Below are 288,358 nucleotides of genomic sequence, written 5' to 3' on the forward strand. Positions count from 1 at the left end.
GGTTCGTTCCGGTATCGGTATTGAAAGCCAAGTATGGTTAAAGTACTGATAAGTCTTTATTGATCCCACAATGGAGAAATTCACTTGTTGCATTCAGCTCTCAGAAACACTCAGGGTGTGTAGGTTAGACGGGAAATGTGCAGTTAAGTGAATCAAAAAGTTCAAGGGGGAAAACGGTATAAAAAGTATAGTAGAGAAAAGATAAAATATGATAAAGTTACTATAGTGGTAGAAGAAGTAATGGTGCCACAGCTGCTCATCTTGGCCAGCACAACCTTGTTAACAGGGGCGGACTGGCCATATGTCCATTCTGGAAGAGCACAGAAGGGCCACTGGCTCTAGGGCCACCGGTCCCGCCTCAACCGAGCTTTACCCAAATCTAAAAGCTCAAAAGAAAAGCATCAAAATAGCGAGAAAGAGGATGAAAAGTCAAGAAAAACATGAGGAAAAACACGGACAAAAAACCCCTACAAGAACGTGAGAAAAACACAACAAAAAATGATAGAAAAAATAATTAAAAAAACAACAAAAATATGACAAAAATGTGGCGCCGTGACGAAAAGTTTCCGTCACTTTTGTAGGTCTTAGCTTTCAAATGAGGCGTCACATTGTTGCTCTCCAGTCGAGAAGCTTTTAGATTTGGGTAAAGCCCAGTATAAAAAAACATGAATCTAAAAGGAATTCCGTGGAGCATGGTGTACCACAAGGTTCAATTTTGGGACCACTATTATTTATTATTTATTTTAATGACTTTGCTTCTGTTTCTACGACCACCTTTCCAGTTCTTTTTGCTGATGATGCCAGTCAAAAAAATAATAATAAAAAGCCGAACTGGGGAAAATGCACTCGTTATTGTTAAGGCGGGGGGTAAAAGGTTAAAATATGTATTTGTGGAAGTGCACGATTAGCGCTAATTTGGGCCAGGCTGGTCAGAGTCCAGGGCTGTTTTTCAGTCCCAGTCCGCCCCTGCTTGTTAAGAGAGAGATTTAAAAAAAAGTCGTCCACACCTGATCTGACTGATACAGTAGATCTACGCTCCCAAACACTGCTGAGTCGTCCAAACTCTGTACAAAACGAGCTTATCGTAGCACGGTGCAAATCTTACTGGCACATTCTGAACGCTTTACCTTCTGTGCCGGCTTTTTTCTTTTCCTTTTTACAAGCTGAAAAGTGCAAGCTTGCTCTTTCAACCCGCTATATTTTAGCTGCGGGGCAAAGTGCAGCGGGGGTCTGTTTCTCTGTTTCTCTGTCACTTGTAGTTTGTGTTTCTGGGAGGGGCAGGGGGGCGAGGGGGGGCATTGTGCATTTTTAGCGATCCCCGAGAAGACGTGTTTATCGAGGCTTTTAATTACGGCTGGAGAGTTCTTGGCTGCTGCTCGCGTTTACTGGGAAGTCCTGAAGAAGGGGAAGCAATCGAGCGGAAAGTGATGATTCAAGGAAACGGGGTAGGCTGGGCTTAGTTATTCGCTGTTTAGAGGAAGTGAAACGAGGAGAAGTCGGACCCGTTGTTTAGAACTGAATATGGTCTCGATATGCTGACATTGCGTCACTGTGATGATTGTGTGGGATTAACCGGTTTGTCTCAGATGCTCTGGGGATGGCAGGATGGCACATGTCGAGCCATCGGAAAGACATTGGGGAGCATTAGTTTAAATTGACATGAAAAAAACAAACTTTTCGAAGTGGAGCTATCTGCTAAACTAACCTTTTCAGTTGATAAAATGTTCATAAGACTATTAAGCAGTACTAAGTAAGTTATTCATCTTAATAAATCATTTCCGTAGTCCCCCTGGGGGTAATACAAGTGTTAGTGGGATGATTGGGGGGTCTTTCATCTCTTCCTGGTGTCTCTGGCCGGAAAACCACAATTCCAACTTCGCTGCCTCCGGGTCGAAGGCCCCAATACACACTAATGGAATCCCGAAGACTAAGCTATCAGGCTAGCGGGCAAAGCTAACTGCGGGCTAGCAGCATTAAAGTATTTACAGCCAAGTTTGCAGCAACCGCAACATGCTATAACATCTGCAGTGGCGCTTAAGGCCTCTAGGGGCATGAGTTACTTAGTTCTGCTTTAAAGGGGGGGGGGGGGGGGGGGGTATTATGCAAAATCGACTTTTTCAAGCTTTACATCATGTTATTATGTCATTCCCTCATTAAAAACATGCCTGAAGTGTTGCCTTGGCACATTCACGTATTTTTGAGTAATCTGTAAAAACTCTGATGGCGGCCATTTTAGGGATAGGTTTGCCTGAGTCCTCCTAGGAACGCCCCCACCTCCTGGAGACGCCTCCGAGCTTTCGTCACCAGCCGAGGAACCAACCACTGCCCCTCGGCAGAACCTCAGTGTGTGGAGGGGGCGTGTCGGAAAGAGTCAGAGGTTCTTAAAGAGACAGAGGCCTATTTCAAGACATTCACTACAGCCATTTTTAGAGAGACATTTTATACAAGGCAGTTATTCTAATTTACTGCATTTACAGACCAACAGAAGGTTTGGTCATCATTGTAGTGTGATATAGACTGGTGCTATGTGATTGAAAAAAGCATAATACCCCCTCTTTAAAGCATTAGTGGAGTGTTGTATACAGCTGTGGTTTTCAACCCCTACACGTGCTTCCCCCAGTCCACTGCACCCCTATCAGGGTTATAATGTAGATAGTGTAGAACAATATGTTTTATGTGATCATATATCTCACGGCTGTTGGAACATTAACAGGACGATGCAGGTTGGCCACAGTTACCTACTACACCCTACTTCTAGCCAAGTGCCAGGTTCTCTTCTTTTTTACCCTTGTTTTAGCCCAGGCAGGTGAGGAATCACTAATGCCCTGAATTGCACTGTTTGGGCTTGGATTTATTTCAAATATCTATTTTGAACATAAAAAATAAGTCCTGCTTGAAGTCTATATAATAATGATCAGTGTGTTGCAGAACATGCAGAGAAGTGCAAAGTGCAAACACCTCCTTTTCCAGTCAAAACATCGTTGACACATGAAACAGGGCGCGTGTCACCGTTGATTGATCGCTATTGTTAATCATCACGTGCACATTTAGAATGCTGGGTTCTCTGACTGAAGACTTTAAAAGGATGTTTCTTCCTTCCATGGGCTGATTTTAGCCAAATAAAAACTCAGAGACATGTCACAATCTCAACTGTCTGGATCTTTTCATGGGAACTCACTCTGCAAAGCCTTCTCCAGCACATCCCAAAGATCCTCAGTGGGGTTAAGTTCTGGACTCTGCCATGTGTGGAAATGATGTCTCGTCGTGTCACTGAAGATCCGTATTGTGGTGTAAATTCCATATTTTCAATATTCTGCAGACCGTAACTGTAGTAATACACAAGACTGAATACCGTAAATTCTCTAATACTGGCCTGTATTCCATTAGCGGCCGGGTCTCTAACAGAGGCCGGGTTTGCGGCTGGCAGAGGCAAATTAAAGCCGGTCTCTATAACAGGCCGGGGCTTTTATTAGAAACTATAGCGGTAGAAATATTCCCCATGTTAGGAATTTGTCTCATACTCGTGTAAATGATAACTCATGTGCAGGAAGTAAACAAACGGGAACCCGGGCCGATGGGGGACGCTGCGGAGGAGCTGATCCGAGCGTAACTTTAACACAGATTTAGCCACTTTTCAAACCTCCAGTGACTACTTGTAGAAACAGGGAAAGCAACAAATGTTGTGTGACCCTCCAGGGTTTTAATAAAGTCACGTCTTCAAAGCACGTCCAGCTGCTCCGTGTGCAGGTCAGTCCCACGCCTCAAAATAACTCCTCCGATCAGCGTGAGTGTCTCGTCTTCTCTCGGGTCAGTCTCATGATCGATCACAAACACAAACGCTCCGTCTAAACTCACCTTTTACACAAGATAACAACAAATAATCCGGTCCGCGGTAAAAATGAAACAGAAACCTGCAGAGACATTGATGTCAATGTTCCGCTAACAGCAACGAAACACTTCCTGTTGTCCCGACAAAATAAAAGGCTTCAATGTTCCAGCCGCTGGGAGAGGGTTTGCAACGTTAATTAATAAATTAACCTAATATTTTAGGTGCAAATGGATACAAATCTCGTTTTTCTTCATTTTCCTGGTCGTCCGTTTTGCTCAAATAGAAATAAAGGCCTGTCTCTAATTGTGGCCTGGTTCCAATAAAGGCCTGATCCTAGATGCCCTTGAGTAAATAAAGGCCCCGGCCTATATTATAGCATTTACGGTAATATGCTTTACTCCTGCAGTACTCCACAATATGTAGAACAAACTCTGAAAATGTCATTGATTTTGGGCAAACATTTGAGGAGTCAATCAAACTTTCAAGCATTTTGGACAAGCTGTGATGTTGGCTTGATGCCAAACAAAATGATTGATTGATTGATTTATTGGACTCCAAACTTTACACACTCACAGTTTGGAGCCACCATCGCACATTTTCCTTGGCTTGTATAATTCTGCGAAAGCATATATTTTTACATGTGATCTCATCTTTGTAAGTGCCCACAGATCTAACCGTTGGCTTGATGCACCGTCTGAGCTGTGTTGATGTAATGGCTTGTTTTCCTTCCGTAGCGCTCCAGTTCATTAGCTGCAGACATGGAAGGAGCCAGAGCTTGTCTGTGTGGAATGCCTTGGCAGCTCACAATGGAGTAATTCAGGCCTGCAGACTGACAGGCCGTCGTACGAGAGAGTGGGAGTTCAGATTCACTCGCTTTCTTCGCCGCTGCTGTTGCTAATTTAGGCAGAGGTTCTATTGACATGGTGGATTTTCTGCTTTTCAGTTCTGAAAAGCGTCATTGATTTTGTCGCTCAGTCAAATTACAGGGGGGGGTGGGAACTTTACACGTTTCATAACTCTTGTTTCCCATTGTTTGCTTGTCATTTTAGACAGTTTCCTTTAAATGTCGGCTTCCATTGTCAATACACTGATGAAGATTTCGAAAGTTGGGGTCTTTCAAGCATGTTGACCGGTATATTGACAATTTCAGTTCAGATGTTTTTTCTGTAGGTCTCCCAGAGTCTGTGGGAAGATGTTTTAGTTAGGGGGCGCTGAGGGACTATATTTACCCCCAAAGTACTTTTTCTGTGCATAAATCCTATTTATTAATCTCTTAACTCCCGCCTGAACCGAGAGCATTTTCTCCAGTTCAGCTTTACCCAAATCCCGTAGGCCAGTGTAACACCTCAATTGAAAGACCTACAAAACTAAATGGATCTTTTTCCTCACGTCAGATTTTTTTTCATCACTTTTTTTGCTGGGCAGTCGTCTCATTCTTATTTTTTGTCACTTTTTCTCACATTTTTGTAAATTTTTTGTCACTTTTTTGTCAATGTTTTCTCTCTTTTTTCACATTTTCATCCTTGTTTTCGTCTCGGTTTTGTTGCTATTTTCACACCTTTTTTCCAGAAGCTTTTGGACTGGGGTAAAGCTGGAGAAAACGTGCTCGGTTCAGGTGGGAGTTAAGGGGTTAATATTGCCTGCAGTTCACAAACTATCCACCAGGGGGTGCTGCAGTGCCCTCAGCACCCTGGGTTCCCACGGCCTTGGGTCTCCCAGAGTCTGTGGACGATCGGTATGAACCAGGGACTGGAGAAAACCCACAGGAAATAATCACAGGGGCTAAATCAGGCAAGCACGCAGGCCAGTTTACGGCAGAGACGGGGACTCGCGAGTCGGAACTGGACTCGAGTCAGACTTAAGTCGCTTAAGTTTTTAGAGACTTGAGACTCGGACTCGTCCCCTCGAGACTTGAGACTTGACTCGTGGTCTGAGACTCGTGAACATTACAAGTCCCTCATCGACTTATTACACACGCTGTTTTGATGCTTGATTCTGGCTCCTTCTATCCTGCTCTCTCTGTCACACTGGAGCCACTGGAGCATGTGCGCTGCTCATTGGCCCCCCCTTGCATGCCCCCCTCCCTCTGTGCACACGCTGCCCTGTCGTGGGTTTGTTGACATCGTGAGCGCTCCATTCAGACTGTACTTTCAGCGATCACATCAACACTTTCTCCTGTTATTAATGAAAAGCCCGCCCCCAGTGAGCTTTCATTGGGATTAACACCAGCGGAGTGTAAGCGCCAGGCGTGAGTGAAGGAGGCGGAGTTAAGAGGAGTTTGAGCATAAGTTGTAAACCAAAGTTACGACTCAGTAAAGTGATTAGTGATCAAATCGTAGGCTGCCCCGTTTATCTAGGGAATATTTTGGCAGACGCAGAGTCCTGTCATGTAGCTCCAGGCTGAAGATGCAGGAGCCTCATGTCAACAGTCTGTAAACCTGCGTCTTTAAAGGGGCTGGAAGCAAGTTCGCCATTTTATACTCACTACTGCCACCTCAGGCCATATGTGTAACTGCACCTTCTATATTAAGCTCATGCATGACGGCAATTCGGGCCGAAGTGACACATTTCTGAGTGACAGTGCAGGATTTTAGAGGCAGTTGTGAACAGGTCTGAGCTCATTCTACACATTAGGACATGGCTGGAACATGTAGGGGGAGGAAAATACTTAATTTTAACATTTTTAAACTCCTTATAGTCCCTTTAAGGTAAGAAGTATTATATGACCACAGTAGATGGTGTAACAGGTTCAGTTTTTACTGTGTGATACAGGGCACTTCAGTAACATAACACTGCAGACATGTTTGTGAGTACAGCTGTGAACTAATTTATACTGATGTTACTTTTACAAAACTGAACTAAATGTCGTGGTGTGTGGGGAATAGTTGAATGAATGACACAGGGTCTGCCTTTGGCCACAGCCTTAGACTGTGGTAAATAGTTGATATTATTTCTGTGTGTTTTCCAAACTTACCATTGCACTGGGATTGACTGTGACTGAAATATTGTGATGTGGATTATTTATTTGTGTGTGGAAGCCCTGGTTTTGTATTCGTCTGATAGTTGTTTATAATTTACAGGTGTTTTTTAATTTTAAAATTGTTTTACTGTGCCGTGTTTGAATTAGTGTTAAACATATAGAAACCATGGGACTTGGACTTGACTTGGACTGGCGGGGTCAGAGTCTTGGCCCTTGGCTTGGACTTGTGGTCACAGACTCGGGCTTGACTTGGACATGTGGGTCAGGGATTTATGTGCATCTCTGGTTTACGGGCTCCCTCAGTGAGATCGGTCGTCTGGGGAAGGCTTCTCCAAAAAAAATCCTCCTTGTTGAAACCACACATTGTCCAGTTCCATTTCTTCGAATAAAAACTCCTGGATCATTGTCAAAAAGACCGTTTGAGTTTACAGGTCGACCATTTTCTTGAAAAGAGTAAGAACCGATGAGGCATCCAGGCATCCAGAAATAATCAAATCTATTTGCAATCATGAACACGGCTCTTTTGAACGGTTCTTTAAGGTGAACGGTTCCAACCAGATCTCAGTTGTGAAAGGAACCGATTCTTTTTTTCCAGGCGATTTGACCCAGAACTCCCCAGAATCTGCCCAACAACAGAGCAGGCCACACAAGTGAACGCTTTTTGAACTAAAGTCAAGGCTAAATGCACTAAAAATGATTTGTCAGACAGTTTCAGCCTCTTTATATTAGCTCCCGGATCCCGAAGACTCCCAGAAAAAGAGCCGTAAATCCCATCACCAGTTGGGATGTGCCCCAGGAGGTGCACAGCTATAAACAAGTGGTGGCTGCAGCGAACGGTTTAAAAAAAAACCTTCTCCATCTTCTCTTTCCAGGCCGGAGCCGTCACCTTTCCCCCGCCGTAACCGCTGCCCACTGGCCGCGGCCATGAGCGCCAAAACCGTCCTCAGCAAGGAGGTGTTCACCCCGCACGACGAGAAGATGCTCGCGGCCTGTCAGGTCAAGCGGCGCACCAAGAAGAAGATCCCGTTCCTGGCCACGGGCGGACAGGGGGACTACACCACGTTCATTTGCCTGGCAGGTCAGTCACATCTGCCGATTTTGAATGAGTGAATGAAAAACGTTTCTAACAGGCTTTAAGGTTGAGGAGCAGGGTGTATGGTTAGAACAAATGGGATTGGAAATCATTTTGACCCGAGTAGATTGGCTGAGGTCATTCCCTGTTTTGTGTCCTTCCAATGTTGTTTTCTCTCGATATTGAGATGTTCAGAAGCATTTTTTGATAATGTGGCAAATATCTGTGATGATACAATGCACTACTGTAGAGTATGATCATATGCATCCATACGTTTTTTGTTTTTTTTTCAACAATATTTTCATTGAATTTTCTCAAAAAGCAAGAATTGTTTTACAGGTTTTGATAAAAGTACAACATGTATCAAAGTATTTGTTTAGTTTAGTATGTTTAATTGAGCAACAGATGCATACAGGTATAGTATACATATAACATACAGAATTTTTCACAACATAAGAGGTATCAGTGCTGCTCAAAGAGAGTAGGAAGAAGTTAGTTCTAACTTATAAGGCCCGACCCCTCCTTTCAGACTTACACAAACTTAAACCACTGCTCACGGCACAATCATTTTTAATGTATATTTAGGCTTTAACCATGAGATCTATGCGGCAAATCCCAAACACTAAAGTAATAGTTCATGACGTTCTTGTGTTGCACTTGCATAAGGCTGAAGGTGCACATTCTGGACATCACATAATAAATCCGGATTCATAACATACTTCTCATTATCGGATCAAAATTACAAAGACAATTCATAGTTCAGGAACAGATGATTAATTACAAGAGTTTTGCAGACTTTCCCAGTATTTGCTTTCTGTACATTATTTTAAATTGTCCTACAGTTGAACACATTTTTAAATCCTCTTCTAATGTGTAACAGACATACTTTTAACAGACAGACTTTTTTGTGTTGTGCGGGAATATTTTTTCTTAAAATTCATTTTCCTCCTTAGGTTATAACCCCCATCACGGTCTGAAAACATGATTTGAATGTTGGGCAGTTTTTAATTGCACCAATTCTGTAAATTTGAGAATCTGCGACTGTACAAACAGTGGGTTGGTGAGCTCCCTATATCCGACTTTGTGGATAATTCGTAAGGCCTTCTTTTGTAATTTATATAAAACATCTGTATTGCTTTTATACGTGTTCCCCCAGATTTCCACACAGTAGGTCAGGTAAGGTAGTATAAGCGAACTGTACATGATATGTAAATGATAATAATAATATATAAGTATATAGAGGCATACAAAACAGTGGCAGCCCGACCCATGCATACCACAACAAACCAAACCCCCCCCCCCCCAAAAGGTGCAATGTGACAGATCCACCCTTTCCAAATAAGTAATAAAAGGTTGCCAAATCTGATCAAATGATTCACCTTTACCTTTCAAAATATAGGCTGTTTTTTCTAATGCTTGAGCTGATGCCATTTCTCGTACCCAATGCACTTCTTTTGGACATTCCATTTTTTTCCAGGAAAGTGCTATTAAACGTTTAGCGTGAAGATATGTATCCATACGTTTAGGCCTGGGGTGCCCAAAGTGGGGCCCGCGGGTCAAATTTGGCCCGCCGAAACAATTCTGTCGGCCCGCCAGAGAGTGAGCAACTTTTGCGCAGCGTGTGGTTAATACCAACTCTCTTCCGTTCATTCTCAATGGTAAATATGGATGCAGTACACCTTTTGGCCACCAGCGTCAAATTGGGGGCGCTGTTTCACTCCTTTCGCAAAGTTGAGGAAACACTGTTGTGGTGTCTTGGTTGTTTATCACAGAGCGTTGTAGCATCAACTTTCACAGTTGTCCAACTTTTATTGCAAAGGTCGTTGACATCACATAAAAATGGACTTATAAAAGAATTGATGCTGAGCTGACTCTTTCAAGATAATCTAATGTGGCATTTACTTTGAGTTAACGAATGAGGTAAAGTTACTGTAGGTGCTGTAGATACAGGTGTTTTTTTTTCTTTTTCAACTAAATCGCTACAATTGTTGATTTTGTTTTACTAAAATGAGACTTAGAAACCATTTGTTTTAATATAGCATGTTGTTTGTATAGATGGAATGAAATGCAAATGTAGGCTATCTAAAAAAAAAAAAGTAAATAAAAGAAGCAGCTTTATAATTTGCAGTTATATGTGTTTTTCATGCTTGACATCGCCGTGTTTGGCCCGCGACTCACAGGCACTTTTTCATTTTGGCCCTCGGAGACCAAAAGTTTTGGGTCAGTTTAGACTGTTCCAGCAGTATGTCAAACCTGTTATTACCACTAGAGGAAAAAATCACTTTTCTTTAGAATGTCACAGTATACTTCCACTGTGTTTAAGGCGAGACACGGCAGGTGAAAGTATTGGGCATATATCGGGCAGCGGGTGAGCCCTTATAGAAGCTCCAACAGACTCCAAACTTTCCAGGTTTTTTCAGAGGGATTTTTTAATATCTAATTCCTAGCCTGATTTATTCAGCTTTGAAACCAAAAAAACAGGCGAAATTTGAGTTTTTACAGATTTTTTCACTGATGATTAGTTTATTGAAAAACTAAACAAAATATCCAAAATCCCCTCTGAAAAAATCTTAGTCACTAATATGTCAATGAAATTAAACCATACATTTAATCCGGCTCAATTCATTATTTTGATTTTGTTGCCCAAAATATAGGTATTTTGGCCATTTTAATGCTCAAAATGCCTTATTTTTATGTGAAAACATAAAATGACAGAAAAAATGCAATACATTTTTTTCTCATATTTATATCTGTGATGTTCAGCAAAGGTTTCGAATTGATACATTATTTTTTTTCCCTATTCACCTGCACTGTCTCGCCTTAAATTTCTCTCTTACGAATTGAAGTCTTTTTTGGGTCGCGGCCGGTCATCCCATGGTGATGCCAGTTGAGAACCACTGCACTAGAGGAGGTTTTAGCATGATGTTTGCCCCTCTCCGTGTGCAGGAGATCTAGCCTGATAACGAGTCTTTGTCATAGCGCTCCTCATGTGCGTGGTGTCACATGTTTGATATTCAATTTGCGATATTACAGACACCAATCTGGCAACTCCAGCATCCATCATGTTTCTCTGTCTCCTGACCTCACGTTTAAGAACTCGCCTGTGACGCAGATCTTTATAACAAACAAAACGGGGGGAGTGTGGTCTTGTCTTGCACTTTCCAGAGTCATTTATTCAGTGCCTTCATGAGTGAGAGATTTCTGTAAAACGGTCCCAGGTTTAACTGTTCACCTTAAACGTTGTCTTTCTCTTTGTGACTTGCTGTGAAGTCGCTCCTTTGTATGGTGGTGGCATAGATGTATTTGAACTCTTTCCCCATAGACGACATTTTTGACAACCCCCCTGTACCCTTAATGACGTGTTTTGACACCTTGGCTATATCACTAAAGACGGTATCTAGAACTGATTTCTTTTATGCAATTATGCTCTATGGTTTGCCCTAGTAATATATGTATGGCGTGTTCCTTGTAGGCGTCCAAGGGGGAAAGAATTAAAGACCTGGACACAGCACTGCTCCTTCTGACTTATTGCTGATATGGTTAGTGGTCACTCCGTGGTAATGCCGTTTGGCCCGGAGGTAATTCACCTCACATAAAGCATGATGGGATATCACGCTGGAACAAACTGCATGACTGGTGTTCGGCTGACAGATTTCTGGCTTATATTTGGCGAGTGAGCTGATTGTGTTTCAAATCTGCAAGTTGTCGAATGAAACGTCTTTTGTAAGATTGGCTTAGCAACACTTTAGTGCTGTGGTTCCCAAAGTGTGGGTCGCGGGACACTGAAGTGGGACACTGAAGTGGGAGTCACAAGATGATTTTTAGACAATTTTTTATTTATTTATTTCTGGCTTAATTTTTGATTGAAAACAGCATAGTTTGGTGCAATTAAGCCACATATAAAAACACAGTATCCAAACTAACATCATTAAACCAGATTGTAAATGTTAGATCATTATAAATGCTAACTACATTTTACAGAAGGGTCCTGAGTTTGGGAACCGCTGCTCTATATGGATATCTTTGGGTACCCAATATCAATTCTAATATCTATGGGTGGTGGTTAATGCAGTCTGCCATTAGGACGATCCTTTGCTCTGCCTGTTCCCGTCAGACCTCGAAGCCAAGCAGGAAGGGCTGGGCTGGTACTGGGATGGGAGACGGTTTAGGAAACGCCAGGAAGCCTGGTGAATGGAGTGTATGAGTCGGAAATCGCCTCACTTCAGTCAGTCTCCCCCAGGGCAGCTGTGGCTACAATAGTAGCTTACCACCACCAAGTATGGTGTGATTGAATAACACAATGTAGAGTCTTTGAGTTTCCAGAAAAGCGCTATAAAAAACCATTGAATTATTATTATGATGATGATTATTGTACAAAACATAGTGGTCAGGCATTGAAATCACTAACTAAAGCTTTATCCAAAGAAATCAATCTACTGTGACTATAAGTGCAACGAAAATCAACAACATTAAAGTCCAATCCCGAGCGAAACGCCTGAAATGTACAGTCTCCTTTGAACACACATGCAGTCTTTGGCTAACGCTAATGAGGTAAGGGCTAATCGGCAAAGTCACATTAAGGGCATGTCAGGGTCCATTGTAGCGCTAATGGGACGCTCTGATGAGCATGTTTACGTCCGGGGTGGGGAATGAAAAGGCTAACCCACTTTACCGCCAGGCTCCGGGGCAATCGTGAGCCAAATGAAAAGGCCTGAGTCACAAATTGAATCAGCCGGCCTGGTTCATGAATGTTAAATGTGTTGGTGCACTTAAGGAGCACAGATAAGGCCGTTATGTGCTCGGCCCCGCGCTTAATGGATCGAGTTTCAGTCGCGTTATCGTCCAGGCGTTTAAGGGATTGGGGCTGGAAAACAACTTGACTTACTTTTAGAGTTTCCCTGCAGGTATCGCTTTGAAAGCATTTGAATACGATTTTTCTGCCGTTTCAGGTAACTAGTTATCTATTTTTATGTTAGCCTCAGCGACTATGGCGTGTGAGGACTGAGGGGTCGATAGCGCGAACAGGCAGCTTTCCAGTCGAGGCAGGAGCATCGAGCCACAAAAATGGCAAACACATGCAAGTCTGGCCAACGCACTCTTTTCCTCCCCTGCGCAAAAACGTTTGTGGCTTTGTTTCATTCCAGTCCGAGCTACAACTGGATTGAGTTGCGGATTGGCCACCGACAGAAACGGATGATGTGTCTAGCTCTGAACGATCCCGGAAATGTTTTCTGCATTTGAGAGATGATTTGCTTGGAGGAGGGTTCTGGTGAGAACTTCCCAGGCTGTGTCTTGGATTTGCATCTCCTGAAGTGTTCCAGGTCTTTTAGTCGCCCGTTTCTTTGACCACATTCACACAAAGAAGAGCTGTGGACAAAACAGGCTTGTCATCGTCATATGAAGCTGATGTTTTTTTTTTGTTTGGGGGGGGGGGTCTGTAAACGAAAACTTAGTTAGTTTCAGAGCGGGACTAGACACTCTAATACACCTGATGTGTGCTTTTGTGTGATGAGCAGAAGTGAAATAAATGACGAGCAAAACTTGTGAAAAGTCATGATCTGGACATTTCTATATACTATTATGTTTCTTTTCTTTTTTTTTTTAGTCAGAGGGGGCGTGGTGTTGCGTAGCGAGCAGCTGTAAACACGTTTCTCTCACTCTCTGGAGCGCGTTTGACAAAGCAGAGCGGCTTCCTGTGGAGAGATCGAAACAGTTGAGATTTTAACATTTTGGTTCAGTTTTTAAGTGGTCAAAATCGGTCCAAGGACGGCTGAGAAACATCCTGTTAAAGTCTTTAATCCACTTAACCCTCACCTGAACTGAGCACATTACCTCCAGTTTGGCTTTACCCAAATTCTAAACGCTTCCTGTCAAAAAACCACGGCAACAAAAAAGAGAAGAAAACAAGGATGAAAATGCAACAAAAAAGTATCATAAAGTAACCAAACAATCCTCAAAAGAACAACAAAGAAATCAACAAAAATCTGACAAAAACGCAAATAAGCCAAACTAAACAAATCTACAAAAGCGCAACAAGAATATGACAAAAGAAAGATTTTGAAAGTGCAGTAAAAAGTGACAAAAACTCAACAAAATAGTGGCAAAAGTAAGAAAGTGAAAAAAGTGACAACAATGCAAGGAAAAAGATCAGTTTCGATCAGCTTTGGAGAAAATACACTTGGGTAAGGCGGGGATCAAGGGGTTAACAGTCCTGCCCTCGTCCTGTGAAGTGACAGACCCTAAAACACCATCCACGTGGCTCCATTGTTGCAGCGTTTCCTGATATTGTGCGTTCGGGACCTTTTAGGCGGAGCTGTTTCGGTAAACATGGGGAGGTTTACGTGAGCTGGTGCCATGATGCCAGGAACAGTCTGGACGGAAGATTCCAAGATTGAGAAAACGGCATTGTAACGTGGTAAAGCTTAAAGTAAACTTCAACTGTACAAGTCTCTGCTCCTCCAACCGCGAGCCACGGATGACACTCATAAAAACACCTTCGCTCTTGGACTGACGGGAACAATCCGGTCTCTGACAGCATCACAGCTTCGGTCCAGTCAGATCTGAAACATAACTCCGCCTCATTCCCCAGCCTCATCACATCCGTCTGAACAAAGTGGTAAATACTGCATTGTGTTCGAAAGGTGGAACTGCTAACATCTGGCTCAGAAATCAATCGCCGTTGTTTGCCCGTACAATGCCGTGAATCATCCATGTGGTCGGCTATCGTCACGTATCGACAGAATGATAGATATTGTTTTTCCCACTTGTTCCCTAATTCAAATGCGGCCTTCTTCACCTCTGACCTATTGACCAGAAGATCTATTGAGACAATGCGATCTGCTCTTCTTGTGGCATTCACTCAGCGCTTGGGTCGAGTTTGCAGCGTAATAACAATAGATTCCAGAGCTAGTGAGGGTTTCCATGGCCATCCTTCCAATAATGCTCAGTATGGACATGTTTCTGGCCTAATGAGATGTTTTTGCTCTTGTATGTTGCATGGAGCTTGTCTGTTGTGACAGGAGGAACTGGTGTCCGAACACCTCGACGTGCGGCGCCCATAATTGGTGCTGCAGCTCTGTCAGTGACTCTTTGTGTTAGGATACACACTGTATATAGGCATTAAGGTGAGACACTGCAGGTGAATAGGGAAAAAAAAATAAATGTAGAGATGTCAATTTGAAACTTTGGCTGAACCATCACAGATGTAAATATGAGAAAAAAATGTATTGCATTTTTTCTGTCATTTTATGTTTTCACAAAAAAATAAGGCATTTTAAAATGGCCAAAATTGCCTATATTTTGGGCAACGAAATCAAAATAATGAATTGAGCCAGATTAAATGTTATGGTTTTATTTTATTGACATATTTGTAACTAAGATTTTTTCAGAGGGGATTCTGGATATTTTGTTTAGTTTTTCAATAAACTAATCATCAGTGAAAAAATCTGTAAAAACTCAAATTCCGCCTGTTTTTTTTTGGTTTCAAAGCTGAATAAATCAGGCTAGGAATTAGATATTAAAAAATCCCTCTGAAAAAACCTTCAAAATCTTGTTAGGTCTCAGACTGTAAAGTTTGGAGTCTGTGGGAGCTTCTATAAGGGCTCAGGCTCTGCCCGAGTGCGGCTTCTCTCATTCAGAGAAAACCAGCCCTGAAGTTTTGTAGCGACTGCGCATGCTCGGCCCGTTCTTCGACTCTTCCGCACCAGTAGGAGGAAAAACACCATATTTGGGTGAAAGCGTCATCACGGGGCCCCTTAGCAGGACACATGGATGTAAAATCTGTCAATATTTATGAATGAAAACCCGCTTGAAAGACGGACTTTCTACGCGGCGCAGCAGCTACTTCCGGGTTGCCCAACCTCGCAGACAAAACATCATAAAATAAACATCATGCGGGTGAGTTTTGTCATTTTTATATCTGACATGAAAACTAAGATGTAAAGGGAGGAAAATAGATCAAAATCTCCACTTCGTCCACTGCGTGAAAAATCAATACTTTAACCTGCCGTGTCTCGCCTTAAGGCTGCACACTTTTGGACAGATTAAGTGCGGTTTCTTGACGAGCTTTGCATCCATCTATCATCTTCATCTTTATCCGTGGCCGGGCTTGCAGACGTCCCTGTCCTCACACACTTCCAATTTGACATGTCTGGAATAAATCCCCAGCGAGGCGACAAGGAGACGCCTGAAATACATGCCTGAGCCACCGACGGAGCAGCGGCTCTACCCCGAGCACCTCCTGGGTGAATGAGCTCCTTCTCTAAGGGTGCGCCCAGCCATCCTGAGAATGAAGCTTATTTCGACCGCTTGTGGGGCGACAGTGGCTCATCTAGTGACCTGAGGGTCGGCAGTTCGAGACCCGCAGGTGAACACTGTCGTTTTGTCCTTGGCCAAGACACTTCACCCACCTCGCCTCCAGTGTCTGACCCTGGTGTATGCATGAGCGTGTGAATGGGTGACTGGTTCCTTGATGTAAAGCACTTTGAGTGCCTAAAGCAGGTAGAAAAGCGCTATATAAATGTGACCAATTACCATTTGTATCTGTGATCTCGTCCTTTTGGTCATTACTCGGGCCGTGTACCGTTAAACGATGCCAGTATAGTACAGTGGTCCCTCGCTATAACGCGGTTCACCTTTCACTGTTTCACGGATTTATTTTTAGTACAATTTTGGATGCTTTTTTTTTTCCCAGCATATGAACGCCATACACACATTGTATTCTCCGTCCTGACTAGCTCGTCGAAGAGTGAGCCCTCGTCTCGCTGCAGAGAGGATCTTTGTTTGTCCCGTCAACACATCAGTGCACACCGGACCCACCAGAGTCACAGGCCGGGCGTGAGCGAGTCCGACCACGACTCTGCGTTTACTTTCTCTGCACTTCTCCACGAAAACAAACACCGCTAGCATGTGGCGTCGCCTGAGCTAGACACTCTTAGTTTGAACAATCGCACAGCGGAGACGAGAGCAGCTCGTGATGTTTCCAAAAAAATCACACTGTGACACCAGGCATAAGGGAGAATCCGTGCAAACTAATGAGAAAAGTGTATAAAGTGTGTGGTGAGGGTTTTTACAGCCTTTAAACATATATAATAGTAAAAAATAAAGCTGTCTTCTTTGCGGATTTCGTTTATCGCGGGTTATTTTTAGAACGTAACCTCCACGATGAACAAGGGAACACTGTATTGGGGAAAAAAAAGTTTAGGATCCACTGGTATCGAAGCAATGAAAGCACCAAAAGCAGGTGCAGAAAAAACCTTACATCTTAAGATCCAAGTTTTGATACTGTTGTTTTTTCCCAATTGTTTTCCCTTTTTTTGTTCTTTTTTTTTTGCCCCTATTCTTCCCATTTTTTTCCTCTTCTGATTTTGGCTAATTTCTTTGTACTACAATTTTCCCTTTTGCCCCTTCCTTGTTTTCCCATTTTCCTCATTTTTTATTTTATTTTTCTCCACAATTTCTCCCAATTATCTCCCATTTCCCCCCAAATTATTCCCCACTTTTCCACACATTTCTTGACATAAATGGGCAGATCTTCCACACTTCGGTTTTCTGGTTCTAGTTGACAGATATTTTAGTATCACCTAGATCACATGACCATTTACTGGGTAGATCAAAAACGGTATTTTTTTCCATTATGGTCGCCCTTTGATGTCAAAATTGGACTAGAAATGTTGACAATTTGGGTTGAGAAGTCCTACCATGATACAGACCTCACCAGCTTGATCGACGCAGTCTGTATTATAAGTCACTTTCTGCCCACCCCTCCCTGTGGACACTCCTCTCCCCCATACTCATTGTCGTCCTGCGTGACATAAGGGATCCTCGTGCACTCCTTAACCATGTGATCCAGCCTGCTGAGCGCTGTAGCTCCGCCACACAAGGCCGCGCACTGTATGTGTGAAATACCAAGTGCCCACCGCCTGATGTTTGCGTGGATACAAAGGCTGGGGGGGTGGAAGGGTGGGCGGGTAAGTTTCTAGTGCCACATACTCGCAGCCCGGAGGCAGTACAGTGGCTGTGGTTACGTAATCTTTGGTATGTCGCTGTGAAAGGGAAAAGGGAAGGTTTTTCGAAGAGCTCCATTGCACAAACAGCCAGTGGGGGGAGAGCGTTGGAGACAGACGGGGGAGAAAGCGGAGGGGGGGACGCCATGGCTGAAGCACCAGGCACAGGAGATGTTGTAGCAGTTGGAGAAGTTTGACCTATAAATGGGCATTATAAGATCACAGTGATTGTGTAATAAAGCTGCTCTCGAGTTTGTGAATGGAGAAGGAAAAAAAGTTTAGGAGATATCATTTAAATTTTGTTCATATGTTAATCACAGGGATTTTTTTCTGGGGGGATTTTGTACGTCTTTGAAAAAGCCATTTATACGTGAAGGCAAGACTGTAGAGATGGGCCATACCAATCCTTTTGGGTTACTAAACTATTCTGTATGTTGTTAATATGCAAATATGCAAGATGAGCTAGTTTTCATGTCGGAGTATAAAAATGCCGTCTTTCACTCACGCATTCATTCACAAATATTGTCATATTTCACATCCCCGTGTCCTGAAGGCTCTCCGAGATGACGCTGTTATCCAAATGTGGTATTTGTCCTTCTGCGAGACACCCAGTAAGGTGCATTCTTTAGGGCTGGTCTTCTCAAAATTAGTTTTTTTCTAACGACCTCTTCACTTTAGTCACTCCCACAGACTCCAGTTTTTCCAGTCTCGGTCTTTTCTGAGGGATTTTTCATATCTCATATTTAAAATGAAATCTTTCATGGCAAATAGAACTTAAACGAGAACAATATGGACGGCTCAGTTCAATCCTCTGCTGCTGTGGAGCATTTCGACACAGAATCTTGAAGTAAATCATCATTTTGTGTTATAATTGTCATGCCTTTTTACATACACAAATTAGAATTGATATTTTCTACCCATCAATATTTAAAAACTATTGATTGATTGATTTATAACCTTTATTGTCCCAAGTGGAGAAACTGATACACACAACCATTCATATTCAAATTCAATACAATACATCGGTCTCACAACAAGCACATAAACGGTCAGATAACTTCTCTGTTTTTACTTCCTGGTATGAACATGGCTTTTTAAGGCGACTCTGTAGTAAAAGTAAATCATTGCAAATTGTTTTCAGGCAGTTATTTGACTAAATATCAATGTGAGAAGCTTCACAACACAATATGAGATTGTGAGTTTAGACAGTCGGTGTCCAGGCAGGGCTGTGACGCGATCATTCTGTGTTCGTACTCGTCCGGGTGTCAGACAGTATAATGTGCATCTTGTAAAAGAAACGTGCGTCTGATGCCAACGTACTGGCGTTTTGTCACCATGTAAAGTGAGTATGTAAGTGATGATTGATAAGGTAAAAGATGGATCACAGTTAATATGATGGCCTCTTCACCTGCTCTTAGCCCTGTCGTTTGTTTAGCCTCTTAACTCCCGCCTGAACCAAGAGGATCTTTTTCCTCACGTCATCAGATTTTATTTCCATCATTTTTTTGTTGGGTATTCAACTCATTTTTGTAACTTTTTTGTCATTTTTTAAAATCATTTATTGTCACATTTTTGTAATTTTCGCGTCAATTTTTTATCACATTTTTGTCACTTTTTTTGTCTTATTTTTTATTTTTTTTTATTTTTTTTCAAATTTATGTCAAATGTTTGTCATTTTTTTCACATTTTGTCACATTTTTTTGTCATTTTTTTGATCACATTTTTTTGTCACTTTTTCGTCCATTTTTTATCAGATTTTTGTAATTTTTTTGCTACATTTTGGTCATTTTTTGGTCATTTTTTGGTCACATTTTTGCCACTTTTTCATCAATTTTTCGTCACTTTTTTTGTCACATTTCCATCATTGTTTTCCTCTCAGTTTCGTTGCTTTTTTCACAGCTTTTTTTCCAGAAGCTTTTGGACTGGGGTTAAGCCAAACTGGAGAAAATGTGCCCTGTTCAGGTGGAGGGTAAGGGGTTAAAAGAGACACAGAGTAGGAGAGGAATGAGAGTTTGTATCTGTCGCTCTTGATATGTGTGCTCTGTAACGTCTGCCTGATGGGAGAATTGTGTATTTGTGCATTCGTGACGTGTTCTCGCTGATTTTCGGAGCTTGGATGAGGAAAGAGCTTCAGGTTAGCTGGTAGCTCCCCACCCGGCCAGCCTTAGTTGTAACGATAGCCTTCAGAGAGATACTGGGCACAACTGTTCACATCCATTTGCATTAAAACCAGTTTAAAAACAGCTGTGCAGCCTCGGTGTCGGTGCACATGTAAAAGTAGCTGTTTAGTATCGATATTATGTCATAACTACGGCATCGATCCGCCAATCCTGACGAGACTGGAAGGTTTGGCCTCTGTGGAGATGTTGTTGCAAGAGTGTAAAGAAAACCTTGCTTGGAGAAAAAGCCCTAAAATCTGTGCATGTGCCTGTCTCCCAGGATACTAAACATGTCGATATCTTTGAATGCCTGTAGTGACATCTCCAGGAGCCTAGTGGACATCAATATCTATGCCCATGAACCCATGAACCATCGCCCGGCCCGTTGTGAGCTGTAACCATTGCCTTTACAGCGATGTTAGTGATTTGCTATTATGTTGTCGGTCTAAAATGGTGGCTTGTATGTCGTGCCTATCATAGTATCCCTTTATCTGCCAGTGATCCAACACGCACGGCCTTTTCCTTGCATAGATGTTTTCCTCTGTTGCCTCTGTGGGCCCGTGGACGTGCTTATGCAGGCATGTCCGAGTGTGGGCCGCTCACATGTGGAGCGGGCCGTGTGGGTGTAATACATGCGGAGCTGCGTGGGCTCCTCAAGTCCACACATGTTATTATCACGGAGACGAGGGATGAGTTGACCGGCCGCAATTAGCCACAAAGCGTGCAGAGAAAAGCACTGTGGGTGATTATGAGGAAAAAAAATTAGCTTTAAACTTTCATGCGGTGTTTTCATTGAAATACAAGGTGTTTTATGAATGAGAAATTGCCCAAATGATCTATTTTCAGTCACAAAATCAAACGATAGAGCCAAGTTTAAATGCATACCGTAAATGCTCTAATATGGGCCGGGGCCTTTATTTACTCAAGGGCCTCTAGGACCAGGCCTTTATTGGAACCAGGCCACAATTAGAGACAGGCCTTTATTTCTATTTGAGCAAAACGGACGACCAGGAAAATGAAGAAAAACGAGATTTGTGTCCATTTGCACCTAAAATATTAGGTTTATTTATTAATTAACATTTCAAACACTCTCCCAGCGGCTGGAACATTGACACCTTTTATTTTGTCGGGACAACAGGAAGTGTTTCGTTGCTGTTAGCGGAACATTGACATCAATGTCACTGCAGGTTTCTGTTTCGTTTTTACCGCGGACCGGATTATTTGTTGTTATCTTGTGTAAAAGGCGAGTTTAGACGGAGCGTTTGTGTTTGTGATCGATCATGAGACTGACCCGAGAGAAGACGAGACGCTCGCGCTGATCGGAGGAGTTATTTTGAGGCGTGGGACTGACCTGCACACGGAGCAGCTGGACGTGCTTTGCAGACATGATGGTGACTTTATTAAAACCCTGGAGGGTCACACAACATTTCTTGTTTGCCCTGTTTCCAAATATAGTCTCAGGAGGTTTGAAAAGTGGCTAAATCTGTGTCAAAGTTACGCTCGGATCAGCTCCTCCGCAGCGTTTCCCATCGGCCCGGGTTCCCGTTTGTTACTTCCTGCACGTGAGTGATCATTTACACCAGTATGAGACAAATTCCTGACATGGGGAATATTTCTACCGCTATAGTTTCTAATAAAAGCCCCGGCCTGTTTTAGAGACCGGCTTTAATTTGCCTCCGCCAGCCGCGAACCCGGCCACTGTTAGAGACCCGGCCGCTAATGGAATACAGGCCAGTATTAGAGCATTTACGGTAGTTTTGTTTTGTTGACATGTTAAGAAAGATTAACAGATTTGTAGGTAGATTTTTGATATCTTCAAGTCTATATGAATGCAAATTTCACTTGGTTTTTCAGGGTTTAAAGCTCAATAGATCAGAAGGGGATTATATATTAACAAAATTCCTCTGAAGGCCCCTTCTGAAACAAGCAGATTGGCAGCAGGTCTAATGCGAAACCGGATGTGCGTCAGCGTCCGCCATGATAAGAAGCCTCCGAATTGGGCTGTCAGTTAGGAAGGAGTTAGGAAAAGGCTCAATGCTAACTATCATAGCCACTTTAGCATATAGGGACCTCTGGTGCTAACTAACTGGTGATTAGGTATGTGCCGTCCCATTAGCCTAGGTCTAATTTGTTTTCTCTAATTAAAGTCAAATGCTAATACTATGCTCGGTTATATAAACATCAAATCAACTATTTACCCTTGTCATGTAACTATACAGTTCGTATATCTATCATTTAATGTAGTTGAGGATTTTTAGGCGAAAAATTGTATTATCCAATCCTAACTGCTACATGTAAACGAATGGATCACGCTAGGCTAAGCTACACCATAGGAATGAATGGGCCGCTTAGCTAATGTTAGCCACAATCAAAAATTCTACCGTTTCTACAGTAAAAAAAACGGCCACTCCTTTCGACCGGGTCCAGCACCAGTCATGAGGTCCTACATTTCGACAGTGGATGCATTTAGTTTTACAATTTGATTCAAGCGGACACATCTAGCTCCAGTTTGTCACGGAGATGTTTCCTCAAAGCTATTTCCACCCGCCGTGTCTCACCTTAGAACTAAAACTCTCCGTTCAGAAAAGGGGCGGCACAACAAATGTATCGAAAATTGCGGCGATGCAATACTGAAGCATATTGATGACCCTGGCGTGACTTTTGCCCCATGAGCGAGAGTCCATTAGCATTTCAGTTATGTATTCGGTCCTGTGTGGTGTCTCATTCATCAGCTGCAGCCCGATGCCTATCGATTCAGGGCAGATGGATGGCCCGGGCCGTGGAGATGAGAGCTCTCGGCTGGAGAAGGAACAATGTCTACCTCTCCCCCTTTTTTGCTCGCTTTTGTTGCTTTTCTCAAATAAGTCGTCGATATTTCTTAAAGTGGGCATGCCTTTGGGCACCGCAGCGTCCATGCTTCCTGTTCTAAAACTTGATGTAAGAAACGAAATAAGAAAATACATACGGCGGGATGTGAAAGTTTAGGCACACCGGATGAAAATGTCTATTAATGTGAACAATGAAGGGGGAGGTGAAATGATCTTCAAAAGGCATGAGGCTACAGATGTCAAAACAAAAAAAGGTAAAAAGGAGACAGCAAAGGTTTGGGAATCTGCAGAGTTTGTACCTCAGCTAATGTGGAAAGTATCACAGCTTTAAACGGTTTTCTAGGCAGCAAAGAGTCTTTCCGTTCTGGGATTTGTGCCCTTTCTTCCTTACAAAAGTCTTCCAGAGCTGAGAGATTTCTTGGCTTTCTGTCACACGCTGCTCTTTGAAGGTCCGTCCACAAGATCATCACTGATGTTCAGGTCAGGAGGCGCTGAAAAGCTTCGTAATTCTTGAATTATGAGTGAATTCTTGAGGTCGCTCATCGTGGATTTTCAGATTTGTTTGCGATCATTACCCGTTCATTTAATTGCATCCATCCATCCATCCATCCATCCATCCATCCATCCATCCATCCATCCATCCATCCATCCATCCATCCATCCATCCATCCATCCATCCATCCATCCATCCATCCATCCATCCATCCATGAATTGTTTCCTTTTTCCTTTCCAGTTGGTTTTCTTCTTGAGTTTCTGTGCCCCAAAAAGTTCTACAGTGGGATGCAAAGGTTTAGGTATGACATTTAGACAAACCTCATGTGTTTTGGAGACAATAAACAGAGCCTATAGAACTTTTTTCTCCCTTTTATGTTATTCTGAAAATGCGACTTAGAAATATGGAAGGATGGAGTGTGAGATCGACAGAATTATCGGTGCAGCGTTAGCAGTGATGCGATCTCTGTATTGGACTGTTGGTGGTGAAGAGTCTTGGGGCAAAGCTCTTGATTTACTGGTCAATCTACGTTCCTACCCTCACCTATGGTCATGAGATCTGGGTAATGACCGAAAGGACAAGATCGCTGATACAAGCGGCCGAAAGGGATGGATTGAAAGATGGAAAGATGAGAATACAACCAGATTTTGAGATTTCATGGTAATGTCTTCTCTAGGTTTGGTGGTCATCGACATCAGGAATCTCGTGACTGTTCCGTTGGAATTTATCTTTTGGCGCGCTTTGTTCCGCAGTCGCAATTACAGCTTCCTCACACTCGTACCGCAGTGACCTCGGAAACCACGGGAGTAATAAAACCTACAAACACGTATAGAGTTCACGTGTGTTTACATAACGTGGACGGTAGCACTGACACCGACGCGGCTGTATTTTTACACGTTGTTAGCAGAGGTCCGCCGCTTTGGCGCGTGGGAGAGCGAGCTTATCTCCAGCGCTGCCCTCTTGTCAGTTTTCCCAAGACGCGTAGAGGCCAGAGGAGCTGCATGGAAAGATACGATCCCCCCCGGAGAAACGCATCCCACTCTCTCCGAACTATCAGCATTGCTCTGATAAGGAAATGCATGTGAGTGTTTATTTTCATATATGTGTGTGGGCCTATTAGACCAATGCGGAGGCCAAGGAATGTCAGGCGAACGCACTACATTACATTGCAGAGCTTTGCAGCCTGGGGTTTTCATTACGCTATTGCAACAACATCTCCTACAGACTCAAACTTTCCATTCTTTCACTTAACTATATTTGGAAGGTTTTTCTCAAAGGGAATCATCACAGTCTAGTTCCCAGCCTGATTTACTGAGTTTTGAAGCCCCCTATCACTAAATGTGATATCCAAACAAATCTGAACAAATCTTTGCTCCTGGCACACTGCCTGAACAAAGTCACCACCTGGACTGAACTAACTGTTGCTGGAGTTGGTCAGGTGTAGGGCTGGGTACCGGTAAACGGTACTTACTTGGTACCGCCTGAAAAGCTCCGGGAGGGGGCGGTATCGAAAACCTTTTTTTTTTCTGTGCTAATTTTCGGTACTTTTTCTCTCCAAACGTCAATAAATGATCCACAGTGAGTCTAAAAAAGCCTGAACCTATGAGCAGCTTCAGCGCAAATGCAGAAGCAAAGCTGTAACTTACTCACACTTCAGTCATTATCAGAGATGGCAGAGCCGCGGACTGAGCCAGGACTAAACCAAGACTTACAGTAAACTGGTTAAAAACCAGGACTAAACCTGGACTGAATAAGACACTAGACTCTTAGACTAAGAGAAAAGCAGTGACAACACGGCAGTGATAACAAGAAACACAACGGCTTTACCTTTAGCTTTAGCCGCAGAGCCTGAAGTTACTGCCGTTATTTTCAACTCCAGCTGCACCGGAGCATTTGGGATCAAAGATTGTCCTGGAAAAGGTGAGCGCTCACTCTGCATTCGCCATGTTTGGAACAGTGATGGTGCATTTTCAGTGACAGAGTGAGCGCTCTCACTATGTAACAGATCTGTGACGTGTGAGGAGCTTTCACTGTCGAACAGCGCAGTGTGTTTAGAAAAGTTTATCTGAAAGAAAACGGTGCCTGATGTGGATCTGGTCTGTTCCTGCAGCTCAGGAGGTAATAATGTCCTTTCTCTCTTTTTATCACGGCTTTAGGGGGAATTCTACTCAAAACATAAAGTTCCAGGTGACGCTGCTGCGACTGTTCACTGATGTGCCGTGTTTGTGCCGCTGTGCTGTTTGTTTTCCTGAACGATACTTTTTATAGCCTACACATTATTTTAACTCAATTAAAATAACATAGGTATCGAAAAAAGTACCGTTGAGGCACCGGTACCGAAAAGCAGGTATCGTTAAAGTAGTGGTATCGGAAAAAAAACAAACGTTACCCAGCCCTAGTTAGGTGTAGGTTCAGTAACACTAAAGTGTGAGATCGGCGAACTTCCTGAACATCCTTATGAGACATGAGGCATCCAGAGCCGTGTGTACACTGAGCGATTGTAGCCGTCTGTGACAAATGATCACATTGTGAGGAAAATCTTGGGTCACAGCTCAAAATCGAAGGGTCTTAGGTCGTACAGTGATGCAAAGATTTCAAACAGAACCTTCGTACGACCAAAGACGAGCTACGACCGACACCAGGCAGAGTCTGATCTTTCTGGAGCCTGATGAGACACAACTTTGGTCATAGCTTCGGTCATTGAACCACAGTGGAGACGAGTGCGGGCTGACGACTTTACAATCCCCACGTCTTGCAATGTGACATCGAAAAATCTTAAAAGACAAAAATGTACACTGTATAGCTCCATAAAGACGTTTTGGGATGTGCTGGGGAAGGCTTTGCACAGTGGTCACTCCCTCCCATCATCAAGATCTTGGTGAAAAATCGACACTGGATGAAATATATCTTTTTGATATTGCAGAAGCTTATTGAACAAACTCCACAGTGAAGGGCGTTGTAAATATTACAGCATGTGACCTTCTTTTGTGGCGACTCTTTTTTTCTGGTCCGGCAGTTTATTGCATCATAGAAGGAACACCAAATGGTTTGTCATCTTCGTGAATCCGCGTTAAGTCAGTCCGAAGCGCGAATAGTGTTGTGCCTGTTTTGCACGATTACGAGAACGCCACTCGCGTCCCGGGTAATGTCTCCGTTAGTTCCTGGAGGCGTCTGGAGTGCACGCTTGGTCGCAAAGCCTTATGATCTCATGTGAATATAATGATGGGCCTGAAGCTCCGCAGCCAGTGGCCTTTAGACGACACGGCAAACCAAACGTCCCCTTCCTCCTGTGTGCTGTTACGTAATGGGCTCTTAAGAGAAATCACTGCTGGTTCATCGGAAGAAGAGGGCGTACGTACAGTGCAGTGAGAGAGACAATGTGGCTCTACAAAGGGCATTGTTGATCCTGCGGGGTGGTGTGAGGGCCGCACGTGTGAATTTTGGATGTTCTGTTTAATAATAATAATAATAATAATAATAATAATACCTTTAATTTGTAAAGCACTTTATATGGAAATCTCAAAGTGCTACAACACAAGTAAAAACTGACAATAATAAAAGCACACAAAAGTTGAAGTTAAAATGTTAATAAGGGAACAGAAAAGTCTTGAGTCCTCTTCTAAAAGTCTCCAGAGACTGTGCACTGCAAAAAGTGGATTCTAAGCAAGTAAAAAATGTCTTACTTTAAGAAATAAGTTCTTATTTTTCCCTAAAAAGTAATAATGTTTTGCCGAGCAAAGTTTGCTTGAGAAAAAAAATCTTGTTTTAGGAAATAAAATCTAGCCATTTCTTCAGATACATTTGCTAAAAAACATGCAAATTTTTTCTTCTTCTCTAACAAGAAAGAAAAACTTTTTGAATCTTCTTCAGCTTTAGACAAAGAAATTGTTTTCTTATTTTAAGAAAAAATAAGATCACAACAACTCAGATAGATAATACATTTCATTCTTTAAAGTGGGCGGTGCGGTGGCACAGTGGTTAGAGCCTCAGCTTCACAGCTCGAAGGTCCTGGGTTCGATTCCCACCAGGACGGGGCCTTTCTGTGTGGAGCATGTTCTCCCCGTGTCTACCACTTAAAACATGTACAATAGGTGAATCCTCCAGCCAGGTGATTCTGACCATCAGCCTGGCTCCACATCATGGAGACGGGTTCCCGCGCGTGGGCAATATTTACCTTAAATATTAGTATTTATTAAGAACATTTTGCTTAAATTAAGCAACATTTAAGTAAAATATCCCACAATTTTTCACTAAATAAGAACATTTCCTTAAATTATTCCATTTTCTGAGGACATTTTGCTTAATTCTAGCTATGTATTTGCTTAAATTTAGTGTTTCTTTATTGTTTTATGATAAGAAAAATATTCTAGAAATACGAATTCTTAGCAAGAAAAAAATGCTGACCCCATAAAACAAGACAAAATGTCTTATTTTAAGATTTTTTTCCTTGTTTTTAGTAGGGCACTTTTTGCAGTGTGGGGCCCTCAGGTCTGGCGGTCGGGCGTTCCACAGTTTAGGAGCAGCCGCCTGGAACGCTCTGTCACCAATTGTCCGGAGTTTTGTTCTGGGGACGGAGAGAAGGTTGGTGTCGGTGGACCTGAGTGTTCTGGTTATGGGCGGAGGGGTGAGGAGTTCAGTGAGATAATCCGGGGCGTGTCCATGGATGCAGTGATAGGTGAGCAGGCAGATTTTGTATTTGAAGCGTTGACCGATCGGGAAGAGGATGGTTATACAAATCAATAAATTAGGCTGGATATTGAAAATCACTCCTAGCAAAGCAGGACCCAAAGATTTGTAACGCCTTTAACTGCAGCCGTCTCCCAGAAATATTTTTTAAAATCGGTTTATTTGGGCCAGTGCATGTTGATGAACACAACACACTGGATTTTGACAATGGACTAATTTGCATCCGTTGTCCAACATTCGCACTCTCAAGCACAGGAAACCTACGCAGACACGAGGAGAACGTGCAAACTCCACACAGAAAAGTCTCATCCAGCCGGGTGACGGAACCCTGGACCTTCTGGGTGTGAAGCACGAGCGCTCACCACCTGCACCACCGTGCCCTTCAGTTATTATTATTACTATTATTAGTCAGTACTTCAATAATAACTTATTTTTCAAACAAGATATCCAAAAATATCTGAGCAAATCTTTGTGACTAATATAAAATGCAAAGTAAAACCATACGTTTAAACCTGGCGTTATGAATATCTGATGAAAATGTATGCGCTTTGAACGCCTTTTCAGATGAAAGTGTGAAACGACAGAAAACTTACAATACATATTTATGTCAGTGATCTATAGCAAGTTTCAAATTGAAGCAATAGAAAGGAGAGCAAGAGCGCTTCACTGGGTCAGAGACGGACTGAACATGGTGCAGACCGTCAGAAATATCGCAAATATAAAGATATGCCCTGATGATTTTTCTTTTCTTTTTTTAAAGACAGCCACGCGAGTCGGGAAGCAGACAACCAGAAACATTTCAAACACATTCGTCTGAAGTAAGGTACAAGAAAAAGTGGAATGTGAGGAATACGAGGACACCAAGACTGCACTGGTTGAAACGTGTTGGCGTCCAGCTATAGAACAAAGGACTTTTATTCTAATCTGTGTGCCTCGCACTATTTTGCATATCTTTGAAAACAATCATCAGGGCATATCTTTGTATTGATGCAATCTCAGAAGGTTTTCTTCCCCCCCATTATCCTGCATTGTCTCACCTTAAACTCTCCTTACATTTGAAACTTAACCTCACCTACGGGTACTAAGCTACACTGCCCGTTAGGGATGCAAGCTTTCACTTTTGTCATGATTGATTGTATATCCATATGAAGGTAATTTACTGCGCTAAAAAAGAAATGCAAGTTATTCGCTTTTTCAAATATTATTTTGCTGACAAGCACAAATCCCTCAAAGCAGAATGACACTATCTGCTGTATTGTAGCAAAATAAATTCAAGTGCTGAGACCTCTCTCGACCTTTGAAAATACTGCATTTAAATTTTGTTTTGACTTTATTTTATTTGAGCTGCTAACATTCTTGTTTTCTTTTAGCATTCCCATCCTTACAAAGTAATGGAAGCTCTAAAGGAGAAGGCTGAAGCAAAGAAGTTAATGTGCTCCTATTCCTTATTCAATGGTCTATAGGCCTACTCAACTCATGCATTATATTGTAACTCATGCAGGCTGCACGCGTTCTGCATAGACCAGCGTATTCCCTCCCGAGTTATAAAGTGCTCATCTTTTTTATTTGATCTACTGTTTTCATCATTTGCAACCACCGTCATTGAGGTTTCTTTGAGGTAGTCATCACAGAAATAAAGAAGGCTTACCGGCGAATTACAGAGAAACAAAACAATCTACTGCTGACATTTTACTTGGACATTGCTCTTCCTTCCCTCTGTAAGTGTGATAACAATGAGAAGGGAGTAAGACATTGTTGAGTGATGGTACAGTTGGATGATCCTTTTCCAAACAGTTTCCTTAAGTGATATGTCTGGGAAAACCAACCAAATCATAACATTTACTGTAATTCTTCACATTGAATGCCTTTATCAGTGACCCGTGAGTGCGTCCATAAGTCCATAAGGAACATGCATTATCCGACTCTCCACACTCCTGCTTTGCGCCCTGTTTTCATAGACCTGTCTGCCTGGTCGGGACTCGGTCTGCTGGTTCCTGACAGCTGCCTTAGCGGTGCGTGCCTTTACTCCCATCATCCATCATACCGCCCGCTCCGCTGTCCTTTTCTGTCAGATATCTCTGCTTACCGGAAGCGCGGGAAATGCAGCCCACTTGGATCATTTATGCACACGTTTGGACCCCGTTCTCATCCATTTCGGAGGCCGTTCTTTCATGGTTTTATTTGCTGACGACGAGTTGAAGAGAGGCCTGCTCGATGCAAAGCTATTTTCACAGCGGTCAGGAAGGCGATATAAGAGAAAGTCTTTTTAAAGAGCTGATTGGGCCGTTGGGGATGGAGCTCGTCGGTCCAGCTCGACGTTATGACACCCATCCCCACTCGTATTGTCCAAGACCAAATGAGCTCAGAGGTTTGTTATTTTAATTTTTAGGCCCAGTGCTTTTTAATCTGTATATGCTCCCTCTTGGTGATGTCATCAGGAGACACGGGGTCAATTTTCACAGTTATGCTGATGATACACAGTTATACATCTCCGTGTCGCCAGATGACACCAGGCCAATGGATGCACTTTTTAACTGCGTTTTAGAGATCAGATTCTGGATGGCAGAAAACTTTCTCCAGCTTAACCGGGACACAACTGAAATGTTTAATCATCGGTCCAGAGAGAGAGACTTTTACCCAAACTACAGTCACTGCCTATGAATCCTTCCTCACAGGTGAAGAACCTGGGCGTGATCTTTGACTCTGAGCTGCCGTTTATTCCACACATTAAGAATATCACAAAGATAGGTTTTACCATCTAAAGAACATGGCCAGAGTCCGCCCCATTCTCTCTCAGGCCAACACGGAGACGCTCATGCATGCTTTTATCACCAGTCATATCCACTACTGTAATGCCCTGCTTTCTGGTCTTCCCAAAAAGAGGATCTCAGGTTTACAACTTTTACAAACTTCAGCAGCTCAGTGTCCTGATGAAGACCAGGAGGCGGGACCACATGACACCGGTTTTAGAATCGCTGCATTGGCTCCCCGTGTGTTTCAGGATCGATTTCAAAGTTCTTTTAATGGTTTTTAAACGTCTTAATGGTCTTGGTCCTTCTTGTCTTTCAGAACTGCTTTGACCTTACGAACCTTCACGGCCCCTTCGCTCCTCCGGCAGGGGTCTCCTAGTTATTCCTCAAGTCAACAAAAAGACTCATGCTGAGGCGTCTTTCCAATATTACGGCCCTCGCCTCTGGAGCGACCTGAGGAGGAGCTCAGGGCTGCAGAGAACGAAAATGTTTTTAAGAGCAGCTCAAGACCCACCTTTTTAGCTTAGCTTTTAACTGACTAATCTATTTATTTAATCCGAATATATTAAATGTATATATGGGAGGTTGTCCCAGTCACATTGTTTTAAATGTTGTAACCTGTAAAGCACTTTGTGAAACCTTTCGGTATGAAAAGCGCTTTATAAATAAAGTTTGATTTGATTTGATTTGATTTTGAAGACATTTAAGTTCAGTTTAAGGCAGCCTTTATGGATCCCCGTAGGAGAATTAGTTCTCTGCATTTGACCCATCCTCAATGCGGCTGGGGCGACCTGTCGGAGCAGTGAGCTGCCAGTGTGGGCCGGCGCTCGGGGACCCATCTTCATGAAGCCAGGCTGATGGTTAAAAACACCTGGCTGGAGGATTAACCTAGTGTACAAGTTTTACGTGGAAAGGCCTCATCCAGGTGGGAATCGAACCCAGGCCTTCTAGCACGCCGTGTAGCTACATATGCTTCTTTTTTTGCCTTATCAAGTCATGTTTCCATTCGTACTGGATTAAGGATGAGAGTCAGTACTACTAGCTATGTCGACCATCCCGACACTGTTGGTGCTTGGCTTACTCCTCTCACGAGACAGAAAACCCCCAGGAGGAGGACTTTCTTTCCCAAAGACGAGAGACTCTAACAGTTGTGGACAGCATCAACCCCCGGAAAGCCGAGTTGCTTACCCAGCAGCCTATAAAAGAAAATACAGTCGCACATTCCAGTCAGCTGCTGTCCTCATAATAGACACGACGCTTCGAGCCGTGCTGTTTCCAAATGAAATAATATTTGAAGATCCAAGGGAGGACTTTGAAGCTCCCAGCCCGCGGTGCTTCAGTCCATCCGGCAGGACGTTACATCAACATACCGTTACGACGAGGTGTGGCCTCATCCCTTAGACTCTCCCCTTTTAAAGGCTGTTGTCAAAGCTCGGCGCGGCGGAGGTCAGGCTTTGCGTTGAGAGACTGTTTTCCTGAGTTTATTGATTCACTGAACTAATCTCTTGGCCGTCTTTCAACAAGTGCATTTGGGGGAGACAAACTTTGACCAGCGTCCGGGTCAACGCTACATCCAGTCCTCTGTGCGAGACTCTTCGAAACAGGCAGGGAGCGTCTTACCAAGGAACACAAGCAAAAGTCCGTAAGCTCGGTACAAGATTCAGTGCTGATGCCATTTTTAAAGAGTTTTCTTCCAATGATGATGCTTTGAAACCATGTCGGACCACTGAAAAATGCTGCTTTCTCCTTTTTAAGGGGAGACACTACAGGCAAAACTCGATTTTTTCAGTTTTCAGGTTTTGGGCCAGATTGGTCTCTGAACATACAAGCTTTCACCCGGAAACAGGAAATATGACTAATCTTCACAATAACATGTTTAAATATTGCGCTGATTCAATGTTCCCCCATAGACTTATATGGGAGAATGCAACTTCAAGGGCCTTTTTCTCAAAACACATTTTTCTGTCATTGTGGCGACACTATGTCCACGTCAGTCGGACCTAAAGACTTCAGATTTTCCAGCCTTGGACTGAACAATATTTGGAAGATTTTTTCAGAGGGATTTTTTTATTATTTAATCCCTAAGCCCCATTTATTGAGTTTTGAATGTCAAAAAATAAGGCGAAAATTAATTTTTTACACATTTTTACACTAAAAAACAGCTCATTTTAAAACTAAACAAGAAATCCTAAATCCGCTCTGATAACGTCTTGGTAACTCATTTATCAATAAAATGAAACCATAAATTTGAATGTAGCTCTATCCATTATTCAGATTTCGTCGCCGAAAAGATGGGAAATTTGGGGCATTTTTAGGCATAAAACACCTTGTTCTTATATGAAAAGATAAAATGACAGAAAACTTGCAATGTATTTTTTTTCCTCACATTTATGCCAGTGATCGACAGCAAAAGTTTCAAATTAATATCTGTAAATATAATTGTTTTCCCTATTCACCTGCAGTGTCTCGCCGTAAACGATTATTTTTAGTTGGAGTTAACCTCAGCTCATCTGTTTGGTTTTTTGGACGTGCTTCTCACGCGTTTAACAGACCATAAAGTACGCAATTACAGGTGTTCTGTGTAGTTTATATCTGTGTCCGGCCTTTCCAAATAAAGTTTTTACGGGACTTACCGAAAGACTGCGCAATCTCTCGCTTTGATATCCGCGATGTGGATGACGCAATCTTCCATCTGCTCAGCCCGATCCGTCACTTGCTTTGACAGCCGACCTAGAAACAACTTTTTTTTCCTTTTTATGCTATGCTTTATTTTTCCCTCGTCCTATATCGCTTGTTATTGTTGTTCCTCCCCAAAACATCTTATGAACTGTGGATGTGATGTTTCATCCCGGTGCCAGCTGCTGAGCTCATCTCCCTCTCATCTGCTCGGCTTCAGCTCTCGTCCGATGAAAACATCTGTTTGCCTAAGATCAACTCTCGCCGCGCTCGCTGCCAATGTGTCATTTGTAAAATACTTCACTCCCCACTCGGGCTGCAAAGGAAACGCTTATTTTAGAAGCCGATCGAGTCAGATGTTTTTAGTGTTTAGTAAACTGATTAAGATGAGACCTGGCAGGCGATTTTTCATGCAATTGACAAGATTTTTTCTCCCTTTAAATCGACAGTGTGTATGTTTTACTAGTTTAATAGATTGTGTGTAATTGACCAGAATCCATGGGCTGTCACTTTGACCAATGAGGAGAGCTCTCCTATGAGCCAATCAGGGAAGAAGGTGGGAGGGAGCTTGAACTTTTTTTTTCTTTAACACCAAGTGAAAGAAATACAATTACAATGACAAAAAAAACAATATTCGAAATATAATATATACAGTATATACAAATCCATATTACAGATGCAGCAGGTGTTAAAGAGGGGGTATTATGCTTTTTTTCAATCACATAGCACAGGTCTATATCACACTACAATGACGACCAAACCTTCTGTTGGTCTGTAAATGCAGTAAATTAGAATAACTGCCTTGTATAAAGTTGCTCTCTCAAAATGGCTGTAGTGAATGTCTTGAAATAGGCCTCTGTCTCTTTAAGAACCTCTGACCCTTTCCGACACGCCCCCTCCACACGCTGTCTGTGGCATCAGTGGGGAGGGGGTTCTGCTGAGGAGCAGTGGTTGGTTACTCGGCTGGTGACGAAAGCTCGGAGGCGTCTCCAGGAGGTGGGGGCGTTCCTAGGAGGACTCAGGCAAACCTATGCCTAAAATGGCCGCCATCAGAGTTTTTGCATATTACTCAAAAATACGTGAATGTGCCAAGGCAACACTTCAGGCATGTTTTTAATGAGGGAATGACATAATAACATGATGTAAAGCTTGAAAAAGTCAATTTTGCATAATACCCCCCCTTTAAGGATGGTTGATGGCAATGTGGGTGAAGTGTCTTGCCCAAGGACACAACGACAGTGTGCACTTTCAGGAGGTGGGATTCGAACCCCCGAGCTTCCGATCGCGAGACGAGCCGCTCTACCATCTGCGCCACTGTCGCCCCATTCCAGATGTTTTCAGCTGTCGTCAACCATCGACCACAATTCGGTCAAGGCCTCATTAAGAAGTCATTAAATATGCCCTATTAAAGTGTACATTGTGCGTATTTGACCTTTCAGTGGCTGTGTGGGTGGGTTAGCTTGGTGCCTTTGCTTTCCATCTCCCTATGTTGCTTCGGAATCAATTTTATTTCCAATTTTTTTTTAGGATTTGGTTTTCGGAATAAAATGTATGAATACGGTTCAATCAGCAATAAAGCCTAAAAAAACATTGATCCTGGAGCATACGACAGGCCATCGAGATGGTAAGTAAAAGTGCTAAGCTAACCACCAAAGCAGGGGTCACCAACGTGGTGCCCGCGGGCTCCCAGGGGCCCTTTGGGGCATGTCCAGTAGCCCTTGGGACTTTTTCTAAAGTGTAAAACACTTCATTTTCTTGAATCTAATTCTTAAAATTACAATTATTTCGGTTCTTGTGACTCGGTATGAGTTTAAAATAAAGCTATGTTAATATAATATGGGGTCAATATCCTATAAGTGAACAGTGTACGTTTAAGTCTTTAGGATTTGTTTTTACCTGGTAGCCCTCGAACAACTTAATGCTCTTAAAGTAGCCCTCAGCTGAAATAAGGTTGGTGACCCCTGCACCAAAGCATCCGCTGGGTCACTGAAAGGTCAAATACCTATTAACGTCAGACATTTTGAGATTTCTTTATATACAAAAAAGCGGGGAAAAAAGTGTCCTCCGAGACTTTTGTAGGGTCGGATAAAATTTACACCTGATGAGACAAAACATACCTCCCCATGCGTTAGCCTGTCTTCCCTATTGATTTGTACGGGGAGGGAACGTTCGGGTCCGGAATTTCACAGACAAAATGTGCTCCGATAGCTAAATATATAGCATTTCTGTGATTTCTATGCTAGGAGCGGCTTTCTGGTCCGATCAGTGGGCGAGGGAGGAACTTGATCGTACAGCGAGGAGAGAGTGAAATTGTGAAGCAATCTTACAGACCATCACTTTAAAGTCTGACGCTGCATCTAGGGGATCATTTTGAGACATCAATTTGAAACTTGCTTTAGATTACTGATATAAAATGAGAACAAAAAATGTCTTGCAAGTTTTCTTTGATGCATAAAAATCTTCAAAAGCTTGCAATGTTTTTTTCTCAGATCTATGTCCTTGATCTACAGCAAACGTTTCAAATGGATAAGTTTAACCTGCAGCGTCTGCTTTTGAATACTTGAATAGAGAGTTATTTTTTTCCAATGGGGATGCGAACAGTCTCCTCTCTTAAAGTAAAAAAAAAAAAACAGTGCTTTTGGGTTCGGCCCAGTCTGTGTCTGCTTTGTCTGCGGCGCGAGGAGTTAGGAGTTAGGAGTTAGGAGTTAGGAGTTAGGAGTTAGGAGTTAGGAGTTAGGAGTTAGGAGATAGGAGTTAGGAGTTAGGAGTTAGGAGTTAGGAGTTAGGAGACGGACAGCTTGATGAGACACGGCCCGGGCGAAAGCACAGAGGAGTATAGTCAGGGGTCACCGCCTCTCAAGAGTTTTCCGGAAACCAGAACAAAAAAAGAAAGAAAAAAAGAGTGGGCTTGAAGGCGAAAAGCGTCTGACAAAGAGCTGCTCGGGGAGTCGGGGGCCCAGGAACACATTTAGAATCGTTTGGCGAAGGCTCTGACCCTACGGAGGGGAATCACTGTCAGTCTGAGAGTTCTGCTGTGGATTACCCTCATAAATATCAACTTTCTGATGACCAAATATCAGTCATGGATAGAGCCAGGTTCAAATTTCCCGTTTTTTTTGGGGGTCAAAGTTGGGAAGGGAAAGACCATATTGGGATTGCAGGGTGTTGTCGGGGGGATTCTGTGCGTCAGATGGATACCAAACATGTCGGTGTTTGTTTTGCCCGGATGCTTCGTTTGCCTCGTCTTGTTTATTGGTTTAACTATTGTCTTTGTGTTCGGTGAATCCAGTACTTTTAACGATTTTTGGTTTTCGAGACCGATACCTGAATGATACTTTTTCCCGATACCTGTACTAGAGTATTTTTCATCTAGAGCCAGAAAACGGGACATTAGTGTGTGGAAGATCGGCAAATTTACAATATCGGGTTCATCTCGATGTGCGTGAACAATGTGTGGGAATAATTTTGGGGAAAATAAGGAAAAATGATGTTGAAAAAAGGAAAAAAAAATGGGGTAAAAATTGGAAAATAAATTGGGAGAAATTGTGGCAAAAAAAAAAAAGCAATTAAGGGGAAATATTAGTAATAAACAATGAGAAAAAAAAAAGAAAAAATTGGGCAAAACTTTAAAAAAAAAGGGAAAAATAGACAAAAAAAATGAATAAAAAAAATAAAATTATTTGACCAACAATCAATCACTTCCTTTAATGGGCTGACAGCATCAAAACTTTGGATTTAAAGATATAACATGTTTTTTTCAGTACCTGCTTTCGAGACTTTCAGTTTTCTGATACTGGTAGTAACTAAACTTTTTTTTCTGGTATTGTTTAAGGCGAGACACTACAGGCAAAACTCAATTTTTTCAGTTTTCAGGTTTTGGGCCAAATTGGTCTCTGAACATATAAACTTTCACCCGGAAACATAAAATATGCCTAATCTTCACAATAACATGTTTAAATATTGCGCTGATTCAATGTTCCCCCATTGACTTATATGGGAGAACACAATTTCAAGGGCCTTTTTCACAAAACACATTTTTCTGTCATTGTGGTGACACTATGTCCACGTCAGTCGGACCTAAAGACTTCACATTTTCCAGCCTTGGACTGAACAATATTTGGAAGATTTTTTCAGAGGGATTTTTTATTATTTAATCCCTTAAGCCCCATTTATTGAGTTTTGAATGTCAAAAAATGAGGCGAAAATTACATTTTTACAAATTTTTCCACTAAAAAACAGCTAATTTTAAAACTAAACAAGAAATCCAAAATCCGCTCTGAAAAAGTCTTGGTAACTCATTTACCAATAAAATGAAACCATAAATTTGAATGTAGCTCTATCCATTATTCAGATCTTGTCGCCGAAAAGATGGGAAGTTTGGGGCATTTTTAGGCATAAAACACCTTGTTCTTGTATAAAAAGATAAAATGACAGAAAAATTGCAATGTATTTTTTTCTCATATTTATGCCAGTGATCGACAGCAAAAGTTTCAAATTGATATCTGTAAATTACATTTTTTCCCTATTCACCTGCAGTGTCTCGCCTTAAAGGTTCCCAGCCCTTGTCACAGCATAAGAAGCGCCGCCCTGATGTTGTACTTTGATGGACGCGTACATTGCTTGCGTGATTCTGACAGTGCAGTATACGTGTATGTGTACATGTGTATATGTGTATACCCTCCGGCGCCGCGGCAGATTCCCGGCGGTCAGTCGTTCTCCGGCCGGTGCCTCCTGATCGTTCCCCTATCACTCCGCTCTCATCGATCCTGACGCCGGCCCGAATGTGCTGAGCCGGGGCGTCTGAGTGAACTCTTTTATCAGGCCAGGATTTATCTCCCGCCCTGGAGACTCCACACAGTCACCTCTGGGGCCACGCTGGCTTTTATCCTCCGCTCTCCACTCGCCGGAGCTCAAACAGAAGCTTTTAATAGACTCTTACATTTGGAATATTCAGGCGTTTTCTTTAAGTAGAAGGTCATTTGCATTGTAGGTTGTAGCTTGCAAGAAAATGAAAGTGGATGTATGGTTAAAGGGGCTAGATCCAAGTTGGTCATTTTTATGCTCACTACTGCCACCTCAGGTCTTACGTGTAACTGCAGCTTCTATATAAAGCTTGTGCATGACTGCACTTCAGACCTCGAAGGGGGAGGAAATACTCAATTTTAACATTTTTAAACTCTGTATTGTCCCTTTAACCTCTTACCACCCGCCCAAACCAAATCCATTCTCTCCTCTTTGCTATTGTCGTCACTTTTTATTTCCCTTTTGTGTTTTTGTCACTTTTGTTGACAAAAATGTTACATATGATATATATGACAAAAATGTGATAAAAAATTGACAAAAAAATGACAAAAAAATGACCAAAATGTAGCAAAAAATGACAAAAAATTGATGAAAAGTTGACGACAAAAATGTGACAAAAAATGACCAAAAAATGACCAAAAAAATGACAATAATGATACAAAATGTGACAAAAAAATTACTAAAATATGTCAAAAATGTGATAAAAATTGGACAAAAAAATACAAAAATGTCACAAAAAAATGACCAAAATGTAGCAAGAAAATGACAAAAAATTGACAAAAAATTGACAAAAAATTGACAAAAAAATGACAAGAAATGACAAAAAAATGATCAAAATGTGACAAAATGTGACCAAAAAACTGCAAAAATGTGATGAAAATTTGACAAAAAAGTACAAAAATTTGACCAAAAATGAAAAAAAAAAAGACAAAAATGTGACAAAAAATGACCAAAAAATGACCCAAAAAATGACAATAATGATACAAAATGTGACAAAAAAATTACAAAAATATGTCAAAAATGTGATAAAAATTGGACAAAAAAAATAAAAAAATGTGACAAAAAATGATCAAAATGTAGCAAGAAAATGACAAAAAATTTGACGAAAAATTGACAAAAAAATGACAAAAGTGTCACAAAAAATGACCAAAATGTAGCAAAAAAATGACATAAAATGGATGAAAAGTTGACGAAAAAATGACAAAAATGTGACAAGAAATGACAAAAAAATGACAAAAATGTGATAAAAATTTGATCAAAAAATTTGATCAAAAATTACAAAAAATGGACAAAAAATGACCAAAAAAATGACAAATAAAGCTACAACAATAAGTTGAATACCCAACAAAAAAATGGTGGAAAAAAAAATCTGATGAGGTGAGGAAAAAGATCCTCTCGGTTCAGGCGGGAGTTAAGAGGTTGACAGCAGATTTAGAAGTGTGTGCCAAAAACTGTTCCAGGCCTTTCTCAAAAACACAAGCGTCTTCCCATCACATCGCTCCATTGTCTGATTGCCTTCCAGCTTATCAAATGATCCTTATCCGCAGGCTCACGGGAAGTCAGGGACCCAGTCTGCAGCGGCGGCGTATCAATGTTTCCGAGCACAGACTGTCACGTCTCCGACACCGTCTGACAGACAGAACGGAGCTGCTTCCAGTGTTTCCTGAACGGGAATGTTTGCAGACAGGATTACTGAGGCGGCGGAGGACGTTCTCGGGGACTGACAGGATGACGAGTCGCTGAAGTTTTGGAAACTTCTGCTCCACTCGGCCATAGAGTGTTGGACAACTTGGATGTACGGAAAACAAGTGAAATGATTGCTTTACACATGGAATCTGCTCTGCTTACAAGGAGGAAAATTGGACATATAAGAAATTCTAAATACAGCGATAACTTCTTTGTGCCCCAGAGAAGGGATTTCACGGTTTAAAGAAACATCCAGCTCTCCTGATTGATCAGACTTGTGCTGGGTTTACACAAAGGCACTATGCGTTACAAATGGCATTTTTCCAGCAATCGTGTAACATCACTCAAAGCTTTTTAACCTCTTAGCTCCCACCTGAACGGATCCCATGTTCTCCAGTTTGGCTTTACCCCAATCAAAAAGCTTCTTGGGGGAAAAAAGCATCAAAACGGCCACAAAAAATGAGAAGAAAACAAGGATGTAAACGCAACAAAAATGTGACAAAAAATCAACAAAAAAGTGACAAAAATTTAACAAAAATGTGACAAAAAATCAACAAAAATGTGACAAAAAATCAAAAAAAAGGTGACAAAAATTCAACAAAAATGTGACAAAAAATCAAAAAAAAGGTGACAAAAAATCAACAAAAATTCAACAAAAAATCAGCAAAAATGTGACAAAAAATCAACAAAAATGTGACAAAAACTCAACAAAAATGTGAAAAAAATTCAACAAAAATGTGAAAAAAATTCAACGAAAATGTGACAAAAAATCAACAAAAATATGAAAAAAAATCAACAAAAATGTGACAAAAAATCAACAAAAATGTGACAAAAAATCAACAAAAATTCTACAAAAAATCAGCAAAAATGTGAAAAAAATTCAACAAAAATGTGACAAAAATTCAACAAAAATGTGACAAAAATTCAACAAAAATGTGACAAAAAATCAACAAAAATGTGACAAAAAATCAACAAAAAGTCAACAAAAAATCAGCAAAAATGTGAAAAAAATTCAACAAAAATGTGACAAAAATTCAACAAAGATGTGACAAAAATGTGACCAAAAAGTGACAAAAATTCAACAAAAATGTGACAAAAATGGAAAAAAATAAAAAATAAAAAAAAAACATACAAAAGGTGACACAACACAGCAACAACGCGAGGAAAAAGATCCGTTTTGTGGGTCTTAGCTTTCAAATGAGGTGCTACACAGGCCTATACAATAGCCAAAGAGGACAGAATGCATTTGGTTTAGGCGGGTGGTGAGAGGTTAAAGGTCACGGATCGGTTCAGTCAACATGCCATTCTTCATTTGCAATAGTATGTTGATTTTCTGACCCTGTAATAGTACATGTTGAGTATTGATTATTACACTGACCTTGCTAATGCTAAAGTATTAAGAAGTAAATAAATAAAAGCCACTAGATTAATATTCCCTAAAGCTTTGCCTGCACAGAAACCAGCTCTCACTCTTCAGTACGTCTTTTTATCGCAGTAGCAGCGTTAAAAATGATACAAAGCGCTGACCTGGGACATATTCAGTAAGATAATAGTTTGGAGAAAGTGCCTCTTGCTGAATGTACTTCATGCTTTGTGCGTAACGGCTGAGACTGGCGGAATGGTAAAGAGGCCGCGCTTCCATGGAATTGGCTTTTCAGTCTGTTCGCCTCCTATTGACTTGTTTACAGGAGTCCAAACGAGTGCCCGAGCTGCCCCCAGTGGTTAAACATTCTAACCCGGACCCATCACTTGGAATAGTAATCGGTCACGATGTGTAATTGTGTCGAAACACCGAAAGCATCGATACCGGCTCAAATGAATATCTCGCTTCGACGCCACTTTTAGCATTGATTTAGTTTAGAGGAACACATTTTGTTGTAGTGTCTTAACTATCTCATCAGAGCGGAGCGGCGTCAGACTGATTGGAGACTTCGATTTGCAACAGGAGGTTTCCGCTCATTCCGATCCGAGGAGCGAGGGGGAAAGAGAGGAAGTGTCTGAGGCCGGGTCGTTCCTCTGCCGAGGCTTCGTGTCTGTCATATATTCATTTACAATTTTATGCGTGATAGGGCTCTGCAATAGAGCACAAAAATAATCGTGATGCGATATCCGTATCACGAGAAGCCACAATATATCGCAACAGTGTTAATTTCGTTGACTAAAATATTTAGTCTTGATTTTAGTCAGTGATATTTTTGACGACTAAAATTGGACTAAAACTAAATTTAAAGTTTCTCATGAGACTAAAACTATGACTATCCAGAGGTCAGAGGTCAGAGGTCAGTCTGTGCTCAGCTGAGGTCCGGGACTCTGCCCCTGGCACTGGAGACGGGACGATTTCACTCGGTCCCAGAGGAGGAGCGGACTTGTTGTTTGTGTCAGTTAAATGATATTGAAAATGAATTACATTTTGTGTTTTATTGTCCTTTGTATCATGAACCGAGAAGGCAATTATCTTGTAAACTGTCTGATGTTGCTGTACATTTGTTTGAAATCTCCGATGAGGAAAGGCTGAAGTTCTTGTTCAAGTATAAGCCATTTCATTTGTCTAAGTTTTTGTTAAGCGCTTGGCTTACGCGGAAGAGGACACTCTTTGTTTAATGTTTTTCCGACGTCTGCCTGCATTTTTGTGTCTTATAAGCCCATGCGGGATGGGCACCTTTGGGTGCAAGACACCAAATAAGAAATAAACTAAACTAAACTAAAACTAAACTAAAATGTCCAGATGTTTTAGTCGACTAAAATGAGACTAAATAAAAATGAAAAGGAGAGACTAAAATCATCCAAACTTCTATTGAGCGTCTGAAAGAGCCTCAGATCATGTAAATTCACTGTCAAATGAACAGGTTTGTGCTTTGTTCATGAGGGAGAAGCTCCATGAAGCAGAGGAACCAGATTAAATATGATTATAATGAATATTATCAATGCAAAGTCGACTAAATTAGTCTTAAATTTAGTCGACTAAATTGACATGCAATTTTATTCGACTAAAACTAGACTAAAATTGAAAAGTTTTTTTTGACTAAATCTCGACTTAAATTAAATTACATTTTAGTCAAAAGACTAAGACTAAAACAAAACAAAAATATGTTGTCAAAATTAACACTGTATCGCAACATCGCTAAAGTCTTCATAAGACTGAGATCGACACAATCTGATGCAAACTCGGGCAAAATAAACAAAAATATGTAAAAGTTCAAAGCTTATGCCAACCAGATAAGCCACAATTGTTTAAAGCCGCAGTAACTAACTTGTTTACCTTAATAAATCCTCCTCGTAGTCCATCTGGGGGTGATACAAGTGTTAATGGGATGATTGGAGGGTCTTTCATCTCCCCCTGGTGTCTCTGGCCACTAATGGAATCACGAAGAAGAAGCTAACAGGCTAACGGGCAAAGCTAACTGTGGGCTAGCGCCACTTAAACAGTATTTACAGCCAAGTTTGAGTGAAAAAAAATGATCTCCATTGTGTAATTGGATGTACAATATCCCGTTCTCCCTTTGTCTTTTCTGTCAGCGTAGTATTTACTCTGACGGACAATTAACGAGTAAAAAAACGTAACATGCTACGACACCTGCAGTGGCGCTTATGGCCTCTAGGGGCAAGAGTTACTTAGTACTGCTTTAAATGTGGAACACTTGTTTGAGTTGACATGATTACTAATATTCATTATAACCGGCCCGCCAATAAACGACATTAAAGACAAATAGAACTACATTTCCCATAAATGACGATAGCGGTGATAAACAAAGAAGATGCGGTTCTTTTTCAGGTCTCACGGCTTTGTAATCGGAGACAGGAGGGAGAGAGTGACTGAAACTGTCTTTGTTCAGCCAATCGTGTGCAGAAAATCGCATGTTCAAGCACCGCCCCCTTACTAGAATATCAAAAATACGCATTTAAGGCGAGACACGGCAGGTGAAAGTATTGATTTTTCACGCAGTGGTCGAAGAGGAGATTTGTAGCTCGTTAACAACAACACATTTGTTTCTCATATTTATATCAGTGATGTTCAGCAAAAGTTTCAAATGGATCTCTCTAAATTAAATGTATTTCCTGAACTCACCTGCAGTGCCTGGCCTTAAAAGAGTCTGATACGGGTCACTGTGTCACTGGTGATGATGACCCCTAATGACCAGGATGCTCGTCCCTCCCCCCGCCCGGCCTGATGCCCGGCCTGATGCCCCCCCTGCCTCGCTCTCTCCCCGCTGATGTGAATGACGTGCGTGCTAATTCAGCTAATGAAGGTGACCCCTGGCTCTGCTGGGCGCTCCCTGTTTGCACACTGTCGCTGTGGGGCGGAGGCTGCCCGGGACGAAACCCCCCCCTAAACCTGCCATATGTTCCCCTCTCGGCGCCCCATGTCTCGGGGATAGACCGCTGGGACGGATCATCACAGAGCCCGCTGGGGAGCTGATGATGGGGTTTGGATTTTTGTGAATTTTCTTCTTCTATCACAGTGGAACAGGCGCAGCGGGATAATCCTCCGTATCAGTGTGGAGTTTGGCTTCTGTTCTTAAGAGAAACGTGTCGGGTCAGTGCAAATGGCCTTGATAAGGACGTTTGAGAGCGTTATCTACGAAACAGTGTCCAGCCTTGAATAGTTTCAGAAAACTGTTGCACTTTGGAGGTGGCGAAGTTCAAATCTCAGAGCGATTCAGTGATAGTTACAGTATGGAGTCCTGGGATTCGCAACGGGGCGAGTTCACTTTTTGGATCTACACCTGCTTGGTGCTGGATCTCATTTCATTCTCATTTATTAATTTATTTGAATGGGACAATGCATATTAATGAGCACAGAACCAGTGCTGTAAGTATGATTTAGCTCATCATTTCCATCCACCGTCTCACACAGAACAAGAGACGACAAAACTTGTACAGTACACATAACCGTACAATACTAAACGTACACAGTACACAGTACACAGTACACAGTACAACACACAAAAACACTCACTTAATAAATTAAATTACTCAAATTAAGGTGCCTTATCGCACACACCACATGTCCCTATGAACTGGATCGCCTCCTAGTGGTCACAGTTTTGCTGACCAAAAAGTCCTTCTTTTAGGTATCTCTTGAAGGAGACGTAGGTGGAGTTTTCTAATTGTCATAGGTAAAAAGTTCCAACTTGAGCCGCCCCCTCACTGTGAACACTGCGGCCTCTGCTCTGCCCCGTCCGTGAGATCTCAGAAGCTGGGACGGGCCTGGATGAGACCGTGTGGGAACACCAGGAAGCCTGGGTGAATGTAGTGAGTGAGTGATTGATGGTGGTCGAAAGGGCCGATTCAGTCTACCCCAGGGCAGCTGTGGCTACAACAGTAGCTTACCTGCTAGCGCTCTGAGAAGCCTGGTAATGCAGGCTTGTAAAGTGCAATACAAGTGTAAGCCATTATTATTGTTATTATTAGGTATTAATAAAAAAAAGGTATACTTTTCTATTAAAGTACATCCATGAAAGAACTGTGGCCTCCGATCCACGGTCTCAATAGACTTTTTATACAACTGTTGGACTGGCTTGAGTGCAGTAACACCAGCGAAGGACCACACAGTGATGCAGTATTAAAGGAATACTGTCATACAGCATGTGTATATGTAGTAGATGGGACTTTTCTCCCTCAGTCGTGAGAATGTGTGAGATCTACACCTGCTCAGGCCCTCCAGTGTTTCATGATCGAAAACGTGTTATAAATGCTGAGAAGACAAAAGTAACGTTGTTCACAAATGTAAAATCAAGTCTTGACAGTCTGCCTCAAAGGACCTTACTAGAGTCTGTAATTGGATTCTTTCTGGACGAAGCCCAAAGATTGAAACTGAAAAAAAGTGCCTTTCTTTTGAAGCAAAAAGGTTGGCGTCTGCTACTTTTGTGTTGTACATTCATTTCAGGCCTTACGTCGAAGATCTTTAATAAAACTCTAGATCAGACATGACTCACGTTGGCCAGCAGGGCCAACCCCCATAGTGACCAATACAAAACCAGGAGCAGCATTCTCATTGATTCAACGGCAGAATATGAGATACACTCATTGTTTGTGATCAGTTTGTTACTTCTAAGTCTCAGTCAGGATCAGGTCGTTTTTTAGTCGTGTTGCCGTATTAGCTTTGTTTTCTCCATTCATTCCCAGGGTTCAGTGTTAGCTTTCACTGCATCACTGTCCCATGTTCAATAAATATTGGTCATGTCGTGTTAAAAAGTACAGAGATACTGTTTTAAAGTAGGAAACAAATGTTACATTTTATATAAATAGAACTGAATAATTTGAAATGTTTAACTCTCTCACCTATGGTCAGATTTGGGTCATGACCGAAAGGACAAGATCACGAATACAAGCGGCCGAAATGAGTTTCCTTCGCAGGGTGTCTGGGCGCACCCTTCGAGATCGGGTGAGGAGCTCAGTTACCCGGGAGGAGCTCGGAGTAGAGTCGCTGCTCCTTCACGTCGAAAGGAGCCAGCTGAGGTGGCTCGGGCATCTGTTCCGGATGCCTCCTGGTCGCCTCCCGCGGGAGGTGTTCCAGGCATGTCCTAGTAGGACAAGGCCTCGTGGAAGACCCAGGACACGGTGGTGGGACTATGTCTCCGAGCTGGCCTGCTGTCGCCTCGGGGTCCCCCCAGAACAGCTGGAGGAGGTGTGTGTGGATCGGGAAGTTTGGGCATCTCTGCTGAGACTGCTGCCCCCGCGACCCGAAGAAAATGGATGGATGGATGGATGGATAACAGAGGAAAATCCATCTATTCATCCTATGCATCAGAAATAACATTTGAAAAAGAGTCAACTCAAAACAGATCAAAACAGTATCAAGGAAAGTGGAGTTTCTATTTGCTTACATTGCACTGGGTTAGAAGGGCCAGTCACAAGATGGCCGCCGGAATTGCCATTTGTTCTAAAGTAGTGCTATGGCCAGGTCCTATCTAGAGTTGCTCAAATGCTCTTGATACTATGGAGCCCTGAGGTTTATTACAAACCTAAAAGCCCGGGGCTTGGGCTCCTCCCTCAGTATCTGTCAGTCCTTTTTCCTGGAAACATAAACTCCAATCTGACAAGAAGCTAAATATAATATAAAAATCCTTGTAAAGGGTTAGTTTTATAGTTTTTACTCCGACATGAAGCTAAACGCCTCTGTTTCCACCGTAAAGGCTGAGAAGTGCCCTGGTCGTCCTCGTCAGCGGCTGTCGTGCAGATCACGGCTGAGTGCTGCTGAGTTGGTAAAGGTTAGACGGGATGGGCACTGGCAGCTTTGGCATCTGAGTCCCTGTGGGGAGGCAGTGTGGCCCCCGAGTCCCACTGCGCACGGCCCCCGGGGGCCCCTCCGCCTGGCTCCGAGCTTGGTATTTACACCGTGAGGCCGTCGACGCGCCCCCCTCCTGTGTGTGCGAGCCGCAGTGTGGAAGAAAGTTGTGACAGTTGGGGAAAGTTTGAGAAAGTTTGAGAAAGTCAGCTCGGAATGAGAGAAAGAGAATTAACTTACTGTACAGGCTGTAAGAAACGTATAGATTTGGGTAAAGCTGAACTGGTGAAAATGTGCTTGTTTAACCCCTTAACTCCCACCTGAACCAAGCACATTTTCTCCAGTTTGGCTTTAACCCAATCCAAAAGCTTCTGGAAAAAAGGTGTGAAAATAGCAACAAAACTGAGACGAAAACAATGATGAAAATGTCACAAAAATGTCAAAAGAAATTGACAAAAATGTGACGAAAAAATGACAAAAATGTGACAAAATGTTACAAAAAAATAACAAAAAATGACAAAAAATGTGACAAAAATGTGATAAAAATTTGACGAGAAAATTCAAAAAAAAATTAACGAAAAAATGACAAAAATGTGATTAAAATTTCACAAGAAAATAACTAAAAAATGACAAAAAATGTGACCAAAAAAAAGACAAAAAAATGACAAAAATGTGACAAAATGTTACAAAAAAATAACAAAAAATGACAAAAAATGTGACAAAAATGTGATAAAGATTTGACAAGAAAATTCCCAAAAAATGCCGAAAAATGGACCAAAAAATTACCAAAAAAATGACAAAAAAAGTCACAAATGTTACAAAATGAGTTGAATACCCAACAAAAAAATGATGGGAAAAAAATCTGATGACGTGAGGAAAAAGATCTCTCGGTTCAGGTGGGAGTTAAGAGGTTAAGAGCTTAAAGGGGCCAAATCTCAGGCCACAGTGTCCCCAGTTGTGAGGAAAACACGTTCAAATCAAACATTGACCCATAGTTCCACCCAAAGAAGGTGCAAAAAGTTAAGTACACAAATACCTGGACTGTATATGAGAGATTTCAAAAGTCCGCCTTTACTTTCCCGGAGGGCGCCGCGTACTCGACTGTAACGGAATAAGCGGAGGGAAGTGGATGGAAGTTTTTCCCGGCAGGATGGATGATGCGGGGGGAGACCCAGCAGCTGTTTCCTCCTCCACAACGAGCATTCATCACAAACGCCAGCTGGAGCGCCATTAGACAGACAGCTTCATAACGCCGTCTCCCTGTAGTGTAGAGGCTGGTAGAGATTTTGTTCTCAAGCTGGATGTGACTTCAAAACAACACGAGGAAAGGAACAGGAATCCATCTGCAAGACGACGATAAAGGCGAGATTTACTCACGCTTTTCTCCTGTAACTGCAGCATCGCGGCCCGGTTTCTTCATGCTTATTCAGTCACAGATGTGGACAATGTTTGGTATGTTTTGGTCCTGGAACCCGTCTTATTCAACCTGATTTATACATGCTTCCAGTTAATACACAGTAATGACGTGCCCACTCTGTCACTGCATCCAACAGATCAAAGCAACTTTCTCCAACTAAACTCTATTACTTCCAGTCTCTCTCTATGAAACCGAAAAATCTGGTTAGAAATCTTGTAGCAATCATGGACTCTTGACATGTTAGAGCCGTATAAGCCACTGGGGCCCTGAGAACTTCAGACAGGGGTCTCATGATTAGGGCTTTTCCACCAAGGTGTTGGTTCTGGGCTGGTTCAGAGCTGGTTCTGGGGGTTCCATACTGACTTGGTTTTCCACCAAAATGAGAGCTGTGCCTATTGTCAACGCTTTGGGAAGTCAACATGAAAAATGGATTGTAACATCTTACTACAGCCACTTCTGGTTATAAAACACAGAAAAATAAGTTAATGTTTCTGTCACAGCAGCCGTTAACATTTTGATTTCTTCTTTCTAACTCTTGTTTTTGCTAAAAAGCATAAAGCAAAGCAACAGTTTCCTCCACAGAGACTGTTTTGGCTTCTCCAGGAAGTTCTAAGCACAAACTAACTAATATTGATTGTTTGTTGGAGGAGAGAGCCACGCCCCCAGCCGCTGACATCACTGGTGCTCGTTTCTTGGTCCAGCTTTTAATTGGTTCCCAACCGGCACCAGATTTTGGAACCAAGAGCCAGCGTTTTTTCAGTGGAAAACGAAAGAACCGGTTCTGAAACTGGAACTGGCCCAGAACCAGCACCGGCACCAGCTTGGTGGAAAAGGGCTATATGGTGGTTCCCAGAGTCAGGACTAAACAGTGTCCAGAAAAGCGGTATATAAAACCAATGCATTATTATTATTATTATTAAAAACCGTCTTCATGAGGATGTGAGTCAGGCCTCAGCTCTGACAATGTTCAGACCAAGCTGAACTCCAAATATTGGTCATTTTGTTTCTGGAAGAAATATACGCGACTTGATTATTGTAAATCTGTGTACACTGGTCTCGGTCAGCGTTCAATCCGTCGCCTCCAGGGGGCGCTAAACGCAGCTGCTCGTCTCCTTACAGGGACCAGAAAGCGACAGCGCATCACCCCTGTGTTAGCGGCTCTACACTGGCTTCCTGTGTGTTATAGGATAAGGTTGTTGTCTTTAAATGTCTCCATGGCGCTGCTCCTCTGTATTTGTCCGAGCTTCTGGTACGTCACGCCCCTGCTCGGGCTCTGAGATCTGCTGATCAGCTGCTTTTAGAGGTTCAGGGCTTTCTCTGTTGCAGCTCCAAAACTGTGGAATGACCTGCCTCTCCACATCAGAGCTGCTCAGACACTGGACCATTTTAAATCATTGCTAAAGACACAGTTTTATGCAAAAGCTTTTAACACTGTCTAGCTCATATCTGGCCAAATCTGAGCTGTTAGTGCTTTGCTGTTTTGTATATTGTGTTTTGTTTCTTATTATATATATATATATTTTCTGTACTGTAGACCTTTTGTGAAGCACTTTGGTCGACAGCAGTTGTTTTAAATGTGCTATATAAATACATTTGATTTGATTTGATACAGGCCCATGTTAAAGTAAAAGGCGGCTACTTTGAAGAATCTATTTTAAATGTTTGGTTTAAAACATAATATATATGTTTTATGTTCCATGTTGCACGATTGAATCGAAAAAACAAAACAAAATCCTACTTGTGAACAGACAAAAGCAGCCATTAGGAAGATTTATTAACAGAATATTAGTTTTTGCCGATCAGACATTGATATAAAAACTGAAGTCAGTGTGGTTGGACAGGTTAGAGTTGGGGATGTCTACAGAGCCTGGATACTGTTGGTGGCATGAAAGACCCGTGAAGATGCAGCAGGGAGAAGAGGCGGAGGGAGATGGGGCGGAGGCGGGTCGCAGTACAGCCGGGAAGCGAGCGAACCATGATTTCGAGAGGCTTTAAAGCAGGACCGAGGTAGATGATTGGCTGCCACGGAGGTGCGGCTCTGCGCTGATGGCTGAGGTGGAGGTGTGGCCCTCACGGACGCGATCATTGGCTGGAACTAGGTGATGCTCAAATTGGTCTCCCAGGCTGAAATAACGCCTGGGCTTCATTGGTCAATAAAGCGATTCTGATCATTTCATGTGTGTTCGTGAGAGTCTACAATGGACCAGCAGAGCCTTTTTGATGGTTAATGTTTAACACTGAGGACGGTGCAGCGCTATGACAACATGATGCTTGTAACTTGTACTTAATACGTAGTCGGTGGTAAAGGTAGACATGTTTATGCTGGAGTGTGTGGGCGTGTGGAGAAAGAAACTGCCTGAGGGAATATGATGAACTGATCTAATTCTACAAAACAAACAGTAAGTCATCTGGTGAATCATGAGAGACACAGGGAGTGCCCAATAGGAAGAGTCCTCACCGCCCCCACGGTGGAGCGTTTAAAGGCTTAAAGGCCCTGCACCTGGGTTTGGCTGTAGTTTGCAATGAGAGAGGAAGTGAGTAGAGTTCAAACTGAGGACTGTGGGTTAAGCTCATTAGAACGTGTGCAGTTTTACTGAAGAACTAAAACAGTGATGTTGCACTGATAGGGAAAAAGAGTCCAGTACAGGTGAGGCGGGGGTGGACACTTTTACCACAAGAAAATAAGGAACTCTTTCTGGGGTAACAGGCACTCGGCCGTGGTCGGACCAACAGTGGGAAATAGTCCAATGATGTCATCAAGTCATTAATAAGCGTAATACATGTAAGTAGTAGAACTAAAAGTGCTTTAATGTCAGGGGGTCAAGGGGGGAGAAATTTTGCAGGAATCAGATTTCATTTCCTTTATTTTGGTGTTTTCTTTATTAAGTTTTTAATCGATTCTTAGTTGTATAACATGGATAAATTCAATTGGAATTAATTTAACATTTGCTATTCCCTTAAAGAGGGGGTATTCTGCTTTTTTCAATCACATAGCACCAGTCTATATCACACTACAATGATGACCAAACCTTCTGTTGGTCTGTAAATGCAGTAAATTAGAATAACTGCCTTGTATAAAATTGCTCTCTCAAAATGGCTGTAGTGAATGTCTTGAAATAGGCCTCTGTCTCTTTAAGAACCTCTGAGCCTTTCCGACACGCCCCCTCCACACGCTGTCTGTGGCATCAGTGGGGAGGGGGTTCTGCTGAGGAGCAGTGGTTGGTTACTCGGCTGGTGACGAAAGCTCGGAGGCGTCTCCAGGAGGTGGGGGCGTTCCTAGGAGGACTCAGGCAAACCTGTCCCTAAAATGGCCGCCATCAGAGTTTGTACAGATTACTCAAAAATACGTGAATGAGCCAAGGCAACACTTCAGGCATGTTTTTAATGAGGGAATCACACAATAACATGATGTAAAGCTTGAAAAAGTCGATTTTGCATAATACCCCCCTTTAACTCCATTGTTAAAAATTGGGAGGAAGTGTCCCAACACAGCGTTTATTTGGTCACTACATTTACAGTTCAGATCAAAAGTTTAGGAATGGATTTTTAAGGGTTTGTTTTCCCTGATATTTCAAAACTATTTCCATTGTAGATTCTCACCGAAGGCTTTCACTTATGAATGAACACATATGGGATCATGTTTTAAAGGAAAACCGTTTCAAGATTCTTGAAAATAGCTGCTTTTGCTTCGATTACTGCTTTGCCCTGTAGAGACATTTTCTCAATGAGCTTCACGATGCCGTCACAGAAATAGTTTTCGACTTCACAGACATTCCAGGGACAAGGATCTTAAGAAGCTCATGGAGAAAGTGCCAAGAATAAAGGGCCGTAACTTTGAAGTATTTAAAATACAAAACACATTTGGAGTTCTTTCACCCTTGTGTGTGTGTTTTTTTTTGTGTTCATTCATAGTTTAATGTCTTCAGTGAGAATCACACAATGGAAATAGTGCTGAAAATAAAGCAAAGCCGAAACATAAAAAGCTTTTCCAAACTGACTGCACATGAATTAACATAGTCTCCATGTGATCCGCATAGTATTTTGAGTCTTCTCCTGCATCTAACTGGCCTTGACCTGAGGCCCAGTCTGCATCATGAAAACTCCTGTTCACTTTAAGTTGCAAAGAGTTGCTGGAGTAGAGTTGGTGTCACTTTCCGCTTTAAGTACCGTAAATTCTCTAATACTGGCCTGTATTCCATTAGCAGCCGGGTCTCTAACAGTGGCCGGGTTTGCGGCTGACGGAGGCAAATCCGTGTGCAGGTCAGTCCCACGCCTCAAAATAACTCCTCTGATCAGCGCGAGCGTCTCGTCTTCTCTCGGGTCAGTCTCATGATCGATCACAAACACAAACGCTCCAACTTTTACACAAGATAACAACAAATAATCCGGTCCGCGGTAAAAACGAAACAGAAACCTGCAGTGATATTGATGTCAAAGCTCCGCTAACAGCAACGAAACACTTCCTGTTGTCCCGACAAAATAAAAGGCGTCAATGTTCCAGCCGCTGGGAGAGGGTTTGAAATGTTCATTAATAAATTAACCTAATATTTTCGGTGCAAATGGACACAAATCTCGTTTTTCTTCGTTTTCCTGGTCGTCTTTTTTGCTCAAATAGAAATAAAGGCCTGTCTCTAATTGTGGCCTGGTTCCAATAAAGGCCTGGTCCTAGATGCCCTTGAGTAAATAAAGGCCCCGGCCTATATTAGAGCATTTACGGTATTTTGAGTGTTGGACTACGGTTACAAACCCATAAACCTGTGTTTTCGCGGTAAATCTAAAGGCTGCAGGACGGTGAAGTTCTGATTTGAATCGTCCCAGCTCAGCGCAGCATTTTGCCACTGTTGTGTTTTCCAAAACGAACTACACAAATAAATTGCATGGCTTTGGTCTCTGCAGTGGTGAGATTGCATTACATAAGTGGTATTTAAGAACAAGAACGTGATCTAATAAAAAAAAAACCTGCAGCCTGTGCTCTTCTCAAATGCCATCGAGGACATGAAAATATGCTCCTGTGTTGGTCTTGAGTTTGAATGAATAAAGGGGTTACGCTGCTTGTTTTATTTACTTGGATCCATTGAACGGAAACCCCTTAGTGATGCGACTACACCGGCCACAGCCTCCTGCAGACCACGGCAAACAGGATCAGATTAGAGGCTTACACCGAAAAGCCACTTTTTACAGCCAGATCTCACCTCCAAACAAATTAGAAATACTCACGGCTTTCAGGCTGGAGCGACTAAACTTCTCTCCGCCGTCACAGGGCTGATGTCACTTCTCGTTGTGTCATGTGCGCCCTCCAGGCTTCTAAGAATCTTCTAAGGCTCAAGAAATCGCGCAGTGTGTCTCCAGCTTTAACCCCTTAACTCCCACCTGAACCGAGCACATTTTTCTCTAGTTTGGCTTTACCCCCAGTCCAAAAACTTCTGGAAAAAAGCAACAAAACTGAGACGAAAACAATGATGGAAATGTGACAAAAAAAGCAAAGAAAAAGCAAAGAAAACATTGACAAAAAGTGACGAAAAATTGATGAAAAAATGACAAAAATGTGACAAATTTTTTTAAAACAAATTGACAAAAATGTGAAAAAAATGTGACAAAAAAAATTACAAAAATGACAAAATGTGACAAAAAAATACAAAAATGTGACAAAAAAATTACAAAAAATACAAAAAAATTACAAAAATGTGACAAAAAAATGTACAAAAATGTGACAAAAATGTGACAAAAAAATTACAAAAATGTGACAAAAAAATGTACAAAAATGTGACAAAAATGTGACAAAAAAATGTACAAAAATGTGACGTGCCAAAAAAATGACAAAAAATTTATAAAAAATTGACAAAAAATTACCAAAAATTGACACAAAACTGAGGAAATAATGACAGAAATGTGACAAAAAATGACCAAAATGTGACATAAAATGACAAAAAGTGTGATAAAAAATTGACAAAAAAAATTAAAAAAAATAACTAAAAATGACGAAAAAATGACACAAATGTGACAAAATAATTACAAAAATTTGATAAAAATTTGACAAAAAAATTACAAAAAAATTACAAAAAATTGACAAAAAATGACAAAAAAGTTACAAAAATGAGTTGACTACCCAACAAAAAAATGATGGAAAATAATCTGATGACGTGAGGAAAAACATCCTCTCGGTTCAGGCGGGAGTTAAGAGGTTAATCAGGTCCAAACCACCAGTGGATTTGTGCGCAGACAGTATCAGCTGGAGACAAACCACCACAAGGTTAATCCTGATTGTCGGTTGACCATAAGCATGTGTCAGGCTGGTGAACGGCTTTGTCAGGTGGCACGGTGAATCAGATAATGTGCCCGTTTAGACTCCATGGTGATCAATGACAATGCACGGCAGGGCAGATGAAAGTATTGATTTTTCAATCGATGTGGAGATTTTTTTTAATAGTTTCCTCCCTTAACATCTTTGTTTTCATGTCAGAGTATAAAAAAGACTAAACTTTCCCCGTGCGATGCTTATTTTATGATGTTTTGTTGGAAGCTGGGCAGAGATATCCCAGAGATGTTCTACATCACTTCACAAAGCCTTTTTCCCACGCAGTCATTCACAAATATTGACATATTTTACATCCACATGTCCTGAAGGCTCCCGAGATGACGCTTTAATCCAAACATGGTATTTTTCTTTCTGCGAGACGCTAAAGAAAAGCGGTCTGTCACGCTCACACATTACAAAACTTTAGGGCTGCTTTTCTCTAAATGAGGTTTTTGCTCCACTCAGCACTCAACACTCCTACAGACTCCAAACTTTCCAGTCTTGGGTTTGGGAAAGTTTTTTTTCACTATGATTTGCTTATTCAAAAACTAGATCCAAAATCCCCTCTTTGTTTCTAATATGTCAGCAAATTAAAACCATACATTTAAATCTGCGTATATCCATTACTTAGATTTTGTTGCTGAAAATATTGGTGATTTTGGGCATTTTTATGCATAAATTATCTGAAAATATAAAATGACTTAAACATCATTTTTTTCCCCCAGATTTATTTGAGTAATGTTCAGTAAAAGTTTCAAATTGAGATCCTGTATGTATTCTTCTTCCCCTGCAGTGTCTTGCCTTAAGACAGATACTGTAGGCCTATGGTGGCAAATGAAATCTACCCTCGCACAGGAGTCTCCAACATTGATTCAATCTGGCCACAAGTGTTTAATTCGTTGACTAAAATATTTAGTCTTAATTTTAGTCAAAGTGATATTTTTGACGACTAAAATTGGACTAAAACTAAATTAAACGTTCCTCATGAGACTAAAACTATGACTAAAATGTCCAGATGTTTTAGTCGACTAAAATAAGACTAAATAAAAATGAAAAGAAGAGACTAAAATCATCCAAACTTCTATTGACCGTCTGAAAGAGCCTCAGATCATGTAAATTCTCTGCCAAATGAACAGGTGTGAGCTTTATTCATGTGGAGCAGCTCCATGAAGCAGAGGAACAAGATTAAATATGATTAGAATGAATATTATAAATGCAAAGTCGACTAAATTAGTCTTAAATTTATTCGACTAAATTGACATGCAATTTTAGTCGTTTAGTTTTTTTTTGACTAAATCTCGACTAAAATTAAATTACATTTTAGTCAAAAAACTAAAATAAAATATGTTGTCAAAATTAACACTGCTGGCCACAAATTCCTGAGTATGTCAAAAAACAAAGTTTGTCTCTGGCCCATTCCTGTGCGGAGTTATGAATTTTTCAAGAAATAACCAGAATACTCACTCCAGCCACTGGGGGGCAGCTTAAATAAAGAAAGGAAAGAATTCCACCCGTGTCCAGCAGAGGCACTGGCATAATAAGAGCTCAGGATATAATCAACACATTATAATCACGTGGTAAATGGACAGTCTGCCCCTGGGCGACTGTGGCGACAATAGTAGCTTACCAGTACCTGTCAGGCTCATTGTTATTCATGTATTGAAAAAGAATTCTTCAATAGTATTTTCTCAATCAAAACATATTTTGCCGGAGCTTTTGTTTATGGACCCCGGCGATACTATATTTTGGCTCCAGCAAAATGCACTTGGACACCGCTGCTCCAGCACAAGATAATGAATTGGTCACTTACTTTAATCCCCAAAGCTGTGGGAAACACGAGGAACATCCCGCTCCGGCTCAAACACAACACTTTCATCTGGACTTTAAACGGCAAAATATTATTACAAATCAGAACAAGCTGTCTCTCTGTATCTTATCACGGGGCATATTTCACCGGCTAAGCATAACATAACAGTCGAGCTTTTTATTATCCTTAGATTAGAGTGAAATAAATAGTATCTTCAGGGAGAGTGTCCAGGAACTGGCCGTGATGTAGGGCGCTCGTGATGGTTTATGTCTGCTCAGGGCGTCCCGGTGCTGCAGTGAAAGGCCAGACACCGCGGGCACTTTGGTCCACATGGCGAGGCTCAGCAGGTGAAAACGGTCATGTCTCACGCAGTTTATTTTAGTTAGGGGGCGCTGAGGGACAATGTTTACCCCCAAGATACTTTTTCTGTGCATACATCCTATTTATTAACCTCTTAACTCCCGCCTGAACCGAGAGCATTTTCTCCAGTTCAGCTTTACCCAAATCCTGTAGGCCAGTGTGACGCCTCATTTGAAAGACCTACAAAACTAAATGGATCTTTTTCCTCACATCAGATTTTTTTTCATCACTTTTTTTGTTGGGCAGTCGTCTCAAATTTTCGTGACTTTTTTGTCACTTTTTCGTCAAATTATTCGCATTTTTTTGTCAAATTCTCATCACTTTTTCGTCCATTTTTCCCTCCATTTTTCGTCAAATTTTTCTCAGTTTTTTGTCAAATTTTTGTCCATTTGTCGTTTTTTTCTAAGTTTTTTGTCACTTTTTTGTCAAATTCTTCGCATTTTTTTGTCAAATTCTTATCACTTTTTCATCCATTTTTTCTCAATTTTTCATCAATTTTTTTGTCAAATTTCTGTCCATTTTTGTCATTTTTTCTACATTTTCTGTCACTTTTTCGTCAAATCATTCGCATTTTTTTGTTAAATTCGTGTCACTTTTTTGTCCATTTTTCCCTCAATTTTTCGTCAATTTTTTCTCACTTTTTTGTCATTTTTTTGTCCATTTTTGTCGTTTTTTCTAAAATTTTTGTCACTTTTTTTGTCAAATTCTTCGCATTTTTTTGTCAAATTCTTCGCCACTTTATCATCAATATTTTCTCAATTTTTCATCAAACTTTTTGTCCATTTTTGTCATTTTTTCTACATTTTTTGTCACTTTTTCGTCAAATTATTTGCATTTTTTAATTAAATTCTTATCACTTTTTCGTCAATTTTTTCCTCAATTTTTCGTCAAATTTTTCTCACTTTTTTTTATCAAATTTTTGTCCATTTTTGTCATTTTTTGTAAATTTTTTGTCACTTTTTCGTCAATGTTTTCTCACTTTTGTAACATTTTCATCCTTGTTTTCGTCTCAGTTTTGTTGCTATTTTCACACCTTTTTCCCTGAAGCTTTTGGACTGGGGTAAAGCTGGAGAAAATGTGCCCGGTTCAGGTGGGAGTTAAGGGGTTAATACTGCCTGCAGTTCACCAACTATCCACCAGGGGGTGCTGCAGCGCCCTCAGCACCCTGGGTTCCCACGGCCTTGCTGGCTGGCCAAGCTCAGGCTAAACCAGGTCTAAAACTGCATTCTTGAAGGGCTGATCGGTTCCTTGAAGTTAAATCCCTAAACCACGTTAAAGCCAGTTCAAATCCTGGTCTAGAAGAACAAGAGGACCACGTAAACCAAACCAAAGCGGTGGTAAAAGAAAGCACATGTTCAGACTGTGAGGTCCGTTATTAGTTTACATATTTCAGCTCCAGACTGTAATCCAACTGTAGAACAAGTACATCAATGTAGGAAATGTGTTACATGCCGTCCCAGTCTGGGTTATTGGAGTTACATAACTAGGTTTGTTTAGTATGTAATGGTCTTTTCCTCAGAGAAACAATGGTGTATGTGTGTTTACCAGGGCTGTCAATTGATACCTTATAATATACATTAAGGGGAGACACTACAGGCAAAAGTCATTTTTTTCAGTTTTCAGGTTTTGGGCCAAATTGGTCTCTGAACATACAAGCTTTCACCCTGAAACAGAAAATATGCCTAATCTTCACAATAACATGTTTAAATATTGCACTGATTCAATGTTCCCCCATAGACTTATATGGGAGAACACAATTTCAAGGACCTTTTTCTCAAAACACATTTTTCTGTCATTGTGGCGACACTATGTCCACGTCAGTCGAACCTAAAGACTTCACATTTTCCAGCCTTGGACTGAACAATATTTGGAAGATTTTTTCAGAGGGATTTTTTATTATCTAATCCCTTAAAGGGACTATAAGGAGTTTAAAAATGTTAAAATTAAGTATTTTCCTCCCCCTACATGTTCCAGCCATGTCCTAATGTGTAGAATGAGCTCAGACCTGTTCACCACAACTGCCTCTAAAATCCTGTACGGTCACTCAAAAATGTGTCACTTCGGCCCGAATTGCCGTCATGCACGAGCTTAATATGGAAGGTGCAGTTACACATATGGCCTGAGGTGGCAGTAGTGAGTATAAAATGGCGAACTTGCTTCCAGCCCCTTTAAGCCCCATTTATTGAGTTTTGAATGTTAAAAAATAAGGCGAAAAAATATTTTTTTTACAAATTTTTCCACTAAAAACAGCTTATTTTAAAACTAAAAAAGAAATCCAAAATCCCCTCTGAAAAAGTCTTGGCAACTCATTTATCAATAAAATGAAACCATAAATTTGAATGTAGCTCTATCCATTATTCAGATTTCGTCGCTGAAAAGATGGGAAATTTGGGGCATTTTTAGGCATAAAACACCTTGTTCTTGTATGAAAAGATAAAATGACAGAAAACTTGCTCTGTATTTATTTTCTCACATTTATGCCAGTGATCGACAGCAAAAGATTCAAATTGATATCTGTAAAATATTTTTTTTTCCCCCTATTCACCTGCAGTGTCTCGCCTTAAAGTGATAGGCTGTAAGTTTGCAAACGAGGAGAGATAGAGCGAACAATCAAATTCATCCTCTTTAACCAGAAAGCCCTCCTTAGTTTGGAAAACCCACACACATTATTCAATTCGTAAAACATTTAAACTTACGGACTATCACTTTAATCACTCTTTTGAATGTAACCATCATAATACTAGGGCTAGGCCGACATAGACCAACATTTGCTCACATTTCAATAAACTATTTCAGAAATCAGCGTAAAAGCCCGACTGCTCACAAATTATAACTTGCAAACAATACTGCGTTTGGTGGTAGAGCGGGTCGTCTCATGATCGGAAGGTCAGGGGTTCGAATCCCAGCGTCCTGAAGATGCACACTGTCCAGACACTTCACCCTCCTTGCCTCCAGTGTCTATACATGGAGGTGTATGAATGAGAGGGTGAATGGGTGACTGGTTCCTTGCTGTAAAGCGCTTGAGGCCTATATAAATTGAGACCATTTACCATTCATGTATTCAAATATATTCAAAGGCCTCAAATAAATATCCACAACCAAACCATGGGGAATGGCCCTTTGTGATCGTGGTTGTAACTGTCAGCTGGGAGAACATAAGGAGATGTTTTATAGCCTCAGGTGTTTCAGCAGATCATATGCAGTACATGTATGTTCACAGTGGCGTACCGTGAGGCTTCAGTCCGGGCCTTCTGTAACAAACCAGGGATACTCAAACACGTATGAATTGAACAACACGTTAGAAAAGCGTATGAATAAAAGACGATGTATCAACAAATCAAAGCAAACCTCCGGGAACACAATTAACATGTGGAGACGAACGCATTACTAACATGGAAACTGGCAGCTGCTTTTATGAGATATTTTGTTGACAGGTAGAGGCAACCAGGGGACAACCCAATTTCCCAATTGGCAATAATAAAAAGATACTACACCACGTTCCAAAAATATTATGCAAATGAAATTTTTCTCAGATTTTCTATTGTCAACTCAAATGAGAGTCGGCATGATTTTCAAGTCTTTAACTGGTAGAGGATCATTTAAATGTGGTTGAGAAAATGTGTTGAATTTGCAGCATTAGGAGGTCATATTAACTGAAATCGAAATCTATTTCAATAAAAAAAAAATCTTAACAGGTCTAGTTATATTTTACCAAATTAGCCCTTGTGTGATAGCAGCTTCAAAATTCTTAAATCCATTAAACTTGTGAGTTTTTGGACAGTTTCTGCTTGGATTTCTTTGCAGGATGTCAGAATAGCCTCCCAGAGCTGCTGTTTGGATGAAAACTGCCTCCCACCCTCTTAAAAGTTTTTTTGTTGAGGCTCCAAAGGTTCTCAATAGGGCTGAGGTCAGGGGAGGAGGGGGTCCACATCATGAGTTTCTCTCCTTTTCTGGCCATAGCAGCCAGTGATGCAGAGGTATTCTTTACAGCAGGACATGGTGCGTTGTCATGCATGAAAAGGACCTTGTTCGGGAAAACACGGCTCTTCTTTTTGTAGCATAGAAGACAGTGGTCAGTCAGAAACTCCACATATTTTTCAAAAATCATTTTCACACTTTCAGGTTTCCTAAAGTGGCCCAACCAGCTCTCTCCCCATATCCGTGCTGAATAAACCCACTTAATTTTGCCTTGTTCGGACATTTCACAAGAAAGATAAACGTTCCTTCGGTCCATGGTTTGGTTCAGAGCTTGAGTAAAAGATCTGCCCATGTGCTGTTTTTCACAGGCGAGGAAACACAAGGCATTCACACCTTCGCTCGGCTTGTTCTTCCTTCACGAGCCGACCGGGTGCAGGAGTGGGGTTTGAGACGCAGGTGTCTGTCAGAGCTTGTTCTATGGTTGGTGATCTGTGTTCGCTCTGTATTTGCATAAAGTTGGATTGATTCCAACTTTAGGTGTCACTCTGGCCCATGGGCTGTAAGAAGCTTTTAGATTTGCCTAAAGGTCAGCACACACTACACGACTTTTATGCCCGAGTCTAATCGAGTCGCGTCTAGTCGAAGGCGGTCACACAGAGTCGGGTCGTGTAGTGTGGGGGGGTCGTGTAGTGTGGGGGGTCACGACTGGACTGACGTTCGAATCGTGACTAGACTCCAGTCGTAGGAAATCAAACATGTTTGATTTTTAAGCCCGATTTTGGACGCACAGGAGAAACGTGGGTGATTTTACCGTCCCAAATGTGAATGACAGAGTGATATAAAGACATAAAAACCCCGCCGCGCCTCTCCTTTTCTTATTAAATCCACTGAAATACATCCCGCTTCTTCGTGTCGCCGACTTTTATCTCCATTTGACAGAACTATGGCCAAGTTGAAGGCTTCGTTGTAGCCGTAAGCTAGCGCTGCGGTGTTGTGACATTGTTGACACCGTTGACCAATCGGGGCACGCACACGTTAGCCCACGCTCACAAACACAGGCCCATCTTTGCTGATTTGGGGTCAGTTTTCGAAGCCGGAGGAGAAATGAGGCGGTAGAGAGGACAGACGCGCTGTGTTATAAAACATCAGCTCTTTGTCAGAATCGTGTCGTGTGTTCGCTCTTACGATTCTCAGTCGTTAAGTGTGAACCCCCAGACGTTCGAAAATCGCACTGAATCCAGTCGTGTAGTGTGGACCCCCCAGTCTATATAAAATCGTGTACGACTAGAAAAGTCGTGTAGTGTGTGCTGACCTTAAAGCCGAACTGGGGAAAATGTGCTTGGTCAAGGCGGGGGATGGGAGGTTAGAAAAGTAGTTACCCACAACTTCCTTCAGCTTCACAGCCTATAGTGACGAACAGAGGGATCACACACACATGCGAACTTGACCCTCCTTTGACCTAGCGCGTCGCCCATTACCCGAGCAGAACCTCTCGTACTCGGCCTCGGCTCATCTGCCAAACTAATTCTAGAGGAATGCGCGTTCGGAGAAGGCGCTCGTGCTGATCGTATCCAGACTCTTTTGAAGTCCGGAAAGGTCCGCTTTCATCAACACTGCGCTAGCTTTGGCAAAAACATCCCCGTCCATGTGCGTGTCATGAGCTGGCTCGTTTACGCTATTGTGCGATGTCGGAGCCTGACCTCGCATGACACCCGTTACAAGGCTAATACGCTTTCAACACCTCAGGCAAAGGAAACAAGTGATTAGATTAGATGTTTTTGTCAAAGTTAAGCGTGACTAAGCTGAACTTGACTAAATGATACATCGCACTGTGGAGATGTTTGTGCCGCGTTGCCAGGGGCTCGTGGCTCGGTGGAATGTCCAGTCTGTGGGCTGTGCGGGGCTGAATGAGTGCTTATTCTGGCCGTGTTTGGAGTCATTCGGGGGGGGTCAGAGGCTCGCAGTCATACAGAGGCGCAGGGGCCAAGAGTGTACACAGGAGCAGGGTGAGCAAGTCAACAGAACAACAAGGGAGTGTCAGAGTTTCCTCCTTTACCATCTTAGTTTTAAAGCAGCGCTAAGTAACGTGTTTACCTTAATAAATCCTTTTCGTAGTCCCTGTGGGGGTAATGCAAGTGTTAATGGGGTGATTGGAGGGTCTTTCATCTCCCCCTGGTGTCTTTGGCCAGAAAACCGTGTTTGCAACTTGACTGCCACCGGGCCGGAGCCACCAATACACACTACTGGAATCACGAAGAAGAAGCTAACAGGCTAGCGAGCAAAGCTAACTGCGGGCTAGAGTGAAAAAAATTATTTCCATTGTATAATTGGATGTACAATATCCCTCTCTCCCTTCGCCTTTTCTGTCAGTGTAGTATTTACGCTCCAAGACAATTAATAAGTTAAAAAAAATCGTAACTTGCTACGACACCTGCAGTTGCGCTTATGGCCTCTAGGGGCAAGAGCTACTTAGTGCTGCTTTAATGTCAAAAATGAAAAATAGACCATGACGTTTTGCCAACACGCGCAGCCATTCACAAATACTTTTCACCATATTGATCGATCTCGATGTTCAATTCGATTTTTTTTGCTTAATGCTAAATGCTAACAACATCTTTGGTCTGACTGACTGAGGGCACGCACAACGACCAGACAGGTACGCATCACCTCGTCTAAGCTCAGGTAAGAACATATCTCAGTATGGAAGAGCGATGGCCAGTTCCTTTAAAAGAAAATAAACAATAAATGTGGTCTTTCCTGCACGAGCATGTAAACAGATGCTGTGGCCAAACTGAAAACTGCAGCTAACTCATCAGCAAAAACAAACTCCGCACACAGCATCCCCCATGTCAGCCCTTCACCTGGACAAGCAACACACACAAAGGAAGGAAACGCCAAAAATTTGAATGTTTGATGAATGTCAGACGACGAGCGCATGTTTAGCCTCAAAAAGCCACGATCAATAGTTTTCCTCTTCGAAAGTAAACTCTTCGTCCCCTTGTGTGTGTCCTGGTCCTCTGGCAGCTCCGCACGTGTTTTCGTTTTGCCCTTTAGACGATCAGCAGGCCCTCTCCTCTTTGTGCCGCATGTGCCATCCTGTGCTTCCTGTTTGTTTGGGCCGAGTGTTTCCCTGGGATTGACCTGACAGGCTCTGCAGCATTGCGCCGTCCATGTTTTTTTCCAGAATGCGACAGGACTGGCCAATTCTGCAATGTGACCTCAATACCAATCTATGGAGGCCGTACGGAAAAGAGGGAGCTATTTTCCAATCAGCGATCAAAAACACATCGACAGGCGACTTTCGTGATTCACAACACTGTGCGAGTATTAACACACAACCGCTAATAACGCCGCTGATCGCCCTCTGCTGATTGGTTTGCTCCGCTTCCTGTTTGTTTGCCTATGTTGCTGATGCCACGGTCACCAGACGCTAGCGCAGCGGTGAGTCTGGTTTCTAGCAAGCCCCTCCCCCAAAAGAAAGAAAATAGGGAGTGCTGTGATGAAGCCATGACGAGTGTTTTTGCTCCGCGATGGAAGAGATGGAGCGGTGAGGAAAGCGTTTCCTGGATACGTAGGACATTAAAGAGGGGGTATTCTGCTTTTTTCAATCACATAGCACCAGTCTAAATCACACTACAATGATGACAAAACCTTCTGTTGGTCTGTAAATGCAGTAAATTAGAATAACTAAGGCAGCTATAAAATGGCTCTCTCAAAATGGCTGTAGTGAATGTCTTGAAATAGGCCTCTGTCTCTTTAAGAACCTCTGACCCTTTCCGACACGCCCCCTCGACACGCTGTCTGTGGCATCAGTGGGGAGGGAGTTCTGCTGAGGAGCAGTGGTTGGTCACTCGGCTGGTGACGAAAGCTCGGAGGCGTCTCCAGGAGGTGGGGGCGTTCCTAGGAGGACTCAGGCAAACCTGTCCCTAAAATGGCCGCCATCAGAGTTTTTACAGATTACTCCAAAATACGTGAATGTGCCAAGGCAACACTTCAGGCATGTTTTTAATGAGGGAATGACATAATAACATGAGGTAAAGCTTGAAAAAGTCCATTTTGCATAATAACCCCTTTAAGAGGACTTTTTTTGGCAGCTGTCGCTAATAACAGCCATCGGGGGAGATTGAAAAGATTACTCAAAGATGCGCCAGTGACTCAAAACTCAGCTCCAGGTCTGTTTATGATGAGAGAAGATCATTTGAACATAGTAAAAGCCTTTGAACCTGCAGTGTCTCTCTAGCCTTATGCAAACTCAAGTAAAACCTGATCTTCACAATAAAGCTGTGTCTATTATTCCTTGTGACAGTTTTCTGGAGTGATTTACAGAAGTTGCACTTATATGCGCTTGTCTCACTCAGTTCAAGGTTGTTTTTTGAAAGTCATTGGTGTTCCTGCAGTGCTACCGACTCCCACACTTGTCTAATATATATACATATATATATATATAGGCTCTTGAATGATGAAACTGTGGAGTGTTTTGCTTTCACTCTTTCAAACGCGTCTTCCCTCTCACTCACCGCGCTCGTCCTTGGCTGAGCTGTAATTGGATGGATGCGTGACGTGACCGCGGGCGAAAGAGGAGACGATTCACCAATGAAAGCAAAAAAAAAAATCATTTGGTATTTGAGTTCCTGCTCTCATGATTCACTTGACTTTGGAGCGAGAACACGGTGGGAACTGAAGTGTTTTCCTAATTGGATTTGGAGACTGTCGGACTAAATGCATTAAAGAGGGAGTTGTCATGTGATGAGACGTGACCTTGATTTTAGCGAGCTTTGGGTGCATGCAATTACCGGATGTTGTACTTGATAGTGCTTGTAGAAAAACAAGAATGTGTTTTCAATCCTGCATTCCACTCGTGCAACAACATCCCCACATAAGTAGCTCCTACGGACTCCAAACTTACCGGTCTTGGACTTTTGAATGATATTTTGAAGGTCTTTTCTGAGGGATTTTTTATATCTCATTCCCAGACTGATTTATTGAGCCCTGAACCCAAAAAGCAAACCATTTTTTTCCCCACATGTAAATGTATTCAAAAACTAAACAAGATCTGAAACCCCCCTGATTTTGGAACTGGTTTAGTTAGTTAGCAAGAGCGCTATCCTGGCTACACCCAATTTTGCAGGGAGTTTCACTAAACTGTTTCATTTGACAAAGCTATGAATTCTGCCATGGAAACGTTTGGTCTGGAATGAAAACTCCATTTTGAGAAAACAGGCCTAAAGTTTTAAAGGGGGGGGGGGGGTATTATGCAAAATCGACTTTTTCAAGCTATACATCATGTTATATTTATATATTTATTAATTTAAAAAAAACTATGCTGAATATTTTCTGTTTACTGAACAGTCATAAAAGTACAAATGATTTCAAGTTTGCCTCGATTAAGGAGAGGTCTCTGTTTCACACCTGCCCCCTGCTGGCCAGCCCTCACACCTGCACAAGTAAACTGAGCGGCGCGGCCTGATGACGTCATCACACAGCGCTGTTTGTTTTTATGTCAGGCAAAAGCATGAGCCGTGGCACGTGATAAGCGAAGGGAAAATAATCCCAGCGGCCTGAAATAATGCAAGAAAATAAAAATAATAATAAAAAAATAATAATAAAAATAAATAAATAGATTATGCTAGTTTTTTAATCGTTTAGTGTAATAATCGAAATCGTAATCAAATTTCGATTAATTGCACAGCCCTAGTCCCCTTCAAATAAATTAATAAGTGAAATGAAATGAATGAACACACAGAAAATGCATCTAAAAGTTGAGTGTCGAGAGGTAGAAAGTCTTTGGCGAGCTACCTCGAAAGGCCTGGCGAGCTACTGCTAGCTCCCAAGCTACTGGTTGGAGATCCCTGCTTTAAATAAGTGCATCCTTTTTCTTCAATGTAATACTGTCCTCTACAGGGAATTACATATCCCAGTGTCTTATTGAGGTTTAATTATTGGACAAATCAATGAAACCTTTGTAAACATGTTCCATACCTTCCAAACCCTGAGTCTGTAGCTGTGGTTCTTCACTTCTGTGCTTCTTCAGTGCATCATGTCCAACAGTCGTGCTATTGTCCTGCGCATTATAATGTGGTCTTTATGCAGTCATCCCTATGGCACAGCGATTGTCCTCTGCAGTACGAGTGTGTGGATTTGACTGACTGTACGGTCCCGCTCCTGCAGTACAGAGCCCGTGTGTTCAGGCGCTCATGAATGCACAGGGCCCGGCTTTGTGGCAGGAGTCTGGATACTGTCTGGCCCGTCTCCTGTTCACCGAGGAGCGCTCTGAAGATGAACGCTCTCAGACGAGGATGAGCCAGGAGCAGGAGAGTTTGGGAGTTAGATAGCAGGGAATTAGGATCATTTTACCGAGGAGTTAAGCTCAGGGGGGATTCTAGGAAGGGGACATCACTGTGTCAGGTTTTATCATGTTACGGTATTGTGAGGAAAAACATCAAGGCGAGATGCCGCAGGTGAAAACGTAGTGGTTAGTGTTGAGATTTGTTGCTAGTTTTCTCCCTTAACGTCTTAGTTTTAATGTCAGACTGAAAAGAAAGACAAAACTCACCCTTTGCAGTGTTTACTTTATGGTGTTTTGTCACTAGTGAGCCAGAATGGAATGAACTGCAACACTGTGGTGCTCCCTCGTCCTTCCAACACTTGTTCATTCATAAATATCCACAAGTTTGGTAAAACCTTTGGCCTGTTTCTCAAAGTTAGGTTTTCATTCTGCTCTTGAGACATCTCCACTTTAGTAACTCCTACAGATATATTATATTTACAATATTTTGAGGGATTTTTTAAAACTATTTAGATCCTGTCTGATTTTTTGTGTGTTTAACTACAATACATTCTCTATTTTTCTTATGTCTCTAATCTTCATCTCCTGTGTCTCACCTTGATAATATTTTTTTCTAAAGTCAGCAACAGCTTTCAGACATTTCCGCTAGCAGCATAGCTAAAGTTAGCTTTCGATCATCAATTCCTGCGGTAAATAAACATCCCAGGACTTTTACCATGGCAGAACCTTCACCCTGCTGCAGTGTAAGGATGGGTCAAGTCCATAGACATAATAATAATGGACTCCGTCTCCTCACTCCTCCCCGTTTTCCATAATAACAACGTTCAAGAGGGAAATCATGATGGATTTCCAGACTCCTCCTCCCCTGCTCTGACAGAGCATGTTCCTAAAAAGGGCAAAAGGGCGGGATCTTCACTGTAGACTCGGCCCCCGCGGGGCCCGTAGTTTGGTCGTAGCGATGCCCGCGCCGTTAGCTCTAATGCTAACGGCCTGTCAATCAAAGTCTGGCCCTCATTAGTAGAAGAAGAAGAAGATCTTTATTTATATAGCGCCTTTCACAGACATGGTCACAAAGTGCTTTTACATAAGAGCAGACGAGTGTACGAGATTTCTAAACCCAATGTTATCACAGGAGCAATATGTAGCTGTAGAAAGTTCCAAAAAATTACAAACCAGGCTTTACAGTTGCTTAGAACTTGTGTAAAGTGGAATGCTAGCTAATGGAAAACTAGCTTGTTTTGCCGCCCATATATGGAGGTACAACAGCAATGCCGGACAATGTCGGCCCCATAGCGTTGCGGTCATACAGGAGAGTGACCAGCGGCCATAAGTCAAGTCACACAAGGAAGCTTGCTTTCATTTGAGACTAATGTTGTGTTCCAGGCGACTGGTAACTGGAACTTTTCTCACTTGTAGATGACGACGTATGACCTCAGAGTGTTCCTGCTAAAGCCACAACATGTAGCCAATAAGATGCTAACGCTATATGAACATTTCTTCACACCAGATGTAATTCAAAACCTGCTGAATATGTTCTATTAAATACTTTTTAAATACAATTAACATCATGCCATTGTTGTTTTCATCTCCTGTCAGACCACTATGATCATCTCCTAGCTTACGTTGTAATTACCACCAGAAATGTACCACTTACCTGAAACGCAGCATCAATGTGTTTTGACTGTTAATAGTTTACCAATGAACTGCTGAAATGACTGTGCGGGTCACAGTGATACTCACGTCATGCACAGAGTCATTTACTCAAGCAATGATGAAACAAAACCAACAAAAATCCCCATGGGAGTTTGCTTAAAGCTTTTGATTTTGCTGAGATACACTGAAACTTTTTCTAAGCAGACCATTACGACGAGTCAAAGACATGTTTTCACTTGCTTCTCTAACAGGGAAAGTTGCATGGCCCTGAAGAAAGCTATTAGTCTTCGACGTGTCTGGCAAGTGTGCTATTGCTATGGAAACCTCTTAAAGCTACGGTGTTCAGCCTGGGAACGGACAGAAAGGCCGCGGCGGTCAAGAGATACTCACAGTATTTACTTCATGTGGACACACCATACCTGACCTGAGCAAAGAAGTGCTAACTACTCCAACCTCTGATTTTGTTGAATGGACTTTTCTCCACATACAGTATTTACATAACAAATAGTTATTTAAGTGCATTTATTATTCACCGAAAGACCTCCTTACCTGGTCATTGAGCCTCTAAAACATTCATTTTACACATTTGTTTCAATAAGCCAGGGGTACACACACTTTTTGGCTTGCAAGCTACATTCAAACTACCGTAAATGCTCTAATATAGGCCGGGGCCTTTTTTTACTCAAGGGCATCTAGGACCAGGCCTTTATTGTAACAAGGCCACAATTAGAGACAGGCCTTTATTTGTATTTGAGCAAAACGGACGACCAGGAAAACGAAGAAAAACGACATTTGTGTCCATGTGCACCTAAAATATTAGGTTAATTTATTAATTAACATTTCAAACCCTCTCCCAGCGGCTGGAACATTGACGCCTTTTATTTTGTCGGTGTTTCATTGCTGTTAGCGGAGCTTTGACATCAATGTCACTGCAGGTTTCTGTTTCGTTTTTACCGCGGACTGGATTATTTGTTGTTATCTTGCGTAAAAGGCGAGTTTAGATGGAGCGTTTGTGTTTGTGATCGATCATGAGACTGACCCGAGAGAAGACGAGACGCTCTCGCTGATCGGAGGAGTTATTTTGAGGCGTGGGACTGACCTGCACACGGAGCAGCTGGACGTGCTTTGAAGACGTGACTTTATTAAAACCCTGGAGGGTCACACAACATTTGTTGCTTGCCCTGTTTCCAAATATAGTCACAGGAGGTTTGAAAAGTGGCTAAATCTGTGTCAAAGTTACGCTCGGATCAGCTCCTCCGCAGCGTCCCCCATCGGCCCGGGTTCCCGTTTGTTACTTCCTGCACGTGAGTTTTCATTTACACGAGTATGAGACAAATTCCTAACATGGGGAATATTTCTACCACTATAGTTTCTAATAAAAGCCCCGGCCTGTTTTAGAGACGGCTTTAATTTGCCTCCGCCAGTCGCGAACCCGGCCACTGTCAGAGACCCGGCCGCTAATGGAATACAGGCCAATATTAGAGAATTTACGGTATTAAACACACAATGTTTTTTTCTTTTTCTCACACTCTATTTATGTCAGGTCTCTAAAGCAAATGTGTACAAGTCATATCTGTAAATGCACGTTCTCTTCCGATTCACCTGCAGTGTCTGGAAAAGTGCACACGAGCCAAGCCTTCCCATCATCGAGTGCCGGGGCACCAGTTTCTGTCCTAATATCCGTAGCTGTGCCAATATTTCGACGAGGGAAAGTCCATCCGTGAGAATGTTTGCTCTGTGATTCTGACAGTTCGTGCCGGAAACAGAAAAGGCCAAGCACAACATACGCTCGGCCCCGTGAGGAAGTGTGAACATGACACAGAGCATGAGACTGAAGGGCCGGAAGGATCAAGTCATGGACGCCATTTGTCACAAATGTTATGATATTGCGCTTAGAGAATGTCCGATACTGGCTTATTTTGGTCCATTTTTCTCATATTTTATTTACATGAATTATTAAAAGCTAATTTTCTCCAAATGAGGTTTCCATTTCACTCTTACAACAAAATCTCCACTTTCGTCGCTCCTACAGACTCTGTACAGTCTTGGGCTTAACAAAATGTTGAAGGTTTTCTCAGGTTTAGTTTATACAATACTTTTTACACACATTTTTTTTTAACTCAATTAAAATACGTATCAAAAAAAGTATCGTTAAGGCACCGGTACCGAAAAGCAGGTATCGTTAAAGTAGTGGTATCAACAAAAAAAAACGGTACCCAGCCCTAGTCATGCATGAGCTTTATGTAGAAGCTGCAGTTACACATGACCAGAGGTGGCAGTAGTGAGCACAAAATGACTAACTTGCATCTAGCCCCTTTAATAAAATAAAACCATACATTTAAACCTGGGTCTATGCAATATTTAGATTTTGTTGCTCAAAATTAGCGCATGACAGGACCGATTATCGGGCTGATACTTGGGTATTTTCAATATCGGCTGTTGGCCGATTTCTTCAGAACCGAAAGGGAGACTTGTTCATCAGTAGAAAGAGCTCAGTCAGAGCTTTAAAATGAGCCCTAGGCCTCAGGGGAGCAGAGAAACATTACGGCGACGTCGGAACCAAAAGAGACAGGAACTTACCTTCATTGTTTTTGTCTTTCAAACAAGCTCCCTCTGAAGAACCTACTAAACATGAATGTCCTGAATGTATCAGCCCTTTGCCCAAACACAGCGCCCCCTGCTGCCACATTTCAACACTGGCAAGTTTAGAAGCTTCATATGCAGGGCTATAGAGCAGATATTTTTAGAATTGCAGATCAGCATTGGCTTTTTGAAATATTTCATGACATATTTCTATATAATTATATAATTATATGTATTTCTGTGACCCTCCTGGAACCACCACCTTAACGTGGTAGAGGGGTTTGAGCGCCCGAATGATCCTGGGGGCTCTGTTGTCGGGGTCTCCCATGGCAAACAGGTCCTAGGTGACGGGTCAGACACAGAGCGGTTCAGAAGCCCCTTATGAGAGACCAACAGGCCCGGTTAGAACCATGAGGCCGTCCTCCTGTGGACCCACCACCTGCAGGAGGAGCCATAGGGGCTGGTGCAATGGGATTTGAGCAGCTCCAACAGCTGCCCCCACGACCCAGCAACGGAAAAGTGGAAGAAAATGGATGTATTTCTATGATTGAAACCTTTACTATAATAATAAGTGATTAACTATAGGCTATTTGAGAAAACAATACATCAAATTAAATGACTTCGAATATCGGCCTGTCTATCGGTTATCGGGCAACCCCCTTCATATCGGTAATGGACCCCAAAAATAAATATCCGCCGGGCCCTACTCAAAGTATAGGCAATTCTCGCCATTTTTTATTATACATATCTTATTTTTATATAACAACATAAAATGACAGAAAACCTGCATTACATTTTCCCCTCATATTTTTTATTTCTAATGCACAGCAAAGTGTTCAAACTGACAAATGTACAATTATTATTTCCCCTTATTTCCCTGCAGCGTCTCACCTTCACAAAGGACTGGTTAAAACAAAATGCACACACCTTCTTCAAGTGCAACAGCTGTGTAAAATGTTGAACCTGTCGTTGATAACTGACTCTGAGGTCCACACACTGTAGACTGCTGACCCTGGAACAACCCTGCCGTCCTATCTAACCCTTAAGTTAAGCAGTGACTTAACTCTCGACCCTCTCAGGCTCCTGTACTTTGAGTTTGGACAGTTCCGTGTGCTCTCCTGTCATCATTATTCACCGCGCTGTGATAATGCAGCGCTTTGAGGAATTTAAAACGGCTGCTCGCAGTAATTCTCGCTTTGAGAAGTCGCTCGGACGCCTTGCGGTTTTGCAGCGATCCATTCATATTCTAGTTGTCGGTCGGTCCACGCCATTTACGCGGCAGATTTATGGCTCAGTTCTTGTCCAGAAAAGGATGTATTGCGACATCTTCGAGGCTGTAACTTGTTATGATGGATAGTGAGAAACTTTTAGTACAGTAATAAAGCTGCTAAAAGATGTGTTTGACAAGCTTCATAAAGGCGGAGTAGCTTTGGGGGGGAAAAAAGGGTGATTTTTCTTATACGTTTTGGTTGATGTGTGATTTCTGTTTTACTTGACAGTACAGATTTTACAACATGTCCAGGTGAAGGCAAATTATTGGAAACTATAATGTCTTGCAGCCTTCTACATTATATATCACAGATAAAAGCTTACAAGTGTTTTATGGGATGGAACAAAGATTCTGACTTGAAATCCCCCGGGGCCCAGAAAGGATTTTTCTCATGGAGCTATCACTTTATTAGGATCATGTGGATTTGCAGAAATCCTGAAAGGAGCACCATGGAGTGGATGAGCTGGACTCCTGACTGTGTGATTTGTCTTTTTCCACATACAGTAAATGTGCTGTTTATTTGCCGTTATGGCGTGAAACCTGAAACCTGGTGAAGTCGTGCCTTCAGGGCTCCGCACCGTAAACAAACTGTACACAAAACTAAATGTGAGTCACTGTTTACAAGAAAACCATACGGAATATGTTGCAGAAGCCGCTCAATAGTCGATGTCGGCTCGTAAGAGTCCAAGTCAGACTATGACAGTCTTCTGATTCACTTTACTGAGAAAGCCCTTGGTGACGTACGTTTTTCCAATCCCATAACGAAACCACAAGAGCACATGGCTAATTGTTCCCTTTCCGCTCTTAAGACTAAAATAAGGTAACACAAAAGTTCAGTTAACTCCGCCCTCCTCGCCCTGAGTTGATGCAACTTTTGCAGTAGTAGAAATATAATATCACAGCAAAAAGTGAAGTTACTTCAACATTAGGGCTGAACGATATGGACAAAATGTCATATCTCGATATTCATGCCAGATATCTCGATATCGATGTGATACGATATAACTGGGTTAGGTGAAAACTTAGCATTTTTCAGAAAAAATTAAATCATAGTACAAAAGAGTGCAGTTTTATTGATGAAAATCTATATAACTTATATCTTGCTTTTTCAATTTTAATATTTTGGATGTTCATATCTCGATATATTTTATTTTGCGATATTGATATCTTGGATGTTCATATCTCAAGATCGATACGATAATGATATACCCATCAGCCCTATTCACAATGCAACACATAAGCTAACACACACGCTAACACACACGCTAACACGCGTTTGGATTGACTCACCAGCCGCTCTGGCCTCTCCATCGTCGCTGGTTAAGAATTTAATCCACTTTGGTTCTGGCCAAGGTTCACCAAACATCCGTCAGTGACGGTCACAGACAAACATTATTTTGGTGATAGTCGCTGAATCCCGGAAAGAAATTCCAACTTCTGACAAGTGGCCTCTGCTTTAGGAAGGTTGAGTAAAGTCCTTCCTCTCGAAGCCAAACGCGCTTTTTCTCTGTGACATTATCATTAGGTAAGAAAAAAGACCAGGTGTCCAGAGTAGGTTAGAAAGAGCTCCTTCTCCATTCGGTGCAATCCAATCCAATCCACTTTATTTGTATAGTACATTTAACCAACAAAGATGTTTCCAAAGTGCTGCACATGAGATCCTAAAAACAGATACAATACTTATTAGCTCTACCAAAAAAAATAGACTAAAACCTGCATAAAACAATAAATAGTTAAAATAAATACAATAAAATTAAATAGTTGCAAACATGACATCTGTTCAGATGCTCAGGGGTGTGTTTGTTTTTCTTTATTTCTTTCTCACAACTATTGACGGTATAACAGAAATAATGAAAAAGTTTTGCTAATCAGGCCGTAAGGCAGTACATTACAGACGTCAATCACTTCCGTTCCGCTCTGACGTCACAACGTTACCGGGAGAGGGCGGAGCCGGATTCAGGAGGATTTCTGAGAACTGCGTGAATGAAGGAAAAAAAGGCTCCTTGACAAGGAAGGATCATAACAACATGGTTAAAATAGCCAAAAAGTTGATTTAGCATGATATAGGACCTTTAAAGTCTTCAGGGTATTTCAACAAAATGTCTAACCCCGACCAGTCCATACGGTTGGATTTTGCATGCACGGCACCACACCATGCTCATAAATGCTGCTCGATTAGACTTGGTATGTGATTGTCTTTCATCACCATCAATCACTCGCGTTGTCCTCCATTATGAGCGATTACAAAGGCGTGGGGGGGGACATGCCTGTTCTCTCCGACTCCTTCGCTGACCCCCGGCTTCCTGCTGTTTGGCATGCACCGGAGTGCGTTGGAGTCAAGGGCGAGCGGCTGGGCGTCGGGATATTTCCATTATGGACGGGCGTATCGCATCCAGGACGCCGCTGCCGTTCCATTTCCTATAGTTGGCAGAGCGGTCAGCCATTACGCAAAGGTCAGTGGTCTGGCCCTGCTCCCACCAGTGCATTCTTTTGTTGAGCAAGACACTGACGGACAAAAAGGATGCAAGGATATCGCACGGTCAAGGGAACGGAGTTTACGAGCCACAAGGCGATATGCAAACGTGTTCAAAGACACAATGGAGCTAAGCGAGTTTGTAGTGAGCCGCGAATGAGGAAGAGCATGACTGATACAATGTTTTATCGACATGGAACGAGACGACGAGAGACAGTTGCATCTATGACGAAAGATAGAGCAGGCCACAACACCCTATTATCAGTTTTGGCAGCAGAGCAAAGTCAACCAGGCTGCTTTCACCGCCAGTGTCGGTGTGTGTTGGTGTGTGCAACAGCAACTGTGTTTCCATCACTGGATTTTAATGCACATTTTGAAGTTTTGAGTGTCTAACGAGTGATGGAAACACCAGATTTCACATTTAGAAGCCGTAATTTGCGTAATTTGTTTATCTGCACGCTTGAGGGGGTGTTTGAAATAGGCGTTAATGCACATTTTTGGAAGATGGAAGCTGATTTATTGCATGAAGTTTCACGTAGAGTATAAAAACTGACAGTTGGCAAAGCCTACCGGTGGACATGAGTGGATAGAAGTGAAGAAGAAAAGTAATTAATCACTCGCAGGTTGTCTCTACTCCACAAAAAAACGAACAACAGATTGCTACACAGGAGCTCAAACATCGGTGCCCAACAACAGAGCATTGCAACTATGGACCAAGTTAGTGACGAAAAACTTGCCCGATTTTCTTTAGAAAACACTCTCTGGGATAGTTTTTGTTTTGTTTAGCATTAAAAGTGCTCAGAGACTTCAAAGTATGTGATACTTTTACCAGGGGCGGACTGGCCATATGTCCATTCTGGAAGAGCACAGAAGGGCCACTGGCTCTAGGGCCACCGGTCCCGCCTCAACCGAGCTTTACCCAAATCTAAAAGCTAAAAAAAAAGCATCAAAATAGCGAGAAAAAGAGGATGAAAAGTCAACAAAAACATGATAAAAACACGGACAATAAAAAACCTACACAAAACGTGAGGGAAAAAAAAAAGATAGAAAAAAGCATTAAAAAAAACATGAATCTAAAAGGAATTCCGTGGAGTATGGTGTACCACAAGGTTCAGTTTTGGGACCATTATTATTTATTATTTATATTAAGGATTTTGCTTCTGTTTCTACGACCGCCTTTCCCGTTCTTTTTGCTGATGATACCAGTCAAAAAAAATAATAATGAAAAGCCGAACTGGGGAAAATGCACTCGTTAATGTTAAGGCGGGTGGTAAGAGGTTAAAATATGTATTTGTGGAAGTGCACAATTACGCTAGTCACAGTCCAGGGCTGTTTTTCAGTCCCAGTCCTCCCCTGACTTTTACTTAGCGTTAGGATTCATTTCACCTAGATGAACTTTTATTCATGGCATTACAGGTAAAGCAACTAATTCCGACAAGGTACAGTGAATTAATGTGGCTGAAAACAAAAACACAGAAAAAGCTCACACATCCAGTGAAATCAATAAACGCACCCGATGCCCTCTGCTGGGTAAATGCTGCAATTGCACCATTCAGCTGACTACTGTAACCAGGTAACCACCACCCTTCATTCGCAGAAACTTTTTAATGGAAATGCATGTAAATTCACTTTTATTATGAGCATTTATAATGTAAATTTTGTACATATATTTATTTAATGGTTTATTTGGTCGGGACAGTGTATGCTAATGAACATGAACAGATACATGCGTGTAAACAGGCATGTTTTTAGTGGTAGGGGAAAACCGGAGTACCGGGAGGAAATCTACACAGACATAGGGAGAACATGCAAACTCCACACAGAAAGGCCCCGTCCAGGTGGGAATTGAACCTGGAACCTTCTAGCTGTGAGGCTCCAACGCAACTACTGTCTGAATGGAAGACTTGACAGAGGGGGACGCTGCTCGTGCGGCGACCAGCAGCAGCGCGTTGTGAATGAGTGAATGTAACACTGACGCCATCTGCAAAAAGGTGCAGCAAAGACTCTTCTTTTTAAGAAAAATCAATTCATTCAGTGTTTGTAATGTCCTCATGACGATCTTTTACCAGTCTTTTATTGAGTCAGTTTTGACATTTTGTTTTGTATCTTGGTTTGGGGCTCTTTCTGTGACCAACAAAAATTGTTTGTTGAAGTTGGTCAGAGTAGCAGGTCAAATCATCGGTGCACAGCAGACTCAGCTGCATGACCTTTACATGACCTTTACAGCCAAAGGGTTGTACGTAAAGCCCAACAGATAATGGAGTGTCCGGACCATCCGCTTTTTAAGGAGTTTAACCTACTCCCCGCCGGAGGCCGGGTAAGAGTGCCCAGTACTGGAACTCGTCGGGCCAGGGCCTCTTTTATTCCAGAGGCTGTTGCAAAGGTAAATGATCACATGTTGCTCAGTGAAGCTGCTGCAAACTAGGCTTTATTTGATCTTATGCTGATTGTCTCTCAGCTTCAGAGCCGGACTGATGATGCTGTGACTGTGTGATCATCGTCCCAAACACAATTGTTGTCTCACTGTGTTTTATTTGTTTGTTTTTGCTTTATTATGTGTGGACTCCTGCTGCATAATAATTTCCTTCGGGACATTAATAAACCTTGAACCTTGAACTTGAACCTTGAATTGATTGAATGGTCGATTTCTAACGGATAGGTTAGGGGAATTGAATCCTAGCCGACTGCCGCTGTGTTTGTGTCCTTGGGCAACACTCTCTGGGTTAGACCACCTCACCTCGGTGTGTGGGTGGTGGTTTGATGGCCGCCCCAGCTTCTACCCCAGAGCAGTTGCCGTCACACTAGCAGTAGCTAGTAGGCGATCAGTAACAAAGTATATTTACTACGCAACAGTAACTGAGTAGAGTTCATTTATGTTGAGAACTTGTGACTTTAACTCCACTACATTTTAAGCCAGTTTGAAGTTTTCTTTATACACTCTTGCAACAACATCTCTACTGTAGTGTTAATGTTATTTTTTTCTTCCACTGATTACTAGATTATTCATCAACTCCCCTCGGAACAAATCAGCGAGTAACTTTCTGCTTCTATCCATCACTATATTGTTTTGGACCTAAGTGGACCGTTTTTGACCTGACTCTCTCAGTGACCCATGTGTGTTTGCCAAATGCTTCGCACAAAACATTCGGCCCTACCTACACAAGCCCCACACCACTCTCTAAATCAAGGCGTGTTGTGAAGCCCCGACTCCAACAAACAGCTCGTGACTGCCAGCAGAATGACGAAAACCATTGTAAAGCACACCAGAAATCCACTTCCCGCTTCCCGAGGTGACACAATAGCTAGCGGAAACGAGGAATGGCAACATTTCGCGCAGATATGAGGCTTGGAGGGGATGGGGGGGGGGTGACCTGTGAACTGTAAACAGGTGCTGGGTTACAGCAGGAAAGATGGCCGAGCGGTTATCCTCGTGACCGGGGCAGCCTGAGGACACACTGATGTCGTCATACATCCGCCCGCCAAGCCTCACTTAGCCCCTGAGCTAATGGTTTCCTTATGGTAACAATAGGAAGCTAAAGCCATATGTTACAATGTTATGTGGAGCCCGGAGTAGCCCCATTATTAGGGGGAAAAAAAAGGTCAAGTGTCTTGGTGACTGAAGAATTGTTTTCTTGGACCAAGACACTGCCTGAGCAACAAAAGTTACACACTTTAATATTTGGTTGTAGGGCCTTTAGCTCTGATCACAGCACACATTCACTGTGGCATCGATACCTTGTATTGGGCACATCCCAAAGATTCTTCCACTTCCACTTTCTTCCTCTTCCACTTTCTTCCACTTCCACTTTCTTCCTCTTCCACTTTCTTCCACTTTCTCCCACTTCCACTTTCTTCCACTTTCTCCCACTTCCACTTTCTTCCACTTCCACTTTCTTCCACTTTCTTCCTCTTCCACTTTCTTCCACTTCCACTTTCTTCCACTTTCTTCCTCTTCCACTTTCTTCCACTTCCACTTTCTTCCACTTCCACTTTCTTCCTCTTCCACTTTCTTCCACTTCCACTTTCTTCCTCTTCCACTTTCTCCCACTTCCACTTTGTTCCACTTCCACTTTCTTCCTCTTCCACTTTCTTCCATTTCCACTTTCTTCCACTTTCTCCCACTTCCACTTTGTTCCACTTCCACTTTCTTCCTCTTCCACTTTCTTCCATTTCCACTTTCTTCCACTTTCTTCCACTTTCACTTTTTCCCACTTCCACTTTCTTCCTCTTCCACTTTCTCCCACTTCCACTTTCTTCCTCTTCCACTTTCTCCCACTTCCACTTTCTTCCTCTTCCACTTTCTCCCACTTCCACTTTGTTCCACTTCCACTTTCTTCCTCTTCCACTTTCTTCCATTTCCACTTTCTTCCACTTTCTTCCACTTCCACTTTCTCCCACTTCCACTTTCTTCCTCTTCCACTTTCTCCCACTTCCACTTTCTTCCTCTTCCACTTTCTTCCACTTCCACTTTGTTCCACTTCCACTTTCTTCCTCTTCCACTTTCTTCCATTTCCACTTTCTTCCACTTTCTCCCACTTCCACTTTGTTCCACTTTCTTCCTCTTCCACTTTCTTCCACTTCCACTTTCTTCCACTTCCACTTTCTCCCACTTCCACTTTCTTCCACTTCCACTTTCTTCCACTTCCACTTTCTCCCACTTCCACTTTGTTCCACTTCCACTTTCTTCCTCTTCCACTTTCTTCCATTTCCACTTTCTTCCACTTTCTCCCACTTCCACTTTGTTCCACTTCCACTTTCTTCCTCTTCCACTTTCTTCCATTTCCACTTTCTTCCACTTCCACTTTCTCCCACTTCCACTTTCTTCCTCTTCCACTTTCTTCCACTTCCACTTTCTTCCTCTTCCACTTTATTCCACTTCCACTTTCTTCCTCTTCCACTTTCTTCCACTTCCACTTTCGTCCTCTTCCACTTTCTTCCACTTCCACTTTCTTCCACTTTCTTCCACTTTCTTCCTCTTCCACTTTCTTCCACTTCCACTTTCTTCCACTTCCACTTTCTTCCTCTTCCACTTTCTTCCACTTCCACTTTCTTCCACTTCCACTTTCTTCCACTTTCTTCCACTTTCTTCCACTTCCACTTTCTTCCACTTTCTTCCACTGTCTTCCACTTTTCCGTTTCCGGGTCGCATCACATTGCACCAGCCCCTTATGGCTCCTCCTGCAGGTGGTGGGTCCACAGAAGGACGGCCTCACGATTCTAACCTGGCCTGTTGGTCTCTCATAAGGGGCTTCTGAACCGCTCTGTGACTGACCAGTCACCTGGGACCTGTTTGCCATGGGAAGCCCCGACAACAGAGCTCCCAGGATGGTTCAGGTGCTCAAGCCCCTCCACCAAATTAAGGTGGCGGTTCCAGGAGGGGGCAATGGCCAATCCATGTGTGGAAATGATCTTGGAATAAGCCCGTGCCATCAGGGGAAAAGAAATCCACTGATGGAATAACCTGGTCATTCAATATTGTTACGCGCTCAAAGATTTTGCTGAACGTAAAACTTCCATTAGTTTACCGACTAAAACGGTGACCAAAGAAAAACAACAAAAAGCTTTCATAGCAACAATGTCACCCCCTCCGAACCAAAACATTATTATTACTACGATGATGAACGATGTACTTTTGAGGGTTATCTCTGTGTCAGAAACGCTCTGGTCATTGTTGTTGGCTGCAGATGTGAGCTGCTCATTGTTAGCAGGTCTTTTGTGTTTAAGCCCACGAATGGGACGGGTCTGACCAAAGCATTCCTCCACTGACCTTAGGGCCGCGTAACAGGGGCTGGACAGCGTCACTTGAGAGATTATTAAGCAGAAAATATTATCAACCACGGTGCAGGCTGAAGTCTATTTCTTCCATGTTCAGATGTTGGACCTGTTTGCTCTCTTAAAGCTGTGGTTATCGGTTTATTTTCTTGCAGTAATTGTAAACTCAAAGGTTGTTTTTTTTATCCACCATTGTAGAGAAACTCAAACGTCCTTTCATGTGTTTGTGTCCGCAGTGACCAATAAGAAGCCGGCTCACCTGTCCATCACCAAAGTCAAGCAGTTCCAGGGCTCGTCGGCGTTTGTCAAGCGGTCGCAGTGGACCATCGACCAGCTCCGACAGATCAACGGCATTGACTCCAATAAAGTAATGTGCTACTTCTACGTTACTGAGTGAAGCGGCATTTTCTATTTAAAACTGCTTAGCAAAGTCAGTCCTCGTACGATGAAAGGTCCTCATTTCATAGTTTGCAAGTATTAAAGGTGATACACTATCTACCTTGGGGCTGTGATGTAGAAACAAAATGTCCTGTGAGATACCAGAAGTCTCGCTTGAGCCATTGATTTCCAACAAGTTTTTGTGACCCATCACGAGAAGGGGGGACACAACTCGGTTTTGGGGCATTTCGAGCGGGACATAGCTTGTGAAAGTGTCGTCTCCAAAGTTTCCAACAATGTCTAACACGTGGAAATCTGATAATATTGTGTGACAAGTTGAATTACACACAGACAAAGTCACACCCCTACTGGACGCTCCAGAAATCTCCCTAAACAAGCCGGTTTGAACCTAAAAGTGTACGCTTTTAAATGTACCAATACTGCATCTTAAAGCAGTACTAAGTAACGTGTTTACCTTAATAAATCCTTTCCGTAGTCCCTGTGGGGGTAATACAAGTGTTTATGGGATGATTGGAGGGTCTTTCATCTCCCCCTGGTGTCTCTGGGCAAAAAACCATGTTTGCAACTTGACTGCCACCGGTCCGGAGAAAGCAATACACACTAATGAAATCACGAAGAAGAAGCTAACATGCTAACGGGCAAAGCTAACTGTGGGCTAACGTCACTTTAAACAGTATTTACAGCCAAGTTTGAGTGAAAAAAAATATATCCATTGTATAATTGGATGCACAGTAACCCTCTCTCCCTTTGCCTTTCCTGTCAGCGTAGTATTTACTCTCCAAGACAATACGAGCAATCGCGATGTCGTCACATCCGTTGGCCGTGGTAGGCATTTTACATTTTCATATTTGATAAACATTTTATTAAAATCCTATAATCAGCAAAAACAATGTCCATAAACAATGCATTGCTTCTCTTGCGCTGTAACAGATGTATCATTTTATAAAACCGTGTTAGAGACCTGGATGCATCAGCTGTTGCCGACCATTCACCAAAACATCCGGCGAAAATTGCAGAAGTAAACAATAACAGCGATCGCTCGTATTAACAAGTTAAAGAATGTTAACTTGCTACTACACCTGCAGTTGCGCTTATGGCCTCTAGGGGGAAGAGTTACTTAGTACTGCTTTAAACATGGAGAGGCTTCTTCGTGGCTTCAACTGAAGCATTCTGCAAAAAAGCGAAAACCACCAGTTTTTCTCGAAGCTTGGGCTGCCGACTTGTGTCTCTCGTTCTTGCGACGGGTCACATTTCTAGATGATTTTCTAAACGATCAGCCCCCGTAACATTTCAAAAGATGTCCTTACGTAGCTCGGGAACATGCTGCACTGTTCACTGTTGTTTAAAAAACAAAAGAAAGAAAAATTCTTCACCAGATCCTCTTCCCGTGCCACATGCTTTCCTGTTTCTTTGTCTGAGTGATTCCCTGGGCTTGACCTGGCAGGTGCTGCGGCATCAGCGGGGTTAGGAATTTTTTTCCAGGATGAGACAGCCAATTACCGTAAATGCTCTAATATAGGCCGGGGCCTTTATTTACTCAAGGGATCTAGGACCAGGCCTTTATTGGAACCAGGCCACAATTAGAGGCAGGCCTTTATTTCTATTTGAGCAAAACGGATGACCAGGAAAATGAAGAAAAATGAGATGTGTGTCCATTTGCACCTAAAATATTAGGTTCATTTATTAACATTTCAAACCCTCTCCCAGCGGCTGGAACATTGACGCCTTTTATTTTGTCGGGACAACAGGAAGTGTTTCGTTGCTGTTAGCGGAACTTTGACATCAATGCAACTGCAGGTTTCTGTTTCGTTTTTACCGCGGACCGGATTATTTGTTGTTATCTTGTGTAAAAGGCGAGTTTAGACGGAGCGTTTGTGTTTGTGATCGATCATGAGACTGACCCGAGAGAAGACGAGACGCTCGCGCTGATGGGAGGAGTTATTTTGAGGTGTGGGACTGACCTGCACACGGAGCAGCTGGACGTGCTTTGAAGACGTGACTTTATTAAAACCCTGGAGGGTCACACAGCATTTGTTGCTCACCCTGTTTCCAAATATAGTCACAGGAGGTTTGAAAAGTGGCTAAATCTGTGTCAAAGTTACGCTCAGATCAGCTCCACTCCCCAGTGCCCCCCTCGGCCCGGGTTCCCGTTTGTTTACTTCCTGCACGTGAGTTTTCTTTTACACTCGTATGAGACAAATTCCTTACATGGGGAATATTTCTACCGCTATAGTTTCTAATAAAAGCCCCGGCCTGTTTTAGAGACCGGCTTTAATTTGCCTCCGCCAGCCGCGAACCCGGCCTCTGTTAGAGACCCGGCCTCTGTTAGAGAACCGGCCGCTAAAGGAATACAGGCCAGTATTAGAGAATTTACGGTATCCTGTTGATTAAAATGCACCTCTTGATTATTGAGATGGACCTGTATTCAGATCTTGATTCGCAATTAGAGGAAACAGGAGCATGTGGTAAATCACACCCAGAGTTGAGGGGCTCATGGGGCGTAAGAAGAAGATGGATAATCGCACTAAATAAAAACAAAATCACTTGGGACTGACAATAATCGCGGAGTGTGTCCTCAGCTTGACTTGCCATGTGAAAAATCCGCTAATGGCTGACTGTCGCGGCCCCTCTGACTTGACCCTCCCTTCCGCCCGTGCGTCCCAGGACTGTCCAGAGTTCGACCTGGTCTTCGACACCGCGTTGGACCAGTGGGTCGCCAGTTCCTCCGGGGAGAAGTGCACCTTCATCCAGATCCTGCACCACACCTGCCAGCGCTACTGCTCCACCCGCAAGCCCGAGTTCCTCAACTGTCAGGCCAAGCTGCTGGGAGGTAAGGACGGCGACTCCCACTAACGCAGAGGTTCTCAGCTGGAGGGTTTGGAAACTCAAGGGTCCCGTGGAGGCAAACACCTTCCCTCGATGATTAATTTTATTTGGCAACGTTAAAAAATGAATAAATATATGGCTTCACATCCAATCCAGCTGAGAACCATAGCTTTATAACATTACAGAAAGGCCACTTTATCAGATTTTATCTTTTATTTGTGCGTCGTGTTTCCAAGAGGTTGGTTTGAACATCCTAAGATTGAAAATGATGCCAATATTCGTGCCAACTGTCCATATCTGGTGTGCCCAATCTATCTTCCTTGGTCGGAACAAAATGGAAAGAAATTTATTGGCGAAACATGATCATCTCATTGCATGTAGGAAGATCAGACTCGCACAGATCTATGATGAAATATCCTGGATTATTCTGCGATTTTGTGTGATTACTAATGACAGACGTTCCACAAATGTCACAGACCAAATGGAACACCTTGGAGCAGTGGTTCTCAACCTTTTAGAGCCGCGACCACCATTATAACAGTTAATTAGGATCGTGACCCCCACCCGGGTCAGACCATGGGAAAAACAGGGACATTAACCCCTTAACTCCTACCAGAACCGAGCACATTTTCTCCAGTTTGGCTTTACCCCAATCCAAAAGCTTATGGAAAAAAGCTGTGAAAATAGCGACAGAACTGAGACGAAAACAATGATGGAAATGTGACAAAAAAGTCAGAAAACATTGACAAAAAAAGTGACGAAAAATTGATGAAAAAATGACAAAAATGTGACAAAAAAATGACAAAAATGTGACAAAATGTGACAAAAAATTACAAAAAATTGATAAAAATTGTACAAAAAAAAATACACAAATTTGACAAAAACTGTGACAAAAATGTGATAAAAAATTGACAAAAATGTGACAGAAAATGTCAAAGAAAATGATGATAAAGTTACAAAAATGAGTCGAATACCCAACAAAAAAATGATGGAAAAAAAATCCGATGACGTGAGGAAAAAGATCCTCTCGGTTCAGGCGGGAGTTAAGAGGTTAAACCTATATAACTCTTAAAAAACAAAGAAAAAACAATGGCTAAAACAAAAGTGAATTAAATTTAGAACAAATAATGGCACCCTGGTAAAATAGCATGAATCCTACAACACCATAATAATAATATTGAAATATATATATTATCTATATGCTATGGCGACCCCCCCCAAATTCGTCTCGCGACCCCCTAGTGGGTCCCGACCCCCAGGTTGAGAACCCCTGCCCTGGAGGACCAAATGTGTCTCACGATCCACATTTTGGACAACCTTATGTTCTAAATGAATCTTATCGAGCCAGTTGATTGCTGAAAGGCGAGACACTGCAGGTGACCAGCGAAAAAAAAAAAAAACGAGGCATTTTATGGTTGCTTGGACTTTACAAAACTGAATGTTGCTTCTCTCCAGACATGATAAAAAGCATAAACATTTCATTTGATCGTTATTCACTGAAACATCTATCACAGCGGAGATGAAAATATGTCTGACACCAGGGTTTGAAGAGGACAGTGTTTGAGGTTGTGGCCAAGAAACTCATTCCATGTTTGTTTCCATCTTACATGTGTGTGCAGAAATATAATATAGTGTTTTAAAAGTCTATCATTTAGGTGTGTTCTGTTAAATCAGTCAGACATAGGCCACGCCCACTCCTCAAACAGGGATGTTCACAGTTATAGAGACAAGTGAATTTAACCAACCACAGTGTGATTAAACAAAATCATGATATAAAACTTTGCCGTTTGTCCCACCACTTATTAAAAAGAGCATTAGGCAGAATGTAGGTTTAAGAAGGTTGTCTTATGTTAAGTGTTTTGACCTGACTATATGGTCCTCACTTCTTCTATGGGTCTACGGTGTGACATCACTCAAACGCATGTTTTATCTTTCAAAAACATAACTAATAGGCCACTAATTGTTTCAACAAAAGAATGTTTCAATGTTTATATAAGCATTTTAGCCTCTTAACCCCCACCAGAAGAGAGCCCATTTTCTCCAGTTCAGCTTTAGCCAAATCTAAAAGCTTCTTGAACAAAGCGTCAAAACAGCGACGAAAACGAGGGTGAAAAACAAAGGAGTGACAAAAACACAATAAACAAGCGACAAAAACACAATCAAAAAGTGACCAAAGCACAACAAAAAAGTAACAAAGAAGCAACACAAGAGCCACAAGGAAAATGTGCCGGAAAACACAATTAAACACGATTAAAAAGTGACGAAAACACAATGAAGAAAGCAAAAAAATACAACAAAAACACGGCAAAAAAGCAAGGGAAAAACACAATGAAGAAAGCAAAAAAATACAACAAAAACACGGCAAAAAAGCAAGGGAAAAACACAATGAAGAAAGCAAAAAAATACAACAAAAACACAAAAAAACAAAAAACAAAAAAACAGACAAAAACACGACACAAGCACAGCAAAAATGCAGCGACAACGCAACAAAAAAGTCACGATGAGCTTTGTAGGTCTTAGCTTCCAAATGAGGCGTTACACTGGCCTATAAGGCTGCAAACTCCAGTCGAGAAGCTTTTAGATTTGGGTAAAGCTGACCTGGGGAAAATGTGCTTGGTTAAAGTGGGGGGTTAAGAGGTTGACAGTTTTTCATTTTTGAAAATTCCCAACCCCTAGTGACAATTGAGCTAACAATGGATAGCGCCAGATTAAACATATGGTCTGTAAACTACTAGCGTGGAGATGTTGTTGCAAGAGTAACAGAAAACTAATTTTGAGAAAACAGGTTTTGAAAAATAAACTTGTAAAGGTTGAGTCTGGTCTGTTTTTTTACTCAAAAAGTCAAAAGATGTACTGCATGTTTCGCCTTAAAGCAAGTTAAGTTTATTCCAATGCGAAGTTTCTCAATCTCCTGTGCCTCCTGCGTTCACTTCAATCCCATGTTTAAATCCTCCTAAAGCCCGTCCTGCATATTTTGGACGGCCATTTTGAACCTTCACACAAACCACTTCTTTGCAAAGAGTGTTAAAGTGTTGTACCTCATAAAGTGACCGCTTGTGAACCCCCCCCCCCATCCCCAGCCCGCCGTCTGTGTGCATACATTGTCCTTCCCGTTTAACCTCCCCGGCCTCTGTCAGCGAGCTGCGTGCCGACTCACGACGGATTATTCATGAAAGCTGCGGCACCTGTCTGTGCGGGGCCATGTAAATTCATGTGCGTCTGCTCGCTCAAACGGCCGAGCACATTCATCCGGCAGAGTCCGAAATTCAATCAGTCCATTTGACGGAACAGGAGAAAGCCTCCGCCGACTTATTCCTTTCGTGCGCTAACCTTTCCTTCTTTCATGGGCTTGGTAGAAAGTCGGCGATTGACAGTTGTTGGTCAATCAGGCTCAAAATGCGTGGGTTTTCACTTTAGAGCTTCCTTTTCAAAAACAGTCGATTTCCCTGAGAGTCATGGTGTGCTGCCCTCTATCTGACATCGCCATCACTGCAGGTCTCCACGCTCAGTTTGGATTTTTGGAGGGAATCCAATCCTTTTTCTCGATCGTTCACATTTCTAATTAAGTGCAGCTTGTATCTGCTGTGTTTGTGTTTGTCTGGCAGAGTTTAAGTCATTGTGCAAAGCCGACGGAGCCAGCACATTTTACAACCCAAACGCTGTAAGAAGGAAGATGGGGATTTTTTTTGTGGCCTTTTGTGAGGTGGTGACACCGACACTGGCACTTTCCTGACCACAAAAGAGTATAAAAACGTGGACTTCATTCAAAGGTGTTGTTTTCCTTTCCCGCGCTCGTCTACTTGAATTGCAGAACACATAAAGGCACATAAAATCATATCCGGGTCACTATTCTGCAGTCTGAACCTGTAAGAATATACTGAATATTACTTGGAACCAGTGGTGGTCAGTCACGAAGTGAATTTACTCATATATTGTACTTAGCAGAGTTTTTGAGGATCTTTACTTGAGTAGTATTTATGTTTAGAACTTATTACTCAGGGACTCCCGTCGGCCCTGGGTCTACAGCCTGTCCGTCCATGGGAGTCGATCTCTCCCTCTGTGGTTCTCCCCAAGGTTTCTCTTTTCTTCCCCTGGGTTTTTTAGTTGCCACCTGCTGCCGACGCTTATTCGGACACTATGTCTGGATACTTAATTCACCTGAACTTTACATTGTCTTATTTGCTGTTCTGTTTTACTGCTTTAATGTTCGGTGCAGCCCCATGAGGCAACGCCTGTTGTGATATTGGGCTACACAAAACCATTGATTACTTACCACTACATTTCAACGATAAAAACAACAATTTCTAATCCACTGAATTGCTCCAAAGGCTCCAAAGTTAAAACAAAAAATGGTGTTTTGTTCATTTGTTAAGGGGACTATACGGGATTTAAAAATGTTAAAGGAACAGGCCACCGTTTTTACATACTGAGATATGTTCTTACCTTAGCTTTGACGAGTTCTTTAGGACCTGTCTGGTCTTCACCCGTGCCTTCAGTCACGTAAACACAGCGCAGACGGCGTTAGCATTTAGCCTCTCCCTCTCTCCTCTATATCTCCAAAACAGGTCAAGATAGAAGCTACCAAGCTCTTCCACGTTTTCCCTATTTAAATATGGTTACGTGAAGTGTAATAATACCAGGAGTAATTTGGCATCCGCACAGTAAAGTGAAGATTACTGCGCGGATTTCGAACTACTCCTGGTATTATTACGCCTTACAATATAGTTCCCCCTTTTATCCGCTGAGAAAATCCACATTGTTTAATTTTGTGTAATTATACTTTGTAGTGGAACACTTCACATAACCATATTTAAATAGGGAAACCGTGGAAGAGCTTGGTAGCTTCTATCTTGACCTGTTTTGGAGCTATAGTGGGGAGGGGGAGAGGCTAAATGCTAACGCCGTCTGCGCTGTGTTTACGTGACTGAAGGCACGGGGGAAGACCAGACAGGTCCTAAAGAACTCGTCAAAGCTAAGATAAGAACATATCTCAGTATGTAAAAACGGTGGCCTATTCCTTTAAGACTAAGTATTTTCCTCCCCCTACATGTTCCAGCCATGTCCCAGTGTGTAGAATGAGCTCAGACCTGTTCACCACAACTGCCTCTAAAATCCTGCACTGTCACTCAGAAAGTTGTTACTTCGGGTCCAAAGTGCCGTCATGCACGAGCTTAATATAGAAGCTGCAGTTACGTATAAGACCTGAGGTGGCAGTAGTGAGTATAAAATGACCAACTTTTATCTAGTCTTATCTAATCTTTAAGCCTAATAATGCACACTCCAGAGCAGTAGGTGGCGCTGTGCAGCTGTTCTGTCAATTCGAAAGACTCACGACAAGAAGAAGAAAGTTTGTCCCCGTCGTGTTGCTGCATTTGGGATGAAAACGGGCGCCATTTTAATGTTTTTGAAGCTGCAAAACGACTTGTACTTTCTACTTTGAATACTTCCGCATTTTCTTTTCTTTTTTGGAGTACTGAAACCTAGCACTTTGACCGCCACTGCTTGGAACACACTTACTAGCACGTTATGGCCAGACCAAATGGACAGTTGCAGTGGACAGGGCTGGACTCTGAGTGCAGCATAAATCCCGTAACGAGCCCTTTAGGCGGAGTGTAATATGTTTAAGTTAGCGCCTTAATGGGATTATTCTGAAAACACTACACAGCTGCTCCGCATCACAGGACTATTACTGTCCCGAGGGGGAAAATGAACGATCTTGCTTGTGCCGTTAGTGGGAAGACATGTTTGCTGTAGAATGATTTTGTGTGTGACGGTGGCTCGGGAAGTAAGGCTTACCAATTGTAGCACAAAAATTAAGAGAGATATCAATTTGAAACTCCTGCTGTAGATTACTGACATAAATATGAGGGAAAAAGCACATTTCTATGGTCTTTCGTACAAGCGGTTCCGAAAAAAACAGAATATACCAATCCGATCCGTCTAAATGTGCCGTCCTCTTATTCTCCTGCAGTGTCTGGCCTTCATAAATATTGCGCGATAGCATGTTGTGAATATTCCAGCCGTCCCTGCTGTTCTTGCCTTCCACATTTGGGATCAGGTGGGACTTTGTGAGTAAATCTCCGCCCGAGCCCTGCAGAGCTCTAACCACATATCGATCCGCTCACCTCCAAAACCTCATCTCCTCTCTGCGTCACCATACATAATTCACCATCAGTATTTATGGACACAAACCCCAGAACCGTCCGCCCCATCTGGATTTGGACTCGCCGTTGGTTTTTAAATGTGCTCTATTATGCAAGATCCAGGCTTTTTAAAAGGACGTGTTTGACAAGCACTCGCGTTTTAGGTTTTTAGGTTTTAGGCTGTGGCTTAAATTATGCATTCTGACTGTGGAGAAAAATCGGCACCCGATTCCAAGTGCACAAAATTCACCTGGAATCATCAAACTTTGAGGTTAGAAATAAAAAGTGTGTGCAGAATGTTTACAAGCCGGCCACTCATGGGGAACTTTTCACAATTCTGTAGCCTGGTCAACAAATTTTTCCTATAGCATTACCCTATTAAATGTGTTTTCCTATTGCCAGTAGCATTAGCCTGTCGGATGCATTTTTCCTAGCTATTATCCAATAGCTAGTTCAAAGTGTTTTTTCCCATAGGCGTCACTGTAGTCAATGAGTTAATGTCAACCAGGACAATGTAGGGCTGCTCGATTATTGAAAAAATAATAATCACGATTATTTTTGTCATAATTGAAATCACGATTATTCAAACGATTATTTGTTGCCTTTGAAAAAAGTCTTTATTTTATTTTTATATTTATTAATTTAAAAAAAAACTATGCTGAACATTTTCTGTTTTCTGAACAGTCATAAAAGTACAAATGATTTCAAGTTTGCCTCGATTAAGGAGAGGTCTCTGTTTCACACCTGCCCCCTGCTGGCCAGCCCTCACACCTGCGCAAGCAAACTGAGCAGCGCGGCCTGATGACATCATCACACAGCGCTGTTTGTTTTTATGTCAGACAAAAGCATGAGCCATGGCAGGTGAAATGTGAAGGGAAAATAATCCCAGCGCCATGAAATAATGCAAGTCTGCTTTGCCAGAAAAAGAAGAAAAAAAGAAAGAAAAAAAATATTGATTATGCTAATTTTGTAATCGTTTAGTGTAGTAATCGAAATCGTAATCGAATTTCGATTAATTGCACAGCCCTAGGACAATGTGCAAAACCTATTCATTAAAGATGGTTTAGCTTGAGCTCGTTTCCATCTGCCGTCTCTGAGCAGGTGAGTGACAATCATTGACGGTATATAGCAGGGGTAGGCAACGTCAGGCCCGGGGGCCAAATCCGGCCCTCCAACATAACCCCTCTAGCCCTCAAGATGCTTTTGAGAAACAGTATTACACAAATCAGTGAGTACTTTTAACATTATTAGAGTTAAATGGGAGAAAAAAAGGTAGAAATACTGTCAATACACCCAATTAGGTCACATATTATGTACAACACTGGCATTTGAAAGAAGTGCACTGGGACAAGAATAGTTTTAAGGAAGAAATGACATAAATCTACTTGAATTAACAGATTAAATCTAAGGTTTGAGTAGATTTGGTAGTAGTAGTAGTTCTCTTAATTCAGGACAATATAAAATGTATTCAACCACTCAAATACAAACATTAGTTCAGTCAACCATTCACCCGTTACAGCCAGTCAGTCCACACAGAATCATGTTAAAGATTACTACAATAAAGTTACATAAAGGAAGTCCCGCACACCATTAATCCTTGCACAAAGTGTATTAAAATGCAACGTTTCAACCACACAGGGTCTTCCTCGGGCAAATTATCCTGAGGCAATTTCCCTCAAGATAATGATTAGACTGTTCAATGTATTATTTCTGCAGCTGTTAGCCTTAGCCTTTTCAGTGCATTTTCCCCTTTAGCCGTTAACATTACCCAGTTCAGTGTATGTTTTCCTGTAGCCATTAGCATTGGCCTGTTCAGTGTATTTTTCTTCTAGCTGTTAGCATTAGCCTGTTCAATGTATTTTTTCTTGTTGACATTAGCCATAGAAATAATACAGAGAAGCGGTGTTTGATCCTCACGTGCAGACAGTTAGCATGCTGATCCAGATGTTTTCAGTTATTGTCAACCCATCAATTTCCCTCCAGCTATTTTAAAGGTCCTATATCATGCAAAATCGACTTTTTTGAGCTTTTAGCCATGTTGTTTTGCTATTTCCTTATCAAAAACCCCCCCAGAGTGGTTTGTGGCTTCATTCACGCAGCTCTCAGTAATCCTCCTGAATCCTGCTCTCTGAGCAGCTGCTCCGCCCTCTCCTGGTGAACGACTGTTCAGTTGTGTCGTAACAACGGAACGGAAGTGCTCGACGTCTGTAAAGTAATGTCTTACAGCCTGATTTTAATTTGTAAAACAGCTTTTTCATTATTTCTGTCGTAAGAGAAAAACAAAGAGAAAAAATAAAAAAATAAAAAAAATAAAAAAAAGGATGTGCCCGAGGTGCTTCCAGGTCAGCTTTGGCCAAAACAAACACATCGCGTCTGAACAGACGTCATGTTTGCGCTGCAGCTGAAGATGGAGCTCGTTATAACCTATTCTGGACACACCTGTTCTTTATTCTTACCTAACGATCATGTCACGGAGAAAAAGAAGCGCGTTTGGCTACGAGGACTTTATTCAACCTTTTTCAAGGAGAGGCCACTCGTCTAGCTGTTTTTTTTTCTCCGTGATTCAGCGACTATCAGCCAAAATATTGTTTCTCTGTGACTGTCTCTGATGGATGTTTGGTGAACCTTCGCCAGAACCAAAGTGGATTAACTTTTATAACCAACGCGAGTCCCATATGGAGCAGAGCGGTGAGTCAGTCCAAATGCGGGTTAGCATATTAGCTTGTGTGTGTTAGCCATTTATGAAGCTGTGTTGCAGATGTCAACTCTGTATAACTGCATTGTGAAACAATTTCACTTATTGCTGTTTATTTATATTACGGTAAAGTTGTATGCGCGGAGAGAGGGGGCGGAGTTAACTGAATCGAAGCGTTGTGTCTTCCGGGTTCGAAAAATACCTCCAGAAAACACTTATATTTATCACAAAAATACATGCCTATACTTAACTTTGGAATGGCTAAAATAGCATGATATAGGACCTTTAAAACTGGTTGTTCAGTCGCTTGTGCTATGTCATCGCGATTATCGTTCCACTGTATGGTCCTAAAACTGACATGGCAACAATTATTAAGACTATTGGCAACGTACTTGTTATTCAGATCGTCTTTGGTGAAAAATCGGACTCTGTGGTGCAACATTCACATTTTTGTTACATTTTGTTGCCTTTTTTTTTTTTTTTTAAAGAAAGAAAAACACAGCTATTGAGGAAGTGACTTGGTCTGTAGTCAGAATATTACTTTGGCTAAAACTATGCCAAAATAGTTGTGAAAATTGAAAACAAAAACGTTTCCCTTCAGTGTCTAAAGTTGGTTTCGCTTCAGAGCCACTGGCGTGTAAAATCAATGCTGTTTAGTTGAAGCTAAGGCTGTTCCGCTCACCCCTGCTGACCGCGCCTCCCACTCTGAAAACCCGTTCCACATTTAGACTCATTTAGCCCGACCCCGCAGCCTCCCCAGTGCGTGCGCGTGGGCCGCGGAGATGCCGCGCTCGAGGAAGGCCGTATACCTGCAGGAATCTTCAGTGTAGGCGGACAATCCGTTATTACAGTCGTGCATATGCAGTAGTTAGACAAAGCCGTGGCCTCGCACAGTAGGAGATCTGTGTTGTCGTGTCCTCGAGTAAGACTTCGAAGACTTCGCCCACTTCTTTGCGTCTAAGAATGTGGCGTGTGAATGAGCACCTGATAGTGGTTAAAGAGACCAGTGGAGCAAATTGGCGGCCATGTTTTGTCATGAAGCCAAAGAAAAGCTATGGGCACATCGGGGAGGGAATACCAGAGAGCCCCATCAGTGGGATTTCAACTAGTCTGCTGATTATACGTGCAGATGCAGATATTGAAAATACTATATTGAGGAAAAAGGCTAAATCCATTGTTATCCATCCTCTAAACCAATCTGCTTTACTCACTTTACAATGATTTTGCCATATTTATATTATATATATAATATATGTGGGGCTCAACCGTGTAAACCAAAAAGAGGAAAAAAAGAGAATAATATCTTTAAAGGTTCAATTCCAAATGGAACAAACCATCACAGGGACAGGAATTATTTTATGGGATAAACTTCAGACAGAAGTAAAAGAGCCAGGACTCTCCTGGCATTCAAGAAACACATACAAGCTTATGTTGTTAAAGGAGCATGAAAATTAGATTTGAACATGAATGAACCAACATGAATATGATGGTTTAGTATTTTGAATATTCGTAAATAGTGTACACAAAATTTAAAGCAAATCTGTAAAAACTGTAAATATTTAGAGATAGAACTTCTGTGCCTTTTCATTTAGACTGTATTGGCTTGGTAGTTTTGTTGTTGTCACTTTAAAATGAAATACAGAAGAGTGCAATTAGACTTTTCAAAGGTCCTCTTTAAAGGTGCATTATGAAACTTTTTATGCCAAAAAAATATATATATTTGGGCGTAATTGACCTTCACTGGCACCATCACTGTTTTTTTTCACCCAAAGTAAGTGTTTTATTATATTTCATATTTATTGTGGGACACTTTAAGACTTAAATACTTTTCAAACAAAGGTTTATGGTGAAAGCTTTTGAGTTAAGCAAGTGCTTTATTTGTCATTGTACAACCGTACAACAAAATAGTGTTCAGGTGTTAGTCCTGAGCCGCTGCGACTGCGCCGCCACTGTGGGTCAACCTGACCCGCATGTTTTTAGAGGTCGGGGAAACCGTAGCATCCGGAGGAGACCTGGCTGCCTTCAGTTTCCTCTGATCCAATGAAACGTTGCAGCGCCTCCTGGGTTTGTCCCTGTTTCAGAGCATGGTGTCCTGCACTGGTCATCTCCACGTCCTTCCTCTTCCTCCTGCGCAGCTCCCTCCGCTCCACAACAGTCTTTCACCATCTGCTGGGAAGAGCTTAGCAGTTAACCTATTTTAGTCTCCAATGAATGTCCATCAGCCAGAACAGTTGAAAGCATGTGTGGCTTAGCTGTGTCTTGCCCGGATACCTCCTTGTTTGTCCCTTTTTCTTTCCTGTTTCCTTGGTGACGCCTCCGCTGTGCTGCAGGTGGGAGGGGCTCTTTGTGCCTCTTCAGTGTTTCAGTTGAAGGAATGTGTAGGTCTCAAAATAATGTCGTTAGCTCATAAGCTAGCTGTTTGTTTACTTTTGTCAGGATCATCATGGACTCTTTGCAGCAAAAAAATCAACCAGACCCGACAAAGCATGGCAAAGACTTATAAAAGTGTCCAGTAAAACAATGTTGAACACAGAAACCACAAAAGCAGTTTGCAGAAAAAGGCAAAATGCAGCTGTACAAAGAGAGAGAGAGGTTGCTGCTTGCTCACGCGTCGCCAAGAGTGAATGACTTGAGAAATAGATGTGATAGCTGAGATTTCACTAGTGTTTCTGTGTAGCTGACCGTAAACAGAAATCCCAATAGTGATGTGTTGGTTTCCATTTTTCACAGAAACAGAAATCAGGACTCCTTTTTCTAAAGTTGTCATAGTAAAAACAAGAAATCCTTCCTTTTCTCCCTTTTGCATAGTAAGTAAGTTGCATTCATTCCTCAAATCCACTGCTACCAAAGTGCCCTTAAAGTCCAAGACAAAGCACTGTAATTGATATAATAGTAGACTTAAGCACGTTTAAGTGCTCCCCCCGGTCCCATTCAAACGTCTGTTCCATCTATTTTTGGAGAACAGTGCCGTGGAGCGAGACATTTCTGGTAGCTGAGGGAATTGAGACGGGAGCTTTGGGACTTTGTTTAACTTTCCTCACTTAAAGCAGAGAGGTGACGGAGCCTCGGAAGAGCGGTGCTTGTTAAATAACAGGCTGTCCAGATGGTTTCTCTGCAGAGCCTTTCGGGAGACAGTGTTTTCTTAAAAGGCACGGATGTAATACTGAAGCGTCGACGGCAACTACATTCTGCAGGAATCTAGTGGAAAGATGACATGTTTAGGGTGCTCTGTTTTAAATCACTTGTGGTAAACGGCTGGTCGTCCCTGATCAGCCTGAACGTAGAAAGGTTTGCAACTCTACAGGCTGTATGAAGTATATGCTCACAGTATATGACCGAGAATCAAGTACAAGGCCCACAAATTTAAGTGGTGTTTAACCTCTTAACTCCCACCAGAATGGATTCCATTTTCTCCGGTTTGGCGCTACCCTAATCAGAAAGCTTCTTGGGAAAAAAGCAAGGCAAGGCAAGTTTATTTGTAGAGCACAATTCATACACAAGGCAATTCAAAGTGCTTCACAGTTGCATGAATACATAAATACATAAATAAAGCACCAAAACAACCACAAAAAATGAGAAGAAAACAAGCAAACATTTGACAAAAAATCAATAAAAATGTGTCAAGAACTCAACAAAAATGTGACAAAACCCCATTCAAAAAATGACAAAAATTCAACAAAAATTCAACAAAAATTCAACAAAAATTCAACAAAAATTCAACAAAAAAATGACAAAAACTCAACAAAAATGTGACACAAATTTGAAAAAAAAGCATTCAACAAAGACGTGACAAAAAGTCAACCAACCAACCAACATGCAACAAGTGACTAAAAATAAAAAAATAAAAAAAATGTGAGAAAAACTCAACCAAAAAGTGACAAAAATTCAACAAAAATGTGTCAAGAACTCAACAAAAACGTGACAAAACCCAATTCAAAAATGACAAAAACTCAACCAAAAATGTGACACAAATTTGAAAAAAAAAAAAACGTTCAACAAAGACGTGACAAAAAGTCAACCAACAACCAACAAGTGATTAAAAATTAAAAAAAAAAAAAAATGTGAGAAAAACTCAACCAACAAGTGACAAAAACTCAACAAAAATTCAACAAAAATTCAACCAAAAAGTGACAAAAATTCAACAAAAATGTGTCAAGAACTCAACAAAAACGTGACAAAACCCCATTCAAAAATGACAAAAACTCAACCAAAAAGTGACAAACACTCAACCAACAAGTGACAAAAACTCAACAAAAATGTGACAAAAATTTGAAAAAAAAAACATAAAAAGGTGACACAACACGGCAACAACACGAGGAAAAATATCAGTTTTGTGGGTCTTAGCTTTCAAATGAGGTGTTACACAGGTCTATAGCCAAAGAGGACAGCATGCATTTGGTTTAGGCGGGTGGTAAGAGGTTAAGTGTATCTGTAAATTTGGTACAGTGACTCGTGTCTAGATTGTGAGATCATGGTCAAGTGGAGGATTTTACTATATAAAGCTGGAGAGTGTACGGTCAAAACCTTGTAAGATTTCTTGAATTCCTGGCACGTTCAATAGTGAAAAACAACAAAGGTGATTTTTAAACGGACAAATTCTGAAGTTATCTTTTGGACGGTGGGACCACTCTGGAACCATCCTCTGGACCTGTTCCGTGCCGGCCGTATATATCGTAAAGCGGTTTGTTCTGCATCTCTGCTCACAATCCTGGGAACAACAGTGGGGACCTGATCCGAAGAGGGGAGAACGTGTCCGCCCCAGTTTAAGTCTCACACCAGTGCAAAACAAAACTTATGCCGCTGCTCAGGTGTGGGACCATAACTGTGGAGGACCCAGTCTACGAGAGGAGGGTCCGATATTCAGCATGAGAGGAGTGTCCGATATTCAACATGAGAGGAGTGTCCGATATTCAACATGAGAGGAGTGTCCGATATTCAACATGAGAGGAGTGTCCGATATTCAGCATGAGAGGAGTGTCCGATATTCAACATGAGAGGAGTGTCCGATATTCAACATGAGAGGAGCGTGAGCGGAGTTAAAGTTCAACCATGTCATGTTCATGCAGGAATGATGATTTACCACAGAACAGCAGTCAAGTCACACTAGCCTAGCATTAGCTCTAGCCACAGCATTTTTAAAAGACTGAAAGTTTAGTGCTAACTTGACAAAAGGGGGGGAAAAAATGCCAAAATTGTGTTTCTTTGTGCTCTTTAGCCGAGATACGGCAAACTGAGAGGGAGCTGTTTGGACCGAGCCCGTCTGAAGAAATGAGAAATGTGAATACCTGGCTATGAGAGGAGCTTAGACCAACTGATTAACCTGTTATCTACCATCTTAGGGTTAGGGTGAGGTTTAAGGTTAGAGTACAGGTTAGCAATAATGCTTAAGCAAAGACCTTCTAGTTTCTAAATCTATGCGTAAGATCTGTTTGAGTGAAACAAAACTTGCATCACACTTGCCGTAGCTCTGATCATAACCCTAAGCCAGGGGTGGGCAAGTTTACGTCACGGAGGGCCGATTTTCACCATAGCCAAAACACAGAGGGCCGAACCTCATCATGGTAGCCTTAAGTTAAGAACCATTTTGTGCAAATGCCGATGTTTTACATCAATGGTTCTAAAGTGGTCCGGCTTCAAGACCCGCCATTACCTTAATGACAAGGTAATGGCGGTAAAGACTGAAATTTATGATCAAAATAACCCAATAATATAAATTTTAAAATACTCCAGTGTGTTTCCATGTAGTTTCAGATGGAAAATATTGAAAATAAAGTTTCCTGTAGGCTCGCGACCCACTATTGAGTCCCGACCCACGAATTGAGAACCACTGTTTTACATTATATATGACCAAGTGGGATGTTCTACAAGGACCTTTTCAAAAATACACTATAAAAATATACTTTATCACACTTGTAGAGTACGTTAACAGATATTTGATCCCTTATTTGCATAATAATATTTCTCCGAATCACATTGGGGGCCAAAGGTTCTGTGCTGGAGGGCCACATTTGGCCCGCGGGCCTGACGTTGCCTACCCCTGCCCTAAGCCCTGACCCTAAACCCCTGATCAGGGGGACGGCAAGTAACAGGTTAACAAACTAGAAATGTATTTTTGTGTCCTTGTAAAACCAGAAGCAGCAATAGTAAGATGTCACTATCCATTTTGTTATCTGACACCTGAATGGTTAGCAAGTGGTGTGAGCTTGTAGCATTATGCTAGCTTTTATTTGGGTGAAGAACCAAGCACTGTAACTGGCACCAGCTCTGAACAAGCACCTTTTCAGAAGAAGCATGGCCTAACATTCCAGATAGGAGAGTGTTGTCCAGCGTGATCCAAAGACCGTACGATGGTCTCTGCAGTCGTGAAGAGGCTTGTGTGGATTAGCCACTGGTCCTGGTCAGATATCTCCACGGGTCACTCTCGTCTTTCTGTGACTCCACTTGTACTTTGTTGAAACCTGGAGCAGAAGAAATCCTCACAACTTTTCTCAAAGAACTTTGTGTACTTGTAAAATGTAGTTTTTGCAAATGCAGATGTCAGATGTCAGCAACTTAAGCTATTCCATACATTTCGCAAGTCACGCATTCTATTGCACGCTTCTTTGACTATCGTCTTTTGCCTTTGACATCAGTTTGGATAAGTTACGCTTTGTTCAAGACTATATCTAAATAATCATGCATACTATTGTCTACATTTGTTGCGTTGAGGCTCTTTCTTTCATTACAAGGTGAGATGCAAAGGCAGAACGCCGGTGTAACTCCCATTGGTCACAGTCTGTCTGGTTTGACCTGGCCGTCTGCTCTGCGCCTGTGCACCTCCGCCACGCCGGGTGGTGAGGCAGGAGAGAGAAAAGACAAGGTGGACGAGATACGAACTCTCTTTCTCGTGTTTATGGACTTCCTTCTTGTAAAGTTGGCGCTGGTCTCTAAATGTTGAGCAAATGCAAAAGTAACTTAGTAACTTTGTGGCCCTGATGAAAGATACTACTATTTTTACTAATATAACACCTTTAACTTCCCAATGACAACAACTATAACCCGGTTTACAATGGCGTGCCCCCTTTAACGTCTAACTAGTGAAAGAACTAGCATCTTAACTGGCATTGATTGTAAAAACTGTCCTGTAAATGCTGATCAGTTTGATGTGTTTCCGTCGTAGAGGAGCAGCCAGTATCAGAGTCAGTGTTTATGAGGTGTAGAAGGTACATGAGCAGGATGAGAAAAGAGCTGACCTCCCGAACCGGCCATCTCCTGAGACGAGGTAAGGCAACAGCAACATTTTCCAGTTGTTGTTTTTTTTCCCCACCTTCCACTTCTCACTGTTTGAGATAATGTGGCAAATGCATCGCTGCAGTCGGCGCTGTGATTTTTGCCTCCGTTGCTTTGTGATAGTTTGCGAGCCAAATGTCCCTCTCGTCTGTCGCTCTCCACTGCTGTTAAAGGTCAGATGTCGGTCTCAAAAACCAAGCGATTGTTGCCAGGGAAATGTTCTCTCATTTCTCACATTCTGAAACCGGCCCTGAGACCAGACTAAATGTTGTTTGGTTTGAATTCTGAACTGCAAATAACTATTGAAGGGATCTGAATTGAAAATATAACTGAGAATACATTTTGGGGTGTTCCAATTGACATGGAAGCCCCACATCAGACATATAAAAACAAACATTTCGCCATTAGAAATAAAGAAGAATATATATAATAGAATATCGTAAAAAAGTTCCTATTTCTGCAATACGACTTAAAATGTGAAACTAATACATGATATAGACTTATGACATTCATTTTCATTTTCAAAATATTCCAATTTTCCAAGCTGTGAGCCATAATCAGCAAAATTTTAATAAATAAAGGCTTGATATACTTTGCATGATGATTTTGGCCCACAGCTTGTAAAAAACACACCATCTCAGAAGATTAGAATATTTTGAAAAGGGACTCCCTTTCATCAGCTAGTTCATCCAAAACATCTGCAGAGGGTTCCTGTTCCTTTAAAGGGGGGGGGGGGGGGGGGGGGGGCTTTACATCATGTTATTATGTCACTCCCTCATTAAAAACATGCCTGAAGTGTTGCCCTGGCACATTCACGTATTTTTGAGTAATCTGTAAAAACTCTGATGGCGGCCATTTTAGGGATAGGTTTGCCTGAGTCCTCCTAGGAACGCCCCCACCTCCTGGAGACGCCTCCGAGCTTTCGTCACCAGCCGAGTAACCAACCACTGCTCCTCAGCAGAACCCCCTCCCCACTGATGCCACAGACAGCGTGTGGAGGGGGCGTGTCGGAAAGGCTCAGAGGTTCTTAAAGAGACAGAGGCCTATTTCAAGACATTCACTACAGCCATTTTGAGAGAGACATTTTATACAAGGCAGTTATTCTAATTTACTGCATTTACAGACCAACAGAAGGTTTGCTCATCATTGTAGTGTGATATAGACTGGTGCTATGTGATTGAAAAAAAGCATAATACCCCCTCTTTAAATGGTCTCTCAGCGGTTCAGTGGTTCATCATGGGTTCAAACGGCTGACCTGACAGTTGTGCAGAAAACCATCGCTGACAAAAGCCTCAGAAGGTCAGAGCAAAAGAAGTTGGATGTTCTCAAAGCTGTTTCAAGGCACATTAATAAGTGGAAGGGAAAGGTGTGGAAGAAGAAGGTGCACAATCCACAGGGATGAGCTCAGTCTGGAGAGGACTGTCAGGAAAAGGCCATTCAAAGGAGTGGACTGAGGCTCATGGAGTCAGTGCATCAAGAGCCGCCACACACAGACGGATCCTGGACATGGGCTTCACATGTCAGGTTCCTCTGGTTGAAGCATCCTGGTCTTCCATGACACCTCAGCAGTGCCACAGGCTGAGAACATCCATGTCATGCAACCGCATTAAGGCAGTCATTCAAATACAAGTGCCCAAACCAAGTATAAGTACATATGCATGATTATAGTTTTGAGTGATTTCATGTAATTCTAATCTTCTGAGATTTAAAAAATAATAATAATTTAACCTATAAGACAAAATCATCAAAATTATAACAAACAAAGGCGTGACGTATCTCGTTTTGCATGCAATGAGTCTGTATCATATATTAGTTTCACATTTTAAGTTGAATTACAGAAATAAATGAACTACTCACGATATTCAAATTTTCCGAGTTTCACCTGTACTGTACGTTGGTACTCAAGAGGGGTTTAGAGGTTCATTTATTAGATGCAATTGGTTATTATTTTCTCATACTTGTTTCATAAGATTTTAACCAACCCATCTGGAGTCGGCGGTTGAAAGTGAAACAGGGGAAATATGACACGAAATGCGGTTTGGATAATGGATTTTCATGGAGTCGTCCCACAGCGCGTTATAGGAACGTACAGAATTCCCCTTCCCACGTGTGACGGATTTGCATTAATTAAAGTACAGCGGGGGGTGGGGGGGTTAGAGCAGCTTTGGGCCGACGTGACGCCTCTTCATCATGCTTTCAGGTTCACGCTATGCAGCAACGTCATTAGGAACTTCAAACACAATCGTCTATTCCGAGTGCACACAAGGCATTTGAATTATATACAGGAGGATGGTATGTGAACGTGCTTTTGGGAACACTGTGCATGTGTGGGATTGAGGAATACGGAAACTGATGCTGAGTGGGAAGCGTTCGCTCTGAATATGTTTGAGTTTTGACATTGCATATTTACTTTTTAACGAGACACTAGAGGGTGTATTATTATGTTTGATGACATAACAAAACATAAAGGGTGTATTATTATGTTTGATGACATAATACATTAAGGGTGTATTATTATGTTTGATGACATAACAAAACATAAAGGGTGTATTATTATGTTTGATGACATAATGAAACATAAAGGGTGTATTATTATGTTTGATGACATAATGAAACATAAAGGGTGTATTATTATGTTTGATGACATAACGAAACATAAAGGGTGTATTATTATGTTTGATGACATAATAAAACATAAAGGCTGTATTATGTTTGATGAGAAAATAAAACATAAAGGGTGTATTATTATGTTTGATGACATAATAAAACATAAAGGGTGTATTATTATGTTTGATGACATAATAAAACAAAGGGTGTATTATTATGTTTGATGACGTAATAAAACATAAAGTGTGTATTATTATGTTTGATGACATAATAAAACAAAGGGTGTATTATTATGTTTGATGACGTAATAAAACATAAAGGGTGTATTATTATGTTTTATGGCAGTAAATGCATCGGTAAACCAGAGCACATGTTATTTTCCATTGTACTGCATAATCATAATTGATATTAGAGGTTCACTGATATTATATTTTACAATATCGGCTATCGGCCGATCTAGCGCCGATTAAAGCCAATATTTCTGAGACCAAAAGTGATGGAGACTCCCGTTCTTTGCATTTGGTTTTAAAAAGAGTCGTCCCATAACTCCCTAGGCCTCAGGGAAACACAGAAACATTGCAATGAAAATGTCTTAGTTTGTTAAATACTAAATAAATGCTATATTCACCTTATTCCGCCCCGCCCACTTTTGCGTTGTCTCGGCACGTCTTTTTCCAGACACTTCCGGTCGAGCGCGAAGCCCGTTCATTTTAATGGAGAACGAGGGAAAATATTATCCGCTCAAATCTGATGTTTAGTCGATTGATTTGTGTAAAATGGCCAATGTTCATTTGCACCGACATGTCGACACTGCAGCGTTTCTCTGCGAGGCCTGAAAACGGCTTTGTTTTCGTGTAGTGACTGATTTTATGTGGACTTCTCCAGCCCCATGTTAACACATAGGAGAAAAGGGGCGGGCATAATTCATGGCGGTGCCCACGCGAGCCTCCGGAATAAGGTCAATACTAATTCACTAAACCGTCAATATGGACATGCTGCATGTCATTATGAAGCACAGAACCGGGAGGATTTAACCGCTGAGTTAGTTTTAACCTCTGCAATTGTATTTTTGATCGCCGCGCAAAATGTCATGGCTAGCAACAGCATGCTAATGCCAACGCAGCACGCTAATGCTAATGCAGCATGCTAATGTAGCCTGCCTATTGCCAGACATAATATCACAAGTGATATTTAGTCTGGGGACCACCACTTAATTTTCTTGCAGGAGAGGTGTGGTTTACGGTCGTACATGGTGGTTTATTGGACTGAATGTCTATCTTGCGTCTGCACGTGGCCACAGCCAATCGTATCATTGTATCCGATGACGTATGACGTACCCGCTGTAAACTTTTGAGCTAAACTATTTAGAACACGGTCTAAAGCTTGATGGAGAGATGGGGTCGCTGCTGTCATGTAGGATCTGTAAATAAACTTTTTATCACATGCCATTATTAAATTAGACTACAATTATCACACGCCATTATCACGTATACAGTCACACAACAAGGCAACCTCTTAACCCTCACACATTATCTCCAGTTTGACATTACCCAAATCTTAACAAAACTTTAGGCCTGTTTAAACCAAATTAGATTTTCTTTACACTCTTGCAACAATTTAGTAGCTCCGACAGACACCAAACGTCCCAACCTTGGACTTTGAAGGTTTTTTTTCCCCAAGGATTAAAAAAAAGGGGGAAACAAATCTTATTCCTTACCTGTTTCTTTTCTGTTTAAGCTTTGAACCACAAACAACAAGATGACATTTTCATTTTTAGTTTTTACAAGGAGATTCTAGAACAAGAACCAAATCCCCTTCATGAAAAACAAAACTCTTTGGAAGTAATATATCAACAAAGAAAACGTAACTTCATAAAATGCATTATTTAGATTGTGTCGCTGAAAATATAGGCTAATTTTTGCCTAAAAATGACGTAAAATTTACAATACCTTTGTATTTATATAATAATTAATCTCCAGCAAACGTTTCAAATGGATTTAGACTGAATTAAAAGTCCATAAACCATCAACAGGCCCCATCAGAGAGTGCGTTCATCATGACGCCACAGCATGACTGCAGCTAAAAGTGAAAGGTTGTTATCACAGTTTGACACCAGTTGAAACTTAATGCACTTAAAATTGACGTATGGAAGCTGCAACATTTTACCAACTAACTGTCCCAGGTGTTCTCATGTATCCTCAAAGCACAAGTAGCTAATAACCCAACCATTCGAAGCTGTTTTCTGGGGCAACCTTCTCCGAACTCTTTAATCAATCCCTTGTGTTTGCCTGGAGGATGTGCACGGGACTCTGGAAGGTCCTACTCTGTGACCTTTCCTCTGCTGTTTGTGTTTCCAGACCTTCACAAACACAATGTGGACCAGAGGCAAATGTAGTCTGTCCCTAACCCAAGCCACTTCCTCGACTGGAACACCCCACTGGGACAAATAACGGGGTTTTCCAGACTGTGGAGGCTGGGGTTCTGTTGCGATGAGATGGAGGATGCTTTGTGCTTAGAGACAGGGTCATGGCGTCACTGTTGTCAAATCTAAGAGGAAGAAAGCGAGCAGAAAATCTCAACATTGACCAAATCGATGTTTTCCTCCCAGTTCCCGCCCTCCTTATCCGCCGCACTTTCCTTGTTCTTAGCAGAGCTTTTACAATCCACCAGAGCCCCACTACTACGGAAAGCAGAAAGGAGCGGTGTCGGGATTGTCAGACCGGGGGAGTTGTGCGCCGTCAGATGGGAGTGGTGTTCCCACGGAGGAGCACACAATCACAGGGACGATCCGTCTTTACATGGAGAGGTGTGCACGTCCGGGGAAGAGCTGGACTCTGTCAGAGGAAATGAAGAATGCTCAGTAGATCTTTATCACAACTTGGAAATCTCGATGTACACCTAATATGTATAGCTTTTTCACAATAAACACAGCAGATGGAAGGAGGGAGGGGGGAGAGTTCAGCTTCATAGCAGCTTGGTGGACGAAGCTGTGAGTAGGACCTGACACTGACGGAGACTCTACGCAGGACGATAAATGATTTGGATTTTTTTTCCTGAAGATTACATTTTTGATGAGCAATTCTGAATAATGGATAGAGCAGGGGTGCCCAAACGTTTTGTCTCAGAGGGCCACAGTGAAACAGTGCCCCCTATTTGACGCTGGTGGCCAAAACGTGAACTGCATCTATTCAGCAAGGGCTTACCATTGAGAATGAATGGGAAAAGTTATACATTTAATTTCTCTAATACTGGCCTGTATTCCATTAGTGGCCGGGTCTCTAACAGTGGCCGGGTTCGCGGCTGGCGGAGGCAAATTAAAGCCGGTCTCTAAAACAGGCCGGGGCTTTTATTAGAAACTATAACAGTAGAAATATTCCCCATGTTAGGAATTTGTCTCATACTCGTGTAAAGGATAACTCACGTGCAGGAAGTAAACAAACGGGAACCCGGGCCGATGGGGGACGCTGCGGAGGAGCTGATCCGAGCGTAACTTTGACACAGATTTAGCCACTTTTCAAACCTCCTGTGACTATTTGTAGAAACACGGAAAGCAACAAATGTGTGATCCTCCAGGTTTTAATAAAGTCACCATCGCGTCTTCAAAGCACGTCCAGCTGCTCCGTGTGCAGGTCAGTCCCACGCCTCAAAATAACTCCTCCCATCAGCGCGAGCGTCTCATCTTCTCTCGGGTCTTTTATGATCGATCACAAACACAAACGCTCCGTCTAAACTCACCTTTTACACAAGAAAACAACAAATAATCCGGTCCGCGGTAAAAACGAAACAGAAACCTGCAGTGACATTGATGACAAAATAAAAGGCGTCAATGTTCCAGCCGCTGGGAGATGGTTTGAAATGTTAATTAATAAGTGCACCTAAAATGAATATTTTAGGTGCAAATGGACACAAATCTCATTTTTCTTCGTTTTCCTGGTCGTCCGTTTTGCTCAAATAGAAATAAAGGCCTGTCTCTAATTGTGGCCTGGTTCCAACAAAGGCCTGGTCCTAGATGCCCTTGAGTAAATAAAGGCCCCGGCCTATATTAGAGCATTTACGGTAACCATATGTGGCCGTAAAATAAAATGGGTCACCCTCTGGCAGGCCAACGGATTAGCTCCAGCGGGCCAAATTTGGCCCACGGCCCCACTTTGCGCACCCCTGAGATGGAGCTGGTCTAAACGTATGGTTTTATTTTGCTGATAGATTAGTTACAAATGTTTATTTTCCGAGGGGATTTTGGATCTTGGTCTAGTTTTTTAATGCACTAGTTCTTCGTAAAAATATTGGTAGTGGTCATTCCGCCTTTGCGATGCCCAATCCCGTCAGACCTTGGAAGCTCAGCGGGGAAGGGCCTGGTCGGTACTTGGATGGGAGACCGTTTAGTAACACCAGGAAGCCTAGCGAATGTAGTGTGTGAGTGAGTGGTTGGTGGTGGTCGGAGGGGCCGATGGCGCAGACTGGTTGCCTTGCTTCCGTCAGTCTACCCCGGGGCAGCTGTGGCTACAATAGTAACTTACCACCACCGGGTATGGAGTGAATGAATAGTGCAATGTAAAGCGTCTTTGAGTGTCCAGAAAAGCGCTATATAAAACCGATGCATTATTATTATTATCATTAAAAATTTTGCCTTGTTTTTTTGTGGCTCAAAGCTCAATAAATCAGGCAGGAATTATGAACATGAATTTTTTTTTAAATCGTATGTTGGAGTCTGTAGGAGCTACTTAAGTGGAGACAGTGGAATGACATTTTTTGAGAATAGTTTTGAAACATCTGAAATGACCATATTTGGATTTGATCATCTTGGCTGCCTTTCTTGCTGCACGTGGATACCAAACATGTCAGTATTTGTTTCATCGATACTCGTGGGAAAGATGAGGGAGCGTCGATGTTGCACGAGTCGTCTAAACGTCACAAAATAAGCATCTTAAAGGGTGAGTTTAGTCTATTTTCTTTACTCTGACATTAAAACGAAGATGTCAGGGGAGAAATCTAGTTAAAATCTCGATGGAGATTGAAATGAATGTGGGCTTTTCGAATTGTAATGAAAGTAAAAGCCGTCTCTGCTGCTGCATTCTAACCACAGATGAAGTCAGGCAGCTGCGTACTGAAGATAAATGCTAGAACATATTGAATTAGGGTGACTTTTCTGCTTCTGTGGGTAACTGGATGTATGATCCCTCCCCCTGCTTCAGCCGGCTGTGGCGTGTGTGATTGGTAAGCAGTTAGCGTGATTTATACTGAACTGGAAATGACCTTTTTCATTCCCGGGTGATGGCGATGTTTGTAATGAGAGAAAGTGTGGTTAAAAGCAGACAAAGCAGGTCTCTGAATAGCATAAAGCCATCAGGAATCCATTATCTAGCAGTGCTGTCATTTTCTTCAGCTGTAACTGACCTGAAGTGTCCGGAAGTACAGAATATGAGAAAAGTGTAAACCTGACCACTATCGATCAAAACACCTGATCTAATATGTTTAGACTGGGTCAGGGATGATCTAAAGACAGAGTTTCAAAGGTCTTATGGACTCTGGATGGGCTGATGAATGGGCTGATGAATGGACTGATGAATGGACTGATGAATGGGCTCATGGATCAGTAATGGGCATAAAGCTCTACTCTGACTTTGGGGCCAGAAAGATAGAGGAGTGGCACTGGGAAGGGCAAGTATTGTTAAAGATGAGTTCATTAGAGTCAGTTGGACCATTTCAAGTTGAAAGTGTAATTGAAACTGGATTCCCAAACCTTCTGCCATTTCTTAGAGGATGCTTCTTCAAGTGGTGGTGCAGGACAAGTCCATCCAGAGTCATTCTGATTACAACTTTGTTGACTGATGTGAGCGCACCCACCTGTGCTTGAACACCAGTAAGACGAATAAGATGGTGATCGACTTCAGGTGGAAGTCACTATCACACACACCGCTGAACATCCAGGGGGACGACACTGAGGAGGTGGACAGTTTCAAGTACCTGGGTGTTCACCTCAACAATAAGCTGGACTGGTCCCACAACACCAACGCCCTGTACAAGAAGGGCCAAAGTCGCCTCCACCTTCTGAGAAGACTGAGGTTCTTCGGAGTGAGCAGGCCTCTGCTCAGGACTCTTTATGACTCTGTGGTGACCTCTGCTCTCCACTACGCTGCCGTGTGCTGGGCCCCGGGCAGCACAGAGCGGGACAAGAACAGACTGAACAAGCTGGTCAGGAGGGCCAGCTCTGTCCTGGGCTGCCCCCTGGACTCTGTGGAGGAGGTGAGGGACAGGAGGGTGTTAGCCAAGCTCACTTCCATCATGGATAACACCTCCCACCCACTGCACAGGACTGTAGAGGAGCTGAGCAGCTCTTTCAGTGGCAGACTGAGACACCCTCAGTGCAAGAAGGAGCAGGTCCTTCATCCCCACTGCTTTCAGACTGTACAAGACTGTAAAGTAACATGTGCAATAACCCATCCATCCATCCATCCATTTTCTTCCGCTTTATCCGGGGCTGGGTCGCGGGGGCAGCAGTCTCAGCAGAGATGCCCAGACTTCCCGATCCACACACACTTCCTCCAGCTGTTCTGACCCCGAGGTGACACCAGGCCAGCTCGGAGACATAGTCCCACCAGCGTGTCCTGGGTCTTCCACGAGGCCTCCTTTCAATAGGACATGCCTGGAACACCTCCCGCGGGAGGCGACCAGGAGGCATCCAGAACAGATGCCCGAGCCCCCTCAGCTGCTCCTTTCGACGTGAAGGAGCAGCGACTCTACTCCGAGCTCCTCCCGGGTAACTGAGCTCCTCACCCGATCTCGGAGGGTGCGCCCAGCCACCCTGCGAAGGAAACTCATTTCGGCCGCTTGTATTCGCGATCTTGTCCTTTCGGTCATTACCCAAATCTCATGACCATAGGTGAGGGTGGGAACGTAGATCGATCGGTAAATCGAGAGCTTTGCCCTCCGACTCAGCTCCCTCTTCACCACGACAGACCGATACAGCGACCGCATCACTGCTGACGCCGCACCGATCCGTCTGTCGATCTCACGCTCCATCCGTCCCTCACTCGTGAACAAGACCCCGAGATACTTGAACTCCTCCACTTGAGGTAAGGACTCCCCACCGACCTGAAGAGGGAAGCACCTTTTATCTGGTGAACCATGGCCTCGGATTTGGAGGTGCTGATCCTCATCCCGGCCGCTACACACTCGGCTGCAAACCGCCCCAGAGCAGCTGAAGGTCCTGGTTTGTTGAGGCCGACAGAACAACATCATCCGCAAACAGCAGAGATGAGAGGGCCAGATCAGAGGGCCCCGGACCCCATACTCCCGGAGCACCCCCCACAGGGCACCACGAGGGACACGGTCGAACAATGCAATAACCCCTTTGCAAAATTACGTGCAATATTCTCTGCATGTGCGTCACTTTATCAACCACTTGCACTAAGACTAAATTCTGCACTGCCGATGCTGACATTTATAGTTTTTTTTTCTTTTTTTTTTGGGTGAACTTTAAGCGGCAATACTTATTGCCGCTTAAAGTTCTGGTAGTTATTGAATATAAAATGCCTCCATTTACTATTTAAGTGCTTGCACATTTCCTGTCTATTTTGCACGCCCTGAATGCATCTTGAGAGCTGATTAACAAGTGAATTTCTCCATTGTGAGATCAATAAAGGCTTACCTTATCTTATCTTAAAGATCTGTCTTTAGAAAACGGCTAAAAAGAGGGAAAGATTGTGATTCCCGTGAGAGGTTTCCTCCCCCTCAGCTAGGCCATGATCCCTTGTATGAGGCGTTGCCGTCTGTATCTATCTGACTGAAAACTTGCAATACATTTTTTCCTCATATTGGTACTATGATTTGTTTTAATGAAATGTTGTTCCCTATTCAGTTGAGAGTCTCGCCTTAATCCTATTTTAAAATGTACTCACTCTACATCTCTGGCGGCGGTCTGGCTGTCAGACTGTGTGATATCTGTGTGATATCTATGCGCGCCTTCACTTTGAGCTACATTCAGCCTAATTTAAACGCCGAAGCCCAGATGTTGCCGCCGCGCCGTCACCCGTGATCGCGCATGTGTTCGGTGTTCGTCGTCACCCCATAAACTCACTCCACTCCAGGCTTGTTTTATTTACTTTCACTTTTCGAAGGAGCCGTCGCGGCAGCTGTCAGCCTGGCAGTGGGACAATTAAAGCGCTGCAGAAAGGTGCGGCGGGAGTCTGAGGCTGTCGGCGCTCGGAGCCGTCACTGTCGGCGCCTTGTGTGTCGCAGGTAGAAAGGTCTGAAATTGAATCTCGCTCCCGCTGGACACATTGGAAGTGTTACTTTGGCGGCGGCACATCCCTGGCCGACCTTGTTCTGCATTATGGACCATTTTCAAACATTACAGGTGCAAAAGATTTTCCCTGGAAGGCTTTGGAAAGGGGCTGCTTTTCAGGTTTAGTGCTCTAATCTGGAACAGACGTCCAGACAGTGAGACAGGCCTCGACTCTGACAATGTGCAAATCCAGGCTGAAAACTGTTCTTTATAGCTGGGCATGTGACGCTGAGTGTATTTGACCTGCTTGTTTCCTTTGAACGCCGACTGTAACAAGTGAATTTCTCCTTTGTGAGATCAATAAAGGTTTATCTTATCTTATCTTATCTTATTATTAACTGTTGGTTTTGCCTGTGTTTCACTGATTGACTTTCTTCTTTCTTGTATTTGTATATGTAGCTATAGCACTTTGAATTGCCTTGAGTGTGAAACTAGTTACTACTGAAAAAGAAATCTGTTGTTTTTTTTGTTGCACTTTTGACATTTTCTCAGTGAGCTTCACAATGTCCGACTGTTAAACCATTTCAAGGACAAGGACCTTATGAAGCTCATGGAGAAAATACCAAGAATCATGGGCGGCAATTTGGAATGATTTGAAGTATGAAACATTTGAGTTATTTAACCTTTTTTTTTTGTTTTCCACGCATAAGCGATAACTGCTGTGCCACTGGGCCGGCCAAATATGAACAAATCCTGACAAAGAAAACTTGAAAATCAATTTCTTTGCTTGGGTTTATACCAGACCTGGGCAAATTACGGATACGATTCAATCCCGCCCACGACTTGTAGCGCATAAATTCCTGAGTATGTAAAAAAAAAAGCAAGCTCACTCCTGTCACTAGGGGGCTGCTTACATAAAAATGAGAGGAAAGAATTCCGCACGTGTCCAGCAGAGGGCACTGACATAATGAGAGATCAGGATATAAACAACACATTGGCTACAGTCCTGCCAGGCTCCTTATTATTTATTACTGGAAAATGTTTCTTCAACCGTATTTTCCCAATCAAAACATATTATTATTTAGGAGCTTTTGTTAATGGACCCCAGCAACACACTCCCCGTGTATGTTTTGGCCCCAGGGGAATTTACTTATTGACTCCAGCTTTCACTTCACTTCCCACAAACTCAGTTTGAAGGAAGCACAGAGGTGCTTTCAGTGCGACGGTAGAAGTTAAAGAGGACAAGAAGGTGAATAAGCTAAATAACGACGCACACACACATGTGCGTTCTTGGCTTGATATGGCTAAATATTTTCTGAAAATAATAGTCCTACTAAATACCAGTCTCAAATATTCAAAACACACAACTAAGTGTAATGTACAACAGGATAAAGTTGCAGAATAAGTTTGAGTTATTGTTGGTGCGGCTCTGACTCATTTCAGGCTTCTTATGTGGCCCCTAACGGAAATAAATTGCCCACCCCTGGTTTATATGTTTGGAGAATAAGAGAAAATATTCCTAGTAAAACTATGCAGTTTTGATGTAAAACTTTCGAGCTCTACAAACGTGTTCTGAAATGCATATTGGTTGAACAGTTCATATATTAGTTTCTTTAAACTGTCATCTCATATAAAAACAATCACAGCAGCATGATTGGTTGTATTTACCGGGCGCCTCTGTCCTCTCGTCCTCCCGCTGCAGGTAACAGCATCCTCCACTCGGCCGCGGACAGTGTGACCAGCGCGGTGCAGAAGGCCAGCCAGGCTCTGAACGAGCGCGGGGAGAGGCTAGGGCGGGCCGAGGACCGGACCGCCGACATGATGAACAGCGCCGAGCAGTTCGCCGTCACCGCACACAAGGTAAAGGGCTCACACAAAGCATCAGAGAACTACTTACACTTCAAAGACACGTGTGTAACTGGGCACTTGAGGGGAGTTCACCCTGGAGCGTCGGAGCTGAGATGATATTTCAGAACAATTAAAGGAACTTACTTTAGTTTGGTCCAAATGTTTGCCGATTGCGTTCAACATATGCCGAAAAATGAGAAAATGCATCTAAAGTGTGACTCTTCAAATGTCTTTAGAAGTGTAGAAATCCTTTGGCTAAAGGGCCTATCTCACCGGCCTGGAGACTAGTTGGAGACTCTGGTTGCTGCTGGTTATGGAGATGTCTCTGCGAAGTCCACTGGAAATAAGGCGAGTCTCCAAGCAGTCTCGGTGAAAACGAACATGTTGGATTTCACCAAGACCACCTGGAGACTTGAGCCGTCAGAATCACCAGGGACACCATCGCACAGTCTCTTCAAGGCAATGCTGTCAGGGAGGAGACTGCGGAATCTACGGCTCTAGTCGACGGAAGAACAATTTCATACACAAGGCCATCGGGAAGCTGAACTCCCTGCCCTCCTTCCCACCCCTCTTCTCTCACCCGCTGCTCCACAATCAAAGATGAGGGGAATATAATTTCAAATCATTCACATGGTTTGACAAATAAAAAATATTTGAATCTTTTGAAACTTTGAATCTAAAAGGTCTACGTGATCTCAAGCAGTTGTGTCGTGAACACAAATAGTTTCCCTCAACCTGTGATATGTCTCGGTGATGTCCCTGAAGTGTCTCCAAGATACCAAGGAGATCTCAAAAAGAGTCCATACGACTCTTTGACATCTCCTTGGTATCCGACAGGTCTTGCAGACATTGCCTGCTCTGCTTTATGACCACGACACTGGGGGCCGCCATTGCTCCGCCATTGCTGTAGAACCTCCATATCGCCACTAGGCCCCCATTGAAAAGCATTGGAGTTTAGACACCTTAAAAACAACTTTGAACGCCTGGTTTCAATTCTTTCAACACTAGACTAGATATTCCTCCTGAGATAACGCTGGGTTAGTCACAATTTAAGAAACCAGGCTGGTTTTCGTAAGAAGAATTTTAGAAATCTCGTACTTAATGAGGGTCGGACTGTTAGCATTGGAGCAGCGTGAGCTCCACGTCACGCAAGGGCGGAGTCTAAGGTGAGGATCCCGCCTGTATGTCCTTTTTAGGAACATGCAGAGTTGGGGAGGGGGAGTCTGTAAATCCTCCATGAATTCCCCCACGACCGTGGTCATTATGGTAAACAGGGAGGAGTGAGCAGAAGACGTCCATTATTTTTTACAGTCTATGATGTTGACCTCTCGGAGACTCTGCTGAAATTGAACCTGTTTGTTTTCACCGAGACGACCTGGAGACATATTGGAGACATCCCCGTAACTAGCGACAACCCCAGTCTAGTCTCCGGGCCGTTGAGATAGGACCTTTAGTATTCTGGATTACCTGCTTTTGTATCAGTCCGAGTCGTGGAGACTGCTGTGACTGGCAGGTGAGACAGTCCCTTAACTAGAAAGAGCGGGAGAGCTACTGCTTGGAGACCCTTTCTTTAAATTCACTCCTTAAAAGCCCTACTTGCATGGGATAGGAATTACTGAAGGACCTCAGGTTAAAGAATGACTGATATCCTCGGAGGTCAAAATTCTGCAAGCTCTGAGGTCGTCGGGCGATTCCAGACCCGTCTGAATCGCCATGTTGCAGTTTGAACCTTTTTAACCAGCATAATGAAGCCGTAATGAAGCCTAAATAAGAGTGAAACGCCTTTTTAACAATTTATTCATGTCCGTATTTATGCTGTAGTAATATATCATCCATCAAGCAGTTTGTTTATCCATTTCAAAAGTTTTAACGAGAAAAGCTACGAAGTTGCACAGGCGTGACTCAGAAGCACGGCCCCGTTAGTCTGACCAACATCTGAGGGAAAGTTTGGATGTGTTTGCTGCAAAGTTTGGACGGAGGAGGCTGCATCCGAGCCGACAGATTAGAAGAGAAACAAAGCTGCCGGTTTCTGCTCAGAGCAAAAAGACATGACATTCAGTGTCATTATCTCTCCGTCATTTCTGGAAAAAAGTCCGTGAGTCAGTTTTATCGACGTCCCAGGGTCGTTCGAATCCGGTGCGAATGGGACTAAAGGCAAAGTTTGTAGAATGCAGTCTTTGTGGGTGTAGGCAACCAGTATTTCAAGAGCCTCTGGACCTTCCAAGAAACACCAGGCCGAGATCATGGTCAAACCGGGTCTAAAACAGGTCCGAGAAATGTCTGACATCAGGAGCCCCATTTCTACCAAGAGCCAAGCGCAGCAAAACACCATCGAGGTCAAACTACAACCTTCATTTACTCGGAGACGGAGCCTCTGCGCACTCTGCCCGCGGACGCCCCGCACAGCCCATTATTGCTTTGAAGCCTAATCGACTCGCTCTTATTAGAAATCCCCACGCCCGCTGTGATCTGCCAGCGTAAAACATTATCTTTTTACGAGCGCGTCGGGTTTGGCGTGTGTCATTGTGTTTGTAATTTCCCGATCAGCGAGGGATGCGTGGGAGCGAACCCGTCTCCCCAGCTGTTTCTGAAAACACGAAAAATCGACCGGCGTTTGTTTTCAAATTGGCGCCGGTTCGTTGTTAATAATGCAACAATGGACTGAAATGCAGAGGCTTTTCAGACTGGAGCTGAATGAAAAACTCGTTAAGGTTGTTGTCAGTTAAAAAAAAAAGGATTTCAACAAATCGATCGATAAGTATTGGGTAGTTGGGATGAAGCGTTTGACAGACAGATTATACCACAATAGACAAAATCTCTACTGATTTCTGCCTTTCAAACAAGCTCTCTCTGAAGTGCCTACAAAACATGAATTTAGAGCGCCCCCTGCTGTCACAGTTCAACACTAACACCTTTAGAAGCTTCATACACAGGATTATAGACCAGACATTATTTTAAAGTTTGGCCAGATATTTTGTTGGTGCATATTGGCATCGGTTTTAGGAAAGATTAGGTACATTACTATGATTGAGACATTTACTACAATAATAACAGTTTAACTATCAGCTATTTGAGATATACTTGCCTCAAGTGGAGGAGTTCCAGTATCTCGGGGTCTTGTTCACGAGTGAGGGACGGATGGAGCGTGAGATCGACAGACGGATCGGGGCGGCGTCAGCAGTGATGCGGTCGCTGTATCGGTCTGTCGTGGTGAAGAGGGAGCTGAGTCGGGGCAAAGCTCTCGATTTACTGATCGATCTACGTTCCCACTCTCACCTATGGTCATGAGATTTGTGTAATGACCGAAAGGACGAGATCGCGAATACAAGCGGCCGAAATGAGTTTCCTTCACAGGGTGGCTGGGCGCACCCTCCGAGATCGGGTGAGGAGCTCAGTTACCCGGGAGGAGCTCGGAGTAGAGTCGCTGCTCCTTCACGTCGAAAGGAGCCAGCTGAGGTGGCTCGGGCATCTGTTCTGGATACCTCCTGGTCAGGAGGTGTTCCAGGCATGTCCTAGTGGGACAAGGCCTCGTGGAAGACCCAGGACACGGTGGTGGGACTATGTCTCCGAGCTGGCCTGGTGTCGCCTCGGGGTACCCCCCAGAACAGCTGGAGGAGGCTAGCGGCCATGTCAAGCCCCTGTTGTCTTAATGGATGATTTTTACAAAAAGCGTAATAAGTTGGCTGTGAATATTTCATGAGCAGTTTATACTTTAGTATTATGCACTGTATGAGCCAGAAAACGACTTGCAAATACATTTTAAAATATGTTTCAGTGGGGGAATACCTGCCTCCATCTAGTAACAAAGTTATTTATTGTTAAAAAGTTCTCTCTTAAAATTTTATTTATTGTAAAATGAAAAGAAAACTAAAATTACAAGACATAATTAATCATTCACGTGATCAAAGCAGTGCTGCAATGAATATACTGTATGCCACGAAACATTTTTTCCTACCTTAAAGGTGTAGGATGCAACCTCTAAGGAATTCTTTCCACAGTACATATCAAATAGCAATACGACATCAGGAAAAAAGGTCTAGGTGCTACTGGTATTGCCAAAGTAATGCCACGCTCTGATGCCTGTTGGGTCCAGGGAGAGCAATAAGACAGATACTATACTGTATTTGTGGCAGTATTGTGAACGTGTTCCTCGCTCTTACCTGCATTTCTCTCTTGTGTTTGTTTTCGCAGCTGGCCATGAAGCACAAGTGTTAGACCACTGCCAACCCCCGGATGTACAGACGGATCTCCTCTTTCCTTTTTTAAGAGATTTTAATATAATCACTGTTTGTTAGAATAATATTGTATGAATTAACTCATCCACACTGAGCCAAAGGGAGGATCAGAGACAGCACGAAGAGGCCGGTCGCACCAAACCACGCCGGCCTGGTGTGTTGAATATTGACCAAGCCAAATGACATTCCAGCCTCATCATAGCACTGTTCTGAGATCTCTGCTGCTTCCACACGGTGTTGCCATCAGTCAGACCGAGAATAGAGTCCTTTATGTCATGGAGTCGTTTCCAATGGAGCAGTGTGGTGTTAGGGAGTCACTGTCAGAGCTCGCAAATCATTCAGAACAAACTTTCTAACTTCTCTCACTGTAGTAGTTTGCATGTTGTTCTGGCAGAAGATGGCGCTGTTTCTCAATTGCGTTCGACCACCATTTCAAGCAGCATTTTTGGTAAACTTAAACTGTTTCTCAAAGTAGGTTACCTTTCTTTGCCATATAAGATTATTTCATACATTTGCCTGTGTTTTCTATTTTTAATAAGTGAGGTGGCAGATAAAACAACTGACCAGTTAAGATGGATTTCTGATCAAGATTAAAATAGTCTTCAAAAGTCGACGTTTTTCATTAATTATGGAGCAGGACCATTACATTTAATAAAACGCTGCTTATGCCGCTGTTCTTGAGTAAAGTATTGAATAACAGCTTAATTTAAAGGCACACTGCGCAACATTTGGGACTATACTGTTGGCACCAACACAAAACATGCTCCTGGTAAAGTTACAGTCATGTCTTAGGAGAGCTGAGCCGCTCACAGCAAAGGCAAATCTTTGTACATTTATGAGGTATTTTTCAATGATGAAAATATCTGTCAAGTGCTTCTATTTCAATTGTATTTATTGGGTAAAATGTTACGCAGTGTGGCTTTAAGCGCAGTTAATAACTATCTTTTATGAAAAACTTTGAGCTGAGCTTGAGTGAACATAAATGCTATATATATTGTTCTTATATAAATACACTGATGTGCCAAGAATTGAAACAAAGTTTAAAGTTCCTTATATTTGAAAGTTTTTATTGACACTTTGTTTGTAAACATAAGAGACTCTTCTCACAGCATTATTTCTGATTGTTGCCTTTAGAACCCTGGATTACCTGCTAATTAAAACTCATAAATGCATTTGTCTAGGCCTTTAATCCATCATTTAGAAAGTCAAATATAATTGCGTGCTGTTAGACCTCACCATTTAAGTGACGACACTGCCCCCTACTGACCAGACAGCAGTACACCTCTCCATTGGAAATGGACTTGTCTTTTTGACCGCACACATACAACAACATACCAAATGTTTATGGAATTCTTCTGCCACATTCTTAGAGAGTCGACTACAGCGGTTATGGGAGTAAGCTTCTTTTTTTCTGATTATTTATGTTCATGGCAGAGAGTTTCCTGGGAGTGGGCCAGCCTCTGATGTACAAAGCAAATGGATCTTTCCTCTAGCACAGCAGGGGTTCCCAAACTGTGGTCCAGGGGCACGAATTGTATATATCCAAGATCCGTTTGTATGTTTGGCGACATTATTCCCAAATGATCAAATAAGATGTCACTAAACTCAAAACGTGAACCTGCCAGGGAGGTTGTGCTATTTCTTTTTTGGACTGGATTACGCTTTTCATTCAAACTTTCTAGGGTAACAACTGTTTCATGTCTGTTTTATTCCTATGGAGAGTTAGCCATGTCCCGCTGCAATAAATATTTAAACAGCACGTTTCAGGAAACAAGCAGCTGTTGGATAATTACTTCAAACATGCCAAAAACTTTAAACAGGATAAATTCGTCACCAGAAGAGACTTCTGTCTTTATAAAGCGCTTTGAGTACCTCGGCGCTTTGAGTACCTCGGTGGAAAGTTCAGGATCATGATGTCATATCGCTAAGCATCATGGGATTTGTAGTGGGCTTATTCCATTATAAACTAATGGAGATTATTCACTATAATGAGCCAACTACACAGCTTTTTTTTTACTCTGGATTTCCTTTTTCATACATAATGAAGGCTCATTTTAAATATTAAAATATCTTCATTTTTCTTGAAGAAAGGGTGAGCCATATTATTCTAATTAGGTGTAACACAGTTGTTGGTCTTTTATCTGCTGTTATTTCAGCAGGAGATTCAGGTAAAGTTTGTTTTTGTCGTTTATGGGACTGTCAACAGTTTGGACGGAATTAGCTTATTATTGTGTATGTGATGTCACACTTAACAAAGGGTATAGCTTTGTAGCTAAAGGCTAACGTTAATTTAATGCAAGCAAATAGAACCACCATCTGAACTCATTTTGAAGATCTCATTTATATTATACACAGTATCCCGCAGATTGACCTTTATTGAACTTTTCCTCTGTGTTTTAAATCTCATTTTATTTATAATTTCCGTTAACATTTGGACAGGAAGTAGTCCTTACCATGCGGGCAGTTAGCAAGTCGGCTAGTCTGGGACACTTTTCAGAGTCCGTTAGCCTAGTGCAATGTATTTCCCCTATAGCCGTTAACGTTAGCCATCAAACATCACAAATTATGAAGGATCCAGATGTTTGCAGCTGTTGTCAACCATCGACCACATTCAGGTCATGAATGAATGTACAGACCTTTGGAGATTTTACTTCAGATACAAATTAGCGTCTAAGAGTGTCCCATGTCCTCTTTGTGCTAGCTCAAGCAGGTCCGGGAGCCGCTGGCTAGCAAATGTGTTTGTTTGTAGGAACAGGCTCAGCTAGCTAACGGCATCTCTGTGATTCCTATGGTGTTTAGCTTTCACCTGCTAACAGGAAGTTAGCCAAAACACAGATCCCATCAATGCTCTGAAACATTCTTTTGAGAGTGTATGTTTTGAAATGTGAAATAACAATGTAGAGAAAAGACAGCAAGGAGCGAGGGACGGGGCTGGTCAGGATTTCAAATGGGCCGGGAGCGCCCTCTACAGGCAGCAGTGGGAAGCACGTGTTATTATAGAATGGTAAAGACAAGGCATTTTGGTTTCATGATTGACAAAAGTGGGTAGATAAGTTAAATTAAATGTTTTTGGAGTTTGGGAGCCCCTGCTGTCTCCGTGTCCGTGAGATTAATGTGTCCCGTGAAAGGGCCGGTTTTGTACAGACCTTGAACTGTATTGGTATTTGCAGTATTTCACATTGTGCTTTTTTTTTTTGTATAACACAAACTAAAACCACGTTCCGTACTGGACTGTAGCGACACTTAGAACTTGCACCAATGACTTCATTTCACACCAGATATGTTCACGGAGATGTTTAGATTATTCTATATTTTTGAAAATAGTTTTGAATTCACAAAGTTGACTTGTTAAGACGCACTGATGTTGTTGAGCTCACGGCGGGATATTTCCATTAGGCCTAAAATTTATTGTGCTGTTTCTTCCGCTAACACTTTGGATGTCTATTGTTTTAATAAAAAGAGTGGCAAAATGTGTCCAAGTGTTTGTTTTTTGTTATTATTATTATTATTTACCTATTACCTATTACATTGTTACAAAATGAACAAAAGAGCGAGAAAGAGGTAGAAGAAACAGGAGAAACAGGTACGCATCAACTCGTCTAAGCTCAGGTAAGAACATATCTCGGTATGTGTTACGACCCGGCTCTGCTAGTTAAAGGAAGTAACAAAAACCAAGATGTAAAATGGATAAATAAAGTTGTAATTTATTAAAAGGAGTGTACAAGATGGAAAAAAATAACCATAAGAACAAAGGCTGCTTACAATATGTACAAAGGGTTAACCAAACGCAAGGTACTAAAACAAGTGTACAAAACCACTCGACAAAAACTTACGAGTGTCTCCAAAACTTGTCACAAAAGGCCTAATAGCAAAACGAGTGACAAACAAACTGAGACACAAACTAAAACAAGTGTTCCTGGAAAACACTGAAAGTCATGACAGACACGAAGGAACACAGACAAAATGGCGTACTGGCCACAAGGACCAGCCGCCCTGAATGAGCCACGGTGGAGTCCTTTTATAGGAGTGGCTGGCACAGGTGGCTTCAACGAGCTCCCCCCAGGTGTTGAGCTGCTCCCCCAATCAGGCGGCAGCAAAGCCAGAGACCCAACCAGCAGCCAGGACTTCCAATGCACTCCACCAATCGCAGCCCAGGACCACAGCAGCAAATTTACATGGGAGAAAACAGGTTTAGGCTACACTAACAAAAATATACAAAAAGAAAGGCGGGAGCCTGGAGGCCTGGGGCCGTAACAGTATGTAAAAACGGTGGCCTGTACCGTTAACCCAGCACATTTTCTCTAGTTCGGCTTTGCCCAAATCTACAAGCAGCTCGAATGGAGAGTTTCAGTGTAATACCTCATTTTAAAAGCCAAGTCGTATTTTTGAAGCACTTTTGTTGTGTTCTTGTTGATTTCTCATTGTTTTTTTTTTCCTTAGTTACTTTTTTGCTGTGTTATTGTTGCTTTTCTTTTTGGGTTTTCGACACTCTTTTGTCGCTCTTTTGATGCTGTTTTGTCACACTTTTGTTGCGTTTTCATCCTCATTTTTGTTTGCTGGGTAAAGGTTTAGGTGAGGGTTTAATAAGGGGGGGAGGGGGGAAGTTGTTTCAATCTACTTTCTGTTCACCAACTTCTCACACTTCATATTTGAAATATATGACTAGTGTCACACTTCATTTCATCAGTTTAATACAACAAACAGAAGTCCTTTATGAAGCTGGTACTTTTTACTATTATTATTCTGCTTCACTTGTGGCCTATATTCAGTCCTGGCCTTGTTGAAGACTGCCCTCTGGTGGCAGTAGAGGAATCTACACAAGTGGAGTGTCATATTTTGAGAAAAGAGGGAGGAAAAAACTGAAGTGTAATTAGATCCATGTTTGTGACTGAGCAGTATTGAGCTCGCACCACTTTGATCTGTTTATGAAGAGTAAAAGGATTCCACAGCAATATGCCTGATTGTTCTACCTCCAACAGTTTATAGGTGCTCTTGGGAAAGGGATCTAAAGTGCAAAATAAAGTTGTTAGTTGTGCTCAGAAGCCTAGTTGAAAAGAATATACAGAATAAAAGGTGTAAAATGAACACGACTTGTCCTATGTTTTTGTTACATGCTGGTGCACACAAATCCTTCATTTTGTGGTTTTGTGGTTGTATATATAGTAGTGCTTGTAAGATCAAAATCTGGATTTCTTTTCCCCCTCTGACGTGATAAACGATCTGGTTACTAAGAAACAAAAGCCCAGGGATTAGACAGTCACTGAGTGGAAAATGATCATTGTTTATGAGTTGGTTTATCCATGTTGTCAGCAGCGACGGAAGACGTACTCCTGCTTCCTCACTTAAGTCAAAGTACTGACTCACAAGCATTTAAAGTGATGGATAAAATTAAATTATATTTTCTAAAGTCCCTTTTAGAAAACCTTTGACCAATGAGACGAACTTTTCCTCTTAACCAACCTGACAGGTCCACTTGTGTCACATATTTTTCATCAAATGCAATGGTTCATGGAATTTACTTTATATTTGTCATTAACTATATTTGAATTAGTTTTAGGGTAAATCCGAAACCAGTAAATTGGCAAGAGGTCTAAAGCCAAACCAGATATGTGTCAGCGTCCGCCATGATAAGAACTGTCCAAATAATGCTGTCATTGAGGAGAGAGGTAGGGAAAAGAGTCTGTATACTAGCTCTCATAGCTCCTTTAGCATAGTGACCTCTGGTGGTTCCTCACCGGCGATTGGGAGCGATGTGTCATCCCATAAATGGTAAATGGACTGAACTTACATAGCGCTTTTCTACCTTTATCAGGCCCAAAGTGCTGTACAGTAAGGAACCAGTCACCCATTCACTCTCTCATTCATGTACGCAGACACTGGAGGCATCTAGGGTGAAGTGTCTTGCCCAAAAACACAACGATAGTGTGCATTTGCCGGAGCCGGGATTCGAACCTACGATCACGAGATGTCCCGCTCTACCAACTGCGCCACCGTGCCGCCAGATGGGTAAAGCGATCAACTCTCCAAACCCAACACAGTACCTGACATGTGTATTTGGACCTGGCACTGTTTCCTGTGTGACTTTCCAGCCCCGGGGGTTGTCAGGGAGAGCGTGCGTCACTGTCCTGTGTGGGCTAGGCCGGCGTTAATCCCAGAGGCTGTATAAAATGAAGGAAGGACCGGCTGTTTGGGGCCAGTGGTTGAGAACGATGAAGGTCTGGGTGAGCTCCACAGAGATGCTGCTGCTCCTGATCACGGCGTTCGTCTATACGGCGGACGGCACAAGAAACGGTGAGGAGGATTTTGTCTTCTTGACTTGATTTAGAAAAGATTTTGCAGATTGAGAGATTTGACGCGAGAACAGGTTATCCACAGGGGCACTAAAAAGCACTAAAAGTCATTCAATGAATTATGCTCAAATGAAGGTCCTAAAAGTCATTGAAAAAGCAGCAAATCAGATTCAAACTTGCATTTAATCAAAATGTCTCCATTGCATTTTTGTCACTTTTTCATCACGCATTGTCACTCTGTTGTTGAGTTTTCATCCTCGTTTTTGTCACTTTTTTGTCGCTTTTTTTGTGTCTTTAAAGGTTATATGTTTTTGATGCTTTGTTGGCACTTTTTTCAAGAAGCTTTTAGATTTGGGTTTGTTAGACATCACACAGGTGTCTGTCAAACTCCCTATACCCCCAAATCTAAGCAACTGGAAAGCCACAGTGTAATGTCTCATTTGAAAGCTAAGACCACGTCGCCACGTTTTTGTTTGTTTTTGTCATTTGTGTATTATTGCGATTTTGCTGCTTTTTCGGCACGTTTTTTGTCACTCTTTGTGCATTTTCGTCACCTATGTGTTGTGTTTTTCATCCTTGTTATCGTCGCTATATTGACGCTTTTTTTAAGCTTTGAGATTTGGGTAAAACCAAACTGGAGAAAACGTGCTCGGTTCAGGTGGGGGTCAGGTGGGTGTCCATTTCATTTCCGTAGTTACTCCATTATGAACACAAGATGGTGTATGTCCTTTTTTTTTGCGATGTTTGATAGCTAAATGCTAATGGGGATAGGAAAAATACATTGAGTAGCCGGCTCACTAACTCTCCGCAAACGTAGGAACTGAATGCCCTCATTTTTGAAAACGGATACGTGTATTAAGTACACTGCAGTGAGTGAAAGTATGTGATAATTTCAATGTGAATTGTTTCAGACGGCTGTGAGTCGTGCTCCCTGAAAAGGCACCCCAAACTCCCCGTGTACCAGTGCATGGGCTGCTGCTTCTCCAGGGCCTACCCCACTCCCCTCGGGACCCTCCGGAGCATGGTCCAACCCAAGATCTTCACCTCAGAGGCGTCCTGCTGCGTGGCCACGGACTTCCATACGGTAAGCGGATACGTGCCTGTGAAGGGCAAGTTCCACCGCAGTGTGGAGATGGTCAACTATCGTCGACTCTGAACAGTGTTGTTTGAGTTTCGTCTGACTGTGAACAGTGTTGGTTGCGTTTCGTCGACTCTGAACAGCGTTGGTTGCGTTTCGTCGTCTGTGACAGCGTTGGTTGAGTTTCGTCGACTCTGAACAGCGTTGGTTGAGTTTCGTCGTCTGTGAACAGTGTTGGTTGCGTTTCATCGTCTGTGACAGCCTTGGTTGAGTTTCGTCGACTCTGAACAGCGTTGGTTGAGTTTCGTCGACTGTGAGCAGAGTTGGTTGAGTTTCGTCGTCTGTGACAGCGTTGGTTGAGTTTCGTCGACTGTGAACAGTGTTGGTTGAGTTTCGTCGACTCTGAACAGCGTTGGTTGAGTTTCATCGTCTGTGAACAGCGTTGGTTGAGTTTCGTCGTCTGTGACAGTGTTGGTTGAGTTTCATCGTCTGTGAACAGCGTTGGTTGAGTTTCGTCGACTCTGAACAGCGTTGGTTGAGTTTCGTCGACTCTGAACAGCGTTGGTTGAGTTTTGTCGACTGTGAGCAGAGTTGGTTGCGTTTCGTCGTCTGTGACAGCGTTGGTTGAGTTTCGTCGACTGTGACAGCGTTGGTTGAGTTTCGTCGACTCTGAACAGCGTTGGTTGAGTTTCGTCGACTCTGAACAGCGTTGGTTGAGTTTCATTGACTCTGAACAGCGTTGGTTGAGTTTTGTCGACTCTGAACAGCGTTGGTTGAGTTTCGTCGACTCTGAACTGCGTTGGTTGCGTTTCGTCGTCTGTGACAGCGTTGGTTGAGTTTCGTCGACTGTGACAGCGTTGGTTGAGTTTCGTCGACTGTGACAGCGTTGGTTGAGTTTCGTCGACTGTGACAGCGTTGGTTGCGTTTCGTCGACTGTGACAGCGTTGGTTGAGTTTCGTCGACTGTGACAGCGTTGGTTGCGTTTCGTCGTCTGTGACAGTGTTGGTTGAGTTTCGTCGACTCTGAACAGCGTTGGTTGAGTTTCGTCGACTGTGAACAGCGTTGGTTGAGTTTTGTCGACTCTGAACAGCGTTGGTTGAGTTTCGTCGACTCTGAACAGCGTTGGTTGAGTTTTGTCGACTCTGAACAGCGTTGGTTGAGTTTCGTCGACTCTGAACAGCGTTGGTTGAGTTTTGTCGACTCTGAACAGCGTTGGTTGAGTTTCGTCGACTCTGAACTGCGTTGGTTGCGTTTCGTCGTCTGTGACAGCGTTGGTTGAGTTTCGTCGACTGTGACAGCGTTGGTTGAGTTTCGTCGACTGTGACAGCGTTGGTTGAGTTTCGTCGACTGTGACAGCGTTGGTTGAGTTTCGTCGACTGTGACAGCGTTGGTTGTGTTTCGTCGTCTGTGACAGCGTTGGTTGAGTTTCGTCGACTCTGAACAGCGTTGGTTGAGTTTCGTCGACTGTGACAGCGTTGGTTGAGTTTCGTCGACTCTGAACAGCATTGGTTGAGTTTCGTCGACTCTGAACAGCGTTGGTTGAGTTTCATTGACTCTGAACAGCGTTGGTTGGGTTTCGTCGACTCTGAACAGCGTTGGTTGCGTTTCATCGTCTGTGACAGCGTTGGTTGAGTTTCGTCGACTGTGACAGCGTTGGTTGAGTTTCGTCGACTGTGACAGCGTTGGTTGAGTTTCGTCGACTCTGAACAGCGTTGGTTGAGTTTCGTCGACTGTGACAGCGTTGGTTGAGTTTCGTCGACTGTGACAGCGTTGGTTGAGTTTCGTCGACTCTGAACAGCGTTGGTTGAGTTTCGTCGACTCTGAACAGCGTTGGTTGAGTTTCGTCGACTCTGAACAGCGTTGGTTGAGTTTCGTCGACTCTGAACAGCGTTGGTTGAGTTTCGTCGACTCTGAACAGCGTTGGTTGAGTTTCGTCGACTCTGAACAGCGTTGGTTGAGTTTTGTCGACTCTGAACAGCGTTGGTTGAGTTTCGTCAACTCTGAACAGCGTTGGTTGAGTTTCGTCGACTGTGATAGTGTTGGTTGAGTTTCGTCAACTGTGATAGTGTTGGTTGAGTTTCGTCGACTGTGAACAGCATTCGTTGAGCTGTCAAGGCTTTTATAAACAGTGCCCACGGTTTGTCTGTGGCTTTTGTAGACTGCTGCTCTCCTGCTTATGCACATGTCAAAAAAACCTGTGGTTCTTCGAAGAGCGAGGGATGACACTCTAACAACCCTTATTGAACTGGCACACATTGCCGAAGATGGTACTTTTTACATCAAGTTTCATAATTCTGCACAATTATAACCATACAAACTAACTTTAGCTTGTAATAAAGAGAAGGCATTATTATTCCAAGTAGAATTAAAGGTGTGGGGAACAGCAAAAAGCCCTTCCAAATGCATCCAGTTGAAATTTTCGCTACATTGACAAATTCACAAATCTGCGGCCCTTCTCACTATATAGAGTCCAATATACGGCCCTCGATGACAAAGGTTTGGACACACCTAACCTACAGTGTCCCTCCTTAACCAAGCACACTTCCTCCAGTTTGGCTTTACACAAATCTAAAAAGCTTATATTTTCAAAAGCTTTAAAACCTGTATGCACTTAAAAGTCGTTAGGCCTGTAATAGCACAACTGTGAGAGTCCACTCCGTTAATATTATTGTTTATATGTTTTTTTCTTTCCCGGCCTAAAAGTGCCGTGACCCACTGGGAAACATCCCGACTCTCCTTATTGTCCAGCACGTTACAGCTCTGCCAGGGATGGTGGCACTGCAAAATGCCGTATTTCGTGGCACGGCTGCTGTGAACATGATGCTGACAGATGGAGAATTGAGAGGGTTTTTCTTCTGAACATCTTTGTTCTTGATTGCAGGTGGAGGTGTCCGTCTATGATCTGCAGCTCACAGTGAGGAACCACACCCAGTGTCACTGCAGCACCTGCATATACCACAAAGTATGATCTGGATGAACTTATGTCTGAATACTGTCCGACTGAGGGCATTTCATTTTCATTTGTAGTCTACGCTGTGTGTCATATGTGGTTCAAATAAATGTTTTCTTTATTTATTATTATGAGAGACTACTTGGTCTTTTTTTACAGTACAGCGATAATCACATTTTATATCAGTTTCACAAGAATGGCCTCGTTGCACATATCTTAGACCTACTGGAATAATCTTATTTTCAACAGGTGAACATCGACTTCCATGATGATAACTTTGTGCGTGTTAAGAGCTTGACTTCAGCAGAGGAGACGTCTGTGTATATAAAGGTCGGAGAGTTTGTCTTGAAACTACAGGCTCACATTGATTTGATGAATTATACAATAGCTGCATTGTGCAAAGAGCCAACTGTCAGTATTCCAGGATAAAGGTCCTGCTGTGTTGCAAATATAATGTAAAAGTATCAAGGCTGGTGGTGTCTTAAAGCTACTCTAAGCTGCCCCGTTTTGCCTGACCGGCATGGTTGCATTCCCACATTGCATTGCTCGATGCGCCACACTCTATATAATATTTTCAGAGGCAGTGCTTGTGGAGGGAGAGCACAAAATATTGAATCTTGCTCTCGTCTGTAAAGACATAAGAGCCATTGTTTTGACTGAAGCATTTAGAAAATGTACTAGTACAAATGACTAGAGAGTGTTAGAATCTTAAAAAGGAAAAGAAGCCCAAAGTACAGGGAATTTTGAAAGCAAATGTACACAATAAAAGTCTGAAAAACTTGCCACCAGTTGTACAAGTCTTTCCTGGAGAGTGCATTGTAAAGGGGACGAAAGGCATTACAGAGGGAATATATGATGAGCCTCCATTTCCAGGATTTTGTGGCCCACTTTGCCATGTCCTGTATGAGCGACAGTGTATCTATTGAAGATCTTAGAAGAACCATGTAGTCCATTGTGTGTTTCATGAACCTCTTAACCTTCTCAAACCCCTCTCCATCTCACGTGCGGTGTGACGCCGTTATGGATCAGCCGCCTCTCACTAAGTGCGTCCAGCCAGTCCAGATACTGACCACGCGGGAGGAGGAAACGGATTGGTTCCAAACAGGCTCCGACATGTAATCTGGGCTCTCCCGGGAACACTAGCCCTCCCCTCCACATCATCATTACATCACAGCAGTCTTTGCGGAGCAGTGGCAGTCGAATCACGCAAGAAGGTCCCGGGTTCCATTCCCGGACCATGTGGGGCCTCTCTTTTTGTGCATGTTCTCCCTGCATCTCGAAGGGAATTCTCTCACACGCACAGAAGTGAGTAAGAGAGTAAATTCACTTAAGTACTGTAGATTTTTTATTTGTCTCGGAGTTACTTGAGTCCTCTCTTCGTCGAGTTCTTTAATCTCATCAGAAGAGTAGGCCTACTTTTGAGGTCATGGCAAGCATCGCACCTATTGACCAAAATGAACATCTCTTTCTTGACATTCTTGATAGCAATGATGATCAAAGCTTTATTTTTGCAAACCATCAGAAACATGCAAAATAAATAGATAATATAAATAATTATTGTGACCAGACTTCAAAATGGCAGAAAAACACACTTTACAAATTTTTCCCACATTTTTTTCAACCAATTTTTTCCTCATTTAGCCCTCATTTGCCCTATCCCCCTGATTTTTCCAATTGTTTTTTTTCTTACTTCTTTTTTTTTACCAAATAAAAAAAATCCACATCTTTTCAACCCATTTTTACTTTTTTTTTTTCTTTCTATTTTCCAATTTAAATTTTTCATTCTTTTTCACCCATTTTCCTGATTTTTCCCCAATTTTTTATGAATAAATTCATGTTCATCAGCAGCGGACCAAAGTGGTCATGCCCTGTACCTTTCCTGTCGGTGAACAACAACCTGCCTACAACCTACAGATGAAAATGAGCCATTGTTGCTAACTCTAGCGTATTGACATGTGGACTTCGAGGACTCATGTTAATTCATATGCACTGTCCCATCTTAAATAATAAAATATGTATATATACAGTGCCTCTCGAAAGTATTCATACACCTTGAACATTTGCACATTTTGTCATGTTTACAAACCTAAACATAAAGATTTTATTTTGATTTTTTTACTGAACATTCACACACAAGTAACAGACAACTGTGAAGTGAAAGCAAAATGATACATGATTCTGTTATTTTTCAAAAAATAGAAAAGTGAAAAGTGGGGCGTGCATAAGTATTCATACAGCATTTTTCTGAGTGCATTAAATTGCCTTTAAAACATTCCTCATGACTCCAGAATGTTCACACCTTGGCCTAACGGTTAAATAGAGGCACCTGTGTGTAATCTACTCTCAGTATAATTACAGCTGTTCTTTTAGGCCCTCAGAGCTGTGGTCGGAGGGTGTTGGTCACTAAACAACATCATGAAGGTCAAGGAGCACCAGAGAGGTCAGGGATAAAGCTGTGGAGAAGTTTAAAGGAGCGTTAAGTTATACAAAGATTTCCCAAGATTTAAACATCTCCCGGAGCAACTGTTCAATCCATCATTCAGAAATGGAAAGAGTATAGCACCACTGCAGACTTACCAAGACACGGTCGCCCATCTAAAATATCAGAGCGAACAAGGAGAGCACTGGTAAGAAATACAACCAAGTGCCCCATGATAACTCTGGAGGAGCTGTGAAGTCCTGCCGCTGAGCTGGGGGAATCTGTACATGGGACAACTATAAGTCGTATCTACACAAATCTGGCCTTCATGGACGAGTGGAAGAAGAAGGCAACTATTGAAAGGAGGCCATAAGAAATCCCGTTTGAAGTTTGCTAGAAGTCATATGGAGGACACAGCTCCATGTGGAAGAAGGAGCTTTGGTCAGATGAGAGAAAAATGTAACTTTTTTGGCCCAGATGCAAAACGTTGTGTATGGAGCAAATCTGACACTGCTCATTGTCCTGAGTGCACCATCCCCAGTGTCAAATATACGGGGGGGGGGCATCATGCTGTGGGGCTGCTTTTCCTCAGCGGGGACTGGGAAGATTGTAAGAATAGTTGTGAAGATGGATGGAGCCAAATACAGAGACATTTTGGAGGAAAACCTGCTGGAGTCAGCAAGAGAACTGAGGCTGGGGCGGAGATTCACCTTCAGCAGGACAATGATCCTAAACACAAAGATAAATCTACAATGGAACGGTTCAATAAAAACATGTTAATGTGTTAGAATGGCCCAGTCAAAGTCCTGACCTGAATCCTATTGAAAATCTGTGGAATAATCTGAAAACTGCTGTTCACAAACGCTCTCCTTCTAATGTGACAGAGCTTGAGTTGTTTTGTAAAGAGGAATGGGCTAAAATGTCAGTGTCTACATGTGCAAATCTTGTAGAGTCAAACCCCAGAGGACTTGCTGCTGTTATTGCAGCAAAAGGGGGTTCACAAAGTATTCATTCATGCTGTATGAATACTTATGCACGCCCCACTTTTCACTTTTCTATTTTTTGAAAAATAACAAAATCATGTATCATTTCACTTTCACTTCACAGTTGTCTGTTACTTGTGTGTGAACATTCAGTAAAAAAATCAAAATAAAATCTTTATGTTTAGGGTTGTAAACATGACAAAATGTGCAAAAGTTCAAGGTGTATGAATACTTTCGAGAGGCACTGTATTGATGACCTTCGGCACACGTTCCTCCTTTGTCAGTCTTTCTGGAGCCGGCGAATGTTTCAGGTTCAGTCAGGAGGGGAGGTGAGAGAATGTGGTTGTTTGTTTTTGTTATTTCAGTGTTTCTGCTGTACTATTTGTGATGTTTATTGTAAACCTTTAGCGTGTCCTCTGTCCTCTCGAGAGACGCTCCACATTTGACATTCCAGCACAAGCAAACAGTTTGGTGATGTTGGCAGATCGAAACGGCCTTTCCTGAGACCTCAACACTTACATTACATTCAATTTCAGATCCAGGCAGGACATTTCACATCAACTTATAAGCATTTTCAGCATATTCACTTTCACTTTGAGCTGATTTGTACAATACCCAGGTGAAAAAAATATATACTCAAGATGTTCAAATGTAATATAATAAATACATTTTCAGTATCCTTAAATGAAGTGTGCTATTTTGGAACAACTTATATTGTATTTAATCTATCTAAGTTGAATTGAAATTGCATTAAAATTCAATTCCAAGTGCATGTAATGTACTTTTGCATGCTAAAGTGGACCTATTTACGCTTACGCTTACGCTTATCTATTTATAATATATTGGATTTCATGCATTAAATTTTGATCTTATAGAACATTTACATTTAACTTTTATTTTATATAAAGCTAACTATAAATATATTAAAAGCAGATTTTTTGACATATTTCAATATATTTTTTAATATATTCTACTATATATTTGTATCATATTTATATATACTTGAGAATATTTGATCATATTTGTTTATTGATTTACTGATCGATCTATGTTCCCACCCTCACCTATGGTCATGAGATTTGGGTCATGACCGAAAGGACAAGATCGCGAATACAAGCGGCCGAAATGAGTTTCCTTCGCAGGGTGGCTGGGCGCACCCTTCGAGATCGGGTGAGGAGCTCAGTTACCCGGGAGGAGCTTGGAGTAGAGTCGCTGCTCCTTCACGTCGAAAGGAGCCAGCTGAGGTGGCTCGGGCATCTGTTCCGGATACCTCCTGGTCGCCTCCCGCGGGAGGTGTTCCAGGCATGTCCTAGTGGGACAAGGCCTCGTGGAAGACCCAGGACACGCTGGTGGGACTATGTCTCCGAGCTGGCCTAGTGTCGCCTCGGGGTCCCCCCAGAACAGCTGGAGGAGGTGTGTGTGGATCGGGAAGTTTGGACATCTCTGCTGAGACTGCTGCCCCCGCGACCCGGCCCGGATAAAGCGGAAGAAAATGGATGGATGGATGGGACAGTGCATGTGAATGAACAAGCCAAAATAAATAAGCACGCTAAAAGTTAATTTAAATTAACTTAAATTTAATTTAAGTTAAAATGAAATTTTAACTTACTTAAATATATATATATTTTTTTACCTTGGGTAGAATTATATTAATGTTATTTTTCACAAGTGTATTGTAAGTATAATTAAAAAGAAATGGTGCTTAAGAATACCTTTAAAATATAATTTGAATTTCATTTTAATTGACTTATATGAAGTGCACTTTATTGAAATACATTTTTTTATGTATTAGAGAAAAACAAAAATACTAAGAATATATTGAAGTATACTTAACTTTCACCTGGGTAGGATAATTAAAGTGACTAAGTCTAAAAGTATTACAAATGTGATGTCATAGATGGACCTGCTGGGTCCTGCATTTTGATGTCAAAGGAGTGATTTTACTACATTTTTCTAAAGTCCCTCCATTTGCTGATCTCGGCAACTAATCAGAATCTCCTGGACCAATGAGACGAGCTTTCGAGGAGGTGCTTTCGGGTTCGATCAGGAGCTGTATGGTTTACCTTTAAGATTCCTCTCTCTCTCCTCATTTTACCATCTTACAGACTTCTACTCTACTTAGACTCTACTAGTATTTCCTACAACTGTACTTTTACTCCTGTAACAAAACGTAAGGACTCTCACCACCTTCAGTGAAACAACTGCCCCGCACCTTCTGACGTCATGAAGTGGGACTCCTCTGTATTCGGCGCTCAAACTGCCTCCACTACACTACAGTACAAGCATCCAGTGATCGATCACGATATCGATCACGATATTAAACAAGAGGCCTTCTGTTCCAGCTTTATTCTCACCTCCCCACACTAACCCTGTATACAACGGCTGCACTTTGTCGTCTGTAGATGCTTATCCGGACTCCATTCCCCAGGTGGAGTCCCTCTGCTGTGTGTCCGGTGATTGTGTTCGCAGCGACGGGCCCCCGGGAGCCCGAAGTCATCAGTATTCAACCGAGCCGCTGGGTTGGCCCCTCGTGCTTCAGCGGAGGCGACTCTACACGGGGTAAGCAACCGAGGGGAAATCCACCACCTAACACCGTACATCACTTTATGTTTGCCCATGGTCCGTCACGGAAATAATCTCACTTTAGAACATTTGCAACTAATCAGTATTGGTCAGACAATTTGTCCCCTTGGAATTGTGAGTTTCTAAAGAGTCACTGTCGGCCCACATGGAAAATGACTACAACAGGTCCTGAGAAATAAGAAAAATATGGACACTGTTGGTATAAAACCTGCAAAAAAACGACACATTATCTGCGTTCTCCATTTCCAGAGCTCCATTTTCTCAGCCCTGTATGGGTTTTTTTCCCCCCGTGGCGTCTGCATTCAGCCCGGCGGAGTGTAAAAGCGAGGGCGCGGTGTCTGTTTCCGTATTGACCGGACAATTTCTCTTGCGTCCGGCGGGGCAGCGGCTAAGCACTGTATCAGCAAAGCGGCGAGAGCGCGGTGCCGACGCCAGGGGGCAGCAATTAACACCAACGGATCGCATTGATTTTTTTTTTTTAAGGCCTTATCTGGCTTCCTCACCGCTGCGGAGACACAAATGGAGTCACTTCTCTCTCTCTCGGTACAATAACTCCCTGCTATAGGTCGGTGGGGGGGTGGGGGGGGGGGGAGCAGGGCAGATTAGGTCACAAACTGATCGATACGACTGTGGAATTTGTTGGGAGTGCTCTCTCTCGGTCCCAGTTCAGTAAAGCCTATGGCTCACCAAAATATAGTGACAAAAACTGAATTTTGATAGTGTTTTTTGAATTATTATTGTGTGTTTGATGTTCCACCTCCTCGCTATGGATCCCGTTAACGTGAGGAGCTTTTGTTATTGTTTTTTGTCACAATAGGAATCAGTTGCCTGTTACTATAAGAAGAGAGTTATCACACCACGTGACTTAATTGTATATGCATGGTTTTTCCACATCTGTCATACGGAATTACAGCATGGTCACAAACATCAGCGTCCACTCTGAAATTAGTCACTTCTCTGTATAAACAGGCAGTTAAGATATTTGACAAGAAACCTCTGAGATGGCATCAATGAGACTTTTGAAAACTTGACTTTTAAATGTGACCTAAAAGCCGCATATGGACAGGTGTTGAAAATGAGCAGATGTGCAACACTTTAAACAATGCATCTGGTTCATCCAGTGTAATTGCTATGTCCAAGGGGAGACACTACAGGCAAAACTCAATTTTTTTTAGTTTTCAGGTTTTGGGCCAAATTGGTCTCTGAACATATAAGCTTTCACCCGAAAACCAAAAATATGCCTAATCTTCACAAAAACATGTTTAAATATTGCACTGATTCAATGTTCCCCCATAGACTTATATGGGAGAATGCAATTTCAAGGGCCTTTTTCTCAAAACACATTTTTCTGTCATTGTGGCGACGCAATGTCCACGTCAGTCGGACCTAAAGACTTCACATTTTCCAGCCTTGGACTGAACAATAGTTTTTTCATATTTTTTCAGAGGGATTTTTTATTATTTAATCCCCAGCCCCATTTATTGAGTTTTGAATGTCAAAAAATAAGGCAAAAATTACATTTTTACAAACTTTTCCACTAAAAAACAGCTTATTTTAAAACTAAACAAGAAATCCAAAATCCCCTCTGGAAAAGTCTTGGTAACTCATTTATCAATAAAATGAAACAAAAATGTGACAAAAACTCAACAAAAATAATACAAAAACTCAACAAAAGTGACCAAAATAAAATAAAAACACACAAAATAAGGTGACACAACACAGCAACAACGCGAGGAAAAAGATCAGTTTTGTGGGTCTTAGCTTTCATATGAGGTGTTACACAGGCCTATATAATAGCCAAAGAGGACAGAATGCATTTGGTTTAGGCGGGTGGTAAGAGGTTAACCCCCACATGAACAGAGCCGTTTTCTCCAAATCTAAAAGCTTCTTGAAAACAGCGACAAAAACGAGTAGAAAACAAGGATGAAAACGAAAACAGTCTTGCCTTTTACTGTAACTGATTAATTTCATGTTGATGTTTTATTGATTTTTATCTGTTATCTTGTCATTTTATGCAACTGTGAAGCACTTTGAATTGCCTTGAGTATGAATTGTGCTCTACAAATAAACTTGCCTTGCCTTACATAAATGAGTGTGAAGATTAAGTTATGGCCTTAATCCAAATTGAAAAGTCTTTCATTTTGACTTAAAAGCACCAAATGAGTTCTCGCAGCAGGCCACCGTTTCCACATTTCATCCTATTACCAAGTTATTATCTGCTTTCTCATCACTTGTATTTAACACGTAGCGGTCGTACCCCTCCTCTGCCACTGAGGGGAGCTGCAGCTCAGCGTTGGCCTCCAGGTTTGGACTGTATCCCTCTCTTCCTTTACAGTATCCTGTCCCCTCTCCCGCAGCCACTAACCCCAGCTAACTTCAATGTGCTGAGCTGTCTCCCGCCTATTCCCTCCCTCCGCATGCCGCAATACGACTTTAAAACAGTCCAACCAGGCTGCATTAGATCTGCATTTTCTTACACCCACCCCTCGCCCCCCACTCCTGCGGTTTTACCGTATAAGAGTGGAAATCAAGTGGTGAAGGCTGGGCTGGAACAAAGCATCGAAGTCTTGTTGTAAAAGATGCCGATGCTTTATATTTCAGTCAAAGTGCTCTCAAATGTGGATGTGTTTAGAAGCAACAAAAACAGGACAAAATGAAAACACAACCAAAAAAGTGACCCAAAAAAAAGCCATGCAGAAGCAACAAAAGTGACTACAATGTATCGGAAAAGCAGCAATACTACACCAGGTCTGGGGTTTGCATTCCCACCCGGACGGGGCCTTTCTGTGTGGAGTTTGAATGTTCTTCCCGTGTCTGCGTAGGTTTCCACGTGGGTAATCTGGTGTCCCCGACCCCCAGAGTCGCAGCAGCTCCAGACTAACCCGGCATCGGACCTTACGCAATTTTGTTGTACAATTGTATAATGACAATAAAGTCGTCCCAGTGAAATATGCTCGGACTTTGTTTACGAGTAGCAAGGGGGCGCAGCGTGGATGCATCTGGGTCAGGTGACTCAGGCCTGTCAGTCACAGCCCCAGACCCCTCCAAGCCCTCGAGAAGAGTGAGGATGTATTTATCTGCACAACAATAGAGAAAATCAGAGCGAAGAAGAAACAAAACAGTGGAGGGCGGAAGATGCACCCTTGTGGTACGCCATATTAGACGAGAGGCTTAGACTTTGGCCAGTTCTGAGTAGATTACCCTTCTCCCCATGTCTGCGCAGGTTTCCTCTGGGTACTCTCGTTTCCCCTGCACCCAGACCCCAGCATCTGACCTACACGATTTTGTTGTACAGTTGTATAAAGACAATAAAGTTGTTGTTTTTCTTCTCAATAGACGGGTAAATTCTGGAAGCAGCCAGGAGCCAGCTGTGTCTGACTTCGAACACAGGTCCCTCAGCTGCCATGACCTCAAAGCACATGGATGTTTTGCACCGCGATGCCTCTCTCACGTGCAGAGAGAGCTGTCGAGTTGTCCCAGTGAAATATGTCCGCTAAAAGAGCTAGCTTGCTGTCGGGACTCCATCCTCGGACTTTGTTTACGAGTAACGAGGGCGCAGCGTGGATGCATCCAGGTCAGGTGACTCGGGCCTGTCAATCACAGCCCCAGACCCCTCCCAGACCCTCAAGCAGAGTGAGGAAATGTTAAATATTGTTTAGATGCAAATCGCTCAACAATAGAGAACATCAGAGCGACGAAGAAACAAAACAGTAGAGGGCTGAAGATACACCCTTGTGGTACACCATGTTAGAGGAGAGGTTTAGATTTCAGCCAGTTCTGACACCTCAAATAAATTGCCTAGCTTTGTATAATTTTGGAAGAAACATACAACGCCACTTTTATGGCAACTCGTCCTGTTACATGTACAAGCAAATCAAATACACCCTCCTCTAGGATTGTCATGAGAATTACTACCGTAAATGCTCTAATACTGGCCTGTATTCCATTAGCGGCCGGGTCTCTCACAGTGGCCGGGTTCGTGGCTGGTGGAGGCAAATTAAAGCCGGTCTCTAAAACAGGCCGGGGCTTTTATTAGAAACTATAGCGGTAGAAATATTCCCCATGTTAGGAATTTGTCTCATACTCGTGTAAATGAAAACTCACGTGCAGGAAGTAAACAAACGGGAACCCGGGCCGATGGGGACGCTGCGGAGGAGCTGATCCGAGCGTTACTTTGACACAGATTTTGATACAGATTTAGCCACTTCATACCTCGTGTGACTATTTGTGTAAACAGGGGGAGAGTTGTGTGACCCTCCAGGGTTTTAATAAAGTCACCATTGCGTCTTCAAAGCACGTCCAGCTGCTCCGTGTGCAGGTCAGTCCCACGCCTCAAAATAACTCCTCCCATCAGCGCGAGCGTCTCGTCTTCTCTCGGGTCTTTTATGATCGATCACAAACACAAACGCTCCGTCTAAACTCGCCTTTTACACAAGATAACAAATAATCCGGTCCGCGGTAAAAACAAAACAAACCTGCAGTGACATTGATGTCAAAGTTCCGCTAACAGCCACGAAACACTTCCTGTTGTCCCGACAAAATAAAAGGCGTCAATGTTCCAGCCGCCGGGAGAGGGTTTGCAATGTTAATTAATAAATGAACCTAATATTTTAGGTGCAAATGGACACAAATCTCGTTTTTCTTAGTTTTCCTTGACGTCCGTTTTGCTCAAATAGAAATAAAGGCCTGTCTCTAATTGTGGCCTGGTTCCAATAAAGGCCTGGTCCTGATGCCCTTGAGTAAATAAAGGCCCCGGCCTATATTAGAGCATTTACGGTATATCAACTTATTCAATAAATGACCATTAAAATAAATTTTTTGGGCTCTATATTTATCGTCTGTACATTTATTTGTATTTTTGTCACATTTTTCTAATGTAAGATGGCCTAATATATATACTGGGATATTATAAGATTAAGCTTTACTGTAATTTTTAAGCTTTAGAGTTCGTTTATCACAGTATTTTTGTGGCTCAATACATCGAACTTCAAATTCAGTTTTCACGACAGGCCTTCCCTTCTCTTAACACCCTGCTCGCTGCACATGCATATCTTCCAACATTTTTACGGCACATTAGCAGATAACGCATTTTCCTTTGAAATCCTACTGCGATACGCCTCCCAAAATTAGCATATTCTCCATTTTTCTCTCTCTCTCAGCATGTTTCATCATCTTCAGATTCCCTCCTCTCTATAGCATCTCTTATGACGACATTGGAGAAGGAATGAAAGCGATGCATCGGCGTAGAGAGCAATCACGGGAGCCTTTTTTGCGCGTACTGTACTGTACGTAGGGGAAGTGGAGAAGGATTAGAATTCCGAGAGTGTTCAAAGGTTTACACAGCAGAGGACGCACCCTCCGTTTGATCAGGGAGGGGGTTCCTGTCTGCAACCTCTCGCTCACCCCACATTTCCATATTGCACGCTATGGCATGCTGTTTTTACGAGGGGAATGGGAATAATTATATATATATAAAAAAAAAATCCAATCCAAATCATGTGAAGACAAATGGCTAGAAGTGTTAAGTGGTACAGCATTCGCCTGCTAATGTATCCATGGGAACAAAGTGATGAAACATCGAATACGAACACGCCCTATAGTGACATCAACTTGAGGTTTCTGATCTTTTTTTAGTTATTTAATATCTTAAACCCCTTACCATTTTCTCCAGTTCAGCCTTACCCATATCTAGAAAAAAGTGACAAATACAGACCAAAATTAGGATGAAAACACAAGAAAGAAGTAGCAAAAAAGCAGCATTAAGAGCAACATAAATGTGCCAGAAAAGCAACAATAACACAACGGGAAAAATGCGGCGTAAAGTAACATGAAAGCCACAGAAGAGCGTCTGAAAAGGTGACGGAAATGTGTCAAAAACCTGACGAAAACGCCACAAAAAAGTGACAATGATGAGACGAAAACATGACAAAAAAGGTCTTCACTTTCAAATGAGGCATTACCCCTGGCCTATAGGCATCGAGGAACCTTCATATTTGAGTAAAACGGAACTGGAGATATTGTGCTCGGATCAGGTGGTGGTTAAAATAAATCAGGACAGAAATTAGATGTTCAACAATCCCTTAAAGAGGGGGTATTATGCTTTTTTCAATCACATAGCACCAGTCTATATCACACTACAATGATGACCAAACCTTCTGTTGGTCTGTAAATGCAGTAAATTAGAATAACTGCCTTGTATAAAATGTCTCTCTCAAAATGGCTGTAGTGAATGTCTTGAAATAGGCCTCTGTCTCTTTAAGAACCTCTGACCCTTTCAGACACGCCCCCTCCACACGCTGTCTGTGGCATCAGTGGGGATGGGGTTCTGCTGAGGAGCAGTGGTTGGTTACTCGGCTGGTGACAAAAGCTCGGAGGCGTCTCCAGGAGGTGGGGCCGTTCCTAGGAGGACTCAGGCAAACCTATCCCTAAAATGGCCGCCATCAGAGTTTTTACAGATTACTCAAAAATACGTGAATGTGCCAAGGCAACACTTCAGGCATGTTTTTAATGAGGGAATGACATAATAACATGATGTAAAGCTTGTAAAAGTTGATTTTGCATAATACCCCTCCTTTAAAAAAAAAAAAAAAAGGTTTGCAGTCTGCAGGAGTTACTTAAGTGGAGATTTGGTTGTGAGAGTGTGATGAAAACCTTAGTTTAATAAAACTTACCCTAGTAAGTTTTTTAACGTCCGCCATCTTTCACAAAAATGACCAATTGACCATATTTGGAATATTTTGGAATTATCATTGACTTTCAACCAACCATTCAGCGAGCGGGGGAGGCGGGGCTTGTAGGTGACGTCAAACATCGCACCGCATTTGCCGGTTGTAGTTTGGCAATGGCGGCGGATGCGAAAGTAATGGAAGCTCTTCAATCCGTCCTGGCTCGGCTACCAAATATCCAGAAATTAAAACTCATGGAATACGCCAGGGAATTCCCCCAAGAGTTATGATAGAGTTATGATGCTTCACTCACTCTGGGGCATGTACTGCCCCATCATCATGGACGAACGCTAGCGAAAATCAGATCCAATCAGAACCAAATATGATCAAAAACAAAACAATTGCAGTCCTTGCATGGAACAATTATGAAACAATGACGGGTTTCCACAGTTGGGACATTAGGGAAAGCGGTCTAGACAAGCAAGCTAACTCACCCAAACATTTATCGGGTAAATCTTCTAAATAATGTGAGTAAAGTATAAACAGAACACGTCCTTTTTGTTGAATTATCATCTCGGGCCTGGCCACTAACCGTCCAGTTCCCCACCTAAATCAAAGGGTAGTTTAAAAGCCCTCCGCCTTGTCCTTCAAAGCTCTCTGGAAATTCCTTTCTTGCCCTCCGTGTGTCCAGTGTGTCCTCTGATTCCAAGTCTCCAAGTCCCTCCTCCGCTCAGCCTCTCTAAACCGCCCACCCCGACGGTCCCTGAATGCACCACTTGTGGATTTATAGGTCAACTGTCCGACCATCTCAGCTCCATCAGACTTAATGCCCTCCCGGCGGGTCGCAGCGTGGCGGAGCGGGGGTGGGGGGGTTACCTGTCAGTGCGCGGCTAAAGTCAGGGCGGCGAAAGACAGGGAGGCTATTTCTGCATCTGTGTCAAAAAAATGACCACGCAAACACAGCTGCTGAAGGTTCAGGGCGTCTACAGGTGGCAGCAACTCAGATACAGTGCTTTTTAATTGCCATTTTAATGCCTAAATCCTGTATTTTTGGGTCAAAACTGCAGCTGATGTTGATTTAGACCAAAGTTTTTGTGTTTTTGACGAATGCACACAGTAAAAATAATGACGCAATGTCACTGAGAAGGTTCTGCCTCTTGGGAAAAAACATATTTTCTAAGAATTGTAGATTTAATGCCAGTTTGAATCCAATTTAATGCTGTTTAAACCCTGTTGTTCCTGGGTCAGATCAAAGGAGGACTGTGACGCGAATGGGACTGGTATTGTGGTGGGTGATTTTCCTGGGGTGTCTGGTCCTCAGTGCCGCGTCACTTCGTTCCACTCGTTTAGCTCTATAGGTGGAGCGCCAGGTTCCCAACTACGAGATTGCCAGTTCGATCCTGACTCCGACTTTTTTAATTATTATGATTTTGACTGGGCACCCACTGGGAACAACATAAATTGGCGCCTATGAAGGTACTTATGCAGGTTAACCCAACTGTTTTCTTTGATAATATGAAATGTGTACACAACCTTGACTTATTTCCTTGGTCCTGTTATGCAGGCCAGGTCTTCTCGAATGCGTGGCGATCGAATGTGAGATTCTTACCAGGAACCCTGACCTCCTGCTCTGCCCGGTCTGGCAGAGATGGAGGCTCTTGCTGCTCGACAATTGCAACTTGACTGCCACCGGAACCCGAGCAAACAAAACACACTAATGGAATCACGAAGAAGAAGGTTAACTTTAAAATGTATTGACAGCCAAGTTTGAGAGAAAAAAATGTTTTTCCATTGTTTAATTGAATGCACAATATCCCTCTGTCCCTTTGTCTTTTCTGTCAGTGTAGTGTTTTCTCTCACTGACAATTGCTATGACACCTGCAGTTGCGCTTATGGCCTCAAGGGGCAGGAGTTACTTAGTACTGCTTTAACTGTTCAAACCAAGCGCCTTAAAGAGGGGGTATTATGCTTTTTTCTATATCACACTACAATGATGACGAAACCTTCTGTTGGTCTGTAAATGCAGCAAATTAGAATAACTGCCTTGTATAAAATTGCTCTCTCAAAATGGCTGTAGTGAATGTCTTGAAATAGGCCTCTGTCTCTTTAAGAACCTCTGAGCCTTTCCGACACGCCCCCTCCACACGCTGTCTGTGGCATCAGTGGGGAGGGGGTTCTGCTGAGGAGCAGTGGTTGGTTACTCGGCTGGTGACGAAAGCTCGGAGGCGTCTCCAGGAGGTGGGGGCGTTCCTAGGAGGACTCAGGCAAAGCTATCCCTAAAATGGCCGCCATCAGAGTTTTTACAGATTACTCAAAAATACGTGAATGTGCCAAGGCAACACTTCAGGCATGTTTTTAATGAGGGAATGACATAATAACATGATGCAAAGCTTGAAAAAGTCGATTTTGCATAATACCCCCCCTTTAAGTTGTATTGTGCATTGTGCATTGTTTTGATTGAGTTTGCAATAGTCTATATTGAATGGCCATTCACTTTGCCATTGTTTGTTATTTGTCTTTTGTCTGTACTATAATACCAAAAAGCAGCCTACAGCCTCTGCCTTCTGTCTCCGGGACGTAGTGGCCACCTGATAACTCGTCCATAATCACTATTAACCCTAGCTTATTGCCTAGCCATATTAATATAGCTTTGAGGCTACTTTTATCTGCAGCACATTGGCTACATTTAACCTTTGGGTGATGAAGCTTATGCACAAATTCAACCTGGGAGACATATCAGCTGTGTTCATTCATCGCCTCATCCCCGGCAACTCTCTTCAATCATCCAATCACAGACCCAGGTCAAGCCGCACCTTAACGTCAGCCAATCACTGTGGGGCTCGTCCCTCTCCTCTTGGCACAGGTTCCCCTTCTTAAGCCCCCTGGTCAATCACACAGAGTTTCCCAGCCATGCTTACGACCCTCCTCCACCCCTTTCTCCGCCTGGCCTCTCCTCGTCGTCGACTGGTCTCCCTGGGTCTCCCTGGGTCTCTCTGGGTCTCCTTGTACCACCACCAGTGTCCAGGCTCCGGGGAAGATTCCGGCTATCGTTCATCAACGCCGTGCAGCTCCTATCGTTCAATCAATCTTCCGCCGGGGTCTGAGCCCCAATCAGGATTCGCATTCGTTCAATAAGACTTTCTTGATGCCTTTTCTATCTGTGTGAGTCTTTTCAGGTTGAATTAACTTAAAGCTACACCGCGTAGAATTTTACCCAAAAAATAAAATTGAAATACACGCTTTTATTTTATGACAGATATTTTCAGCATTGAAAAATACCTCAAACAAACATGTGATTTTGCTGTGAGCGGCTCAGCTCTCCTAAGACATGACGTAACATTACCGGGAGTGGGTTCGTCTCCAGCTCGTCTCCATGGAGATGTCGACGAAAGTCAGCAGAATTTGAGATTTAGACAGGTATGGTTCCCATCTAAATCCACTCTTTGATTTCTCACTGCAGGAATAGCCTTTTCTGTGTCAAGCTTAGGAGCATGTATTCTACCAATGGCAACAGGATTGTCCGAAAAGTTACGCAGTGTACCTTTAACTCACCATCAACTATATGAAGACAGATAAAGCACTTACTAAACACTTTGCCATGGCATCACGTGAAAGGAAAAGCTGTAGACGCCTCTTGAATCAGAGGCAAAACAAACCAGGCCAAATGACGACTTTTGGGAAAACCAGATGACTTTGGCGCTTCCCTACGTGGCCGCCTGGCTCGCCTATGTCCTAGGTCAGGGACAAAATACTCTAAACTAGTTGGGAGCTGGAAATTGAGCTGAAAAAAACAAAACAAAGCAAAAATAATTCCCCCACTGGCCTATTGTTGTTGTTTTACTAACACTGAAGTACACTTAAGTTCAGTTGGATTGTTGCGTATCCTGCGCACTAAATAAATATCATTGTCATCTTGTTTTGACTGCACAAAGTTTTCCCATAATAAACACTGCCCATTCGTCAAATCATTTCGTGCAGAAGCGCTCTCCGCCATCTTGGCCCTGTCCTCTCCCCCCCTTGTGTGTCGTATTGGTCTTGTTCCGCCTCTGTCCTCGATCGCCTTCACTTCTTCAATCCATCTTGTTTGTCCCGGAGGAGTTCGGCTTGACTGCATTGCAGCTGAAACAACAGCAGCGGCATCGGAGTCACGGTGAGGGAGGGGGAGAGAGGAAAGAGAGAGGGAAAGAAAGAGACAAAAGAAACAGAGAGAGAGACGAGGCAGGGGGTCTCAGCAGTAGCTCTACAGAGATGAGACGAGAGGGGCTGCTCCTGTCAGACAGACTTTAAACTTTTCGATTTGAAGATTTGCTTAGAAATCTAGCCCTTTGTCGTACTGTAGTCTTCCCAAAACTCATTTGTGTGTGTGGAGTAAGACGTGTGCTGCCTTCAAGGGGTTTTGTAATAAATAAATGGTGAATGGTCACAATTATAAATACAGTGTCACTTTTCTACCCACATTAGGCACTCAAGAGCACGTAACATCAAGGGACTTTCGGCTCTTTTGGCTCCCACATTACTCACTTCACCTATGCACTTTAAATATCATACACATTTGGCAGAGATTTTTATTCATGGCTGCACAAAACAACCACTATATTCAAGAAAGGAATGAAAAGGAACAGATTTCATTGCTATAATAGTGTTTATAGTGGTCTGTGGAGTTGTCTTCAGGAATCAAAGTTTCATTTTTCGAGGCGGTGGAACCTTTGTTTATTGTAGTGTCGCCCACACTTTTAAAGCTGGTATTAGTTTTATTTACCCCTCCTGGAACCGCCACCTTAACGTGGTGGAGGGGTTTGAGCACCTGCATGATCAGGGGAGCTCTGTTTTCGGGGGCTTCGTGTCCCTGGTAGGGTCTCCCAGGGCAAACAGGTCCTATAGGTGACGGGTCAGACAAAGAGCGGGTCAGAAGCCCCTTATGAGAGACCAACAGGCCCGGTTAGAACCATGAGGCTGTTCCTTCTGTGGACCCACCACCTGCAGGAGGCGCCATAGGGGGCTGGTGCAATGTGATTTGGGCAGCTCCAACAGCTGCTCCCACGACCCGGAAATGGACAAGTGGAAGAGGATAGATGGATGGATGGATGGATGGATGGATGGATGGATGGTTGGATGGATGGATGGATGGATGGATGGATGGATGGATCGTTTTATTTACAGTCAAGTGTCTGTAGTGCCTTAGTGTCTCCCATAGTTTCTGCCCAGTCCCTCTGCTGGCTGTGTCAGCTCCTGTTCCTGCTCCAGTCTGTGAGCTGCTGCAGCCTCGCACTGAGAGGATCACACTCCTCCAGACATCACTGAAATCAAAGCATTAGCAGGACTCCTTTCCTACTCCTTTGTTGCTTTTATAATGGGCTCATACACGTGAGGAAAAGGCGGCCGCACTGTGACATATCGCTCAGAGTGTGATCATGCATTGTTTTCTTTTGACTCCACAACCTAGTGAAAATCTATCTAGTCATAAAATCCAATCAAAATATGAGGCGGATTGTTCTCAAATATAAAGTGGCTAAAAGCTAAAGCTGTGTTGACTATTTCTATGACTTTTTTTGTAGGCTGGATTTTCTTGGCCTGATCTGAGTTCTAATGTGGTGTGGTGGTCATTCCGCCTTTGCTATGCCCAATCCCGTCAGACCTTGGAAGCTAAGCAGGGAAGGGCCTGGTCGGTACCTGTATGGGAGACCGTTTGGGAAACACCAGGAAGCCTAGCGAATGTAATGCGTGAGTGAGTGAGTGGTGGTGGTCGGAGGGGCCGATGGCGCAGACTGGTTGCCTCGCTTCCGTCAGTCGCAGCTGTGGCTTCAATAGTAGCTTACCACCACCGAGTATGGAGTGAATGAATAATGCAATGTAAAGCGTCTTTGAGTGTCCAGAAAAGCGCTATATATAACCGATGCATTATTATTATTATTAATGTGCGCACCCAAATTGAGCGCATGTGTGTCATTATCACTAACTGCTAAACTGACAGACCTGTAAAAGTTACATCCACCAAAAACACATGAAACCAGTGTGGCTTTGTAAAGGTTTCTCCTGCTGATAACCAGGCCGTGGTGAATGTGTGCCGCACAAATGCGATCAAGATCAAATCCTGGTCATAATCCGCCCTCAAAAGCTTTGTTCCCAACACAGTACAAACACACTGTTGTCCAGGAACAGCACAAACAAACTCTGTGAGTGTTTCAGCTGCCGTCTGTGGAGAGTGAAACACGTACTTAGCCCAGGGTCACAATTCATTATTGAAAAATTAGCACCAGACGTCTCTTTCACACACTGATTGGCCAAAACAGAGTCCAGATCTCAACCCCATTGAGAATCTTTGGGATGTGCTGGAGAAGGCTTTGTGCAGTGGTCGCACTCTTTCATCATACAAGACTTTGGTGAAAAATGAAAGCAACACTGGATCTTTTGACATCAGAACAGAAGCTTACCAACCAAATACTACATTGCATTTTTTGGTAGGCTGTGTCATTTTCGTCCCTGAGTTTAGGAGACAAGTTTTGACCTTTCAGCACAGCAGAAGAGCAGCGGTAATCTGTTCCCAATCCCCCAAATCAAGTTTCATTTTCAATTTTTCTCCGGCTGCAGAATAACCCAACATGACTCGCAACAACATGACACAAAACAGAAGAGGCTTTACAATCGACTTGCTTTTTTCTCTGTAGCATTGCAGTAAAAACTTGCCGGACAGTGGAGTACTTCATCACAGGGCAGCAGCAGAGACGTCGGAGAAATTGAGAGCGAAAGGAGAAATGAGAAGAGGGGGAGGGGGGGGGAGAGGTCTGAAGAGGATAGCTCCTCAAAGATTGGGGAGATGAGACGGGCTGCTGCCGTCTCCTGCCCGGGTGCACCCACCGCTACAAAGACCCGACATGAAGCGCGAGATGAAACATGAGTGGACACAAAGAAGAGATCCTGGTGACTTTGACCCAGAGTATTGCCACTTCACTAAGATTTGGCAATACTCGGAAAATACAACTGGTTTAGCCTGGGCTTGCTGAAAAGTGTATTTGTGTGAGGATGACAGGTAATAAGACCCCAAATATTATTATGTAAATATGTATACTGCATACATTCGTCAAAGACTATGGTCGAAAACTACTGTTCAGCGTACAAGATCGACTGTGACTGGGGGACCGTCGAGGGCAGGGGTCGGCAAGTTTGCGTCACGGAGGGCCGATTTTCATCATAGCCAAAACACAGAGGGCCGAACCTCACCGTGGTAGCCTAAAGTTAAGAGCCATTTTATGCAAATGCCGATGTTTTACATCAGTGTTTCTAAAGTGGTCCGGCTTCAAGACCCGCCATTACCTTAATGACAAGCTGTGACCCAAATAAAACTGTACTTTGCCATTTATCGTATAAAATATTGTATTTACCACATGTTTTTATTGAACAAGCCGTAGATTTGCTTTTAAGACTGAAAATTATGATCAAAACAACCCAATAATATTCATTTTAAAAGACTCGTGTGTGTTTTGTGTAGTTTCAGATGGAAAATATTGAAAAAAAAGTTTCCTGTAGGCTCGCGACCCACTATTGAGTCCCGACCCACCAGTTGAGAACCACTGTTTTACATTATATATGACCAAGTGGGATGTTCTGCAAGGACCTTTTCATAAATACACGATAAAAAGACACTTTCTCACATCTTTAGAGTACTTTAACAGATATTTGATCCCTTATTTGCATAGTAATATTTCTCCAAAGCACACTGGGGGCCAGAGGTTCTGTGCTGGAGGGCCGGATTTGGCCCCCGGGCCTGACGTTGCCTACCCCTGGTCTAGGGTGACCAGATGTCCCAGTTTACCTGGGACAGTCACAGTTTTGAAGCCTCAGTCCCATGCCCCCTTGGACCATTGATTTGTCCCAGTTTTATACAAGTTCTGTCTGTTTTTCACCAGTGCCATGCCAGAAGCATAAGTTTTTACTTGAAACTTACAGACTATTGCCCATGTGTGCATCAAAGTTTCCATAGTGAATGGAACAATAAAGAAGATCAAAAGTAATTTTACCATTCAACCTTGGGGGAAAGTCACTTTTTAGCCCCCGCCATAAATTCCCATTGTGTCTCGGTTTTTGATATGGAAAATCTGGCCACCCTTGTGTTGTCGCATCTCTACAAGACCCTTCTTATTGAGGGAAAAATAGTCTTTCTTAATGTAGAATTTTGTGTCTTCCCTCAATTTCTTTCTCACAAAAGCAAGCAGATGCAGCACCGAGAACTCAGTCACTGAGGCTAAACTGAATGTTGATAACTCTTGCATAATGCCAGTGTGAGTCATATGAGGAATCACCTTGACTCGCCCAGCGTCCTGTGGCGTTGCGTGGGCTAACCACAGGGGCTTCCCAGTCCACATCCTTTTCCTCAACATTCTCGCACCTCCATGGGCAACCTGCCAGCCAATCAGAGCTCTCCGCGGCTCACTGCCAGCCAATCAGAGCCCTCGCTTCAACCCTTCTGGGAAGACTGCCAACTAAAGAGAGCCCGGCTTCCCCAGTCAGCTTACATACAGTACGCAGGCAGCCAATGAGAGCCTTCTATCAACTTTATCAGCATACAGGTGAAAAGTACAAGCTGTTTTGCAGATTCTTTTGGGAAGTAAAGACTACGAACTCAGCAAAAATGTTTAGGATTGGCTTTTTTTGGTGTTGATCACATTGGGCCAAACTGACTTTTTGTTTTGCAGTTTTACACACTTTCTAAGTTTTCAGAGATCATTTAAGGCTGTAGATCGCTGGCCCAGCTTGAGCGACAGATGCGAGATGTGGGACAAAAACACGGTGCAGGTTTGTGAAGAGTCCCATAGTGAAAGTTTAGTCCCAGAGAAGCACCGACAGCCACTGGAGCTACTACGGAAAATGGTAATGCCCATGTTCTGTTGATAAGCTGTAGAAACGATATACCATTAACACCTATGGAATCGGCACACACCTGTCACTCAGTATCCATTCTCACTGCTCTCAAAGCACCAATCTCCTTCTTCCCTGGCCAATACGGTAATCCAGTCTGATGGCCGCTGTCAGAAAAGTGGTCCAAATGAAGTCGTGCTGTCACTCCTCCATTCGCACGTCTTCTACCTGTCAGCACGACCGCCATCTTCCCACGAGGGGCCGCACAATTGGAGCCGGCGGAGATGTCTTCTGAAGCTCCGCTGTTCTCCCGAAGTCTCCTGTCAGGGTCCATCACGAGGAGGCATCTCGGCGGAACGTGCAGACACGAGCTTTAATGGGGGAGAGGCTGATGGAATGGACAATCGTGACATTTTCCAGCTCCGTTATGGATATGTCTTGAAAGCAACATTCAGTTCAGAGAAGTCTATTCTGGCACCATTATATTACAGTCGTTCTTTTCTTCCTACAGGCATGTCATCTGACTTACACATACACTGAGGGAAAACGCACATTGCTCACTGACACTAATATTTTATTTTTATGGAAGTGCAATTATATTTAGAAAGACATTTGTATTTAGTTACCTTAAAATGTGGAGCGAAAACATTCCACACTTAATTTCACTTTAGTATTTGGGTCAGAGTTGGTCCTTAGAGACGGTAAAACAGCCGTGTACACTGAGCTTCAAGTGGTAGTGTTGTAAAGTTAAACACCCGTGCACAACGAGCTTCGAGTGGTAATGTTGTAAAAACATGTGTTTACAGTCAGACAGTCAGAAGTCAGGCCGAAAGCCTCGCTTTACTGAGCCAGAGCTATGAAACAGCCCTCAGGTAGTTGCCCTTGTAATGTAACAACATTCAAAATCTTCTTTAGTGTAGCTTTAATAATATTAAATAACAGTAGGACATACAGTGGGTTGAAAAAGTATCCGTACCCATTTAACTTTGACATTTTGCCACGCTATGGTCCACAGACATAAATATGTATATGTTGCCCCCTCGAAATCACCAGGGAGAATCAGTTGGCTTTTCAGAGTTTATTTTGAGCTCAAATAGTACAGAAAAGAAAAGGGTAAACATAGGTCCCCTGTGAATAAAGGATAAGTAAAAATGGACAAACAGATAAAACGACACTTACACGTCCCAGATGTGACAAGGCTTAGGCCACGGCCCGACTACTGCGCCACAGCTTCTGGACTGAGGCTGTGGGCCTAGCTCTTTTAAACTAGCATAAACAGGTCACGTGATGGACGCGCTTCCGGTTTCAATTAATAAAAGACAGTGTGTAATTTAGCGAAAAGAATAATAAATACTGTTATTTACAGTGAACCATTTACCAACAATAAGAAAGCGCTTAAATACTTTGTCGAAAATGGGCGAGCAACACCCTCCCCCACTAAAAATAATGTTAACCCAACATTCCCTTAATCCTACTGGGGGGTCTTACTTGACTTAAACCATAAATAGTAAATAAACAATTTTAACCACAACAATACTTCACAAAAGAGTCCAGGCTAAATTAATAGTGTCCGTTATCCAAGAGTCCTTTGGCACGGCGGTACGCGCAGGTTTAAAGGTCCATTTCCGTATTTGGGTAGATAGTCCGTTGAAGCATTGGTGGGCCCCAGAATCTTCAGAATTGACTCAAGGAAAATACCTTCTACCCAAGATTTTGTAGCAGCATAGCAAACCAACTTAACAAATAGCATGTACTACTTAAACAATAATTAAAGTACATTTACTACTATTGCACATATCTCTATTGCACACAAGCCATATACTTTAAAGTGCAAAGTGCAAAGTGCAACTCAATTAGCAGGTACATAAAGTGCATGTTACTACTGCATCACGACTGGGAATTAAAAAGGATATAGGTTGGCCGAGGTGCTGAAGAAGCCGTCTCGGACCCTCGCTGGTTTGGACACACCGACAGGACAGGTCTGCACTTCCAGGACCGTGGGCTCACCAAGCTGGTCGTAGGTGTACAAGCGCCTGGGCCGTCTGGTTCTGACAGGTCTTGCAGATCCCTCCGAGGAGTCTGAGGAGGATGCCTCTCGCTCAGATGAATCCGCTTCCTGCACTGGCTCTGGCTCCGGGTCAACCTCTGGGATCAGGATCACCACTTCAGCTCTCTCCTCAGCAGGTGCAGCTCCCTGTTCCGGCTGTCTTGGAGTGGGGACTCTCGGTTGGAACTCTCTGGCAGTTGGATTGAGCGGCTGAAGAGCGGGTTGGGGTGGCAGGACGAGATGGTAGTCTTCCTCACTAGAGCTCTCTGTACCTGCAGGCTGGATGTTGCACTTAACACTTGTCCCTCTTCCTGGCGCCGTTCTGGTTCTCCTGCTTCTCCTTTTAGGGTTGGGGACGACAGGCGCTGGTTCAACCAGGTAAGGACAAGGTAGGAGTAAGTTTCTGTGCAGCACACGTCTTCTCCCTACAGCATTCAGAGGCTCAACCACATAGACAGGGCTTCCAGGGCCTTTGCTCTCCCTCACCACATGGACAGTGTCCTCCCAGTGACTGCGGAGCTTCCCCGGACCACCTCGAGGCGTGAGATTTCTCACCAATACATGGTCACCCGGGTTCAGCGTGGAGCTCCAGGCGCGCTGATTGTAATAATCTTGGCCCTTTTTTGCAGACTTCCTCATGTTCGTCAGGGCAATGGCATAGGCTTCCTGCATTGCCTCTCTCCACTTCTCCGCATAGCCAGCAGGGGTCTGTTTCTCTGCGTCACCGAGTTTCTTGGGAAACAAGAGGTCAACTGGGAGGGTTGGTTCACGTCCAAAAAGCAAGAAGAAAGGGGAGTACCCTGTCGCCTCGTGAATGGTGGAGTTGTAGGCATGAACTACTTTGTTGAGGTGCTCCTTCCATCTGGCCTTTTGTGTCTCCTCCAGTGTCCGCAGCATACTCAACAGAGTCCTGTTAAAACGTTCGGCAGGGTTAGCTTGGGGGTGGTAAGGTGTAGTGCGAGAGTGTTGAATACCACCATATTCCTGGAGCTTCCGAAACAGCTGATTCTCGAACTCTCTCCCTTGGTCGTGGTGGATCCTGGATGGAAACCCAAAGCGTGGGATAAATTCGTCAAACAGCTTTCTGGCAGCAGTTTTCCCGGCCTTGTCTTTGGTTGCGTAGGCCTGAGCGTATTTAGTGAAATGGTCCACTAAAACCAGGATATACTCTTCCCCTCCGTTGCTTTTCTCCAGATGTAAAAAGTCTATTGAGACCATCTCGAATGGTGCAGAAGTTTCAATGCTTTGAAGTGGTGTCCTTGTGACTCTGTTGGGCCTTTTGTTTTTGATGCAGCTGCAGACACGTGTAACGTAGTGCTCCATCTCCTGCCTCATTTTTGGCCAAAAGAAGCGCTCTCGGGCCAGGGCCACCATCCGGTCAGCACCCAAGTGTCCCATCTCCTCATGGAGGTACTTGTACACCAGGGGCTTCAAGGGCTCTGGCACCACCAGTTGCAGCCTGTTGTTGGTCTTCCTCCACAGGAGTCCATCTTCACCCAACTGCAGCTTTGGCCATTCTCTCAGGAGAACCCGGACTTGCTCACTCTCTGCAGCTTTGTCTCTGTACTTCAGGTAAGTGTTTTCTCTTTTCAGGTTGGAGACCCTCTGGATGGCTGGATCTGCATTCTGCTGGGCCTGGATGTCTTGGATGGAGAAGGGCTGAAGGGGTGGTACAGCACTGCCATCTGGTGGTAGGACATCCACATTACAAGTGACAGCAGAAATCCAATTGATCTCACCTGTTTGGCTGCTTTTGACTGCTTTACAGATGCTGTCCATGACCTCCGGCTCACACTCTTCCGTGCACTCCTGCATGATGGTTTTGATGGGCTTAGGTCTGCGAGAGAGAAAGTCAGCATCTGTGTTAGCTGTTCCAGGTCTGTACTTGAGTGTGAATCTATAGTCTGCCAGCTCTGCAACCCAGCGGTGACCCGTGGCGTTGAGTTTTGCCGACTTGGTAACGTAAGTGAGTGGGTTATTGTCACTGTAGACTGTGAAGTGTGGCGCGTGGAACAGGTAGTCACGGAAACGCTCTGTGATGGCCCATTTCAGTGCGAGGAATTCCAGTTTTCCTGAGTGCAGCTTGTAGTTCTTCTCTGCAGGCGTCAGGGTTCTGGATCCGTAGCCAATGACTCTCAGTGCGCCATCTTGTCGCTGGTACAGCACAGCACCGAGCCCTTGCTCTGAGGCGTCAACATGGAGAATGAAAGGCTGCTCGAGGTCTGGATATGCCATAACAGGTGGATTTGTAAGTTGGTTCACAAGCGTCTCTAAAACTGCTCTGTGTATTTCTGTCCACTGAACCGGAGAGGAGGGTGGGAGCTGAGCACCTGAATGTTTTGTCCCCTTTTTGTGGCAGTGTTTTGGCTCACCTTTGGGCTTTGCCAGCAGCTCATACAGTGGCTTTGCAGTCCTGGAGAAGTCCTGGATGTAAGCTCTGTAGTAGCTCAAGAATCCCAGGAGCTTCCTCACCTCTCTCACTGTAGCTGGGGTCTGGTACGTGAGCGCCTTTACTGCCTCCACCTCTCTTGGGTTCATCCTGTATCCTTCTGCAGAGATCACACGACCAACATACGTTACTTGTGGCTTAAACAACTCACATTTTTCGGCTCTCAGCTTCATCCCACAGGCTCTCTGTCGCCGCAGGACTTGTCTGACGTTTTCCACATGTTGGTCAAATGTGCGGCTGAAAACAAGGACATCATCCAGATAGGGCACACAGACTTCATCCCTCAGATCTCCCAGGCATCCCTCCATGTGGCGTTGAAAAGCAGCCGGGGCATTTGAGAGGCCAAAAGGGATCCTGGTCCACTCATAGAGTCCCCATGGTGTAATAAAGGCTGTATATGGTCTGCTCTTCTCGCTCATGAAGCCTTGGTGGTATGCTTTGCCCTGGTCCAGGACGGTGAACCAGGAGTTTCCACCCAAGTTTTCCAGGATTTCTTGGATCCTGGGGATGGGATGACGGTCTGGCCAGGTCTTCTCATTCAGCAGCCTGTAATCAATGCATAACCGGAGAGTGCCGTCCTTTTTCCTGACGCAGACTACCGGTGAAGAGTAAGAGGAATAGGACTTTTGAACCCAACCTCTACTCAACAAATCCTGAATGTGAGCCTTGACTTCCTGATACAGGTGTCGGGGTATGGCATTGTATGTTCTCTGGACAGGAACAGAGTCTTTCAAATTAATGTCCATTTGCAAACCAGTGACACAACCAGCATCCCACTCATCTCTGGCAAACACGTCACCCTCCTCCACCAGCATCTGACGAACTCTGTGCTGCTGCTCTGCCGAGAGGTGACTCAGATCTACAGGCGGGACCCAGGGCTCCCTCTGTGGTGCTTGACTGGGCTGCTCCAGTGAGGATGTGGCACTGCCCTCTGGTGACTTGGGCTCTAGTGGATAAACAGCATCAACACTGTGTAACCAGCCAAGCGTTGTGCGGCCACAAAGAGTAATATCACAGTCTGTTGTGTTTTCAACAGTTACCTTAATCCTCGTATTCTCTTGATGTTGAATGAGCTGCTCTCTTACTTTGAGTCCTGTGGGCCACGGTGTCTCCGGGTTAGGCTCCAACACGACGTGAGTTCCACAGAGCAACCCTTGCTGTAGATAGTTGCATTGCACTTGGATGGCGTTCCTCTTTGGGACAGTAACTGGCATTCTTCCCAGACGAGCAATGTGGGGGTTGTTTTCAGGTGACGGCTTCTGTAAAACAGTTAGAACAGCCCTCGCAGTTTCCTGACCCACATCAAGTGCTGAACAAAATCTCCTTACCATGTGACCAGAAGGAAAACAGCTTCCAAGACCCTCATTTGCCAAAGCCAGCTCCTCAATTACATTAAATCCAATAATAGGACGTTCCAGATCTGTAGAGGCGACTAAGATAGGAACAACTACTGGTTCATCACTCATCCCAGCAACAGCATCTTGTGACAGTGCAAACTTCACTTCAATCCAGCCCTGGTATGGAATCTTTGTCCCATTTGCTGCGGACAGATCCAGCCCTCCTTCTTCCAGTAACTCTTCCACAGGCCTCACAGTAACATGGGGTAAGTGTCTCTGCTTCCACTCATCCCCAATAATGGACACTTGTGAGCCAGTGTCCCACAGCACTTTGGTGTCAACATTGTTCATTGTGGCTCGAACAAGGCACCTCCTCCCCACCAGCTTAGCAGTTTGATGTTGTTTACCAGTGAGGGGCGCTGTGGTGCAGAATATGTCTGTGTTCTTACCAAGATGTACGCTGGTTTCGATCTTGTTGGTGGAGGCTGTGGTGTTCCTAGGCGCTCTGCGGCAACCAACGGCCCAGTGGTCTATGCTCCCACACTTGTAGCAGTGGTCGCATTTACCCCCTGGATTGGTCCGCTGGCACTGGTGACACTGCCGGTTGGGGCGTGTCCTTGGCGCTGGTCTGTTGTAGCTGTGGCTGGCTTGTCCCCATGGTGGTGGTTGTCCGGGTGGCTGGTGCAGGCTTGACAGCTGAGTGGTGAGATTCTGAATGGCTTCACAGATTGCTTTGTTCCCCTGGTCTACTTTCTCCATCAATGTGTCACGTTTTTCAAACTTTTGCTTTTTATAACTGGTAGAGTTACTGTCATAACTGCTGCTCTCAGAATCAGTGAAATGTGGATCATTACTCACCGCTAACACCTTGGCTCTGGATTTGCTTGACAGCTTGCCCTTCCTCTCCATTTCCAGGTTGTAGGCGGCGGTCATTTTCTCCAGCAGAACTTCATCAGTTACTCTCGGTTTTTGCAAATATGGCTTTAAGTCAATACGGATGGTGTCATCTTGAAGTCCGGTAAGTATGGTTTGCAAAAACTGATTTTGGATGAGCTCTGGGCTGTACTTCAAGCCAGTGTCTGCTCTCTCTGAAGCAAAGAGTATCTGTTGCCTCAAGTCCATAGCTCGAACTAAAAACTGGACTGGAGTCTCTCCGTGATCTTGTGCAGCACGAGTTAAGGAGTGGTACAGCTCATTAGCATCTTTTTCTACAAAATGAGTCCGCAATATTTGTTTCAGAGCTTTCAATGACAAATCATCTCTACTTTCCAGATAACTTTGCAATTTTGTTCCTGGAATAATAGCTTGAAGGACTGCATCAATAATTTCGCATTCATCATATCCCTTCTTTAATGCTTTTGTAATTTGTCTTTCTAAACTTGCATATCCCAGCTTATCCGTTTGATTATGTTCACCAATTTGTCCATTAATTTTCAAGTCTTTTCTATACATTGGGTGAACAACAGTTTGAGTTCTTTCAGACAAATTATTAGCGGCAGTAAGCGTGGTGGCAGAGGTGCGTGGTCTTACCACAGGTTCCGTGTTGCTGGGCGCAGTACCAGCTGTGTCCGCCAGAGGGCGGCGTGGCGACGTGGGACCAGACGTAGACAGCGTTTTTCTCAGTTCATCAATTCTGTCATTTATTTTCAATAACAATGACATTCCTCCATCTTCAAGCGACGTGACATCCTCACACTCCAAATGCTGCAGAATTAGCCTTCTCAATTTGCGAGGTGAGTTTTTATCTTCATCTTCAACATTGATTTCAAGTGTAGTGCATATTTTAAGAAGTTCCGAAGCAGGTAAGGCAATTAGCTTTTCCTCGATTTCTTCCAGCATATTTTCCCATTCAGACACTTGTTCGTTAAAGTCTGGCATGATTGGAAAGTCTTTTACCTTGGCTTTGATCGTGACTTGCGGTGGGTTGTGTCGTCTTCCTTGACCTCGCTTCCGTTAGCATTAGCTCCGTGATAGCTTCGTGTTGGCGTCTCTCGTAGCGTATTCCACTCACGAATATAGTCCACACACGCGCTCCGGTAGCCACAATCCACGGTAGCGATCCAGGTCATCCACAAACTTAATCCAACCGGGCAGAAACACCAAGATTTTGTTGCCCCCTCGAAATCACCAGGGAGAATCAGTTGGCTTTTCAGAGTTTATTTTGAGCTCAAATAGTACAGAAAAGAAAAGGGTAAACATAGGTCCCCTGTGAATAAAGGATAAAATAGTTTAGCGTACTATGGATTAAGTAAAAATGGACAAACAGATAAAACGACACTTACACGTCCAAGATGTGACAAGGCTTAGGCCACGGCCCGACTACTGCGCCACAGCTTCTGGACTGAGGCTGTGGGCCTAGCTCTTTTAAACTAGCATAAACAGGTCACGTGATGGACGCGCTTCCGGTTTCAATTAATAAAAGACAGTGTGTAATTTAGCGAAAAGAATAATAAATACTGTTATTTACAGTGAACCATTTACCAACAATAAGAAAGCGCTTAAATACTTTGTCGAAAATGGGCGAGCAACATATATATATATTTATATGACACACACTGACACACAATCATGAAGTGAAATGAAACGTATACATGATTTACATTTTATATCAATAAAAAACTGAAAAGTGGGGTTTGCAAACGTATCTATACCTCCTGAGTGAATACTTTGTGGAACCACCTTTTGCTGCAATTACAGCTGCCAGTCTGTCGGGTTATGTGTCTATCAGTCCTGCACATCTTTAGACTGGAATTTTTAACCAACAGCTCAAGCTCAGTCAGATTTAGATGGAGAGCGTTTGTGAACCACAGTTTTCAGATCTTTCCACATATTCTTGATTGGATTTAGTTCTGGACTTTGACTTGGCCTTTCTAACACAAGGATATTTTTTGTTTTCAACCATTCCATTGTTGCCCTAGCTTTATGTTTAGGGTCGTCGTTTTACTGGAAGGTGAACCTCCGCCCCAGTTTCAAGTCTTTCACAGACTCCAACTTGATTTCGTCCAAGATTTCCCTGTTTTTGGCCCCATCCATCTTCCCATCAACTTGAACCGTCTTCCCTGTCCCTGCTGAAGAAAAGATAGTATGATGCTCCCACCACCATGTTTGACAGTGGGGATGGTGTTTTCAGGGTGATGTGCAGTGTTACTTATACACCAAACAAAGCATTTTGCATTTGGGCCAAAAAGTTCAATTATGGTCTCATCTGACCAAAGCAGCTTCCTCCACATGTTTGCTGTGTCCACCATGTGGCTTCCGGCAAACAGCACACGGGACGTCTTATGATTTTCTATTAAAAATGGCTTCTTGCAACTCTGCCATTAAAGCCATATTTGTGCAGTGTACGACTAACAGTTGTTCTGTGGACAGTTTCCCCCACCTGAGCTGTAGCTCTCCGCAGTTCATCCAAGGTCATCATAGGCTTCTTGGTAACAGCTGTGGTCAGTGCGGTCCTTGTTCGGTCAGTAAGTTTAGGAGGACGGCCGGGTCTTCGTAGGTTTGCAGTGATGCCAGACTCTTTCCATTCCTGGATGGTGCAAATCCGTTGTTTCAGTTTTTTATTCATAAAAAAAGTTCAAAATCATGGACACACATTTCATTTCACTTCAATATTGTGTGTCACTTAGTGTGTGTCTTTCACATAGATTTATATATATTTATGTTTGTGGTCCATAGCGTGGCAAAATGTCAAAGTTAAAGGGGTATGGACACTTTTTCAACCCACTGTACACTGTATACTGTGCTCCATTCCAACTGCACTGAATGCTGGGAAATACTTTCACACACATTTCCAGTCAAATATACTTGTAGGATTCATAGTTTACTGCAGGTCTTAACTCTCTCAGTTTTCTCAATCCCAGCATGGACGCCACTGTGAGCCGCGTCTGCCATTAACCATCATCATCTTCCAGGAAATGAGGGGGGCGGGGCCTTCTGCCTGGTCATGTGACTCAGCTGGTGACAAATCAAAGTCCGCTCCAGTCGATGGCTTTGACAGCGCAGGGTTAGCAATTAGCATCCATAGGAGCACATGTTATTTATGACAGGATGTTCTGGTAAGCCACACAGTATATCTTCCAATGCAGGAATTTATGGCGGTGCATCGTGCCATGAGTGAGTTAGCGGCGCATATGGAGATGATGATAATGATTGTTGGGCAATATGAAGGCCTGGGTTTGCTCTACCAATAATTTAATATACTCTTCATGATCATTATTGCAGAAAGAGCAAAAATATATTAAATACTATTAATCTTTGGAGTGGAATGATTCCTATAGACATCCAAAAAACAGTACGAGATTATACATTCCAGTCATGACAATCATGTTATCATCAACTGTGACGGCACCAATGTTTTTGTTAGTGGTTCCCAAAGTGAGCCCCCTGACCATCGTGCAAAGATTGTCTTCAATCATATGAATAAATTGGGCTTGACCTATAAAAAATAAAGCACCTTAAGAATAAAAATGTCCTAAACTGCCTATATTTTCAGCCACAAAATCTGGCCAGGTTTAAGTGTATTTTATCTGTTGATGTATTAGTTACAAAGATTTTTTCAGAGGGGATTGTGGATTTTTTTTTAAATCTGTGGGAATTGAAAATTGGATTTAGATGTTGAGAAATCCCTCTGAAAAATCCTTCAAAATGTTATCAAGTTAAAACCTGGAAAACCTTTACTGAGCCAATACACATGTTTTAATGCTTTTAATGAGCGTGAGTTACTTTGGAGGCTAATTGCACCAAATATGCATGATAAATGACAGAGTGAGTTGGTTTTGTCTCGTCATCAAGTCGTTTGCTGAAAGGAACAAGAGGAACATACGTTTTGAAGCCTCTCATATGCTCTGGCTGTGCAGAAGATAGAAGTATATATATATATAAACTTGCATTATTTCACGGCGCGGGGATTATTTTCCCTTTGCATTTCACGTGCCATGGCTCATGCTTTTGCCTTACGTAAAAACAAACAGCGCTGGGTGATGATGTCATCAGGCCGCGCTGCTCAGTTTGCTTGCGCAGGTGTGAGGGATGGCCAGCAGGGGGCACGTGTGAAACAGAGACCTCTCCTTAATCAAGGCAATGTTTTTTTTTTTCATTTCATTTTATTTATTCTTTTTTTCATGGTATGCAACTTAAGATAAAACAACAATCCAACAACAAAAAACAAACAATAATACATTCCATGAGAAAAACAGGAAGAGGATGAAGAAAAAAATCTTATAAACTCCTACCTAAAAAAAAGTTACAAATTAGATGGCCTGTTATTTTACTTCATACATACATACTTGAAAACATTTGTACTTTTATGACTGTTCAGAAAACAGACAATATTCAACATATTTTATTATTAGTAAATAAATAAAGGCATATTAATAATCGTTTGAATAATCGTGATTTCAGTTATGACTAAAAAAATCATATTATTTTTTGAGCAGCCCTATCAAACAGCGCAACTTAATCTGAAATAATCCATGATGTGGATCTGGTCTGTCCCTGCAGCTCTGGAGGCAATTATGTCCTTTCTCTCTTTTTATTGCATGTGACGGGCCTGTGTTGCTTTATGTTGAGCTGTTTAAAGACATCCTGCCATCTCTCGCCTTAATAAGTATTTATCCTAATGAAGGGGTAGGCGACGTCAGCCTCTGGGGCGAAATTGCTGATGTTTCGACTGGTCTTGAAATCTACTACACTAGACTGACTGATTTTCACTTTTTTTCTATTTACATATAAAAATCAACACTGCACAGTATCCTGTCTCAGGGACGGTCGCCAGTTCCATTTCCCTTGCATACAGTCTTCAGGACAATTGTTTTTCAACCAAAGTAGGCACTTGGTACAAACCCTTCTCCAGAAACCCTCTGATCCAGCAATGGTACACAATGACTGCATTTCTTCCCTGGACTACACTATTTTATGTCCAATCATAGGCTGGCCAAAATAAATCAACAAAAAATATAATCCAAAGAAATGTTCCAAAAGAAGGACCCTTGTCTCTGCTCATTGTCAGAAATGACCTAAAAGGGCCTCCATAGATGTGAAACAAACCTTTAGGTAAATCCAGTGTTGTTCCTGCTTTTCTGCCTCCTGTCCCATTACCCAAAGAACGTATATGTTAGCCTCTCAACGTTAGCCACCTTAGCATCTTGATTTCCCTCTTGTAGAGATCCTGAAATTTTACACACAGGATAAGTACATGTAGGGCTATGACTAGTGGATTTGTAGTGTGACATTTACATTTGGAAAGGCTACTGTTTAATTTGGCCAGGTGAGAGTGGATCGGAATAGGTGGCCCCGGTGATGATCAAAGAAGCATCTATGTGTTAATCACTGGGGTCAAGGATGGCGAGGCGACCCCCGCACCTTGAACTTCTTGCGTCGGCAAGAGTTGGACAAGGGTCCGTCAGTGTGACACACCAATGTGTATACACATTATTATTTGTTTAGTTTTAGGACGCTGATTTTGTGTAATAACTTTGTTTTAGTTGTAGTTACACATCCACGCCAGAAGGTGGCGCATTACTTCGTGAGACGGTATTGAGAGGTCATAGGCCCTCCTTCGTCAAAATGGCAGAAGCGAGGCATTGAGAAACTTCACTCGTCTCCTGTCTCATTAATTTTCCTGTTTTCCAGGTTAGTAACAGTATAAACCACATTGAATGGGTCGGAAACTAATTATAAGAAAAATAGCTAAATGTAACTTTATAAATCAGTCGGTAAACACTGCATTTTTGTTAAGTTTTGCGTATGTGAAAAGACGTGAAAAAGCTAAGTCAAGGCGATGCCGCCGGCGCCATTTTGTGTGCGTACATTTTATTTTATTTTATTTTAAAGCGCTCTATTTGGATCAAATAAGCTCCTGTTGGTATCCTGACAATGTGTAATGTGTTGTAATGCCGTTGGCAGATAGATGTTAGTTGAAAAAGCATATTAAGAAAAAAGTTCGAAGTTGAAGCTAAGCCTGCCGGCATACATGCCTACCATGTAATTCATGAGCCGTGCTGACGGAGTTCAGCTAGAAGATAGCAAAGCTAACAATATGTTAAAAAGCAGTCCAGCTGCGAATATTAAAACTATTTTGGTTAAAAAAAAGGAATAGATAAGACAGATAAATAGCTAAAAGGTAAAAACAGTAATTCATATATTGTGAACAATAAAAAGGTGGAAATGTCATTGTGTTGAAGGTAATTTAAAAGTACTGTACATGAAAGACAGTTTTATTGCATATTTTTTTGCATACAGTTGTTGTGAAACAGTTTATTATACATGTGAATGTATTAATAAAAAATGGCAGAAGCGAGGCATTGAGAAACTTCACTCGTCTCCTGTCTCATTAATTTTCCTGTTTTCCAGGAACAAATATAATCTGCTCAACAGGCCCAAAACCTGGGTCTGTTACAGATTCTTGGTGGCCCGTACGGGGATTGGTTCCACGTCGCCAATGGAGCTGATCCTCACTCATCTTTAAAACCTGCTGCGGAGCTGATTGTCCAAGGAGAGATGATGTAAAACGGAGCAGTTGCCACCCATCGCCGGAAGAGATCTAGCTGAGAATCACCCATCGCAGAACAACCAAGAGAGCATCATGGCCGACAGCGAGAGGAAGAGCCTGGTGTGGGACATCAGGAAGAGCCTGCTTGCCTTGACGCATGATCAACTCTTCGAGGTTGCTTCAAATGTGGGTCCAGTACCAAGCAAGGATCCTTCAATGCTGTCAAGTGGGGACGCAGAAGGAAGCTTCGAGTACATCAACTCCTTCATGTACAGTGAAGCGATGTTGGAAGCTGAGGACAGTGGGATGGGAGAGTTGTTGGCACTAAAGGACATAGTAGATGAGTTGCTACCCTCCGTCAACAAGCCGACAGATGTTGGGGAAATGAATGTGGAAATGTCGACACTAGCCTATGCCCAACCTCCTTCCTCAGAGACAAGCCTGTCCAATGCAGTTCAAACGCCTATGGACATTAGTAACACTAGCCCGAACATTTCGCAAGAAGAAGTTCGCAAAATGATTTCAGACTACGAGAGGGTTAGTAAGACATTGCAAGATTTTTTGAAAACTTCCACAATGCAACAAGCTCAAGTACTCCAAATACCACACAATGATCGCAGAACTCCTCCTAGCCCTGTTGTTTCCCTCAAAGACCTGCCTTACCTCCCAAGACGTGAGTTTAAGGTTCAGGGAGGCCAAGTGGGGGATCACTCATCTGATATCAGTTACAACAGTGTGTGCAGACAGATAGAGGAAGGCATAAAGGACAATTTCACAGAGACTGAGATTGTTCGGGGTGTGCTGAAGATTATCAAACCGGGAGATTTCAAGGATATGTTAGTTAACAAAGATGACATGACAGTTTCAGAATTAAAGGGACTCTTACAGTCACATCTGGGAGAGAGAAATAGCACCGAGTTGTTCCAGGAATTGATCTGCGCAAAACAGAAAGACAATGAGACAACACAAAAGTTCCTCTACCGTGTGATTGGCTTGAAACAAAGAATCCTTTTCGAGTCCAAAAGGTCTGAATCTGAGATTAAGTATACACCAGAAACAGTTCAAGGTGTCTTCCTGCATACAGTTTATCAGGGGATAGGACACAAGGACAATGACATTAGAAGAGAACTTAAGCCTTTGCTTGCAGATCAGTCAGTTACAGATGAAACAATCTTGAAACATGTAATGAAAGTGACCAGTGAAGAATCTGAGCGACATCGTAGACTAGGCTCAACACAACGAGGAAAACAAGCCAGTGTCCATGTCGCCCAAGCAGACGAGGGAAAAGCAAAACCGACAAAGAAAGAGACTGTAGACCAAAAAACAAAAGTTGACACAGTAAAACAGCTAGAAGAGAAGATTGATGCGCTCACTAAAGTAGTAGATTCACTGGCAGAGAAAGTGCAAAAAGAGCGTTTTAACAGTGCAACTAGACCATCTGCATCTAAGACGGAGAGACTTTATGCATGTTCTAAGTGTGTACAGGAGGGCTCCAAAAGCTGCAACCACTGCTTCTCATGCGGCGAGGAAGGTCATAGAGCGATTGGCTGCCTGAAGCGTCCAAAGCAGCAGGGAAACGAGAGCCGGTTGCTGCGGAGGGACAAGCAGTAACCGGGACAGCCTCCGAGTCCTACTTACATACAGAGACTGCATCAGTACACAAGACAAAAGTGAACCAAGCCAAAGTCAAGAAACAGAGACTCAAAAATAACAGAAATGAGACAACCAACGCCACAGTAGGTAACAAAGAGCCCATAGTGAGACTAATAGGGAAGAAAGCGACGACCAAATGTCTCCTTAACGGTTTAACTGTTACTGCTCTTGTAGATACTGGGGCTCAGGTTAGCTTGATAGACAGGGCTTGGAGAAATAGGTACATTCCAGATGTGAATGTCCGCCCGATATTAGAGCTTATGGAGTTAATGGACTGTGGGAAAGTGCCAAAGATCTATGCAGTTAATGGTGAATGTCTACCTTTTGATGGGTGGGTAATATTAACTGTAAACTTACCAGGCAACGAAGATCCAGAGCTTTCTATGAACGTGCCATTTCTAGTTAGCTCGGTACCCTTAGACACACCGCTCATAGGCTTTAATGTAGTGGAAGTGCTTATTCAAGGAAGTCCAGAGCAGGCTGCTTCTAACTTAGCTAAGCTACTTGGGGGTGCACTGTCTATTCCAGTCGACGACGCACAGGGCATAGTACACTTCATCCAGTCACGCCAAGAGAACACAGCTCAGGGACGCTTAAGAATGGGTTACAAAGACACTATACTCCCTGCAGGCAGTACTACTTGGCTAAAGTGTAAAGTCCCACCTCAGCTCGACCCAAGTGAACCTTTAGTTTTGTTCGAGCCTGAAGAGAGTTGTGCCCAGTTATCACAGCTAGGACTTGGGGAAGGACTCCTCGAAATCCAGCCCGGTAAAGTGCCTTACGTAACTGTGCCACTAGAAAACCACACTAAACATGATATTGTTTTGACCAGAAAGACTGCTATTGGTAGCATACAGGCAATTAAGAAAGTGATAGAGACGGATTCATCCTTTGAAATAGACACTAAAACAGAGGCTGTCACTGTTGCTCAGGCTGAGGCAGACCCTACACAAAACTTGTGGCTGCCACCCGTAGACCTAAGCCATCTGGAGAAACAGCAACAAGAGACTGTGGAGAAAATGCTGTATGAGGAGTCAGCAGCTTTTGCAAAGGACGCTAATGATATTGGCTGCATTCCTAGCTTGCAAATGTCACTTAACCTCAAAGATGACATCCCTGTACAGAAAGCTTACTCCTCTGTCCCAAAGCCGTTGTTTTCTGAAGTGAAAGAGTACATACAAGACCTCTTCGCAAAAGGGTGGATTGTTAAATCAAAATCACCGTATGCTGCTCCTGTTGTCTGCGTCCGCAAAAAGGACGGCTCGTTACGCCTTTGTATAGACTACCGTCTGCTGAATCAGAAGACTGTCCCAGATAAGCATCCTCTCCCTCGGATCCAAGACCTGACCGACACTCTGGGGGGGCACTCATGGTTCAGTATTCTCGATCAGGGCAAGGCGTACCACCAGGGATTCATGGCTGAAGGCTCACGTCACCTCACAGCCTTCGTCACTCCCTGGGGGCTCCACGAGTGGGTACGGATACCCTTCGGCCTTTCAAACGCGCCTGCTGCCTTTCAAAGAAGTATGGAGGAGATGTTAAGTTCACTCAGAGACAATTGCTGTATCCCATATTTAGACGACATTTTGTGCTACGCTCCAACATTCGAAGAGCACGTTGAAGGTGTTAGACAAGTTTTGAGAGCACTAAAAAGACATGGTGTTAAACTGAGGCCTGAAAAATGTGAACTGTTTCGCAGTGAAGTAAGGTATGTAGGCCGCCTTGTATCTGCTGAGGGTGTGAGAATCGACCCAAAAGACTTGGACGCGGTGCAATCTCTAAAGGCAAAGACACCCCAGACAGTCGGCGATGTAAGGCGTCTACTTGGCTTCTTGAGTTATTATAGGAGCTACATACAGGACTTTTCGCGTATTGCAAAGCCTGTTTATGAACTGTTGAAAGTCAAACCAGGCATGTCAATCCAGCCGTCCCGGCAGCCAAAGAACAAAGGTCCCCAGTTGTCATCCAGGGCCCCTGTCGAGTGGACTAATGAACACCAGCAAGTACTAGAACAGCTCATTGACAAGCTCACAAGCCCTCCTATTTTGGCCTACCCGGATTTCAACTCACCATTCTGCCTCCACACAGACGCCTCAGAGCAAGGCCTTGGTGCTGTTCTTTATCAGCGCCAGGACGGGAAGCTAAGGGTGCTGGGGTATGGCTCAAGGACACTGTCACCAGCCGAAAGGAATTATCGTCTCCACAGCGGCAAGTTGGAATTTCTTGCACTCAAATGGGCAGTGTGCGAGCGTTTTAGAGACTACCTGTATTACGCACCATACTTCACCATCTATACTGACAACAACCCGTTAACTTATGTAATGAGTACCGCCAAGCTCAATGCTGTGGGGCATCGCTGGGTCGGGGAACTGTCAGACTTTCGCTTTGAGATCAAGTACCGGCCCGGCAAGACAAATGTTGACGCCGATACACTTTCACGGCTGCCCCTCAATATCGACAAGTATGTCAACGAGTGCACTGAGGAACTATCACCTGAAGTGATTCAAGCGACATGGAATGGTGCTAGAGCAGCCCAAGAAGGTGATGTTGCATGGGTTGCTGCCCTAGCCCTTGCCGCAAATGCAACTCAAGAACCACCGTCCCTTGTTCCTGCGATAAACCAAGATGAGCTCGCGAAAGCACAAAAAGAGGACAAAACTGTGGGTGAAATAATAAGACTAAAAGAGAAAACGACTGTCTTAACAAATGACATCAGAAACACAGTGAGTAAGACGACAAGAAAGATGTTGCAGGAATGGAACAAACTGCATTTTGAAAATGGACTCATGTACAGGCAAACAAATGACAGAAAACAGCTTGTCCTTCCGGCCAAATACAAAGAGACTGTGTTAAAACATCTACATGACAACATGGGACATGTTGGCACAGAGAGAGTACTTGCGCTGGTGAGGGAGAGGTTCTACTGGCCGTACATGAAAAAGGACGTAGAGGACTATGTTACCAGAAAATGCCCATGCATAATCAACAAGAAACCGACAACCCATGTACGTGCTCCTATGGGCGCCATCACATCCAGTTCGCCGTTGGACCTGGTCTGCATCGACTACCTTCATCTGGAGCCCAGCAGAGGGGGATATGAGTACATCCTCGTCGTCGTAGACCACTTCACCAGGTTTGCCCAGGCGTATCCGACCAAAAACAAATCTGGAAAGACTGCAGCTGACCGGATCTACGGAGAGTTCATCCCACGCTTCGGATACCCAGCACGACTTCATCACGATCAAGGTCGCGAATTTGAAAATGAGCTTTTCAAGACCTTGAGAGAGAAGTCAGGTACGGGACATTCGAGAACGTCGCCGTATCATCCTCAAGGTAATCCCGCTGAGAGGTTCAATAGGACACTTTTGCAGATGCTAAGAACGCTAGGGGAGAAAGAAAAAGAACACTGGAAAGATTACTTGCCACACATAATTCACGCTTACAATTGTACGCGTCATGAGTCCACAGGGTATTCCCCCTACTTTTTACTGTTTGGACACCACCCGCGACTTCCTGTAGACATCTTATTTGGTTTAGTTGGGGAGAAACAGACAGTGTCACACAAAAGCTATGCAGACAAGTGGGCAAAAAGGATGACAGAAGCGTACAAGATAGCAAGTGAGAAAAGTAGGTTGTCCAGTGCAAGAGGCAAGTCCTACTATGACAGAAAGCTTAAGGGTGTAGTTTTGCAGCCCGGAGATAGGGTCCTCGTAAGAAACTTGAGTGAACGTGGGGGACCAGGGAAGCTACGTTCTTACTGGGAAAAAAACATCTATCTGGTTAAAGAGCAAGTAGGCGGTAATCCAGTTTATGCAGTTTACCCAGAGAACAGTGACGGGAGTAAGACTAGGGTTTTACACCGTAATCTCTTACTACTGGTTAATGATCTCCCAGTTGAAGCTCCACCTCCCAGACCTGAGCAAGCACCCAAGAGACTGAGAAGGGCTCGGTTAAGTGATCAAAACAGACAGAAAAGTGACTCAAGTGACTCAGACTCTGATGAAAATACAGGAGGGTACTGGTTTAGGTTCCCCAGAGAGACTGGACAAGTGGGGAGGGACACTGACTATAGTCAACCTGACATACCCCAGACAAGCCAGGTCCCTGGGGATACAAGTGACCACTTCCTGTTGCCTGCTAGAGACAATGCAAGGGTTAATGTGCAGAGTCGACATAACCAGACTGACAGAGACAATCATCCTGTGCCACAGATGCCTCCTACTCCTGTGGTACAGGCATCGCCTACCCATTCTGAAGAAGAAAGTGAAAGGGGTGAAGTGCTCACTCCTCAAGGACTTGACCCGCCTCCTCAGATACCAGTAGTTGACCCAGAAACTGAGTTGAGAAGGTCAAACCGAGAAAGGAGACCTAGACAAATGTTAACCTATGAGTCACTAGGTGAACCTTCGCTACAGCCACTGGCTATGGTCTCCACACTAGCCACACCATATTTGCAATATCCGCCATGGGTACACACACCTTTCATCCCATATGGTCCAGGGTTTGCGCCTTATATGCCTTACCCTGTTATGCCATACAGTTACCCTACACATATGCCTTGTTGAATATTTCATTTTTGGTAAAGTTTGTGAACTTTGGTATTTTTGAATGTCAGGAGCCATTTTTAATTGTCATGGAGCGTGTGACACACCAATGTGTATACACATTATTATTTGTTTAGTTTTAGGACGCTGATTTTGTGTAATAACTTTGTTTTAGTTGTAGTTACACATCCACGCCAGAAGGTGGCGCATTACTTCGTGAGACGGTATTGAGAGGTCATAGGCCCTCCTTCGTCAAAATGGCAGAAGCGAGGCATTGAGAAACTTCACTCGTCTCCTGTCTCATTAATTTTCCTGTTTTCCAGGTTAGTAACAGTATAAACCACATTGAATGGGTCGGAAACTAATTATAAGAAAAATAGCTAAATGTAACTTTATAAATCAGTCGGTAAACACTGCATTTTTGTTAAGTTTTGCGTATGTGAAAAGACGTGAAAAAGCTAAGTCAAGGCGATGCCGCCGGCGCCATTTTGTGTGCGTACATTTTATTTTATTTTATTTTAAAGCGCTCTATTTGGATCAAATAAGCTCCTGTTGGTATCCTGACAATGTGTAATGTGTTGTAATGCCGTTGGCAGATAGATGTTAGTTGAAAAAGCATATTAAGAAAAAAGTTCGAAGTTGAAGCTAAGCCTGCCGGCATACATGCCTACCATGTAATTCATGAGCCGTGCTGACGGAGTTCAGCTAGAAGATAGCAAAGCTAACAATATGTTAAAAAGCAGTCCAGCTGCGAATATTAAAACTATTTTGGTTAAAAAAAAGGAATAGATAAGACAGATAAATAGCTAAAAGGTAAAAACAGTAATTCATATATTGTGAACAATAAAAAGGTGGAAATGTCATTGTGTTGAAGGTAATTTAAAAGTACTGTACATGAAAGACAGTTTTATTGCATATTTTTTTGCATACAGTTGTTGTGAAACAGTTTATTATACATGTGAATGTATTAATAAAAAATGGCAGAAGCGAGGCATTGAGAAACTTCACTCGTCTCCTGTCTCATTAATTTTCCTGTTTTCCAGGAACAAATATAATCTGCTCAACAGGCCCAAAACCTGGGTCTGTTACATCAGCTCGGCCCCGGGGTTAGGAGGGGACTCCGGGAGAGTGGCAACGGAAGAAGGACGCGAGGAGGAGGGGAAGGACTTTAATGTGGCGCTCCGGGGGTTTGAAGGTCAGAGGAAGCCAGCCTTGATGTTGGAGTCGATCTGCTTCTGATGGGGAAGTGGGCGGGGCTTGAGCAAGTGTCTATGTTATATGAGAGGGTCTCGTAATGCAATATAACAATATTGACAATATATGACAACGTAACTGAAAGGAAAGGTACCAGTTCGCTTTAGGGACAGTGATGGGATTTATGGCATATGATTTGCAAGTGGATCCTCAGGAGGCGCTGCTCTTCCTGTCCCGTTATTTCCCTATGAGTTAGTAATGGTGTCTTATAGCTCAAGATGGCAGACAATGAGTTACTGGTGGACAGTCACAAGCCATCCATCCATCCATCCATCCATCCATCCATCCATCCATCCATCCATCCATCCATCCATCCATTTTCTTCCACTTTTCCGTTTCCGGGTCGTGGGGGCAGCTGTTGGAGCTGCCCAAATCCCATTGCGCCAGCCCCTTATGGCTCCTCCTGCAGGTGGTGGGTCCACGGAAGGACGGCCTCACGATTCAAGCCTGGCCTGTTTGTCTCTCATAAAGGGCTTCTGAACCACTCTTTGTCTGACCCGTCACCTAGGACCTTCTTGCCCTGGGAGACCCTACCAGGGGCGCGAAGCCCCCGACAACATACCCCCCAGGATCATTCAGGTGCTCAAACCCCCTGCACCACGTTAAAGTGGCGGTTCCAGGAGGGGACAGTCACAAGCATCACGTTAAAATGGAGGAAATGGAGGAAACTTCCTGATAGGTGTTTGTGTCTTGAAGCTAACGGCTAACACTAAATAAAACATTGAAATAGCATCAAGATTTTTAATGAGCCGGGAATGGGAAAATAGCGAGAGAGGAAGTACAGCGGCGTCCGAAGTCACGCGTCACTCATGTGCATAGAGCTTACCGGGATTTATTTTTTTGGTGGGATGCTTTTGGGATCTTTTCAAAGAGCTGTTAAAATAATCTCCCTTTGGCCCCAAAATTTCCAGACAGCATTCAGAATCACTCCAGGTGCTACTAGTAAAAATACATTTCTGTTTTCCGAAGAAAAAGGCTGAAAAAAGCTGTCAAAAAGACAACCATATCTATCTACAAATCCAGCACTGTGGTTCATGCAGGTAAAAACTCTCCTGTTTATTTCTAATAGGTGCACAGCTCTACAAAGGTGCATATGCATAAAGCCGTATTGCTGCTGGAAGGTCGTCATCATGTCACGTTAACGGCCCATAGTTTGTTGAATGGTTAACAGTACTGTAGCACATAGCGTTCATTATAAAGTCAGCAATGGAACACATTTGTTTTCCAGATCAGTCACGAGTTACAGTAACTTGACAAGTTAGCATAAAAGTGGCATTACCTAACATTGTCTGAATGAGCTAGCTTAACAGCAAACATACACTCATATTATATACGTGTTAGAAGACTAAAGCCACTATATTAAAAAAAAAAATGCTTTTGTTGTATCATTTTATGCCATGTCGCCCTCCACAGCCGACCAAAGTACCGCTATCTCCTAATCCTCTCTCCAGCCCCCGATTGCTTTGTGACAAATGTCAGTCTCTCATCCTGTCTCTCAATTAGCTTCAGCCTCTCAATCTTGCCTTCATCCCCGCCTACCCCTCAGCCCGGGCCCCCGGAGCCTCGGGATCCTGCTGATGCATCACCACCTCGCCGGATAATTTGTTTAAATGACAGATCAGGGCGTCCAACTCATTTACCGCCGCGATACAGTATGTAGAGTCTGTTAGCGATGCATTAAACTCCATCCCCCTCCGTCTAGAGTGCGGAACTGATGTTGACAACACCTTTTAATTGAATGTTTTGAAGTTTTGATCAAGATCTCGGATATGCCATTGAGCTGCACGTACACAAACATGAGTACATAGAGAGCTACAGGACAATAGCTGCTGCCACCTATTTCTGTGCATCAATTCGTTGTTCAGCATAAAAAAGATTCAAAACATTCACAGAGATGACAGAACCCATGGCGATCCTTTCATGCCATTACGTTTGCTTGTGTAACCTTAACTTTTGACGCTTTATAATGTGATTATAGCTACAGCTTTTACTTTGTCTCTTTTACATTGCAGTTGAAAGAAAATGTCCGGTACGATGTAGTTTTGTAGATTGTGCGTGCCAAAATATTAGCCTTCCACAGTTCAATCCACATAAGCTAATCTGCTAGCTGCTATTGCTAGCGTTAATTAGCGTTCTTTAATCAATAGATTTATAATAAAACTCTAGATAGGGCGTCACCTGTAGTAATACATTGGAATGAATGGCAATTCTGGCGGCCATATTGTGACTGGCTTTTCGAACCGAGTGTTCCAGCACTCCGCATTGTTCCTCCTGGATCCAAGGTTCGACTATCGGCCGGATCCTCCTCTCCAGCACCCTGGAGTAGACCTTACCGGGAGGCTGATCCCTCTGTAATTGGAGTACACCCTCCAGTCCCCCTTCTTAAAGAGAGGGACCACCACCCCGGTCTGCCAATCCAGGGGTACTGTCCCCGACCGCCACGCGATGTTGCAGAGACGTGTCAGCCAAGACAGTCCTACAACATCCAGAGACTTAAGGTATTCAGGACAAATCTCATCCACCCCCGGAGCCCTGCCACCGAGGAGCTTTCTCTGTTCCCGGTGCGTGTTGGTCTCCGCCAGGGCTGCCCTTTGTCACCGGTTCTGTTCATTACCTTTATGGACAGAATTTCTAGGCACAGCCAGGGGCCGGAGGGCGTCCGGTTTGGGAGCCTCAGGATCTCATCTCTGCTGTTTGCAGATGATGTCGTTCTGTTGGCTTCAGCGACGGAAAAAGGTGGCTTCCCCTCTACAGGTCGGTGGGGAGTCCTTACCTCAAGTGGAGAAGTTCAAGTATCTCGGGGTCTTGTTCACGAGTGAGAGACGGATGGAGCGTGAGATGGAGTGGAAGGCCCAGGGCACGCTGGTGGGACTATGTCTCCGAGCTGGCCTGGTCCCCCCAGAACAGCTGGAGGAGGTGTGTGTGGATCGGAAAGTTTGGGCATCTCTGCTGAGACTGCTGCCCCGCGACCCAGCCCCGGAAAAAGCGGAAGAAAATGGATGGATGGATGGTTCCGGCACTCGTTGCTTATGCGAAACTTCAAAATATGCATTCAAATCCAGTCATGGAAACGCAGTTAATGTTCCTTCCCAAACAATCATTCAGTTTGTATGAGCACAGGCTGAAGGTGAACACTATCTGCAGAATGAATGGTGCAAAAACAGTGCTATATAACATAACTATACAACATACATTTGAAATTCATACATGATTTTTAACTTTATTTATGAATAAAATTTGAAAAGTGGGATGTGCAAAAGTATCTATATCCCTTTCCTTTTAGTGCAACCAATTACCTTCAGTTGCCTGATGATTTCTGAATGATCACATGTTGACCCAATGACTAAATAGAGTCTACCTGTGTGTAATCTAATGTCAGCTCAAATACAGCTGCTCTGTGATGGTCTCAGAGGTCTGTTAAGAGACTATTGTGGAGCAGAAGCATCATGAAGTCCAAGAACACACCAGACAGGTCCGGGATAAAGTTATTGAGAAGTATAAAGCTGGGTTAGGTTAGAAAAAGATTTCCAAAGCTTTGAACATCTCTCAAAGTACAATTAAATACACCATCCAGGAATGGAAAGAGTCTGGCATCACAGCAAACCTACCAAGATCCGGCCGTCCTCCTAAACTTACCGACCGAACAAGGACAGCACTGACAGGAGCTGCTACCAAGAAGCCTATGATGACCCAGGATGAACTGCAGAGAGATACCCACAGAACAACTATTAGTCGTACACTGCACAAATCTGGCCTTATGTAAGAGTTGTTAGAAGAAGACATTTTTTAAAGAAGTTCATGTTTTTTATCAACGAAAACCATGTTCCCATTTTGATATGACTTGCATTAGCCTCACTGACGTTTTACCGAGCCTGCACTAGCACAAAGACTTGATCGGGGACAGGCGCTTTTATTGTGTAGCCTACTTTGCTGCATGGCTCTCAGAACACTTCTATTTTCTGCATTGCTGATCATTGATGTGTGAGTAAAACTACCAAGTGTGACATTTGCCTGTGACATGATTGCAAACCGGGACCTAGATAACTTGAGCGTTGCTATCTGAATCTTTTTTGACACGGCGGTCATTAGTATATCTTCATCGATTAGCGCGCGGGGCTCTCACGGATATGGCGGTACAGTCTTGGTTCGATCAATCAAACAATTAAGCCTTGGTCTCTGAAGCGAGCCGCGCTCCGCTTAAGCCCAACCTCGGGAGCCCAGCGTGGCCGCGGCAGAATTAATTGCTTCTTCCAGCGCTGAATAGCCTGACTACCTTAGCCGGTCTCTGCGGATTCCACCGGTTTGCCATGAGGTGACGGGAGGGCAGTCGGCAGTGTGGGATAAACGCTCTCGGTGCAAAGTTTTAGCAGCCACATTCTGCTCAATGGACTTATCAGGCTTTGAACCGGGCGACATTGTGGAACTTCTCGCGATAAAACTCATTCTCAAGGAGCTCTCAACTACTGACGTAAACAAACCACAGAGAGCTAGAGCATTCAGGCATATTAATTATAGGTCCAATAAATCAAACTTATGGGGATTATTTTAATATCAAAGGTGTATGAAAATAAAACTTGGACATAGACAATGTGTAAATACTCTGCCTGACCACGCTCTAGAGGAGAATTCACACCTACACCAAGTCACTGTTTGGTTGGGCGGTTTGGCAGGGCGACTATTTGTCTGCCCCCGTCTCACCTGCTCAGAGCAACATCTGCACTGAAGTAACCCCAAGTAACACTAAGCCTGATGGATGCACAGTGCGCATGATGTTTGTAGCATATGTTTAGTAGTAAATTGTAACAAAATGCCTCGGTCCTAGCGCTGGGCAATTAATCAAATTTTTATCTAATCGGGATTTTAAAGGGGGTGTATATACAAAATCGACTTTTTCAAGCTTTACATCATGTTATTATGTCATTCCCTCATTAAAAACATGCCTGAAGTGTTGCCTTGGCACATTCACGTATTTTTGAGCAATCTGTAAGAGGCAAATTAAAGCCGGTCTCTAAAACAGGCCGGGGCTTTTATTAGAAACTATAGCGGTAGAAATATTCCCCATGTTAGGAATTTGTCTCATACTGGTGTAAATGAAAACTCACGTGCAGGAAGTAAACAAATGGGAACCCGGGCCGAGGGGGACGCTGCGGAGGAGCTGATCCGAGCATAACTTTGACACAGATTAAACCACTTTTCAAACCTCCTGTGACTGTATTTGGAAACAGGGCAAACAACAAATGTTGTGTGACCCTCCAGGGTTTTAATAAAGTCACGTCTTCAAAGCACGTCCAGCTGCTCCGTGTGCAGGTCAGTCACACGCCTCAAAATAACTCCTCCCATCAGCGCGAGCGTCTCGTCTTCTCTCGGGTCAGTCTCATGATCGATCACAAACACAAACACTCCGTCTAAACTCGCCTTTTACACAAGATAACAACAAATAATCCGGTGCACGGTAAAAATGAAACAGAAACCTGCAGTGACATCGATGTCAAAGCTCCGCTAACAGCAACGAAACACTTCCTGTTGTCCCGACAAAATAAAAGGCGTCAATGTTCCAGCGGCTGGGAGAGTGTTTGAAATGTTAATTAATAAATGAACCTAATATTTTAGGTGCAAATGGACACAAATCTCGTTTTTCTTCATTTTCCTGGTCGTCCGTTTTGCTCAAAGCCTGTCTCTAATTGTGGCCTGGTTCCAATAAAGGCCTGGTCCTAGATGCCCTTGAGTAAATAAAGGCCCGGGCCTATATTAGAGCATTTACGGTAAGATCGCTCGTCTCTCTTCTCATTTTCATTCGAGCTTCATTGATTTGACAATTTTCTCGTCACAAAGCAGGCCTTTGGAGAAGCTGCATGCTTTGGGACGAAACGCTGAGTTTAAGTCAAGATTCTCTGATTTGTTTGATTTCTTGGGCTTAAAACTCCTTGGACAGCTTTACTACACTTGCACTGATCATGCCAGTGCTCAAATTACCTCCACTCCCAAAACACATTGCCAACAGCCCACAAGTACAGCATTTTTTTCTTTCCTATGGGAGACATTGTGTCCCAGGTCCCAGGTTCAATTCCCAAACCAATGCTGTGTGGACGGCTTATTCTCACCGAAATGACCTGATCACATCTTCCAGCATGGGCTCTTTAAAGACTGGAATCCTGCCAGTGGCCGGTGTTCTGTAAATGGAAGAATGATGTCTCCCTCGCCGCCTCCCCCTCCTCCCCTCCTTACAGTTTAGCGACTTACAGGCCGATAAAGCCGTGTTCGCCCGCACTGACAGAGGGATTATTCCTCATTCAAGCTCCCGTGACTGGAATCCTCCGCCAAGCTCCATATGGCCTTATCAATTCAGTTCACTATAGTGCCTGTCACCTGAAGACTGCAGCGCCTTGGCACCGCGCCCTAGCAGCATCTGTCAGGGGGGGGGGGCAGCGCATGTTTAATGTCTTACTCTGCCGCCGCCGCCGCCCCCTCCTTTGTTTTCCCCTTAATAGTCTTTCGCCCCACGTCCTCATAACTCACCCCCACACATGTGCAGTGCAGTTAGGATCCTATTTGTTGAGTCTTGCATGGTGTGGGGCCTCGGTAATTGCAGCAACGTGGTAGCTCGAAAATATGGCAATTGTCCCGGACTGGTGTCTATATAGCAAGTAAAACATACGGGATTTACAAAAGCGCAGTTGAAAAAAAAAAAAATTGACCACGCAAATGTTGCTTCATTTATGCAGTTTTGAGTAATCGTATTCAATATTGGTCACATGTTCTTAAGGAGAAACCTCTCTTATCTGTTTTTAAAGCCCATTATACCATGGTCTGGGTGAATACTGGATTCTGATTGGCTGGTGCATTATTTTGGCGTAACCGCACACGTAGTCCGGTAGTTAAATCACTGGGATGTCACTCCGCTGTGGGCATCGCCATAGCAACGCATGACACATCTGGATCAGATAAAGGCGTAATTAGTGACTGACAGGAATGTATGAGATGGATTTTGTGTTAATTTCAACGATTTTGCCCAAAACAAAACACTTGATAAATGTGAAGTAGAGGAGAGTGAGCAGCTAGGTTAGCTACTGTTAATAACATATGAGCTTTACATTTTGATTGAAAACGATTAAGGCATTATTCATTATGCTTTAGGCGTACATAAAATGATCCAGCATTGAAGCATATTTGTCTGGATTAGTAAAGTCAAACATAAAAGTTTCAGTTGGGGGGGCCCAGGTGTGAGCGACTCCACCGCAGCTGTTTCCATAAACAGTTGAGCTGGTTGAGCTAGCTAGCTAGCTTCAGGTTAAACAGCGTAAAAGTGAAATAACTCCTGCCCACGAGTGCCGCATATCGGTGTTTACTTCCAGGGAAAAGTGTTTCCGGGTTAGTCCTGTTGTGTTGTGATTCTGTGCTGATGTTGTGTCATTGAGCCTGACTGAGATCCTCGTAATAGCTGCGGAGAATGACTCGCTCTGAGACCAGCCTTCAGTGACCGGCTAATAACCCACACAAAATAGTCCCGTAGTCTGGCATATTTAGTGACTTTAGTAAATGAAAAAAACATTTATTATAAATGTTACGTTTGTGGGACCCTGGTATAAGCGGATTAAACAACGAGGAGCCGCATTAGACGGTTATAATGCAGTTTGCGGAGTAACACTTCTTGACTCCATGTCGTGCATTATAACCGTCTAATGCACGGCTCCTCGTTGTTTAATCCTTACTGAACCTCCACCATGATGCCACAAAAGAAAGAAGAATGAATCAGTGAAGTGATTGGAGGATTGGAGGGCCTGGATTTAACTGTTCTGATCTGGGGCTGTTGAAGTTAATCAGGTCTACGTCCAGAACATTTCCTCTTCCCCGATGTGATCCTCGGGCTCACATTGTGAAAGACTGGTTCAGGGAGCATGAGACGCTATTTTCACACATGGATTTCCCACCACAGAGTCCAGATCTCGACCCCATTAAGAATCTTTGGGATGTGCTGAAGAAGGCTATGCGCAGTGGTCTTACTCTCCCATCATCAGTACAAGATCTTGGTGAACAGTGAATGCAACACTGGATCTTGTGACATTACAGAAGCTCATTGAAACAATGCCACAGTGAATGGTGCTATTAGAGAGCGTGACCTCTTTTAGATATCATTGTTTTGGAGAGAAAAGTAACTAAAAAAAAGTCTACTCTCTGTTGAACTCATTTGCCAAAGGAAACAAAGTGTGGGCTCTGAAAACAATACATTTATATAGCGCTTTTCCACTTTACATTAGGCACTCAAAGCGCTTTACATCAAGGAACCGCTCACTCACACACCAGTTGGACACTGCAGTCGAGGTGGGTGAAGTGTCTTGCTCAGCGTCTGCAGTGTTTACAACATACAGGCTAACGTCGCTAACTCGCGGCTAACAGTTTTGGCCATTCTGACGCCGTTTTATGCCCAGGGGTTTATTCATCTGAAAAACTAACCCAGCGACTAAAAAGTCCTCAGAAAATCCAAAATAAAGACATACAGCATGTTTATATTGAGCGAAAATGAGCTGCAGCAGAACAAGGAAAACGCTGTAGCTACTCGCTAAGTTGCTACAAAACACACGAGAAAATCTACAAGAGCTGAAGTAAAGACGAAAAGAGATCATTAACCAGTAACCATCTCTATTGTTAAATAAAAATACATACATGAATAAAGGACAGGCATTGGGAGCTTTTGGACATGGGCTTTTCTGTCTATGATGGACAGTGCAATAAAAATAAAAAATCATATTGAATGAAAATAAAAATAAATAATAAATGGCATCAGCACAATTCTAATGTAACTGCTCTTAAATGTGTCGCCTACTTTACTTAAGGAAATGTAAATGAGTACATTTACTAATTACAAACCAATCTGCTGTGAGAAAAGTAAGAATGTTGAAGAAAATGCCTCGTACTCGTGTCGGTATTCGGTGTCGGTAAGTACTTAAATCCATGTACTCGTACTCGTATCGGTTTTAGAAAAAGTGGTATCGGTGCATCCCTAGCCAAAGAAGTCGCAAATAGTTCGAATTGTATTCACTCGGCTGTTTTGTGCTCACTGTTAAGTTCATTCTTCCTCACTATATCCCCTTCCACGTCCTGCCCGGCCTCCTAAACCCCCCCCTCCTTCCAGCACACAACATGTCCGCCGGCAGGATGCGATAAATCAAAGGTGTCTCTTTTTTTAGGAAGACGCCCTTAATCTGCGCCAGCCGCCACCTGGCCTGATTTCTGACCTTGAGGATGCATGCGCCGCCTGTGCACAGGCGTACGTGTGAGCGCTGTGGGACGCTCACACACACATGCACCCTCACACACACACACACACGAGGCGGTGGTGGTGGTGGAGGGGTTGTCCTTGGGCTGTAAACATGGCCAGAGAGGAGAGCGAGGCGCAGAAGGACCTGCTTGTCACTGAGCACAGATTGAAGGTGTTGACGAGCGCCCCTGTCATGTGATATCAGCGAGAGGGGACCGACGGGGCACCTGGGGCGGCCATCTTGACAATCACTGCAAAGTCAACAAGAGAGAGATGGGGCCTGCCCTTTATCTTTCTGCGGTTTGTTTACTCGGAAGAAATGCTGCAGAATGGAAATTGCAACTTGAATGGTCACAATCATGAAGGCAAGACCATAGACTGTAAAAAATACTTGACATCGTTTGCTCACTCCTCCCCGTTTGCCATAATGACCACGTTCAAAAGGGAATCTCTGGTGGATTTAGACTCCTACTCAGCTCTGACCGAGCATGTTCCTAAAAAGGGCATAAGGGCGGGATCTTCACTGTAGACTCGGCCCTCGCGGGGCACATAGTTCAGTCGTAGCTGCACCCGTGCCGTTAGCTCTAATGCTAACCAAAAGTCCGGCCCTCATTAGTGTACGAGATTTCTAAAATGTACCTTAGTACCCTAGTTTCTTTAATTGTAGCTAACCCAGCGTTATCACAGGAGCAATATCTAGCTGTAGCAATATTTTAAAAATTAGAAACCAGGCTTTACAGTTGCTTAGAACTTGTGTAAAGTGCAATGCTTTCTAATGGAAAAAATTGCTATTTTGCCGTCCCTATATGGAGTTACAGCAATGGCGGGCAATGTTGGCCCCTAGCAGAGCAACCAGAGACACTGCAGGTGATTTTGGGAAAAAAAGGTTTAATTTTAAATGTATAAATCTTGACAATTTTTACTTTGACATTTAACCTCAGGTGTCCACAGTAGTTACATGTCTTTTGTTTGTTTGTTTGTATACTTCATTGTCCCCGTAGGGAAATTTGTCCTCTGCATTTAACCCATCCTTCGATGCCGCTGGGGCGACCCGTAAGGAGCAGTGGTCGACGGCAGTGCCGCGCCCGGGGACCCATCTCCATGATGTGGAGCCAGGCTGATGGTCAGAATCACCTGGCTGGAGGATTCACCTATTGCACATGTTTTTAGTGGTAGGGGAAACCCGGAGGAAACCTACGCAGGCACAGGGAGAACATGCAAACTCCACACAGAAAGGCCCCGTCTTGGTGGGAATCGAACCCGGGACCTTCTAGCTGTGAAGCAGAGGTGCTACCGTGCAGAAATGTTCCCCACCTCGGCAAACTTTGCTTTGAAAACTTAACATTCAACTTACAAAATCTCTTATTGGCTTGTAGCTTTTAGTAAAGACTAGTCACCGTCGCCTGTGAGCAACTTAAGTTCATGTCCATCCCTGGTAGTAATACTTTTAAATAATAAATATTTCCATTGTTATATTCATTCTGGGTGTCCACATGTTTTATTTAGCTCACCATCTATCTGCCTGAGAATGCAAATAGATCCTCACAGGATAATGCCGAGGCCTGGAGTGATCCCTGTGGGACTCCTTTGCCTCTCCTCACAAAAACCCACTGGTGTGAAAAAGGTCCATTCAGTCACTCTTCCCAAAGCTCACAGGAGTTGTTTAGAACGTCAGCCGCCGCCTCAGTTATCCCTGTGAAGGCGACGAGGGCTTGAGATGCAGTGTGTCGCGAGCCAATCGTGGCTGATTGACGGAGTGATGAGGAGGAAAGTCATAGAATGGTGGCACAGCAGCTGAGTGTTTAGCAGGGGCGGACTGGCCATATGTCCGTTCTGGAAGAGCACAGAAGGGCCACTGGCTCTAGGGCCACCAGTCCCGCCTCAACCGAGCTTTACCCAAATCTAAAAGTTAAAAGAAAAGCATCAAAACAGCGAGAAAAAGAGGATGAAAACATGAAAAAAACACGGACAAGAAAACACACCAAAAAATGATAGAAAAAATCATTTTAAAAAACAACAAAATTATGACAAAAATGTGGCGACGTGACAAAAAAGTCTCCATCACTTTTGTAGGTCTTAGCTTTCGAGAAGCTTTTAGATTTGGGTAAAGCCCAGTATAAAAAAACATGAATCTAAAAGGAATTCCGTGGAGTATGGTTTACCACAAGGTTCAATTTTAGGACCACTATTATTTATATTAATGATCTTGCTTCTGTTTCTACGACCACCTTTCCCGTTCTTTTTGCTGATGATGCCAGTCAAAAAAATAATAATAAAAAGCTGAACTGGGGAAAATGCACTCGTTTTTGTTAAGGCGGGCGGTAAAAGGTTAAAATATGTATTTGTGGAAGTGTCACAATTACGATAATTTGGGCCAGGCTGGTCAGAGTCCAGGGCTGTTTTTCAGTCCCAGTCCGCCCCTGGTGTTTAGCGTTTCTGCCTCACAACAAGAAGGTCCTTTGTTTGAAACTCGGGTCAGCCTGAGCTTTTTGAGTGTAGTTTGCATGTTATCCTTATGTGTGTGTGTGTGTGTGTGTGTGTGTGTGTGTGTGTGTGTGTGTGTGTGTGTGTGTGTGTGTGTGTGTGTGTGGTGTTTTTTATCTCCTGGGTACTCTGTTTTCTCCATCAAACCAAATACATGCTCATAAACTAAACCTTCCGCTTGGTACTCCTCGCTCAACATTAAGGCAAACGTTTTCTCCAATGGTTTCAGTTTCACCTTAGAACCACTGCACTACCAGATCATCAAGCCGCTTAATTAGACAACAAGGCAGCAGCTCTATAGCCATTTTCTTTCCACTTGCATTCAAAATGAACCATTCCACAGCCTTATAATGAAAAGGAAACAGGTCCTTGTTGAGCCTTTTACTCGTGGATGCGCTATCTGAGCTGGGCTAAACGGCTTCTCCCAACGCAGCGCGCCCGGAGGACTTGCCGCCGCGCTCAACATTAGAGAAGTAATTAAGCTCTCCCCTCTTTAGCTAATTGGAGATGGGGAGCGCGATAGCCATTAGCCGCTTCCATTTTCATGTCCCGGTGCAAAGCGGCTGTGTTGAGATGTGTCCGCAGGCATGCATAAATCCTATGTATGGCTGTATTAAGTGGCGCTGTATGAACTGTTGCACATTGTGTTGAAAACTCGACTCTATGTATGTTTTTGCTTTCACTAATTTCATTGTTTTGCGTGCTTTGTGATGAAAAATGCCGATGGCGGACTCTCCAGAGGCTGTTTTCAGGTTGCCCACACGCAGCTGGCGCCTCAAGGATTTGGGCGCAGTGAGTGAGAGCGAGAGGTGGCGCGCAGTTGTACTATTGACCGCGGTAAAGGGCAGACATTGATCCGAGTGGGAAGCCATCGATGAGTGACCCTCGTGATAATCAAGGCAGGTCGATGCTTGGCCCCCGTATCCAAAACGAACGTCGATGCGCAACCTCGTAATTATCCTGTAATGATTTAATCAGGCTTGAAATGTCCCCCCGTAGAGCGAGGCTAAAGTGTCCGGAGGAGAACACCTCCACAATTCATGTCGTCTGAGGTTTTGGTTTTGCAAAGAATTCTGAAGAATAAGATAGAAACTCTAACTGCATGTTTTATATGTCAACAAGAAGCTTTTTGTCAGAGATTAACTATATTTTTGCTTTTTTTTTGGCTAAATCTGTGACAGTGGCCACTTCTTGTCAGTAGAATCATCTCCTCACAGCTGGGGTATATCAATATGCTGATCAGATGCATGAATATTGCACAGGTGCCTTATACTGGAGGAACTGGAACACTTCTCCATTGAATGTGAGCATTTTCCCACTCAGTCTGGTTGCGATGCCGAGCTGCAGTCAGGTGGAGACCCCGATGAGGACGACGAGCAGCAGAGGAGCTTCCCGGAGATGCTTCCTGACTAGGGCTGGGTGTCAATTTGGATTTCCCAAATCAATTCAATTTCATTCTCTTCACAAGGGCCAGGTTTGATTCACCATTCAGTTTGATCGAATCCCGATTCAGTTAAGGATCTCACGCAGTAACAATTTTACTTAGTAAAATATGAATATCTACATTAAGAATTGAACCATGTTCCTTATTGCCATGTGCGTAAAAGCCGTTTTATATCCAGGAGGAGCTTTATTTTTTACTAATTTTCTGCCACACTGTAACCTTGTTCCCCGGAGGGCTAGAGGGACGAGCTAGTGGTCTGAAGTTATTGTTGACTGGAATACATCTTACAATCTTAGAATTTAAGGGTGTTTTGAATTGATATCGGCCTATGCAAAGGAAAATCGATTCAAATTGATTAATTAAGACCATTCCCGACTGCAGAAACTCTTTGATTGTGCAAACCGATTGTTTCAGCAGTTGTCCAGGTGGCTAGACAATTGTGGAGGTGTGACACCAGAAATGTTCAGTCGTACACACAGCACCATACCACAGAGTGGACTTTTATTGTAGACAGCCTAAGGCACCTGTACAATATATATGTGGCCACACCTGTGAGGGGGGTGGATTCTCGTCAACACAGATTTAGATTTGTGAACAAAATTTGAGAGAAGCTCTGTTGTCGGGGGCTTCGTGCCCCTGGTAGGATCTCCCATGTTCCCTAGGTCCTCGGTGACGGGTCAGACAGAGAGCGGTTCAGAAGCCCCTTATGAGAGACCAACAGGCCTGGTTAGAATCGTGAGACCGTCCTTCTGTGGACCCCCCACCTGCAGGAGGAGCCATAAGGGGCTGGTGCAATGTGATTTGGGCAGCTCCAACAGCTGCTCCCACGACCAGGTAACGGACAGGTGGAAGAAAATGGATGGATGGTCTATTGTTTTATGTCTTTTTCTTCAAACTATGAAAAAAATGGGTTTTAAAAAAGTATATATATTAGAACTAGAACAACTTTAAAAAGCGCATATCTACATCAAACTTTTGCCAAACTTTTCAGTGCAAAAAGTTTTCTTATAATGTGGGAAAAGCTCACAGGCAAAAAAAATGTGGCTATACCGTCCTCTGCTGATACTGTAACTAATTTATCCCCCTCTCTGCCAAATGAAATAAGAAAAGTGGATTTTAACGGCAGTGAAGACATACATTGTATCGCGCTCTTCCCTGAGGCCCTCCTATATTACTTTGGAGCGTATAGGGAGGAGCGGGGAATAAAAACCTCTCATTTGCTTCATTAGCAGTTTCACAGTCATTACGGATGATATGGTTCGGCTCATATTCTTTCTATTAGGCTCCACTGCTCAATACCTCAGAGGATGTGTGCAAAAACGTACACCACACAATGCAACCACTTAGCTAAGGGATTTGTGTTCTGCATCAGCGAGGAACTGAAATAAGACACTGCTGAATATCCCGCCAAAATGGAACATGTCTATTATGGATGACATGGAAGGAAAGCTTTTTGTATCGCGCTTTTCACATGACACGAGTCACCCCAAAGTGCTTCACATCGGTGTCAGAGATTTGTTCTACATTCACTCCTTACTCGGTGGTGGTAAGCTGTGTTTATTGCTTCAGTTTCCCTTGGGGTAGACTGACAGAAGCACAACTGCACACATCTGCACCAACAGTCCCTCTGACATCCACCATTTATTCACTCATTGTATGTTTTTAGTGGTAGTGGAAACCGGAGTACCCAGAGAGGAAACCTACGCAGGCTCCGGGAGAACATGTAAACTTCAACTTATTCCAATGACAATGGGCATCAACCTGTCAATGCGCTGGCATGCATTGTTCATTTCTCTCTCATGGTTAAAGAGGGGGTATTATGCTTTTTTCAATCCCATAGCACCAGTCTATATCACACTACAATGATGACCAAACCTTCTGTTGGTCTGTAAATGCAGTAAATTAGAATAACTGCCTTGTATAAAATGTCTCTCTCAAAATGGCTGTAGTGAATGTCTTGAAATAGGCCTCTGTCTCTTTAAGAACCTCTGACCCTTTCAGACACGCCCCCTCCACACGCTGTCTGTGGCATCAGTGGGGAGGGGGTTCTGCTGAGGAGCAGTGGTTGGTTACTCGGCTGGTGACGAAAGCTCGGAGGCGTCTCCAGGAGGTGGGGGCGTTCCTAGGAGGACTCAGGCAAACCTATCCCTAAAATGGCCGCCATCAGAGTTTTTACAGATTACTCAAAGATACGTGAATGTGCCAAGGCAACACTTCAGGCATGTTTTTAATGAGGGAATGACATAATAACATGATGTAAAGCTTGAAAAAGTCGATTTTGCATAAACCCCCGCTTTAAACACAGTTTGAGGAGAAATGTACAGGGTTGCCTGGCCTGCCAAACTACATGCTTTTTCATAGATATTTCAAAGACATATAGTCTGGGAGCAGCATAATCTCGATTTTCCGGTGGGCGTGATTGACAGACGGCATCAACCAATCAGTGCAACGCTGGATACGTCGCAGCAACAAGTGTCAGGAAGCCTTTCCAAAAACGTCCTTATTTACGAGGAACACTTCAAACGCTGTTTCTTGCTCCGGGTTTTAGGGATTACGTTTTTTTTTCGAAATGATTTAAAACGGACGAAAGAGCAGAAGAAAACGTATCGTATCACTTGCCGCGCACGCCATCTCTATTGTTTTGGTCGAGTGTGGTGGCGGCTTCCGCGTCTTGGGGGAATGAAGTCCCGCCTCTCGGTGCGTGATTGGACCGATGTGGGTAAAATCGGGAAATGATAGGCTGCGAGGAGCTGTCCAGACGGTTCTTCTTTTGGACAGAGAGGAGGAGTGTCTGGCCGGCCAGGCAAGCACAGGGAGGATGAAGCTTTACTGGGCAGCAGGAAGAGAGAGGGGACAGAAGAGAAACTTACCCTGTTCATGTTGATGAAGCTGATCCATTTTCAGTCGGACTCGGAGCGACTGTTTAGACCGGCCCAAAGTGCTGCGGTTGGGGTTGACACTGACCCAAAAGCGCCGCTCTCGGGTTGAGCCCCTTCAGGTCGACCAAACTAGAGCCTATGTAAAGCTCCAGCCACCTCTATGATCCATCACGAAACAAAAACACATCCTACCCGGTGGAATCATCTTCCCACTTCTATTTGGTCGCATGAAACAGTGCAATCAGTCGCTCGCATGTGGCCACTTCAGGAGTCGCTGCTGCTGTGCGGTTCTGCTGAGCACTAAAGATGCCTTCACACCTCACACGGGTCACACGGATCACAGGTGCGCTTGATTTCTCAGTTTTGTCAATGTGAAATGTGCGCACATGTGCGGGTGAGGAGTGTGCGTGGAGGCAGGTGTGTTACGGCCCTTTTATACTTCAGCATCAGCTTCGCATTTACGCGCTGGACGCACGTGGGAGCCGATCAGGGAGCTCACGGCAGCTGCATCTGCCGCTGATGTGCAGCTGCCACACAAGGTGACTCCACGTCAAGAGCTGCAGACACAAGCGCCATGACTGTTTGATCCTTTCGTAAAACAAGAAAACACACAACAAACTCCTTCAGATTACCTCCTCCAACTTATTTTTAATTAATATATTGTTCCTATGACTTAGAGCTTTTATGTTTTCGCTTTAACCTCTTACCACCCGCCTAAACCAAATGCATTCTGTCGTCTTTTGGCTGTGTAACAGCTCATTTGAAAGCTAAGACCCACAAAACTGATCTTTTTGGTGAATTTTTGTCATTTTTTGGTTGAGTTTTTAGTGACTTTTTGTTGAATTTTTGTCACATTTTTGTTGAATTTTTGTCATTTTTTTGTTGAATTTTTGTCACATTTTTTGTTGAATTTTTTTGTCACTTTTTGGTTGAGTTTTTTGTCATATTTTTATTTAATTTTTGTCACATTTTTGTTGAATTTTTGTCATATTTTTGTTGAATTTTTGTCATATTTTTGTTGAATTTTTGTCATATTTTTGTTGCGTTTACATCCTTGTTTTCTTCTCAGTGGCTGTTTTGGTGTTTTTCCCCAAGAAGCTTTTTGATTAGGGTAAAGCCAAACTGGAGAAAATGGGATCCGTTCAGGTGGGAGTTAAGAGGTTAAAATACACATTACAACATGAACGCAGTGGAGCGATGGAAAAGTGTGATTCTGGCTTGCTTCAAGCGGACGGGGTTGCGGTGGGCGGGACCGGCTGCTCGACTACAAAGCGGCCTTTAGAGCGGTGTCAATCAGCGGCGATGTTTGTCACACATTCAAGAATAATCTGTCGCCTAGATCATCTGAGTTTGGAGCAACATAACCATGTCCACTACATCATAAAGACACAAGTGAAACGGAGACACCGTCTGAAAATGGGAAATCTTAATGCCCAGGCATTTGGATCAGAGGAATTATACGCTTCCATAAACGTATGAAACTAAAGGATGCACTGGATTACAAACATGCTTGAAAAGGAATTTTATCATGACATAATTGGCTTCAACAAACCAGGACCTTCAGCTGCTCTGGGTCGGTTTGCAGCCGAGTGTGTAGCGGCCCGGGATGAGGATCAGCACCTCCAAATCTGAGGCCATGGTTCTCCACCGGAAAAGGTGGTTTCCACTCTACAGGTCGGTGGGGAGTCCTTACCTCAAGTGGAGGAGTTCAAGTATCTCGGGATCTTGTTCACGAGTGAGGGACGGATGGAGCGTGAGATGGACAGACGGATCGGTGCGGCGTCAGCAGTGATGCGGTCGCTGTATCGGTCTGTCGTGGTGAAGAGGGAGCTGAGTCGGGGCAAAGCTCTCGATTTACCGATCGATCTACGTTCCCGCCCTCACCTATGGTCATGAGATTTGGGTCATGACCGAAAGGACAAGATCGCGAATACAAGCGGCCGAAATGAGTTTCCTTCACAAGGGTGGCTGGGCGCACCCTTCGAGATCGGGTGAGGAGCTCAGTTACCCGGGAGTAGCTCGGAGTAGAGTCGCTGCTCCTTCACGTCCAAAGGAGCAGCTGAGGTGGCTCGGGCATCTGTTCCGGATACCTCCTGGTCGCCTCCCGCGGGAGGTGTTCCAGGCATGTCCTAGTGGGACAAGGCCTCGTGGAAGGCCCAGGGCACGCTGGTGGGACTATGTCTCCGAGCTGGCCTGGTGTCGCCTCGGGGTCCCCCCAGAACAGCTGGAGGAGGTGTGTGTGGATCGGGAAGTTTGGGCATCTCTGCTGAGACTGCTGCCCCCGCGACCCGGCCCCGGATAAAGCGGAAGAAAATGGATGGATGGATGGATGGATGGATGGATGGATGGATGGATGGATGGATGGATGGATGGATGGATGGATGGATGGATGGATGGATGGATAATTGCTGGACACACAGGTACTGTACACTGTAACCACACAAATAATATCGGGAGAGAGGAAAGTGGCGAGATCTGCCTCAAGTGTCAGAGGCTCGTCAAACTCTTCCACTGTCACCAAAAAGAAAGGGGAAAGAATCAGTGCAGAGGTTTTTTTGAGCGTCTGATTACAAAACCTTTCAATTCCTGATTCTTTGTTTGTGCTTTGGTGACAGTGGAATAGTTTTACTACTTTTCTCTAACACCTGACACTTAACGCAAACCTCTGGTGCCAAATGAAATTTACTACAAGCGTTAATGAGCTCTGTGTGTCAAAACAAGCCAGTTTTCTGTTCTGTGTGGCGTTAATACACGATGACACTCAGCAATGATTTACGATATAAACCTTTGAAAACAATTTCTTTCCTCTCTCGTGTTGACACCAGCCGTCCCTGCACATAGGAATGACTTTTACTGAGCTCCTTATCAAACCGTTTGAACAGGTGAGCTTTGTGAGCGACTGTTTTCCGTGCACGTGGATTGTCTCCGGCACATTGAAGCCCTGCAGCCTCCTCTTGTCGCAGCGCGCGAAACAGCTGAGCACACATCCCTCGGACAAATCCATGCTTCTATGTTTGGACGAGCCGCGGTGTCTGGCTCAGCATCAGCATCTCCCCTCCCCGTGTGACCTTCACTCGCGTGGACCTGTGAGCGGGAGAGGACCCGAGCGGGGCGGGGCGGGGGCTGGAGCCAGCACCAGCCGGAGGTTTGGGTTCTGTCCACTCGTCACTTTTTTCTGCGCAAGGCGGATCTTCTTTCACACAGGAAGGAGAGTGGAGAGGGAGGGTGGGAGGGGGGGAGAGGAGTCTCAAGGTGAACCGTAAGCGCAGGGGAAAATTCCAGAAAGGCGGTGCAGGATGGAGCAGATGAAGCAGTTTCATCTGGAGGGGTTTTACCTGCACTTTTGCACTGAAGTCTAAAAGCAACACGACTTCTTTCACTCATCATTACATCAGTTTCTGCATTTAAATGTAAAAATTGAAATGTATAAACAGCACAAATTGAATCGCAATCACAATATTTGACCAGACCATTAGGTTTTTGCAAAATTCGTGCACCCGTCTGTTACATTACAGGCACACTGCGTAATTTGGATCACACAGTTGCCAGAAATACAATATATGTTCTGTCTAGCTCGACATAGAAAAAGCCTTGTGTGCGCTCAGACCGGGCCATAACACCTTAAAGGGACGAGATGGAAGTTGTCATTTTGCTCGCCACTGCCACCTCAGGTCTTACGCGTAACTGCAGTTCCTATATTAAAGGGATGTTTCAGGATTTTTGACATAGGGCCTCATTTCGTGGTATCCAGAGTGTTGTTTGTTGATTTCTGGAGATATATATATTTTAAATGAGTCCTTGCATTTGAAGAGTATAGTGGCGCTAGGCTAGTGCTAGGCTAGTGCATGTCTATGGTAACGAGTAGCCTGCATTAAAAACAGTCAGACCCAGGCACAGTGCACCTGAGGCAAATCACTTATAACATCAGACTACCCATATAAACGTCTGTGTTGACTGATTTTTTTTTTTTTTTAATATAACCATTTTGTATTTAAAAAAAACTTATATTTGAGCAGAATCAGCTTCCTGGTTGTAAGCTACAGTATCTACAGTAGTTTGTTTACCTGCGGCCGGCGTTACTACACGTGGAATTCACAAAGGAGCTTTCTACAAATCAGATATGGCAACGTTTGTAGGACGGCCCCATGATTTTGAAGAAGTTTTTAATGCAGGATACTAGTTACCATAGACATGCACTAGCCTAGAACTAGCCTAGCACCACAAAACGACTGCATGAAGCATGAATTAGAAAATATATATCTTCAGAAATCATCAACACTCTGGAGCTCTGGAGGACAAGAGGTCAAAAATCCTGAAATATCCCCTTTTAAGCTCGTGCTTGACGGTATATCAGACCCGAAGTAACACCTTTTTGAGTGACAGTGCAGGATTTTAGAGGCAGTTTTGGTGAACAGGTCTAGGCTTATCCCACACATTAGGACATTGCTGGAGCATGTAGCGAGTGGAAAATACATATTCCATTTTTAAACAATGTCTTGTCTTTTTTGGGCCCAGGCCTTTGTTTTAAGTTAATTCAGGCCTGGGTCGGTTTGGGCTTCATGTCCACAGGCTTGTGTTGGATTTTTCGGGCCCGATCTAAGCTCCTCTTCCCCTCTCCTCCGCAAGGCTTACCTCCGGCTGTAAGCTGATTGTTCGCCATTTAATACACGTGGATTAGCCGACCACTGTCACCCGGCTCAAGGACTGTACAACCTTATCTTACACCTTTTCACTTTAAGGTTAAGGCATACTTTATTAATCCCCATAGGAACAGGAAATGTGCGCTCAATCCGCCTGTTGCTTATTATTTTTGGTTTGGTTCGTAACCTACTACTTTTGTCTTAAGGGGATATTAATCATAACTTTTGAAATATGTATTAAGCACAACTTTGAACCACGATTTCATGAAAAGAGGCTATAACTGCCAGTAATTTTTTGCACTCAACCCCCTGGACACCTGGCATAAGACATACAAATCAAAGCCTTTAGCTGACGGGCCAAATTCATTTAAAGCTATTTTATTCTCTTTATTCAGAGACGTCCTCGATGCTAATGCTAGCGTTCTGCCTCAAACACAGAGACGTCCTCGATGCTAATGCTAGAGTTCTGCCTCAAACACAGAGACGTCCTCGATGCTAATGCTAGCGTTCTGCCTCAAACACAGAGACGTCCTCGATGCTAATGTTAGCGTTCAACCTCAAACACAGAGACGTCTTCGATGCTAATGTTAGCGTACAACCTCAAACACAGAGACGTCCTCGATGCTAATGCTAGCGTTCAACCTCAAACACAGAGACGTCCTCGATGCTAATGCTAGCGTTCAACCTCAAACACATAGACGTCCTTGATGCTAATGCTAGCGTTCAACCTCAAACACAGAGACGTAATCGATGCTAATGCTAGCGTTCAACCTCAAACACAGAGACGTCCTCGATGCTAATGTTAGCGTTCAGCCTCAAACACAGAGACGTCCTCCATGCTAATGTTAGCGAAAGCCTCAAACACATAGACGTCCTTGATGCCAATGCTAGCGTTCAGCCTCAAGCACAGAGACGTCCTCGATGCTAATGTTAGCGCTAGCCTCAAACACAGAGACGTCCTCGATGCTAATGTTAGCATTAGCCTCAAACAAACGCTCCAGCCATGCCCACTCTGAGCCACAATAACCCTAACCCTTGTCAGGATAAGAAATGAAGCTTTGATTTATGTTTACAGCATAAACACTTAAAGACTCTGTTTTATGGCCCTTTTGCTTTATTTATTTTTTACTTTTATATAAATTAGGCATTTTTATTACTGTTTAATGAACTCTACAAATTACATGAGTGATCAGAGTTCCTAAAACGCTGAAAGCTAAATAGCTATAAATGCACTTTGCCTCTGTTACTTGAATAACTTTACAGATTAAATAGATTTGTTGTTGAGTTCATGTTTCTATCTAGTTATTGAATCCTTTTGGTGTTTTTGGTTTTCGATCAACATGCGATTAATTGTGATTAATTAATTACAAACCTGTAATTAACTCGAGTCCCGCCACTCATTAATATATAAATAAAATAGAGATTTTTTTAGAGGGAACAACTAATCGTTTGAATAACCGTAATTTCAATTATGACTAAAATAATGTAATAATTATAATTTTTCTCTATAGTCGAGCAGCCCTAATGGAGGGTATCTTTTCTTCTTCCTTCCTCTTCTTAATATCTCTTCCCACACGACTGCTCTCTGTCCCGTACCAGTGGGATCAACGACATTGCTGATTTGGATAGAGCTAAGTGAGCGGCCCACCACTCACTTGACTCAATTACTCTCTGATTTAAATGTCAATGCCGCGCGGCTGCCGGACTTCTGAGCCCACGGTCCGCTGATGAAGATAAAGCACGCGGCAGACGAACCGCAAATCTGGTTAGCAGCTTCTAAACTCATCAGTGGACGAACAGGCCGAGAGGTCCGGCCTGGGCCACTTCTGACCAGATCCTAAACTGTGCGTTGAAGAATTGGCCGAATACGCAGCACAAAAGTAGACCTGACCTTGCAAATGATCTGATCACAGCACGCAGTCGCTGTGGAGCTGTTTCAATCGGCTTCTGCAATGTCAAAAGATCCAGTGTTGTGTTCATTTGTCACCAAGATTTTGTATTGACGATGGGAGAGTGTGACCACCATGCAGAGCCGTGGGAAGATGTTTTAGTTAGGGGGTGCTGAGGGACAAAATTTACCCCCAAAATACTTTTTCTGTGCATAAATCCTATTTATTAACTCCCGCCTGAACCGAGAGCATTTCCTCCAGTTCAGCTTTACCCAAATCCTGTAGGCCAGAGTAACACCTCATTTGAAAGCTAAGATCTACAAAACTAAATTGATCTTTTTCCTCACATCAGATTTTTTTTCATCACTTTTTTTGTTGGGCAGTCATCTCATTTTCCTCAAATTTTCGTGACTTTTTTGTCACTTTTTCGGCAAATTATCCGCATTTCTTTGTCAAATTCTCATCACTTTTTCGTCCATTATTTCTCCATTTTTCGTCAAATTTTTCTCACTTTTTTGTTAAATTTTTGTCCATTTTTGTCATTTTTCTAAATTTTTTGTCACTTTTTCATCAATGTTTTCTCACTTTTTTCACATTTCCATCCTTGTTTTCGTCTCAGTTTTGTTGCTATTTTCACACCTTTTTTTCCAGAAGCTTTTGGACTGGGGTAAAGCTGGAGAAAATGTGCTCGGTTCAGGTGGGAGTTAAGGGGTTGATATTGCCTACAGTTCACAAACTGTCCACCAGGAGGTGCCGCAGCGCACTCAGCACCCTGGGTTCCCACGGCCTTGCCACCACGCAAAGCCTTCTCCAGCACGTCCCCAATATTCTTTAACACTCTCACACTCCCTGAACCACGCTTTCACAATGTGCGCCCAGTGAATTGTGGCAGCTTGGAATATGCCCATGCCAGCAGGGAAGAAGGAATCAATCCAACAGAATAACCTGGTCATCCTGGCTGTTCAAGTGCTGACTCTACTGTATATACCTGACCAGCAGCCCCAGATCAGAATAGTTAGTTACACCCAGGTAAAGAACACTCGGTAAACACTTTATTTGACCTACCCTTACATTGTACCTGCCACAATGTACCTATGGGTTAGATACACGATGGAATAATGTATAAGACCCCAACTCTAAAGGTACATTCACACCTAAACAGATGAATCGCGCTGCTGCTTCAATTAGGTTGCTTTAACCTCTTCACTCCCACCTGAACTGAGCACATTTTCTCCGGCTTTACCCCAATCCAAAAGCTTCTGGAAAAAAGGTGTGAAAATAGCAACAAAACTGAGACGAAAACAAGGATGAAAATGTGAAAAAAGTGAGAAATAATGGACGAAAAAGTGACAAAAAATGTACAAAAAATGACAAAAATGGACAAAAATTTGACAAAAAAGTGAGAAAAATCTGACGAAAAAATGGACGAAAAAGTGACAAAAAATGGACAAAAAGTGATAAGAATGCGAATAATTAGACGAAAAAGTGACAAAAAAGTCACGAAAATTTGACAAAAATGAGATGACTGCCCAACAAAAAAAGTGATAAAAAATCTGATGATGTGAGGAAAAAGATCAATTTAGTTTTGTAAGTCTTAGCTTTCAAATGAGGTGTTGCACTGGCCTACAGGATCTGGGTAAAGCTGAACTGGAGAAAATGCTCTCGGTTCAGGCGGGAGTTAAGAGGTTAAAGGCTTGCGATCACTTCTGGAACAGATGAGCCACTGCTGTAAAAAAAAAACTCTACGCTGTTGCTGCTGAGCACTAAGATGTGAATGAAAATTGTTTCCTGTTTTTTTTTTGCTTGTGCTTTGATGGCAGTGGAAAAGTTTTGCTACATTTCTTTTGCCTCTTTCCTCCCTCTCCCAGATATTGTCTGTGCCTGTCTGTCCAGCCTCATGTCAGAAATGTGTAATTCCTCTGATCTGAATGCCTGGGCTCGGGAAAGGCATTCCAAACCACAGCTGCTGCTTGTCATGAAACTTTTCCTCTTTTCAGACTTGTGTCGTTATGATGTAGTGTGAGGTTATGTTGCTCCAAATTTGATGATCTGTGTTCTTTATTCTCTCTCGAATGTTCTTCTGGACTCCTTCCTCCTGTCGGGTTGAATTGTTACTATTTAAATAAACCTAGATTTGAAGGTGTGCAGGAATTTCTTTACTAGACTTATTACATTATGTACCTTTGAAGTACTACATTGTCACACGTTACAAGTCACACGTTATTTTACATTACCTTGATACATTGTACCAAACTAAATTTAGTACACTGTAATCTGTTTTGTAACAATCTGTAATAACTTTTACCTATGTAGTAAATACACAATGGAATAATGTGTATTAGTACTTTGGAGGTACATAATGTAATAAGACCCTAAACCTCACTGTGTATCTAACCCATGGGTACAAGTTATTACCTGGAAGTCTAAATTTTCACCAGCTCTTTCGCCTCTATTTCATTGTTACTATTTAATTCTTACAGTGACATTTTTTCAAATTGCAAAACGGGAAATATCAAAGCTGAGTAGGGCTGCAACTATCGATTAATCTATCGAATATTTTTACGATTAATCGATTAACCGCTTGGCTGTGAATGGTGTAGGAAAATTGGATTTAAAAAAAAAAAAAATCACATTAAGCTAAAGTGGCGTCGCTTGAGGACATGCTGATGGAGGAAACTTAAAGTAAATGTTTGTTGGAGGCTCTTGGCGCTAATTCTGCTTCTGATCTGGATGAGACACAGACTTATATTTATGAAATTTCCAAAATACAAAACACTACAGACCCTTACTATGAAAAACAAGGTAGGTTTTCAACAAAAATCCTACATTTTCATGTCAGTTTTGCTCTATTTGAGTGAATTTCTCCTTTGTGAGATCAATAAAGGATTATCTTATCTTATCTTATCTTAATAATCGATTAGTCGTCGATTAATCGATTAGTCGTTTCAGCCCTAAAGCTGAGGCACCCAAAAGAAGATTTTAAGTCTATTTTAAGGCTCCATGTGGAGGACATGTCCACTTTAAGTCAACAATGTTAACAGTGAGGAACAAATTAGTTCTATTTATTTTTTTATCTGAACTTTATTTAACCAGGAAAGTCCTACTGAGATTAGGACATATTTTACATATTTCTACATATTTTCAAAATGAGGCCCGTCCACAACCACATTCAAGTCGCTCCTCTTCAGAGAGATCTTGCCCACCTCCACTGCCAAAAACATGGAAGTACTTTGACACATTATTCTGTTCTACTCCAAAGACACCAGGGTGAACTGCACAGAGTCGCTTCAAAAGTCATAATAAAGCTAAATGTATCATGTCCACCTGACCTATATTGTGCACAAAGATTGAGAGAACTGCAGAGGATGTTAGATTAAACTGCCTAAGCACTGTTCACTGGTAGATAAGGTAGCACTCTGTTTGCTCCGCAGTCATCTGGAGGAGAAATCTTTACCCTTAGAGCTGTCCATTAAACACATCCTTCCTCACTCCTCCTTCCAGCCATCGCTCTTCCTCCCGTCTCTGAGCTTTTTGCTCGTCTTTGCTGAAAAGATGTTTGGAAACTCTTCCCCGTCCCTTGGCGCGTCCGCTTCTTTGCCTCTGAGCAGAAAGCGCTCGTTTCCGTGTGTCCAAAACTTGTCTTGAGGTGGAAAAAATCACTGTGTTGCTACTGCTCATACATATTTTAAGATTGCATTGGGTACTAGACACAGCACAATAATCCTTTGTAATCTAATTGCAGTGGCTGATGATACAGTGAGAAAGGAGCTTGTGGAGAGTGCATGTTTGTGTAAAGCAGAGGGTTCAAGGGTTCATGGGTAATATTGTAATCCCCTAAGCGTGTCCTCCTGGTGCCCCGTCAACACAGACACGAGGCACTGGAGGCCAGTAGATGCAGGAGGAGGAGCGAAATAAAGACTATGTGGTCATATCATAAGGTCTAATGAGGTTTGTTTGTACACTTGTACGATAAGATAATCCTTTATTGATCTCACAACAGAGAAATTCACTACAATCGGCGTTCAATAAGATCACTCAGGTTGTGCAAAACAGACAGGAAATGTGCAAAAAGTTAAATAGTAGAAAAAAATGTATCTTATGTATAAATCTTAAGGGGCAGAATTATAACAATAAGGATATAGGATATAGGATAAAAAACCGATAATAAAAAGTAGAATGAGTGGGGATGAAGCTCCTTCTTGCACTGAGGGTGCCTCAGTGTGCCACTGAAAGAGCTGCTCAGCTCCTCTACAGTCCTGTGCAGTGGGAGGAACACCTCCCAGGCTATTCTAACATCCTGCAACGAAATCCAAGCAGAAACTGTCCAAAAACTCACAAGTTTAATGGATTTAAGAATTTTGAAGCTGCTATCACAAGGGCTCCTATGGTAAAATATAACTTGACCTGTTAAGATTGTTTTGATTGAAATAGCCTTTGTTTTCTGTAAATATGACCTCCTAATGCTATTTTTTTTTACTTTATTTGCAAACTAGTAGTTTCAGGAACACTTTTGGATTGATGTGATGAATTCAGGGAACAGGCCAAGACAGTTACCAGAACACTCTGATTAAACATCACTATATCATCTCAAATCAATTGTCTCCACGCGCACTACTTTGTTTAGATTTGGAGCTTTGATTGCGTCCGGCGACATGGCCAACCATGCCCTCTCAGGTCGTCCGTGACCTCAAAGGCCCACAAGGTGTTGGTTTATGTGAAATTATTGCCGATTGAAACCAGACTAACACTAAATCATGACTAAAACTAAAGGATGTTCTTGTTAAAGATCTGAAATCAAAACTGAGACAATCGGAGCAAACTCTACACAAACCCGTCCCGGGAATTGATGCCCGTCCAATATGTAACCGCAACTTTTGTGTGTAGGTAATGTGTTTCATAAAATCAAGATTCAGCTCACGGCACACATTTTTTTAAGATGTCAAGGAGGATCACACAGAAAGAGAGAAGAAAAACGTGAGTGAAGGAGACAGAAAGAGGAGAGTGAGTGAAAGAAAAGAAGAGATGAGACAGACGGAGGGATGAAGGGAAGAGAGAGAGAGGCGGCGTGAGTAATTAAGCCGCTGCAAACATCCCAACAAACGTGTGATTTGACTAAGTCGCTCTTTCTTCCCTGGGAAAACGTATCAAATACAAGCTGTTGGAGTCATCCATGTCAGCCGCTTATAACTCACTATAAACACACTCAACATGACGCAGCATACGCTAAAGCTCTGTTTGATGTGGTCTGAGACATAAATTGGGCATGTATGTGTGAAAATGCGTGTTTGGTAAAGCTAGGTTCTTATTCAGGCTTTTCAAACTATTCTTTTGGATGTTTTTTTGTTTGTTTTTTTCGCTTTCAGAGATTGGTAGCTGTATGGAAACAATGTATAAGCAGTGTGAATGTGGCTACGAGCTTTGAGAGTGAAGTTGATCCATCTCTTTTGTCTGTCCTGATTCCATTGGCCAACGTTTTACAAGGACTCTGAAACGGTAATGTTATGGGTGGTAAACGAGTTAGCTCCAGCTGGACGGTCCCTGCCGTGGGCGGATTGTTTGGCGATCTGGTGATTGGGCCGCGGCGTCTCATTGGCTCACGGTTTGGACTTGAGTGGCGTCTGTCCGTCTGAGTTTTGTCTCTGTGAGCTTGGTTTGGTTATTCATCAGCGGTAATGGACCGTTTACATCAGCGGGACCGTCAGTCCTACAGAGGTGACTGTTTTGAGATTTTATATTATTGTATTGTTGCGTTTTTCCTAATATAAAGACTATAAATACAAAACAAATCTGGAGCATGTAGTTGTTGAAGTGCTGTTAAAAAAAGGTTAAAAAGTGTGTGTATCGTAAGGTTAGCGTTATCATGAGCCATGTATCGCGTAATGTAAGGTTAGCGGAATCGTGAGCCATGTGTCGCGCACTGTAATGTTATCGTTAGCCATGTATCGCGTAGCCTATCTCAGGTTATCATTATCATGAGCCATGTATTGTGTATCATAAGTTTAGCATTATCTTGAGCCATGCATCGCGTAATGTAAGGTTATTGTGAGCCTTGTATTGCGTATCATGAGCCATGTATCACATATCGTCAGCTTATCGTTATCTTGAGCCATGTAACGTAGCCTAATGTAGCCTATCAAAGGTTATCGCTATCGTGAACAATGTATTGCGTATTGTAAGTGTAGTAAAGTGGCACCGTACAACATAAGTCTCACAGAAATGCAGAGGCAGAAATAGAAAAATAGGACTTTTATTTTGTTTTACAATAGGAGTTTGAATAAATAGTTTTTTCCATTAAATTTCCTTTGTTTTGTAGGACAGAATGGACGGGCAGTAACACAGCTACATAAACAGTAAGGTCTATGCTATTGGGTTTAAACCAATCCACTAGCTGAGTTCACTCGGTACATGCAAACTACAAACCCAAATTAAAAAGGCAAAAACAAGAGCAAAACAAAAGACAGCAGTGGCTGGCTTGGCAACAAACATTTCTGTTGCTGTGAGACTCTCTACACTCGGTCACATTTATAGTGAAGCTCCCAGCATATGGCCTCGAGTGCACCAGCAGCACCTTGACGGGGCTCTCTACACTCCTTCCAACCATTCATGCTGGCAGCACGAGTGGACCAGCAGCACCCAATTCATCCCCACACAATGCCACCAGCCATGCAGACTCACACATGTATAGGATTGCCCTGATTACAGCACCTGTGCAGCATGGTGCATTCAAGGTCCGTTGGTAAAATTCATCGTTAAAATACCTCTTCATCACATAAGGTTAGCGGAGCGGTGAGCCATGTATTGCGTAGCCTATCTCAGGTAATCATTATATTGAGACCTTTTGTCTCGCGTATTGTAAGGTTATCGTGAGTCATGTATCACATATCATCAGGTTATCGTTATCATGAGCCATGTATCGTGTGTTGTAAAGTTATCGTTATCTTGAGCCATGTAACGTGTATCATTTCAAATCGTGAGGTACCCAGAGGTTCCCACCCCTGATATCTGTAGGTTTTTGAGTGGTTTTCCAGGTACTTTTGGCCGCTTATAATCGACAACCATGTGAGCTTATTCGGCGCAGATTGGTAACACTTTGTCACTCTTTTATGGATATTCAACTGAAAGTAGTGAGAGAAGAAAATCAATTAATAAATAAAACCTCCCAGTGTAGAACAACGTTTAAACATTGTTTAAGGGTTTGTAAGTTTATGGTTGTACAATAATTCATATTAGTTGTAAATGATATCATCTTGACTGACTATGGAGATTCAAGGCAACTCTATGGTTGAACCAATATTGATCAAAAAACTCAAGCAGATACTGTAAAAAATGGTTGTTTCAATCGTGTTTTATACTTAATTTTCACGTTTGGTGGAAACAGAAGTCAAAGGCTGAATAAGTAGTGCATAATGAGCTTAAAAATGTATCAACGCTGCATTGTTCCATGTTTAAAGGTCAGAGGTTGCCTCAGACTGGCTGCTGAGACTGCTGCCCCCGCGACCCGGCCCCGGATAAAGCGGAAGAAAATGGATGGATGGAAGGTTGCCTCATCTCGAAAACACGGGTATCAAAATTATTCACGAGATGTGGAGGCGTTCGTGGGCATTTGTCTACTCGAAAAGTGGTACTTAGCATAGTTGCTGTAAGACGCCACATGAAGTCAGAATTGGTTAACTAAAAGCGTCCTTTCTATAATTGTTCATAGTTTTACAATGTGCCTTATTTTTATATGAAACCATAAAATGACAAAAAACTTAACTATTTCCCCTTCATATTTATGACACTTCAAATTAATATCTCTAAATTTAGCATCTCGCCTTAAAAGGACAACAGGAAAATTGAAACACTATATAATGTTTACAGATAGACTTGCAGACTTACAAACATGCAGAATTTAAAACACGCTAGCACAAGTTAATCCCGCATGTCCGTCGAGTCTTAGCCTTTAGCCCCGCTCTCCGCGCGCAGGGCCGAAACTGCTTGTTGTGCATTCATGTAAAAGCTATTGATTCTCGGGCGCCGTCATTTCTCAGCCGATCGATCCGTGTCCGGGGCGATGCATGGGAACAACGACGCAGGTCAGCCGGCGGCACCTCCGATTGCTCTGTCCGCAACAAAAACGCACTAATTGCCCGCGCGCTAGACACAACGCAGCGTATAATGCGGCGCAGCTATCGGCGTTTAAAGGGGATGTAACCTTCAGGACCCGCTGGGACTCTACGCTTTTTACTGTGAAGAGGTTTACATGTGCATTGTGTGGACAGTATAACATAAAGGAGAGGAATGTATTTTAGACGGAACTGAGGCACATGTATTGAGTTAGCATGGAACCAACGCCAGGTTACACATAAGGTTGTTCCATCAATGCACGGGAATATTCCAAGATAATTTACAATCTTTGGGATGTGCTGGAGAAGGCTTTGCGCAGTGGTCACACTCACCCATCAACAATACGAGACCTTGGTGGAAAACAATGCTGTAATCAAAGCTAAAACCAAATATTAGAGCGAGTGACCTTCTTTTGTGCCGATTTGGTTTTGGTCAGGCAGTGTATATTGATCCCCTCCTGGAACCGGCACCTTAATGTGGTAGAGGGGTTTGAGCGCCCGAATGATCCTGGAGCTCTGTTGTTGAGGGCTTCGTGCCCCCTGGTAGGGTCTCCCATGGCAAACAGGTCCTAGGTGACGGGTCAGACAAAGAGCGGTTCCGAAGCCCCAACAGGTCCGGTTAGGATCATAAGGCTGTCCTTCCGTGGACCCACCACCTGCAGGAGGAGCCACAAGGTGCTGGTGCAATGTGATTTGGGCAGCTCCAACAGCTGCCCCCACGACCCGGCAATGGAAAAGTGGAAGAAAATAGATGCATGGATGTAAATTGATTGAATTGCCTTTAACTTTGATCCAAGTGTGTGTTTTCAAAAATTGAAAACAGAAGCCACTGAATAAAGAAGATTCAGTGGCTTCAGGGAAGGCACGTTTTTTAAGGTTTGTTTTGTATTTCTGAACACGCAGCCTCCTCAACACTACTGCATTGTTTATCTCATACAACTTTTAATTACATGAGCAAACCTTTCATAGTCCAATAGCCCGTGGTGTTTAAATGATCATACAGGAGCTGCTAATTTGACTTGCACATACTTCATTACTGTCATTAAATATACATAAATCCCCCATAAAGAGTAGCCTGCAGTAATGACTCGTGTGTTTGAGTGACAGCTTGCATCTGTGCCGTCTATATGTTCTTCGCTATATTGCGTGCATGTGGATTAAAAAGGCTTACGTGTTGCTTCCGACATGTCGCACGGTTACATGTCGTGCGTTCTGTCTAGAGAGATATGACGGAGATGGGACGCCTGATTGGAGGAGGCGAGGCCATTAATCTCGCGCTGTCAAGACGCGAATGATCAGATCCAGATGTTTTCCCGGTCGGCTGCTGTTTAGCGGCTGAAAGCTGCCAGTCCATCAACGTTTGACAGTGGCTGTCAAGTCTGCATAAATCTATAAGTAAAGGTGAGACAATCCTGTGCCACACGTGCAGAAAGCCGGAGAAGGGTGCTGGCCGCTTGGAGAGCACTGTGGACAGATATGGTGCGATGGAGTCAATGAATTTATCTAGATGTTTTTTAGTAGTAGTAGTTTATTCAGTCTGTTCATTCCTCTTAAACGTAAATATATTTCCAATTCTTTGTGGACAACACGACCGAAAAGGTTTAGGCTGAAGTGAAAACTTATAACGCCTAACCCAGTTTATGTTCCAAAGCCCAAGAGGAAAGACGTTCCTGAAAGATGAATTATGAAGATAAGCTAACAGTGGCTAATACTAGTAGAAATACTGTACACTGCCAGACCAAAAGAAAAGGTCACCACCTGTATTTGACCAACTGATCTAGGGTTGCAGCAGTGGGTCAGGTCTAGGCTCAGCAAATAGTGATGAGATTTTCTGCTCTTTTCGGTGGACTGGATCATCTGGATCTTGTGGCTCTTGTGGCTCATTGCTATTATATGGCTTATAATGGCCTGTGTTGTTAATAATACAAATTGCAGTTTCAGAAATGTATGTTGAATGAAATGCATTCACCCACATGAAATTCCCAATACCGCTATTGACAAAAATTACCCCAAAAGTATCGTCATCGCATCGATTCCAAAAAAATGTGGCATCGCCCGTCACTATCTCCTACTGCCTTCGTTGCTTTTGTACTGGGCTGATGCACCATAAGGGAAAACTTTTCATCTACTTTTCATTCCACAAACCCAGCATAACTCTGTCTATCCATAAAACCGAAAATATGAGGCAGCTTCTTCTCAAATGTGGCTCAAAGCTCGAGATGTGCTGACCAAGTTTATGAATTTGTTTAAAGAGGGGCTATTCTGCTTTCTTCAATCACATAGCACCAGTCTATATCACACTACAATGATGACGAAACCTTCTGTTGGTCTGTAAATGCAGTAAATTAGAAAAACTGCCTTGTATAAAATTGCTCTCTCAAAATGGCTGTCGTGAATGTCTTGAAATAGGCGTCTGTCTCTTTAAGAACCTCTGACCCTTTCCGACACGCCCCCTCCACACGCTGTCTGTGGCATCAGTGGGGAGGGGGTTCTGCTGAGGAGCAGTGGTTGGTTACTCGGCTGGTGACGAAAGCTCGGAGGCGTCTCCAGGAGGTGGGGGCGTTCCTAGGAGGACTCAGGCAAAACTATCCCTAAAATGGCCGCCATCAGAGTTTTGACAGATTACTCAAAAATACGTGAATGTGCCAAGGCAACACTTCAGGCATGTTTTTAATGAGGGAATGACGTAAAAACATGAAAGTCAATTTTGCATAACACCCCACCTTTAAATTTGTAGAGATCTAACCTAAAAAAAACAAAAGCTTCTTAAAAGATGAGTTGTTCGTGACCGACCCATCACTTTCAGCACCTCTACGCGCCTGAAGAATGAGCTCAGCTGACGACTTGAACATTTATTCCATCGACGGGTCTCTTCTTCCCTGATGGTGCCGGCATATTTCACAGTAACAACTCAGAGATGTGCGCTACGAAATATTTGGGAAAAATGTATGCAACCCTGGATCTTTTGACATTGCAGAAGCTTATTGAAACAACGGCACAGTGAATACATGCTGTAATCAAAGCTAAAGGCGCTGCAACCAAATATTAGCATGTGACCTTTATTTTCTGTGGCCAGGCAGTGTATTAAATCCCATATGCCTGTTTTTCTTTCTATTGATGTCACGTTTAGCATCTGAGAACGTGCGCCATGTGTCAGTCAGTGCCGATGTCATGTCTTCCCAGCTTTGAAGTTAAATGCCACGTCAGAAGAAAACAAGATTTAGCATGTGCAGCGCTAGCAGTCACCCAGCGAACTGAAAACACCTCAGTCTAAACTATAGCACTCCTCTGCACATCGCTGGATCTCAAACATACCAGAGGGGCGGCCATCTTGGGTGTCCTTCTGGCCTGAGTATAAGTCAGCTTTACGGCGCTGACATCATGCTACGAGGCCATAAAGCGACGTCTCCGATGCTCCGCTCCGCACACGCCCTTGACTCCTGAACGCCTTCATGTTGCGGGACATAGAGCAGGACAGTCTGGTGAGGAATGTGTGTGTGCTCTGTGGAATTCTTCCTCTCTGTGCAAAATCAATGAGGGCACTACTTGATATGGCTACTTTATTATAATAATACTGCACTGCTATTTACACTGGCACTAGCGTGATATTGATTTCAGTGAACAAAAGTTGTTTGGACAAATGTCATTGACTTTTTGAACTCTATCTGGCTGACAGTGGCAAATCAAGGCAAAGCCAGCCACGGGAAAGCTTGTTCATGCTTTCGTTTTAAGTACATTTAGTAGAAACTGCTAGCTTATGGGCTAAATGCATTTCAGACCCGCACATTCCTTCTTCTGAAACACTGAAGAGGCACCAAGAGCCCCCTACACCTACACCTGCTATGGAAATCCAACTGTATATTATTATATGTTTATTGTAATCATATTACTTATGTTTTATGGACCTGACAAGTATGCATTGTAACCTTTGTACAGCTAAAGGACATCTGCTCGGCCGGGGTCAGGACATCTTATCTAGAATTTAAGACAGGGTGTTTGTGTCCTCGCAGTGGCGACGTTTGTCTTATACATTTCGTCAGTGTCTCTGAATGTCTTAGGTCAATCTGACCTGTTACACCATTGGGGCGTTCCATAATCGTATGATCATTGTGCTGTCTTTGTGTATAAATACTGTATAAATACTGTGTTGTGAACTGTTCTTCAGAGCATCTTGTATCCAGGTACTTGGTGTGTCTCCATATGCATATGTTAAATAAACCTGCACGCTTGATTCATGACAACTTCTCTCCGGTTTTCATTTAATATAGTCTCAATGTTTACCATAACACAGCACATGGAGGCATCACAAGAGGAGCTACAGGAAACAATAAAGGATCAGACAAGGAGGTATCCGGGTAAGACTCACAGCTAAGCTACACATGCCTTCTATCCTTCTATATATTTGTTTGCTCCTGTACAAAATGAGTAGCACATACTTAAGTGGAGTAGCAGTACAGTCATGTGTGCATTATTCATTCATGTAGCATTCTCAGATTTGTGGCCCTATTACTGTAATCTGGTCGAACACGGCCACAGAATAGTATATTTAATTTTTCACTTTGCACTCGCTATTGTGAACCATGGCTTGATAAATGACCCCCTTCGTGTACAAAGCATTAAATGGACTAGTGCCAAAATACATGGAGGACGTGGTCGTCCCATGTGATGAAGACATGGCCCTCAGGTCATCAGGGAAGAGGCCACTGCAGGTCCCAAGAGTTCCAGAACAGCTGAGTGAAGCAGCTTTCATCTTTTATGCTCCTTGTCCGTGGAACACACTCCCTCAGCACCTGCCATCATCTCGGACTGTAGCAGGTTTTAAATCTGGCCTGGAAACATCACTGCGTCTGCATTTTCATAAATAACAGTTGTTGATGTTGTCGATTTGTTTTTTGATTTGGCTGCAGTGACACTGATGTTTGTCTTTACACATCCTGAAGATGTGGAATATCGATGAGACAAATGGGCGAAAGAGCGGATTAAAATGACAGATGTCGGGCTGAAACAACTAATCAATTATAGAAATAGACCACTATTTTCTATGGATAGTTGCCTGGAAAACACAGAATCAGGAAGCGCAAAAATTTAAATTTAGTATTTTTGATTCAAAGCGACTTTGAGAGTATGAAGAGTGTTTTGTAATAAATATGATTTGTTTGTGTCACAATTATCCTGCTGATAAAGCAGAATTAGCTCCACTCTTATTGCTCCAGATCCTATAGTTTAAAGGTGCACTATGCAACTTTTGAAACTTTTGAAAAAAATTGTAGTATTCAAGCATGCCTGACCTTTAAGTGACTCAGAGGCTGTATGGGTGCAGCATAGCACATTTGCTTTTCCTCACAGTGCTCTCAGTGATGCTCCAGAATCAATTGTTTTGGGGTTTCTGGACAGTTTCTGGTACGAACCCTGAAAAACATTTGATCTTGGAGTGTCATAAATACCACTGTGAGGAAAAGCAAATGTGCTATGCTGCACCCATACAGCCACTGAGTCACTTAAAGGTCAGGCATGCACGAATACTACGATTTTTTTTTTCACTTAAAGTTGCATAGTGCACCTTTAAACCAGTGGAAAAACAGGAAATAAACTTCCTCAAATACCAGCTCCTGGATCCCCGATAAAGTCGGTCAGCGCCAGCGCAGCCTCCAGTCGTTACCGCTCAGTGGCTGAACTCTGGAGATTCCTAGCTTTCAAATGAGGAACATACTGTTAGCTGAAACTTGTTCATGTGCAGCTTTGAGCAAACCAAGCCCAGTTGCAGTGACTTGTTTTCACTTTAACATTCACTTTACGTTAACTCCAGCGCTTTATGTGGCACGGAGTTTGGAAAAATTACATTTTCATCGAGCGTGTGTCATGAATGAAACACTTCACATTATCTAAGCCGTGTCCGTATTGGTGGCATGATCATGATGAGTGGTCGATGAGCACTTTCAGATCTGAGCGTTGATTCAGGTCGGCCAACAGAAAGAAAGCATGCCGCCCCAGTGCCGACATGTTCAATAAACCTTAAGCTTTTTGGCAGCCGGGAGCTTCCTCAGGGAATGGGCCGACAGGTACGTCACGGTGATTGATGCCGTATAAGCGTGTCAGTGTGATCACCATCTTAGTTTTTCCCCCTCCAAGGATAAGACGGTGTTTCTGAGATTTCCCTGAGCACTGCACACTATTTTTCTTCATTAGGTCTACATAGAAATTCACAACAATGAAGATTCCAGATTCCCCATGTCGCCTCAGAATTTAATTAATCTGTGGTTGGCATTGCAATATGCTTTCAACGGTACCATTGCTTGATTTAGGGGCATGGATGAATCTACAAATATATTGCTTTTCACTGTATAAAAATGCTTAACATAATGTGCCCAGTGTTTAGTCTGCTAGCTCGAAAAAATGCCCAACAGACTGGGCCACAACATTAGAATGAAACGCCTGCCAAATTTACTTCCCGTTTGCTAACGTTTCTCATGTAGCCTCCATAAATTCCCGTTTTATTGTTCCTCTCTCCGCCCTCGTGCTGTCAGCTGTCTGCAGACGCACACATGCACTGGCCCCCGCGTGGATGACTGTCCTAAGATGGCCGACTCAGCAGGACCTCTTTCCCTTCCTCCTCATCAGTTATTCACCAGCGCAGCACCGCCTGACGCCGCGTCCCACAAGCAAACATTTATCCTCAGCGTTCTAAGATTTCACACACAAAGCGCTTTCCGATGAAACCCCCGTTCAGCCTGGTCACTGTGTAGAATGCGCAGCAGCGGCCATGTTGGTCTAGTGAGAAGAAAAATGGCTCGGGTGTTTAGTGTTACGATCCTGACAAGCTTCTTATTGCAATGCAGTGGACCACTAATGATCATTTCAAACACGACTTGGTCACCAGAGCCGTGGGAATATATTTTAGTTAGGGGGCGCTGAGGGACAAATTTTACACCCAAAATACTTTTTCTGTGCATAAATCCTATTTATTAACCTCTTAACTCTAAGCCTGAACCGAGAGCATTTTCTCCAGTTCAGCTTTACCCAAATCCTGTAGGCCAGTGTAACACCTCATTTGAATTGATCTTTTTCCTCACATCAGATTTTTTTTCATCACTTTTTTTGTTGGGCAGTCATCACATTTTTGTCATTTTTTCGTGACTTTTTTGTCACTTTTTCGTCCAATTTTTGTATTTTTTTTCGTCAAATTTTTTCTCACTTTTTCGTCAAATTTTTCTCACTTTTTCGTCAAATTTTTCTCACTTTTTCGTCAAATTTTCGTCCATTTTAGTCATTTTTTGTAAATTTTTTGCCACTTTTTCATCAGATTATTCACATTTTTTTTTTCTTTTTTTTTGTCAAATTTTTCTCACCTTTTTGTCAATTTTTCGTCAATTCTTTCTCACTTTTTTCACATTTTCATCCTTGTTTTCGTCTCAGCTTTGTTCCTATTTTCACACCTTTTTTCCAGAAGCTTTTGGACTGGGGTAAAGCTGGAGAAAATGTGCTCGGTTCAGGCGGGAGTTAAGGGGTTGATATTGCCTGCAGCTCACAAACTATCCACCAGGGGGTGCTGCAGCGCCCTCAGCACCCTGGGTTCCCACGGCCTTGTTGGTCACTGTAGTTTTCTAATCTCAACAAGCGGTTAACTGACTCTAAGCCCATCCTCCCTTCCCTCCTTCACGTTCACGACAAACTTCCATAGTGTACTGTCAGGACATGTTACAATTAACCAATCAACACACAACACTCAACAACTTCTGCAGGAAAATGGAATTATGGTGTGGGGCTGATTTGTTGCCTCAGGGCCTGGACAAGGTTAGCCTGATTTGACCACACCCTCGTGCTTACTGCGTTTCGTACAAGGCTCTGGAACTTCACAATTGAGCTCCGTTATTAGGTGGGAGGGGCGAACTCCTTTGAAACGATTGGATCTGATTTTTGCCAGCGTTTGGTCGTGACGTATGTAATGCGCCCGAGTGAGTGAAGTGAGCCATCATGACTCTATCATAACTCTATCATAACTCTATCATAACTCTATCATAACTCTATCATAACTCTATCATAACTCTATCATAACTCTTGGGGGCATTCCTTGCACATTCAAAGGCTGCAATTTGAATTTCTGGGTATTTGGGAGCCGAGCCAGGACGGATTGAAGGGCTTCCATTTCTTTCGTATCCGCCGCCATTGCCAAGCTACAACCGCAGATGCTTGACGTCACCTACAACACCCGAATGGTAGGTAGAAAGTCAACCGATGTGACGCAGCCACTGAGATCAGGCCCAGACGTATTGTCGGGAAAATATAATTGACCGGAGTTTACGGATGGTTAAGGCCAGGCTAGGACAAGGTGCTCTCATCAATAGAAAAATGTTTATCACGATATTTTGCTGAAAGATCCGAGACATTCACAACACCGTGGAATAAGTAAGTGGCTGGTCCTTCTTTTGCAGCAATAACTGCTTCCCTGTAGTTGCAGATTAGACGTTCACAACGATCAGAATGAATCTTGGGCCATTCCTCTTTACATAAATGCTGCAGTTAAGTGAGATTCAGGCGGTGTACTTACTTACTCCATGCTGTCCTGTGAGTGTCTACATGTTATGGCCAATAAAAATTTGATCAAATGTAAATGTTTGGGTGGTATTAGTTTAAGCAGACACTACTAAATCATTTTTAAGATTTTGATGAAGATCAGACCACATTTTAAAACCAATTTAGGGAGAAACAGTGTTCTTACCTTTTCTTCCCACTGTATATGAAAGTATAAAGCAGGTGATGCAGCGTTAGAGCCACAGCAGCATCTGAAAGCTTTATTCACGGAAATCTATGAACTTATGGCAACATTACACATTTTTGTTTACATTTTACAAGAAAGGAACTTAAGCCACATGGATCATTTGCATAAGAACCTCTAATGCAGCTGTCTGTGGTGATGAAGAGTTGTCTATTTAACACATCAATTTGTGTGCAGTTGCTCGGATTATATTTGTACTGTTGGTATAGTAACATAAGATTCCTTGCACTGCTGGAAGATATTTAGAGTATACATGCGCTGGGTTCAGATTGTCCTGAGGAGCACAAAGCACGGCTGAAGCTCCTGTTCCTAATTGCCAAAGGTCGACCTCATGACGTTGGCCTCAAAGGTTAAGGAAAAGGAGAGAGGAGCTATCTTGGCTTCGTGGCTGACGAGGGTCAAACAGGATACATGATCAGGCCAAAGTGCTCTGGAGAGCGCAGTTCATACCAGATTAATATTTCACAACATCGTATCGCGCTTGTGAAAGGGGATTTTGCCAATCAATAGCACAGAGCCGCTGCGAGCATAACCGACAGCCGCATTAGTTTAATAGCTTACCTTCTCAGTGGTAATTTCCTGTTCTTGGATTGACACTTCAGAATCATTTCACATCAGAAGGTGGTGTTTGTCCACAATGTTCACCTCCCAGCACTTGACTTTATTTTGATAGTTTTTTATTGTGTGTAATGCTGTGTTATCGCGCACCGCATCCTATTAGAGTAAAATCTCTCCGCAATGCGTTCCTCGCTCTCGCAGACCCTTCTCACATCCCGATTGTTCTTTTGTGCTGTGCTGATTTCGCCTCTGACTCCCTGGCTCACGCTGGTGGAAAATGCAGTAAATTATGACACACACTCTACAAATGTCACGCTTACAATGTGGATCAATGGTGCCTAATGAAGTTTACTCTACTACAAAAGAATAATTAAATTACCACAGCTTGAAGACTGTTTTTTTTTTTGCCCCATATGCAACCTGTGTCTGGTCTTTTCATGACACCCCTGAACAAACAACTCCTACAGCTTCATATAGATAGTTTTCCATTGACGTCACACTCCCGCACAGTTCCATGTGGCGCCATCTTGTGTGTCAGGGGTCTAATTGTTTGTGTTACGGGGATCATTGATAATGTTGTGAAGAAATAGTGCTCACACCTGTGTTGTGTAGGCCTGATCCCGACACGACGAAGAGAAAACATCTCAATATCCCAACAGCAATTCATCACTAAGGAACAAAACAGAAAAACTTTCGTATGAGAGATTTAAACTATGGCCACCTACCGCTCGTCCCGGGTGTTGAGTCTCACTTTACAGGGCAGGCTATGCTTATTCCGGTCTGTGTCTGTGTCTGAGTCTCATGTCTTGGCTGATGTACCCTGGCACACTACAAAAAGTAAATATCAAGCATTGGCTTAAATGAATTGAATTGAGGAAATGTATCTTGTTTTGAGCGGTTTTCACTCATTAAGACACTTTTCCTGATCGGACCAAGTTTACTTTGCTTGTTTGAGGACATTTCAGACCAGTTCTAGGGTAAATCTCGCTTGAAATGAAGTAAAATTGCCAATGAGATAAGACCAATTTTATTTCCCCATTGGCAAAGAAAATGACCTGAAATAAGGACGAAATGTATCGAAACGAGTCAGAAACATCTCAGAACAAGTGAAATAATCTAGGACAAATGCCCAAGAACTTCTTAACTAATCAAAACAACTAAAATTTGTATTATTATGCTCAAACAGATTTGACAACAGAGCTAGCTGGTAGCATGAAGTAAAGTATTATTTTATGCTGCTGCCAAACGCAAACCAGGGTACAGTAAGCAGGCTAGCAGAGAAATGAGACTTGGACAAATCACGGAGGAAGCACAGGCCGTCCCGAAAAGTGAGACCTGGCGAGAGCGAGAGGCGGCTGGGGAGAGTGTGAGGAGAAGGCCGGGGAAGAGCGCGTTCTCTTGGTTCATCAGGAGGTAAACACAGCACAGATCGGCACTGACAAACGTTATAAATACAGCCTTTTCTCATTGTTTAACCGCTCACATGATGGCTGTTTGTTTGGTTGGATGGACAAGTTCAAGTGCACGCTAGGGCCTACGTCTTTTACTGTTATCATTACCGAGCATGTGTACATCACGATGATTATGTTAGTCTACCCATCACATGGCTCATTGTGAGTAAAAAAAACACATTAGCGACTACAGATCGCATATTATAGACACAATTATTCATTAAATGTGCATGCGAGTCGTGCATAAAAATTGTCGAATGCCACACAACATGGCGGCCGCTGCTGCGGATCGAGAAACGGAAAACCATCTATAGGATCTTTTGCTTTGTGTCTGGCCCACGCGTCTCTAGAAATGTCATTCATCTGCGAGTATGGCAGACGGAGCAGGAAGTAAACGGCATTCTTGTTCATGTAAAGCAGGCGTCTCAGACACGCGGCCGGGGGGCCAAATGCGGCCCGCGGGGTATTTTTTTGCGGCCCGCGAGATGCCAGTAATTTACATTAAACACGTTAGAACTGCATTTCTCATAAGGCACCGTGTGGTAGCACCAATGTGGCTTTTTTTCAACAAAGAAACGGACTAAAAGCAACGGACTGTGAGAGAGGAGCTTCTGAAACAGGTGGAGACCGTCAGAACGCGATGTGCTGGAAAAGTTACAGCACTGCAGCAGGACAAAAAGCACCTTTACCATCTTTACCTTTATGACATTGCAAAGTGAACACATCATAATTAGTGTTTAAAAGCGTCACAACCTTTTCTCTCCATTTCTCTCTCAGAGCAACATTGTGTGCTCTGAGACGCACATCATGTCAATTAATTTGAATCTTTATTAAGGACACATGTGCAACTACATGATCCATAGTTAAATTAAAAATAGAGAATATGGAAATGTAATAAAATTCTGCAAATAATGACAGCCACATTGACAGTAAAGAATATAATCCCCATCAGTTCTCTAACTGTAGGTCACAAAAAGGCTTGAGGTCAGTGACTCCACATTATTTACATGAGGTGAATCTCACTGAGCTGATCTCAGACACACCAGAGTCTGTAAAACGGCATATCTTGATCATAATTGACTTAATAAAAAAGGCCTCGTCTGTTGCAGCCCCCGACCAACACTGGGTTCGCATTTTTGGCCCCCGCTCCAAATGAGCTCGAGACCCCTGATGTAAAGTGTATGAGTGAAGTGGCTCACATCGCTCCCCACCGATGGACTCTTCTCCAACACGGTCAAAAACGTCGATGCCATGGTCTCACAAAACACCGTAGCCAGCTAGTGTTGGCTTCAATGGCTTTTCTCAACTTTACCTTTAAGTCCAGACCTGTTTTTCAACCCGCATTGACTTGCGTTTGCTTCGGGGACGTATATACATGTCCTCCTCCTCTCCTACGAGACCCAACGTGCCACTCAATGAACTGTCCGATGGAGTTTTTCCTGCACTCAGCCTCTTGCGTAATTGCTTTTTGTTTCGTCTAATGATACTCCCGCTTTATTGATTTTTGCTTCAAACTAATTACCAAACACGTTATCTATCTTGGTGCCACGCCAACCGGAACAAATGGGGGCGACGAGGTTTTGCAAATGTAACGGCGTCAGGCTAATATACGGCACACGGGAGAATCGCCAGACTTCTCGACCGCCGAAACTCACCCCGGACAAAATTGCGAACCGCTCTGAACGCATCACGAGTCGGGGGCCATCAATTTCGAGGTTCTAACGATCTTTTTTGCCGCCAAACGACGATGGGTTCTGGCCCGCGCGAACATCATTGGGGAGACCATTAGCGTCCTGCAATAGATCGTAAGTTACGTGTTGTGCGTTTACGGCTCATTACCCGACGTCTAGCAAATCAGAAGTTCGATCAACGTTGATGCCGTTTTTTCCACAACAACAACTACCGAAGATCGTTTTGCTGAGAAACGGAACCACGGAATTGAGCGAACTTTGATGAGGTTTGCAAAGACGACAAGCAAGGAAGTTAAACTTTTAGTGTCGCAGTGGCATTGCTTTTCAAAGCTTCTGCAAGGTCAAAAAGATCTAATATTGCGTTAATTTAGAAGATCTTGTATGGATGACGGCGTGAAGCCTTCTCCAACACATCCCAAAGACTTTTATTTCTGGTCAGGCAGTGCATTTAACGCCGTTGTACTTGGAAAATCTATCAAGTCTTCAAGAAGCACAACAGAAGTGACAGGAAGATGGATGCTTTGACTTGCTCGTGGCCCCGTTGGTGCCAGCATGGTATTGACACAAACATGGACGTCCAACCTCTTTCTTCCTGGGCTCGTGTCTAAAAGGATACACATCCTAAAAGAAGAGCAACCAGGGGAAAAAAAGTTTCAGCACATTCTTCAATAAACGCGTGTTGAAAATCGACTTGGACGTCAACATAAACTGAGGCGGCTGAAAGAGGGGTCTGAAGTTTTGGTCTAAGCATTTTAATTTTTTTATTTCTCAACAATTCTATCACAGCTTACACTATCTGACAGTTTGATTGCCTTTAGACTCTGTAAAAGCTTTATTTTTTCCTCCGGTGTGGGCTGTGTTTCTCTCAGCTCCTGCAGTAGAGCATCATAAATCACTGAACCGATGGGAAAATCGCCACCCGGATTTTCTCTCAGGTTCTATAAAACGTCTGTGTGTGGTGTTGCTGCTCGATTACATCTAGCTCTCGTCACTGTTGCATTTTCTGTGGCAATAAAGGCACATTTGAAAAACAAAAACGTTCCCCCCTCCCAATGTCCCGTTGCTCCCCGGAAGGGCTTCTGTTGTGAAAACTGATCGGAAAGGTTATAGCTTCCGAATATATTTTAATCTTTGCACTTTTGTCGTGATCCAATACGAGAGCCATATACGATATATATATACACATTACATATACAATACATTCTATCGGACAAAGATTTGATTTGATTTATGATTTTTCATTATAACAAACTGTGATATTTTATCCCGAATTAATTTATGAAGTTGAATTTCCAAAATGTATAAAAAGTAGTAAAACATTTTTCAAAAGTACAAAGACAGAAGCATTTAAATGTCTGGGCTGTTTTGTTTAAACCAATTAGCACCAACTCTGGTATGAACAAAACTACCTTTAAAGGAACAGGCCAACGTTCTTCCATTCTGAGATATGTTCTTACCCGAGCTTAGACGAGTTGATACGTACCTTTCTGGTCTTTGTGCCCGTGGAAGAGCTCGGTCGCTTCTAACTTCACCCCTGTTTTGAGCTATAGGGATATACTGGGAGAGGCCAAATGCTAACAACATCTTTGGTCGTTTTGCATGACTGAGGGCACGCACAAAGACCAGACAGGTACGCATCAACTCGTCTAAGCTCAGGTAAGAACATATCTCAGTATGGAAAAACGGTGGCCTGTGCCTTTAAGTCAAACACAAATCTGAGTTGAGTATCAAAAGTCTTGTGATATATGGTTTCTGGTACGATACACATATCACAACAAAGATGTATTTATATTTGTCCATATAGGTGTGAAAAGCCTGTTAAGAAATCATTGCTGAATGTTCAGACCTTTTGAGATTTTACTTCAGATAAGAACTAGCGTGTGGAAGTAGCCTCTGAGCTAATAATCTTATAAAGTTTTGGATTGAGGGTGATACGCTTTTGATGACCACTAAACTTCCTCTTTTAACTGAGCTAATGATAGCGATACCACTTAAGTAGTGCACTGTCAGGAAATCACGCTGTGTTTAAATGAGGACTTGAGTCAATTCATTTGTCTCAGAAACTCCGGGAACCCGAGTGTAGAGTTTGTATGAACAGGCAAAGATACCACTTCTATGCGTTTCTTACCTTAGCTTTGACGAGTTCTTTAGGACCTGTCTGGTCTTCCCCCGTGCCTTCAGTCACGTAAACACAGCGCAGACGGCGTTAGCATTTAGCCTCTCCCTCTCTCCTCTATAGCTCCAAAACAGGTCAAGATAGAAGCTACCAAGCTGACCTTGACCTGTTTTGGAGCTATAGTGGAGAGAGGGAGAGGCTAAATGCTAACGCCGTCTGCGCTGTGTTTACGTGACTGAAGGCACGGGGGAAGATCAGACAGGTCCTAAAGAACTCGTCAAAGCTAAGGTAAGAACATATCTCAGTATGTAAAAACGGTGGCCTATTCCTTTAAGATAATGTGCACCTGAAGGACAATTCTTTTATTCTTTTATTTATTTTTTGGTTTATTTGGCCGTGACAGTGCATCTTAATGAACATACATGGGTCTCATGCATGTAAATAACCCACACCGGATTTCCATCTGTTGTCCCCCATGTGCACTCTCAAACACACTCACATTCATCCTGGCCTATTGTACATGTTTTAATGGTAGGGGAAACCGGAGAACCCGGAGGAGACCTACACAGACACGGAAAGAACACGCAAACTCCACACAGAAAGGCCCCGTCCAGGTGGGAATCCAACCCGGGACCTTCTAGCTGTGAAGCACAAGCGCTAACCGCTGTACTACTGTGGCGCCTAATTGAAATATATGTGAAATTTCGTAACGTTCATTGTGTCTACTTGTGTTCTAGTATCACTTTTTTGGTAACCTTAGTGTCTGACAAAACGAACCAAAAAAGTGATATATGTGAAATTAATTGATTCTGATACTAATTTTTCACGTTTATTTTATTATTTCTTTTGAATGCCACTGTGTTAAAGTCGTGATTTATGCTGTGGGAAAATAGCTTTCATCCAACTTCTAAACTTTTACTCTTTTTTTCTTCCAAGCCGAGGGACAAGATAAATGGGGAATTTATTGCAGAGGTCCCTGGAGGTCACAACGTGAAGTAATGAAAGAAGCAGAAAATTACAATTTGACTTTACACAAGGTTGCTTGGTCACCCCATAATACCTTCCATTGAGAGCGGAGGAATGGAATGGCATTGGTTAAGAATAAGACCTTGATGAGCATGGACAAGTCGTGTTTCATTCATTCCACAAAATAACACTAAATAACTTTCCTTCCCTTTGAAAACTCAAATCTAGCAACTGGGCACTAGCTTACATTCAAAAAGTGAAATATTTCACAAGGAATTTCATTCACCAAGTTGACTTTTTGGGTGGGAAAAAAGGTGTTTCAATGCCGACTCTCACAGCTCGTGTATAACCTTGGATCATGTTTTCAACGTTGAAAGGTCCATTCCACAAACCGAACCATCGTAGGAGATGCCAGTGAATGCATAAACAATAGCGCAATAGGCTTCCACATGCAACATCCTTAAAAGCGATGAAACACCTGACAGATGAACAAGCTGTACCACGAATTCTGGGCCCTGGGTACAAACTACTTTCATGTGTAAGTGTTCTACATTATTCTAAGCCCCTCACTGCTCTGGGTAAACACTAAAGAATTACTCAAAGATGCATGAGCAGCTCGAAACACAGCCCCAGGTTTGTTTTTTGATGAGAGAACACAGCTACAAGCTCCAGAGAAGTCGATTTTGCACAATACCTTTAAACTTGCTCACGAAAACCTTAGGAAATGCTGAGCTTGAGAGATCACTCACTCGCTCAACACTCAAAAAAGTCTAGATCTAGATTAGTTTAAACATCGACAACAACCACATTGAGCAAAATCATTTCGTTGTTTTGACAAGGTATGTTATAGCTAGCCTTTTGACCTGGATTATTTGACTAGTTCTGAGATGTTTCTCGACACAATTCAACACATTTTGTCCATCCATTCATCCAATTTCTTCCACTTGTCCGTTGCCGGGTCGTGGGGGCAGCTGTTGGAGTTGCCCAAATCACGTTGCACCAGCCCCTTATGGCTCCTCCTGCAGGTGGTGGGTCCACGGAAGGACGGCCTCACGATTTTAACCGCTCCTGTTGGTCTCTCATAAGGGGCTTCTGAACCGCTCTTTGTCTGACCCGTCACCTAGGACCAGTTTGCCATAGGAGACCCTACCAGGTGCACGAAGCCCCCGACAACAGAGCTCCCAGGATCATTCGGGTGCTCAAACCCCTCCACCACCTTAAGGTGATGGTTCCAGGAGGGGACACATTTTGTCTTTATTTCAATTTGATTTGAAGTGAATTTGAAGAATTGCATTGTCCCATTGTCAGTTTTACTTTCTTGTTTCAAGCAAAAAGAACCATAGAACCAGTCTGAAATATCTTCATACAAGCAAAGTAATCTTCGTCCGATCACCAAAAAAGTCAAAATGATTGAAAACCACTCATCCATCCATCCATTTTCTTCCACTTTTCCATTCCTGGGTCGTGGGGGCAGCCGTTTGACCCATATCACATTGAACCAGCCCCCCTATGGCTCCTCCTGCAGGTGGTGGGTCCCGAGAAGGACGGCCTCACGATTCAAACCAGGCCTGTTGGTCTCTCATCATGGTCTTCTGAACCGCTCTTTGTCTGACCAGTCACCAAGGACCTGTTTGCTCAAACCCCTCCACGACGCTAAGGTGGTGGCTCTAGGAGGGGTGAAAACAACTCAAAACCAGATTAATATTTTCCATTCAACAAATTTAAACCCACGCTTCATTTGAAGTTTATCATTATGTTCCTCGTTACTTGACAAAGGTCATCTCTAAAGAGCTAACCCAGACTGATTTTGATGAGAAGACCGCACACACACACACACACGCCAACAAAGCCAACAAGGTGCAAACTCAATTTAAAAGAAGGTGTCATTTCAAGACAGCGTTCTGCGGCTGAGACCATAGTCAACAATGAATAATTTATACTCTCTGAAACACAGGCTGAAGGGCACTCTCACTCCGAGGTTTAATACGATCCTGGTGCCGGCTGCCGGAGAGTGCAGCTACTAAGAATGACTCGGTGGTGGTAAACTGCAGATGTCCCGGGGCAGATTAGCGGTGAAATGACTGCCAATCCCATTCCGGCAGTCTGCACGAGTGGATAACACCAGACACGGACTGTGGTTTTTGAGCTCACTCGGAAAAACCACATAACTATGAAACAAACACTAATATTACTGCAGCAGCGGTGGGAGCGTCGTGGACAGCTCTTCAGCACGTGATTGTGTCAAGGTTAAAATTAGACTAAAACTAATTTGCAATTACTGAAGAAGGATATTCCACATTATTAAGCAGACCACCATTTTCAAGCAATACGGGAAAGAAAAAGGATCTGTCTAAAAAGCTGCTTTCTTCAGGAACAAATCAAACAAACAAATCCACCAATCCTCCACAAAAACACAGTAGAGACGTACAAGAGTCTCCAGAAAAACAATGTGGAACAGAGAAACCCCAAATGCAGTTCGCAGAGAAAGGCAAACATTCAGCTGTACCAGCAGAGAGGGAGGTTGCTAATAAATAAAAGGGAATGAGTGGCACTATTTATTAACTTTGCCAAAGCATCTGATCGAGTCAATCGTGAAATCACTGCAAACAGAGGAGGCCCTCGGGGCTCAATTTTAGGTCCTTTGTTATAGTCTGATAAACCACACCCACCTTCTTTCTGCACGAAAGAAAGTGGGTCTGGCCACGCACGGTAAACAAGTTGTTGATTGGCGGTAAGGCCGAGCCGAACCAATCACGACCATCACAGAGAAATGAGAAGGTTTCGTCGCTCGCTGCACCTCTATGTTTTTAGTTCAATTAACGTTAACATTAGCGAAAAACTAATCATGGATGAAGTAGTCAAGGATTTTGCCTCGCGTTCTCCGCATGAGTTTATATTCAGTTCATATTTTTTTAATTGGACACTGCTGTCGTCATGTCCGCTAATAGCTAATTGGTTTATTTCACTGACAATCTGTGCGCGTTAGGCCCGCCCCTTCAAACTGTTCCAATCGCTCCGTGACCAGACTAACTCCCTGCATGGAATGGACAGGGAAGAGTATGGCAGAGCCAGGCAGCCTTTGTAACATAGTTTCTTGTTTAGGAATTTACACATTTCAATGTATGCACAACTCGAGACAACAATGTCTGGATTTCACATTTACATTCATAACAAGTATCTTACCACACGCTGTACAGTCCTGTCGCCGGTGGTGCAGATTGAGTTGTCACCACTAGCGTGCACACCCCTGCGCACTCCCAGCTCCGTGCATGTGTGCTCGACCTTGAGGTGCAGGGATGCGGAGGTGTAGCAGCTGAGTCTGTGTGGAGGCTCATAAATAAGGATGAAGGATAACCCCAGGGGCGAGAGGTGAGGAGGGGGCCGGTGCTGAAAAAATACATCTATATCTAAATTCAAATTACACAACAATTCTGTTTATTCTAGCTTTTGACAAAAACTAGTTACATATACTAAGTCTTATTTGATTTTTAATGTAGTCATAGTATTATTATTTCACTTCTGTCACGCAGTTCTCCTTGGTTGTTGTTTCTTCTACTGCTGAAGCGTGCCACTCTGTATTCCCTAGATTGTACGTATCATACTCTGCCTGACCAAAAAAAAACACAAACTTTAATTACATCACACATCGCTGTAGAATTATTTCGTTAAGCTTCTGCAACGTCAAAAGATCCAGTATCGCATTCATTTTTCACCAAGAGCTTGTGTTGACGCAGGGATTGTATTGTATTGATGCAGGGAGAGTGTGCCCACTGTGCAAAGCCTTCTCCAGCACATCCCAAAGATTCTCGACGGGGATAAAGATCTGGACTCTGCGGTGGCCGATCCATTTGTGAAAAGGGTGTAAAAGGCTCAAAGTGTGTTCACCACGGTGCCATAGATTCACCTCGTGCTCCGTTATCTGAAAGTGAAAGCTTGTTTTTATTTCAAGGCGAGACACTGCAGGTGAATAGGGAAAAAATGTATATTTACAGATATCAATTTGAAACGTTTGCTGTCGATCACTGGCATAAATGTGAGAAAAAAATACACTGCAAGTTTTCTGTCATTTTATCTTTTCATATAAGAACAATGTGTTTTATGCCTAAAAATGCCCCAAAATTTCCCATTTTTTCGGCGACGAAATCTGAATAATGGATAGAGCTACATTCAAATTTATGGTTTCATTTTATTGATAAATGAGTTGACAAGACTTTCTCAGAGGGGATTTTGGATTTCTTGTTTAGTTTTAAAATAAGCTGTTTTTTAGTGGAAAAATGTGTAAAAAAAATATTTTTTGCCTTATTTTTTGACGTTCAAAACTCAATAAATCAAGCTTAGGGATTAAATAATAAAAAATCCCTCTGAAAAAATCTTCCAAATATTGTTCAGTCCAAGGCTGGAAAATGTGAAGTCTTTAGGTCCGACTGACGTGAACATAGTGTCGCCACAATGACAGAAAAATGTGTTTTGAGAAAAAGGCCCTTGAAATTGTGTTCTCCCATATAAGTCTATGGGGGAACATTGAATCAGCGCAATATTTAAACATGTCATTGTGAAGATTAGGCATATTTTCTGTTTCCGGGTGAAAGCCTGTATGTTCAGAGACCAATTTGGCCCAAAACCTGAAAACTGACAAAATTGAGTTTTGCCTGTAGTGTCTCCCCTTAAAACATCAAATATCAATGTTGTGGTGCCATACTACATGTTTTAAGCCTTAGTTGTGAATGCTCTTTCAAATAAATGAGCATATGTTTGGTGGCAATGCTTTTGTCTTTGCATCATACATAAATGATACGGAGGGAATTGCAAAAATGCCAAAACAATTGATTTTCCTTTTTTGATAAATAAGACAAAAACATATTCAAAACAATCAAAAATAAAACAAGACTGTATGTGATATTACACAGCCTATAGACAGCAGAGCGCCCCCTCTCCTTAGCTAGATTAATGACACCCATCAGTGCAGACCTCCCCCAGGGGAACCTTGACTCTTTCACCTGCCACACACTCGTCTTCTGCCCACGCGCTGTAGGCTCTTTGGGGGGGGGGGGGGTCAGCACATCTCCATCTCACCTTCTACACACTTGCCTTCATAATAGCACAGTATTACCTTCAGGGAGTCATTTCACAAAGACGCCTTTCATCCCATTTGGTTTCACACAGAAAGACCCGCCGATATCCTCCATGGGGGGAAAATGGTGGGCGAAGCGTTTTCTTCCATTTTCAAGTTGTTTTGTTTCATTCATCGATTTAGATTCAGTGTTTCCAAACCAGGGAAGCAGAGGAGTAGGGTTCCTGTAGCATTAGGTGCGTGTGTCGTTAGCACTTAGCGCACCGTGGAGATATCTGTTCGCAGCGGTTTCTCATGGCACTGACCGGCAGCAATTTCAAACTGCAAATGTGGGCGGAGTTTAGTTTTTAGATCCAACCATGCAAAATGTGGATTTTTGCCATCTTTCAACTGGTCTTGAACTTTCGATCGGGACTTAACTAGGACTCCAACATGACCACAGTATGTGATTTTATCTTTACTTTTTAATCATGGAAATGTATTAGGACAATCGCCAAGACAACGGTTGGAAAGCCCTATCTACACCGTGTTCCAAATTGTTCTGCAAATAGTATTTCAGTGTCAAATCTTAGACGCCTGTGATGATTACACTGCATTCCAAATTATTATGCAAATTGGATTTTTGTGTCAAAAAGGTAAAAAAAAAACTATAATAATGAAACTCATGGATGGTATCGTGTCTTGGGGCTCTATGAATCACTGACATAAATCTCAGAGACCTGGGATGATTAGTTTTCAGGTTAAGCCCAGTTAAGGGAAAAACTACTGAAAAAGGGTGTTCCACTTTATTATGCAGATCATCATTTTCAAGCAATTTGTGAAAGAAAAAGGGTCTCTCTGCTGATGAAAAGCGTGATATAGTTGAATGCCTTGGTCTAGGTATGAACACCTTCGATATTTCATGAAAGATTACGCGTAATCATCATACTGATAAGAGATTTGTGGATGATTCAGAGCACACTCGGGTTTGTGCAGATAAAGGCACAATGAGGACGGTTTCTGCCAGACAAATACATCAGATTAAGAGAGCAGCTGCTACAAAGCAGCAGACAGGCATTTGAAGCTTCTGGTGCCTCTGGAGTCTCCCAAACATCAAAGTGTAGGACCCTCCAGAGGCTGCAGTTGTGCATAAACCTTCTATCTGTCCTTCCCTAAACTGTTCATTGAAGCTTATGAACAGTTTTCAACCAGTCCTGTTCACTGATGAGGCCGTGTGACCCTGGATGGTCAGATGGATGGTTGGTGAAAGGCCACCATGTCCCAACATTCTGTGACGTCAGTAAGGAGGAGGCGGAGTCATGTTTTGGGTGCTCAAATAGAAACTCTCTTTTATCACCGATTAGCGTTTAACCGATTTTAGCCATTGAAATTTGGCATTAGCATCTCGAAAGCTAAACTTTGGTTTGTTAATTTTATAAAATATGTGAATTTTCTTTTTTGCTAGCATTTATGTCAGGCATTTTTCTCTCATTTATGTCACTATATCGCAGTTCACACTAAAGTCAAGAGAGTAGCAGAGTTTAACTAAAAATCTCACATCAGATGTTAAATGAACAAATCCGCTGATTTACGTAGTCAGGTGCGGAAGTCGGGAAGCTTATTTTGCCCCAGCTGAGCGAGCGTTCACGTGCATTTTCCAACTGTAGAAAACGTTTTTCCCAGTTCCAGAACACAGATGTCATGGGTCTGTTGGGCTTTCTCTCTCTCACAGCCTAATTCCATGCAACCGTACCAAATCAAGCAGTGGAAATGTAATATTTGCTGGATATCCTTTCAGTGTTTTTTTTACAGAAGCCCACGGTCCGCCAACCCCCCCTCCGGCTCCAGTCCTGACAGCCCGGCCCTCATCACTCACCGCTCTGCCCTCTCCGCTCACACTGCCATGGGATATTGATAGACCCGTTGAAAAATCGCCTTGGTAGGACGCCTTCTGCCAACAGGGCCTATAAACTCTGCCGCCGATCTATACGGAGGGTTAATGGCGCTTAAAGCCTGCCACACTGTACACCGTTCATAAATCACACTCCAATTATGTGCTCGCCGGGCGTTCCGCCCGCGAGCACACGGCCAGGAGCTGATTTTAACACAAGCGTTCTGTTTACAGGCGCGATCCGGGATTGTATCAGCGGCCATCGTTTGCTGGATAATGGGTGTGACTTATCAGAACGTGTTATTGACTGGTGAGAGCGACATTTAGTTGCGTTGCTGTCAGAACATTTAATTATTACCACATCCTGGAGCTCTGTAGGTTATTTAAGGGAAGGCCGTAGATGGGAGCAACGTCACAGAGAAGGTTAGCGCCCCCTGTGGGTGAAGCAGAAGCTCTCGTCCATTGGAATGACTGGGCAGAGATCGTCTGAGAACTGCTAATTTACTGTATGTCTGAAAAAAGTTTTATTCCTAACTTTTTTTCGCTTGTTGGTTTATGATGTAGTTACAGTTAAAGCTTTTGTTCCAGGGGTGCCCAAAGTGGGGTCCGTGGGCCAACTTTGGCCCGCTGAAACAATTCTGTTGGCCCACCAGAGAGTGACCTACATTTGCGCTGCGTGTGGTTAATACTAACTCTCTTCCATTCATTCTCAATGGTAAATATGGATGCAGTATAGTTTTTGACCACCAGCGTCAAATTGTGGGCGCTGTTTCACTCCTTTCACAAAGTTAAGGAAACACTGTTGTGGTGTCTTGGTATTTATCAATCACAGAGCGTTGTAGCATCAACTTTGACATTCTTGATTACTGTAATTACACTGTAATTAACATAGAAATGTGCGTTAATTTAAAGCAAGACATTTGTGGGTAAATGCACTTTAAGAAGGACTAAATACACTGTATTTACAGTCTTCTTACAGTGTAGTTGCACGTTACTATAGGGTAATCAATCTGGTAACACAATCTGAATTAAATGTGTATATAACATTGTGTGTATGTAAAAGTTTTTACAGAAATACAAATACATATGTACCAAGAATGTGTGTTATTGTGTGATATGAATTAAAGAATAAAAAACCTTTTGTGGTTCCAGACAGTGTTCACCTGAATTACATTAATGTTCTGTAACTACATCACAACAAAACCACTTTAAAGCTTTTTTTTTACACATGTATTATTTTAATAACGATGTAAGTACAGTATAGTTACAGTATTAATGTTGGGTAAATATAGTATAATTATACTGTACCTACTATGTAGATACAGTGTAAATACGTTGTTATTACAATTCATACAGGCTTAATGCTATGTAATTAAACCGTACAAGTACAATGTAATTACATTGCTAGTACTATGTTACTACATTATATTTGCAGTATTTTGAGGATTTATTACATGTCATTTACATGTTTATTACATCTTTTTTTTTTTACATTATTTTACACTGTAATTACAATATAGTTACCCTGTAAGTACTGTGTAAGTATTCTGTAATTACACTGTATTAAAAACATGTAATTACATCGTATTTATATCATTTTTCCACTATATGCACACTGTATGTAGAGGTCTGTAATCTAAAGTGTTACTGAACTTGAATTAGACTCTATAACAAGCTGGCATTTTCACACCTGGATGAAACGCTGCCCTTTGAGTAGCAGAGCTCCCTTTGTGACTGGAATGTGCAGTCCCGTAATGGGACAGCAGAATGCCATCACTGTACGAGCGGCTGACATTTGGACTCACCTTGTAATAAAAAAACAATGTGACAAAGCGCTGACAACAGATCTATCATGGGTTTCCAGCATGGGGCGCAGTCCGGGCCAGGTCTTTCTATGTTGGGGATGGTGTCAAAGAAAAGTTGGCATTGACGCACAGGTCCCACAAGAGATGTCTGTTTGTGTGTTTCAAGCGTAAAGAAAGGACTTTGGTAGGGCGGCCCAATTTTGGAGACTATCCGGTCCCCCCAGGATTTTGTGAAATCAAGCGAAGTCAGTGAAATCATCGAAGCACGACAGAACCCCACAACTTTCCCATGATCGTTCCAAAAATCTGTAAGTTCCTCACAATTTAATGGACAATTGAACCTGTTCATGACCAGGGCAATAAAACCAATACTGATTCTGATATTGGCTCCCTTGAAACCAATGGCTTATGGCTTTGCAAAGACACAATTAACCTCTTACCACTCGCCAAAACCAAATGCATTCTCTCCTCTTTGCCATTGTGGTCACTTTTTATTTCCCTTATGTGTTTTTGTCACTTTTTTTATGGCACTTTTGTTACTTTTTTGCTTGATTTTGGTCACTTTTTTGCTGGATTATTGTCACTTTTTTGTTGCTGTTTTGTCATATTTTCTGCCGCTCTTTGGTCACTTTTTTGCTGGATTTTTGCTGGATTTTTGTCATTTGTTTGCTAGATTTTTGTCGCTTTTTTGCTGGATTTTTGTAACCTGGCTAACACCAGGCTGCTGTGTGCGCTCGAATTATTTCGAACTGCACAACAGCCTGGGGACCATGGCCAAATCTCCGGTGGATTTGGGAACCAATCACAGAGCGAGGAGGGACGGCAAGACGATGACGCGCTATTCGATATATGGAAGCTTGTAGTTTATTTACGGATAATAAAAAAAAAGTTTATTTACGGATCCAACATGACAGCAGCAGACACGATGGTATTTTTTGATCAAGCTTTAGACCTTGTTCTAAATAGTTTAGCTCAAAAGTTTACAGCGGGTACGTCATACGTCATCTCATACGATGATATGATTGGCTGGGGCTACGTGCAGACGCAAGATACTTTTTTTTTTTTTTTTTCGTATCGCCCAATAAACGACTATGGACGATCGTAAACCACACCTCTCCTACGAGAAAATGAATTGGTGGTCCCCAGACTAAATATCACTTGTGATTTTAGTCTGGTGTTAGCCAGGCTAGGATTTTTGTCACTTTTTTGCTGGATTTTTGTCACTTTTTTGCTGGATTTTTGTCGCTTTTTTGCTGGATTTTTGTCACTTTTTTGCTGGATTTTTGTCGCTTTTTTGCTGGATTTTTGTCGCTTTTTTGCTGGATTTTTGTCACTTTTTTGCTGGATTTTTGTCACTTTTTTGCTGGATATTTGTCACTTTTTTGCTGGATTTTTGTCACTTTTTTGCTGGATATTTGTCACTTTTTTGCTGGATTTTTGTCGCCTTTTCGCTGGATTTTTGTTACTTTTTTGCTGGATTTTTGTCACTTTTTTTGCTGGATTTTTGTCATTTTTGTCAGTTTACATCCTCATTTTCATCCCGTTTTTTTTCGCTATTTTGAAGAAGCTTTTAGATTTGGAGAATTTGGAGAACAGGAGAAAACATGTTCAGGTGGGAGTTAAAAGGTTGAGTAGCTCCTAAACAGAACCCATGATATAACTTTTAGGGTTCCTTGTGGTCAGACACTAGGATTAGAGATGCTGAAATCTTTACCTTGAAGGGGCTATACGGAGTTTAGAAATGTAAAAAATAAGTATTTTCCTCTTCCTCCCCCTACATGCTCCAGTCATGTCCTAATGTGTAGAATGAGCTCAGACCTGTTCATCACAACTGCCTCTATTAAAATGGTCTATTTCAGACCACCTTAAAATAATCACATTATTGCGAGGCACGGGTCGAGGTGTCATCAACCGGGACGAAGATGTGTTTTTTCTTGTCCCACACTTGGGAAACCCTTCAGTGATCCCGCCCCTTGTTGCCCCGAGACCACCGGGTGGCAGTATCAGATCCATAAGACCCCTCAGGTTGAATGGATCAAATCTCCAGCCAAATTTGTCTGGGCCAATCACAGCGCGGGAGGCGGGAGTTAGCGATGCGTCACTCAAGCTGCAGTCACATGATCTAACAGCTCCGAGACACTTCTCTAAATGGATATTAAACATTGCAACAGTCTTCCAGTGCTGACGGGAACACAGGAAGTGCCTGATTTAATCAATGTTACTCAGCGGTTTAATGGTCTAATGTAATGCTTGATATTCATTGTTTTGTTGAGAGTTGTGTCGGATTCTCCAAGTGCAAACAACACTCTCATTCATCCTGGCCTATTGTACATGTTTTTAGTGGTGGGGGAAACCGGAGTACCTGGAGGAAACCTACGCAGACACGGAGAAAACATGCAAACTCCAAACAGAAAGACAAATGAAATCTTCCATTCTCCTTGCCAGGCCTGCCAGACGACGTGCTTTTTCAAAGATATTTCAAAGACACATAGTCTGTATCCGAATGTCCACACTATTCCCTATAGTGACTATATAGTGGTCACGGCATTTTGTAGGGGTGTCCGAATGTCCAGAGAGAAAAAAGTAGTGCATCTCGAAAAGTAGTGAGCATCGATGGTCCCTAAACGGGTCAATATAGACCACAATGCATTGCGAGAGTCGGAGAAGAGCCTGACAGAGACAGGTCTTTGAACTAAGCAACACAACTGAATGAAATCAGCTGTTTCAGTCGTGTGTTGCGTATTTGTCATGAATAAACGACCAAAATATAACCGGTTACGGTGAAAAGATGCTAACGTTAGCTGCTAACCTTTAGCTCGAGCTGTTAAATGACCGACAGCTTCCTCTCGAATAATCCAAGCGTATCCGACTCGTATTAATCCATAAATATTCCACTGTTTCTGAGTTTGGTCTTTATCACAGAAATACTTTATTCCCGGACTTTAGCGAACTTTTAGCAGATGTAGTCACTCAACCTGCTGGCGCTTCGGACACCGGCCTGTGACCTACTTTCGGCGTCTCTGAGCTCACGCTGGAGTGACTTTTTTTTTTCTTCCTTTTTTTGTGATGATAGTTTTAATTTTAATTTAAATGACAAATAAAACGCCTGTACGGGTGCCAAAACAGTCGTTCTGTTTCATAAAATAAACGTTTGTAACAATAAATAAATTCAGATAAAAAAAATTTTTAAAAACATATCTGCAGCGCGCCTGACGTCACGCAGCGTGGAGAAAGTAGTGGCTTGTGTCCGAATCACTAACAGAATCAGTGACTATATAGTGACTATATAGTGCGGGCCTATGTAGTGAATGAGGGGTTACGGAATAGTGTGGACATTCGGATACAGCCATAGTCTGGGAGTGAGTGTGATCTCAGCGATTTCCTGGTGGGCGTGATTAACAGCCGGCATCAACCAATTAGAGGATGGAAGCAGGAAGCCTTTTCAAAAACGTCCTTTCTCACGAGGAACACTTCGAACGCTGTTGTGTCTGGCAGGCCATGCAGGCAACATTCTCCAGGCCTGGCTTGGTTCTGGATTAGTCCTGACTCAGAGCTTGAGTGTTTTTGTTGATTTAGTCTAGCCCTGTTTAGGCCCATAGATAATCCGTCCTGTTCATTGCATTCATTTCAGGAAACACAGATACAAATGTTTGGCCACGTTTACATCAGTACAGAACAGCGACCAGTGAGTTCACCTTGCATTCTGATTTATTTCCTTTTCATGGAGTGTTTACCTGACGGCCTGGATTGTTTGTGGACCACAAACTGAAATGGCGTGACACTAGAGTGTGCGATCACATGTGATGAACGTCCCAAACGCAGCGCTGTGGCCTCCTTCTCGTCTGTCTCGCTGATGTGTGTAGATTCCTCCGCCCTGTGCCTCGCTCCTCCATGACACAGGCATTTTTCAGCATTTATTATTTATCCCTACACTTCCCGTCTCTCAGCCGTCAGTCACAGTGCCTGCCTTTGTCTGTGCGCCTCCATCTCTCTCCTCTTTGCAGAAAGCGGAGCAGACATCTGTGTGTGCCTCGCGTGGTTATGTCGACGTCATAAGTGTTGTGTCTATCGCAGTCGCGTCTGTGGCACAGTGACTGCTTCCTCTTTGTGCTGCCTGTCTGAATCCAGGAAGTGTCAGCGTCTCCATCATCTCACAAGTCCTCCAACATCTTTCTTTTCACACTCTTGATTTGCATTACGGGGGCATTATGCAAAATTAGCCTTTTAGAGTTTTAGAATATTTCTGCATACAGCTGTGCACAATATTACGTTGTTTTAAAAGTCTATAATTGAGGTCTGTTCTGTTTAAAGGGACTAAGATGCAAGTTGGTCATTTTATACTCACTGCTGCCACCTCAGGTCTTATGCGTAACTGCAGGCCCTATATTAAGCTCGTGCATGGCGGCAATTTGGACCTAGCCTGGCCTTAGCCATCCGTAAACTCCGGTCAATTTTCATTTCCCTCCATGTACACTGCTCACAAAAACTTAAGGCACACTCAAAAAACACAATCTAACTCCAAGTCAATCAAATTTCTGGGATATCAGACTGTCCAGTTAGGAAGCCACGCTTATTGTGAATCAATTTCACTCGCTGTTGTGGAAATTAAACAGACAACAGGTGGAAATGAGAGGCAATTAGCAAGATCACTCCAAAAGAGGAATGGTTTTGCAGGTGGTGACCACAGACCATTTCCCTGTCTTCATCCTTTGTACTGTATTTTTGGACCACTTTTGCATTTGTCCAGTGTTCTCACCACTAGAGGCATCATGAGGAGCATCTACAACCCACAGAAGTCGCTCAGGGAGTGATGCTCATCCAAAATGGCACGCCCATTCGTGCTGTGGCAAGAAGGTTTGCTGTGTCTCCCAGCGCAGTGTCCAGAGCATGGAGGAGATACCAGGAGACAGGCCAGTACACCAGGAGACCTAGGGGGGGCGGCCGAGGTCAACAACCCAGCAGCAGGACCGTTATCTGCTCATTTGTGCACGGAGAAACAGGAGAAGCACTGCCCGAGCCCTACAAAATGACCTCCAGAGGGCCACAAATGTGCATGAGGGTGGTATGAGGGTGGTATGAGGGGGGTATGAGGGTGGTATGAGGGTGGTATGAGGGGGGTATGAGGGTGGTATGAGGGGGGTATGAGGGGGGTATGAGGGTGGTATGAGGGGGGTATGAGGGTGGTATGAGGGGGGTATGAGGGTGGTATGAGGGTGGTATGAGGGGGGTATGAGGGGGGTATGAGGGTGGTATGAGGGTGGTATGAGGGGGGTATGAGGGTGGTATGAGGGGGGTATGAGGGTGGTATGAGGGTGGTATGAGGGGGGTATGAGGGTGGTATGAGGGTGGTATGAGGGTGGTATGAGGGGGGTATGAGGGTGGTATGAGGGTGGTATGAGGGGGGTATGAGGGTGGTATGAGGGTGGTATGAGGGGGGTATGAGGGTGGTATGAGGGGGGTATGAGGGGGGTATGAGGGTGGTATGAGGGGGGTATGAGGGCGTTGGGCCGGTGCTTACTGCCCAACACCGTGCAGCCCGATTGGCATTTGCCCGAGAACACAGCGATTGGCAGATTGGCCAATGGTGCCCTGTGCTCTTCACGGTTGAGAGCAGGTTCACCCTGAGCACATGTGACAGAGTCTGGAGACGCCCTGGAGAACGTTCTGCTGCTGCAACATCATCCAGCATGACCGGTTTGGTGGTGGGTCAGTGATGGTCTGGGGAGGCCTTTTCATTGGAGGGCCGCACAGCCCTCCATGTGCGAGCCAGAGGTTCCCTGACTGGCATTGGGGACCGGGATGAGATCCTCAGACCTATTGTAAGACCATATGCTGGTGCTGTGGGCCCTGGGTTCCTTCTGATGCCTGATAATGCCAGGCCACATGTGGCAAGAGTGTGTCAGCAGGTCCTGCATGATGAAGGTATTGATGTTCTGGACTGGCCTGCCCGTTCCCCAGACTTAAATCCAATAGAGCACATCTGGACATCATGTCTCGGTCCATCCATCAACGCCACGTCGCACCACAGACTGTCCAGGAGCTGACTGATGCTCTAATCCAGGTCTGGGAGGAGATCCCTCAGGAGGACATCCGTGGTCTCATCTGGAGCATGCCCAGGCGTTGTAGGGAGTGCATTCAGGCACGTGGAGGCCACACACACGACTGAGGATGATACAGACTCGTTTGGAGGAATTTCTACAGAATTTGGATCAACCAGTGACCTGATTTGTCACTTTGATTTTGACTATAATTTTGGATCCAGACCTCATTGCCCTACACTATGAATAAAGATTTTCATCCAAAAAATCAAATTGATTGACATCTAGGATGTGTTGTTTGAGTGTACCCTAAGTTTTTGTGAGCAGTGTACGTCTGGGTCTGATCTCAGTGGCCGCGTTACATCGGTTGAATTTCCACCAACCATTCAGCGAGGCTCCAGTCAAAATCTTCCATACAATTGATCCTGGAGCATCCTAGAGGCCACTGTGATGAAAAGGAAAGGCCACATCACAGCCGCTCGGTCACTACAAGGTCAAACATGCACAAATATCAACTTTGTTTTCCACATTAAAAAGTTGCAAAACGCACCTTTAACCAATGACGGTGTGAGAAAACAAGATTATATCAAACTTTGCTGTTTGTCCCAAAGCTTATTAGAAAGAGCTATGAGCAGAATGTAGGTTCAGGAAGTTATTTTTTGACATGACGATTGTTTGGGTTTCAAAAAGATAATTACTGAGTAGCTTGTAGTTCACCAATTGTTAATGCAACAAAAAAAAAAAAAATGTCATGTAAAAAACGTGCCATAACGAGGCCACTTCATCAGCAGCCTTGTTTGGTTGGCCTTGTTTTAGCCTTATTCACACCCTTTAACTTGAATCTGATCAAAGATGCAAACCCATATTCACAAACAGTTCTACTATGTGAAAATATATGAAATATATGCAAATCCTCAAAGATGTCTTTTTTTATGTGATGTAAATGTATGCAATTGTTTATTTCCCCCTCCGGGCGCTGCTTTCTCATTAGCAGCAGCATATTACAGATCCAGCGTTTTTCTGAAAGCCTCTTCTCAATGCGCTCGAGACGCTTTTCGAGATTGCATTTTATGAACACCCCAAGATCAATATTAATAAAACCTCCAGCTGGAACACGACACAGACTTGGAGACCATCTCAAAGTGAACTATGAATCCAAAACTTTTTCAAATCTAAAGTTTTGCAGCGGTAAAGAGTCCGTGCTTTTCGCTTGATTTACAGACATGAGATGGACTGATTCTGATCATTTCAAAGCTCAAATTACCTTCACGTCATTTTTGCTCAAACTGGAAGCTATACTGCTTCCCGCGTTATTAGAATGTGACACGTGGTGCAAAATGAAGTTTCTAACCCACGGTATAACTTTCCCTTGTCACACACCAGCCTAGCGTAGTCTCTCCTTTCTTTCACGCAGTTTTAGATAATCCCATCAGGCTCCCTGAGTCCCGAACGGGCCAAGTGAAGCGTCTCCGTCCATTGCTGTTGTGGGCGGATGTGCATCAGATATACGAGCGTACCAGAAACACGCAAATCGAAAGGTTCCGGCTCGGGAGTTCTGGCTTGGGGGAGAAATCAGGGGAAATATGATTAATTGCATTTAAAAAATTAAAGTTAAGTTAAAGTCCCACCCCTAAATAATTGCATTATTGCTATCCAGCACTACATAATCATGCATTGGGTCGACTCTGTATCGGCATACATATCGTGTATCGGGATGCCGCTGGTAATCCTCAGCCCTATACTGTATGTTCCATCTGCAGAAACAGCTTTGTTGTGACGAGGTCCGACAACAACAGCACATGTAAGTCTGCGGAAATGACAAGGTAGATGCTAAACTAGTGTGACCTATCAGGAATAGTAAATACACCTTTTTTGTCTGTGCCACTATCGCTTCATTTAGACCAGGGGTGTCCAAACTTTTTTCATGGGGAGCCACATATTGGAGCGTACACGGGGTAAAGGGCCATGGGTCGGTGGTTAGTTCCACGAAACTTTTGAGTAGTAGAGGTTTAAATTGTGCCTCATGCCTTTATTTATGCTGAAAATCTTAATGCCAGCTCTGTCTCACAACAAAATGCTAGTTGTTAAGTTAGAATTGTGTAGAATTATTACATATTAAATAAAAAGGACCATCTCTGATGATGTGACCCGATTCAGCAAGCAGACCGAGGGCCACCAAAAATTTGTCTGAGGGCCACATTTGGCCCGCGGGCCGCACTTTGGACACCCCTGGTTTAGACCATTGTTTCTCAACTGGTTTGTCGTCAGGACTCACAATCACCCTGGCATGACTAGCCTCGACCCAAATATGATTTAAACTTGTATAATATTATGTAAAATCTGAAATTATCATCAAAACGACTCATATTTTAACAGACTCAAGTAGTAGTTTACTTTTTCTGTACTTAATATTAAAAGAAATGTTTTCGGGAAAAGGCTCGCGACCCACTTTTGTGTCCTGACCCACCAGTTTAGAACCACTGATTTAGGCTCATTAGAATACTAAGAAACTAGTGATGTTACTGTTTCCTTGTGAACACGCAGGTGAGGACCAGGCTGGGTCTCGGTCTGGTGCGGTGTTTGAGAACCCCTGCAATAGGACATTTAAACACAAGCCCAGGACAAAAATGTATGTTTGTAGTTTTTTGAGCTGCTCGTGTCGGGACGGGGAGGTGCACGGGGCTCCTCCGCACTGCAGCAGAGAAGCCCGTCTTATGATGGGACGTATTGATTTAGTCCCTTCTGTTCTACAAATAGCGCAGGCAGAGAGGCTCAGGCAGCAGAGACGGAGAGGGCGCGCTGGGATGCACCTCAATGCTGCTTGGTTTTGCTGTTCCACATTTCCAGGTGTGAAAAGTGTTGTTTACAATTATACATTTAGAACCAAATGAAGTCCTGCTGGCGATGCTAGTTATTTGACAATGTACGTGTACCATAGTTTCTGGAATAGTTAAGGAATATTTAGACTTTCACAATAGCAGTGTTTAAAACAAGCTCTAAACAAACTGTGTATTATCAATGATAATGTCAATGTATCTGTCTCCATTTGTTAAAAATAAATCAGATCTTACCGTCATGACTACGTCGATCAGCTCCGGGGAAAGTCTTGTAAGTCCAGACTTAAAGGACATGATGTGAAGAAGGGTGGTCCTTAAAAAACTAAATTCTGGAAATGTAAACTCCAACACTCTTTCGAACTCTCCTAGTGGTATCATTCATCTTATCGACCTTGAGGTTTTCTTATAGTTTTATATTTCAACGAATTCCAAGGCTTACATTTTCAGAATTCTACAAACCTAATGTGAAGTCAAAAGTTCACAGATCAAAACAAAATCATTGAACACTTTCAGACCTGTTCCTTTCTGACTCTTGAGGAATTATTAAAGATTGTTCATTTAAAAGAACAATCTTTAATAGTAAGAACAGTAAGAACCTTTTGCAAAGTCTTGAGGAATGATTTCAGCCACTACTTTTAAATGTATAAAGCTATTTTAAAGCGCTATTGACTTATAACTTCACTATATATTTAACCCACCACTGCACCCAAGTCACAATATTTAGATATTTATTGGAATTTTGTCAGGAAACATTTTTGTCAAACCATGGCCAGGCTTCCTCCAGGTCCAGACCCTCCATCATCAAACTCCTGCTACCATCACCGTCCCATCATGCAGCAGAAGAAGAAACAACTCCAGCCTTACAACCTGTCCCCTTCCACACGCTCCTACTGCTGATAATGAGAAACCATGATGACTCCATTACAAACCCGGTGCCCCGTGTCGCTCCCGTACCAGCGATTAATCCGTGGCAGCCCGCCCCCTCCTCTGTCTCTGCTCGCTGACCCAGCCCAAACAAAACCTTGACCCGCGCAGTTCCCGGGAAAGCGGCGCGCCCCCCTCCCTCTGCCGCCGCCGCCGTTCTTAAATACAGCGCCCGGGCCATAAATCAAGCGCACCCACCCTCGTCCCGCCGCGGGTTATTAATGATGCTGGCGGAGCTGGATGAAGCCGTGTGGGCTGCCAGAGCTGTGGGCCTCTCCCCGTGGGCCGCGGGGCTAATGCTACAGCGCTAGTTCTGTCCGCTAACCTTTAGCCAGCGATGCTATCGAGGAGTGAACGATGGCACTTTCCCCGTTGATTGTACGGAAGATGATGTATCGACAAAGGAACACTAAGGTACTTTGGGTTGCCCGACCATTGCAAACATGTACAACGGGGGCGACTCTGGGCAACTCTAGTGGGACGATCTTGGTTAAAAAAAAGGGTCGGGGAGAAAGAACTGAGTAAATCTAGGTGTTCGTGGGAGTAAACACACGGATATGACTGGTCAAATATTACTCCAATTAAAGTAAACATTTCACAGTCACATTTTCACATAAGAGAAAGTACTGAAGTATTTGTAATTGGATATATTTAACCCCATAACACCCACCTTAACCCAGCACATTTTCTCCAAATCTTAAAGGTTCTCGACCTGAGAGCTTAACGCCTCGTTTGAAATAGAGGTCGACTGATATCGGGCCAATATTTGGTTTTGATTTTACAATATCGTCTACTGGCCGATCTAGCGCCGATAAAAGCCGATATCTCCAGGACGGAAAGTGATAGAGACGTAGGCCTACTGTTTTTGCATTGGCAAGAGCGAAGTCAGGGCGAAATTGAATTGAGTCATCCCACAAGTCCCTTGAAAACTGGTTAGCTACAAGTTTGTTACAAACAAGTTTCACTAAACCTCAGTGATTAAGGACATGCTGCATGGCAACCACTGAGCTAGTTTTACCCTCCGCAATATAACAGTATACTTCGCAAAATGCCACGGCTAGGAACAGCATGATAGCGCTAATGGCAGGATGCTAATGCTAACGGCAACTAATCAAAGCTGGGAGAGAAACCATGACTGAATCACCTAAAATAATTCAAAATTAACTTTGTGGCTTCAAAAACATGAAAACTGCACCCGACTTTACCCTCTGTACGGCAACACGACAGGGACAAACCTTCTTCCTTGCTGTGAGTAAGTGGCATATGACTGTACATCTGCAAAGCGCCACCTACTGTTCTGGAGTGTAAATTATTAGGCTTTTGGAATGAACAGAACACATGGACAAATGAACTTTTGACCCATCCTTCAGATTTGATATAGGCTGCGTTCAGAATGAATTCCTCAGTTCCTTTATTTTTTTGCCCCATGCGACCTGTATCTGGTCTTTACATGACAGTCTAAACCAACCTTTTTTTGTCTCACGTACCCCTTGAGTCATTCATTTATACTCGGAGCACCCCATACCTCATACAATATTATTACAAAGTGAACAACTAAACTAAGATTGTTCATTACTGAATAGTGTGTTGTGTTTAAAATGAAGCTACAACACTCTGAAAATCAAAGCCTTTACTGAAAAACATCATTAAAACTAACATTTAAACTTAATATTCAGTTTCCTTTTCTTGTCTTAATCTGAAATACTTCCAAGTACCCCTTGCTAAGTGCTCAAGTACTCCCTGGTTGGGAAACACTGGTTTAAACGATTCGATGTTTTCAAACATGACCCAGGCCACTTGGATTTGTTCTTCATACGAATCTATCTGATCTTTTGCAATGTGACTTCAGTCTGAACGACCAGGTCACATTTATCGGACACACGTTATCGATGTGCTGTTAATTTTGCATTTAAGTCGACACAAGTTTGAGGAAAACGACATGTGAATGAAGTTAGTGTGAGTGAAGCACTTCACTTCTAGTAAAAGTTTAGTTTATTTACTTTACTTTGTTATTAGGATCCCCATTAGCTGTGCTTTACAGCCAGCTGGGGGGTCCTTGTTAAAAGGATCCATATATTAAAAATAAGACAGACAACAGAGATAAAATACATTATACAAAGAAAATGCAACAAGTACAATGTAAACTTGACTTCATTCTGCCTCCTCAAAGATAATCGACACCAATATAGTTCTTCAATTGTTCTTTAAAAACAGATTTGTGGTTCTATTTGAACCAGTTTCAGTGGCAAGACAAAGCCATATAGACAAAAGTGCTTTTGAGAAAAAAATTATTTGGGAATAAAAAAACGTCCTTGTGATGCATGTCTAGTGTTATAGCCATGTGACTCTGTTGTTTTTAAATTGACTGAATAAAAACATAGAATTATTGAGTTTTATATTTTCCATCTAGAGAATAACAGTGAAGCTAAAGCTTGACCTTTCACCTTAAGCCTGCCCAGATGGAAGTGCATAGTTTTAACACTGGTTCTATAAGAGCAATTCAGGGCCAAACGGGCAGTTTTATGCTGCATCAGTTGCAGTCTTTCTCGATCTTTACTTTTCGCATTGGCCCATATAAACTTACAGTCATCCAGTTGAGAAATGATTTAACTTCTTATAACAAGCTTGGCCATATGCACTGGAAGAAACTGCCGGCATTTTCTTACTGCAGCTAAAGATTTTCCCCTATTTTGGTCATAAATTCAATATGTCTTGACCAAGACGACTTATTGTCCAGATACACACCTAAAAGCTTTGCCTCTGTAACCTGCTCTATAGAAGTGTTGTTTATTAAAGGGGGGGTATTATGCAAAATCAACTTTTCCAAGCTTTACATCATGTTATTCTGTCACTCCCTCATTAAAAACATGCCTGAAGTGTTGCCTTGGCACATTCACGTATTTCTGAGTAATCTGTAAAAACTCTGATGGCGGCCATTTTAGGGATAGGTTTGCCTGAGTCCTCCTAGGAACGCCCCCACCTCCTGGAGACGCCTCCGAGTAACCACCAACTGCTCCTCAGCAGAACCCCCTCCCCACTGATGCCACAGACAGCGTGTGGAGGGGGCGTGTCGGAAAGAGTCAGAGGTTCTTAAAGAGACAGAGGCCTATTTCAAGACATTCACTACAGCCATTTTGAGAGAGCAATTTTATACAAGGCAGTTATTCTGTCACGGCTTTCACTGGACCCAAAACAGAACACAGTATGAATGTGAATGTGATTTATTTCACACAAAAAGTAAGTGAAATATCTTCAATTTTAGTGGTATGGTTGGCAGTCAGATAAGTATGCAGGCAGGCAGGCTGGCAATAGTGAAGCACAATGATGTGGTAACAACGGACTGGTGACGAGGGATTGAAGAGCCAGGCTTAAATACACCGCTGACGAAGGTGGAATGGATACAGGTGTGCCATCTGCCATCCAAAGTCTGGCCAAGCCCACATCCCGCCCAGGAAAGGAGGAGCCAGCCTGCACAGAAGGGAGCAGCCAAACACACAGAGAGCTCCAAATCCAGGACTGGATCCTGACATATTCTAATTTACTGCATTTTCAGTCCAGCAGAAGGTTTGATCATCATTGTAGTGTGGTATAGACTGGTGCTATGTGATTGAAAAAAAGCAGAACACCCCCTCTTTAAAAGATTTAGTTGAGCCAAGTATACTTTTTGTTTTTGAAATGTTTAATATCAATGTATTACTTAAAACCCATTACTCAACAATGGTAAAAGACAACACTGCCTCTGCTCCACTAAAGTTCATAGACCAAAAAACCTTCAGACTGAACGTCGCCTCAGTCTTTTTTAGTCTACAAAAATACCTAGAGACTTTGATAATGGTTTAAGTCTCACTAACTACTTTAAACGTTAGCATAAATACAGCTTTCACTAAAACGATGACAAAACTGCAGCCATTTGCAAACCCCCAATCACTTTAATAACATTCCCCCGGGAGAGCAAACCACATTTCACGCCCAGAGAGAGAGATCCCTCGCTGATGGATTCCCTTTCGAACGCTGGATTTAGAGCGGGGGGGGGACGCATTCTGTCTGTGATTAAACGTTTTTACTCGGCGTGTTTGCATGGCGGGGACAGCGGAGACGCCGGGGCCGGGACGCGGAGATCGCTCGGAGGAAGCTGCGAAGAGAGAAACACATCCGCCGGGTCCTCAAGGTGTCCGAACGGCAGCCTCAGCGTTTCCAGCACGGCCCCCGTCCTGGCCGCTCAGACGTTATACTGTGGCCAGCATAACGTTACACGATCCGGTTGCGCCGTCTATCCGAGCCGACCGGGTGACACGCAGTAAATTTACATCGAAGGAACCGTATATTTCCTCCAGGATCGGTCGTATTGACTTTGCGATCAGCATTTTATTAACGCACGACATGGAGTATAATAGGTTAAGGCTCTTAGATTTAAAGGTCAGTTTGAAGTACAGTGTATTATGTGTTGGCAAATTCCTTTAGGACGACGGTGAAGACACAGCTGTGGGCCGCCTCTCCTTGACCTTTACGCTGAAGGTCTTTGCTGTAGGTTTGCACTCAGCGCGGTGGAAGAGCATCCTTACTACTGTTGTTTACTAGGGGTCGGTCCATTAGTCCGACATCTCATTATTCTGATAATGTCCCATTGAGTAGGGGTTGAAAATTAAAATTAGGTTCAGGCAAGAGTCCACTGACCTCAAGGTTAGGGCCAATGGTTGTGTATGGCTCTCTAATCCACAACACAACTGGGTTAGAGATGTCGGACTAATGGCAGGGCACCTGTGGGAAATTGATTATTTTTAACTAATGTTATATTTTATAGTGGTGTTGAATGTGTTTTATGAGTTTAATCTATGTGCTTTAAAGGAATAGGCCACCGTTTTTACATACTGAGATATGTTCTTACCTTAGCTTTGACGAGTTCTTTAGGACCTGTCTGATCTTCACCCGTGCCTTCAGTCACGTAAACACAGCGCAGACGGCGTTAGCATTTAGCCTCTCCCTCTCTCCTCTATAGCTCCAAAACAGGTCAAGATAGAAGCTACCAAGCTCTTCCACGTTTTCCCTATTTAAATATGGTTACGTGAAGTGTTACACTACAAAGTGTAATTACACAAAATTAAACAATGTGGATTTTCTAAGTGGATAAAAGGGGGAACTATATTGTAAGACGTAATAATACCAGGAGTACCCCTTTTATCTGCTTAGAAAACCCACATTGTTTAATTTAGTGTAATTATACTTTGTAGTGGAACACTTCACGTAACCATATTTAAATAGAGAAAACGGGGAAGAGCTTGGTAGCTTCTATCTTGACCTGTTTTGGAGCTATAGAGGAGAGAGGGAGAGGCTAAATGCTAACGCCGTCTGCGCTGTGTTTACGTGATTGAAGGCACGGGTGAAGACCAGACAGGTCCTAAAGAACTCGTCAAAGTTCAGGTAGGAACATATCTCAGTATGTAAAAACGGTGGCCTTTTCCTTTAAGTTTCAGTTGAAACCAATCTTTTCACACGCACATTTCTGTAACAATAGCCCATTTCTTGCTCTTGCGTTCTTTTACTCAAACCTGTGGAGACGCCCGGTGCCCTCACCAGAGTTGTGAAAAATAACTCCATATAAGGCAACAGGAAGGACCTGCTGACCTTGGCCCGAGCTCCACTCATCTCCTATCTCTTCGTGAATTTCACATTTTTTCTGATATATATTTGTAAGAGCGCAGTTAGACGGTGCCGTTTCCTGGGACGGCCCTGTTCGAGCACCGTGTGTATTGTTCGGGACTTTAGCATTCAGATAACCTGTGTTTAGAAATTGTAATTGTTATAAGGAATAAATCTTCTTTGACTAAAGCTACTGAATTCTGGTGGTTTCTCCTCGGACCTTGGGATCAACGAATACCCTTGGCGAGACCTTTTTGACACTTTAATATTTTAAACTTAACTGTTTAAATGTGTTTAAAATGATCTCATGGAGTCAGACCTATATGTAAATTTAGAGTTTTAATATTTCCTGTGAAATCGCCCACACACCGTTCACACATTGTGCAAAAATGTGTGTAACCACGGCAAGGATTAGCTGTAGCTTAGGTTCCCCACAACTAAAACACAGTCAAGTTCATTGCAAAAAAGGGGTAATAATTCCAGAAATCATCACTACTGTATTCATCATAAGTTTGCTTGGTGTAGATGATTTGAACAGCAAACTCACAATGTGTTGTTGCTGCAGGTTTCCCTTCAGAACTCACATTTGTAGCAAAAGTACAATGTTATATTACCTCCTTTCACTAGACAGCGTGTGGAAAGGGTCAGAAGTTCTTAAAGAGACAGAGGCCTATTTCAAGACATTCACTACAGCCATTTTGAGAGAGCAATTTTACACAAGGAAGTTATTCTAATTGACTGCATTTACAGACCAACAGAAGGTTTCCTCATCATTGTCGTGTGATATAGACTGGTGCTATGTGATTGAAAAAAGCAGAATACCCCCTCTTTAAAAGGAAGGCTTCAATCAAGACCAATTCTTGTAACTTATTTGTGTAGCAGCAGGAGAACAAAGGACAAGAAGACGAGCACACATTAACCGTGACCTTTTATAGGAGATAAAGCGCCCCCAACTGGCGGGCGGAATAAAAACACTTGCCATGTATTCTCACACGATCACATTTGGAACGAAAAGTGAAAGAAAGGCCCTCACTCTGGGTTATTCAGGTTTTTCCACATTTTCTCCAAACTCCGTCAAGCTGAAAGGCTGTCGGATGGAGGCGTCCCAGTTGATGTTCGTTCAGTTGTCAGTGGTATGCAGCCCTCTCGGAATTGCAACAAATATTAAACGTCGTGTTGCCAGTAAACCACCAGGAATCCATTATCAGCCAGTGCGGTCATTTTCCGCAGCTGTAACCGACCCGAAGTGTCCAGAAGTACACGGTGTTCAGCGCTCAGAGACGTGACTGAAACATATCATCACGTATAGTTTCACTTCCTGGTTTTGATGCGCTCTCCCGGTTAGCCTGATTCTAACGCTTGTCACTCATATCCCTGCCGGACGTCGCATTGATCTCCGGCTAAATCCGTAGGTCGGCCTCCCTGTGTCCGGCGGCTGAGGTCAGATTACTCCGTCCAGTGGGAAGTAGAAGATCAGGTTCCGGAATTCCCTTCTTTACTTTCCTTACTGGTCGCTATATCAGGCCTCGGGAAGGGCATTCGGAGCGCCGGGTCATTCTCCTGGACGGCTGCGAGGAGGACAAGGTCACGAGAGTGATGGGTGCGCGTCAAGCTAACCGGTTCATATACAGGGCTTTTCCACCAAGGTGCTGGTTCAGAGCTGGTTCAGAGCTGGTTCTGGTGCCGGGTTGGTTCCATACTGACTTGGTTTTCCACCAAAATGAGCGCTGTGCCTATTGTCATGGCAACGCTTTGGGAAGTCAACATCAAAAATGGATAGTAACATCTTACTACAGTCACTTCTGGTTATAAAATACCGAAAAATAAGTTAATGTTTCTGTCACAGCAGCCGTTAACATTTTGATTTCTTCTTTCTAACTCTTGTTTTTGCTAAAGAGCATAAAGCAAAACAACAATTTCCTCCACAGAGACTGTTTTGGCTTCTCCAGGAAGTTCTAAGCACAAACTAACTAATATTGAATGTTTGTTGGAGGAGAGAGCCACGCCCCCAGCCGCTGACATCACTGGTGCTCGTTTCTTGGTCCAGCTTTTAATTGGTTCCCAACCGGCACCAGATTTTGGAACCAAGAGCCAGCGTTTTTTCAGTGGAAAACGAAAGAACCGGTTCTGAAACTGGAACTGGCCCAGAACCAGCACCGGCACCAGCTTGGTGGAAAAGAGCTAATAATAAGCATACTGGAAAATCAATGTAATACTGGGCTGCATTATGAAAATGTTGATCCCTACATTTACTACTGGCTTAATAACAAGCTAGTTATCGGCCATGTTGTTTTACATACAGGTTTCCACACTTCCGAAGCACAGTTGCAAATGCACAAACCAAAGGAGAGAGACCAGCCATCCGAAAGGCCTGTCCAGTTGGATAGTATAACTTTGAAGGCCCGAGTTGCACCCAGAGCACATGGCTACTTAATACGCATAGACAAAGGGCATGCTTTAACCTCCCAATTACAGCTGTTGGACTCGATTCAACCAGATTCTGACTCTGGGCCGACCCCCGCTTTTGCTTCCTCCTTCTCCAGCTCACCATTTCGCTTTTTAGGTATTTGAATTCTACTTCATGACGCTTTTTTGTCCCGCAAACACTTTCTACAGTTCTGGTACATTTTCACTGATGTTTCTGTCCCAGCCTCCCGGTCACTGTCCCGTGTTTGCGCTTGTGCAAATCGACTCAACGTTGACCTAGCACATATTTGGGAAGTGAAGAATCGAGGTCACACATCAACAATATGTGAAATGACTAAACCTGCATTGATGTGTCTGTGGCATTTGTTCTTGCAAATCAATTCCGCCGGTTGTCAGCGGAGGGCGCTCCGTGCAAGAAGCCAGATACTGAGGGCCAGATTTAACCCCTTAACTCCCACCTGAACGAGCACATTTTCTCCAGTTTGGCTTTACCCCAATCCAAAAGCTTCTGGAAAAAAGGTGAGAGAATAGCGACAGGACTGAGACGAAAACAATGATGGAGATGGGACAAAAAAGTGAGAAAACTTTGACAAAAAACGGACAAAAAAAATGACAGAAAATGACAAAAATGTGACAAAAAACTGACAAAAAATTGACAAAAAAGGACAAAAAAATGTACAAAAAATGAGAAAAAATTGACAAAAAAAACGACAAAAAAATCACCAAAAAATGATGAAAAAATGATGAAAAAGCTGCAAAAATGTCACAAAAAATTGACAAAAAAGGACATAAAAAAGTACAAAAAATGACAAAAAATGATGAAAAATGATGAAAAAGTGGCTAAAATGACACAAAAAAGACCAAAAATTTACTAAAAAATTACAAAAAATGATGAAAAAATTATGAAAAAATGATGAAAAAGTGGCAAAAATGTCACAAAAAGTGACAAAAAATTTACTATTTGACAAAAAATTTACAAAAAAGTTACAAAAATGAGTTGAAAACCCCCCAAAAAATGATCTGATGACATGAGGAAAAAGATCCATTTAGATGAGTTTTGTAGATCTTAGCTTTCAAATGAAGCGTTACACTGGCCTACAGGATTTGAGTAAAGCTGACCTGGAGAAAATGCTCTCGGTTCAGGCGGGAGTTAAGAGGTTCATGATTGAAGTAAATCTTAACATCTGCACATACATGAGATTATGACAGATGGAAATGTCCACTGTTGGATGTCTCTGTTGTTGTGGATTTCCTGCCTGTTCCTGGTGGTAAATCTGTAGCTGTTTTCCATCGATCTCGCCCTTCCCAAATGCCAGGTGTCAGTGCGGTGCTATTGATATGAGCTGGTGATCCGTGACCATGGAATGTCAGCCCACAGAGAGCTGCTCCACCAACCACAGGACAGGAAATCTAAACAGGCCAAAGATCCACCAGCAAACCACTCTATATTTAGTGGTTTCCTGTCAAAGTAAAGGCTGAATGGAACGCCAGGGAAAACCATGGCAAGTCATGCTTTATTTTGGAATATAAGGTAAGACATCAACTAAAACATGCACAATAGACTAATCATTTCAAGCTGTAGTCCTGACCAAACCAAGCCAAAGATGTGGAGGTGGGCGCCACTGCTCTTCTGCTGTAGGTGTTTGAGGAATGGGTCAAATGCAGAAGCTAAACTGAGGGGTGCTATATAAATGAAGCTTCTTCTTCTTCTTCGGTCTCAACTTATATAGCGCTTTTCCACCTACATTAGGCACTCAAAGCACTTTACAGCAAGGATCCACTCACCCATTCATACTCTAATGTACGCAGACACTGGTGAAGTGTCTTGCCCAAGGACACAACAACAGTGTGCACTTTCAGCAGGTGGGATTCGAACCCTCGATCTTCCGATCATGAGACAACCCGCTCTATCATCTGCGCCACTGTCACCCTTCTTCTTCTTCTTCTTCTTCTTCTTCTTCTTCTTCTTCTTCTTCTTCTTCTTTTTCTTTTTCTTTTTCTTTTTCTTTTTCTTTTTCTTTTTCTTCTTCTTCTTCTTCTTCTTCTTCTTCTTCTTCTTCTTCTTCTTCTTCTTCTTCTTCTTCTTCTTCTTCTTCTTCTTCTTCACTGCCTTTCCCCAGCCAAAATCACACTCTTAGGAAGAAAAAAAAAGAAAAGAGGTGTTGACTTGCTGACTTGTGTGATTTGGCCATGTGTTCATTTTACTTATATTTTTGGGGTGACGGCGGGGCAGTTGGTAGAGCGGGTCGTCTTGTGATCGGAAGATCGGAAGCGCTTTGGGCCTGACAAAGGTAGAAAAGTGCTTTATAAGTGGAGACCATTTTACCATTTGTCAAGATTTGCTCAAATAATACATTTTAGGTTTTTGTCTTTTTAGTCAATAATCGAAAAATGTAATCCATGATTTCTTTTGTTAACTTAAAATGTGTATTATTTGATTCAAACATACAAGCGACTGCTTCATAGAGCAGCAAAGGACTTGATTTGTTTCATGGGCGTCAGGAAAATGTGTGTCTCCACCCACGTAAATGCGTTAAGTCTGGAGTGGCAAGATCACAAAGTGCACTCTGACTGAGCGCAAAATGTCACGCTATCGTCTCCGTTTTGATGCACAAGATCGGGCCCTCTGTCTCTTTAAGAACCTCTGAGCCTTTCCGACACGCCCCCTCCACACGCTGTCTGTGGCATCAGCGGGGAGGGGGTTCTGCTGAGGAGCAGTGGTTGGTTACTCGGCTGGTGACGAAAGCTCGGAGGCGTCTCCAGGAGGTGGGGCGTTCCTAGGAGGACTCAGGCAAACCTATCCCTAAAATGGCCGCCATCAGAGTTGTTACAGATGACTCAAAAATACGTGAATGTGCCAAGGCAACACTTCAGGCATGTTTTTAATGAGGGAATGACATAGTAACATGATGTAAAGCTTGAAAAAGTCGATTTTGCATAATACCCCCCCTTTAAAACCTGCCATACCCTTATCTCCTTCATGTCAGTAATCTCTGAAACGTCCATGTAAAGTTTCTGTCAGTAATGCCTCTAAACGCTCTCTCCGCCCCCCCCTTGCACCTGCAGCGTCGCCGTGGAGACAGCGGCCCCAGAGTGCGCGCAGTAAAACGCTGATGTATATGTGCTAATATGAGTTGACGTCCTGCCGAGTCAGCGCTGTTTTTATGGAATGGAACGCGCTCCTTTGGGTGCCAGGGCAGATTTTTCATGTCACCCCCGTCGATGCACAGACGTCAGGAGCTAACCTCGAAAACCTCCCGTCAGCACTGTCACCTGTCAACATGGCGGACCACAGGGGAGCGCCGCGCCGGGGCCCGGGAGAGCTCACGCTTTTGGACAAACAGTTGGATGTCGTTCTGATGTTGGAATACGCTAGAATGTCATCTATTCAATATGTGACTGGATATACATTTTATACTAGACGTGATGATCATTTTGGTTCTAATGTGTGTAGTTTTGTTCAATATTTTATTGACACATTAAAGATGGACCCCTCCTGGAACCGCCACCATAACGTGGTGGGGGAGTTTGAGCACCCAAATTATTATTATTATTATTATTATTATTATCATTATTTATTGAAAAAGGGACAATGTACTGAACCATTAGTCTTTACAAGAGGAGATGGTTTGTACCAGATTTAGCTCAGCAGCTATTTTCCATCCGCAGTCCCTGGACAGGTGTGAACATAAAGCATTACAATTACAATCTATAAATCCAATCTACAATAAAATCACTGTATAAAATATGTTCTATGCTTTTCTTAAAAGTGTACACAAAAAAAGAAAAACGAAACAATCTCTATAATTTACAATACATTCATTAATTCTGACACGACTGATGATCTAAAATGTACATTTTGAAATTTTGAGTAAAACTATTAAAATCCACAGACAGTTTCAGACTGTCTGGAAGTTCGTTCAACTATTTATGGAGCGAAACGAGAAGGCACATTGTGCAAAGGCCGACGATCTTTTTGGTATGACACAGTTTTTATTTGCAGTGGATCGAGTAGCTCTTGTATTTTGCTCAGAACAAAGTCTGACAAAGTTCTTCATTGGTGGTGGAGCTGCGTTATTGGTGATTTTGAATATAGTTCTTAGATTATTGTATAAAATTAGATTGTCAAAACTGAGCAGTTTGTACTTAATCAGGATATTACAATGATGATGATGAAGTGTTTTTTTATCGAGTGCCTTTAAAGCCTGATTATACATCCCGGAATGATCCCGGGAGCTCTGTTGTCGGGGGCTCCGTGCCCCTGGTGGGGTCTCCCAGGGTCTCCCTTATGAGAGACCAACAGGCCCGGTTTGAATCATGGGACCGTCCGTCTGTGGACCCACCACCTGCAGGAGGAGCCATAAGGGGCTGGTGCAATGTGATTTGGGCAACTCCAACAGCTGCCCCCACGACCCGGAAATGAAAAAGTGGAAGAAGATGGATGGATGGATGGATTAAAGATGGATTTTTTTTCTCTTGATTATACAAAGTTTACCCCAAGTCTAGACTTACAGTGCTGTGAAAAAGGAATTTCTCACATTTCTGCCTAAATTTGTCACTAAATGTGGCCTGATCTTCATCCAAATCACTGGGATGATTAAACAGTGTCTGCCTGAACTAACACCACCCAAACATTTACATTTGATCATAGCTTTATTGGCCATAACATGTAGACACTCACAGGAGAGCGTGGAATAAGTAAGTACACCGCCTCAATCTGACTGAACTGCAGCAGTTTTGTAAAGAGATTATTTGCAGTTATTGCGGCAGAAGAAGGATTAGCAGTTATTTACTACAGGGGTTCACTTACTTATTCCATGCATGTTGTGAATGTCTCAGGTTTTTTCGCTTCACTTTGAACCCGCTGGCCTCAAATCCCGCCGTCGATTCTGCGGGTGCGTTTTTGAAGCGTGTGTACTTTTGTGTATGTACTACGTGCCTGTCTTTGATCTGAGCGCACGGGCCGCTAACATACGAGAGGGCGGGGCTGGAAGCTTGTTCGGCCCATCCCATCGCACCCCTGCGGACCGTAACATGGAGAGACCTCGCTAATGAAGTCACCGAAGGATTACACGTCCTCCGCCTTCCCCTATGCACGTGTGATGGTAAACAGAATCTGGCCTTGGCTTTGGAGCATCCGGTGCAGAACCCGCTCAGCGTCAGTCTGTGTGTGAGTGAGTGGAGACAACAGGAAGCACGTCCAGTTCTGCATTACCCAAATCTAAGACTACATCCACGCAAAGACAAAACAGGTCTGTGAAAACGGCACAGTTCATCTTCCAGGCCTGTGTGAGGCGCTGTGACGCTAACACAGATAACAGAACAAGATGTAGAGGCCGCAGTAAACTTTTGTGGAATGTAAACAGTGAAAATGAAACTGATTCAAGGATTTAGGATCTACAGAAGAGACGAGGAGAGTTTATTCTTCAGACGTAACGGGAGTAAAGCAGAAAAACCTGTCAGTGACTTTTACTGTCAGTCCAAAAACACAGACTGACTCGTGTTTTTTGTCACCTGTGGCTTGTGGACGGCAGTGGAGCAAAGAGGAGCGGAGTCAAACCATCATAGATCCAAGAGTAAAACTCATTCTAAGGTCAGTAGATTATGGATAACTGACACCACTCTGGAGCTGTGATGTCATCGCTTTAGTAAAAGTCGTACGTAACAACGGCGCCACGTAAACGGCGTTTTGAGGTCTTTCCACTCTGGGACCTAGTTTGGAAAATGTTCGTTTACAGACGCCCAAAACGGCGGGCTCGTATGGACGATACACTGGATTGATGAGATCAAAATAGCGAGAAAAAACAACGAGGAGAAAACGCTACAAAAAAGCCACAAAAGAGAAACAAAAACGTGAGTGACAAAGGAGCCACGAAAATGTGACGAAAATGCAACACAAAAGTGACAACAAAAATGAACAAAAGAGCATCAAAAAACAAAACAGCAGGGACGGCAGGCATCAATGGGCTGGGTAGGCTAAGCCCCTCCTGTTATTTGTATGTATTGTATGTTTTCATTTTTTATAGTTGATTTTATATCTTTTGTGCTTGCCTAATGTCATTACTGTGTCTAAAACAGTGGTGGGACTCGATTAAAGTGTTTTAATCAAGTTAATTACAGGTCAGCAATTAATAGGTAGCGTTCATGTGACATCACAACATTCTGAAGAGCCTATAGTTTAACATTTAGGTGGACAAGGGCAACTGACGGTAACTATGCGAGTCAAAACAAGACTTAAAGTAGTGCTCAAGACAGAGCAAATCCAAACAAGACTTAAAAATGCATATAACTGAAAGTATTTTATCTACACTCTTGCCTCTTACTGTAATTGATTCATTTTATGTTGATGTTCTTATTGATTGTATTTGTTTTTCTTATATTTTATGCTGCTTTAACTGTGAAGCACTTTGAATTGCCTTGTGTATGAATTGTGCTCTACAAATAAACTTGCCTTGCCTATGGTAACTGCAGTACCTGACAAAATGCACATATCTTGCACACGTCTTTGTTTTTTTGGCTCATATCTCAGCCATTACTGGAGGAATCCACATGAAACAAAAACTGTCACAAAGTACATGATCTCCTCTGTCAGCACATATGAACTAACATCAAAAAGTGGTGACAATAAGCGAAAACTTGAGTGTGATGTCCAATGGAAAGGACTTTCAGACATAAAAATAATATCCCAGGTTTGTCAATCCGATCACGATCAAATACTGATGAGGAAAAACGTTTGTCATTTTTCGTTTTGGAGATTTCATACAAAAAACTGCATTTCTTCCATAGAGTTGTATTGGCCCCGCCCTCCATCTGACATTATGACATCATCACATTGTAAATCGTGAACGCCACCTATTAATCGCAATTAATCACATTTTAATCAAAAACCAAAAGCAACAACTTCTTTGCGCCTAAATGATTGAATAATTAGATAGAAACATGAGCTCAACAACAAATGTGTTTATTATTGTTAATCTGTAAAGTTATTTAAGTAACAGAGGCAAAGTGTTTCATGTAACTTGTAGAGTTCATTAAACAGTAATAACAATGCCACATGTACATAAAAGTAAAAAATAATGCATGGTCTTGACTAATAGTAATCTGTCTAAACAAACCAAATAAAGGAAGGAGCTTTTACGCTTCTAAATATGCTTAGCTAAAAACTGCATTCGATTTTCAAGACTTCATCAGCGCAGAGGGGGGGGGGTGAACAAAGCGAGAGCAGAGAGCAGAGTGCAGAGAGCAGCGCGCAGCCAAACTAATAAGACAAACACAGAAATGCCTCGCTGTAATGTATTCATCTGCAGAGAGCGTGACTGAGCATTTCGTCTGGCTCCGCTCGGCCCGTTTGTTGGTCTGAGTCTGGTGGAGCAGGAGGAGCTGTCCGTGGTGCTGAAGTCGCTCCACAGCCTTTTTGGACTCTTTGGCAATGAGATGTCAGGAAATCGCAACAAACGTGACAAATTATGACTATTTTAATTGAAGGCCATGTGACAATAAATGCTTTTTTGTAGTGCCTATGGGTTTTCTGTCGTCTGTGGGTACTTTTACAGTGTAATTCCTAAAATACGTTTTCAGCCATTTTACAGAATAACGTTTCTTTATGTGTGCTCTTGTTTGAGGTGCTCTCAGAAAGCTAGAGCGACAGCCAGTCCTGCAGGACATTCATTAATCAGATCAAATTTAAAGCAGTATTAAGTGACTCTTGCCCCTAGAGGCCATAATCGCAGCTGCAAGTGTCGCAGCAAGTTGTCTTTTTTTTTACTGATTAATTGTCCGTGACAGTAAATACTACGCTGACAGAAAAGACAAAGAAATGGAACACAATGGAAATTATTTTCACTACTGTAAATACTCTTTAAAATGGCGCTAGCCCGCAATTAGCTTTGCCCGCTAGCCTGCTAGCTTCTTCTTCGGGATTCTGTTAGTGTGTATAATGTATATGTTGCTCCGGTCCGGTGGCAGTCAAGTTGCAATTGTAGTTTTCTGGCCAGAGACACCAGGGGGAGATGAAAGACCCTCCAATCATCCCTTTAACACTTTTATCACCCCCAGAGGGACTACGTAAAGGATTTATTAAGGTAACAAGTTACTTAGTACTGCTTTCAAATTGAATGCAATCTGGTGTACTTTAGGCAACATTATGCTTTAAATCAGCCTTATACAGTGATAAAATCAGAACCATCCACATTATGATTACTTTCCTAAAAACAAAACAGAGGAAAGTAAGAATGAAAGAGAAGTAACACTGACTTATTGTTGCATAATTATTATTTCTTTTAATGTACTATCTAACTCCCGTGTAAGTGTTTCCCGGTGGGGCCCCTCAGTCCCTCTCCTGCCCGTGTCAGCTCCGCCCCGTTCGTCCTCCGTCTAGACTTCTGGACTTTGTTGTTGCTTTTAAACCGGGCAGATTCAGAGGATAAGATTGTGTATGCTCTTCTTCTTCTTCTTTTTCCCCACAACCCACGGTGACGGAACTTTAACCCCTGCATGTACTTGCACTGCACTTGAAGATTTATAGATGCCAGTCAGAGGTGGGAAGAGCTGCCAAAGCATTGACTCAAGTAAGAGTAATATTATTTTAACCTCTTAACCCTGTGACCTAATGGATTTGGGTCAAGCTCACCTGGAGAGAATGTGCTGCTTTAAGGCGGGGCTTAAGAGGTTAAAGATACACTCACAGTGGCACGAGTTAGTATCTTCCTACAGATACTTCATTTTAATATGAAGTATTGTATGGACTCTGACCAGCCTGGCCCAAATTAGCGTAAATGTGCACTTACCACCCGCCTCAACGGAGCGCATTTTCTCCAGTTCGGCTTTACCCAAATCTAACAGCTTCTCGACTGGAGAGCAACAGTGTAACGCCTCATTTGAAAGCTAAGACCTACAAGAGTGATTGTAACTTTTTGTCGAGTCGCCACAATTTTTAACCTCTTTTTTTTTCTTTTCTTTTTTGTGGCTTTTTGTTGTGTTTTTGTCACATTTTTATTGTGTTTTTGTCACGTTTTTATTGTGTTTTTGTCACGTTTTTTCTATAATGTTTTGTTGTGTTTTTGTCACATTTTTATTGTGTTTTTGTCACATTTTTTCTATAATTTTTTATTGTGTTTTTGTCACATTTTTATTGTGTTTTTGTCACATTTTTTCTATAATGTTTTGTTGTGTTTTTGTCACATTTTTATTGTGTTTTTGTCACATTTTTTCTATAATGTTTTGTTGTGTTTTGTCACATTTTTATTGTGTTTTTGTCACATTTTTATTGTGTTTTTGTCACATTTTTATTGTGTTTTTGTCACATTTTTATTGTGTTTTTGTCACATTTTTATTGTGTTTTTGTCACATTTTTATTGTGTTTTTGTCACGTTTTTATTGTGTTTTTGTCACGTTTTTATTGTGTTTTTGTCACATTTTTATTGTGTTTTTGTCACATTTTTATTGTGTTTTTGTCACATTTTTATTGTGTTTTTGTCACGTTTTTTCTATAATGTTTTGTTGTGTTTTTGTCACATTTTTATTGTGTTTTTGTCACATTTTTTCTATAATTTTTTATTGTGTTTTTGTCACATTTTTATTGTGTTTTTGTCACATTTTTTCTATAATGTTTTGTTGTGTTTTTGTCACATTTTTATTGTGTTTTTGTCACATTTTTTCTATAATGTTTTGTTGTGTTTTTGTCACATTTTTATTGTGTTTTTGTCACATTTTTATTGTGTTTTTGTCACATTTTTATTGTGTTTTTGTCACATTTTTATTGTGTTTTTGTCACATTTTTATTGTGTTTTTGTCACGTTTTTATTGTGTTTTTGTCACGTTTTTATTGTGTTTTTGTCACATTTTTATTGTGTTTTTGTCACATTTTTATTGTGTTTTTGTCACGTTTTTATTGTGTTTTTGTCACATTTTTTCTATAATTTTTTGTTGTGTTTTTGTCACATTTTTTCTATAATTTTTTGTTGTGTTTTTGTCACGTTTTTATTGTGTTTTTGTCACATTTTTATTGTGTTTTTGCCACATTTTTATTGTGTTTTTGTCACATTTTTATTGTGTTTTTGTCACATTTTTTCTATAATTTTTTGTTGTGTTTTTGTCACATTTTTTCTATAATTTTTTGTTGTGTTTTTGTCACGTTTTTATTGTGTTTTTGTCACATTTTTATTGTGTTTTTGCCACATTTTTTCTATAATTTTCTATTGTGTTTTTGTCACGTTTTTTCTATAATTTTTTGTTGTGTTTTTGTGGCCTTTTCCTCGCTTTGTTGTCGTGTTTTTGTTGACTTTTCCTCACATTTTTCGTCACTTTTTGTGTTGCTCTTCCGGCACATTTTTGTTTTCTTTCCATCCTCTTTTTGTCGCTAATTTGACGCTTTTCTTTTTAGCTTTCAGATTTGGGTAAAGCTCGGTTGAGGCGGGACCGGTGGCCCCAGAGCCAGTGGCCTTTCTGTGCTCTTCCAGAATGGACATGTGGCCAGTCCGCCCCTGCCTTTACATAAAATAAAAAGTCGTTTCTGATGGTCCCGTGGGTCGTTTTGACAGGATTCAGTAATAACAGCTCCAGTCCGTCCGTCTTCACCCTGCGAGGTGAGCCCGCAGCTCCAACGACGCCAAACAGAAGCCAACGAAAGCGTTTCCGACACTGCTCTTTGTGCCTGTGTGAGTGGATGTTTCCGTCTCAGCGTGGCGCCATTATCTGACTGAGAAACAGCCCTAAACCACTCACTGCCGCTCTTTGATGTCCGCCGTGGAGGAGGAGGAGGAGGAGGGGGGGGCTGTTTGCTTCATTTCAAAGGCCAAATGTTACGCTAACTCCTTTACTTTTTGGGACCTTTTTTTTTTTTTTTTTGCTTTGGTATCTTCAAGTGGGCCCGGCTGAACTTTGCTGGGAGAGAGATTTTAGATTATAATATTATTCTTAGTATTGGATTCAAAACACTCGGGACAGGTCTATCAGAGGGATATTGTTCATCCAATTACACAATAGAGATCATTTTTTTCACTCAAAGTTGGCTTTAAATACTGTTTAAAGTGGCACTAGCCCGCAGTTAGCTTTGCCAATTAGCCTGTTAGCTTCTTCTTCATGATTCTATTAGTGTGTATTGGTTGCAAATTGCAGTCAAGTTGCAATTGTGATTTTCTAGCCAGAGACACCAGGGGGAGATGAAAGACCCCCTAATCATCCCATTAACACCTGTATTACCCCCAGAGGGACTACGGAAAGGATTTATTAAGGTAAACAAGTTACTTAGTACTGCTTAGTTGCGTTCATGTTCTAGACTTGTATTTCAGTTGGAGCAGGCACCAATACAACTCTATGGGAGAGAAACCGTTTTTGAAAGGCCTTTCCGAAAAGAAAATGTCCAAATATTTTCCCTGTGCGTTATTTGATAGTGATTGGATCCACATTATTCTTAATCCAGCCCCTTTCTTTATGTGTGCTCTTGTTTGAGGTGCTCTCAGAAAGCTAGAGCGACAGCCAGTCCTGCAGGATATTCATTAATCAGATCAAATTTAAAGCAGTATTAAGTAACTCTTGCCCCTAGAGGCCATAATCGCAGCTTCAAGTGTCGCAGCAAGTTGTCATTTTTGTATTACTATTTGTCCCTGACAGTAAATACTACGCTGACAGAAAAGACTAAGAGAGAGAGGGACATTGTACATTCAATTACACAATGGAAATTATTTTTTTCACTACTGTAAATACTCTTTAAAGTGGCACTAGCCCGCAATTAGCTTTGCCCGTTAGCCCGTTAGCTTCTTCTTCGGGATTCTGTTAGTGTGTATATATGTGGCTCCGGTCCGCTGGCAGTCAAGTTGCAATTGTAGTTTTCTGGCCAGAGACACTGGGGGAGATGAAAGACCCTCCAATCATCCCTTTAACACTTGTATTACCCCCAGACGCAAAGGATTTATTAAGGTAACAAGTTAGTTAGTATTGCTTTCAAATTGAATGCAATCTGGTGTACTTTAGGCAACATTATGCTTTAAATCAGCCTTATACAGTGGGAAAAAAATCAGAACCGTCCACATTATGATTACTTTCCTAAAAACAGAACAGAAGAAAGTAAGAATGAAAGAGAAGTAACACTGACTTTTTCAGCCCCTGTCCCACCACTTACTGTGGCAGGTGTGAAGCTGAAGATTACACCGAGCGGCCCCCGTCAGTGCAAAAGTCTAGTCTACAGTCTGCCCTGGTGTTCAAATCAGGAAGAGAGATCATTGGATATTTTAAGCTCTCGATTTAGCGATTGATCTACGTTCCCACCGAAATGAGTTTCCTTCGCAGGGTGTCTGGGTGCACCCTTCAAGATCGGGTGAGGAGCTCAGTTACCCGGGAGGAGCTCGGAGTAGAGTCGCTGCTCCTTCACGTCGAAAGGAGCCAGCTGAGGTGGCTCGGGCGTCTGTTCCGGATGCCTCCTGTTTGCCTCAGGTGTTCCAGGCATGTCCCATTGGGACGAGGCCTTGTGGAAGACCCAGGACACGCTGGTGGGACTATGTCTGGTCCCCCCAGAACAGCTGGAGGAGGTGTGTGTGGATCGGAAAGTCTGGGCATCTCTGCTGAGACTGCTGCCCCCGCGACCCGGCCCCGGATAAAGCGGAAGAAAATGGATGGAAGTCATTTTCTAACCAACAAAGTGTGAGATAGTGATTATGCAGTGTATGTGTGTTACCTGCAAAAACAGAATGCCGCTCTTTAAGATTGTTTGAATGATTTTTGGCTTTGAAGTAATGTACTTGCAGCTTTTCTGCCAGGCCTGAAGTCATGGCGCTGCACAAGACAGGGATTATCGGCGTTGTGGAGCCCTGGACTATTTTATTTTTCATTTCATTTGTTAAAGGTTTTCTTAGTCCATTTCAATGTTGTTGGTATAGAAACCATTGGAGCCGGGTGTTTCTCTGCCCGCATGAAGGCCGAAGATGAACATTAATCACTAATCTTCTTTGCAGCTTTGTTTTACTACTCTGACAATTCTTAAAACTCGTGAATGCTGAGGAGACACTTGGCTTTGTTGCTTCTTTACTTCGTTCATTGTTGTCGGATTTGGTTTGTCTTATCAGCTTTGGAAACGCAACGCCCTTGATGAACAGTTAATCCAATATGACACTTAGCTACACCTACACCTGCAAAACAATGACTTCTAACGTAAACAATCCCTGCCCACGGGAGACTGAAGGACTTACACACTCAGAACATTTACATTTACATTACAATTCATGAAAATGCGTCTCTGCGGTGTTATATTATCACATCATTTCTTTTTAGGCATTAACTATAGAAGACTAGTTTAAAGATAGAAGATTTGAGGGTGGGTGGGGGAAATGTTGCTTGTACTTTGAGGTTTGAACCTCAAAGAATCTCAATGGAAAAAAAAAACTTCAGGATATTGGGCAAGACAGTTTCGAAGCTGCTGATCGTGGAGTTGCAAGAGTGGAATGAAAACTAGCTCTAACATGTATAACGTAGCGTGACTTTGGCGGCTGGCGTCGTTCAGAAATGCCACAAATGCAAACATAAAAAAATAAGATGCAACTAAACTAAATAGAAAAGCTTCAACAGCGAAATGAGTGGAAGATCGGATATCCGAAAATCAATACAAACGGGCAGCTCAGTCGGCAACTAACACTTTTTTGGTCATTTTAAATTGGATTGATTAATTTACAGACTATTTTTATGATTAATCGATTTTTTTTCCCCACATAAAGCTAAATTGGCATCGCTGTTGGATAAACTTATAGTGAATGTTTGTAGGAGGCCCTTTGGGCTAATTCTGCCTTCTGATTGGATAATTGTCCTGTGACACAGACATATTCATGACAATGTACAATGTGCAAAACACTCTTACAAATCCTCAATTTAAAACAAATGAGTTTTTCATCTGAAATACAACTTTTCTTCTCTTCCTCAGTCTGTGTAAACCAAAAAAGGATAATTCATTGCTAGAATAGTCAACTATTTCAATAATCGAATTCACGCAGGAAAAGTTGCTGAACAATGTTAGTATTTTCTAAGATATTCAGATTGAATGGCAGTTTAAATCCAGCTGAATGCTTTAATGTCTTTATTTTACCTGAGACTTCTCCAGTGACAATGAGAAAACTTTATTAGTCCACACACACACACACACACGCACACACGCACACACGCATACGCACACGCACACGCACACACACACACACACACACACGCACACACACACACACACACACACACACACACACACACGCATACGCACACGCACACACGCACACACACACACACACACACGCACACGCACACGCACACGCACACGCACACACACACACACAGAGCAAACACATACAGCATGTGTCACAACAGTTCACAAAGGTTCAGCAAAAGCCCAGACTCGTAGTTTAAAAAGCTGATCACAGAAGGATCAATGAAAACGCCGGCCTGAGGGCATTCTTCTAAAACATGATGACAGAATGTGCCTCTGATCTCAGTCTATGATCTGACCTGCCTTTGTAGTGACCCGTCTCTTCCAGAGCGAGGTCACATCTCTCTGCTGGACACCGATGATTTTACAACACACATGAACTATTCTGTTGAAGTTGTTTTTGTCTCTCACCTGTGGGAGCAGTAGCAGCTTTAAGAATCCTCTCACTGACGCCTAAGGAGCTACGTTTGCGCAGCAGATAAACTCTCTGCTGTTCTTTGTTAGCGATATCATCCAGGTTCACATCAAATACCAGTTTGTGGTCGAACACAGTTCCCAAATACTTGTAACTCTGAAGCATTTGCAGCTCTTCGCCGTCTGGCTTTATGCTCAATGACAATTTGACTTTGCCTGAAGTCTATAATCAATCTCCAATATTTCAGTACTTCAGCAATACTTTGACTTTTATTTGTTGTTGTTTTGTATATTTAAGACTTTGTATATTTTAACAAAATCACGTGTTTGTACCCTCTGCTGACGAGGACACTCTGAAGCGTGTGACCGGAGATGCCCTGGGCTTAGACACGCCCTGTCAGTCCAGTCGTAGCATGTTCGCTGTGTGCTAGCATCCCAGATCTCTCTCTCTGCAGATCAGTCAGACTTTCCGTGGCAGCAGCAGCAGCGGGTCGGGTGGGATGAGGACACCTCAGTCTGTATCCTTGAGAAAAGACCACACGGGTTTAACAGTGTGTTCGTGAGCCAGCGCGGTCAAGAGAAGCTAATTAATAACATGCTAACGAGCGCAGAGAGACAGCGCGTCCCCCTAGCAGCGAACGGTCATGTGCTCTGGGATCCCAGCGTGCTGTCACTGTTAGCTTTAGCGCTAACGCCAGTGGGAGCAGCCACAGTTCCACTTCTCTGGAGCAGGATTAAATCTACACTATCGTCGGTAATTTGGAAACATATTAGCTTTGAAATATATTATAACATTGTATACAAATGCATAAAGAACTTAAACGCGTGTCGGTCCATAGGCCTACATCACAGGGACAAACGGATTATTAAAGGGGGGGTATTATGCAAAATGGACTTTTTCAAGCTTTCCATCATGTTATTATGTCATTCCCTCATTAAAAACATGCCTGAAATGTTGCCTTGGCACATTCACGTATTTTTGAGTAATCTGTAAAAACTCTGATGGCGGCCATTTTAGGGATAGGTTTGCCTGAGTCCTCCTAGGAACGCCCCCACCTCCTGGAGACGCCTCAGAGCTTTCGTCACCAGCCGAGTAACCAACCACTGCTCCTCAGCAGAACCCCCTCCCCACTGATGCCACAGACAGCGTGTGGAGGGGGCGTGTCGGAAAGAGTCAGAGGTTCTTAAAGAGACAGAGGCCTATTTCAAGACATTCACTACAGCCATTTTGAGAGAGACATTTTATACAAGGCAGTTATTACACTGCATTTACAACAGAAGGTTTGGTCATCATTGTAGTGTGATATAGACTGGTGCTATGTGATTGCATAATACCCCCTCTTTAAAAAAACAAACATTTGATATAATTTGATATAATTTGATAACATATGTCTCCACCAATTGGATTTCTCCACCTGACTACGGCAGTATGGGAGGTGGACTTAGGTGAACACTGACTATAAAACACCACAAGATGTTGTCTGTTTAGGCTCTCAGTCTTGTCTTCAATCTTCATTATTATTATTATTATTATTATTATCTTATCTTCATTGAAGGTTTTTCAGGTTCTGACGAAACCTTTTGGATGAGAGGGGAAACATTCGACACTTCAACTGCAGAGTACAGAAGATGACCTAAGAGCCTTCATTGAAGACCACAAGATGGTGTTGTTATTGCCCAAAGCCAACAATAAAAAACAGTGCAATAGTTCAGATAAGTATAAAATGGTTTAAAACCGTATAGAAACACAGTGACATGAAGGTCCTCAGGGTGTTCATGTATAAATCCAGAAGGTTTCTCTTTGTTGTAGTTTTAAAGTCTGTTTCCTTGGTTCCACATTGACAATCCCTTCACCAAAGATCCATGAAACGCCCTCTTTTTTCCTTTGTTCACAATATTATAACATCGTTCTGGCATCGCATTTCGCTTCACTCTCACATGTTTGTAATGTTTACTTTGTTTTGTTTCTTCTTCTACTGCTACAGTGCTCAGATCGGTATTTCCCAGATTTTTTTCCCCCACAGATAGAACCAGGAAGTGTCCTCTGCCACTTTAAAGCCAACCCTTTTTGAACAGATGTGAACTTATACTGTTCACACTGTGATGGTATTGATTGGTTTGCGTTCCATCGTCGGAAAAAAGTCATTGAACGATTCTCATGGCTGCCTGCAGAAGGCGCTCAGTGCAAGATGAATACGTGTTTTTTTTTTTCCTTACACTGACATTGTTTTAAAGAGTGGGATTGTGGCAAAATCCATTGTTTAGAGCAGTGGTTCCCAACTGGTGGGTCATCTTCAATAGAAGGATAGAAACAAACAAGGATAGAAAACATACCTGGAGTTCTGTTCAGAGCCATTTGCGCATGTTTGAGTAATCTTTATGGACACTATACCAGGAAGGACAGCTAAGGCCCCACTTGAATGAGCCATTTAAAGTCAATATATCCGTGTGAAATGATGTAATTGCAAAGAGCATAATACCCAGGCTTTAAAGAGCGGGTATTTGGTAGGTGGAAAACGTCATATTGATCTAAAACAGCTGAAACTCAATATCCAGTCGTGTCACCTCCTGGTTTTCTAAGCGATCCCACCAGAAGCCCCTCCCACCACCCTCCTCTTGCTCCCCTGCTCAAGCTGTTTCAAAAAAAGAGAAAGAAAAAAATAGGAAAAGAAATTGACAAGCGGCATTGTGTGTCTGTGGTGACGCTATGATAAGTGTTTTTACCCTGCGATGACAGGATTAAGCTTAGCAAGAGGATGGAGAGGTGAGGAACGCATTCGGTAGGACCTTGGGAGGAGCTTTCACTGAACAGCCACTGCGGACGATTCAAGCATTACTCAAAGATGCGCTATAGCAGCTTTGATGAACAAGGTCAAAAGCTCCAAACAACTGACAAAACATCATCGTTGTTTCTTTCAAAAAACAATGAATCACTGGCGTCGCCGTCTGGTCCGGCACGACGCTCGGCCTCCTCTCGTCTCACTCTAGTGTTTCACTCACGTTTTTTTTTAACAAGGAACTTTGAGCCTCCACAGCGACAGTAAGCAAACCCAATCCTATCAATGGATTAACCAGGCTGGATTCTAGCAGATATTTGCCAAAGCGAGTCAGATCATGCTCTCATCCTCTCGCGGCTAGCACTGAGGTAAGCTAACGGCAGTGCCCCAGTGTAGTCAAAGATACGGGGAACACTTGCTTGTTTGTGGATTTGTTGTCCACACATTTTAAATAGGGGGTATTGTGCTTTTTTCAATCACATAGCACCAGTCTATATCACACTACAATGATGACCAAACCTTCTGTTGGTCTGTAAATGCAGTAAATTAGAAAAAACTGCCTTGTATAAAATTGCTCTCTCAAAATGGCTGTAGTGAATGTCTTGAAATAGGCCTCTGTCTCTTTAAGAACCTCTGAGCCTTTCCGACACGCCCCCTCCACACGCTGTCTGTGGCATCAGTGGGGAGGGGGTTCTGCTGAGGAGCAGTGGTTGGTTACTCGGCTGGTGACGAAAGCTCGGAGGCGTCTCCAGGAGGTGGGGGCGTTCCTAGGAGGACTCAGGCAAACCTATCCCTAAAATGGCCGCCATCAGAGTTTCTACAGATTACTCAAAAATACGTGAATGTGCCAAGGCAACACTTCAGCCATGTTTTTAATGAGGGAATGACATAATAATATGATGTAAAGCTTGAAAAAAGTCGATTTCGCATAATACCCCCCCTTTCAGAAAAAAAACGCACTTTGAAAATCCAGTCTTTGAAATGAGAAGTTCCCATGCACAATCCATGGGGAAATGTTGGCTCTCACAATGCTTGAAAACTCTTTTGTGAAATCTAAGCAATCCCCGGTGGAAGTTTCGAAGTTTATAACAGAACAAACTGGCCCCAAAACCTGTAAATGCATCCGGTGTCTCGCCGTCAAGGGTCATCAAATTCTAGCACGTCCTGAACTTGGGTTTGATTTCCGCCCGGACAGTCCCCCCTCTCTGTCCCTGCAGGAGGTGTTGTGCGTCTTCAGCCCGTGATAAATTCTCCCTCAGCTTGGATTTACACTAGGAATCCATCTCTCTGCGACACTTTGGATTGGAGCCGTTTGATATTCAGTGTCCCCCGCTGACTTACAACGATCTAAATATAGACCGTGCTGATGAACCTGTTGTTTGCATTTCTTTGCCCGTCATTTCGCACAGTTTTGCAAGATTTGAAGAAGAGTTGATGAGGTTCGCGTTTTCGGGAGAGGCTACCTAAAGACCGGTGCGGATTGCGACCATCCGGAGATTCCGACGAGGCGCTGCACATGCAAAATGAATGAGACTTAATGTTGCGCAGCGTTGTACTTCTGCTCTGATTGCCATGTCCTCTTTGCCCAAATGAATATTTCATTCTCGTCTTGCTATTGTGCCCGAGTTCATGAAAAAGTGATGCGGAATGGTAAGACCAAGACAACCATCTCCAGCTCATAAGCCATAGGATCTTTGTGGGTGAGCACCGAGCTGGAGGGCTGGCCGACGGTGACGTTGTTTTTGGATGACGGGAGGAACCATGCACAGAAAGGACCTGGTACCTTGTTGTGAGGCAAAGATATAGGTGGTAGAACTCATTGATCCAAGAAAAGTGGACCAATGAAAGGTGGCTTTCTTCCACCTTGTGCAGTACACATTGATATAAAGATGTTAAGAAATCCCCAGATGGTGAGAGATCCGTGTGTCCACCTGCCATGTCTCGCCTTAATGCCCAAAACAGTTGCCATCAAAGAAACAAAAAGTTCACCCTTTTTGTTTTGGTCATAGCTTGGACTTACTGTAGTATTGATTAGTTATGCTTCGGTAAGGTCCAGCACAATTCGGGCGTTCTGCTCTCCCAAAATTTCATCCGATGGGCGAGGCAGCGAATTCTGCGGTGCATTATGGGTAACAGTAATCTTCGCAACTTCCGGTTATGCCAGAGCATTTTCGTTCGCTCTGCTTGCTTCATACAATTCTGTCGCTGATATTTTATGACGCAGACTTTGACTGTTTTGCAACACACTGCCCTGCTATACACCTGCCCGGCTCGGAGCCTCGAAGGCCGGGCAGGATAGCTAAGTGTTGCCCCAGGGGTCTGTGAGCTGTCCCTGGGAGACTATAGTAAAAAGCTCCGACGGCCTCTGATTATCTCTCTGCCCAACACAACTTTATCGAGTCTGTGTTTTCAACGTGAGAACATCAGCCATGTCAATAAATCAGTCCGTAGCCGAGCTGCTAACCGCTCGCACGGAGCTAACTAGCTCCTTAGCAGCTAGCATGCATAGATCTGTTGAAAACAAGTATTATGCAATGATAACGTCAATACAGCCGGTAACTATAAAAAGCAGCCTTTGAGATGACACACACTGAGCCGGGCTTGATGCATTTGTGGTTTATTGCGGACTTTTCATCAACAATGAGCTGTAGGCGATTGTAACAAGCTAACGGGGCTCACCTGGAATAACCATTGTCCACTGGCACAAATAATAGTCCTTTATAGCTGAATATGTGCTTAAATACTTGCGTAGATCGTGTGTATGGAGTTGAAGATCCATAGGACATGGCAGTAACAAAGAGGGACAAGTTAGAACCAAAACAGCAGTTCTTTTTCAGTCAAGAGCTCCTTCCTGCTTCAGAACACATTCAAAATCACTCGCCCCTGACGTCTAAATCAATCAGTGGTTTTTGTAAAGCCCAATATCACAACAGGAGGCGCCTCAAAGGGCTGCACAAACCATTAAGGCAACAAAACAGAACAGAAAAGTCTCCATCGCGTTCAGTCTCAATGCAGTATAACAGCAACAGGAAGTGCGCTAGGACACGGACGCTATCATTGTTCTTTTGGACTATGATCTTGTTTTGGCGACGGGAGAGTGTGACCACTGCGCAAAGCCATTCTCCCGCACATCCCAAAGCTTCTCAATGGGGTTTAGATCCGCTCCATGTGTGAAAACGATGTCTTTCCTTTACAGGGGCTTTTGATCGTAAACGTCTCCACCGTCAGATCAATGAAGTTCATTCTTATCCTACATTTCTTTTGATCGCAGCCAAAACAGGAAGTAGGTTAGGCTGCAATGATTACTTTTCAAAGACCTCTCGTAGCCTTGGCGTTTTCTAAAAATCCGGCGAGTCAATGTCCAGCCCCGCGATTGATGGCGCACCTCCATCTTGCCTCGAGCGCCAATGACTTATAGATCCGCGCTCCCCCCTTGCGCACACCTCCCATTTGCTTATCGATCGCAGAATTTCATCAGCCTTTGGTGTTGACGGATGGGAGGGCGGAGGACCATGAATCCTGCAGCCAAACGGACGCGGCGGCCGTAAGTTAGCACTGAAAGGGCGCACGCGGTCCGGCTCGAGCCCCGGGTTTGACCTGTCAGGTGCCGCTCGGGGGGGTTGGGGGTGGGTGTAAATCCCAACGTGCGGACGCCATGATGGACACACGGGTGCGGATTGATGCCTGGATCGCTGACACACTGACCTGGCCCGTGTTAATGTGCCGTCTAAGCAAAGGCAGGCTGATGACACCGCCGGATAGAAGCTTTGATGTGGGAAGGGGGAGGAGCGGTGATTACAGTGTTACAGTATGTGGAGGGAAAAGAAGCTGTCTCATGAAGGGCGTTGTTAGTGTTGCGTTTAAGGCGAGACACTGCAGGTGAAAGGATTGATTTTTCACACAGTGGTTGAGATTTGTTGCTAGTTGCCTCCCCTAACCCCTTAACTCCCACCTGAACCGAGCACATTTTCTCCAGCTTTACCCTAATCCAAAAGCTTCTGGGGAAAAAGGTGTGAAAAGAGCAACAAAACTGAGACGAAAACAAGGATGAAAATGTGAAAAAAGTGAGGAAAAAATGGACGAAAAAGTGACAAAAAAATTACAAAAAATGGACAAAAAAATGACCAAAATTTACAAAAAAGTGACAAAAAAGTGAGAAAAATTTGACGGAAAATTGAGAAAAAACTGGACAAAAAGTGACAAAAAACTTATAAGAATTTGACAAAAAAAATGAGAAGAATTTGACGAAAAAGTGACAAAACAGTGACCAAAAAAAATCGAAAAATTTGACAAAAAAGTCACAAAAATCTGACAAAAATGAGATGACTGCCCAACAAAGAAAGTGATGGAAAAAAAATCTGATGATGTGAGGAAAAAGATCAATTTAGATTTGTTGGTCTTAGCTTTCAAATGAGGTGTTACACTGGCCTACCCACCTGAACCGAGCACATTTTCTCCAGCTTTACCCCAATCCAAAAGCCTCTGGGAAAAAGGTGTGAAAATAGCAACAAACAATACTTTTTTTCCCCACTGTATGTGTTTTTGTCAATTTTTTGTAACTTTTTTTGCTGCTCTTCTGTCACTTTTTTGCTGGGTTTTTGTATTTTTTTCTGCTGGATTTTTGTCTTTTTTTTTGCTGTTTTTTTGTCTTTTTTTGCTGGATTTCTGTCATTTTTTTGCTGTTTTTTTGTATTTTTTTGCTGGATTTTTGTCACGTTTTTGTTGAGTTTTTGTCATTTTTGTCGCTTTTTTGGGTCACTTTTTTGGGTCACTTTTTAGATTTTTTTTGTTGCGTTTACATCCTCATTTTCTTCTTGTTTTACTCACTGTATGTGTTTTTGTCAATTTTTTGTAACTTTTTTTGCTGCTCTTCTGTCACTGTTTTGCTGGGTTTTTGTATTTTTTCTGCTGGATTTTTGTCATTTTATGCTGTTTTTTTGTCTTTTTTTGCTGAATTTTTGTCATTTTTTGCTGTTTTTTTTTTGTCTTTTTTTGCTGATTTTTTGTCATTTTTTGCTGTTTTTTTTGTCTTTTTTGCTGGATTTTTGTCTTTTTTCTGCTGGATTTTTGTCACTTTTTTGCTCCATTTTTATCGTTTTTTGGCTGGATTTTTATCACTTTTTTGTTGAGTTTTTGTCATTTTTGCCGCTTTTTTGGGTCACTTTTTAGATTTTTTTTGTTGCGTTTACATCCTCATTTTCTTCTCGTTGTTTTACTCTACTAGCTTTTAGATTTGGAGAATTTGGAGAAAACATGTTCAGGTGGGAGTTAAGAGGTTAAGGCTATAGATGTTTTTTTATCGATAACACATGAGCACACTAACGCGTAGCGAAGAAACGCAACAAGCTATCTTAACCAGTTACTTTTAAAAGCAACGTTAGCCAACACTGTTTACCAGTAATAACATCTATACATGTCCTTTTCTGACTATGTATATTTTGCAGCTAAAGACTCCAATGAACAAGCCACGCTACATAAGCTCCCCAACCCTTGCAAACAATTCCAAAATGCACTAAAAGTTCGCTTATTGGAGCTTTGTTTATGTAGTCTGACAAATTACAGCAGCAGCCTAAAATCCGGCGCATCAGAAGGCTTTAGCCAAGTTAAAGCAGCAACAATGTGCAAAAGGCATAAACCAGGCACAAAGGGTTGATCACAATCAGAAGCAAAAGGGAAATTCCTCCACAATAGAAAGGCGAATCGAACACAGGGCCTTCCCGCCAACCGCTCTTTGACAAAACGCTGATGCTTGTAAATGAAATCACTGTCCTGGCTGTCTCTGATGTTCCCTCGCCCCTGCACGCCGTGGCTCCTGTCTGTCGTGAATAAACACATGTATTAAACATGAGGAGCTGGCCGTTGGATGGATCGGAGGGACGTCAAAACCACGTGGACCAGGAGCGGGGAAAGGGGACCGGGGATCGTTATGCAAAACCCACTTTCCATGTTCCTTCATCAGAAACATACCCGGAGCCGCTCGCGTGGGTTTGAGTGATCGAATCTTCTGCAAATGACGCGTTGCAAGAAACTGGAGAAAATGCACTCTGTGAAGGTGAAGAAACCCAGTGGCTACATTGGAAACTCTGGTTCTGAGAGCTTTGGTGATGGTGACATAGAGTAAATACTTTAGATCAGGGGTAGGCAACGTCAGTGCCCAGGGGCCAAATCCGGCCCTCCAGCACAGAACCTGATTTGGAGAAATATTATTATGCAAATAAGGGGTCAAATATCTGTTAAGGTACTCTAAAAATGTGAGAGAGTATCTTTTTATAGTGTATTTTTGAAAAGGTCCTTGCAGAACATCCCACTTGGTCATATATAATGTAAAACAGTGGTTCTCAACGGGTGGGTCGGGACTCAATAGTGGGTCGCGAGCCTACGGGAAACTTTATTTTCGATATTTTCCATCTGAAACTACACGGAAACACACTGTGAGTCTTTTAAAATGAATATTATTGGGTTATTTTGATCATAATTTTCAGTCTTAAAAGCAAATCTACGGCTTGTTCAATAAAAACATGTGGTAAATACAATATTTTATACGATAAATGACAAAGTACAGTTTTATTTGGGTCGCAGCTTGTCATTAAGGCGAGACACTGCAGGTGAATAGGGGGGGGGAATGTAGAGATATCAATTTGAAACTTTTGCTGAACATTACAGATATAAATATGAGAAAAAATGTTTTGTCATTTTATGTTTTCACAAAAAAAATAAGGCATTTTGATAATTAAAATGGCCAAAATTGCCTATATTTTGGGCAACGAAATCAAAATAATGAATTGAGCCAGATTAAATGTTATGGTTTTATTTTATTGACATATTAGTAACTAGGAGGGGATTTTGGATATTTTGTTTAGTTTTTCAATAAACTAATCATCAGTGAAAAAATCTGTAAAAACTCAATTTCCGCCTGTTTTTTTGGTTTCAAAGCTGAATAAATCAGGCTAGGAATTAGATATTAAAAAATCCCTCTGAAAAAACCTTCAAAATATTGTCAGGTCTCAGACTGTAAAGTTTGGAGTCTGTGGGAGCTTCTATAAGGGCTCAGGCTCTGCCCGAGTGCGGCTTCTCTCATTCAGAGAAAACCAGCCCTGAAGTTTTGTAGCGAGTGCACATGCTCGGCCCGTTCTTCCGCATTTCCGCACCAGCGTCTCGTAGGAGGAAAAACACCATATTTGGGTGAAAGCGTCATCACGGGGCCCCTTAGCAGGACACGTGGATGTCAAATCTGTCAATATTTATGAATGAAAACCCGCGGGAAAGACGGCCTTTCTACGCGGCGCAGCAGCTACTTCCGGGTTGCCCCCACCTCGCAGACAAAACATCATAAAATAAACATCATGCGGGTGAGTTTTGTCATTTTTATATCCGACATGAAAACTAAGATGTAAAGAGAGGAAAATAGATCAGAATCTCCACTTCGACCACTGCGTGAAAAATCAATACTTGCCACCTGCGGTGTCTCGCCTTAAGGTAATGGCGGGTCTTGAAGCCGGACCACTTTAGAACCACTGATGTAAAACATTGGCATTTGCACAAAATGGTTCTTAACTTTAGGCTACCATGGGGAGGTTCGGCCCCCTGTGTTTTGGTTATGGTGAAAATCTGCCCTTGCCTACCCCTGCTTTAGATAGTTCCTGCCTAAAACATAATCGGGTGCGTATTCACTTTTGCTACTGTTACCTGTTCCCAGATTCGCAGCTCCGTTCCCCTCTCCGTCCTCGCCCGTGGGCCTCTCCTGGCACGGCGCTGCGGATCCGCTCTGGAAGCTGGCACTGAGCACTAATTACACCGTCTCACTCGCACTATCTCTCTCTCCGTGACAGCCGGCGACTCTGCCAAGCGCCCCAGCGAGGAGCCAGAGCCCGTCCTCCTGACTGATGACTGGGAGAGGACAGGGCCGGTGTAAAGCAGCCGATAACGATCCTTATCTCGGCAGCTCCAATGGCTCCGCAGCCGGAGATACGCCGCGGCTCTGGAAGTGCGGCTATTAGCGGACATAAAGGCGCCGCTGTCTGCCGCGGAGGTTTCCCGAAGTGTTTAAGAGATCACACACTGAAGGATAAGGTTTGTGAAATAACTCTTGCTCAAGGAAGACAAAAAAGAGCACGGAAACTTTTCAAATTCTCTTCAGCTCGTCGCCTTTGTTATCGTTCACCAGAGATAAAGAGGAGTCCCAATTCTCAAAGTCTGATCATGAGACAGTTAGAAAAAGAAAAGATGTTTTGACTTTTTTTGTTGTTGAAGGGAGTTTGACAGACTTCCAACAGGCCTATCCACACACGTGTTTGATTCCATGCTATGTTGATCGTGTGTGTTGATAGGCTATAATCAGTGTCCTCTTTTTTTGTTTTTTACGATTCCAAAATACGCGCTTGAAAGAGACCAGGAGGTGGGACATAAACATAAATGATTTCCCAGCACTGAAGCCGCTGTAACCACCAGATGCAGTATTATAACCCTCATGCTACTGTGGCATCTGAATGCCTTCTCAATTTCATTGTTTTAGTGTGAAGGTCTGAGTCACACCCGGAGCACATGGCTACTTAATACGCGTGAACACTTACTTTCGCATCTGATTACAGCTGTTGGAGTTCTGGCTCTGCTCTAAAGGCGACATGGAAGCACAGCAATAATGTTTTTCGCAGACGCAGAGCCTCCTCAATGAGAGTATTACCTGCTGTAGACGTTAGCTGTGTTAGCATTTGAGTGTATGTTGTAATTAGCCTATTTTTTAAATGATTGAACCAAGGCCGTATGACCCAATATGATAAATTATACTGTCTTTATGAATGATGTGCAAAGTGACATTATTTGAACCTGAAAAGGCTCCGTGCATTCGCGTGACTTCCAGGTGCCGTCTCCAGACGCCGCGCTCCTTCCTCTCTCACGTTTTTCCTGAAAAGGATTAGCCATGTCTTGCACAAATCACTGAATAGTTCAAGAAAACATCACAGACAGTGAGATACTGATGGAAGCCTTGCTACATATTAAAAACATAGCCATATAACATGTAGCCATGTTAAAAACCTACTTACGTTGGATGTATTTACATCCAACATATTTTTTGTTTTTATGTTGGATGTAAATACTTGACTTTTTTTTTTTTTTTTATCTCAGACCTAACGGCTTGTAATCAAAAACAACACGACAAAAATGTAAAAAAAAAAAAATATTTATACTAATTACTTACAGCAGGATCGATCAAAAATTTTGACACTATTTGAATTTTTGTCTAGTGTTAGCCGTTAGCTTCAAGACATAAACACCGACCGTGATGCAGACGTTTGCTCGGGTGAATTCTTAACTCCTGACGCAATGGCTTTAATACAATGCTAGTGACTGCCTGCCATGTAATCTTAGGCCTTTTTTTTGTATGAGAATAAATCGCGACTAACTTATAGGGAAATAATGGGACAGGAAGGATCCACTCAGAAGTCACATGACGTGATGCTTGTGTGAACATAGCCCATTGTTTAAACAGCCACTGTTTTGTGATTAACCAAATCTTTTCTTCAGAGCCAGAACTGATGAATGAATATTCCCAGAAGATGTCGAGGAGCTCCCGTTTGATCCAGCTGGAGCCTGGCTTTGCCTGGTCACTGTGAGTTTATGTAAGTAAAGTAAGTAAAATAATACACACAGTGAAAACACTTTTTCTGTGGTCCAGAGTTTTCATTGATGTATTGGTTTCTATATTGATGACAATAACTCTGAACTGTATTGTTTCTGGCAGGGGGTATAATTGAGCGCCCCCTTGTGGTTGCAGATGGTACAGGCAGTGCACACACATGGTCTGGTATCAAACACCGGGCACAGACCTTACCTCAGTGACAGGTAATCCCCTTTAGGAGAGCCGCAGCTCGTAAACACCACAATCCTGTTACTTTAAGCCGTCTTGTGCTTTCCCTCTGCAGGCTGCCAGGCCAACCCCCAGGAGCGTGTGCCTTTAGCGTGTGCCTTTAGCGTGTGCCTTTAGCATGCGTCGATAGCTTCTCACGCATGTGCCCAATGTACTCGAGCATTAACGGCTCTATATTATGCTAAATGTATTTTGCCTGCATATTTAGTCTGCCTCCTGCACAGAGTCCACATCAGTGAAGCTTCTGTATGGTTTTACAGAATGTCCACACACTTTATCAGACTTAATCTGAATGATCTTCCCTGGGCAGTTTAGCTTGTTTGATGGTAGCTATTGTTGTAGCATAAACATAATACCCCCTCTTTAAAGAGACCCCCTCTTTATTATGCTTTTTTCAATCATAGCACCAGTCTAAATCACACTACAATGATGACCAAACCTTCTGTTGGTCTGTAAATGCAGTAAATTAGAAAAACTGCCTTGTATAAAATGTCTCTCTCAAAATGTCTGTAGTGAATGTCTTGAAATAGGCCTCTGTCTCTTTAAGAACCTCTGACCCTTTCAGACACGCCCCCTCCACACGCTGTCTGTGGCATCAGTGGGGAGGGGGTTCTGCTGAGGAGCAGTGGTTGGTTACTCGGCTGGTGACGAAAGCTCGGAGGCGTCTCCAGGAGGTGGGGGCGTTCCTAGGAGGACTCAGGCAAACCTATCCCTAAAATGGCCGCCATCAGAGTTTTTACAGATTACTCAAAAATACGTGAACGTGCCAAGGCAACACTTCAGGCATGTTTTTAATGAAGGAATGAAATAATAACAAGATGTAAAGCTTGAGAAAGTCGATTTTGCATAATACCCCCCCCCTTTAACGAATATACCTCAACCAGGAAAGACGTAAAAACACCCAAAGTGATGATTCCGGGTCCAAAGTCTGAATTCCTGTCCCTCCTCGACTTTCCCTTTCTCCACGCTCCCCATTGACTGCGCTCCCTGAATGGTTCTAATCTTATCCAGCGGTTAATCTCGTTGGCTGTCCCCGCCGCGAGGTCAGGACTGTTTGGTGCTTGTCGTGCGGCGGCGTCGTGGCCTCTCCCTGACTTACGGCCCATGACACAACACTCCAATTAAGATGCTTTAGATAGACGCGCAGGTGGACGGGAACAGGCTATAAACCAGGCATTAATTGAGGATTTAGATAACCGGCGAAACAGGTGGGCGCTGCTGCGTGCCGTCAGGCGGACAGCGAGGCCTGAGCTGCTCGAGGGAGGAGTTAAAGGTCCGCCCAGTGACGTACTTTTGATTTCGGCGGCCCCTCTCCCCACACCCATCCGCCCAGGTGTATATTTCAGAAGCGCGGGTCGGACGTCAGTGATTGCGGGGGTGTCCACGCGGGAGCTGTTCTTCACACGTCGCCGCTTTGGTCAAAATCAAACGGCGCTGGGAACGGACGCGCTCGGATCTGAGGGCTGTCACCGTGGGAGGGGTCGGAGGCTGCGTTTTGAACTGGTGCGTGTGGATTTGCGATGCGTTCTGTTGCGTAGATCAGACGTACGCCGTTGCAGCTGTGCCACATCCTGAGTGTTCGGAGTGCGCGTGCATAAACAACTCGGGAAAAGCAGCTGCGAGGCGAGAGTGTCGACATGTAAATGCTCTCGTATCTGGAGCTACAGCGGATAATGTTTTTTTTCACCTGGATCGTTTTTACATACCGTAAATTCTCTAATACTGGCCTGTATTCCATTAGCGGCCGGGTCTCTATCAGTGGCCGGGTTCGCGGCTGGCAGAGGCAAATTAAAGCCGGTCTCTAAAACAGGCCGGGGCTTTTATTAGAAACTATAGCGGTAGAAATATTCCCCATGTTAGGAATTTGTCTCATACGAGTGTAAATGAAAACTCACGTGCAGGAAGTAAACAAACAACCCGGGCCGATGGGGACGCTGCGGAGGAGCTGATCCGAGCGTAACTTTGACACAGATTTAGCCACTTTTCAAACCTCCTGTGACTATTTGTAGAAACAGGGAAAGCAACAAATGTTGTGTGACCCTCCAGGGTTTTAATAAAGTCACCATCGCGTCTTCAAAGCACGTCCAGCTGCTCCGTGTGCAGGTCAGTCCCACGCCTCAAAATAACTCCTCCGATCAGCGCGAGCGTCTCGTCTTCTCTCGGGTCAGTCTCATGATCGATCACAAACACAAACGCTCCGTCTAAACTCGCCTTTTACACAAGATAACAACAGTGACACTGATGTCAAAGCTCCGCTAACAGCAACGAAACACTTCCTGTTGTCCCGACAAAATAAAAGGCGTCAATGTTCCAGCCGCTGGGAGAGGGTTTGAAATTTTAATTAATAAATGAACCTAATATTTTAGGTGCAAATGGACACAAATCTCATTTTTGTTCATTTTCCTGGTCGTCCGTTTTGCTCAAATAGAAATAAAGGTCTGTCTCTAATTGTGGCCTGGTTCCAATAAAGCCTGGTCCTAGATGCCCTTGAGTAAATAAAGGCCCCGGCCTATATTAGAGCATTTATGGTAACTTTACTCCAGGGGTCGGCAAGTTTGCTCGGTGGAGGGCCGGTTTTCTTCATCGTCAAAAGACCAAGGGCCGGACCCTCCAATTGAAGCAATTGAAGTAAAGCATATACACTGTAAAAATGTCCATCTTAAATTAGATAAATTAAAATTAAAATCACTTGAATAAAGGTTTTGTGTGTTAAAATTGAGTCGGTTTGAAGTTGAACTAATTTAAGATCAGATAAAAACGCTAGTGCCAATGGAACAAATAGAAATCCCACTGGAAATCAAACAAATTAACTTTTACTGTAAAAAATATTTGTCATTCACTTGAAACTATACAAAATAATCTGAATAAGAAAAAAACGTGCTTGTTCCATTGGCAAGAATAGGTTTTATCTGCTCTAAGGTCAGACCAAATCTACTCAAACTTTAGATTTAATCTCTTAGTTGAAGAAGATTTAAGTCATTTCTACCTATAGATGAGTGTTCTTTTAGGATTATAGTCTAAAAGGGTGCTCTGCAAGGACATTTTAAGGAATTGACAGTATTATTCACATTTCTAGAGCACTTTAACAGGCATTTGATCTCGGATTTGGGTTGTAATATTTCTCAAAATCATCTCGAGGGCCAGAGTTTGATGATGGACGTTGCCTACCCCCCGCTTTACACCTAGACCAGGGTTTCCAAGGCCGCGACCCCCAAAATCACTCAACCAACATTACATTGTTTACTTATTACTTCATTTACAGAGGATTTTGATCATCTTACTTACTTACTTACTGAAAAACTCTATGAAAAATCAATTGGGTAACCAGCCTTTGAAGTTGCAGAAGAAAAGTTCACCCACTGGAATACGAAAGCGGCAGGTGAATAATGCAACATTTCCGGGCCCCAAACCTGAAAATCCAAATGACTTTGGTTTTGGCTGACCTGCCCAGTCCCTCCTCTGCAGTGGGGACAGAGAGGAGAGCGCGGCGGCCATGGCTCCGGGTCAGCTCTATCTGCAGAGTCAAGGTGATGTAAAACAATCTGAGGTCTGTCTCGGAGCGCTCCTGCTGACCCGAGTGTCCGCTCCCATCCATCACCGAGCAAACACCGGGTACGTGTATGTGTGTGGGTGGGCTACACTTGTGTTCTTTTTCTTTTTTTTAAATATTCCAAGCAGGTAAGACTTGTTTTAAATCAGCTATCAGAGTGCAGATGTGTTGAAGTGTTTAAAGAGGGGGTATTACGCTTTTTTCAATCACACAGCAACAGTCTATATCACACTACAATGATGAACAAACCTTCTGCTGGTCTGTAAATGCAGTAAATTAGAATAACTGCCTTGTATAAACTTGCTCTCTCAAAATGGCTGTAGTGAATGTCTTGAAATAGGCCTCTGTCTCTTTAAGAACCTCTGACCCTTTCCGACACGCCCCCTCCACACGCTGTCTGTGGCATCAGTGGGGAGGGGGTTCTGCTGAGGAGCAGTGGTTGGTTACTCGGCTGGTGACGAAAGCTCGGAGGCGTCTCCAGGAGGTGGGGGCGTTCCTAGGAGGACTCAGGCAAACCTCTCCCTAAAATGGCCGCCATCAGAGTTTTTACAGATTACTCAAAAATATGTGAATGTGCCAAGGCAACACTTCAGTCATGTTTTTGATGAGGGAATGACATAATAACATGATGTAAAGCTTGAAAAAGTCGATTTTGCATAATACCCCCCCTTTAAGGTAGATTTGACTCCTTCCTGGTGATTTGTCCCATCTGTCAATGCCGCTGAAGACAAGCTCCAGACCTGGGACGCACTGTAGGATGTTATCATCTTCACGCAATTTTAAAACAAAGTGCACAGACCATCAAAATAAGGACATTTATAGTCTCACACTGGTTTGAGCACAAGTGACTTTGCAATTCTGATAAATGCAAGACATGATACAAAACCAAACACTACCTTTTTTCTGCAGACTTGTGTCACACGTAAGACCCCCATAATGAGTCATGTGATCGAACACGAGGCGGCAAGAGGGACGCGAATAAACAGGTGCAGGCAAAATATCAAAGGCACCATGGGGAAGCCCCAGTGACCAGAGCCTGGGCTGAGGGGAGTGGACCACGCATTCTCAACCTTAGACCAGGGGTAGGCAACGTCAGGCCCGGGGGCCAAATCTGGCCCTCCAGCACAGAACCTCTGGCCCCCAATGTGATTTGGAGAAATATTATTATGCAAATAAGGGATCAAATATCTGTTAAAGTACTCTAAAAATGTGAGGAAGTATCTTTTTATAATGTATTTTTGAAAGGGTCCTTGCAGAACATCCCACTTGGTCATATATAATGTAAAACAGTGGTTCTCAACTGGTGGGTCGGGACTCAATAGTGGGTCGCGAGCCTACAGGAAACTTTATTTTCGATATTTTCCATCTGAAACTACATGGAAACAAACTGGAGTCTTTTAAAATTTATATTATTGGGTTATTTTGATCATAATTTTCAGTCTTAAAAGCAAATCTACGGCTTGTTCAATAAAAACATGTGGTAAATACAATATTTTATACGATATATGACAAAGTACAGTTTTATTTGGGTCGCAGCTTGTCATTAAGGTAATGGCGGGTCTTGAAGCCGGACCACTTTAGAAACACTGATGTAAAACATTGGCATTTGCACAAAATGGTTCTTAACTTTAGGCTACAATGGTGAGGTTCGGCCCTCTGTGTTTTGGCTATGGTGAAAACCGGCCCTCCGTGACGCAAACTTGCCGACCCCTGCCTTAGACTGTATGAAATTGTGTAGAAGTCAATATAGCGGGGCCATGGAAGCATGACACAAAGTGGGATAATCACATTTGAGAAGCTCTTCTCGGGCCGTGCCTTCCCAACCCTTTCGGGGGTGACCTGGAGTGGGTTTCGGAAACCCTTTCAGTATTGACCTCCCGAAAAAGTATTGAAACACTCCCTGAGAGTTATGATATTGTTCATTCACAAGGACCACGACCTCAGACCTCAATTACTTACATTACTCACATATTCGTTGACCTGATAGAATTGGATGAGTAGATGATGGCGTTTTGAGGCTTCGAAGAAAACCCAGCAAGCACAGGAAGAACATGTAAGTTCCCATGTCTCACTCATGTCCCATTGCTCCAGTGCAATATGCTTCAGTTTGTTCAAAACCCTCCACAAAATATAAAATATCACGTCCTGGTCCACACCTTTATGCTGTTAGCCTTGTCCCGTGCACAGCAGGTAATATACGGTTCAAGTTTGGGGAAGCTGGCGTCCCCTGAGGGATGATTCTGTCTCCTGCGGGGATAACACTGACTTACACCGCAGCAGGTAACACACACACACACACACACACACACACACACACACACACACACACACACACACACACACACACACACACACACACACACACACACACACACACACACCCACAGGGCTGCAGGGGTTCCGTAGGGCACTGCGCTAATGCCAGTGTCACTCACGCTGCTGCCCCTGGCTCTTTGGATGGATAAGCTATTTATTACAACTCCGAACATGCTGTGAGGAATGCTGACGAAATTTTTAGTCAAATAAATATTTTTACTTAAACTGAACCAACAGCAGCTAAGATGTGAACTTCCGGTGACACAGGTTGAAAGAGCCCCATACCATTTAAAGGGGGGGGTGTTATGCAAAATTGACTTTTTCAAGCTTTACATCATGTTATTATGTCATTCCCTCATTAAAAACATGCCTGAAGTGTTGCCTTGGCACATTCACGTATTTTGGAGTAATCTGTAAAAACTCTGATGGCGGCCATTTTAGGGATAGGTTTGCCTGAGTCCTCCTAGGAACGCCCCCACCTCCTGGAGACGCCTCCGAGCTTTCGTCAGAGGTTCTTAAAGAGACAGAGGCCTATTTCAAGACATTCACTACAGCCTTTTTGAGAGAGACATTTTATACAAGGCAGTTATTCTAATTTACTGCATTTACAGAAGGTTTGGTCATCGTTGTAGTGTGATATAGACTGGTGCTAAGTGATTGAAAAAAAGCAGAATACCCCCTCTTTAAAAATTGATATGATCCACTGATAACATCTAATTTTTTAACCCCAGGAGGTCCATTGTCCAAGCCATCTGACACATCGCCGAACTTCGCAAACGGAATTCGATAGAGACTCTGCAAAAAGTAGAGATCTGAAGCTTTCTGATGAGCCCACCCTGGCCCATCTACACATCCAGGGAGCTGTGTGTAAAATTGCACTGAAAACGTTTAAATATTCACGTTAGAAGTGAAAGCTCCTGTTATAAAACTGTTGAGCGCATGTCCCGTGATTGCACATGCTGCGATTGAAATAAAATCGAAATATTGGTCATAATGTGGAATTCTGTATTGCGATCAGGAACAAGAACGATATTGTGTCATGAATTTTTTTGCCCTGCCCGTCTTTTTTTTTTTATTGTAAACAGTTTACATTTATGCCGATTCATTGCCCCTTTGTCCTCAGCATGTGACCCCTCCTTCAGATTTTGAGCTCAATTTGGTCAATATTACCTAGCTTAGCCTATTTAATTTCAACCGATTAATTTCTCCACAGAGAAAGTCCCCATCTGGCACGTCGAACAGAAAATATCTTTATACTTTGCCATAATCAAGTGAATCCCATGCTTGGATAAACTCAAATCGCAATCACTACAAAAAGTAAATATCAAGCAGTGGCTGAAATGACTTGAATTGAGGAAATGTATCTTGTTTTGAGCGGTTTTCACTCATTTAGACACTTTTCCTGATCGGAAATCTTAACATGTTGAATTTCAATACCTCCTTCTTTGCGTTCAGGAAAAGAAAAGCAAAAAATAATTGAGCGCAATAAGCAATTGTCAGGGGCGTTCCTCAGGGCTCGATGCTTTCCCCAGTCCTGTCCTGCCTCCGACGCACTTTCCTTTGAACCGTGGCCAGCTCATTACTCCATCCTTCCTGCCTATGCCCTTTCCTCATCCTCTCAAGTCTCCTCCCTCCTTCTGCCCTTTTCCCCCCCAATACCTCCCACCTTCTCTGTTCTTAAATGTTGCATCCAGCCACGGTATCGGTGTCGAGGCCGTCACTCCTCCCGGGCTGATTTGCGATGCCGCGAGGGGAGCCGGCGTGCTGGAAATGGAGGTCAGCGCTCATCGTTAGTGGCCAATGAATTCTTAATTAGGCCAACGAATGGTGCAGTGCCTTTAAGCGTGGCTGGAGCCTCCTCAAAAGCGGTGGCGATCACAGGTTTTTCATACAAATTATTTTCGTTCATTTCTACTGTTGTGTGTCTGTGGAATCTGACTGTAATTTCTTTTTTTTGGGGGGGGGATTCGTAAAATTTGACGCCTTTGATATTACATTTAAAAAGTCATTTAAACACAAGAGCATCTGCAACAACAATGTATGCCAGATTATAGCTTGACAATAACAGAATCAATGGTCATTTGCAGTAACGCAGGGTGACCGGATGTCCACATTTACCCGGACAGTCCCAGTTTTGAGTCGTTTGTCATGTGACCCCTGTGATGTCTCAAAACCATTGATTTGGCTTCCTCCAGGGTATAGGGTGACCAGATGTCCGGGCAAATGCGGACATCTGGTCACCCTGTATTACTGCAAAGGATCGTGCCTAAAGTGATACATGTTTACAGGGTTTCCGCAGGGCAATTAAAGCGATTAAAAGTCACTAAATTCATTTGGGCTTTAAATGTCATTACATTAAATTCAAGCTGGCATTACATCTAAATTCATTGGAGAAATATGACATTGCTCAAAACCGTACCAAAATGATGGTCTAAAACTTATTCGGCTGCAGTTTGGGCTGAAATGTACCACATATTTGCACAAAAAAATCATTATAGTATTATAGTATAGTATTAACCTCTTAACTCCCGCCTGAACCGAGAGGATCTTTTTCCTCATGTCATCAAATTTTTTTAACCATCATTTTTTTTGTTGGGTATTCAACTCATTTTTGTTACTTTTTTGTCATTATTTTGCAATTGTTTGGTCAAATTTTGATCACATTTTTCTAGTTTTTTTGTCACATTTTTTTGTCATTTTTTGTTTTGTTTTTTGTTTTTGTTTTTGTCACATTTTTATCACATTTTTCTAGTTTTTTTGTCACATTTTGTCACATTTTTTTTGTCATTTTTTGTCACATTTTTGTAATTTTTTTGTCACATTTTTTTCACATTTGTCACATTTTTGTCATTTTTTTGTCCATTTTTTTGTCAATTTCTTGTGACATTTTTGCCACTTTTTCATCACTTTTTTGTCAATGTTTCCTCGCTTTTTTGTCACGTTTCCATCATTGTTTTCCTCTCAGTTTTGTTGCTATTTTCACAGCTTTTTTTCCAGACGCTTTTGGACTGGGGTAAAGCCAAACTGGAGAAAATGTACTCAGCTCAGGTGGGAAAGGGAAGATGCAGCCTTCCGGTCACCCTTTTTACGCATCTATCCCTCCTGAGCCCTTTATCATGAACACTAATAATATAGTATCCCGCTATAAGCTACAACTGGTAGCTTATAGCGGGATACTACACGAATATCCATCAGAGTAGAGGTCTGAACATGTCTGATCAGAGACGTCCTCAATTGAAATACCCTCGTCCAGTTGACAGCTTTATACTACAATGTCATGTTGTTTTGATATGGAAACAGACTCTGCACCACAAAGCCCCAATCATAGACTTTTGCAATGACTGTCTGTGTTCCTGAATCCTCAGCCGTCATGTTTCTGGCCCGCTGTGAGTGGCGTGTGATGTTTGTGACTGAGGAAGCCGAACGGGAGCCGCTCTGTTGTGACTCTGCGGGACGTGGATGTTTCAGGAGGCAGGTGATACTAAGAACATTCATCTGGCAGTTTTGTGTGCGTTTGATGAGCAGCCTGGAGACGCGAGCGCTCGCTGCTTTGTGCCGGCGCTCGTGTTGCTGACACACAAAGGGTGATCCGGTTTTTGAGAGGAATAGCTTTTGAAATATGTAGGTTAGAAGCACTTTGGTGGGGGAAAAAAATGGACAATTTGAAAACAGCGCATAGACATAATTGATCACAGATGGACTGCAGATTGTTGTTTTGTCAGGCTCACATTAAAGCCAACCGAAGCACATTACATTACAAATCTCATCCTCTATTGAAGCGATTTTAACAATGGTCCCAGCTCTACACAGATGGCCCCAGAGCTTTTAATACAGAGGACACAAACATTTCCCTACACGGGCAGACTAAGCTTAAAGGGATATTTCAGGATTTTTGCCATTTTTGCCATTTCCTAGTTATCCAGAGTGTTGCTGATTTCCGGAGATATTTGTTTTTGTAATTCATGCAGTTCTTATATTTGAAGAGTTACATGGCGCTAGGCTAGTGCAAGGCTAGCGCATTTCTATGGTATCAGCTAGCCAGCATTAAAAACAGTCTGACCCGCTCCACAGAGCACCTGAGGCAGATCACTTATAACACCAGACTAACCATATAAATGTCTGTGTCGATAGAATATTTTTTTGGAATATAACTGACCTTGCATCACATGAATGATGCATTTTGAGGGACTATTTTCTAGCAGATCACTCCGCCGCTGTGTAGCTTGTACAACCACGAAGCTGATGCTGCTCAAATATGAGTTATTTTAAATGCAAAATGGTTCAAATGACTCGTGTGAAGCTCACTAATCAAATTACTGTAGAATACTGTAAAATACATTTGTCAAAAGCAATTACATGTGATTTGTTTTTATTGCATAAAGGCATTTTTATACATATGATGGGAGGTTATAGAGCGGATAGAGGCAGGTAGATTGTTCCAATCATAGGGTGCTTTGTAATTAAATGTTAGCATGCCTTAAACTATAAGACTATGGTTTCCCCTTCCTCCAAAAACATGCTGGTCAGGTTGGCTCACAATGGCAGCGCGGCTCAGTCGCAGCAGCTCAGGACTAACACCTGAACACTATTTTGTTGTACACTTGTACAATGATAAATAAAGCATTTACTTATTATTACTTACTTATAATATATAACTATATTATAACTATATTAAATAATGCTATAATAAGGCATATTTACAGGTTGGCCCACAACCTGACGAGCAGGTTGTCCAGATCAACATCTGAACACAATGTAGCTGTTACGCATTTGTGTTGGATTCTCTTACATTTGAAATTTGATCCGAGTGGCAAGTATTTGTGGAAAAAATGACAAAGAGTCTCCACTCATTTATGAAAGATGCCACTTGACCGTCTTGTCTCTGATTGGTTAACAAGCTTGTCAATTAAGCTCATCTGGAAAGATATTATATTATTTTATATGGCCAAAATGTTCACAGTAAATCATTTGACCAAAAACAGCTTTTATTCATAAACTGGTTGTTATTGTAAGCATAGATTGATTTTGTCTAAGGATTTGACACGTGACATGACGGAGCCGCATACTCAAGAGGCTGTTCCAGAGGCTGTTCCAGAGGCTGTTCTAATTGAGCTCAAATACGGTGTTAAGAGGACACTCGGCTCTGCTTTGCCCGCCCTCGAGGAAGTGAATGAAGTGGACAGCTTCTGCAATGACAAAAGAGCCGGTGTTATATCCAATGTTCATCAAATAAAGGAGGCGATATTATGGGAAAATCAACCTTTTTGAGCTTGAGCTGGTCTCAGCAATCCTGCACATTACTGCCTACGTCTAAACATGTTAACAAAAAGCATGCACAACATTAAAAAACATCCATATCCATCTCAGAAATGTTAGCCGTCTTCTTCCCGTTCCAAATGCGTCCCCGCTGCCGTCTGCCTGTCTCCTCCACTCTGCCCCGCGGTGGTCGTGTGAGACGTGGCCGACCTGCCTGTGTGAGCTGACAGCCGGGCCCCGCTGTTGAGCTTGGGGGCCACTCCGAAGGGCCCGTTCCAAAAGGCATGCCGGCGTCCTCCTCACTCCATGCGGCCCCCTTGGAACAGACAGCGTCACACTCAATCCACCGCCGAGCTCAGCCAGACGTCAAGCGCGGCCAACCGTCCAGGCTTCACACGGACGGGGAGCGGGACAGAGGGCTGCATGTTCCTGATAGTAGAAGAAAGGAAGGAGGCGTGTGTGTGTGTGGGGTCATGACCTATCTTTGATACATGGGATTGAATACTCACACCAACGATGGCGGAACACAGGAGACCGTCTTCTGGCATTTTGTGATCATCTACTGAAGACATGCAACATTGTTTTGTCCAAATCTCGCAGAATTGATTCAGACCTGCCTCGGGTGAACACCTCAAACAGCGGTGAAAGTGGGACAAGTCATGTGACGCGGTGGGACATGGGTCTCAAAATATTGTGATCCTCAAAGTTAGGTCACAATTACTGTATGTACATCCATCCATCCATCCATCCATCTTCTTCCACTTTTCCGTTTCCAGGTCGTGGGGGCAGCTGTTGGAGTTGCCCAAATCACATTGCACCCGTCCCTTATGGCGCCTCCTGCAGGTGGGGGGTCCTCAGAAGCACGGCCTCACGATTCAAACCGGCCTGTTGGTCTCTCATAAGGGGCTTCTGAACCGCTCTTTGTCTGACCCGTCACTTAGGACCTGTTTGCCCTGGGAGACCAAACCAGGGGCACGAAGCCCCCGACAACAGAGCACCCAAGATCATTCGGGTGCTCAAACCCCTCCACCACGTTTCCATAAGGGGACAATTATGTACATTTTATGCAAAACAGTGTTTTTACATACTGAAATATGTTCTTACCTGAGCTTAGACGAGTTGATGCGTACCTGTCTGGTCTTTGTGCGTGCCTTCAGTCACACAAAATGACCAGATGTTGTTAGCATTTGGCTTCTCCCAATGTAATATAGCTCCAAACGGAGTGAAGTTAGAAGCGACCAAGCTCTTCCACGAGCACAAAGACCAGACAGGTACACATCAACTCGTCTAAGCTCAGGTAAGAACATATCACAGCATAGAAAAACGGTGGCCTGTTCCTTTAAATGCAGTTTTCATTTCTAAAAAGAAATGTTAACATCAATGACCAGACAATCACCTGTATTTTAAAGAAAATGTGTTATATGCTATCAGACAAAATTTTGACACCTTAACATTAAAGTTTTCATGGCATAGATCAAATATGATGTATTATGGATCAATGTATAATACATAATGTATTCTAAACCTTTGAAACGTTTTAAAGGAACAGGCCACAGTTCTTCCATACTGAGATATGTTCTTACCTGAGCTTAGACGAGTTGATACGTACCTGTCTGGTCTTTGTGCCCGTGGAAGAGCGTGGTCGCTTCTAACTTCACCCCGTTTGGAGCTATAGGAATATGCTGGGAGAGGTTAACAACATCTTTGGTCGTTTTGTGTGACTGAGGACACGCACAAAGACCAGACAGGTACGTATCAACTCGTCTAAGCTCAGGTAAGAACATATCACAGGCCTGTTCCTTTAAATACAAATCTTGCTGCAATATCTGACAGCGAAATTAAAATAAGATTTGTATCTTTTTTTTTAATCAAAATCGCGCTTGTTTGAAGCGACCCTGCTGGTGAAGAAGTGAAGACGTGAAGCCCCCCGGCACACGTCATTCATCACCACCGGGATGAAACTCTCTCTCGTCCAGGGCGTCTTGTGGAAGCTGCCGGTTCCATTTGTCTCGTTTTGTGATTTGATTTGTGAGCGCCGACTTAATGCTGCCCTTCTGCGGGAGAGCCTCTCGCCGTCCACGGCCAATCCATCTCCTGTGGCAGGACCTACTGCAGGGGCACCGCGGTCGCGAGGGGCGGAGCTCGCCCTCCGAAACAGGCCGGACAATGCAGGACACAAAAACTACACTATAACCGTATTCATTGTTATTTTTTGCATTTTCCTCCATCTATTAACATTATACACTGCAAAAAGTAATTAACTAGATCAGTATAAACATCTCAATTTGAGCATAATAATCCAAATTTTAGTTGTTTTGACTAGTTAAGAAGTTTTTGGGCATTTGTCCTAGATTATTTCACTTGCTCTAAGATGTTTCTGACTCATTTCGATACATTTCGTCCTTGTTTCAGGTCATTTTCTTTGCCAGTGGGGTTAGAAAATTGGTTTTATCTCATTGGCAATTTTACTTTCTTATTTCAAGCGAGATTTACCCTAGAACTGGTCTGAAATGTCCTCAAACAAGCAAAGTAAACTTGGTCCGATCAGGAAAAGTGTCTAAATGAGTGTCTAAATCAGAACAAAATACAAACTTTATTCCACCACGAGTCAAACATTGGTCGTGTCCCGAGAGAAAGAGAGAGAACACACCGCCGGCTCTGGTATTGAAGAGCGCCTCAGAAAAGAGAACAAAGCACCAGCGCGTGCTCCCCCAGAAAGCTTCTTAGATTTCAAAGACACTCGTGCAACAATACGACTCAGGAGATCACCCTGTGGAATGAACAGCAGAGATGATATTTAAACGTAATTAAAGTCAATTACTTGAATTCTGTTCCCATGCTTTGGTTTGTTTGCCTAAGTTGTAGATCTAAAATGTGACTCATCGAGTGTGTGAAGAAATGTAGAAAGCCTTTGGTGAGCTCCCCAAAATCTGGTTGAATTATGTTCGTTTGGATACAATTTCACTAAAATATGCTGTATCATCAGGCGAGACTCACACATGCCTTCTACTCTTCTGGCTAAAGGACGTTCACTGGAGAATAAAAGAGATTAACTGCTGAGCCCGTCCCAGAAGATGGTGAAAGACTGTTGTGGAGCGGAGGGAGCTGCGCAGGAGGAAGAGGAAGGAGGAGGTGAAGGAGGTGACCAGTGCAGGACACCACGCTCTGACACAGGGACAAACCCAGGCGGCCTGTTCCTTTAACTTATTATTACTGACTTACTTGCATCAAATTCAGTGTCAGAAACAATGGGCGCTGGCTGCTCTGCTTTATGACCACGACACTGGAGGCCGCCATTGCTGTAGTACCTCCATATCGCCACTAGGCCCCCATTGAAAAGCATTGGTTTAGACACCTTAAAAACAGCTTTAAAGCCTGGTTTCAATTTTTTCACTAGACTAGGCTCGATATTCCTCCTGAGATAACGCTGGGTTAGTCACAGTTAAAGAAACCAGGCTGGTTTTCGTAAGAAGAATTTTAGAAATCTCGTACGTATCTCGTGAGGGTCGGACTGTTAGCATTGGAGCAGCGCGAGCTCCGCTCCACGTCACGCAAGGGCGGAGTCTACAGTGAAGATCCCGCCCTTATGCCCTTTATGATGAAGCATCATCATCCCCAACTGATGCTTCATCAGTTGGGGAGGGGGAGTCTGTAAATCCTCCATGAATTCCCCCTCGAGCGCGGTCACTATGGTAAACGGGGAGGAGTGAGGAGAAGACGTCCATTATTTTTTACAGTCTATGGTCAGAAATGTTAATGTATTGTCTCAAAATAATTTTGCAACCCCCGCTTCTGTCCCGACCCTCACTTTGGGAACCACTGGTCTAACTCATCTCTCTCATGGCCGTGTTCACTGAGCTTTTAACAAAAATATTCCGTTATTCTAGGAATCAGATGTTGAAACGTCCATGTGTAGAAACTTAAAAATATTGTACAAGACTGGAAAATTCAGTGCTGCTTATGTGGAAATGTTGCAGATACAATTAGAGAAAAAGTATTTTGAGTAAATGGCTCTTGAAGTTACAAGTACATTTGGAAAAAAAAACGATGACTCAGTGCAATGATTAAACACCTTATTGTGAATACAGGGCAAGCTACTTGTTTCCAAGTGAAAGAGTTTTGCTGCGTCCGAAACAAGCAGATTGGTAAGAGCTCTTACGCCAAACCAGATGTGCATCAGCGTCCGCCATGGCAAGATGCTTCTGAATTGTGCTGTCAGTTAGGAAGTAGTTAGGAAAAGGAGCCTTGATGCTAACTATCATAGCCACTTTAGCATAGGGACGTCTGGTGCTAACTATCATAGCCACTTTAGCATAGGGACCTCTGATGCTAACTATCATAGCCACTTTAGCATAGGGACCTCTGATGCTAACTATCATAGCCACTTTAGCATAGGGACCTCTGGTGCTAACTATCATAGCCACTTTAGCATAGGGACCTCTGATGCTAATTATCATAGCCTCTTTAGCATAGGGACCTCTGGTGCTAACTATCATAGCCACTTTAGCATAGGGACCTCTGGTGCTAACTATCATAGCCACTTTAGCATAGGGACCTCTGATGCTAACTATCATAGCCACTTTAGCATAGGGACGTCTGGTGCTAACTAACCGGTGATTAGGAGATATGTGCCATCCCATAAGCCACTGCGCCAAACCCCCCCACCCTCGAGTGATTCATGCGCAGCCACTGTTGATTGACAGGAGCACATTTCATAATAAAAATAATAATAATTAAAAATATAATTCTGCACAAGCCAAACTTTATAAAAGTGATAAATCCATGTTGTCGCCCCCACAGCTCAGTCACATGTCAGTGTTAAAGAGGAAACTCAGGAAACAGATTAAATGCTTTTGTTTTCATTTAGTAGAAACTTAAGCCACATGGATCATTTGCATAATGTAGCTTTATGAAACAGCTGTTGAAATAAAATAACACTAAAGGGACCCCATGAAAGGTTGAGGGGTTAGTTGCTAGTTTTGGTGCTTAGAGGCTACAATTTGATGGTTTCAGACGCAGCCTACGATTGCCACTCACTTTTCGCAGTACGAACCCTCAACTTTGACCTTTTGACCTCACTCCCATCACTCCCATGTACCTCTGTCCCGTTTCCCTTTTGCAGGAATTAAAGTCTCACCTCTGCAAAAACACTGTACCGGGCGTCATCCTCAATGGCACCCACTGGCCCGGCCGATGTGACGGCAGCAGCTCCTAATGAGCGCCGCTCGGGGCCGTGTGACCCCTAGCGTAAAGGGAGGGGGCGTGTTGCTGTGGCGTGTTACCGTGGCGACCGCTGGCTCTGAGTCATGGTGGCGTGCAGGTGTTTTCAGGACAGATTAATGACCTTAATACCTCGGTGATCAGAGCGCGGTGTTCTGCTGCTGGATGCACACGGGGGGGGGGGGGGCGGGTTTGGGGGGGACGTGATCAAGCTTTTCTGAAAGTTAAACGTTTGCTCTGAATGTGAGCTCTCGAAAAACCAGAAATCGTGTCCGCGTGGGCTGTTCGCTGCCTCGTCTCACACCGCAGACGCAACTACGGAGGGTGTAAGAAACGTCCCCAAACCAGGCGGCGGGTGCAGTGCTCTCCGCCCCCCCCCCCCCCCGGGCTCCTCCGTGATGACATCCAGGCTAACGAACTCCGTCTTGCAGCACGAGACGCGTAGTGACAGCCCCGGCGCCGGCTTTGACTGTCAGCGATTTGCGCTCCCTAATCCCCGCGCACTCCTAACCCGGGCCTTCCAGCAGCTTTGGAGAAGTCGACTTAGCGCCCGCGTGTCATTTGTCAGCCTAATGGTGGAGTGTGTAAGGAGTTTAAATTGGGCACGGTTTGCTGGGATGTGTCATGAGCACTTGTCAGTTTTTTTTTTTTTTGGGGAAGGGGTGAAGGAGTTTGGTCGGTGTTAAAAGTAGTGAACAAGTTGGTGTTAAATTGCTGCTTCTTTTCTCCCTCGACAGCTCGGGGGTTTTGATGTGAAAAAATACAAAATAGCCAAACTCGCGCTTCACGTGTGGTGTTTTGGCAACTTCGCCTTCTGATTTTGTTCTGAAATCTCTAAAGGTTCTCTGAGTTTGCTGGAATTGGACTGAATATTAGGGATGGGCGGATCGATACCACAGCATCGATATATCGATACCAAACGGCTACTTTTTAAGCATCGATATTGGGCAAAAAGTATCGATACTAATTTGCGTATGTAAAAAGTAGGCGTGGCAGCAATTTTAACCCCTTAACTCCCACCTGAACCGAGCACATTTTCCCCAGTTTGGCTTTACCCCAGTCCAAAACAAAGAAAAAAGCTGTGAAAAAGCAACAAAACTGAGACGAAAACAATTATGGAAATGTGACAAAAAATTGACGAAAAAATGACAAAAAATTTGACCAAAAAAATGACAAAAATTTGACCAAAAAAAATGAAACAAAAAAATGACAAAAATGTGAGAAAAAACGACAAAAAAAATGACAAAAAAGTTACAAAGATGAGTTGGACAATTTACATCAGCAGCAGGGGATTGAAATAAGCCAGCCATATCATTCTGGTTTAGATTCTGTTTGTTTATGTATTTAATTTCACACCAACATTGTATAATCAACCAGTGAAAGTAATATCATTTCAATGTACCTATTAATTATAGAAAATAACCAGTTTAAGAAATGTATATTGATTGAAATACATTCACCCATATAAAAATGACCAGTATCAGTATCGGTATCGAGAAAAATGACCCCAAAGTATCGGTATCGTATCGATTCCAAAGAATGTGGTATCGCCCATCCCTACTGAATATGATCTTTCTCCGTATTCTGGGTGTGATCTTCTTGTTCATGAAGCCACGTTCAAGAAATGAAATCCAGAACTTGACATTCAGGGCGTTTTCACACAGGCTCAAGTTAGGTCGACCTAAACTGGAACTCGAACTCGGCCGAACTGCTCCCGCTTTGATGCTCCAACATATGTCAAAACGGTCTTAGATGCAAATGTGATAAACAAGGAGGTATCCGGGCAAGACTCGGCGCTAACACAAACCTCTATCCCGACTGTTGCTTAAGCTAATATTTGTTCACTGGAGAATGAGACGGATTGTACTCGTCCTCTGTGCTCTTCACAGAAGATGCTGAAAGACGGTTGTGGAGCGGAGGGAGCTGCGCAGGAGGAAGAGGAAGGAGGAGGAACAATGGCAAATAAAGCACTTACTTACTCACTATATCCTGCAAATTCACAAACAAAGTCCAACCTCTGTTTTTCAACTGCTGAGTTATTACTTTTCTACTGA

General features: G+C 43.0%; 2 protein-coding genes across 2 annotated transcripts; both read left to right on the forward strand.

The window, feature by feature from the left end:
- The first annotated feature begins 7,721 nt into the window (after positions 1–7,721).
- On the forward strand, positions 7,722–117,822 carry stxbp6 (syntaxin binding protein 6 (amisyn)). The gene is made up of 5 exons (XM_079573229.1): positions 7,722–7,887; positions 81,266–81,396; positions 84,093–84,258; positions 112,895–113,052; positions 117,232–117,822. Exons 1-5 carry the CDS (start codon positions 7,734–7,736, stop codon positions 117,253–117,255), a joined length of 633 nt encoding a protein of 210 aa, XP_079429355.1. The 5' UTR covers positions 7,722–7,733; the 3' UTR covers positions 117,256–117,822.
- A 5,640-nt stretch (positions 117,823–123,462) lies between these two features.
- On the forward strand, positions 123,463–127,644 carry LOC306976134 (glycoprotein hormones alpha chain-like). The gene is made up of 3 exons (XM_079574017.1): positions 123,463–123,566; positions 124,477–124,649; positions 127,525–127,644. The coding sequence occupies exons 1-3, from the start codon at positions 123,485–123,487 to the stop codon at positions 127,609–127,611; spliced, it is 342 nt and encodes a 113-aa protein (XP_079430143.1). The 5' UTR covers positions 123,463–123,484; the 3' UTR covers positions 127,612–127,644.
- Positions 127,645–288,358: the final 160,714 nt, after the last annotated feature.

This window comes from Gobius niger (genome assembly GCF_951799975.1).
Source record: "Gobius niger genome assembly, chromosome: 16".
Taxonomy (NCBI): Eukaryota; Metazoa; Chordata; class Actinopteri; order Gobiiformes; family Gobiidae; genus Gobius; species Gobius niger.

Bases quoted from the DNA above. Each gene is read 5' to 3' on its own strand.
- stxbp6 (XM_079573229.1), top strand. From the start codon at position 7,734: ATGAGCGCCAAAACCGTCCTCAGCAAGGAGGTGTTCACCCCGCACGAC. The intron at 84,259-112,894 runs GTAAGGACGGCG...CTCCCGCTGCAG, and splicing joins TCAGGCCAAGCTGCTGGGAG to GTAACAGCATCCTCCACTCG. The intron at 113,053-117,231 runs GTAAAGGGCTCA...TTGTTTTCGCAG, and splicing joins TCGCCGTCACCGCACACAAG to CTGGCCATGAAGCACAAGTG.
- LOC306976134 (XM_079574017.1), top strand. From the start codon at position 123,485: ATGAAGGTCTGGGTGAGCTCCACAGAGATGCTGCTGCTCCTGATCACG. The intron at 123,567-124,476 runs GTGAGGAGGATT...GAATTGTTTCAG, and splicing joins GGCGGACGGCACAAGAAACG to ACGGCTGTGAGTCGTGCTCC. The intron at 124,650-127,524 runs GTAAGCGGATAC...TCTTGATTGCAG, and splicing joins TGGCCACGGACTTCCATACG to GTGGAGGTGTCCGTCTATGA.